General features: G+C 33.2%; 16 protein-coding genes, 1 long non-coding RNA gene and 1 other non-coding gene across 41 annotated transcripts; 10 read left to right on the forward strand and 8 right to left on the reverse strand.

Moving 5' to 3' along the window:
- Positions 1–333: 333 nt before the first annotated feature.
- On the reverse strand, positions 334–23,250 carry LOC145738779 (fibroblast growth factor receptor homolog 1-like). Of its 2 annotated transcripts, none has more exons than XM_081993821.1 (12): positions 22,910–23,250; positions 6,914–7,006; positions 6,396–6,553; positions 5,953–6,337; positions 5,704–5,894; positions 2,699–2,840; positions 2,521–2,638; positions 2,349–2,469; positions 2,063–2,294; positions 1,709–2,013; positions 1,416–1,653; positions 334–1,358 (listed from the first exon to the last, which is right to left on the reverse strand). In XM_081993821.1, the coding sequence occupies exons 1-12, from the start codon at positions 22,911–22,913 to the stop codon at positions 1,045–1,047; spliced, it is 2,301 nt and encodes a 766-aa protein (XP_081849947.1). In that variant the 5' UTR covers positions 22,914–23,250; the 3' UTR covers positions 334–1,044. The 2 variants fall into 2 exon arrangements, with proteins under 2 accessions (XP_081849947.1, XP_081849948.1); XM_081993822.1 differs by lacking the exon at positions 5,704–5,894 and adding an exon at positions 3,126–3,292 and having other exon boundaries at positions 22,910–23,249.
- Positions 23,251–34,124: 10,874 nt separating this feature from the next.
- LOC145738937 (uncharacterized) lies at positions 34,125–35,481 on the forward strand. The gene is made up of 3 exons (XM_081994125.1): positions 34,125–34,245; positions 34,299–34,540; positions 34,791–35,481. Exons 2-3 carry the CDS (start codon positions 34,317–34,319, stop codon positions 35,032–35,034), a joined length of 468 nt encoding a protein of 155 aa, XP_081850251.1. The 5' UTR covers positions 34,125–34,245; positions 34,299–34,316; the 3' UTR covers positions 35,035–35,481.
- Positions 35,482–38,142: 2,661 nt separating this feature from the next.
- Positions 38,143–39,116, forward strand: LOC145739101 (uncharacterized). Of its 2 annotated transcripts, none has more exons than XM_081994444.1 (2): positions 38,143–38,564; positions 38,621–39,116. In XM_081994444.1, exons 1-2 carry the CDS (start codon positions 38,293–38,295, stop codon positions 38,640–38,642), a joined length of 294 nt encoding a protein of 97 aa, XP_081850570.1. In that variant the 5' UTR covers positions 38,143–38,292; the 3' UTR covers positions 38,643–39,116. The 2 variants fall into 2 exon arrangements, with proteins under 2 accessions (XP_081850570.1, XP_081850569.1); XM_081994443.1 differs by having other exon boundaries at positions 38,169–38,564; positions 38,780–39,116.
- Positions 39,117–39,408: 292 nt separating this feature from the next.
- Synj (synaptojanin) lies at positions 39,409–54,539 on the reverse strand. 2 transcript variants are annotated; one of them, XR_014180836.1, is made up of 17 exons: positions 54,240–54,539; positions 53,925–54,151; positions 51,584–51,717; positions 51,365–51,529; positions 51,168–51,312; positions 50,945–51,118; positions 50,646–50,894; positions 50,437–50,589; positions 49,747–50,380; positions 47,486–47,631; positions 47,298–47,435; positions 46,866–47,241; positions 46,633–46,814; positions 44,260–44,389; positions 43,881–44,210; positions 43,484–43,830; positions 39,409–41,052 (listed from the first exon to the last, which is right to left on the reverse strand). XR_014180836.1 is itself a non-coding variant. In XM_081993638.1 (16 exons), exons 1-16 carry the CDS (start codon positions 54,364–54,366, stop codon positions 43,718–43,720), a joined length of 3,423 nt encoding a protein of 1,140 aa, XP_081849764.1. In that variant the 5' UTR covers positions 54,367–54,539; the 3' UTR covers positions 39,409–43,717. The 2 variants fall into 2 exon arrangements, 1 of the variants encoding a protein (XP_081849764.1); XM_081993638.1 differs by having other exon boundaries at positions 39,409–43,830.
- Positions 54,540–56,445: 1,906 nt separating this feature from the next.
- Positions 56,446–58,073, forward strand: LOC145738774 (uncharacterized). 3 transcript variants are annotated; one of them, XM_081993814.1, is made up of 3 exons: positions 56,446–56,703; positions 56,763–56,944; positions 57,203–58,073. In XM_081993814.1, exons 1-3 carry the CDS (start codon positions 56,528–56,530, stop codon positions 58,066–58,068), a joined length of 1,224 nt encoding a protein of 407 aa, XP_081849940.1. In that variant the 5' UTR covers positions 56,446–56,527; the 3' UTR covers positions 58,069–58,073. The 3 variants fall into 3 exon arrangements, with proteins under 3 accessions (XP_081849940.1, XP_081849939.1, XP_081849941.1); XM_081993815.1 differs by having other exon boundaries at positions 56,447–56,703; positions 57,221–58,073; XM_081993813.1 differs by having other exon boundaries at positions 56,763–58,073.
- Positions 58,074–58,661: 588 nt separating this feature from the next.
- LOC145738775 (uncharacterized) lies at positions 58,662–60,498 on the forward strand. Its single transcript, XM_081993816.1, has 3 exons — positions 58,662–58,921; positions 58,984–59,203; positions 60,050–60,498. The coding sequence occupies exons 1-3, from the start codon at positions 58,785–58,787 to the stop codon at positions 60,260–60,262; spliced, it is 570 nt and encodes a 189-aa protein (XP_081849942.1). The 5' UTR covers positions 58,662–58,784; the 3' UTR covers positions 60,263–60,498.
- A 1,503-nt stretch (positions 60,499–62,001) lies between these two features.
- LOC145738773 (uncharacterized) lies at positions 62,002–79,223 on the forward strand. Its single transcript, XM_081993812.1, has 13 exons — positions 62,002–62,275; positions 74,044–74,167; positions 74,306–74,452; positions 74,506–74,722; positions 74,773–75,398; positions 75,447–76,757; positions 76,810–76,977; positions 77,566–77,701; positions 77,758–77,955; positions 78,012–78,146; positions 78,202–78,488; positions 78,540–78,737; positions 78,786–79,223. Exons 1-13 carry the CDS (start codon positions 62,165–62,167, stop codon positions 79,037–79,039), a joined length of 3,912 nt encoding a protein of 1,303 aa, XP_081849938.1. The 5' UTR covers positions 62,002–62,164; the 3' UTR covers positions 79,040–79,223.
- Positions 79,224–80,771: 1,548 nt separating this feature from the next.
- TRNAD-GUC (transfer RNA aspartic acid (anticodon GUC)) lies at positions 80,772–80,843 on the reverse strand. Its single transcript has one exon. It is a non-coding gene; the product is annotated as a tRNA-Asp (tRNA).
- A 1,707-nt stretch (positions 80,844–82,550) lies between these two features.
- On the forward strand, positions 82,551–92,108 carry LOC145738839 (uncharacterized). 3 transcript variants are annotated; one of them, XM_081993929.1, is made up of 7 exons: positions 82,551–82,784; positions 88,551–88,680; positions 88,734–88,888; positions 88,938–90,013; positions 90,063–90,226; positions 91,042–91,413; positions 91,465–92,108. In XM_081993929.1, exons 2-7 carry the CDS (start codon positions 88,581–88,583, stop codon positions 91,827–91,829), a joined length of 2,232 nt encoding a protein of 743 aa, XP_081850055.1. In that variant the 5' UTR covers positions 82,551–82,784; positions 88,551–88,580; the 3' UTR covers positions 91,830–92,108. The 3 variants fall into 3 exon arrangements, with proteins under 3 accessions (XP_081850055.1, XP_081850057.1, XP_081850056.1); XM_081993931.1 differs by lacking the exon at positions 82,551–82,784 and adding an exon at positions 82,905–83,017; XM_081993930.1 differs by lacking the exon at positions 82,551–82,784 and adding an exon at positions 82,982–83,116.
- A 2,286-nt stretch (positions 92,109–94,394) lies between these two features.
- On the reverse strand, positions 94,395–133,501 carry tgo (Aryl hydrocarbon receptor nuclear translocator homolog tgo). Of its 4 annotated transcripts, none has more exons than XM_081994652.1 (10): positions 133,000–133,501; positions 118,288–118,368; positions 108,067–108,227; positions 102,152–102,226; positions 101,097–101,417; positions 100,482–100,676; positions 100,086–100,385; positions 99,229–99,546; positions 97,691–97,816; positions 94,395–95,779 (listed from the first exon to the last, which is right to left on the reverse strand). In XM_081994652.1, the coding sequence occupies exons 1-10, from the start codon at positions 133,179–133,181 to the stop codon at positions 95,463–95,465; spliced, it is 2,076 nt and encodes a 691-aa protein (XP_081850778.1). In that variant the 5' UTR covers positions 133,182–133,501; the 3' UTR covers positions 94,395–95,462. The 4 variants fall into 4 exon arrangements, with proteins under 4 accessions (XP_081850778.1, XP_081850780.1, XP_081850781.1 ...); XM_081994654.1 differs by having other exon boundaries at positions 100,086–100,373; positions 133,000–133,499; XM_081994655.1 differs by lacking the exon at positions 102,152–102,226 and having other exon boundaries at positions 133,000–133,497.
- On the forward strand, positions 122,853–123,141 carry LOC145739142 (uncharacterized). Its single transcript, XR_014180904.1, has 2 exons — positions 122,853–122,964; positions 123,017–123,141. It is a non-coding gene; the product is annotated as an uncharacterized LOC145739142 (long non-coding RNA).
- A 124-nt stretch (positions 133,502–133,625) lies between the features above and the next one.
- On the forward strand, positions 133,626–150,271 carry hrm (solute carrier family 16 member hermes). 3 transcript variants are annotated; one of them, XM_081994659.1, is made up of 5 exons: positions 133,626–133,755; positions 138,643–139,114; positions 146,103–146,342; positions 146,683–147,465; positions 147,633–150,271. In XM_081994659.1, exons 3-5 carry the CDS (start codon positions 146,300–146,302, stop codon positions 148,412–148,414), a joined length of 1,608 nt encoding a protein of 535 aa, XP_081850785.1. In that variant the 5' UTR covers positions 133,626–133,755; positions 138,643–139,114; positions 146,103–146,299; the 3' UTR covers positions 148,415–150,271. The 3 variants fall into 3 exon arrangements, with proteins under 3 accessions (XP_081850785.1, XP_081850783.1, XP_081850784.1); XM_081994657.1 differs by lacking the exons at positions 133,626–133,755; positions 138,643–139,114 and adding an exon at positions 142,281–142,783; XM_081994658.1 differs by lacking the exons at positions 133,626–133,755; positions 138,643–139,114 and adding an exon at positions 145,938–146,043.
- A 532-nt stretch (positions 150,272–150,803) lies between these two features.
- On the reverse strand, positions 150,804–152,384 carry LOC145739220 (uncharacterized). Its single transcript, XM_081994660.1, has 3 exons — positions 152,038–152,384; positions 151,759–151,926; positions 150,804–151,706 (listed from the first exon to the last, which is right to left on the reverse strand). Exons 1-3 carry the CDS (start codon positions 152,086–152,088, stop codon positions 151,467–151,469), a joined length of 459 nt encoding a protein of 152 aa, XP_081850786.1. The 5' UTR covers positions 152,089–152,384; the 3' UTR covers positions 150,804–151,466.
- A 1,277-nt stretch (positions 152,385–153,661) lies between these two features.
- On the forward strand, positions 153,662–155,908 carry eEF1delta (elongation factor 1-delta). Of its 2 annotated transcripts, XM_081993902.1 has the most exons (7): positions 153,662–153,816; positions 153,956–154,052; positions 154,415–154,489; positions 155,069–155,147; positions 155,204–155,461; positions 155,517–155,758; positions 155,816–155,908. In XM_081993902.1, the coding sequence occupies exons 2-7, from the start codon at positions 153,966–153,968 to the stop codon at positions 155,852–155,854; spliced, it is 780 nt and encodes a 259-aa protein (XP_081850028.1). In that variant the 5' UTR covers positions 153,662–153,816; positions 153,956–153,965; the 3' UTR covers positions 155,855–155,908. The 2 variants fall into 2 exon arrangements, with proteins under 2 accessions (XP_081850028.1, XP_081850029.1); XM_081993903.1 differs by lacking the exon at positions 154,415–154,489.
- A 2,120-nt stretch (positions 155,909–158,028) lies between these two features.
- Positions 158,029–190,387, reverse strand: osa (trithorax group protein osa). Of its 10 annotated transcripts, XM_081994459.1 has the most exons (15): positions 189,370–190,387; positions 187,180–187,578; positions 174,127–174,256; positions 173,363–173,655; positions 171,783–171,981; positions 171,483–171,698; positions 171,004–171,161; positions 169,474–169,518; positions 168,251–168,439; positions 167,562–167,925; positions 165,963–166,124; positions 164,815–165,074; positions 163,787–163,922; positions 161,962–163,529; positions 158,029–159,676 (listed from the first exon to the last, which is right to left on the reverse strand). In XM_081994459.1, the coding sequence occupies exons 1-15, from the start codon at positions 189,880–189,882 to the stop codon at positions 158,906–158,908; spliced, it is 5,403 nt and encodes a 1,800-aa protein (XP_081850585.1). In that variant the 5' UTR covers positions 189,883–190,387; the 3' UTR covers positions 158,029–158,905. The 10 variants fall into 10 exon arrangements, with proteins under 10 accessions (XP_081850585.1, XP_081850583.1, XP_081850582.1 ...); XM_081994457.1 differs by having other exon boundaries at positions 164,815–165,035; positions 171,483–171,981; XM_081994456.1 differs by having other exon boundaries at positions 171,483–171,981.
- Positions 190,388–192,457: 2,070 nt separating this feature from the next.
- LOC145739111 (protein MEMO1) lies at positions 192,458–197,971 on the reverse strand. The gene is made up of 6 exons (XM_081994469.1): positions 197,707–197,971; positions 197,524–197,605; positions 196,869–197,050; positions 194,061–194,172; positions 193,788–194,007; positions 192,458–193,736 (listed from the first exon to the last, which is right to left on the reverse strand). The coding sequence occupies exons 1-6, from the start codon at positions 197,753–197,755 to the stop codon at positions 193,494–193,496; spliced, it is 888 nt and encodes a 295-aa protein (XP_081850595.1). The 5' UTR covers positions 197,756–197,971; the 3' UTR covers positions 192,458–193,493.
- An 801-nt stretch (positions 197,972–198,772) lies between these two features.
- On the forward strand, positions 198,773–208,351 carry Strip (striatin interacting protein). Of its 2 annotated transcripts, XM_081994466.1 has the most exons (13): positions 198,773–198,976; positions 201,876–201,995; positions 202,529–202,812; positions 202,868–203,043; positions 203,100–203,254; positions 203,307–203,465; positions 204,834–205,214; positions 205,267–205,511; positions 205,565–205,792; positions 205,847–206,018; positions 207,183–207,387; positions 207,439–207,533; positions 207,588–208,351. In XM_081994466.1, the coding sequence occupies exons 1-13, from the start codon at positions 198,896–198,898 to the stop codon at positions 207,780–207,782; spliced, it is 2,496 nt and encodes an 831-aa protein (XP_081850592.1). In that variant the 5' UTR covers positions 198,773–198,895; the 3' UTR covers positions 207,783–208,351. The 2 variants fall into 2 exon arrangements, with proteins under 2 accessions (XP_081850592.1, XP_081850593.1); XM_081994467.1 differs by lacking the exon at positions 202,529–202,812 and having other exon boundaries at positions 198,815–198,976.
- Positions 208,352–211,668: 3,317 nt separating this feature from the next.
- LOC145738886 (uncharacterized) lies at positions 211,669–217,137 on the reverse strand. Its single transcript, XM_081994005.1, has 2 exons — positions 216,988–217,137; positions 211,669–214,773 (listed from the first exon to the last, which is right to left on the reverse strand). Exons 1-2 carry the CDS (start codon positions 217,000–217,002, stop codon positions 212,107–212,109), a joined length of 2,682 nt encoding a protein of 893 aa, XP_081850131.1. The 5' UTR covers positions 217,003–217,137; the 3' UTR covers positions 211,669–212,106.
- Positions 217,138–237,371: the final 20,234 nt, after the last annotated feature.

Here is a 237,371-nt window from a genome sequence, read left to right on the forward strand (position 1 = left end):
AAAAATGTTATTATATAACCATACATTTTCTGACTAACATTAGTGACAGATATCACGTGGTTTTCAGAGAATATTTTAGTTAGACAGTCACGTGACTATTGTCAAAATAACTGTCATAAATCTCAGAAACACTTTTTATATCGTATACTGCAAGACAACTTTTCTAAACCTTGATTTTTGCTGTTTTGAGCACAGTTTGACAGTTACGTGACCCACTTGGAGTAAGAAAATGACTGTTTTAAGCACATTTTTTAATCCTCATTAAATTTCCTATCCAATAACTGGAAAAACACTACAAAATAAATGAACTGAAAGAAAAAACATTAAACTCTCTCTTTTTGTACATTTATATTACAACATTGTAGTATTCTTAAGGTAATAACTTTTTTTTTATCTTGAACAGTCTTGCCAAATATTTAAGTAGGTATATGAAACTCTTAAATCTCTAGTCACATGATTGGAACATTTAAAGTAATTTACATTCTTTGGTAGATTTATGTTATAACATAACTATTGCCATTCAGTAAATATATTTAAAATTGACCTACAAGACCAAAAAATTAAATAACAATTATATTTTTGTATAAAACGACCTATCGTAATGATTACGTATTTACAACGCTTTATTGTATTTGAAGCATTTTTAGTAGTATGTAATGTAAATTTTATATATACACTGGACAGAGCACTGGCATTAAATTTAAAAAATGCTTGTTACACATGTAAATGATTTATTCTTTGTGCTTCCTAGCCCTTCCTTAATATTATTTATATGTTTACCTGGTCAAAATCTGTTACAATCTAAAGTTGTACATCATCAGTAACTTAAAATAATGATAAATACTGACATTGTATAGTTTTATAATTCATAAGAACAGAAATTGTTTTAGTTACAAAGCCAATTTATAGAATTCTAGTTCTTCAGGCTTGTAATAAAAAGTTGTTCAATCATATTTACAAACCGCTCAACTATCGTGTTCACTGAACATACCTTGAGCAGATCCATCAAAGTTCAACCAACTTTTCTAAATGCCTATACAGGAACTACATTCTATTTATGTAGCTTGATTGGGGGAAAGAGAAGTCTTCCTCACAGCTGGATTCTTGACTGGAAGGAGGCGTGTCCAGCTGAGGGAGACCCAAATCCAGGTATTCCTCGTTAGCTGTTATAGTCAAAATCCGATCCAAATCTTCAACTAACTCAGAAAACACTGGTCGTTCTTTTGGCTGGTAACTCCAGCATTCACGCATAAGCATGTAAATTTCCAATGAACAGCAAGGGGGTTTTTCCATTCGGTGTCCATTTCTTAATAGTTTAAACAATTTCTCGACACTAGGTACTGAGGGGTAAGGAGTACCTGGGGAATTATAAAAAGTGAAGCAAACTGGGGTATTTAATATCAACATTGACAAACCTCCTAAAGTCATGATTTCCCAGAGTAAAATTCCGTAGGACCAAACATCAGATTGAGTGGTGTAAACTCGATGGAATAAAGCTTCTGGAGCCATCCATTTTACTGGTAATCGACCATCGGTTTTTTTGCGGTAATAGTCATTGCAATGTATGTCCCTCGCTAAACCAAAGTCAGCAATTTTCAGTACGTAGTCATCACTTACTAGCACATTCCTGGCTGCTAAATCACGGTGAATGCACTGAAAAAGCATATTTTTAAAACAATGATAATGAAATAAAGGTTTGCGCATTTACTCGTCTAGAAGACAGATAATCCATCCCTCTTGCCACTTGATATGCGAATGATACTAAATCTTTTTGTGTTAGAGTTTTCTTTTCTTTAAGTTCAGTTCCAACAGCAATTTCATAACCTGACGAAGGTCGGTGTTCTCTTAAGAAATCTCTAAGATTACCATAAGGTGCATATTCCACCACAACATACAAAGGACCACCCTGAGTGCAACATCCAATTAAATTGATAATGTTGATATTCTGCCCAATTACTTTCATCATTTCCATTTCTGACACTAAATCCATCATTTCATTGTCATTGTGGTTTCCTATAAAATGCCACTTAGTTGAATACTAATTAATACACGAAAGGCCAACCTTTAAGCATTTTAACTGCCACAGTAACTTTGCTGTCATGTTTCAGAAGATCTATAGCTTCACCTATAACAACCTTTCCAAAGGCACCCTCGCCCAAGGCTTTCCCAAGCACCAGCTTTTCTCTTGGAATTTCCCAGTCTTGATCCATAGGGAGTTCGTATTCGGATAGTAGACCGTCTCCAGCATTGTTAAGTTGAGTTTTTTGTTTTTCAATTTTTACCACTGGCAACAACTAAAAGAAAAAATAGTGGTGTTTTTTGCATCTTTGAGTCCAGAGAAAACCTACCAAAGGTTCAGACACATCTTCCGAAGGATGGGTGACTTTTTCAATGATTACTTTTTTAGTCCACTGGGTTATTATGGCAGCCCTTGCTGTTTCCACTGCTATCAGTTTAGCCCTTTTCTCCCTAAAAACTCCTAGTTAGTTTAAAGTGCTAAATGATGTTCTTGAAATTTACCTTCTAATTTTCTGTCTATAGTAAAGACAGATATAAATTAAGAGAAGGAACACAAATCCCAACACTGATAAAATAATCAGGATTAGCTTCACTGTAATGGGCTTTTGTTCTAGACTTTCTAAAAATAATTTATTAATGGAATTAATGGTCTAATAACTAGAGATTAATAAATCTATACCTGGAAGGGTTTCAACAACAGTAAGATAAGCTTGACCACTGGTTCGTCCAAGACTATTAGCCGCTATACAGACATACCAGCCTTCATCTTGGTATGTTACATTAGTAATCTCCAGAATTTCTGGATTGAAAACGTTAGAATTCTAAAATAGTAAAGTTATGATTATTACAGAAACTAAGCAAAACTTGGTTCCTCACGCCAATTAAGCCTGGTAGAACAAACAACAACAACATGCGTTTCTTGGAACTAAAATTACCAAAACAATTGTGTTCTGCTTCACACTAATTATAATATAATAATTGTAACCTACAGGGATTTACAAAAAGCACTGAAGCGGTTAGCTAAAACCATGCAAATAAATCGAAATATTGTTAGTAAAAACGAATGGGTATAATAAGTTTCTGAAAAATGATACACAAATACTCACTCGCGTGCTATTGTAGTTCAAGGTATTATTAGCTTCAGACATATAAACCCAAGTGACATGAGGGTGTAGATCGCTCATAAATTCGCATTTAAAAGATACGTTACCTCCTACTGCAACAGTAGCATTTTCAGGATCTTTAATTTTAATTGGTGTATGATGATACCGTTCTACAAATAATAGTTCAGTTATCAAAAATCAATAACTAACATTTTATGGCGTAATACATGTATACTAATCAACATTTTTAAATATGAAGAATACTACCGTGTGAGTATTAACTGCAGTGTTTGAGTGTTACTATTTGTCATACGTTTCCGATAGATCACTAGAGAATGGTAAAAAATAAGTGGGCAATGGACTACTTTCAACCATCCAAGTCTGTTCATTATCAAAACAGCCAGATTCAGTTTGACGCTCGGTTACATACAAGAGCATAGGTAACCTTCATCCCCAAAGTGGGGAAGAGAAACCCTATCATCCCAAAGCCATTCAGACCAATCTGTGTCTCATACTTCCTACTGAAGACATTAGATAATTTTATTAGAACCGAGGTACTAGAGGGTGATAGAGGGTGCTCTTTTTGTAATAATCGAAAACATCCAGGAATCACTCGAGCACAAAGAAATGGCAATATGTGCATTCTTAGACATAGATGGAGCATTCGACAACAGACAGAACCACCTCCAAATGGATTTGCCAAATTCTGGCTACAAACTGTTGAAACAAACGTGGGCATGATCAACTTTCAGATCAGCACAAATTGAGGATGCCCACAAGCAGAGGCCCTATCACCCTTAAGTGTCAAGTCTGGTAGTAGACGAACTTCTCGGAATTCTTGCCTTAAATATCCTACGACATAGTCATTATGGCCAAACGCGAATTCGTCACCAGGAGAATAAGACTTTAGCATTTGAGGAATATCCGCCTTAACGACGAAGACTTAATATGGCGGCAAGAGGTTAATTAAGTATCTAAGACTCACCCTAGACTCAAAACTTATCTGAAATCGTCACGTAGAAAAGATCACCAGCAAAGCAAAATCACACTGGTTGTAACCCTTCAATACTGCGATGGATCTACACCATGATAATGAGATCTACGGTGCAGCAGTGTGGCACGGCAGCACGCCACAACAAGAAAAACATTGGAGAAGATGCAGAGACTGGCACGTCTTTGCATAACAGGAGCAAACCTGAACCTCACATCTCTCCACATCATGATGAGGAAAACTGCTTGGGAAGAACATCTCAGGTTGGATAAGACGGATTTAAGGAAAGCACACAGCCTGTTGCTGATTTCCCTGTTGACGAAATCATCAATTTTGAAAAACAATTTTGAACGGAACTGAGTACCAAGCGAGATTGGAGCAGAGAATCCATTCAAGCATTAGGAAAAAATATCAAAAACTCTCGAGGGAACTGGAGCAGGAGTCTTTGGGCCTCGCACCAAATACTCTAGTGGAAAAAGTGTATTTATTTCAACCTCGACAGGAAATATCGGAACAAGGAATTTGCGATCTTTTCCGATAACCAAGCAACCATCAAAGCGTAGAGCTCCTCAACTCGATGATGGTTTTGGAATGCCTAGGAAAACTCAGGTAACCCTCCTCTGGATTCCGGGGCACGTCGGAGTAGAGGAGAATGAACAAGCAGATACTCTGGCACGAAAAGAAGCAACAATGCCACTGATCGGGTCAGAACCATTCTGCGGCCTTAGAAACGGATAGGTTTAGGAATAACTTAATAAAGCTGAAGAAGAAATTAGAGCAACGTACTGGCTAAGACTTCCAGGACTGCGACAGGCTAGACAATTTTAACAGAGCAAGATCGAAGACACTTCATACATCAGCAAAATTAGTCTCAAAGCAATAACGGAATTTCTAACTAAGGTCTAGGTAAAGCTAGGTCTAGAAAAGAACACCACCTGCAGATTCTGCGTCCAGAGACTCCCCCCACCACATCTTGCTGGAGTGTTATGCTGTACACCACAGAAGACTGAACACACTGGGATACCAGCTGACTGTAGAAGTAATAACTCGAATAGACACCCTCAAGATTCTGAAATTCCTAAAGAACTGAATCTTGAGGAACTGCTATGAACAACCTTGAGATAGCAGCATCTGTCACCATTCACACCTACCTATACCCATATCAATACTATTTGTAATTAAATTATTGATTAAGTCAATATACAATTGTCACAAGAATTTGGCAACACCAAAGGGAAACGTCCTTCACCTCATTCTGTTAAATGCAATCAATTTAAATATAGCAATTGCCCTTGAAATCCCTTTTTGTGTTCCGTATTTTGAAAAATTTACATTTGTATAGTTTCCATAAAAGGAAAACGCATTACTAATGACATAGACGCACGTATGATTAGCCACTTATTAATTCTAACCAGCCACCTATACCCGTTTGAGTAACATTAATTTATTACGTCCTGAAAATATTAAAGCTTATTCGATAAAACAGTAAAATTGATTAGTGACAATCCCAGGCCGTATTTATGTAGAGAAAAGTTTAGAAAAAAGGCTTTCCGCCACCAAGCACCAACCCCTCCGTTGTAAGTGTGGTACCTTTTCAATTTTGCGAACGTTCTTGAGATCGGGGTCGTCGTCATCAAGTGATGAATTAGTGAAAAACCAAGTTATAAATGGTTCCAAATCAGCCACCACTTGGGGACATTCAAACCGAATCGTTGAAGATACAACAGCGGTTACATTTTCTGGATATCCGTCTTTTATGTAAGGTTTATGTGGAAAACGTTCTATTCAACCAAAGGTTAATTCAAGATCACCAAAACAACTACAGACAATATAACTTACCTACAACATCAAGTTTATAAGTGTAATTAATACACCCTGCTTCATTACACACTATGCATGTATAATTTCCTTTGTCTTCAGGAACAAGATCTTCTAAGGTCAGAGACCAATGATTTTGTTTGAACTCTCCTAAAAATCTTTTCGGGGACTTGCCATCTTTAAGCCACGTTATATTTGGAGTTGGATTGCCTCCAGCTCTACATTTCAGCTGTGCCATATTTCCAGCGGGTTTCACAATTATTTGTTGCATTGATTTCATAATAAATGAGGGCGGCTCTAGCACGATTAAGTGGTATTCACCCACCAATGTTCCATTGGAATAACATGTGTATATTCCTTCATCAGCTACTGTTAAGTTTCGCACTAATAAAAGTTGAGACGTGGACTGAAATTTGCACAACTCTACAGTTAAAACAACTTAACTATATGAAGAACACACTTACCATAGGCTTTAGTTCTGTAGTGTTACTGTTGCGAAACTTCCATTCAACGTTAATTTCTTCAGGACAGTTAAACTCAACATCATCATCAATTTTAGCTTTGATCTCCTCCCTTTTCGGAAATCCACTAGAAACAGCCGCTAAATCCGAATTCTCTGAAACTAAACCAAAACATATGAGCAATTGACAAACAACTTGCTTACAATTTTTCACTCCGAATGTCTAATTAAGGGGGCGAGCAGGCAATCCCCGTTGATTTGCATGCTTGCGTAGGCTCATTAACCAATTAGAAATAATAAAATAAAAGACAATTCTCTTGTTAAAGGTCTCGCTCCGTCTCTTTAAACGATTTTTCTTGTGGTAGGTAAATCAAGATTGATGTACGGGTCCACATTAAATTATTCTATCACTGGTTAAACGTCTTATTGTTTAATGCAAACACTCCTTTAGTCGGCTTGTACGCCACTATTATTAGATTGATTTACGTTTTACGACAATGTAGTAAAGCTGGGACAAATTACCTGTGGGATCCAATGCAAGTATGTGTATGGCGTAGAAGGAAACTACCAGGACCCTCCAAAGTCGCAAAGTCATGACGATTTGATTCAAATTACCTGAAAACAAATAAAATGACAATTTAATTTGCATTGAAATTCTGTAATAATATTGGCATAACTATAATTTTTTCTCTATGAGTGTTCTTACTAGTTTTGAACAGATAATATTAGTCATTACTACCACTGATATATAGCGAAAATCAAAGCAAATTGCAGTGATTGATTTATGTTTCTATTACATTGTTACGTAAACACTAACCTAACTTAAAAAGAAAAATCAAGATGTATTACAGTACAGCAATATTCTATTTCTAAATTTGGTTGTATTTGTAGATACAAATGTAAAAAAGTACGATTTCAAAAATTTAATGGTCCTAAAGTTTAGGCTTTAAAGGACATAATGCTGTGTTTCATCGATTATGAAAAGGCGTTCGACAGAGTCCAACATCATAAACTGATCCAAATCCTAAATAGATTGGACATAGACCAAAAAAGACATCCGCTGCATTCAAAGACTATACCGGAACCAAATGGCTGAAGTCAGAGTTGGTAACGATCTTACAGAAGGTAGACCAATTTGTAGAGGGGTCAGACAAGGGTGTGTTCTCTCCCCACTTCTCTTCAATTTATATTCTGAAGCCCTAGAAGAACGCAACGTGGGCGTTAAAGTGAATGGTGTATGGGTCAACAATATTCGTTATGCGGACGACACAGCTCTAATTGCAGATAACATGGAGGATTTGCGGGATATGCTTAGGACTGTCGGGGAATGCAGTAAGAACATGGGTCTTAATTTTAACACCAAGAAGACTAAATTCATGATAATTACTAAAGCCACAAGAATTTCAAAAGTCAAGCCTAACATAAGAGAATCAACCAATAGAGCGAGTAAATCAATTTAAACATCTAGGAACGTGGCTGGAAAACTGGGAATCAGACACAGAAATCAGATGCCGGATTGAAAATGCCCGTAGTGCGTTCATGAATTCAAAAAAGTGCTCACCAATACTGATTTCGATCTTGGCTTGAGAATTAGATTTGTCAAATGCTATGTCTGGACAGTGTTGAAAATAATCAATAAAGACCGCGAACTGTTATACACCATTAAACGGCGGAATAGAGCATACCTGGGCCATGCAATACGCAAAGAGAGGTACCAATTCCTGCAATTGATAATTGAGGGGAAGATTGAGGGAAAGAGAGGAATCGGCAGGAAAAAGATCATCATGGTCACGTAACGTTAGGCAGTGGACAGGACTGAGGACAATGCAAGAACTAATGCATACCATACGTAATAAGAAAGAGTAGTAATAGGAAGAGTAGACAAAATTTTTAGGTCTCAATTTACTTTCCCAGATTGAATATCATTATTTCGTATTAAGTTTGCTTCTCATCTACAGCAAATTTTGCAGTTTTACTTCGAAGTATATTTCATGGAAGCCGTTACCATTTCGACAAAATATAAATTGTTTATAGTTTAGCTCATTTAGTTTTGATAGTACATTTCCACAGGTAATAAAAACTAAATTCTACAACACGGTTATAGAGGATATGAATAAAGTGCAAATTGTAGGTGGCAACGGTGATAATTAAAAATTGATATATACCGGATATTATGATAAATAGTCACGGTGACGGTGTGCGAGGAATTCTGAATGACTATTTTTCAAGTGTCCATTGTAGAATTTAATATTTATTGGCAAGGTACACAACAAAATACTTAAAGCATACTAAGTAGAGTTAGTTTAAGCTTTGGAAAACGCTCTTGCATCTTAATAAACGTGGAGATTCGAATGGCTTGTTAAGTGACATCCGGTCTAAGCCTTAAGATTCTCTTGTTACTTGCCGCCTACTGTAGTCATTGGTATTGTTAAAGGTTGCCGATGTTCTTGCCAATAATTGGCGTTAAGGAAATTCAACTATCAATCGCTTTTTCTTAGTATTTAACGACACTTTTCTTCTTCTATACAGTGGCGTTTTGTTCATAACACAACTCCTGGTGAATATCAAGAACACATAAAAAAGTGACAGAACATGGATTTCTAAGCAAATCTTTGCAACCAACAATACTTATGGATCGAGGTGTTAGCAACATGTAAACTTGTAAGTTTATTTTAGCGTACATGACCGAATTTACAAGCGTGTACAAAACATAGCAAACAATTTAGCAAATTCAATAAACCGTGGATGTTTATAAAAATGTAAATACCCGTTTCTGCGAACACCGAACACAGTGTAAATATTGTTCCAATGAAAAATATAACCCACATAACCAAATCGAAGTGATTATTGTGAAAATTAAACAATTATCGGGAACAATTTCCATGCTGTTTGTTCTGATTTTTAGGGGCAAAACCAGTACGAAATGTATTTTTATTAAAGTATTGCGTCTAAAGAGTGCTTACGTCAATCGAGCTTTATTTAAGGGCCTATTAAGAGAAAATTTGTAAAAATAAGTTTAAGCCAAGTATCGGTTATTGATACTTACTACATAGGGGCATACGAGAAGTATAGTCTAAATCCAAATCTATTTTAATGGACTCTTGAAGAGCATTAGCGTTTCATCTGTTCTTTCGAAGTTAGTTCAATAATTTATCAGTTTTGAGTCTATATTTAACCAGTTTATGGTTTATGAATGTATAAAGTTACAACAAATAAATAAATAGCACAAGTCACTGCCACCGTCAGACATTTACCTCGGATATATAAAGTAGCTGGCAATCCCTCTATAAATACAGTGACGTAGGCGTGATTTTTTATTACTTTGAAACTTTCTTCTGAAATTTCGTATTCAACTTACAGGCTATATTAGCAATACAAATTGTGAGTAATGAATGCTTCTTAGTAGGATACAACAGCAATAACAACGTCTGCATTTTGTATGGCTAATTGACGGTAAATTCGATTTATATCGGGACGATGCTGCCAATCTTCATTGTATTGTGTCGGTCAACATATTGAATTTTGTTGGACTTTGTTCATCATCCAAAAAATATTGTGACTTTTATTAGGCTTGCGAAGAAAGACAACGCCACTGTAAAAAGGTTTAAAAACAGATCGAGCACATGTGTCTCACACGTGCGACTTGCCTTAGTCCACAAGTCTCCCGACCCCTGCAGACTTTCTACCTGACAACGTTTCTTTTTCACATTTCCAGACTAATTTGCTAAATATTTTCTTTTCCTAGCTTTGCAGGCACCCATTTATCCGTCACTCTTAAACATCCAACTCCCAACGATCATTTTGCTATATCTAGAACTCTTCTAAGTATATTTAACTCAAGTCCGCTCCTCGGAATTCTGTGGAAGTGTGCAACAAAACAAAAACTTCCGTTCATGCTAATAAAAAGGAATGAAACCTATCCAGTTTATTGTTCTGGACCCATTCCGATAAATTATAAAATACGACTGGACTTGCTATTAGTAACCGTTAATTAAATTTTGAAAATAGGCGTTTCGAAATGGATAATTTTGAAATTGTATTTTAAATTTAGCCGTTGCGATATCGCAGAAAGTGTCAGTCACACTGCACCAAGCTTTTAATAGTTTTAATCCAAATACAATTGAATTCTTTAAATAAAACAAAAACTCTTCCATTTTATTAGTAATTTAAATGATTGTGCGTATGCCAAATATGACTGTAATCTCGTATATGAAAGTAAAGTTACAATATAAAAATATTACAATAACATTTCAAAAATAAAAGTTCTTGCCCTGAAATCATCAAACCGTTATTTAAAATCACATCAACCTACTATTGAACTCATTATGTTTACTCTTTAACCCATAAGATGGAGAAGGAAGAGAGGATTTAGTTTTCAATCTTCACTAAAAGAGAAAACACACAATTTTGCAAACTTGCATTTTATTTGAGACTTGTGCTTTTTTACTTCCTGGGGTAAGCATAGAAACAAAGTTGCAAGTTATCTTGCTTTCCAAAAAACTTCAAGTCAAGATATCAACATAAGAAATAAGCAATTTATAATGTATTTTCCATGGTTCTAAACCAGATTTACCATCTTGCTAAAACCAAGTTTCAGAAGAAAAAAGTAAAAAGACAGAAGATATGGTCCTTCACTTTTAAGTAAACCAGTCCACTAAAATAAATGGTAAAATGAAATTTTATCAGTGCTGGATTTAGGGGAGTAAACTAAAAAGTGATGACATAACCCTATTTTTCAGTCGAAATGAAGTTTATTGCACCCTGTCACTTTTTGCCTTTAATCTCCTTAACAGAAATTTGTACAGGATAACATTTTCTACAACTTTGTCAATAATAGAGCTGTTACATCTTGAGCTTGGTGTACCCTGGCACTTTTTGTTTAGTAACTTTGATACTTTTTAGTTATTTCAACTCTTTTTTAATATAAAAAGAAATCCTGATGGTCACGTGACTGTTTTAAAAGTGAAAATCTTATTTTAATAATCACGTGATTCTTTTAAGATTAAAAAATGGGATTCATAAAGTATTTTAAGTATAAAATTTAGCACCAAATAATACTGGTTTGCCTACAAAATTAACCACACCTGTAGTAACAGGACAAACTTTGTGTACAACAAACTCAAACATCCTGTAAACGAGTTGTGTCATAATGAACGTGATATACCCAATAATTGAGCCTGCATGATCAAAGAGTTGAACTACGAAAGAGGTCAATAGTCCAGAAAAATCTAGATCAAGAATCTTTTTCATAGAATCTGTGTTACCATTACAAACAAATTCCATGCACTCCAAGAAGTGTCCCATTGTTCTCATGATGCTAGTCATAAAGTCAGTAACCAGGCAAAGAATGAATGAGCTGACATCGTATAAAGACCATTCATTAATGTATTCAAATAGCGTAGTTGTAAATTTAGATAAACTATTAATATGCCATTTTGGTGTGGCTTCCGTGACCACACCGTTATATGTACAAACACCACAAGCGAATAAAAATCAGCAAATTTTCATGCAGCGTATAACAAGTATTTAATTATGCAAGGGTCATAGTACTATTGGATAAATATTTGATGCATAAATTGTTAAAAAAAAATATATTTTATTGACTATTAAAATTAATGAGAATCACCCTGGAAATGCTAAATATAAAGGAGGTTTGCATCCGGATTTTAATAGGCGGTTGCCTGGAAAACAATATTTTTATAGGAACCAAATAGGCCTGTATCGTGTGTAGGATGGTTGTCAACTGTCAGTCGTTTCAGCCACTAATTATTGCGTCGCGGGAACAACTTGAAAGAAACCAATTTATCAAATTTCCAAATTAAGTCCGTTAATCCCAGAGATACAGAAAAAATAATTGTATCAAGTTTTATACATAAAATAGAGAATATTTGTTTTGTAATTATACTTGTATTTGTTGACAAAGTAACATTAGACTGAACTACTCATAAAAGAAGATCACAAATTTACGTAAAATGGAATGAAAAAATAGAGAATTTTTTAGAGTTACCAATAGAGCCAAACGGGTTAGAAACACACTGTATGTTCACACACATCAGCGTTACTCAAGTATGAACAAGCAAAAAGGACATTTGTAAATGATTTCTAAATTTCCAGTAAGTACAGTAAGTGATTTACTATTGGTTAAATTATATTCAATTTTCAGGGTGTTAAATCAATCGGTTTCGATTAATTGGAAATCCACTATCAATCTGTTGCACTGTGGAGGAAAATTTACCAACATCTCCCGTACTTTGCGTACAAACCGAGCAATATTGATGGCAGTAATGAGGGTTACTAACTGAATCTTCAGGGTGCCGCATATCTTGAATGAATATTTGAATAAAATAAGGGTTACATAAGTGAACCTGGACTGATTCTGATTGCTGCATAAATAAACAGAATACGGAATTTCTCCCACATTCCCCCATTAACTCACATTAAATTTAATATATCTCACTTAACACCCATAATAACACAGACGTTTAGTTGTTTTAAGGCATTTAGCCTTTTTCGAATTGTTTTTTCTTACTTAAAATATTTTCCAGGCACCTGTATTGCACGACTGCACATAAGGAATGTATTTTCCCAGTCAAAGTTTACTTTTTGCATGATTTGAGAAGCTTAACCAGTTAATGATCCTAAACAGCTTTCCAAATGCAGTTGTTGAAAGCTATTTAAGCATGTCTCAATCGCATGCAAAATCAGCTGTTTCGACTAATTTGGATGTGCAAATGCGTTAAATGCCTCTGTTAATAGTGTATTCATTTTAACAATTACTATTAAACCATATTTGTCCCATCTCGCACATGCTTAAAATTCACTTTTATATTCCAAGCAACAATCTTGAACAACGCGTATTGACTGCGTAATAAATAATAATTGTACTAATAAACTAAGCAAATAAAGTAGGTAATAAAATCTTTAAAATTATAGTGTGGATTGCTACTTTATGTCTCTTTGTATACTGCAATTTATTTTCTTTTATACATAAATCACTTTTGTAGTAAAATTTAACAATAAACTTTTCAATGATGGAAAACTGATATATGTATACAAGGTGACCTATCATTATGTTTATTTAATTATTTTAATTGAATGTAATTTCATTATAATATTTTTTGGTTCAGTTTACATTACAATCATTATGTATAACATCGGAACTAATAATATAACACATAAATTGTTTACTGTAGTTTATGCAAATCGTTTGTGGAAAATAAACTTACGTATTTTCCTAAGAATTGCTATTTTAAAATATATATTTTTAATGGAAAATGTAACTTGTTTCATTACCTCCAACACAGTTTCTAAATCTGTATATTTTATTTGATATGTGTGCAGTCTGTTAATCTAGTATCAACTATCAAAAACTCCACCATAAAGCTGTAAAGCTGTCAAACTTACTTGAAAGCTTAGAATCACTTAAAAAAGTAATTTCACTGTGTTTTATACCTCCATGAGTGTGTTTTCGACTGTTTTTTGAAAAAATATTTAACGTATCAGTAGACAGTACAGTGTCAACTGTCAAAATCTATTCCATAAAGCTGTAAAACTTTAAAAGATTAATGAAAAGCAACCGATTAAGTTAATGGTAATTTAGCTGTGTTTTACACCCCCATGAGTGAGGTTTTGACCACTCACTACATTAGCATTACAGTGTCAACTGTCAAAATCCGCTCCAGGGAGCTGTAAAGCTATAAGAGTTGATTGAAAACATCCAGATTTAGTCAGAAGTAATTTAATTCAATTTTACACGTTCTTGAGAGTTGTTGCGACTAATTTTACAGATGTATTGCTTATTCTGTAATTCTCTGATATCTGTAATTCAAATGCCAACTGTCAAAATCCTGTCCATGGAGCTGTAAACCTATAAACTTGCTTGGAAGAGCAGAATCACTGTAAACAGTAATTTGACTCTGTTTTATACCTTTACGACCGTCTGTATGGATGTACATTTTATTTGACATTAGTCTCTTGTTACTGGAATAACATATAAGTCAAAATGCCACTCCTAAACCTATAAAGTGCAATTCAGTTGATTTTTCCACATTTAGATTCTCAGTTTAGTTATTTTATAGTTTCATGGGACAGTTTTTGCCAATTGTCACGTTCACGACAGTTGAAAATATGAGCTAAATGTCACAACTGTCAAATTAACACTTATGAACCTATAAAATGCTATTCAGTTGATTTTTTTTTATTGTTTTATGCGTTTATAGGAGTAGTTTCAACAGTTGTCACGTTCATGGCTGTTTAGAAGACTTGAAAAGCAAACAGCTAAATGTCACAACTGTCAAAATGTCACTCATAAGTTATAAAATGCAATTAATATGATGCTTTTTTCATTTTATAGGTTCATGGAGAGTAAACAACACTCCCAAGAACTAAACTGTGTTTTAACATTATTTGTAGGTTTGAACGTGACTTTCAGGCAAAAGTCAAAATACAAGAAAAGATCTAATTAAGTACATACATAGATTTAAATCTTAATTATGCTGAATATTTGAAAAATGTTACAGTCACAGGAATAAAGCGTTCATTATCGACATCTCAAAAGCAGAAATCTTTTCAAACTTTTTAAATTGTTTCTATATTGATTGAATTTTTAGCACCCTAAATGTATCCTGAAACGTTAAAAACATTTCATTTAATTCCCCATTCCCAATAACTGACAGCTCAAAGTAAGAAACACCGGAAAAGTATTTAGGGATTCCTAAACAAAAGCCATTAGACTACTGAAAAAATCTGGATCACTTTCCACTTTAAAAATACGATAGCTTTTGATTTATCAGAAGCTTTAAAGCCCTTGAAAGGGTTTTAAAGAGTCGCTAACCACACCAGACCTTACTTTTAAAAACTTAGAAGGCTTTTAGGAAAGTTCAACGATTTTTTCTACTCCTACAGGGATATTGGTTCATTTAGTTTAGAGAGCGGAATTGGCAACGGTTCAACGAATACAGAATCCTAGACTTTCCGCAACTGTGCGATATGAAATAGACTAATCACAGGCAATTTTCAGCGTGCAATATGAAATAGACCAATTATAGCTAATCTTGAACGTAAACAAAATAATTCTTCTGATTGTCATCCTCACTGAGAGTTGGCATCAAAACATTGCATTTTCGCTTATGTTTTGAGGCAATGAGAAAGCCGTTCAAGTTTCAGTTAGTGTTCAATTAAAGAATAAAAACATCTACTTTATTATATGATAAAGCAAATGATACAAACTTACAATTTGTGTCAAAATTGTCCATATTGCCCTCGTCTGATTGAGCAAATTTTCGTTCTCGTGAGATAGGGACATCTTATTCACCCTTGTTGTACAATATACTATTAAGGTCTTTCTGGCTTACGTATAAATCTAGCTTCCTTAATAATTTTAAAAACCAAGAATATTTTTAAATCTTATTGGGCCCGGCTTACGCGTATCTCAAAAAGTGAAACGCAACTGTCTGAATATTAATACAACATATTTATTATTTCTAGATGCCATCTTCCTGGATAATACGTACACTCCTGGGTGTAAAACCAGCTAATCATAATAAAGTCTAGGATATTTTAATAGTTAAAAAATTATTGTGACAGGACGGAAGACTGAGACTATTTTTACACATCAGTCGGTCATGTGTTTAATGTTAATGTTAATAAACATGGCCAGAAATAAGCAGACATGTTAGTTTCGAGTTTTACATAATCCCTATTAGTGGAGCAAATAAGTTTGGTTCCTTACTTGGTTTATGGCTTTATTTGACTCATCTTCCCGACTGTCTCATATTTTTTTCACGTTATACTATATATAGTTCTTAAACATAAAATCCCTAGAATATTCAAACAGTGTAACCGAAGTATTTTGGTCTTATCACTTTACAACCCTCTTATAAACTCTCTTTGCAATTAGATCTTCAAAGGCAGGGTATAAAGATGAGTATCGCGCTTTTATTAGACCCTTTAATATATTATTTACTTCTTCATACATTACTGCCTAAACCTATTTAAAGATCGTTACAGTCCTCGAAATGAAATACGATACTCCTGGACAAAAGTGTATTAAAGTCGTTTGTTTACGGTTGTCTAAGCCAAGAAATTCATAAAATTTGAAATAAACCAACTTCTTTGTTGGTTTGTGAAACCTGATTTATGTCTTTATTTTAGGTTTAGCTCAGTTTTAAAGCGTAAAGTGCTTTAAAGCAGTAGGGTAATTTAAACGTTTCATCATTGAGCTCTGGTTTCTTTTAATTACTTGGATTAATCATAGTTGTCCCAAGGAAGTCTATAAACCTACTTGAAACGTTGTACTTGAATAATGTTTAAACCTATTTAGAAAGCAACAAGTTTTATAGCTTTTACGATATGCCAGTGGTTTTCATTCAACTACTACCTACAATTCTATATTTTTTCAAATTGTCAGTAATTCAGCTTCAGATAGCAAATTTTTCGAGATAGGCAACATCACGGTTTCACACCTACATTCTCTCGACACCAGATGGTATAAACTGTGCAATGTGCCTAGCAGATTTTCAGTCATAAAAACCCTTGTTTACTCTTCTCTCTTGCCTGACGCTCGTATATACCGAGTGTTTAATATTATGAAGAACAAAGAATGGATTCTTGAATCGTCACCTTTATGTTTGAAACACACTGTTCAAGGAACCACAAATTTGATTTTTTCTAGTATTATTGTAAACTCATTAAAGTTGAGCATTCATAACTTTTAGCTGGTACTTAGAATGATTGAAATTAACCAATTTTTTAAACAAACAACATTTTTAAGATTTTATAAGGCTTTTTAGTATTCTAGGTAAATTCAAATGTAGGTATAAAGTGTCACTTAAGTCAAATATGGTAGATTCGAGTGCAATAGGCGGTAAAGTGGGAGTGCGTCTCTTAGCATTAATTAAAACATTTCCTATTTTTACACAATGGTTTCAAATTACCGTAACTTCCCTATGTCTGTTCTCCAGAATAGTGCAAAAACAACTTTCTTACATTTGCAATGTTCATGTATATGTTTCATCAACTTATACAAACGAATACATAAATTTATAATGAACAGGAACAGGCAGTAACTTATGTTAATTGAGTAAAGCTTGGTTTATAAAACAAAATTTAGCATTAAATTTAGTATTAACTTTAAGACTTTAAGAATAAGACTAGTGGTTTTAAATCAAGACGTTCATAAATGAAATTTAACTTTAACCTTAAATTTAGCTGTATCTAGTGACCTTGGATTTACATAAAATTCTAAATTCTCTTAAAGTTAACGCTAAAGTTAAATTATCTTTGTCAGTTAAATCAGCTGATTTGTGGATTGAATTTGAATATTTGGTTATGGTTTTTCCTGGCAGCTAAAGGGTGCGGTTTAAACGGTTAAACTGAAGCCTAGTAATATTTGCTTTTCCCAATTTCAATTTTTGTGTTTGTGTATTACAAAATAACAACACTGGGTATGTGGGAATCCCGAATGTCACTTAATATTTTTGAGAGTTTTTGATGTCAAATGAGCGCAAATGACAACTTTGGCGTTTAGCAGTCATTGATTTAAGACTTGAAATATTTCTTTTATGAACACCATATTTTTTTAGAGTTACAGCTAAATTAAAATGTACTACTAAATTTAAATTTTGTTTTATAAACCAGGCTTAAGAGATTTGCCAACAAATTTAACCTAATACAACACCCATTTCTCTTAACCGCCAATGATGATATTCGTCCATATAGAAATCTCGAATATCACAACTACAAAAAAAGTTAATCACAGTTAAATACCGCAGTAATAAAACCTTATTAAGTAAGAATAGACAGAACATGCGGGTCTGATTTGAAAGACAAATTTTACGTCCCTAAATTGTCAGTGATTGCCTAAAACTAACTTTTAAGCACATTTTTTAATAAGCTGGTTAAATAAACAAAAATCCTGTGTAAACACTAATCGTGTACAAACACATCGTTAATTACACCTAAACATAAACCACGGTAATTACTAAGAATAATATGCATGTGCAATTTTTAGTAACATTCAATCAGGTTTTTTTTTAAATTTAGACCTGGAAAATACGTCAATGTGTCAATATGTTTTAATACCAATAAATGTAAAGGACATTACAAATTGAATATGTATGTAATTATTAGAAACAAATATGAAATTTTGAGTATTAAAAAAATAATGACCAACTCTAAATTATTTGGTGGCTTATAGTGCTTATACATAAAAAATGATTAAAACACATTTTTGCTATGTGCCTAATCCTAAAAATGTTAACTAAGTGATATTTTTTTATCAATTCTGCATGTGGAAATTGGAAAAACAGATGGCCAAAGCTCGTGGGGGAAATCATGTGCCACGTGTCAATTAATGTGTTAATGTCCTCCAAAAGCATATCGTAGTACGTTTTCCAAGGGTTTTTTTAAATTTGTTTCACTGATAAAAAGTGATTTTTTTAATCCAAAAAACGGTTTGAAATCTTATTCAGTCTGATAATGCAAGTTTTCACCCTTTTTTCAGTAGGGAATTTAAGGGGCTTAACCACCTCCTGGTAAGTTTAACCGAAACCCTAAAACCTGGTTTAAAATTGTTTTAAAGCAGTTTTGTGAGCTTATAAGGTTTGGTTTACACCAAGGACGGTAAACAGTAAAGGATTACTCGATCGGCCGATTTTGTTTCCCGGCGGCGAATGAATTCTGACGTCACAGTGGGTCCTCGGGCGGACAATACGCTAAATATTCTCTATCTATATAAGTATACATATATTTTTTATTTCGCTAATACATATTGTATTAGTAAAGTGTGAGTATTTGTAGTAGTCTTAGTGAGTGTATTAGTGAAATAATGTGTTTAATCAGTTTTTGTAAGAAAACAACAATTAATTATACCTAAAAAATTTTATACGAAATAAATCGAACATATCTGTTTGTGTATGTCTAACAGAAAAACAATCTCATTTTTGTTTAAAGACGACTTTAGATAATAATTATGGATTAAAGACTGTTCATTAATATAAATTTGATATATATTAATAACCTTTATTTTTCATAGAAAAAAGGCTGTCTACCATTTGGTCGCAGTATTCACAAAACTTACCAACTCGTAATAAACCTAACTCAATTTATCACTCTCAAATTGTCTTTTTTTGCTCTATTAGTTACAATTTTAAAAACTCACACTCAATATAACCATTGAAATTTAGAATGCACGAATGTGAATGATCGACTGCAATCGCGCAAAACATCTCCGGGCCCCATGGTGACGTAAAAATCGTCACCGGCCCGAGCCGATACCAGCAAGATTGCGCTTATGGGATTAAGCAATCCTTTCACTTTTTATTGGGGGATTTAAGGGGCTTAACCACCTCCAAATAAATTTAACTAAACGAAAAATTAAACACTGAGGACGTTTAAGGTTGAAAATCTGAAAACTGCGTTAAAGGACTAGTTAACTAAGCGTAACTCGGTTATTGGATAAAATATCAAAAAAGTGTAAAAACTTTTACTGCGACTTTTTTCCTAAAGGGTGGCCCTAGGGAGATGATTGTCAAAAACTGCCCCCCAATGCAAAAAAATACGTAGAAATAATTAGCTTTCATAATTTTTCCAAATCACGTGACTTTTCTTGTAATTTTGATAGTCCTGTGAAGGTCACATAACAGTTTTCCACTATTTTAAAGGCCTTTTCACTTTTCCTTTTTAATCACGTGACTTTTGAGAAACTGTCGAGATGACGCAAACTATCTTAATTTGACAAAAGTTCGTAGAGATCACTAGTTTTCAATTCAACCAAACATCTCCGTTATTTGAAAAAAACTCAAAAACACGTAAAAGGAGAAAGTTATAGGGAATTTCATCCTCTACAGTATTGCTAGAGTGGACTTTTCCACTAAAGGGTCGCCCTAGGGAGATGATTGTAAAAAACTACCCCCAATGCAAAAAAATACGTAGAAATAATTAGCTTTCTTAATTTTTCCAAGTCACGTGACTTTCCCGCCATTTTAATACTCCTGTGAGGGTCACAGAACAGTTTTCCAACTATTTTAAAAACCTTTTCACTTTTCCTTTATAATCACGTGACTTTTGAGAAACTGTCGAGATGACGCAAACTATCTAAATTTGACAAAAGCTCTAAGCACAAAAGTTCCTAGAAATCACTAGTTTTCAATTCAACCAAACATATCTCCGTTATTTGAAAAAAACTCAAAAACATGTTAAAGGAGAAAGTTATAGGGAATTTCATCCTCTACAGTATTGCTAGAGTGCACTTTTTCCCTAAAGAGTCGCCCTAGGGAGATGATTGTCAAAAACTGCCCCCAATGCAAAAAAATACGTAGAAATAATTAGCTTTCATAATTTTTCCAAGTCACGTGACTTTTCCCCGCCATTTTAATACTCCTGTGAGGGTCACAGAACAGTTTTCCAATATTTTAAAGGCCTTTTCACTTTTCCTTTATAAACACGTGACTTTTGAGAAACTGTCGAGATGACGCAAACTATCTAAATTTGACAAAAGCTCTAAACACAAAAGTTCCTAGAAATCACTAGTTTTCAATTCAACCAAACATATCTCCGTTATTTGAAAAAAACTCAAAAATACGTAAAAGGAGAAAGTTATAGGGAATTTTATCCTCTACAGCATTGCTAGAGTGCACTTTTTCCCTAAAGGGTCGCCCTAGGGAGATGATTGTCAAAAACTGCCCCCAATGCAAAAAAATACGTAGAAATAATTAGCGTTCATAATTTTTCCAAGTCACGTGACTTTTCTTGTAATTTTGATAGTCCTGTGAAGGTCACATAACAGTTTTCTACTATTTTAAAGACCTTTTCACTTTTCTTTATAATCACATGACTTTTTCCGTCATTTTCGTCAGATCAAGGCTAATCCACCGGAGACCACCGATTGAGCACTCGAATTTGAGTGCTGATGATGGCCTAAAAGGCCGAAACCGATTCACAAAGGATCATTAAACAATTTGGACGTAGCATATACGCTTTTTTCTGAACTACCCTGTATTTTTGCCCTGAAAGTAAGATAAAAATTGTTGTTAAATGTTACACAGAGTGAGAAAGAAAGTGTTTTAAAATGAACTTTCAAATTGATTTAGGTATTCCAATACATGGGTTAGATTTGATACTCAAGTAATTGAAATGATTGATTACAAACAGATTTATGATTACTCAAGCAATTTTGAAATAGGCAAAAAGTTTAATTAAACAGACATGTAGTGGAGTATTTTATACTGAAATATTTAAAGTAGAAAAAACTATGCTTTGTATTAGTTTATTTATGTTGTTAATTATTAGTAATTCATATTTATTGTGTTTCATTCTATTTGCCATTGATTTCTGTGTTTCCTATTGATTCAATTAAAAGGTTTTGAATTTTGATTTATGCTGCATTTTGTGTATTTCTCGTATCTAAAACGCATTATATGATTTTGTAGGCAATTAAAATGTTATACAAACAAAACATACACAATAATGAGCATAAAGCAAAAAATGATGAAAATGTTGAGTCACACAAAAAATCTCACTCAGTTTTCTAAATATCCAAATGGTCTTCTTCAGAAACTTTGACTCTATATTTTATTCAAAAACCACTTTATATAATGTTTCTATCTATTTTCTCCATTCCAAATTATAACTTTTCTCCAATAAAGAATTAGTACGCCTACTTGGATATTAGATAAACAAATTAAGGTATCAAATCACTCTCAAGAATCAAATTTATTAGCATTTATTAGCTCTAACATAACAAATTTTAAGTATGTGCAACCGTAAGCATATAAAGCTCATTTTAATTTATCAAAACCTTCCTAAAGCAGATTTTACCTAAATAAGTCAAATAATCAATTAGAAACCAACCCACCCAATCATTTCAACCTTCTTTTCATTATGCCTCTTAAAGAAATGAAATAGTTTAAACTTGTTACTAAATTTGATACAAAAATTAAGCCATTTCAACGTCACATTCTGATAAAAAGTTTATTTCATCAACTTAAAATATTTTCATTTTCAAAGAAAAGCGTTGAGACTGAATAAAGTTAACGCTCAAAATGTGAGTGGCACTAGGTTTATTTTCAATGCAAAAATCTCATTATATTTATTTTTAATTAAAACTATGCGGACATAGGTATTTTAGAGTTCTGATCTTCGAATTCTGGATTACATTTCTGTTTGATCATTACTTCTACTGTGGTAGAACTGTTTAAATTTTGTGGATGGCGTAAATAAAGTTTTTGTCATATAATAAAATACCGCTTTGATCGTTGGTTTTAAAGAAGTGATTGTTTTGGTTGGAAATGTGTAAAAAGCATCAATCTTGTAACAGTTTAAAACGTCATAAATTAGATGCTAGTGGAAGCCTTGCAGTTTGTGGTGTATAATAAAGTATTAAAGCATGAAACTTATAGATTTTCAGGTCAATTGATTAACAACGAACGGGATACTAAAAATAATCCAAACATTTCGCGATGTAAGAAATGCGCAAAAATAGCTACTAGGTAATCATGCGTGTAGTACTCTAATACTTACCCATTAAATACTATGAGCTCATGTTTGCAAAGTCTCTGGCAAAAACAAAACAAAACAATAACACAAATCGGAACACCGACGAAGCACAAATTGTAGTTGATTTTACTTCTCTCTAATCGAAAAAGTAAATTTGAAATATGCGGGCAATGTGTGAAGGAAACCACAGATGACAACGATTAGGGTACTTTTCACTCCCCTATCCAATGGTTTTTTAAGAGTGCGACTTACGAGTAGTACCGGTCTTCCAAACGCTAGCGACTGTCTTACACGAATAAAGCTCAACGACTTGACTCTGGCTCGAAAAGCTCAAACGCACGGTCTATTTTCGCGTGCGGCTGTCGTACTGCATGTTACCGAGAGTTCCTGCGAATTATTATCTCAAGTATTATCCAGATGTTGGAAATGTTCTGTTTCAGTTTAACTTGTTTTGACTGTTGTGATTTGACCTTACATTTAAAAAAAAAATCAAGAACGTACCGAGCTTTACAACCCTTATTTTTAGCACTTTGTAAGAGTCTTTTTTGATTAAATATTTACTCATAATTACCACCCTGTTGTTTGTTAAATAAGTTATGATGTGGCTGATATCATCCCTCAAACAATTATCCCAAATTATGTACCTGGTTTATTGACTCTGAACTAACAACGGGTTTGAAGTGGGTACGGGGAGAGTTTGACAGTTGACCAATTTGAAACCAGTTTAGTGTAGTCTTTATTAAATTACTATAATAGAGGTTTTAGTAATAAAATACTGTACTTGTAACTTGTAAATTTCTAGTGTAAATTATAAACGAACATGGCAACGCCCCTGATAATAATTTTTTACCATTAGTAGTAAATTCTTCATACCTGAAATTTTTAGTAAGAATAAGACGGAACCGATTAAATTTAGACGGCAGGAAGTACTAATGACTTTTTAAATTATTTTAGAAAAGATTACCCATCGAAGCTGAACAAACACGTAGAATCGCAGGAAAATTGCTTTGCGTTATTTTATGAACAAATTTGAAACTCGTTACTTGTATCAGTGGCGTATAATGTACATTCTTAGTGCTGGGCGATAGAATTTGACTTAAATGTTTGCGATATCTCATTCTCAACTTCGATCCTAATTTGATTCAGAAAGTCACAATTTTGTTTAGTTTTAATTCCCACCCTGGAGTATTTTTTTATTTATGCTACTATCAAATTAAAATCAAGCAGAATTAAATATTTTACTGCCTGGTAATCTTTCCATTTTAATCCAGATTTCTGTTAAGTGGAAAGCTTAATAATATTGATATTATCTCAGAGAAAATTTTAGCTTGAAAAGAAAGAAGGTAGCGTAAAAACTGTAAAAAAAAGAAGGTAGGAAAAGAACTATAAAATCAATGGGATTTTCCATGGAAACCATTTCATTAAAAATATGTTAATAAGTATCTCAAGCATGCGGGACTTCCATTATTTCCATAATCAACATGGAATACCAGTTGGAATTTAGACTTAGAAGCATAAAAGTATTCTGTTCTATTGCCTGTCCAGATTTGTTAATTAATAAAGTAATTTCTGACTTATCTATAGTTTTATAGATCAATGGAATGGATTTGGACAGTGCAGTCACCTTTACATCATTCAGAACTAAGTTTGAAACGTCACAACTGTAAAAATCACTCCCATAAAGCTATAAAATGCAATTCGTCTAATTAGTACTCTTTTCCAGTTCACAAGACGGTTTTCTATAGTTTTATATCTTGAGTGGATTTTGTCAGTATTGCCACACTTCCGACACTAAAAAGTAGATTTGAAACTGTCAAAATCCTCCTATGAAGCTCTAGAATGCAATTCAATTAATTGATATTCTTTCTCAACTTTAAAGAAGATTTTCTATAGCTTTATAGCTCGATGGATTGCATTTTACCATTGTTGCCACATTTATGACAGACAAAAGTAGGTTTGAAACGTCACAACTGTAAAAATCCCTTCCATAAATCTATAAAACGTAATTCGTCTAATTAGTACTCTTTTCCAGTTCGCAAGATAGTTTTCTATAGTTTTTCTCAGTATTGCCACACTTCCGACACTAAGAAGTAGATTTGAAACTGTCCAAATCCTTCTATAAAGCTATAGAATGCAATTTTCAAGAAGATTTTTTATAGCTTAATATCTCGATGGATTGCATTTTACCAGTGTTGCCACATTTATGACACAAAAGTAGATCACAACTCTTAAAATCCCAACCATAAACCTATAAAATGCAATTTAATTTCCAACTTTGATTGAATTGATTTTGACAGTGTTTCGTAATTTTCGACAGATGGTAGTAGATTTAAAATGTCAAAACTGTCGTTCCTAGTACGGTCCCATAATTTTGGTAAAAACAGTCTAAAAGTGTGAAAACGCAGTCACTTTTTGCCTTCACAAACAACATTTTTTATGACATTTAGTAGTATCAGAAATACTTATGCGATGTAAACGTAGACACTGAAACTACAGCGTACTCAACTAGTCAAAATATTAACTAGGTTAACTCAGAAAGCTTTTGCCTACAGCTAGCTAATTGATTATGACAGTTTAATGACAAATTCGATGATCGTGTCAAAAAAAAGCAACTAAAAACTCACTCATGGAGGTATAAAATACAGTTACTTTGAAATGGTTCTACTGTGTTTTAAAGCTGTACAGCTTCATGGTACTCATTTTGACAGTAGACTCTGTACTGACAAATACTAGTCAATTAAACTATACTGCTGTGTAAACAGTCATGAAAGTATAAAACACAGTTAAATTACTTTGTAATATTTTGCTGTGTTTCAAGTTCGATTTATAGCTTCATGGAACTGATTTTGATAGTTAACACTGTACTGACATACTCCAATACTTGGAGTACAGTCATGCAGGTATGAAACATAGTAAATTTAATTTATCACAACTGAAAGTGATTGTTTTTGTGTGTTTTTTAAATTTGTAATGGCAACGTGATTTTTTTCAAAACCTTTCTGTCAATTTCTATTTTGGAACTGGTTCTGGATTTTATATAAGTTCTCAACTAAGAAAGACTTAGTTGAGAAATTTTCAAGAAATTAAATATTTGGCTTCAAAATTTAAGTTTTATACTCACATTGTTTTCAATGATGTAGTTAAAATAATTGCATTCAAATTAACAATAGATCAGTTAAACGTTATTAAGAAAAGAAATTAACCAGATTTTAGTGTAATTTTAGGTTAAATTTGGCAGTTTTTATTAAAAATCACAATTTTGACCTATTAAATAGTGGTAAATTTTAACACTTTTTTATTTTTCTTTCTGAACTTTCCTGATTAAATCAATTAAGTATTTCAAAATACTTAATTGATTTAATCAGGCAAAGATAAGATAGTAGTGTTTTTGAGGAGTGTAAATGTCTTAAATATCTAAGCCCTGAAAAGATGTCAAATAATCCGTTTTTGTACCTGCAAACCTTTAAAATTTTATCGCCCGAAAGATAGCCCTGACGTGTGGATTGAATATTAATTTGTCTATGACGGATATCAACCACCATTTTGAATAATGCTGGATTTATAATTTCCGAACAAAAAATAACGAAAATGGGGGTAACAGAGATTATAAAACCAGCTTTAGTTAGTTAGATAAATCACGAAAAATTTTTTTTATAATTTCTAGTAAAGATTTTTTGACTTTTCAAAACAATACAAAAAATGTATCCGTTGTATTGTGGGATTTATTTTTACACAACTTTATTGTTTTCTAGAAACGACTGGGTTATATTTCTAGTTTGCCACTGATCATTGCCTGGCGTGTACTATTACAGAAAACCGTAACGTTTTGTCATAACGCTAATTAAATTTTACTCTAAGGTTATTTGAAAAGTAATACTTTGAGTAAATAAGTAAGTAATTTATGTAAATTAGACTGAGGGTTAACAGACCTAATTTAATTAACACGCCTCATTAATTAACACCCAAATTCTTGTACATACAATACAGTAAGTTGTTGTAACACGTGCAATAAACTAATGGAGGCATTTATTAAGAAATAAATACAATATTTTAGCTCTTGCAGTACATCTAGATGGTGAAGGCTGCAAGAAACTTGAAAATTCAACTTGAAATATATCCGGTCTACACTCTAGCAGTTCTCATTCTTAGGACGTTTCAAATGTATTGCTTATCTCCAGTTGATTAAGTAGGCGCACTGTAACATCGTTAAAATTAATGTCGTTTCGTATGAGAAATTCAGTCGCAATCCACCTCAAAACGTTATTAATTCCTAACGTATAACAATTAATAGCCAATTAAAATGCTGAAGAAATCAGAAACTTGCCTTAATATGGTACTCCTGTTTGCAAATCGTGTACGTCATGAACGCAATCAAAATAAACTTCACACTTACAAATACGTATATATTTAAAAGTATTACAAAGCTAATTGTGATCACGGAACGGAAGTATAAAAATAATTTCCATGGATTTTATATTTAGAAACTATAACCCATCACTTACATAGAAGCCAATCATGAGCAGTTAAAGAGTTTTCTTAATTCAAAGTAAACTCTAATTTCCTTTAGACTCGGTTATTTTTAAATCATGTCCGAGGAAATTAGGAGTCAGAGAAAAATTAACTGACATATCAATCAATGCTACTCTATTTAAAATACTGCAAGTTTAATTGGGTTGCAAATTGAAACTTACTCAGGTTTGCAATCTAACTTATCCTTTATTTATTGCGTATTCACATTGTGTCCCACTGTAAACAGGACATTTATTTTTATTGACTTGATGTCAGTATAATTTATAAACGATTTTTATTTTCCAGTTCCCGTGAGATTTATATACAGTAGTAGTTTACCATAAGTCAAAATTTGTTGTTAACCTTATTGGACTACATATGTCTTTGATCTAAAATGCACACAACTCTTGTTATGACCTCCAAAAAGTTTTAGGAGGAACAATTTAGTGAACACCTCAATTGCTAAGAAAATACAAGGAAAGTTTATTACTACAGTCCGGATTTCTAGAAATTTTTGCTTTTTGTAAATAACAAGAGCAACCAAATTTTGACATCTAATGTGAACGATTTTCGCTAAAACACGTCATTTGACAGATTTTTTTCATCATTCCATTTTTTGTATGGTCTTATTTTGTATAGGTTAATTCTGAGAGACAAAAATATATCAATTATCTGTTGCAAAATGGGTAAGTATCAATTTACAAATTTAAACTGACCAAATAATTTCCAAATGCTCCGAATAGTCTGAAAATTGTAAAAAAAATAACACTGTAGAAGCTCCAAAACGACTTGCAAAAGCTTACGAAACAGCCTAGAAGCTTCCAAAAGCTTCACACAGCTTCAGACAGTCTAAAAGCTTCCGTATGCTCCTAGAGCAGTTTAACAACGACCAAAAGAGAATCGTCTAGAAGGTTTCAAATGCGTTAAAAGCAGTCTAGCACCTTAAACACTTTCCAAATGCTCCTAAAGTAGGCTAAAAAGATTTTAAAACACTACAGAAACTCCAAAATGCTTCTCAAGCAGTCGAAAGCTTTCCAAAAGCTTTTAAAACAGTCTAAAGGCTTCCAAATCATCTTCAACTAGTCTAGAAGCTCTCAAAAAAATTCAAGGCAGTCTAAGACCTTCCGTATGCTTCTAAAGCAGTTTAAAAGCTTGCACAAGTTTCTAGAACCCTCCATAAGTTTTCAAATGCTTTAAAAGCAGTCAAAGACCTTGACTGCTTTTTAAACTGTCCAAAAACTTTCCAAATGTTCGTAAAGTAGTCAAAAAAGATTTCGAAATACTACAAAAACTCCAAAATGCTTGTAAAGCAATCAAAAGCCTTCCAAAGGCTTTTAAAATAGTCTACAATCTCAAAACCTTTCAAAGACACTCTAAAAGTTTCAGTATGCTTTTAAAACAGTTTAAAAGCTTCCAAAAGTTTTTAGAACCATCTACAAGGTTTAAAATGCCTTAAAAGCAGTCCAGAACCTTTTTGAGGAAAATAGTTTTGCTTTTTAAGCGCTTTTGTTCACGATTTTAGTGTTTTCTTAATCCGGTCTCTACTTATTACTCAATCAAGGAATATTTCAACGATGATACACGACTGTATATTAAGCTGACTGGCGTGCTTCCATCCATCAGTACAGAAATCCAGATGTAACATTTCGATGTCCTTTATACCATGCTTAAATGTGTTTAGGCTCAATTTCATTTTGTTGTATCATATACTGTTTACCTACAATTTTTTGTGTTGATACTACTTAGTAGAGAGGCATAACACACATGTCTTCGTTTCTCAAACGATTAAGTATAAAGCATAACTTTATTTATCTGAAAACTTCTAGTTTAGAGATATCTGGAATGGTTAGAAGACAATGTCCATCAAACTAAAGCAGAGTGTTTTTTTTGGTTTAATTTTTTTTTGGTGTTTTGTCTATCTTATACAAAACCCATGATGACTCCATCCTTAACACCGTATTGTGTCGTTCCGAACACAATACACGGAAAGAATAATGTCCTTTTTATAGCGTTGTGATAGGAATAACTTTCAAGATGCAGTCAGATCCGGTCTAAGAAAAAACCTCAGAGTAGATTAAAAGATAATTACTGCGTTTCAAGTTTCCTACCTGAGATTTATTGCGGGTCTTACGAATGCCGGATGTTCAACAGTTTCTAGTTTATCAAAATATTATATAAGGACCTTTATTTTTTTATTCGTTTGCACCTTTTACTGCAAATTCTACTTTAAGATGTCTATTAACTGTTTAACTACTATAATTGAATTACTGTTCAAAAACAATAATTTTGATTAATTTTTCAATTACTAAACAAAAGTAGTTGCAATTGGTAATAAAGTTGTATTTCATTTTCTACAAGATTGTATTAAAGTGTTTTTGCATTTAAAGGCCTGGTGAGATTAGAATTTGAAGATCTTGAAAAGAAGCTCCAAGGGCCCTAGTTTGCCTATAATTCTTATGGCTTTTTTTGTAAGAGAAAGACCTTTTGCTAGTCTGTCAAATTTCCCCAGAATAATAGGCCTTATGATAGTTTGGACTGGAAAAGGCCCACATATGCTGTGCGGGAATCTTCTATTGGAGTGGTATGTGAGATTCTGCGTAGAAGAAATAGGGTCAAGGAGAGGATTTTTGTCTACTGGGTGATGTGGTGTTTCCAGGTTAACCTGCTGTCAGAGATTACTCCTAAAAATTTGAAAGATTCACCTTCATTTTTTTCTCTCAAGGAGAATATAGCAGTTTCTGTTTTTTTCAAGGTTGAGGCATAGATTGATGTCAGCAAAATAGGTGTTTAGTTTCCTAATAGTGGAGGCAACTACTACGTGGAGCTGAGCAGTTTTGCAATAATGGTCAAGAACGGTTGTGTCATCTGCATATTGAACTGATGTCAGAATTGAGAGGTGGGAAGTTCATTTACATACAAGATTTAGAGAGAGACTGAAAGGTATGACTGAGTAAGTTGTAGGGAGTTTCCCCTGATGCCATAGTACCTATACAAGTTTGCTAAGTAGGACCCGGTGTGACACACTGTCAAACGCCTTCGAGAAGTCGCAGAAGATCAGATGTTTTGTTCGTAAGGGTCGCAGATCAATCCACCGTAACTCGGCCACATGGCAAATTTCAGGGAAATGTGAAGGCACAAAAATTGTAAAGAATTTAATGTGCTGCAAAAACTTAAGTTTAATCCTCTACCAAAAGTTATATGGACTACCTAAGAATAAAGTAAACCTAATTTTCAACAAATGTATTTTTTGAGCATATTTAGTTGTATATATAAAATTTAATACTTTACAGTCACTCTACCACGAGTGTGATAATATACCTATTACAGTACAGCGTTAGTAAATCCATTAATTAATTGAAAACGTGTCCATGAAAGATCATAATCATTTTATTTGATGTTCCCTCATTAAAACATGTGTGAATAGTTTTTTGAATAAAGTTAAAAACACTGCCTTTAGAGTTTATAATTGTAATTTATTAAAATCACATAAACGTGGATGCAGTAACTAAATCAGCTTTTACCGGCAACATAAATAAGTCAAAAAGGTAATAGGAAGGCAGTTTCCAGAAGGCGTAAAAAGATTTAATGACCGTAAATTCGTGTATTTGCTGATAGGGAAAGAGATGTAAAATTTTTAACGAAAGCGGTTAAATAACGTAAAAAGTAAATAGAACTATTTTGCAAATTTTACTTGCAAATTGCATTTGAAAAATCAAGCACAGCTTCAATCGAATTCAATCAACATTTTAGCTAAAATAAACTCGAAAAATCCAAACCGATACCGTAGTTTTGCAAATAGCCACATTAGTTTAGTCTGGCTGACTGGTTGTAGAGATAAATATTTTTTGAGGCAAATAAGTAAAAAGATTGACGTATAAAAGACTCGATAAAATAATGTTGATTAGTTTTTGATTTTTCCAGTGTATAAAATAAATGTGCATCAACTTTGAGTGTCTTAAGAGGGTGCAAATCCTTTGCTTCCTGATCAAGCTCATATCTCCAAATCCTCATTAGAATGGAAGAGGTTACATATATAGCCAGTTGGATACTAAATTAGAATCAAGGATTATGCCGAGAATCTGTGTTTGGCCAGAACCTTTCACTACACACAGTGTACACATCATACAGTGTCGTGTGCAGATTACAAGATTAGATGCTATATAAACTGCTGCAAACAACCACGAGGTAAAGATACAGTCGGGCTTTGAGCCCTAGGCACGGACGTGTCATGTAAATTAAATGGGTGAAAATCAGTGTCGTTTATATCCGACTGCTCACCTGGCTATTCCTCGAAGTTACCCCCCAACTGCATTGTCACAAGTCAGAACCGATGAAGTGCATCCCATGAACCTAAAAGCCAAAAAAACGGTTTCTGACTTCCCAAAGTCATATATCACTCATCAGATTTTTCTAAAAAATGGGAATATACGTTCGGGAAAAAACTCTTTATAGGTAAAATAACAAAAAACGGAGAAACCAAAATAGACGGAGAAATAACGGAAACAGGAAACGAACCTTCACCCAGCACGTCATCAGGGTCGAAGCTTGTCCGCCTTAAATTTGGGTGTTTTCACCGGCATTAATAATTACAATTCCTTCCCCTACGGTTAACCATTATAGAGCCGGCTTAGACGTAAAACCATGACCCACAATATTTCTCAGGCGAATCCTAAATAATTAACTACTCAAACCCATTTAAAACATCTAAGCTCAATACTGCCAACTGACCTCATTTTAGCAATGAATTATGATAAACTTGACCTATTCACAAATGCAATTTTTACTAGTTTTATTTTCCAACTGCGTTCTAATTAAGTTGCTCAATAAACCTACATACACAAAACTATTTTAATACAGCTAAATATAAAAATAATTCATAAAAACATAAAAACTTTGAAGTTCAGAAACGTCCAAACTACAGTCTATTCTATAATAAAACTGAAGTCAGTCAAAATGTACTCCGTAATGGTACAAAAGACATGGATCATGAAGGAATATAATTTATAGTTAAAAAATTCATACTGGGGTATAGTAAATTTTCACCAACATATCCAGATAACTTGATCTTAGAATTTTAAAATATGTTTGTGGTTAACATTCAATCCATCCAATAATAGATTCTGCCAGGATATCAAAACTAATGTAGCAACTAGGATTTCAATTGAAAACTGTTTTTTTTTTCTAGGTCACTTTAATGGATAACATCCCTCTTGGGGCTCAGATCAAAACCAGTATAAATGGGGAAACTCGGTTTGATTTTGTTTATGAACTGGTTTTGTTTTTGCAGATGATGACTTTTATTTCGTGGGGGTCAAATACAACCCTTTAACCATAATTAAATAGGAGATTCCAACTTTATGTTTACTAGCATTAACTATCATTTTTATATACCTGATTTCTATTAGGAATTGTAATTTTTTTATTTTTTTAGTTACTGTTCAATTAATGTTGTCTTAATAAAAAATATTACTGTTACTAATGACTTAATAGTTTAAAAATGTATAAAGCAGAGTGCGGAGCTGTCATTAGTTGGATGACTTTAATTGAAAAATGTAATTCAATTACTTTCAACTATTTGAACCATTAAAATTAAATTACTTTTAAAAAAACAATAATTGTAATTGATTTTTTAATTATTAATCAAAAGAAGTTACAATTGGTGATTGATGTTACAGTTTTTATAGTTACTTTATTTTAAACTGAAAGGAATACGGTTTATTTTTGTTTTGATTTACTTTCTCGTGCCTTAGATTATTAGACAAGACCTCCCTATAAAAAAATTTCAACCATCTGTGTTTTTTTTTCCCTTGACAGAATTGAGAAAAAGTCTACAGGAAAAAATTGTAGCCTGTAATTGTAGTGTGTAATTGTTTAATTCTCTATCAAAACCATAGAGAGACTTTTTGTCCTTAAGGGCCTCAGAAGGGAGATATTTTGCTTAGGAATGTTTAGTGAGTGCAAATAAGTGTCTGAATGTCCACTTACGGAAATTCAATCCCTCATAACTCGACTACATGGTCAAATTCACAAAAATAATAAAGGACAAAAATTGTACAAAATTTAATTTTCTACGAAAACCTAAGAGGAACATTTTGCCCTCAAGGGCGCCAGAAGGGAGTTATTTTCCGAAAACTCTGTGAATCGCTGAAAAACAATTTTAACCTTCTGTATATTTTTCCCTTGGTAGGATTGAGGAAAATTCTAAAAGGAAAAATTGTAGCCAGCTTAATTCTCTATCAAAACCATAGAGAGACTTTTTGTCCTTAAGGGCCTCAGAAGGGAGATATTTGCTTAGGAATGTTTAGTAAACGCAAAGTGTTTACCTCATTTCCAATAACTTCACCCCGCTCGCTCTTCAGGAAACAAAAAATCAAATAATATTTTATTTTTGCATTATTTAAAAATGCGCCGATAAATATAATATGATGAACCACACTCCGACTTCGACCAATAACAACAAACCGAAACGGTGGTCTGAAGCCTGATCGTCATTGTTCTTAAAAAAATGTATATGATAATTAAAAATATATATATAATATAATACTCTACAAATACAATACTCTCAATTTTTGAATCTGCCCCTCAAAATGCCTGAACTGCCCCAATGTATTCAACACATCTATCCCGAAAAAGAAAATACATTTGGCAACACTGTAAAGCGCCTAACTCAATTGTCAAGCGACTGTCGTCTGTGAAACGTCAAAATTTATCACGTGTTGAAATTCATCGTTCTGATTGGCTCAAAACTCGTAACGGCTTTCCCTGTTCAAATTAGTCGACAGCTCAGCCTCCGCGCGTCACTTTTTTTAGCGTAGCGTCGTTTAGTGAAGAAGTGAAGCGTCCATCTTGAGGTTTGCTTACGGTTTCTTTTGTGTTTTATAAGCTAAAAAATTGTTATATTTAGGAAAAAAAAGCTGCAACAATGTCAGATGCGTCCGCTGAAACCGAGGAGGGAACTAAGTCCAACAAGAGCAACAAAAATCCTGCTCCAGCAACAGAAACCACAACTGAAGGTCCCTCGACTTCCCGTGATACAGAACTAACAGAACCTCAACAAGCTGAAAATGGCGGCGGATTGAGACGCTCTACAAGAGCATGCGTGTTAAGTCGGTCGGTACCGTATTTTCCGCCGACGCGTACACCCAAGTAAGTAAATCCAACTACCACAAATTGCAACAAATAATCACCACTTAGGTTTTATGTCGTTTTGGATCTTGAATCCGTGACGGCCATGTTGAACGACACACTCCTGCATGGCGTCTGGTACAACATGGACGCCGACGCAGTAGCTTTAGTTCCAACTGTCGAAATAAAAAATTTCTGGCTCTAATTGCATTCTTGTTTTTGATTGTTATGTTTTGAAAATAAATTTCAATGTTTATTTTTCTGGTTTCAGGAGGCTCAGAATGGACTCGTACCAAAAACGAGTGAGTCAATGGCTGGACAAGAATTTCCATGCAACGGGACAAAATCCGGAGCATTTGACCCCGTTGCAACGTCAAGCATCCTTGGGTGAGAATATTCCGGAAGGAGGACTTTCTGATCCAATGGCCAACACGCCATCAAGGCAAAGCAGGCAAGTGGTTCGTGTCCGAAACCGCGCGGTGAATTCAGACACCGACACTTCTGACAGCGACTAAGTTAAATTATTAACTACCTAGTCAGCTCCTTATTAATTTTTTTTTGTAAAGAATTATCAGCTAGACGAAGTTTGTTCAGGGTGAGTCAACCATTAAGTTCATAAGTTCATTGGTTTCAAAAGTCACAAAAAGTTTTGTTAGTAGATTTTTTTTACTATTAAACTCAAACTTACGTAACATTTTTTCTAATATTGCATTTTAAAACAGAAAATTTAGACAAATGTAGCTTTAAACTCTTAAATGTTTCTTACATAACTTACGAATTTACCCTTTTTTTTTCTCGTTATAAACGAGATATGAACTCTATGGTTGAATCACATCCTTTAGCTATTTTTTTTTTTTAGGATTAGTTGTCCGCTTATCGATAATTATTTCTCAATAACTTGAAAAAGTTAATTTATCAAATGTAATGTGTTATTTCTGAAAATAAATTAAATTATCTTCGAACACACGACTTGCTAATTGGAAAAACCATCCTTTAGTCCTAAACTTGTTCAATGAGCTTCCTTGTTTATCAAAAACCTAAATTCAAGCAAAGAATAAAGGGAAAATTTAATAAACATCCTTTTATACCAGGTGTCCAAGAGCACATTGGACATAGGAGATTAACATGGGAAAACGGTTTTAATTTTTTTGCGCCTGTACGGTTGATTTGATTGAAAAATCGTATTAATGAAAGTTGTAGTACCTATCACGGACTAATTTTCTGTATTTTCGGATCTCTAACTTGAGCCCTTTCGTCGTAAAATACGAACAAAAATGAGAAAATTTAAACTTTTGGCCTGCACTGTATAGGCGGTTGTCGGGCAACGGGTAAACTGATCATTGTTACTGGTACGGTTGCTCGACAACCGCTTATACAGTGCAGGTAAAAAGTTACAATTTTCGCATTTTTGTTCGTGTTTTACGACGAAAGGGTTCAAGTTACAGATATGAAAAAAATACAGAAAACTAGTCCGTGATAGGTACTACAACTTTCATTATTACGATTTTTCAATCAAATCAATCATACAGGCGCAAAAAAATCAAAACCGTTTTCCCATGTTAATCTCCTATGTCCAGGGTGCTCTTGGACACCTGGTATAACAACACTTTTACAGTGTCAGGAATACTTAAGTTTTCAGATTGTTTATTATTTCCTTATTTTTGGAAATTTGTCTACAAACTAAGTTTTGTACAATGTGTGGTGAATGCTTTTTTTTTTCTTATGTCCTATTAGCTTGACTTGCAGCTTTTTACGTCACAATGACCAGAAAAAGGAGACAAGTATATCAGGCAAAATGGTGTTTGAATGCACCATTTTGCCTGATATACAGATAACCAATCAACTGGAATCATATAAATGTCATTAAATATGTGTAAAATTTATTTTTTGCATTCTTTATGAGATATTTACTTTATGTCATTGGGAAAACTCGATCAGTTTGTTCATATTGGTTATTATGTTAATCATGTTTCTACAACTGTCCATATTTACACTTTTATTTAGCTCATCTTTAAATAACGCAACTTGTAACTCCTTAAGAAGGCCCTTAAATGCAAAAGCACCTTAATACAATCTTGTAGAGAATGAAATTTCCTACAACTTTCCTTATTTACACTTTTTTGTTGCTCATCAAATAACGCAGCTTACCTCAGTTGGAAAGAGTTAGTTTAAAAAAGCAGTTTGGTGCACCCAGTCATTTTTTGCCTCGTAACTCCTTACAGGCAAAAACTCCTTGATACAATCTTGTAGATGATGAAATTTCTTACAACTTTCCCTATTTACACTTTTTTGTAGCTACTCAAATATAACGCAGCTTATTCAGTCGAAATGTAGTTTTAAAAAAGCAGATTAGAGCACCCTGTCACTTTTTGCCTTGTAACTCCTTAAGGAGACCCTTAAAGGCAAAAACTTCTTAACACAATCTTGTAGAAGATAAAATTTCCTACAACTTTCCTTATTTACACTTTTTTGTAGCTCCTAAAACAACGCAGCTTACCTCAATCAAAATGGAGTTAAAAAAGCAGTTTGGTGCACCCAATCACTTTTAGCCTTGTAACTCCTTAAGAAGACCTTTAAGAGCAAAAACTTCTTAATACAATCTTGTAGAGGATGAAGTTTCCTACAACTTTCCTTATTTACACTTTTTTTGTAGCTCCTAAAACAACGCAGCTTACCTCAGTCGAAATGGAGTTAGTTTTAAAAAAGCAGTTTGGTGCACCCAATCACTTTTAGCCTTGTAACTCCTTAGGAAGACCTTTAAGAGCAAACATTTCTTAATACAATCTTGTAGAGGATGAAGTTTCCTACAACTTTCCCTATTTACACTTTTTTGTAGCTACTCAAATATAACGCAGCTTATTCAGTCGAAATAGAGTTTTAAAAAAGCAGATTAGAACACCCTGTCACTTTTTGCCTTGTAACTCCTTAAGGAGACCCTTACAGGCAAAAACTTCTTAACACAATCTTGTAGAAGATAAAATTTCCTACAACTTTCCTTATTTACACTTTTTTGTAGCTCCTAAAACAACGCAGCTTACCTCAGTCGAAATGGAGTTAGTTTTAAAAAAGCAGTTTGGTGCACCCAATCACTTTTAGCCTTGTAACTTCTTAGGAAGACCCTTAAAGGCAAAAACTTCTTAACACAATTTTGTAGAAGATAAAATTTCCTACAACTTTCCTTATTTACACTTTTTTGTAGCCATTCAAATAACGCAGTAAATCTTAAAAAGGCCCTTAATACATGCAAAAGCACTTTAATACAATCTTTAATTATGATTTGTTTATCTTTCGTCATTGAGACAATTTTATCAGTTTGTTCATATTACTTATTTCGTTAGTCTTGTTTCTAGTCTACCTTTTTTTAATTCTTTTCAGCTTCATCAACACTGATTTTGAACAATTGAACCAGCTTAAAAGAAAAAAATATTTATTAGTGCAAAATTTCATGCGGTACACACCTGATAACTTGTGTAATAAATAAAAAAAATTCATATTGGTTAAATCCCGAATATTCCAGTTTTCCAGAACTAAAAAACCTAAAAAATATAATTATCTAACCAAAATCAGTAAAGAATATTTGTCCCTTTCTACCACTATTACGTCACAGTTCCCACGTTTTGAAAATAAGCCAAGTAAAATCGTCTAAATGTCAACTCAATTGACAAATAACTGTCGTCTGGCAAATTGAAGTCCGTCGTTCTGATTGGCTCAAGATTTTTAACGGTTTTTCCAGTTCAAATTGTTATGGAAGTATAGCGTAGGCGCATCACTGGATGAACATAGTGCACCACATATTCTGCTTGTTTTGTCTTGAAAATTGGTTAAACCGAACTACCATAATGGCGGAAGTGAGGGAAGACTCAATAAAATTTAGCGAAAGTACAAAATATGAGCTAAAGCAAGTGCCAATGATGAAATCTTCAACCCGTGTTCCAGAGAAAGTTGAAAAGGAAAATGGAGACCTTAGCAATAATCCCAAAGAGCCCAAAAAGACGTCTGCATTAAATCAAGGGACACCCAACGTTGAGACTCATCCACCACCTGTGTAAGCAAATCAAACTTCAACAAGTTTGCACTTATTAATGATCAACGCTTTTATAGTGGTGGTCCAATCTCAAACTAGTTTGAGAGTGGCTTTTGGACTTCTGGATCAGTCCCATCAGTCATTTAGCTTCAGAGTGACTTTGCAGCTAAACTCTATAATATGCTTATTGGCTTGCCTCAAAATCTGCTCAATTTTGATTATTCGGTTTTTGCTAGTTTCAGGATGCCGGAACTTACATCAAACGAGCTGGTTAGGGAATGGCTTAAACGAAATTTTGAAAAGAAAGATGAAAACGCGGTATGCTTAACTCCAATTAAAAGGCAAGTTACCGAGACGTCAAGACGTTAAAAAAAATTTGTTTTGTATCACTGTATTCTAGTATTCATGTAGTTATCAATTCCTGTAAAGAAATAGAGAAGTAACATACTTTAAAATAGTGATAGATTGTATAAAGATTGTCGAAGCGTTTGGTACGGTGAATAGTTTTATTATACTATTAATTATTGCTGTACAGAAATAGATTTCTTGTGAAAAATATAAGGTTGAGATAAATAGACTCCGTGTTTCACTTATGTTGATTTTTATACATCTACTACACTATACAGTGTCCACTATCCCATAAGTTTATTATTGCAATTCCCAATATTTATTTGGCTGCCAGTATTCAAACCTTTACTCAAATTATTAGCACTCGTTAGTTCAACATGTTACAGACAACTCGATACAAATTAGAACTAATTGATTGCAATTTTACCTCAATGCAGTTCAACAAAGTTATATATACTTTGTCAATTGCTAATCAACAGCAAAGTGGTAGGGACCAATAAATAATCAAACAACAGGATTAACTGGGATTAAGTTATATTCTAGAAAAAATAATAGCAACTATAAAATAGATCTATAAATTATAAATAGCTACAATAGGAATTAAATACTTGTTGACTTATTTAAAACTATTTTCTAATTTGCAAACAGACAAAACACATTTTTATAACAATTTTAAAAGCACGTATACTATTAATTTTTCTAACAATGACTTTAGAAATTTTAATACATCAACAATTCTACATTGCCCATATAGTAACAAATATCTGTTAGTGTATTTGAGTGGAGGTTTTATTTACTGGTTTTCAGTTGAGTTTATAGGCAGTAAATAAAACCATCCATCCATCATAGTATATGACAGATACGTTAGAAGTGTGAATAAAACACCTAGAATGAGCTGGATAAACAAAAGTCCCAGACCTAGAAGCATTTTATTTTTCTACATCTTGCAGCATCTGAGTTCAAAAATTTTTTTTAGGTACAAAATACTCAGCATTTTAGGTATCAAATACCACTAGGTGTTGTGTTGACACTTCTAAAATATAATTCTAACATTATGTTACATAGTTACATAATACTTATATAATGAATGCTACAATGACGTTCAGAGATGGGACACTTCTAAAATTTTATGTTACAAATAAATATCAAGTTAGTTAATAAAAGCTACAATCACGGACAAATGTTGCAAATCAAAACTACTCACCTATAAGCGACAGTCAATGCCAATATCACCAAAACAAATCTTGATATACACTCAATTCCTATCACAAGCTAATCAAACGGTGAAAGTCTTAAGCTTGTTTAATTCATTAGACTAACGAAAAGGGTCAAAATCTTTGAAGAAGGAACTATACAATTATCTAATAGCATATGAGAGAAATCTGGGCTACAAATAGTCACAAAACTAAATATCCACAAATCATTAACTAAGCATAATATACAGGGTGTTTATTAAGTGCTTGAACAAACTTTAAGGAGTAAATCTTTGACTAATTGTATGAACACAGGTTCGCAAACCTATTATAGTAGTATTTCGGAGATACAGGGTGTCAAAGCTTTTTACAATCAAGCATAGAGAAAAAAACTTAATATGCTTTAAGGAGTTAGTTGTGTTCCAAATCCCAAAAACAGTACGAGTTATGTAAACGGAAAACTTTGACACCCTGTATCTCCGAAATGATACCATTAAAATTGGTCAAATATTCACCCCTTAAAATATGTACAAGTACTTAATAAACACTCCTGTATATTTGACTACTTACATTTAGTAAACCTATTATAGTGTGATACCGAATATGCCTAATTATCTGATTTAAAGGTAAATTCAACATGTAAAAATGTAAAAACACCAGAGTTAGGAAGGTTTTGTAATCTCTGTAAGATTTGGTAGACGTGGAAATCATGGGAAGAGAATGGTTGGTATTTTTGTATGTGTGAATCTACATTTATTATTATTCTTAATGACGAGCAAGATGTTCTTAAGTTTCAATACTTAATTTAAAAACTACATATCTGTTTATTATCTTATCTGTTTGTTTGAAAGTATTGACGCAAAATTGCACGAAAAACCCACCGATTAAAAATACACATGCACAAAATTACACACTTTTCCAAGAATCCCTCAGAATGAATCTGTTTAGTTTCACACAGTCAAATAGCACTAAAAAAATAAATAAAACTTAATGGTACAATATATAGTACATTTGATTTCTTTGAGAATAATACAAATAGGACAATAGTTCCTAGATCATATTCCAGACAGGAATAATAGTAAAAAGTACTTAGCACAAAAATAAGTCCTGTTAATCATTAAAATGTTTTAACATATGGACTGTGTCATCACAAACATTGTGGAATGGCCAACGATCTTAAAGGCACTAAAAATCAAAATATCAAAGAAAGGCAACCTAGGTTTGAAATGAGTATTATAAAAATACAGGGTGTCCAAATAAGAGTGGCTCTTAATTAAAAAAAGTGGTATACCTACAAAATTGCAAATTTAATGGCACCTGCAAATAGAAACTACGTTTACTAGTAACAAAAAAAAAGGGTTGTACACACCCAACTGTGATAAAATGTAATATTTTATCACCCTTGGGTGGGTGCAAATCTAATTTTAATGTAGTAAGAGTTATTATTAAATATAAAGCAAGATGATTGGTGCAAAAAAACCTGGTATTACACAAAATGGTACAGATGTTCAGGTACATTTTGAAAAAAAAAATCAAGTTTTTAAGTTAAAAACTGAAATTTTAGTGACTTTTAAACTTTCTTTTAAATTTTTCGAAAGTGTTGATTTTTCTCCTATAAACATCCATCTGTTTGGTACGCAGTATTTTCCAAAATTGATGACAGATCATCCTGAAAAAATTACCCAAAATACTACACGTTTCAAAGCTAAACTTTGGCAAAAAAATCAACTGTCTAAATTAAAAACTCGAATTTTGGTGAATTTTCAAACTTTTCCTTGGTTCATCCTGTAGTAGGTACTTTACTGATAGATGTAGTTTGATGAATTTTTTAAGATATAATTTGTTAAAAGCATAAGAAGCTTGTAGTTTGTCGAAGATTTTTTGCGCAAAAACCGCAACTTTCTAGCTTTCTTCTATTTTAAGTTATTCAGAAAAGAAGCTATTTTTAATGATTATCTCGTCTTACGTCTTACTCGTCTCATGTGCCCAGAACAGTTTCTTAAGCTTGTTGTTTGACACATAATGTGAAAACATGTTTATATGACAGCTTTTTTGTGAATAACTTGAAATAGAAGAAATGCTATTTCAATGTTACGACAAAGCGTCATTGTATTTGAAATTTTGGAGATATGTCCGTTTTTTAGTAAAAGTTTTTAGTACGTACTCTTGAGGACATTTACAGAAACTGTAAATATTTTCTAGTAATTCCTTTTTGTAAATTTTTTTTTCAGAAGCTTTACGACTCACAGTATAGTCAAAAAAGCCGAGAGCCACTCTTATTTGGACACCCTGTAGCTTGTTAGGCTGGTTTAAAGGTGAACAAAAGTGTTAAGAGGACAACTTTTATAATATTCTACCCTTCTTTGATGGGTAAAACCTCAACTGTTTTACTACAGTTTTTCTACATAAACATAATTAAAATAAAATTTGTAATCTGCGTCAGCCCAGAATCATTATGAAATTTCACATGTAATGCATGTAGAAAAAATAAATACACAGAATTGACGTTTTAACCTCACAAATATTGTATTTATAGATCGGTGCTATTTTTGTTTTTAAGTTCTGTTTACTTGATTAATTTACACACGCAGAAATTTGGTAGGCAAAAGCTTGTTCCTACAACAGTTACAAATGTCTTTGATTACTATGTCAAAAAGCTATTGAATGTTTTTACGTACTTTTTTTAAAGTCGAAATAATATTGGATCTTTGTGTAACAAAACTTGTCGCTTTCATATTTTCCATGATACGACTTTATTTTAATTTCCTAAAATTATACTCTTTTAGTACTAAACTACAAATTGATATAGAAAGCTATGCTTAACCTGTATAAAAAAATATGTTAAATTAGTGGTATAAAAATTAATAAAGCGCTTCCCATGGATTGGAATAAAAATTTATGCTTCAGCTCCTCATTTTGCTTTTACTAAAAGTACATTTCTTGGCTAAAACTACTTTAACCTCAAAGTAAAGTGGAGTGTTACCTCTGATATATTGCCTTTCAAGCAAGACTTAAATAGCAATGTTCCAGGTAACACTCAGGTAACACAGGAACCCCCGAATTTGCTAGATAAACAAGTGGAGTCATAATTTGGCTACTAAATTGCGAGAACGTTGATGGAATGTAATGGATAGTTAGGTTAAATAATTAAGTAGTTAGTTACTCCTAATACCTAGTCAATTAAATAATATTAAAGCTCGTTATACGTAGTAACAGCAATTTCTGACAAAATCCTGCAAACTTCAGCTAAATTGATATATATACATGGTAAAATTAGTACCTACTTAAAAAAAAATAACAGCCAAATGTATTCACAGATATAAAGGCAAGAAAAATAAGTTAAAACTCATTATTTAAGGACAGTTACTTGCCTAAAATTAATAAATATGTTAGTATTACCTCTAAAAATCCTTCTACTATATACACAGCAAAGATGGAATCTCCAAATCAGTTCTTCCAGTACAATTTTTTCTCGGGACCTTCAAACGTAAGCCGAATAGCCTGTTTCCAAACTTCGTACACCAAAACGCTTATCAGGACGATCAGAAACAGTTTATATAAGATTCTCTTAATGTAAATGTGATAGGGCCAGTTCAAGATCAGATCAAAGTAGTAAAAAACTACGGCAAGCCACTATTGCCTCGGTCTAGCTGGTAGTGGCGGTGGAGGAGCCGATCTGGCCGGTACTGGAGGAGGACGAACTGAAGGTCCTGAAGGTTCCGGCCTCGGAGGTGGGGGTGGTGGACCTAATAAACAAACCATATTGCATGCAATTGAAAATAAAAAAATCACAGACCTTGAGGTTCGGGGATGTCTACGACCACATCGTCGTTAATTTCTTCGTAAATTCTTCCATCCGGATCTATGGACGACATGGAGGGTAGTTTGGGAGGAGGCATATTGGGTGGAGCACAGCTATTACCGTTTGAAGGTAATGATGGTAAAACGGGCATATGAGGAGGAGGACAAGGTTTTAGTGGTATGCTTATAACACCAGCCCTTGGAGGAGGTTTCTTGATTGGTGAAGCTGTGGGTGTGGTTTTGGAAGTCGGTGGAGGAGGGCGGGAAGGGGGCGAAGGTCTAGCTGGAGGAAGCACTTTCTGTTGCACTTCAGGAATTCCTAAACCTGTATAAACACATTGTAAACATAGAAGGCAACCAAAGTGGTTACTTACAGTTATAATCAGACTGACTGGGAATGGAATATAGAGGAATAGTGTTACTAGAACATAGTCCAATTTCATCTTTGGCTTTTTCAACCCAGTCCGGAGTTTTTAGTGACAACGTTAACTGGTAGTCTTGAATCTAAATTAACAAAACCACGCATTTAAAAAAAAATCCACTTACCAGTATCGTACCACCGTTACGTTTGCGTTTAGAACACTTGTAGAGTTATCTGACAATTTTTATGACTTTTTAATAGTCTTTAGAAACTTCTGTCCATTTTAAACAATTTTTCTAAAGGTTAGGACACTTGTAGAGACAATTTTTAGGAGGTTTTCGATAGTATTTATATTTTTCAAGGTTTTAGAACAATTGAAAAGGTCTCGGACAAGTTTTAGGAATCCTTAGGGTACTTAGAGGTCTCTGGCTATTATAAACGATTTTTCTAAAAGTTAGGACACGTAGAAACTTCTGACAACTTTTAGGTGGTTTTCAATAGAATTTAGAGGCTTTTGCCATTTTAAAACTATTTTCGAATGTGGGATTTAGAGGTTTCTGGCCATTATACAGGGTGGTCCAGTTTTAAGTGTCAATCCAGTGTCTGAAACTGGATTTCAAGAACTAAAAACAGTCCGGAAATCAAGACAAAGATTGTATTGTGCATGAAACTCATTTTTTACTTCTAAAGATAATCTAAAAGTTGACTTTTAAAGCTAGAACTGACTTTACTAGGACTAAAGAGAGTCCAAAAGTCTATTTTCAGGACTTCAATTGGTGTACAACTCAATTTTCTGGACTGGAACAAGTCTAGAAGTAAATTAAATTTTCGAACTATTTCATTTCTAAAAATTAGTTCTCAAGACTAATATCGTAGCATTTGGTACCAAAATTTTTTACTTTTATTACTGAAGAAACTTGACTTTTGGAAATAGTCTTAAACTCGATTTTTGTCTGAATTTCTTAGAGATGCTACAATTTATTGCACCTATGATGAGTGTAGAAGTCAATTTAATACTGAAGAAGCTTGAAATAACATTTTCAAGACTATGGACAGTGTACAAACTGGCTTTTAGACCTGATAAGTCAAAAAATGTTTAGCACTGAGGTGTCTAGAAGTCAATTTAATAGTGACAAAGCTTGGAATGCTATTTTAAGAGAATGAAGAATGTGAAAATTGTTTTTAAGTTTGCTGTGTCAATAACTTGGTAAAGATAGTCTTGAAACTCGATTTTCCAAGCTGAAAGCAGTTTTGAAACACTAAAAATAGTCCAGAATTATAAGAAAAGTAAAAGCAAAGTGAAAAGCAAGAAAAGTTAGTTTTCAAGACAATTTTCATGAATCTAATGTCAATGTCCTCTAAGACTATTTTCAAAACTAAAATATTGAAATTTGTCTTAAAAATTAAAACTTACTTCAAATGCAAATTTTAAGCTTCTGATATTACTTTTCATTAGTTTATAGTCACTTTTTGGTGTTCAAGTCAATTTTTAAGGTTGAAATGTAAGAATTTGTAGTAAAAAATTCTAGAAAAAGTAGTTTTTTATGTCTACAAGTACAAATCAATTTTCAATATTAAAGTCTCTCAATTTGCATGAAAACTGGTTACAAACACAATTTTTAAGCTTCTGAAATCAATTTTTATCTTTTCTCCGTCAATTTTCAAAACTAAAGTCTTTCAGTTTGTCTGGAAACTATGAAAATTAGCTACAATTAAATTTTTTGAGCTTCTTAAGTGAATTTTCTGTTTCCAAGACAATTTTTAAGTTGGGTTGGGTTAGTTTTGGGTCTTTGAAAGTAATAATTGACTTATATCGTAAAAGAAGTTTCAAATCAGAATTTTATAAGAGATAATTTCTTTTTCATTGTAAACAATGACATTAAAAAAAACACGTAATTTTTGCAAAATATCTAGAGACGTAGAAGGCAAAAACATTAAAACCATCTTCCTGTATCTAGGCTACTGGAGAATTTTGGCAAACGTCATTCATAATGAGTATTAATTTCATAATGAGTGTTCCAAATTTGATCAAAATTGCTCCAACGGTTTGACAGTTATGACAAAAAAACGATTTTTTAAACAGAAATTTGAAGGACTGTATTTTCCTTAGGAATCATTTTTCAGGAAAATTACATAATGCATGTCAACTTATTTTTTAATTGGCTATGGATTGGTGAATTATTGACATTTAAAACTGGACCACCCTGTATACGATTTTTATAAGGTTTAGGACACTTCTAAATGGTTATTTTTAGATATACAAATCGTGATTAAAAATAAATTTGGTGCAAAACCCCTATTCGTACATATTTTGCTCTGTAATTTGTGGTAAATGTACATTAAATCTCCTTTATTAGCAAATAACTGAACTGATGCTTTAACATACCAGTAAAACACCATTAGTCTTCCTCATTGCTTCCAACACAGACTGTCCATCCCTAAAGGTGATCCACATTTTATCAGCGACAAACCTCACTAATATAGTTTCCCCAAACTGAGCAAACTCTTCCAGAAGAATGGCTACCATATCATCATCAAATATACTACCATCATCTTCATCTGGTGGATCTGTCAAAATAAAGTTGCTGGACTAGCTCAGACATTGACAGTGTGACTTACTTTCACAGTGTACAATAATCGTAGAATCTGGAGGTCCCATGTCTTTGATAACTTCATAAAACACTTCTTCCCGCTTAACATCATTTAATGTCCTACATTCAATATCGACAACAGCTATAACTGGCCTGTGATCGCTTTGTTTCAGTTCGGCTCTACCATAGTGGATTAAATTTCCTGGAGACCAATTATCACTAGTTCCGTTCATTTCAGGGGAATGTTTTCGCCTTTTCCATAGAACTCTATCAGTCCATGCAGGAGCCCTGCATTTGTCACTAGTGTCGTAATCGTCACTAAAGAGATCATACTTGTAGGTGGGAGGAAAGGTTATTTTTCCCTCAATAAAGTTTTTGAATACATTGCCTTCTTCTTGTTGCTTCTAATAAATTTAAAAAATTCAGTTTAAGACCGTACATTTTAACTAGTGGAGACAACCTTAAGCTGATCGTTTTCTAGGATTGCATCAAGGTTTCCTTGCTTAATAAGCTCTTTAAGTTCATCCTTATCCATGTCAACGCGATAGTTAAAGTCACCGCACCAAAATAGATATTCATGGGAATTGAGAGATCGATTCTACAACAAATACTGGAGTATAACCTAAACATAAACTGCAATAACCTTACCATAGGAAACGCAATTTTTCTAGTAATTTCGTTGTAATCAGCGTTACGTTCATTTACTTGAGACTGTCCCGCTGCAAAATGAGCACAGACAAAACACAAAGAAGTGGCATGAAATACCAGTCGAATTGCCGCTGCACCTTTATTTCCTAGAAATAAATTGTATACTCAACCAAGTTAGTTTACTCAAGAATTTAAATAATGATTAATATCCAAAAAAGTGCTTTCCAACGAAAAAAAAGAAAACAAATTAAATTGTAAATCTTATAATGTGAACATTTTTGAAGAAAATATGTTTTTGTTTATAAAATGGAATAAGTTAAAAAGCAACATAGCCTCCAAATTCATTGTAAAATAATGATGGAGAAACTTTCATCTTTCTTTCCTGTAATAATTACAAGTTATATTATGGTTCCATGTCTTTGTTTATAAAGTTTGGAATACTGCATAAAACAACAAATTATTATTTATGTGGTATGATGAAATTATATAGTTGGCTCTCCTGACTACAAAATTTAGACAATAAATCGTCGAATTTAGCAGCTGCATTCTATGCATTCATTCTGGAATAGTATATAACTATTCCTATATACACTGTGTGTAAAAAGTCCGGCAACCCTGAATTATTTCGCAAAAGATACAACTCATTGAAAAATATCCTATATAAATATTGACGCACTTTAAACGTTTTACCGTTAGGTGACATTCAGGAATATACAGGGTGAGCCACAATATGGCAATGAATTGAGGTTATGTTTTTTCTTATGGAATGACCATGTTTCAATGACGTTTTCTGATTCGCTCTCTCGTTCTGATCACATTTCATGTAACATGTTGTATGGTTATCTTGAACAGTTTGGCAGCTATTTAATTATTAAAGACAAATTTGCTTTCATGGTATCCCATGTTTATCGATAGTAATTCTCACCTTTACCTGATTGTTACATTTGATAGTAGATTGCGGGTACCTATTTTTGACATTAGCTGGTAGTGTCAATAATTTTTTGTACACAATGTCCCTTACAGAAAAGGAACGTGTAACTCTGCTTATGATAAGATGTTTTGGCGATAGGCAGAAGTCGTATTTTGAAACCGTGGAACAGTTTAACATTAATTTCCCAAATAGAGCCCCAATAGCAAAATCTACTGTTTTAAGAACCATTCGCAGATTTGAAGAAACGCGAACTTGCACAAATAAAATCCGTTCTGGAAGACCAAAAGAAGCAACAAGTGATGATAAAGCGTTGGAAACCTTGTTGCATTATGAAGAAGATCCCCACTTATCCTTGAGAAAAGCTGCTGCCCGAACAGATATTTCGTTTAAATCTGTCGGAAACATTTTAGGAAAAAATCAATATCATCCATACAAAATAACATTAGTTCAAGAACTCTCAGATGGAGACTTTGATCGCAGATTGGAATTTTGTGAGACGATGATGCGTAAATTCGATGAAAATCAAAATGTGTTTAATCAAATCGTATTCTCTGATGAGGCAACATTTATGTTGAATGGTGTTATAAATCGGCATAACTGCAGATACTAGGCAAATGAAAATCCTCATTGGATGCGAGAGACACGCACACAACATCCTCAAAAACTTAATGTTTGGGCCGGAATATTGGAATATTTATTTTAGTTTCTTTTAGAAATTGCATAAATATTTTGAAGAAACCCCGCCATTTTTGGAGTTTTAGCGACTGTACAAAGCTCAAAATATTCGTCTCAAACTGCTCTTTCACCTAGTGCTAACCTCAAACCGGTTGAATATATACAGGGTATTCAAAAAACAAAAAAAAAAAAAACGAGTTAAGAGTGAGTATATACCGCTCTGCCAGTTGTGATTGCGTTCACCCGGCTCTAAGTGAGTGTAAACTGGGTGCAGAAAGGGATTCTGTACATTTTTGCTCTTTTGCAAAATGTCTGTAACTCTAACAGTGTCCGAGATATTTACTTTTTTGAAAATTGTAATAGCAGTAAAAAAGTAAAGAGAGTAATATTCAGACAGCTTTCCTTTAAGAGTGTCCTTTGTTTTAAGGTCCTTATTGGACTTACTCTGCATTTAATTTAAGTCTTCCACGCAGTAATTTATAATAAAAAACCTTTCAAAACCAATGTAATATCAAAATTGAAAAATTAAGTTAAATTAGTAATGTACTGATACAAGTTAAAAGTTTTATATTATTTTTCTTTTGAATATATGCAAACATTTATATAATTTTTATTTGTCCTGAAAAAAAATTATTCTACCAAAATCAGAACTTACCAGTATGTCCACCCATTCCTGTCTTAACAGAATCCACAGCAACATCTTTAATATAAGGAACATGTTCTGGCCTGACAAACACATACAAACATACACCAACTAATTGCTGATAGGTAATCAAAGCATAAGGACAATCTCTTGACAAAACTTTTTGCAATTCAACAGCCCAAGCTTTGGCATTTTCAGTGCTAGAATTGACAATGTTAGCAGCGTTAAGATCCACAATTTCCTCGAATCCTATAGCGTAAATATCGACCGGTGTCATTCTGTTTACATCTGAACCACCAGTGTCCACTAAACTTTGATTGTTCTTGTGGTTGTCCAACAACCAATCTGAGAGTTTGATATCTTTAAAGACTAAACTTCTGAAGTGCTTGCCTCCGTTTACGTTGTAAGTTCCCACAGCCACACGAACTTGAGTTGCTTCTGTATATTCGGTGTATCGTTTGCACATTTCTCTTAAAACGTGCGGAGGTGCATGTAAAGTATTGTACGGAAGTAGATTTCTAGCTCGGTCTGCTAGTTCAGTAGATAAAGTGGAACCTAACAAGAAAATGTCGATTGCCTCCTGTTTTGAGTTATCCAGAAGGTTGTTTTGGATAGTTCTTGCTGCTGATCTAGCCCCATCCATAAGCTAATCAAGTCAATAGTAAATAAACACTGTCTAACCTTTACTAACACTAAACTTACTTTAGAACCTCCCTGTATAGCTCCAGTCCCAGCATAAATCTTGCTGATTTCATTGCCATTGTTAATCCACATTTGCCTGAAAACTCCCTCAAACCTTGATATGGTGGTTGCTTTATCAATCATTTGTAAAGCTTGTAACTGTTTGCTTAAAATCTAAAAGCCATCCTTGATGTTATCAAACTCAGTGTCCTTTTTATTAGAACACAAACCTCTAAACCAAAAAAAGTTTGTACACAATTTGTCCTATCCAAACAGTCCAAACAATTTGTTCGAATTGTTCCAGTTTGAAAGCTGTATACGCCTTTAGCATCAGCATGAAAATAGCCAAACTCTTTCAGCTGTTGCTCAACTTTTGCTTTTAGTTTAGCTAAATTTGCCTGATTTCCACCCCTCACTTCTTGATGATAATCGAAAACCACATGCGGTATATCATTATGTGCAGAATCTTTGTGGTGTTTCTACAACCACAAATAGTTGTACAAATGAATTTAAAAGTGTAACAACCAACCTGGAATTCTTGGCTAAGTGTGGCCTCACCCTCCTTACTCCCAATTAAACTAGTCCCTAATAAATTAACTATTACTTGTTTGCCATATCGCTCTTTGATCATCGACATATGCCTGTCGAATGCGGCTTTCGATGCTTCATAACCTCTGGATATTCTAACTTTATGTGAACCCACCTAATACAACAAATGCAAAACAAATCCCAACAACTTAAAATCAACTTACCTGAACCCCAGGCTGTTCCCAAAACAAAGGAACTGACCCCCTTGTTTGTATATAGGAGGAAACTTCATTATCTAAATAAATAACTTGTTCAGTTTCTACAAAATTAGCTACATGACCCTCGTCGTTTGTTCCCCTAACATTAAATCTGCAAACCAGCTTAAACAGTTAATTATATAACTTAAAAAGTAGCTAAAAACCTTGTTCCAGCTCTTTCACAACTCAGTCTTGATATAACAGCGGCTAAAGCTTTTTTGGAGCCTACATAAACAGTTCTAGTTTCTACTGAGCCACACATGGCTTTTAAAAGCCAACTGCTGCATTCAACTCCAAACCTGACTAGATGAACATGTAACATGCGATTCCTATAAAACCACCCGATTACAATCACTTAACTCTAACGTATGTGATGAACAAACCAGAAAAATCTATGATCTGTGGCTGTAGTTCTGGTTCGTCTTTGAGCACATAATGTCAGATCTAAAGCAGTGCCTCCTGGGGCACCTGAATACCAGGAGAAATAAAATGTCCCAGAATTTAGAACTTTTCTCACCTAGAACATTAATATAAATAATTTCTTTATAGGACTATTGTTGTGGCAAGTTAAAGAAATGCAATTTGGGACCAGTCTATTGCAATACCTAGAAAGTTTATGGGGAGTATTTAAAGGCGCCCTAGGGCCCACTTAAGCTTAATTATGTTTTGACTGTGACAAGTCATGTGCAAAATGTCACAGTCAATTGAAAGCCTTTAAATATGTTGGTGCAGATGACCCTAGAACACTTGTATAGGCCTCTAGCAAATTTCAACATAGGTCTAGAGGCCTCTGACAGTTTTTAGAAGGTGGTCCCTAGCATTTAGTGGCTACTGGCACTTTCTTAATGGACGTAGAAACTTTTGACAATACAAAAAGATTCTTGTAAGTTGTAGAAGCATCTTTTGGCTTAAACCAACAAACCACCAATCCTATAAAACTTCAGTGAGGCCACAAATCTATCCTTTATATTTCTAGAAAGTTTACAGTATTATTTAGAGAGCTCTGGCACATTCAAAACGGTCCTAGAGGCTTCTGAAAATGTAAAACAACTTCGTGAAGGCTTAAGACACTTATAGAAGCCTCTGGCACTTTCAAAATGGTCCTAGAGGCCTCTGACAATTTAAAACAGTTCTGGGGAAGTTTAAGGTGTAGAGGGCTCTGGAAATTTTCATAAAGTTCTTAGTAGCATTTAGCAGTCTGTGGCACATTCAAAATGGTCTTAAGAGGCCTGTGACAATTTAAAACAAATCTGGGAAGGTTCAAGACACTTGTAGAGGCCTCTGACACTTTTTAGAAGGTTGTCAGTAGCATTTAGAGGTCTCTGGCACTTTCAAAATGCTCCTAGAGGCCTCTGGCAATTTAAAACAGTACTGGGAAAGCTTAAGACAGGTGTAGAAAGCTCTGCAACTTTTCATAAAGTTCTCAGTAGCACTTAGAGGTCTTTGGCACATTCAAAACGGTCTTAGAGGACTGTGACAGTTTAAAACAACTCTGGATAGACAAAAGGGGGGGTGAATATTTGAGAACATGGACTACTACTACAAGTTGAACTCTGGAAAGGTTTAACACACTTGTAGAGGCCCTTGGCATCTTTTAGAAGGTTGTCATTAGAATTTAGAGGTCTCTGGCACTTTCAAAATGGTCCTAGAGGCCTCTGGCAATTTTAAACAGTTCTGGTAAAGTTGAAGACAGGTGTAAAGAGCTTTGGAACTTTTCATAAAGTACTCAGTAGCACTTAGAGGTCTTTGGCACATTCAAAACGGTCCTAGAGACCTGTGATAATTTAAAACAACTCTGAGAAGGTTTAAGACACTTGTAGAGGCCTCTGGCAATTTAAAACAGTTCTGGTAAAGTTTGAGACAGGTGTAAAGAGCTTTGGAACTTTTCATAAAGTAATGTAAATGTCTGGTAATTTAAATCAATTCGAGGAATGTTTAAGTTTAAACTGCAGAAGCCATAGTATAACCAATTAATCAAAGTTTATATACAGTTAGAAAGAAAAATATTAAGCAGTCCTGAAAGTAGAATCATAATTTATTGGAAACATCATCTTGCAAAACTTCCAATAAGAATACATTTTAAAATAAAATAATAAAAAGTAAATCCAGTTCAGTTTTAGAACTGACAATATTATTAAAAATAGAATGGCAAATATTTACACAAAAACAGGAAATCAGTTTCAGGAATAAATGTTACAACCACTGTTCTGTAATGTGGAGCATTTTATATCAATTCAATAAAATGTAAGATAATAAAAATCAATTGGAGGTAAAATAAAGCAATATAACACAGTACAACACACTATTAAAATTCCTAAGGTAATTTCAGAAAAATTAGCTGAAAGGTAATGAAGCAATTTACTTAATCTCAAATTGTGACAATACAAGATAAAATGATGATGTGATAAAGTACACAAAACTGTTTAGTTTTACTTGTAACATAATTTATAAAATTACTGAATGGTAAACAGACATTGACTTAAAAAATAGAGAATCAATTGCTTTTTGGAGTTTAGGAGCTTCCCCTTGTTCAGTCAGCACATTAAGCTGGGTATTATGATACCAAAAATGCAGTTTTTTGCAGTGGTGCTAATTGTAGTAACCTTTTAAATATATCTTTGATAACAATACAAAATTCCATTGAATGTAAATTTTAAAAAAATCTCATTTGTTAATGTCAACAAACTAAAATGCTTAACATTCACACTAGTGTTGTCAACTTACTTCTGCCACTTTGTCTTCATTCTGGGGGTGATGTAAAGGAATGAATTGTGTTTGTGTAATTCGAAAAATTTCAGAATCCCCAATTTTTCCAATAGAGAAACAACCTATTACCATAACAAGATATAGTAAAGTACTTTCTCCAGAATAAACTTGCAAGACTCCTAGACATCCATAAGCGTCAAGTATCTTTGTGTACTGCTTTTTAACAGCTTCAGTTTCTTGTGCAGCTGCAATTAAAAAATTAACTTTGAGAAAGCTCAGGTGCAGAAAGAAATATATTTATTATATGACTAGAGCAAGTAAGGACACACTTACATAGAACTGCCACTGCCTGTGACTCAAATAACAGAGTGTGTTCTTTAGCTTTGTGCTCCAGTAGGACACTGTGGGGACTGGGGGGTACACTTTTTTCAAAAACGCGAAAAGCCTTGTACATAGCCATTTTGATCTTGATTTTGAGCCCCGATTACGGTGGGATGTAGCCTGTAGGGCAGACGACAGGTCGTCCTAAATGCAAATTGATTTGTTTATTTACTTTTTTATCTGCGGCCCCTTTTCTTTAGCAGAAATCAGTGGTTGGCCATTTCCCCATTTCCCACATTGACATTTAAAAGGATGGAGTGAAATAGTGAAAATGACGTGCGGGCAGGCAAAGAGAGAGAGATAGAGCTTGACACGTAAATTGAAGGCACGTGATAGTCGCTGGGATTTGTGTATAATAATCACGTGGTAAACAGTCCACTAAGCCTAATTTATTTGTTTTATTTATACGAAGTAAGGCAACCAACAAAACACTTTGATCCAAAAAGCAGCTTTTCGCATGTAATACAATAATAAAAGCTTGCTTGACACGCTGTAAATTATGTTCACTGTTAAATTTAATAAATTAACATAGGTAATTGATGTTGTTGGACATCAGACTCTTTTGAAGTATTAGGACTACACTTAATAGGCAACCGTAGTTACACAAATCACAAAAAGGTAATAATAATGCAACCATTTCTCTGCTTTTAACTAAAATGTCTTTAGTTGGTCAGTGTCTGTTAGATAAAAATTTTAGGGTAATTAGTGAAATACACAGCACTGTAGAAAAATTTGCTATAAAAATTAATTTAATGAACTCTTAATTCTATGTATGGAAGTAGACAAGCGCATTCACCATGTGTCAAGATTTTTGTTGTTTTAGATGTTGCTTCTGATACTTTTCAAGGAGCATGTAACAAGGTATCTATTACACACGAAGAATTTTGAAAACAAACAAATAACTGTAATTTTGTGAAAAAATAGTATCCATCAGGCCGATCTCTCAAGGTGTCATAAGAACTGTGTGCAGTCTGCAAATATTAATTGATTAGGTTGAGTTGAAAATGTTGATATTGATTTTAGCTAATCGCAGAACTGTATGATTCTCCTGAAATATTTCTTCTTACGAGGAAACACTATCATTGATGATATGATTCATGAAATGCACTCTTGGAAAAAAAAAATGGAGTAAAAGTCTCCTTTGCATGCACGATCAGTGCTAATAATATATTAGCAAAATCCCTTGCTTTTCTGATTTCATTAGCTTTTAAACTGTATACTTAGGGCTGTCTCTTCCAATTTAGTTGACGTTAAGGATATTGATTTTTGAATGCTAGAATTTGGCAAAGGTTTCCTTTTTAAAAACAAAGCAAACCAACTTAGTCCTTTTATTTAATACTGCTTCCACCTTTGTGTCACTTTAGTTTTCTTTAGATATTAACTGGGATACTGACCCGATAAGCATAACCGATCTCTAACTGTTCTTTAGAATACAATCTGTACAGTCAATAAGTTTACTGTCTTTAAAATTTTACGTTGCTTTACTGCACTTTATGGTTAACTTTTTTTAAATTACAGTCTACTTTCTACACCTTATCAGTAGTACAATTATAGTTACAACAAAATTATCAGTAGTGTGGCCTATTTTTGATGAATTATTAGAAAATGACATGTTGTCTACAAAAGCAGTTTATATTATATTAAAAATATTTGATTGTGATTTTTGTTTTTTTTATGGAAAGTTCACAAGTTTTTGATTTCTGAAATTAGTAACTCGTATTTGATTATTTGTATGTGTGTGACATGATAAAAGATTAACGAACCTGTTATATGATCGGAAAGTTATAATGTTTGTAAAAGTGCTAAAACAAAAGCCATTCCTAATATTCTTAATAAACGCTACAAATTCCGTTTAGTGTTAATAAACTGAAGAGGTTTAAAATAATCCATGTCAATTCAAGTTTACATAATCTAATAAACTTTTCCTAAATTGGTCTTTCAAATACGAGATGAATTGCCTTGTACTTACCGTAGTAGACCGGATGGTATATTTGCTTTGTAAATAAAAAAACAACAGTAAGTCAGTTATATGGGTCATGAAGACACATAATCAAATAGACTATACATAACTGTAACATCTATTCTAAACTGATTAGCACTCTCAAGGTGTAATGTTTGTGAAGATGTCCGAAATATAGTCTTCTTTTCTTTATCAATAGCAATTCAGTATACAATCACTCTCCATTGAAACAAGTTTCAACTACTCAAGCTTTGCACTCGCACATGCAAGGTGTAGAAAAATGAACTATGTACTCGTCTTGAGTTTAGTGTGCTGTATTTTAAAGTTTTGCCAGTGCTTTCCTTATGATTCTCCGATTAATTCGAAATATGCGAGAGTTGCGGTGTGGGGTAAAAACCAAACAAACTTAACTTCAGCTGCACGGAGCATCAATAATGGGAATATATGGAATCACAGGTTGGTACACTATTTTAGTCAATTAAGGCAACTTCTAACTAAAAATCTGCTATTTTTAGGTTTGATTCAGGTGGTTCCACAGACAGCAAAAAGCCTTCTGTAGTTTATCAATACCCAGTGTACCAAAGACCTATCTCTAAACCAGATAAGAAAATCGAACATGTTCCCGGCATTGGGGAGGTAATTGTGGCAGAAGCTCAGGACCGGTTTGAAGCCCGTCCACACTTTTCTTCCAAAGGAGGTATTTCTTCAACGTACTTACCTCCAGCTCAATCGAACCCATCGCCTACTTACCTTCCTCCTTCAACAACTTCGGTACCTGTAGCAGCTCGTCCTTCTCAAAGTTTGTACGACTCTCCGTATAATTCCTACAATCCTCCAGTATTCAAACCAGAAGAATCCTACTCACCTAATAACTATCCTCCTCACGACAACAGTGATGATAGCTTCTCTCCTCCAGAAAATTCTAAACAATCTAGTAAAAGTAAACCTTCTGCAGACTCGTATGTTTCCCTAGGACCTCCTGTAGCTCCACACGGTGATTATGATCATCCTGGTCACGATGATAATGACGACCATCAGGATGAGGAGGATCATCCAATGCATGACGACCATGATGATTTTGAACCTCATGATTTCCACAAAGATACTCCACAAGATCCAATGGCAATATATAAAAATCAAGACGGTCCTCCAAAACATCCTCCTAAGAATTTCGAGGATGTTTACTACCCTCCAGATTTCCCAACAGATCAAATACCAAAAGGGCACGCAGGTGATATGCATGGTATGCAAGAAATGCCCCCAGATGACCATGATGCTATGCCACCAGATGACCAAGACCAAGATATGATGCCTCCAGACAACCATGACATGATGCCTCCTGAAGACATGGATGACGAACCAAAATCCATGGGTCCACCAGATCACATGGAACCACCGCCTCATGAGTATGAAGCTGAACATGGGCATGCCTTTCCGCAATATTTATATGACCATCACCATTATAATCAGCATGTCTATGAAGAAATTCCACACACCATGGCGCCGGAGAAGGAAGATAAGCGTGTTAGTAGTACCCACTACAGCTACTACTATTTAGGAAGAAAGCTTTGGTATATTCCACTGTACTTTAGTATATACTTTATATTATATGTTACGGTCCTTATTGTTAAATCTATTGCTAGGCATAAGGTTAAGTTAAAGTATAAGTGGTACGAACACGATCACGATGATGCTAAACACGCCAGGAGTTTGAATTTGGACGACGCTAGAAGGGAACAAGTGGATAACATTCATAGAAACGTTTCTGTAGCTTTAACTAATGCAACTGCAAAGTATGATAGTGTTTTAGCTATGAAATAAAATGGGATAATTTGATGAATTTTTGTTTTTATTTTGAATTACTTTTAAATGAGGTTAATGGATTTAGTACTTTTTGATGGGTTCCCATGCCATATCAAGGAAGTTTCAAGAAAAATTTAATTAGTTCAAAATTGTCTTTTAATATGACTTTTATTGGCCAAAGAATGAGGCACAAGAAATGCCTAAAACTAAGGCTAAAGAGACAAAGATTACGTAATTACTTCCTTTTTGTATTAAGAAACAATATAATAAAAAAAAGTTTAAGTATTTAGGTCATTAAAAAATTTGACAGTATTGGAATAATCAATCTGTATAAGTCTTTGAGGTGAAATTAAGGGAAAAATTCCATTTCGCTTTTAGCTACGGTTCTAAGATTAATTACCTAAATTGCATTAATGAAGAAATTGCAACGTGCACTACGTTAATTAGGTAAAACAGACAGTCCAGTTTCCACTGTACCTATTTGTCTAAGTTCATAATCTAGATGTTCTTGTTTGTTATAAAAATTATGACAATAGGACCCATTTCCGTTAAACTAACATGGACCAGATAATAACAATTATCACTCATTCATCATTGAGTACCAGCGCACTTGGAATAGTGTCATCTTCGATTTTTAACAGTTGACGGGTACGATTGGAAACAATCTAGGATTATCGGACGGTTCTAGATAGGTTCGTGCCTTTTCCATTCAGCTCTACACTAAAATCATTATAATGTGCTGTAAGGTTTTTGTGGTTCTTATGTTGCTAGTTAATTTGGTTTGGAGTGCTACAATGCCTAAGTCTACTACTGATATTTCTATACCTCGGGCTACCACCCAAAAAATGGAACCTGCTTCTGAGAAAACACCGTAAGTCTTTTGTTATATGCATAGAATATTTTTAGTTATCTGATTAATTGCGTAATATACAGGTATGAAAAAGGTCTGGAAGATTACGATGAAGCACAAGAAAAATCACGCCAGGCAAGAGGAATGCCAATGGATGACATGGATGATATAGTATACCATGACGACCATCATGATAAACCAAAAGAGGAAGAAACACCCAAAGCTGCTATTGATGATCCTTGGGAAGGCTATTATGACTTTATTATCAATGAAGGGAGTTTCAAGTTTTGGGCAGCTTTCCAGGTAGGATTTTACGTTTTTCGCAATGTCAAAATGCATTTTAATTAAAGTTTTTAAATTAACTATTATAAGATGGCTGTTATGTGGTTTTTGTATACTAAGATAATTAGCACAAAATCCACTTTATTCAGCAAATATTACACTTGATGTTTGTAAAGCCCAAAATTAATTCGGTCAAATTTTGGTTATTATATACACAAATTTAGTAGAATAAGTATTTCTGTTTGATTCTCAGAGCTTATGACTTCCTAAAAAATGGAATATAGGTAAGAGGTACTTATTTAAGTACGTGATTTTGAAAAACTAATTACAGATATCTAGAAAGACAGAGTTTTGGTTTTGTCACCACTGGGATTTTGTGATATTTAAGTCAAGTTAAGGTTTTAAGTTTGTTCCAAATTATAGCAATTTATTTGATTTACCCAAAGCAATAAATGCTCTTTTTAGACACATAATTCACACACTATATTTAACTTGCCAATCTTACAGTTTTGTAAGATTCCAAAGATATGGTAGATATGTTCTAAAAAATTTGGGGTTTTTAAGGTAACAGTCTCATTTACATTTCAAATTTCATAAAATTTTGATGTTCTGAAACAAATTTATAGAGCTTTTTATGAACATTTTGGTTTTTCAGTTCTTACAGTTGATGTTTGGAAACTTCCCTAAAGCCTTCAAAAGCTTGTATTTTTCAGATTAGCACTGGTTATAGCATTAGATTTTATTTTCAAAATGTTTTATTATTTCTGCTTTTCTTAGTTTTACCATATCTCTTTCCATTAATTTAAAACTTTCTAGTACATTTAATTTAAACAAAATATTGTATTTTATGTAACTTTTTTTCTTCAGCTTGTCACTGCAGCATTGCTAATTTACTCCGCATTCGCTGCTGTGTACTACGCCAAATTTAACGTAATAACTACGGACTACGACTACTACGACGACTTCTACGGTAGAGGTAGAGCAAACACCGAATCCTCGTATTCCAACTTATGGTCTGGACTGTCTTCCCAAACCTTCCAAAGGATAATGGACGCTATCTCCTCGAAAAAGTACACGTAAAATCAACCTAGTGAATGTGATAGAGACACAGAGTTCGGTGATGAAATTGTGAGGTTCCGGGCTTTACGATAATTGGCATTGGAAAGCTAATGCATTGTTGTTTTACATTGACAAAACAAATTTTTTTAAATTCATTTATTAGAACCTTAGCTTTCTGATGCTGTTTTGTTAGCCTCTGTCTGCATTATTTCGAGAATTTCTTCTAGGTGAATTATTAAAATAAATTATTTTGTATAGTGGAGTTTTATTTTCTTGAAAAAAAAAAGAAGGAGCAGTTAACTTCAGTATTTTTTAGTTTTTTCTTTAGTGAACATATTTTTAACTTGTCTTCATGACCATACTGTAAACCGTTTGTAGGAAACCTCCTTTTGCCCTTGTTTTTCGTAAAATAACAATTTTACCAAAAAACCACTATTCATCACTGTATGGTTTTCTGCATTAACCACAGTTAAGGGCATAACATTACATTTGAAATATTTGTCATCATTAAAACCCTTACTTGAATTAATAAACCTACACTTAATAAATATTATCTCATTCTAAATATCTTTTGTTATTCTAATGTTGTTTGGTTACCCTGCATTCACCATTTCAAGATTTCCTTCTTACGTTTCTGCAAGGTTTGACTTTAACCAATGTTAATAAAAGCAGAGAAGAAGCACAAGTCACTATTGGACATGAACCTATCGCATAGTTTAAAAGGGAAGTAAACTTGGAGGTGGGTCATTACCGCAGAAAAAGATAATTGCCTGCTAACATTGTTGTGAAAATTTTGATTCTGTTTGTCTGTTAGTTCAGTAAAAAATTGCAGTTCAATTGTTACGAATTTCAATTTAGATAGGGTCCAACCAGTTGAATTGCTCTGTAAAAGATATTGAAAGTCGAGCGTTACTAGAAGAAGGTACCAAGTTCAATGCCCATCTAGAACAAGTACCCGATGCAGAGTACCAGTACGATATTTCGTAGTTCTTAAGTAAATTAGATCCCAAAGTAAAGTAACCTAATTTGTGATGGGCTATTTCAGCTTTAATTGGTGGTTATTAGTATGGATTTTTTTATGTGTGTTCATTATAATTGCGGTACCGTAAGCTAAATTGGGATAATTTTAATACATTTAAAATAAATTATTGTATTTTTTTTGAAAATGCAGGGTTTTGCCGAGGCTTGTAACAACTTGCGCCATTAAAACAAAACTTTTGGGAATCGTGTTAAGGCCATTTTTTGTCGTGTACGCAAACTGTAACAATGACTTACTTGGAACTATTTTTCATCATTTTATAACGGGCTATACAGTCTTTAAACAGTTACTTACATAATGTTTATGACATTTGCGTGACTCGGTAGAATCCTGCGGTTTGGTACTTTAAACAGTAGCGGTTTCAGGTCCGCCAATTAAAATACTATTAGCAAAAAATTAGGCTCGTGTTAACTGGAACCCATTTGAAACTATAACGTTTTATTAGCAAAAAAGTCGTTTAATTGACTAAGTGAACCATCCAGTTCAGAAAGAACAGAAGAAAGGTTCTAGCTTGGTTCACACTGATTTTGAAAGATTCATTACAGTTATGAAGGGTCATCACCTTTTCCTGCCTATGGTAATTAAGTACTAATAACCATATAAATCTTAATGTTGTCTATGTTGGGTGCACTGATGGTCACTATCAACCCACCTCCAGTTGCTATAGCAAAAGAAGAAGCCGCGAAGACCTTAACAAACATTGACTAACCGTAGATACCGGCATAAAGTAAAACCGCTTTGTAGCGTACGCTTCGCATCAGAAGAGCGCTTGTACTTACGTTATAGTACCTACAGTACCACCAACGAGGAAAATGTAAGACTCGATCGGAATGGTTTTTCGAATTTTTTGTTTTTGCGCGCTTTTGTGATTGTGAGCTTACGAAATGAAGAATATTGCCTACGGATCTCAATTGGAACCTAACAAATACCGGCACCATTCGGCTACACTTAGTTTGTACCAAAATGTACCGAGAGGTTCATTGCGCCCAATTGGAGTAAGTACCATTTGTTTATTTACTTTGCAGATTGAATTTTATTTTATTTTTTTGAAATATTGTACATTGCTGTGATTTCATATTGCATGCAATTAAGTCGAAAATGGTAAAAACGATTTTCTTTAAGACAATTTCTGCATTTCCACATTTTGGGCCTGTTTTAGTTTATATGTCACTAGCATGAAAAAACTAAGTACACCACTGAATGCTACGTCAAAAACTGTACATAAATCCGTTTTTACTTGTTTTGAAATTTGATGTATAACCAAAATACCGGATGTCCCAACTAGCAGTTTTTTATCTAGGAAAAGCGCTGTTTCACAAAAGTTTGGCATTGTTCCTGTACTTCATAAAAACTGGACACACTGTACACTATTTTCTTTTAAATTAAAATTAAAACTGATTATTAAAATTAGTTGAAGAAAAAAACTCAGAACAACTATAGTTCAATTCGTTTCTTTATTTAACCTGATTTATCCTTGGCATGTGATGGTATCAACTTGAGAAAAACAGATTTTCAAACTTTAATCTGAAAATAGTGACTCAAAAGTAACGAATTTTCTTTAAGAATTCTAGTACGTTATTAGCATACTTTACTGTTAATATCCAAGAGACAACAACAGTCAAGTAGACGAGGAAACTCTTAACATTTATACTCAGTGGTCTAGAAAAGTAGTTTTTGGTGATTTCTGGTCATATTTTCTGAAAATTAAGTAAAATTCCTTAGTAAGCATATAATTTAATTCATGAGTTGCTTTTATTTTGCAAGTTTTTAGATAAATGAGCAGAAAAAGTACAATATTAGCTTTAAAGATAACTCAAATTTATATGCATATTTCTATTTAAAGATCTGAACTTTTTCAAGATCTTTCTGTGTCTCAATACGTCTAGACAATCTGAAAAAAGTTTGTTTTTTAACAACAGTGAATAGCATTTGTTGAACTACTGAGACTTAAACGCATTAAGAAGTACTAAAAAGTGATTTTTATACAAACATTCTTCACTTAGTGGATTTTAAGAGCTAACATGAGGCAGGCGTGAATAATTAGTACTTAAGCAGTGCTGACAGCTACACTTGGCCAGCTAGAGAACAAGACTCAATATTAGTATAGGTGGGTACTTGCAATAATTTAAAACCCTTTCAATTGGCTTTATTGCGGGTTGTAATGTATATGGCAAAACCGGAAGTTGAACGTTCTTCACCTGTAAGTACCTTAGGTACTCCAAAACAGCATAAACTTAAAATTTTTTAGTCTGGCGGGCGGAAATAGCACACTCCGAAGGAATATTAACTACAAAGTCAGCGGATTTATAACCTACTTCTAATGCGCCTTTATGCGTTTATTACATTCTAGTTTGATATACAACCAATTTGCTAAAAGTAATCTGATTTACGTTTGAAATGTACCTCCCTTTAAAGATAAAAATAGCAAGATAGATGCTTCAAGTGAGATGAGCAATCAGTTCGACCTTGCAAGGTTCTTACTCCCATCATCTTCTTCTGAGGGAGATTTTTTCTAGCAAACGTCGACCGGTTTATTTCACAGAGATTGTCGGACTTCTACTTATATTTTAATTCAATCTCCAGCAGAATTGATCTGTACAACAATGCACTCAATCAATCCTAGGCGGGTACATCAGTTTTAAGGTGTTCCCATAAAGTTGGCACTTTAGCCCACTAAAAATGGAATAACGGCTTTTATGATTGCGTATAACAATTGCGGTGCAGAAAATTTTATAGCTGTATTTACATCTGTTACACGTAAAAGTGGGTTTTCATGTCATTGATTGTGTTGATCACATTTTCTGCATGTATGCATATCAAGAATTTATTTCACATAAAAGTTGTAAACATTATCTCCGTTATAAGTATGTGAAAATGAAAATTAAATTGACTGTCTTTTAATCAGTTTCAAACAAACTAAGTGCAGTAATTAAAAACATGTGTCTTAAGCATCACTTTTTTTTACTGAAACTGAAGGCATGTCCCTTCTAATGATAATGACCTGCCATTTTACTTTCCCAGGCTTAGAATATAAAAATGTTGAGCTGAAAATTGTCGGCCATTAAACATTATGGCAGTGTTGGTCGTGCCAACAAGATGGATGACCAGAAAACAACCTGTATTATTATCATATGAAAATAGCAATACGATGGGTCGTAACATTAAGTTCTGACCTCTTCGTCACTGAAAACGGCTCAATAGCAAGGCACGCATAAACAAAAGAGCTTAAACCGGTACTGACCTAGATCAACAAAATCTCAATTTCTTCGCCGAGGTACCAACACGTTTCAACAGAGTCATATTTAACTTAGTGCATTACGTTTCCTATAGAATAAATGCACTTTTGACCTTTAGCATCGATGTGACTTATTTGTTAAAGAAACGTTAGAGAACCCACTACACTGCTTAGTAAGGAATGTAAGAAGGTGCTTCACACTGATTATTATTACTTAACAAAATAGAAATACACTAAAATGCAGGTTTTGTAAGGCATTTTTTCTCATTAGAGTATTTATGCCTTTTTACTGAAAACAAAATACATGAAATTGAAAAGTAATAATTTAAGGATTTTTTGAACAGTTCAGGAATACCTGAGACTTGATAACGAACATAGAACTTATATTTTTTGTACCAAAAACCTGGGAAAAGTGAATTTACATTATTTTTCACTAAATTAGAAGTAATATAAGTAATACAAGATTTTTTTATTTAGAGATAATCTAAAAACATAATAAACACTGACTGAACACAACAGCATACAATTTTGGTTTAAATTCTAGCTATACAGAGTGTTTTAGAATTAGTGCCATATGACAACATTACTGTACTTTACTGACCAAAATAAAACAACATTTTTATACAGAGTGAGTTTGTTTGGATGTTTAGTGAGAGCAGATCTTGAAAACTACTAGAGCTACAAAATTGGCAAAATATGTGATAAATGTCTAAGAAACGGTGTTAATTTGAAAAAAATTAAAAATTATATTGGAAACAAAGTGACCTGGCAACACTGCAAAGTCAAAAATATTTTAGAAAGAGAGTTTGGATTTAACCTAAGCTACACACCAAACTTCAACAACAAATAGTCTAGTGCTCTATTTTAATCAGTTTCTATTTATTTGCAATTTTATAAAAAAGAGGACACTTCGAGGTAAATCTAGTCAATTGTAACAAATACCTATATTTCTTTCATTTAAACTATACTGTTGATTCTAAAAATGAACCAAATTCTATAACTTAGACAAATATACAACTCGATTATTATCTGTGGTGTTTTCTATAACATTAAGAAAAAAGAAATAATTATTCTTCTTGTATAAAAAATTATTGATTCAGTTTACATCAATTTGTATTAATTTATTCCTAAAATGGTATATATAAAAAAACTCTTTTTTCACGGTTTAAATCGATACAAAAACATAAAAAACAATTTTTTTAATGGCGGGTTTATACTCTTTTTACTTCTATACGCTCTAGTCCAACCCCATTGCCACATATGTACTACTAATTCAAAAGTTTGGCAACGTTGGTGGATTTCAATAGATCATTTACTGTCAAAATAATAAAATACAATTTTACTAATTAACTAAATTAACATTTATGGAAGAAGTGCATATATGTGTAGAGCTAGCAAAAAGGTTTATAATAAAAAGTTGTAGGAAATTTCATGGTAAAAATATTTTCCTCAGTCAAAATTACAGATAGACGCTTCTTTACTAAAGTAGTGTTTTAAGTTAGTGTTTTAAATACTTTAAAACAAATCAAGAATAAATCAAATAAAAATCACGTTTTTCCTGTTAAAGATTTGTTGTCTATTGACTTATTAGGACATTGTAACACTTTATATAAATGAATTGTCAATGATGCTACGTTTTTTGATAAACTGTTATTTATCGATGAAGCTAGTTTTACGCACGAAGTATTTATAATTGAAAAAACAATCACGATTCTCATCGAACTGGTTGATTATCTGGTGTGGGATCTTATACAAATTCCTGTCAAACTCTAAGAATTGCCATGTTGTCTATGTGTGATTTCTATGTGGCATATGTCGTTCGCAGGCAGTTACAAAATGGTAAATGGTGAGAAAAATAATAAAGAATTGGAATTTTTGAACTGTTCTGATATGCTACTAGTAAATGTGTAGCCAAATGAATAAATTGCCTAAATTAGCTTTTACCAGGCAGATGGCCATTTTACAGCTCTAATCCGAGATCGTTTATAAAGATCAAATATTCATTCTATAAAGATAGAGGTTAAATGGAAATTGCTTTAGAATAGGGTGGTTTAACGTTAAATATGTCAAAAAGATTCTGTTTAAAAATAATTAGTTTAACAACTAAACTAAAAGTATGGGACTTAGGAAGAACTTTCTTCTGTTATACGTAAGGTAAAGTAAAATTGAGTGTGACAGGAAAATTTACCAATTTTACCAGTAAATTCCAATTTGACCAGTAAATTTATGGGTCTAATTGAATTTTGCTTGAAAGACATAATTTTCCTGTCATGCACCCCCTGTACAGTAGCAGTTTTTTACGAACACAACATTTTTGCTCTCTTTCAAATTTTTCGTAACTTTCAACTGCTTTGAAGCAACAAATTTTCAAATCAGTTGAAATTGTGGTTTAAAATTTGAACACTCTGTAACTCAGTTATTTTTGGGAGTTCAAGGTGATTCAACCACTTAAAAGAACCGTATTGAGCTCCTCTTTCTAATGGTGTAAAGTAAAAAACTATATCTTAAAAATTGCGTACAGGGTGACAAAAATACTAAACCACTATAATTTTCTTGCACACCCTGTATACTGGGAGCAAAAAACGGTCCTTCGAACTTACGGTGCTGAGTTAAGGAGTTGATTAGGAACATTTTTGATCTCTTGCATTTTTTTGTTTGAGTTATTTAAGGAAAACTGGTCTGGTGCAATAAATTTACAAATCAGTAAAATTGTGATTTTGATTGTGACAGCCAGGGACAAAATTGCCTGTAAAACCCACTTGGAGAGACCAAATCATATTTTTATGCACATTTTTGAAATCCTCATTAAATTTCCTATGTGGTGACAAAAAAAACACTACAATATCGTGTACAGTTAGGGAAAAAAATGCTGTCAAAGTTTGAATTGCCATAAACACAGTTTGAAAAGACAGTGTAACAACACCCACTTGGAGTAGGAAAATGACAGTTTCAAGTACATTTTTGAAATCCTCATTAAATTTCCTATCCAATAACCTGAAAAAACAGTGCAAAATTTAGTACAGTCAAGGGGAAAAGCGGTGTCAAAATTTGAACTGTCAAAAAAACACGGTATTAGAATTTTTTTTACTCATTGCTAGTTAATTTAATTTACGCAGTTTTTAAAACTTTCTTAATATTAAACGTTAAGAATTCTTTATTATATACCTTCAGCACCTCTTCTTCCTAACATGTTTGGATCGGTATCTAATGAATTAAAAGCCATTAAAGTACCTGCATGAGCTTTTTGTGTTTCTTCTTTCTTCATGTGGTGAATGCTTCCTGTAGTAGGATATCTGTTTATTTTACCATTCAATAAATTAATTAACATACTTATCGAACGTTTTCCGGATAACATGGAACCAAATAAACCTTTCTAATATTAATTTAATAAATTGTTTAAAATACTAACATAGCATTTTAATAATAACAAAAAACTGCCCGTTTTTGGGATAAATATGTGGACATGTCCTTCTGAGAATCGTAAAATTTTGATTTGCAAAAGTTTAATGACCAAAGTACTCCGAAATCAGATTGTTATTTTATTTTATTCTCGAAATTAACGGTACCCGGTCTATACGGCTATATTGTTTCAGTGAAGCGTTTAAAAGGATCGAATTAATGCAATTAAAATATTTTTAAATTGTTTGGCCGTTTGTGCAAATTACTTTAATGGCCCATTTAACTCTCTCTCTCTCTAATTTAAGGAATGTCCGAATAAAAAGACGTTGGAACTTTGATATTCTTACTCCAGCAGAGTTGGTGGGACTCCATGCTGAGTGGCCCTTTGTGTAGAATGATGTTGGGAACTAATGACAATCAAGATTATATGTAAATTATAAACAAATCTTCACATTTCCCGTGCTTATAAATGCAGCAAAAATCCCGCTGCATGAACGCAAATACAATGGAAGTAATACTTCAAGTAGGAACAGGATAAATTAATAATTTGTGTAAATAAATGTTTTTTTCTTACGGTCGAAGTGATGCGCACAAATATGGAACTCAGTTCAGTAACCATATTTTGACTGAATAAAATAAAGTGACTTTTTTATGATGCATCTTTAATTGCACGTGATTTACTGATGAAAAATTTAAACAATGTTTATTTATCAGCAGGAAGTATTTAAGTGCAGGTCCCGTTTTATCTTTCGGACAGGAAACGAAGAATTACATTAATGAGAACCCAAAATGTGTAATTGTTTTCGCGTGAGAAAACCTTGAATACCGTTTTTTCATTACTATTATTGTTAGTGACAATGAAGATTGTGGATGTTCAAAACCAAATCACTTATTAACCCATATTTGTTTTCATCATCTGAGAATTCCTTAGTAGTTATTGCATTCTTCACTTAAATGTAGTTGGACTGCAGAATCAATTAGTAGCTTAGCGGTCACATTGTGACATCATATTTTGAGTAGCCGATGCACATTAAGTGGTTCCCAAAAAGCCAACAATGTTGATGATGTTCTTGTGGGGAATACGGCAAAATGATTAATACGATTGGTATAGTATAACGATCATGACAAATGCGGGGCATTCGGGTTGGCGAATTGTATGAACATGTTTGACAAATCGACCCAGTATTAATGAAAAGCAAATACTTGCAGTCCAGAAGAGTATTTTAAAATTTGTCCAAGCAAAGTATGCCAAGAACGTAGGGTACAATAATTAGTAATTCCCTGTATAATTTAATTGGTGGTGGCCAGATTCGAGTTCAGTGCGAATCAAAACAAGATTAATGACAGCCCAGTAATTAAAAATAACATTGATGGACATTAAATAGACTTCTCTCATTACGATAATAAATACAAAGTCAAAGAATGAATTAGTAACGTAACAGTTCATGAAGCACAAATACAAGAAATGTAACAGTTGTCAGCTTTTAAATGTAGTTAAAACTGTAACACAAATGATCAAATGAAGCTTAACGATATACATTTTCTTGAAAAGGCACACTTTAGTAAACATAAGTCAATTATCAACGATTATTCATTAACGGACAATAATTTCCAGTTATTAAACTAGATATGTATGTTAGTAGAATGCACATCTTTGCGATAGCGTTTAAGTAAGAAGTTTGTGCAGTGTAAATATGTTAAGATGGTGAATCTTTTCAATTAAATCTTCTGTGAGAACTCGTTTTCAAATTTGTGTTTAACAGCGCGTATCTAGCCAATGATTAACAGAAAAAATTCTACTAAAATCAGATAACTACACAGTATCTGACAACTTGGCAACTTGGAATTAGCAATAGTTATCCTATACAGTTTATCAGTTAATATGTAACTTTCTTATTACCTTCTATAACTAAACCATGGTTATCATTTGGTTTGTTTGACAAGTTTCAGACTAGAGTTTTGAACAAATTCAAAAGATGTAGAAATCAACCAAGATTATTGATTAATCAAAATATTAACATAGATTTAGATATATTACTGCACAATCAGTGATATCAGTTATTTTAACGTAACAATTTTTGATTTAAACAACACTTATTCCTACTTACTTATTCCGTGTAATGCCCAGTAATTTCTAATAATTCCACAACTGGAGAGTCTAAAAAACCTTTTCTACTTAAAAAATGTTAAAATATTTCGCGCATTAATGTGATATATTCTGTATCAGTTTCTCAGATATTTACCATTTTTATGTAAAATTTGATGTTTTCAGTAACCAAAACAATTTTAATTTACACTTATCAGGAAATGTTTCTTTCTTAGATTTTGTGTTTTGTCGTGTTAAACAAGATTTCTTTCTTATTTACAAATGTGTGATACAGGGTGGTCAAAAACTGGGCTCAACAAATCAGTTCTAAAAAAAGACAGTTTTTCAAATAGAACACTCATTCTTATAATTTTGCCTGATTCTCTGTTCAAAATAAAGGTAAGTTTGTTTAACATTGAACCACCCTGTATGCCTGACAGAAACACAGTTTGAAAAGACAGTCAGGGACAAAATCGCCTGTAAAACCCTCTTGCAGTGAGAAAATGACTGTTTTAAGCACATTTTTGGAATCCTCATTAAATTTCCTATCCGATAGACTGAATAAACATTAAAAATCAGTTAAAGTCAGCGAAAAAAGTGGTGTTAAAATTTTACCTACCAGAAACACAGTTTTCAAAGACAGTTAGAGACAAAATCGCTTGTAAAATCCACTTGGAGTGAGAAAATGACTGTTTTAAGCACGTTTTTGGAATCCTCATTAAATTTCCTATCCGATAGACTGAAAAAACACTACAAATTCAAGTAAAGTCAGCAAAAAAGTGGTGTTAAAATGTTATCTGCCAGAAACACAATTTGAAAAGACAGTCAGGGACAAAATCGCCTGTAAAATCAAGTTGGAGTGAGAAAATGAATGTTTTAAGCACGTTTTTGGAATCCTCATTAAAGTTCCTATCCAATAAACTGAAAAAAACACTACAAAATCACATAAAATCACCTAGAAAAGTGGTCAAAGTTTAAACTGTCAGAAACACAGTTTGAACCGTCAGGGACAAAATCGCCTCTAAAATCCACTTGAAGTGAGAAAATAACTGTTTTAAGCACGTTTTTGGAATCCTCATTAAAGTTCCTATCCAATAAACTGAAAAAACACTACAAATTCAAGTAAAGTCAGCGAAAAAAGTGGTGTTAAAATTGTATCTGCCAGAAACAGAATTTAAAAAGACAGTCAGTGACAAAATCGCCTGTAAAACGCACTTGGAGTAAGAAAATGACTATTCTAAACACATTTTTGGAATCCTAATTAAATTTCCTATCCAATAAACTAAAAAAACACTACAAAATTTGTTACAGTCAGGGAGAAAAGCGGTGTCTAAGTTTGATCTGCCAGAAACAGTAACTAACGTGACCGTGTTTTTCAGAGTCAAAAAGTGTTTCTGATGCGCCCTGTCACTAAACTTTGTATATACTTTTATATGTCAATGGAAAGCCAATGAAATGAGCTTTCCACTGACGTATAAAATTCGATTGGTTAGTGGTACCGTTTGACCGCTAGAGGACGACTAATTATCTGTGACTTTTTTTAGTGTAATCTTTCTTTCAATCTCCAATAACTCGCTTATTTCAACAATTTTTAGTTTTATACGTTAATGGCTAGCCAATGAAATGAGCTTTCTATTGACGTATAAAAGTTGATTGGTTAGTGATACGGTTTCGCCACTAAAGAGCCTCAAAATTGTTACAAATAAAATTACAAAATTCATAATTTTTCTTGTAATATAATTTATTCGTCCCAATTCTATTAACAGAACTCCAGTAATACAGCCAATTCTCAAGTAATGCCCATTAGTTTCTACAGTTTGTACACCATAATAGCGGTTTACCACTCGAGTTTTTACTGTAAATTTATTAGAAAGCCAAACCTAAGGTACTGAAATATTGCAGAAACCAACGACAAATACCTACTACAACTCTGTTTCATTAAAAAATAAGAACCTTAAAAAATTTTCTATGGTAATTTGATGTGTTCAAGGTTCTACGCACAACCATCTTTATAATGAATATACAGTAGATCTAGATTACAGAGCAAATTTTATAATTACATTTAATTTGTTACATTCCTCCACTATAAATTATAGTAATACACTGAGTGGAGGTATTCAGATAAAACATAATCTTTACTGACGGACTGCTTTTAGTTTAAATGTAGGAGATCACGTAATGGTTTTGTTTATTTTTTTATGATAATTATATAGTGTTTGTACATGAATTTTGTTGCTGTTAATATTCTTTTATCTGAGGCTGTTGAGATGAGCAATTTGAGCTTTTTTCTAGTCTGCTCAATTTAATCAGAATTTTTCTTTTTACTTTATGCCCTAAGGAAAAAGATATTATACAATACTGTAATACAGAAGAAGTATTTTTAAGGTACCTACATGGAAATCGGATAGAATTTAGGTTTTCACAGAGATTTAAAAAGATCTACAGATTTCTACAGCTGGACTGGAGATCTACTAGAATCATATCACCCAGTTGTAGCAAAGATGGATTTGATATTAGTTTGCCAACACCTGACAAATAAGATAATCCTCGACCAAATCAGCAAACTAGCAAATTGCCTACTCTTTGCATGTATTTTGAAGTAATTTTTTTAACCTGTCATATTTACAGAGTGATTTATTATTTCCATGTGTCTTTTAGAGTTAATTGCGTCTCCATGTGTGACAAATTATAGAATCAACAACACCCGCTGGGATACCTTCGTGTTGACAAAGAACACAGGCGACAACTTTGTTCATTCTCTTTAAGTACTGGTTAATTAACTTTTGTTATTTATTACCTTGATGGGAAACCATCTAACTCTTATGTACACTTACGTAAAAGTTTTCTTTAAGTTGTTCTGTGTAGCTTACCTGCTGTGTGTAAAATTAAGCAAACCAAAAGAAAACAGGCAATAAGTGGCATAAAAATTTTCAAAAGATCAACAATTAATTAGTGATGTTTATTACGTTTACTAATTAGCAATTATAATTTTTATATAATCTGGTTGGGTTGATTGAGTATGTCAGATGTGTTTAAGTATATTTAGTGTATGCAAATATAAAAAATTCACGGTTCAATCATTTGAAGTTAATAAAGTCGTTTATAATTGCCAATATAAATACATAAATACAAAAGTAATTGAAAAGCGTGAGAAAACCCGCAATATTTTTAGATTGCAAGGAAAAACGTATAATGATGTGATCCAACGAGAAAACCGTTATGAACAAGACAATATCTTGCAAGTAACAGTAAAGCCTAATATCGATGCAACCTAAACGTAGGAAGTTATCTGATCGTTTGACCATCCAAAGCAATTTTGGACGTAATATCGATTTCACACTCCGATAATTTAATAATTACCTCGTTGTTTCGGAATTATGCAAATATCTGTTTAAATATGGCCAGAAATTGTTGATCGTTATAATCGGATAATCTGGAAGCACAGTAATTTCTGAGAAACATACACTCATTTGTCCGCATTTTTAAGTCTGCATAATTAAACGGTTCATCATTTTATGTTGTATATTAAAGGAATTAAACAGATCAGTGACAGTTGACTTAAAATTATTTCAGATGAAGTTCAAGAAAACGGTAGCTGCATTGCAGATAATCTCCTAATTGAGAGAATATTTTTCATTTTTTCAAGTATTATTTAAATTCATACAGTTATGTTTCCAATTATTCTATTTTTGGTTTTCATTCTCATTAAAAAATATCGCAGAGTAACGATATTCGTGAGTTTACCGTTCTGAACTGGTCTGAATTACATTGCAAACAATAGAGAATTGATCAGCAGAACTTACAACTTGAATAACGGTTCTTAACTCCAGGGTCGTCGGAACGTAATTAAGACCATATTGTTCAGTCGACTTACATCAAATTTTAATCCCATTTACTGTCATATCATGTATCGATTCCATTCATCTTACCTAAAAACCAGCAATTGCTCAAAGTGTCCCATTATTTTACATCGGAAAGTCGATTGCGCGAGTATAAGGCAAGGCGCACCGACATAAATTTAATGCAAATTTACATAATTTCAGATCGACTATACGTTACCAAATTGCACAGGTCGCAGATCGACATCAGCCTCATCCATCACACACACATATAATAGCCTTTGGCAAGAGAGGCATCAGCTCAGAACTCCTATATCTTGTGGAATAGGTATGTAGAAATTTTGATACATTTAAGATGATTAAGTATAATTATTAATTCTTTGAGCTAAGAATTACAATAAAGATAACCACCTTTAAAACCTATACCAGATAAACAAAATGTATATTCGTATATTAAATCTTGCAGGAGTAGACAGAAAACCATCATCTTCCAAAGGCAAAGCATGTTCCATAGCCTTAGCAGTAGCATCTTTCGTAGTTTTAATTATAGTTTTAGGAATAGCGGGCCTAGCCTTATACATGGGGATTTCAAATACTGACTCACCCGCTAGTTGTAAGTTATTTATACTACATCCAAGAAATTTTCTTTTAAAACAAATTTTCCAGCAATTATCTCATTTAGCTGTAGCGCAAAAATACTTAAAGGAGATAGGTTCATAGGAAACCTAGAAGAAAAAGCTCAAAGATATAGGAGACAGATAGAAATGTTATACCAAAGGAGTGCGTTAGGGCCTGCCCTACATTCCACGTCTGTGGATCGATTCGGTAAAGATGGAGTCACCATATATTTTAAACTAACCTTTAACAGGAAAAAACTTGTAGAGTAAGTGACAAGTGAATTTTTGATCCCTAACCAAAGTATAACAATTTCAGAGACCTAACAAACATTGAAAATGCTATTAAAGACATTTTTCTAAGTGACGCATACTCTAAGAAACCTATATTCAAAAATGTAAGGTTTGATCCTAGGAATATTAACGTGAGACAACTACCGCAAAAAAATAACAGTTCATACTTCATGCCAGAAAGTAGTACTAACACAGCCCCAATTAAATCCCCAGTGAAAGCTAATAAAATGGGGGTGGTGGTTAAGTCTCCTAAAAACTCCACTGGCATTAACTTACCAGCAGTTACTACAACGTCACCTAAACCCATCATACATGAACCAGATTTTAATGAAGCAGACTTACCAGTTATACAAGGTTCTTTTACTATAAGCAAAACTGAGGCTGATATTACCGAAAAGAAGCCGGACATAACAGAGACCAAAGCTAAACCTGAGAAATCTACCACTGTATCCCCTCGTAAAACGACTTTTAAGGAAACTTCAGTTACTAGTGCTCCTTACAAAATACCAGGCAATAAAGGTAAAGTTACTAAAGTTGAGTCAACTACCCCAGTTAGCACCACGTTGAAAACTACCGTTTCTACTACCCGTTCAACTAGTGTTACCACTCCAATTACTACTGAAGAAGGAGTCACAGAAAACCAGTTTAAAGGTAAAAGTTGTTTTCATTTAATATAATTAAATAAAAATATTATTACAGGAAGCCCTCAAGTGGTTGACAATGGACCTTGGGTGCCTATACTACCAAATATTCCAGGTTACCCTTCAAACCCTGAAGATAATGTCAACATACCCATATACACCAGTTTTACTAATCCTGGGTTCTCTTTCAACTATCAAGATAGTGAACGTTTGGGTTCCTCTAACCTGAGAGGTCACCCTATACCAGTAAACAAAGTACCATTTACGCAACCTTACCATCCTTCACCAACCACCAGTACTGAGCATACGAAACCTCATTCATCTACCACGACACAACCAACAGTTACTAAAGATGACATAGTGACAGATGACCTTAATAGCTCGATGAAAAATATTTCTTCAATATTCTACGACTTGGCAACTTCTTTAGACACTACCAATATAACACAAGAGCAAGTACTGTATCAGCCAGAAATTTTTACTGAAGACCGTGAACCGTCTGGACAAGGACAAGTAGAAGTAGTTGACGTTGATGTAGAAGAACTTCTATCACACACGACTAAAATCCCTTTGGTGACTTTACTGCCAGTTCGTTCAAATTCTGGAATTGGGCGTCCGTTCCACAGAAATCGTGCAGGAGAAACCAATAACTACTCAGTGGAAAACAGAAGTTTTCCTGGTCATGTAACCAGGCAAAACTTGCAACTCCCGGAAAAACCTAAAAATAAAAGCAAGGTGGTTATGGTACCCAACCCTACCAACGTTAGCACTGCTGATAATTATCGAATAACTAGTATCCTTAACTTTGCTAGAGAAGGTTATAGTCAAGATGAAGCTGCTAGAGATATAATAAGGTTTCCAAAAATGGACGTAGACTTAGACAATCACAATATATTTGCTGGTTACTTTGCTCTTCCTTCTTCAACAAGCAACAACAAATACAAGCAATCCAACGTACTTTCTCCAGAACAAATCAAACAACTGTCAGAGATAAGCAACATACGTAACAATGAAACGTATTTTGGTGAGCAGTCAGTTATATCAACCAAAGCTATCTCATCCAGTTATACAGTTAACCAAAATGGAATCAAACTTTTAACTAAAACTTATAACAAAATGCAAAGTGGTTTGAAAAACACAAGCCAAGGTTTCAATGCGATAGAAAATGAGTGTGATCAGTCAAGTTTTAAATGCGGAGATGACAAGTGCCTACCAGAATCCACAAAGTGCAATCAACTTATAGACTGCGTAGATGGAAGTGATGAAGACAACTGCAATTGCGCAGACTATTTGAAATCGCAGCTTTTGGTTAGCAAAATTTGTGATGGGGTGGTAGACTGCTGGGATTTTTCAGATGAAAACCATTGCAGTAAGTTACACTTATGTCAGGTAGTTATTAAGGTTAATGGTGATTTTTTTAGAGTGGTGCCGACCAGATCAGTACGTTTGCAGTAACTCTAAAGTTTGTATTGATCAAGAGAAAATTTGTGATGGGTTAAAGGATTGTCCTCAAGGGGATGATGAACGTCAGTGTGTTACTATAGCAAGTAACACCAAAACAGCCAGTGAATTTCCTTATTATTCTCAAGGTAAAGCATTAATGATATAAGATCAATTGAAGAAAATGGTTTTATTTGAAAGCAGAGTGTTCTGTTTAGTGCAAAAGACCATGATGATGTGTTTTTGAGTGCAACATCCTCAAAGTGGATTCATGAATTCATGTCTTAATTTAAAAAGATGTCTAAATAAACTTCATGCAAGTAAATGATTTTTCTTTACTGTATTTTTTAATTAAAGTACATAAAATAACTCAGTAAGTAAGAATTAGAGAAAAAATTAAATACTGGGTGGTTTTCAATCTTTATTAGATTTTAAACTAATCCTTTGAGCATGGCAGTCTAAAAAGTATGAAGTGTAATATGGTTCTAAACATAATGATTCCATTTAGGATACTTAAACATCCTAATCAATCACTCGTACCGTTTTGTTAGGTTGTGAAGAAGTGTGGGACCAGATAATTCAGTTTGTCAATTTATGTGAACAAGTGCTAATCTTGGCTGTGATCAACTGATCAAACTTAAATTACTTTATTAAAAATTCGCTTTCAAAATTAAAACTATTAATTGCATTATAATCTAGTAAAAACAGATAAAAATATATTTTTCAAATTTGGGCAGGATACCTTATGGTGCGAAAAAATGGAACCTGGGGCAAACTCTGTGTGGACAATTTTGACAATGTGGTATCAAAGTCGCGTATTTCCTGGGAAATTGACGATTTAGGGAAAGCTCTTTGCAAATCAATGACTTACAAGTATGTAAACATTATTAGAGCTACAATATTTTAATAATAAACTTAAAACAATACAGAAAAATGGAAAGCATTGAAAGTTCAGTGGATAAAAATACAGATCAGCAATACTTTGAAATAGCCTACAATAACGAGAACCAAAGCAAATCGAATCTTTTGTTCAGAAAAAGTGATTGTCCCAGCAAGAAAGCGGTGAAAGTGATTTGCAATACTCTGGAGTGTGGTGCCAGACCCCAGGCCGTAAAACCCATTGCCAGGTACCACAATAAGACGGTATGTCATGAAAAATATATCATTTTAGGAGATTTTATAGGGTGGTTGGTGGAAGTAACGCTGGTCTTGGTTCATGGCCTTGGCAAGTGGCTTTGTATAAGGAAGGAGAGTTTCAATGTGGAGCGACTTTACTTTCTGACAGATGGCTTGTATCTGCTGGTCATTGCTTTTATGGGTAAAAATTACTCAATTCATAAAACTTCAAATACTGGTTAACTGATAATAATTAGATCTCCAAACGAACATTGGGTGGCTCGGTTAGGCGCTTTGAGACGAGGAACTTCGTTACCTTCACCATACGAGCAGCTTAAAACAATTTCTAGAATTATAATCCATCCAGGGTATCTAGATTTTGGTTTTGTAAACGACATTTCCTTGTTGCAAATGGATTCCCCTGTTGTATTCAGTGATTACGTCCGTCCAGTTTGTTTACCCCAGTCCGACCAAGAATTGAAGAATGAGCAGCTTTGCACTGTTATAGGTTGGGGACAGCTGTTTGAAGTTGGAAGAATCTTTCGTAAGGACATTTTTATAATTAAATTGTGTGTGGTTAACAAAGTTGTTACAGCTGACACTCTGCAAGAAGTGCAAATTCCTGTAATTTCAACCGCTGAATGCAGAAAACGTACACTTTTCCTCCCTTTATATAAAATCACAGACGATATGTTTTGTGCAGGATTTGATCGTGGTGGTAGGGATGCTTGTTTAGGGGATAGTGGAGGGCCTTTAATGTGTCCTGAACCTAATGGGAGGTGGACTCTTCAAGGTAACACCTCAAAAATGTAACCTTTCTCTTTTAACCCTCAATACGTAGGAATAACTAGTAATGGTTATGGATGTGCCAGAGCCAATAGACCTGGAGTATACACTAAAGTAGCCAATTACGTTGAGTGGATTAACCATTATCTAAACGGAGATGAAAATATACTGAAAAACATCACTAAAATTATAACAACATGTTCAGGTCATAGATGTCCTTTAGGGGAGTGTTTGCCAGAAAGTAGACTGTGTAATGGATTTATTGAATGCAGTGATGGAAGTGATGAAAAAAATTGCAAGAGGAGTTGAAAGGAATAGCCAAAGCATCCCAAATGTGTGTATATAGTCTAAAAACGCCATCAACCTTAATAAATTAATGGAAATACGGTACAAATCACTGGATGTTTATTGCACAACACTTAAAAGCTGTTAATTTTAAGATTTACCCATAATTTTATAAAGACTTTGCTGACAATAAAGACTTTAGCTTAGATTGTATTGTATATTTGTTGAGACTGTAGCAACTTAACGAATTTTGAATACAATAATTTTCAATTCAAATTGCGTGCCTTGATCATGTGGGATTGTGTGTGTGGAATACCAAATCTTCAAGTTTTATCAACTAGTTGTGTGATACTGGAGAAGGTATGCTTTGTTTTTTTTATATTTGGTAATTAATTTAATCCCAGTTACTATAAAGCTTCATGGTGTTACTAGAAGTTCCAATATAAATTCAAGAAATAGTTCTAGATTTTGCATTGAAGTCGGTTCTCAGTTTGTCAGTTAAACTATTTTAAAAGACCCTCAAACTGTGTAAGTAAATGAGGTATAAACTTTCAAAATTTATGTTTGAAAAATTAATAATCAAAAGGATGTTTTCCAGGAAAGTCACTCAAAGTTGGATGCATTTACTTTTCTCTTTTATAACATTAAATAGAATTACAAAAAGCTGCTAGGGATATTTATAAAATGTTCTCACTCACCAAAAACACCAGAAACATGTACTTTGTAAAAGCAAAAGGAAAAAGCTGATTTTAAGGGCGAATTTATTTTAAACCTTAAGAAGGGTAATTCATTTCGTAATTAATGCTACTACAGTTGGTAAGGAATAAGTTTACAAAAGCATTGTAAAAGTAAAGAAAATGATTAATACGTTGAAGAATACAGAAATCGTTTTTTCCAAGTTACAATGTGTAGCAAACTGAATTAATCTTTGAAATTTATTCAGTCAAGTAGAAATTATTAAATATACATTATTAAATTATACTTTTTACATTAAAGCTTTTTTTGTTTGGTTTGTTTTGCATACATCAAAATCATAAAGATTACTGCTTGTTTATCTTTATTGAAATAGTGTCAATCATCTTCTATTATTATTGCAACGACTTACAGGACATCCTGTATATTAACATTGGTATTTTTTTTAGATATTCAGTTTAGAAGCTCTCAATCACTATTTGCGGGCACAGAATGAAATTTTAGCGAATAAATTGCAGTTATCTTTTCTTATGAAAGACTAATACACAGAAGAAATAAACATTAATGTCTGCATCAATATTTCTTCAATCACTTCTTACGTATTGAATGTTGGTTATATGTAATATATAAAATCAAAATGTCAAGTCCATGGAATAGATTTCTCTTTTAGAAGAATAACACCCTGGTCAAGATTTAATGATCTGTAAACACTTTGAAGGCACAATCTTCTAAGAAATGAAGAATTTTTTTCAACTTTCTAAGCAAATGGCAAATAACTCACAATGTTGTAATCGAAATGTATTTTTTAAATTATTTTGTTTTGAATTTATTGACAATTCTTCAAAAATGGCTACTAAAGTCAAAATTCGTATAATTCGATCAATGCATCGTTTTATATTTTGTTCTCAAAACGATTTGTTATCAAAACAAATGTTTGCCTATTGCCTTTTGGGATAATTGTTTGGAATATTATAAAAAATACTGACTCAGGGTGGTTTTGCTATACATATAATCAAGCGCGGGTGTAAAAAATTATTTTAAGAGTAAAATAAACAAAAAAGTTCTCTCCGGCCGGGAATCGAACCCGGGTCTCCCGCGTGACAGGCGGGGATACTGACCACTATACTACCGAAGACTTGGAAATACTTTTAAAATACCCGCTATGTGCCCGCGCACCAAACAAATATGTACAGTGTGTTTGATGATAATAGACATCGTCTGATATAAAATAAACTAGTTATTTGAAATGGAACGCACTGTATATTACAATACTTTTGAATACTCATATCGATTTCGAATATTCATGTATCAGAACCTATCCCTAACGGTATTCGAGATATTGACATTTGAAAAATGATATTTTTATATTTAGTAGTGACATAGCTCCTAACCAGTATGAGATAGAGCAAAACAGCTTTCATATTCCTATCTTAAATCATTGACATTTATCGATTGGTCATACTTTTAATTGACAGTTGGCAAAAATTTGATGCATCAATTTTGCAACAATTTCTGAATACCAGTAAAGTAAATATTGTTTCTAGCAGTTCAAATTTTGACAACGTTTTTCTCCTTGACTATACAAAATTTTGTAGTGTTTTTCCAGGTTATTGGATAGGGAATTTAATGAGGATTCTAAAAATGTGCTTAAAACAGTAATTTTCTTACTCCAAGTGGGTTTTACAGACGATTTTCTCTCTGACTGTCTTTTCAAAACTGTGTTTCTGTCAGTTCAAACTTTGACACCGCTTTTCTCCTTGACTATATCAAATTTTGTAGGGTTTTTCCAGGTTATTGGATAGGAAATTTAATGAGGATTCTAAAAATGTGCTTAAAACAGTAATTTTCTTACTCCAAGTAGGTTTTACAGACGATTTTCTCTCTGACTGTCTTTTCAAAACTGTGTTTCTGGCAGGTCAAATTTTGACTCCGCTTTTCTCCTTGACTATACCAAATTTTGTAGTGTTTTTTCAGGTTATTGGACAGGAAATTTAATGAAGATTCCAAAAAATGTGTTTAAAAAAGTCATTTCCTCACTCTAAGTGGGTTTGACAAGCAATTTTGTCCCTGACTGTCCTCAAAAGTTGCAAAAATTAGGGTTTAGAAAAGTTTTCTTGCCTGTATTTGATACAAAACGTCTTTCTCAAATTTGTAACGGTTATTTTCTCGATGGTCACGTGACTGGCTAGCTAAATTATCTCCCAAAAACCACATGGTATCTGTCAAAACTTGCCTAGAATTTTCAAGAATTACAGTTTAACACAGTTTTCGAAACAAGACGTGTTTCTGAGATTTTGACACATTATTTTGACAATATTTTCAGAAAATTACTTGACACACAGGACATACAGCCATGACAGGAAAATGATGTTTTTCAAAAAAACTTTCCTGTCACTCATTGAATTTCACTTTACCTTACCAGTATGGCAAAAATCAAAGTAAAACAGTATGACGTAACAGTGAAAAAAGATAGGTTTTGCGTGTAACAAATAATTTATTGTTACAGTTTGTAATATCAACATAGCTAAATTATAATAAAGTTATTCATCTTTGTGATTCATTGACCTAAAAAACACTATAAATATGCAAACATATATCACAAATATTATTATGCATCTTTTTTCTGCTTTTGTCATCAGTTTTAGACTGTGAATGTTCCAAATTGTATCACACTGTAGATATTATCACAATTGATGATCCACCAAATCTCTAGAATTGTAAGGAATGTGCGAAAATTAACATTTGAAATTAGCATAAATTCATCCAACTGAATCTGTTTGCGGATTCAATCTAGCAATGGTCAAACTAAGTAAGCAAATGTAAAATGATGGCCATCGGCAATTATCCGATAAACAAATTGAAAATTGCCTCTGTACAACTGTGCGCTTGTTATTTCGTGTTGTGTAGGTACCTAGTTTGTATGGTACTTTTAGGTACAAATTCAGTCCGCGACAGCTCACTTTCATATAGCAAGCAAATTTCGGCCGCCTCCTGTTTTAGTACCACTGAACTAGAATTTGAATATTTTAGTTTAGTAATTTAGTGAACTTTTGCGTACTTCCATTGGATTTATTAGGTAAGTTAAATTAATTTTGTTGTTCGTCGTTTATAAAGTGACACTAGTTGCAATGAACTTTATTAAATATAAACCACCCCTTATTGTTTTAAGTGATAATTTCAGATATGAAAAAGTAAACATATACATTTTGAATGCCACTCCATTCCACGATAACGTGTTTTAATTGAAAATGCCTTGAAGCGATAGTAATAATTTCTTAAGAGTTAAGTGACTGAAGAAGATATTTCAAGGTTTGTTTAGCATTAGCAAACCAATCTTCATTAAAGATAGTTCTTCTAGCCGGTTTTGTTGTGTTTTCCAGTGACTCAAAAGATTTGTTTGGACTTAAGGTAGAATCATTTTATTTAAGTAGTTATAATTTTTATAAAAAGTTTTGGAAATAGTCAAAGTTGCAGTTTATTAACTAATTCTATAAATGTTCTTCCAAGTTTTCACTTGTTCATTAAAATGAACTGGTTTTCACTACCCATCTCAACAACCGTAAAATTAATTTGAACGTTAATTGGTATGAATACAATTATGAGAATTCTTCATTCACATTGTTGGTAACTGAAATTTTGCTGTTCCTTTCCCTATTGCAATATTTTTCCAAAAAAATTGTTATATACAAAATGATTTAAACATGCATATATGAGCTAATTTGATTGCAAATTAATTACCTATTTTGACCAGAATGCCATTTCAAAGGTACTATTTTCCACTTCCTTTACATTAACAATGGCGGATAGTACTATATATCAAGGCTAACGATTAGGCACAGTACAACAATTAAGGTCCTGTTAATCTGAATATTTTATTCGACCAAATATTATTGGCCGTGTAATGTAATGTCCGGTCCTTTTTTCTATAAATTAATACTAGTTTGAAGCGTTGAATTACTGTTACTCAATACATTGAAACCCAATAAAATCGCATTATAGATTGTTTTGTTTGAAAGTCCTAGCTTAGAAAAGTTCTTGATTAAAGAAATTACAACTTTACTTTTTATTTTATTGTTATATGCGTATTATGGTGATTTTCTGTTTTGACCACAGTTTTAATGGTTGTCTTTTGAACGGTTTTAAGATTAGGTATAAGATTTTAAATAGATTTGTGTTATGGATGTTGAAATGGATGGTATACCACAGGCTATAAGGAACAATACTTGTTATACAATTTTGAGGGTAACCCAAACCTAACCACTATTACAGTTGGTAAGATTTGTGAAAAAGCAGTTGTCTGTATCAAGAAGTTTACACAATTTCAAAAAACTTCGATTTTAGTTTGTACCGGGTGACCCAATAAGACTGTTTCTCGACCATATCTCATAATCTCATTTTCTCAATATTTTAGGTTAGGAAAGAGAATTTGAAAAACGGTTTTCACTGGCCTATTTGGATGTTATTTGGATATTTTTTCATAAAGAAAAAGTGGAATTTGAGTCATGGTGTCAAAAGTAGCCCCCTGGCGCAGAAAGATTCAACTAAATTAACTATATTTTGGTTGATTCTTATTGCCTTAAGAAATGCTCTTTTCAACAATACCGAATTTGTTAAAATTGGTCAAACCGTTAAGAAAGCAGGTTATTGCAAAAACAATTGAACACCTCACGTCATCTTTGTTTTTGAAATAACAGAAATTTGTTTTTTACGAAAATTATAGATAAATTGGTTCGCTTTAAAAATGAGGAAAAAAAAACTCTAGTTTATTGTGCAAAATTTATAGAAAATGCACAAAATTTAAAATGGCAGTTACGTCCTCTGGTGGTCATTTTTAAAACTTTAAAATATTCTCCAGCGATTCTTCATGACCGATTTACCTAAAAAAATGTTTTACCCAAAATCATACGACGAACCATTCCCGAGATATGGTCTTGGGTCACCCGGTACAGGCCATGTTATGATAAAGTTTTTATTAAATTTTTAAACATACAGCAGACTGGTCGTATATACGACTTAAGTTTTGATCACTCTGTATTTATATCAATGATATGATACAAATGGCAAGTGTGATTGTTTTGTTTACAGTCTTTGATGAGTAAAAACAAATTTTATGCAACTAGTGTGATAATAAATCTTAATTTGTGTTGTGTAGGGGATATTTAAGTATGAGGTTTGAATCCAACTTACTTTTTGAGATATTCATAATAGTGGAACATAGGACATTGGAGGCTAACAATTCTACTTAACCGTACATTTTTTGTAAAGCTCAGTAGGCCATTTTGTAGCCCTTGAAGTGTGGAATCAGATGACACTAAAATATACTGGGTGACCCAATTAAAATTTTTGAAATCTGTGCCTTTGAACACATTAACTCCACTTGCATAATTGTATCTCAGATCTATCTGGAGTATAACTATGTATAGAATGATAAACTCATATAACTTTTAGAAACATTACATACTCCAGAGCATGTTTCCATTTTGAATTAAATATCGCAAAAACTGCAAGAGTTGAGAGCATATTTTCCTCAACTTGGTTGTTATTAGTAAGTTGGACTATACGCACTGTCAGTTGTATTATGGATCATCCTGTATATTTGATGGGCTTGCAAACAAGTTTGTAGTCCCAGGTAGTTTGTATTTAATTGATGACAGCTACATCTTGACTTGAGATTCTAAAAATCGACCCGAAAGAGTTGATTGGCCGCCCTAAAAGTTTAATCAACCTTAACATAAGCCTCCAAGAAAAGATTTAGTGTCATCTCTTTGATACAAACTACTGGAAAGTACTAAAAAATTGTCAAAATAATTTATTGTACAAACACATTTTTGTTGTGTTTCAGTATTTGTTTTTTGTACTTTTTTCAGTCAGAGAATTTTTTGAAATTAACAAATACATGTGCATATGGTGAATATTCAGAGTTTTGGAGAATGATGCAGGATTTTTTTCTATCCAAAATATAATATTTTTATATAAGGAGATAGGAGAGGAGATATCGATATCAATCATTGTTTGCAAACGTTTTATTATCAGAAAAACATATTTCATGAATTGATCTTATTTCCTTGTGATACATTACCTAACGTGGATAAATAACCGATGTTCAATTTAGTGAGACTGTTCACATTAGGGAGAGAGGCACAAAGTCATGTTAAAATCAGCACAGAACAGGAAACATATTAAACAGAACATATTAAAATAATGTTTTATCTTATTGGACAACAGACTGACTGAAATGAGTTATTTAAAGATGGAATTAGTTGTTCTTTGTTTTAAGTGATAAAATCTCTTCAATATCCCAACAATTTTGTTGAGTCCACTCTATAGAAACATTCAAAGCTTAAATAGCTCATTTAATGTCTTATCTTCGACGCAGAAATTGGCAGTTACTTTCTTCCTCTGAAGAATGATCGTTAATGTCAAAGTTATCAACATTCTTATTCCATTCTGCTACATTCAGTACAGTTAGTCTGCAAACAAATTAGCAAAAACTTCACTTACTTTGCAAGAGAACAGCATTTGAGGAAGAACTTAAAGCATAGACCAATGACACTTGGTGTGGCTTCTACTGAGGATTCTATTGACAACTGGTGGTAGCTCTATCCAAGAAGATCACTAGAAATCTCCTAAGCATCAAGAAACGAAGAAAAGCATCAGTACTGGCGATAAACAAAACAACTTTAAGCGATAAACAAAACTTAAAACTTTTACCACCAAGATCTTTTAAGCAAAGGTCCGAAAGAGAAAGGAATGTTATACATTCCCTTCAGAAGAGCAGTATCATGCTTGTCTGAGATAAGTTTTTTAAATTACCGGGGTTGATACAGGAATGGGGATTTCTCCCATGATAGAAAATAAAAATTTTAACTTTCATAATTTGTTTCTTATTTAATAGCCTATAGGTACATTTTAAAAAGTTGATTTAAAATTGAAATCTGCGTTCTGGGGTTGGGGTTGCCATATCTCTGCTATTTTAAATATTTTCAGTTTTCCGCCAAAAAAATTAATTACCACTTTTTTGTCCACCAATTTAAATTAAACAAGTGTTTCTAAATCCTGTTTAAAATAAAGTTTCCATAAATTTAGAAAGTAATTAACAAAGGTTTTTCCGATCGTCCAAATTTAAGTCGTCATCTAATTACTTAAATTTTACTATATTATTAACTATTACGTGATGGCTTGATGTTAATGAAGCTATAAACCATTAATTTTAAACTCTTATCGTAATAAATGGAAAATAAAAAAATCTCGTTTGGTAAAACGGTTAGACCAATATAGCAGATGGCTTATTAATTCGGTTATCAAAAATAACTGATAATATTACAAGGTGCAATTGTTATAGTTCAATCACGTTCAATGCAACAATTACTATACTTAACATATTTACACTACTGACTCACAGCAGCTTAAATAATGAGACCAGATAATTTGTTATTAACAAAAACAACTTTAAAGTTTCTTGAGTGTGACAAATTGCATGAGTCAAACTATACTACAACAAATTGTCAGTTGTACAGTAGTCTAGGAGGTAATTAAAGAAATAGTACTTGATTTTCAAGTGAAACTTTTAAACAATAGCTTGACAGTTATTAAACTTGGTTTACATAAATGTTGCAATAACTGAGCTGTTCTATCAAAAAAGACCAAACCTTCAATATAACTGTGTGATTGATGTTTTACTGTAATTTCTACATTTTAAAAACTTTTCTTTTACAAATCTAATTATAATAATAATTTTCAAATTATGTAAACGTGTTTCAAATCAATATTGACTTAAATAGCAACTTGTGGAATTTCGGACAATATAATTATTACTCTTGAAGTTTTCACACCTCATTGGGAGCAGTAATGTGCTTTATATCAATATTGACCTAAATGATACAACAGTATAATACCCTGAATTTTTCTACACCAGGAAATTATGAGTACAAAACCGATAATCAATCTTAAGAATTGCAAATAAAACATACATGGCAACAAAAATCAAAAGTTAATGTGTACAGAATGGAAAGAGAAATCGGGGGTGTCTCGTTTGTCAAAGAGTGTCAAGTATAGTTGTTAGGGTTGTTTTTCCATTTTGTCTGTAGTTGTACCAGTTTTTCGGCGATATTTGACATTTGAGTGCGTTGATAAACCAGTTTGTTAGGTGGGTTATGTAAGGGATTATTAGGATGTCTGTCTGTTGTCTGGATATGTTGTTCAGTTCCGTTTGTCCTCAGTATGTTTCCATAGTCCAAAACAGTGGTTGGCGAATCTGTAAATTGTGGTGGCTGTTTTAGTACTGATTCCTTATTTGTATGTTAAAGATCTGAAGTGTTTCGATCTTCTGACAATTTCTGTCTTGTACATGTTTTGTAAATTTTAGTTTTTTGTCAAAACTAACCAAGTACTTTATGTCGTTTTTTGGTTCAGTTATGCGGCAGTTTGCTGTTAGGAGAGGCTGTGTTAATTTTGTGGTAGCTTTCTGCTGCTTTTGTGGTTGTTTTGTCATGTACAATAAGTAGTATGTAAGAAGTTTTGTCGATGTTATGTATCTTTTGGCAGCATAGGGTTGAATCAAAAAAATCGCTTTATATGTCCGGTAAAATATAGGAAATAAATATCGGATAGAAATAAATGCGTAACTGTTATAAATTTTCGATTTTCTATGCTAGTTTGCAACAATGTCACGTCATTGAGAAAATAATAGTTTTAACACCTACACGTTAGAGCAATTAAATTTGATGTAAAATGTTTAGGTTGATAACCGTTTGGTTAAACTAGTTTTAACCAATGAAAAAAAGAAAGTTTTCTACTGGTTAAGTGTCACTACTAATTACATAGAAATCTCCGTTCATTTCAGGTTTAATGGAAAATTAACACCACAATCAACATGAACAAATACATTAAGCTTTTCTTTCATCGCATTCTTAAGGATTTCCGACAAAGGGAATTGCTTCCACTGAAGTTACTATTTTTCATGCATTCCTCAAGTAAGTTTTGCTGTTACATACCAAGAAAACTCACTAACTTTAGCAATATAAAGCAATACTGGTTCTCTATCCTTACTTGACAATTCACATGAGAGAACTAGGCATAAATGTGGAGGAAACAGCCATTATGTCTGCCGTAACTCCTGCTGTTGCCATTCTCATGCCTCCATTAGCAGGCATGATAGCTGATAAAATTGGAAATTTTAGGGTAAGTGTTATTCACAAAATAAACACAACCACAAATCAAATTGTTACAGATTATGCTCTCATTATTCTCCATAATTGGTGGAGCATCAGCCTTACTTCTGCTCTTGGTACCAGTAGGACGATTAACTTTCACCTTCCCGAACGATGTGATATTTGGAATGTCTTGCACTCCCCATCATCCTTTAATATTAACATTAGACCAAAACTTCCCTTGCAATCCTACAGGATCTGAAATAAACAGTACTGAAGTGGACTTATCCTTGAAATCTTGCGGTTATGCCTGCCAGGCAATTCTGAACGAAAACTATACGTCTGCTGTTTTGAATACAACAAAGTATGAAATCCAAATGTTCGATATTGAAAATAACTCCACTTTTAGTTATACCTACACGCAAGACAAAGATGACACTTACGACCCTCAGCTTATATCCAGAAATAGAAACAATAAACTGTTGAAGAATAATGAAAGATATGAAACTGCAATAAGGAAACTATCAAAAAACGTAATCTACTTCCCTGCACATTCTTTATTTAACTTCTCCTGTGATATCGGGAATGAAGATAACGTTTCTTGTATGATGGGATTTGGTGATCACTTCAAAAATTTCACCAAACTAGGAGTCAATTTCAAGGTTAGTTTGCGTGTAGACAAAATATCTCATGATGACACTGAAGAAAACCGTCGTTCCTATTTGGTGCTTGGAATTGAAGGCAAACAGAAGCCACAATGTTTGGAAAACGAATCTTTAAAAAGAAAGCACATAACGATCACTATCCCAGTGAACAATTCCGACTCTAAAGTACAGCATCTAGACTTAGGCAGTTGTTCTAGAAAGTGTTTACTAACAAGCCCAAGAAAGCAAATATGCACCAACCAAAAAACCATTATAGAAAAAGATATGCAGTTAACCTTCTGGTCTTATCTGTCAATTAGAGTTTTCGTTGGTATTATAAGTGGAACTTCGTTTGCGATGTTTGAAGGAGCAGTTATAGCAATTTTAAGGGAGCACAAAGCTGACTATGGCTTGCAAAGAATTTATGCCACCATAGGTGGAATGATTAGCTCTCCACTATCAGGATGGATGATTGATTTTGCTAGCAGAGGAAAAAGTTACACAGATTTTCGGTTAGTTACTTTATATTCCTCTGAACAATAACTGAGTATTCATTTTCAGACCAATTTTCTTCCTTTATGCCGCTTTGAAGCTTTTCAGTGGAATATTGATGCTGTTTATTAACTTGGAGTTCAAACAAGCATCTTCTAGTGTTGTTAGTGACGTTATTCATGTACTTAAGAAGTTGGAGCTACTCGCTTTATTCATATCTTGTTTGATTTTAGGTAAGTTTTTTTTTATATTATTCTATAAGGGGTTTATAATTTAAAAGTCAAGAACTTTTCTGCTTCTAGATCTCTACTAATTGTTCCGTTAAGGAAATCTATTCTTAAAACTACATTTAAGTTAGGAAATGGATTAATTGCTTATCCATAATGAATGTTAATGAGAGAAATTAGTGAAATGACATTTTTCCTTCTCACTGGAATGGACTAATTGGTCCTTTTATTAATTGACTACTTCAATCGTCAGATATTACGCCAATAAATTTTTTGTTATTCCCCATCAAGAGGGGAAATCTTTTTAAGCGGCTAATGAATAATAAAAAAAAATTCTCTAGGGAGAAAAATTAGTATTTATTAATATCTTATTCAAGAATTTTTTATTAATTCTCGTCTAGGCCAAATAAGTAGATTCCCTAGAATGCGTGCGTCAGAAAAGTATAATAGTGTTCCTTAATGTTAGAACTGTCAAATTTAGACCCATAAAGCTGTAAACACAACTTACATTGCAACTCCTCAAAGAAGCACATCTGTTTGACCTTTTATACTCTCAGGTCACTGGTGAGTGAGTTTGGACAGTTATGACAGCTATCACGTAATATGTAAGAAAGTATAAAAGTGTTCTTTATAGTATTTACAACTCCATGAACCTGTAAATACTACTTACAAACACACATCTACTTGGCATTTTATAATTCCCAAATAATCCATTTGCATCCATTGCAACCTTTTTTTCATCATTCTCTTAAAATTTCTTAAATTCACTTTTTCTGGGTTGAAGAAACAGACACCTAACTGTATGAACTGTAAATTTATAGGTTGCGCATGGGGATTCATAGAAAGTTTCCTATTTTGGCTTCTGGAAGATCTAGGAGCATCCAAATCCTTGATGGGGCTCACCATAACTGTAGGAGGTGTGGTTGGAATACCTCTCTTAGTACTATCTGGTCCTATAGTAAAAAAAATTGGACACGCAAACGTAATATTCATTGGTTTTGTCTTCTACGCCGTAAGGTTACTGGGATATTCCCTAATCTACAACCCTTGGCTTTGCCTTATATTTGAAGCTATGGAAAGTATTACTTTTGGCTTGAGTTTTACTGCGGCTGTTACTTATGCTGCTAAGCTTTCAACAGTAACAACTGACACCAGTATCCAAGGAATGCTTGGTGGTCTCTACTATGGAGTTGGTGAGTGTACTTTTAGTAAACCACATAACAAGTTTAATACGAAAATTATAGGCAAAGGAGTGGGCAGCTTAATAGGAGGCTATCTGATTAAACCCATAGGAATCAGGCATACATTCCAAGCTTTTGCAGTAGCTACACTAATCATAGGATTGATTTACTTTGCGTTTTACCACCTTTACATGAAACAACGTCCCTCTGAAGGAACAGACATTACTAAAAAGGATTCAGTACGACCCAAATCGGGTGAGGCGACCGACATCAATTTGAAAGAAAACGACACAAAAGAAGACAATTTTGAATTACCTGTAGCCGTTTATGAAGATGCAATGTGCAATCCTGCTTATGAAGCTACAGAAGATGATGTTGAAAAAGATGAGTTAGAAAGTAAAACCGCTAATGGAGGGGTTGTAACTTAATGTTGACAGTGTAAAATATTGTTTGTATTATGTTGACTAAAGTAGTTGCAGACAAATATGAAGTTCCTAGAATATACTTTTTACTCTTCTAGAGAGTTTGACAGTTGAATTATTTATTGTTATTATAGAATATTATACTTATTATCAGTAAATTCTATTTCATAAACAATAATATGTTTTTCGAAATTTTTACTATAGCTATTTTATTTCTTGTTGAGCTTTGAACAAAATGTATTGATATTAAATCTGTGATACAAATAGAATAAAACTTGAACCAAGTACGGTGTGTCTTTTTTCCAATGTAGGTAATTCTAATATAAGTGAGTTTTTTTTCATTGAGCTTGTCAAATAAAATTGGATACAAAAATGGATTGGATAAAAACAACTCTTTTCACAGAACTAAAAACATGTTCTTCTGTAAGACTCTGTAACTAACCGTTTCTTCAAAAGAACGACCATTGTTATTTAGACACCCTGTACAATATTATTGGATATACTTGCTTAAAAAAGCAGTGTTACGTTTCTAGCCACCTTAAAACGTAAAGAGTTTCCTATGCTTCGATATCAATTTTTATCAATCTTAGATTGCCTACATGTTTAGACGAATCAATTTTCAACAAGTTTTATAACTTTGGCATATATTAAGTCTATTTCAGACAGTTTTTAACTTGGTTCCTATCACAGTAAAAAGGTTCGCTCAAACGTCAAAATATAGCTCCTAATCTAGTATTCCTTAATAAGTACAATTTTTATAATTTTTTTGGCAAAAATTTTGAACAGATTTGTTTCTGATTCTTCGACAAAGGTGAAATAGGGTTTCGCAGTAGCTAATGTTGTTGTTGTTTTAGTTTGGTTGAATATCCAGAAATAGTTTTATTACCAATATAGAAATCTTGACACATGGTGAATATCCTGTCAATTAAACAGAACAATGTAATTTTGCACGTTGTAGTAACACCAGCCGCCAATAGATGGATGGGTGTATACTATTTACAGGAAACTTTTGTTCTGCCAAAATTACAGTGTTCTGTTTGAACATGAAGTTTTTATTCAGTGCATTCACCATTTGTCAAGATTTCTGTATTGGTGTTCCTTCAAAAGTCAAAATGTAGCCCCTAATTTTGACTTTCTTTTACCTGAAATCCGTTTAAAAAATTACAAATAACTGGGATATATGACGTGAAAGAAACTGTACTAGAAATATTGAATATACCACAACTTGGTTCCTATGACAGTTAGGAAGTTCGTTCAAACGTTAAACTGTAGCCCCTAATATTGGCTTTCTTTTACCTAACTAAAATCCGTTTCCTTTACAAAATTACAAATAACGGAGATATTGACCGGGAAATAGAGCAATGCAAGTTAACAAGTTTTATTGTAGAATTTGACAGCTCATAACTTAACTTGGTCTTATGAGAGCCAGAAGGTTCGTTCAAATGTCAAAATATAGCCAGTAATTTCAACTTTCTTTTATTTCAGCACAATTTTCTTTAAAAAATTACAAATAACTGGGATATTTTACGTGAAAGTAACTGTACTAGAAAAATTTAAAATACCACAATTTGACAGCTTCTAACTTGGTTCCTATGACAGTTAGGAGGTTCGTTCAAAAGTCAAAACGTTGCCCCTAATTTTGACTTTCTTTTACTCGAAATCCGTTTTCTTTACAAAATTACAAATAACCGAGATATTGACGGGGAAATAGAGCAGTGCAAGTAAACAAGATTTATAGAAGATTTCATAATTTGACAGCTCATAACTTGGTGCTTATGAGAGCCAGAAGGTTCGTTCAAATGTCAGCCAGTAATTTCAGCTTTCTTTTCTCTCAGCACATTTTTCTTTAAAAATCACAAATAACTGGGATATTCGACGTGAGAGTAACTGTACTAGAAAAATTTAAATACCAGAATTTGACAGCTCCTAAGACAGTTAGGAGGTTTGTTCAAAAGTCAAAACGTTGCCCCTAATTTTGACTTTCTTTTACCCGAAATCCGTTTTCTTTACAAAAAACCGAGATATTGACCGGGAAATAGAGCAGTGCAAGTACTTAAACAAGTTTTATTGAAGATTTCATAATTTGACAGCTCATAACTTGGTGCTTATGAGAGCCAGGAGGTTCGTTCAAATGTCAAAATATAGCCAGTACTTTCAGCTTTCTTTTATCTCAGCACGATTTTCTTTAAAAAATCACAAATAACTGGGATATTTGACGTGACTGTACTAGAAAAATTGAAAATTACCACAATTTGACAGCTCCTAACTTGGTTCCTACGACAGTTAGGAGGTTCGTTCAAACATTAAACTGTAGCCGCTAATTTTGGCTTTCTTTTACCTGAAATCTGTTTTCTCACAAACAACCGAGATATTGACCGGGAAATGGAGCAGTGCAAGTAAACAAGACTTTTTGAAGATTTCATAATTTGGTGCTTATGAGAGCAAGAAGGTTCGTTCAAATGTCAAAATATAGCCAGTAATTTCAACTTTCTTTTATCTCAGCAGTTTTTAAGGAGTATAAGGACTAGTGTTTTTACTGAAAGAAATGAGGGTAAAAAACACGAAACAAAATATCTTAGCATCGTTTATTGACTTTTTAAAATTTTTCGCCATTAATGTTCAAAACTCGGGTCAGAATTTCATAATACAAGAAATCTTTACAATATACGTGGGTAAACGGAAACTCTACAAAAATATCCACTGTGTAAAATAGATAAAATTCCTTAAGTATAGAAATAAAAAGTTTTGTACTTTACAGAACTCTTTCAAATATTGCAAAGCACATTGGGCATAAGCAGGTGCGTCCACTACACAACAAACATTTTATAAACACGTATTTACACAATATGTAAGCATTTCTTGTTACGTTATTATTTGAGTATCTGGTGATATGTATCATTATTATCAACGAAACAAACATTCCTGGCCAGTGACTCTTTCAGTCTAAGATGTAGTGAACGCACATTTGTGATATAAACCAACATTGTAAACCACTTTCACCAGATAATTCACAATAATTGAAAACTAAATTGAGAGAAACATTTAACTACAAACTATACTGATTAAGACTAAAATAATCTATATAAAATTGTATGTATAAAGTAAAATATTCTTTTTTACAGTTACTTATAAATAAAATGAGTACAGTGATTGAGACTACTTGACAATAAGAGTTAAGCCGTAGACTAAATCGTATTGATATACTTACATTCTGGACGTCACGACAGCTATAGTAACGAAAAAGTCGGCCTTGCAAGATACATAGAGTCGATTTATACAATTTTCCTTGTATTGACTTATTTAGGCGTTTTTTATATTCCAAATATGCACCCTAAATCCCAAAATATATTCACTGGAATGTACTCACTGGACCTCTTAAATAAACTGATGACAAAACTCATATCCGTGGTCAAATTATATGATATTTTGTATATTAGAAACTTCTATTCTGACCATGCTATTTTCTCTTTTCATCGTGGATAACATTGCTTTTATGAAAAAATATTTAAAGCTGCCACATGAAACCTAAAGGCAGATATACGTATATATCCAATATGGCACATTATGTAATCTACTTATGTGTGTATAATCCAAGAAAAATAGCAATCAGTCAGAAAAAAAAGCGTCCAATACCCACGACTACTCAAAAGTGCCGTCAAACATTGTTCCTAAATCTCCAAATGGCGCAGTCCCACTTCCGTCTAACATTTGAAGCATATCGGACAATTCATGGGGTTGTGGTTGCGCTGACGGCGCTTGCGCTGGCACGTGACCAGACTCCGACCCTTGGGGTGTGTTCTGCCAACTAGCCCACTGATAGGTGGCGGGCGCAGGCGCCGGAGCTCCCGTTGTCGTTGCCCTTCCTCCGGTACTCAGCTGTGTATAAGTTGGACCTGGAGATCTGGGACTCGGTTGATTGTGCCCGTACTGGTGTGTGCTTGAATAACCTTCTTCACCTAAGGAAATAAATTAGTTAGTAAGAAAATGCAATGTGGCGCGCAAATAATATGAAAAATATAAAGTAATTACTTTTAGATCCTCCATCTGTTAGTGCTACTTTAGGTTAGGTTAGGTTAGTTTTTATTTCGTTAAATTGATTAATTATATATGAACAGTTCAGCAATTTTTAATTCTGCCTTTGCTTGTTTCTCAATTATTATTAAAGGAAAATGTCCATACCAGGAAACATTAATTAAAGTGTCATTAAACAAAGAAAAGTTTTTCAGCTAGAATATGTAAGTAGCAGCAGCAGTAGGGAGAACCAACCTTTTAGAATCTTCTGCTCATTTTAAACAATTTTTCTAAGGTTTAGGACACTTATAGAGTCCTGTGACAGTTTTTGATAGTATTTAAAGGCATCTGACAATGTTAAAAGATTTTTCGAAAGTTTAGGACAATGGGGCCATCAACCAATTTTTATTTTGTTAATCGACAGCGCTTCAAAAAATATTTAACACGTATTTTTTGTTTTCGGCTTTAGAAGAATTTAAACCTAAGAAAAATGTCAATAAAAATTTTATTTGGTTGTTTCACCCTATATACATTACATCCCGTTTGACGTCATAAGGGGACTAGTTTTTGACGTAAAACGATGTTCGCTGTTTCTTTTCAGCTTAACGATCCTCGAGCGAAATAGAGTATATGAACGTACGTCGGATATTAGCAGTCGTCAGTCGACAGTGAAAGCAGGGAAAACTAACAGTACTGACACTATTGACAGTTCTCTCTCGGATTTCCTTCCTTCAAATGAAATGCAGATGGTAACACCGGCAATACACAATGTGCTTATGAATGTAGAATTCCACCTACGTTAAGCATATTGAATGGGCCTATCCCAGATATCATAAATTTTTGTTTTAATGACTGGAATCGAAAGAATAGGATCAAAAAACTAATTTTTCATATTCTTGAAGAAAAAATTTTGGTCGTAAATGTTCCTACATTAGTTTGAATTTGTCCATTAAATTTAAAAGATCTGTTTTGGCGCGCATGTGACGTACGTAATTCTGGGCGATTTTATTGGCTGTTGCACGCCATCTGTTTCACTTCTTGTCGCTGATTGGTTGATAGTGTAGTACGTCACCGGCGGCGGGCGTTTTAAACATGAGATTAATGTAGTTTTTATCATCATTTTTTTTCTATTTAGACTTAATATTTTTGAAAACAAAAAAATACGGGTATAATATTTTCAATCCGTCTTTGTAGTTATGAAATAAAAAAAAATTGTGGGGCAGACCCATTGTCCCATACATACGTCACGCACAGGGATGTGTCAACCTCAATTTAGTATTTAATCAGGTTTTTATAAAAAAAAACTAGTGGCGTAAAGTAAAAACGTAAAATTATCACTTAATACAATTTTTTAAACAGGAAACATTACAATATTAATGTTTTGAATGGAAAATTGGACTATAGTTGATGACCCCGATGAAGAGGCCTCTGACAATTTTTAGGAGGTTTTTGCTAGTACTTAAAGGCTTTTGGTCATTACAAATAATTTTTCTAAAAGTTACGACAATTTTAGAGTCCTCTGACAATTTTTGGGAGATTTTCAATTTCAATTTTAATTTCAATCTGGTGATTAGTGGTCATAAGGCGTGATCTGACTAAAATTTGCCGTTTCACCAATCTCGTCATAAAAGCTATTTACAAATGACTACAAAAAACGTTTTTTTTTTTGGTAATAAGTTGACCTGTTTTTCTTCATCGTGGCGGTTATTTGATCTTTACTTAAACATTATTTTGTTATTGAATCGGCACGATTCTAAACCATACACTAATGATCAGAAAACTTTCAATCAAAAATAAATTTGGTGCAAAACCCTTATTGTACACTGAAAAAGACATAAAATGAAGTATATACTTACTTAATCTAGCTAACACTGCAGCCTTTCCAGTACTAGACGGAGTTTGAGATGGAGATCCGTAGTGCACAGGGGATTGAGTTGTTGTTTCGTAGTTAGTGTATACGTCATCTCGCCGCTCGTTACAACCTTTCAAAAAAATTATTCAAAATTATTTGCCAACACTGTAAAAGCCATAAAAAAACCAGTGTGAACCAAGCAAATTTACTAAATCAAATCTAGACAGTTGTAAAAGCTAAGGAGACACGTCACGTGATTTGATTATGCAATTTCGAACTAGCAACATTGTAAGGAGCAGTTGACATCTGCCAAAAACAGTCACGTGACCTTCAAAATGTAGTCTATGTCCGTTTCCCCAACATTAACTAAGTTGAGTTTAAGGACTGCTTAGATAAGTTTAGTTTAGACTGTGACAATTTTCACGTTATTTTGCACCCGATCTGTCACATTCAAACCACAACTTAGCTTAAGTTGTACTTAAAATCGACTTGGAAGTGTCAGGGAAACAGGCATGAAAACTTTAAAAAATTGGCAACTTAAAGTTAAGACATTTGTAAAAACTTGTAATTGTAAGAGACACACCAGGGGACTTTGATATTGCAATTTTGAGCTTGCAACACTGTAAAATATAAACAATGTACAGTGTGATTGTAGCAAAATATTTTAGAACAGCAGTCAAAATCAACCTAATTATCATAAAGTTAAAGTATATAAATTTTTGTTCTTCCAAAAATCCTTTAGATATGTTTATTTTGACATTCCTACCACTGCTTTGTGGTCAAAAGAATATTATATTAAGTTGAACTTTGCTTGTTTAGGATATACTTTATATCACACTTGTTTGATAAGATCTGTAAGAACTTGAAATCAATGAATCTTCAGAAGTTCAGTTATATACCAATAATCTAGGAAAATGCTGATCTAACTTTATAGTGAGTATGAGGAAAGATACAAAATTGCCAGAGTACTGCAAAATTAAAATTGTCCAAAATGTAAAACCAACTGTCATAATTTTCAGTTAATCCTAACTCAAAATTTGAGAGGATAGGCGTACCTGAGTTTTAAGTTAAAATGAGATAGACATTGTAAACACTCTAATAAACACTGACGCCAAAATACGTCTTTTGTTTGTCATACGTCTTCTTGTCATGCATAACAATTTTAGTTGTTTAAAATTCATTGATTTATTCAGCAGAAATCTTGCAGTATTCCAAACAACTAAACTAGCATAATCCTCTCCCAATCACAACAGCTATTGTTAATTTTAAAAACTTAATTTCGATCGTTTTCAGGGTGCGTATTCTTGAAACGAGGGAAGGGAGTTATCAAGAGAAAGACCTATAGAATGTGACAGAAGCCCGTTATTGTCAGCTTCTTCTGTCACATTCTATCAACACTTCTCCTGAGATTTCCGTTCCCTGCTTTCAAGAATTAGGCCCCTGAAAGTGTGTCAACTACTGGTACGTTTCAATTCACAGCATTAATATATTTTTTGTTTTATTTAATAGACGAAACTCAACTATATCAATTGCACAACTCACCTGATGTGGAAGTCATCGGCATGTACTCGCTCTGCAAATGAGTAGGAGGCAACATATGAGTGTAAAGTCCAGTTTCCCGCCTTTGCAAACTATAATCTAAGCCTGGCTGTTGATAAGCTACTTGTTCCTGAGTCTCATTGCTGCTGTCGGCAGTGGAATGGAGCGATTTGGCGGTCGTATTTGTGCAAACTATGTACTCCACTTCGTCCGTGTACGGATTCAGAAACGAGAAAGCGCTGGTTCTTAGCCAGACATATTCTCGATTTTTCGCCCTGAATCGGTACATTACTGACAGCACTTGTCCTTTTAGCTTTAGCACTAGAAAGGAAATACAAAATTAAGTTATGTCTAAGTGACAAAAAGAGAAAAAGCTACAATTTTTTCTGAAATGTGATATTTTAAGAATCTCATATAGAAACAACTGAATAGATCTAATTACAGGGGTGTTAATTAACAATTATACAAAGAGATATTGATATACAGAGTAGAATGTTCTTTAAAACATCTCTAACATACTTGAAGAGAAAAACTGGTAAATCATAAATAATCAAGAATTTTAACTATTTGATGAGTAAAACCGTATAAACTTTCATAGATGACGTAAAATCTTGACCCATTGTCTGATACTTCAGAATTTCCCTGTAATACGCAAAACATATTAATTACAGTAATTCTAGTTTTGATTCGGTCACGTACCAGCGTCTACTTACACTAATAATGCTTTTTACGTACGTTGTAAAAATTGTTAGAAAATTAGAATATTACTTTGTTGCAGTAAATCTCAAACCACAAATGGTTGCTTAAGATAACATTCTAGGAAGTGAGTGAGATAACTCGTATATGACCAATTTACTAACCTTGCTCGAAACTGTCTTTCATATGCGTCTGATCCTCCGGATGAAATAAATCGAAACAACTCTTCCCCAGTAATTCGGGTGGAGAGTAGCCCAACAGTCCCATCACCCTCTGGTCAACGAAAGTAAATTTTCCATCTGTCGAATGACGGGATATGAACTCGGAATTGCTGTTTGAACCCGACAAATCGCTAGTATTGGGCGTGGACGTCACTTGTAGCCGCCCAATTGCTACCAAACAGCAATGGGCGGTGTGCATATCGTCTTCTGATTGCCGTTCCATTTGCACACCTGTGAACATATCTGATATTTCCCCATATTTAATGTAAGATCCCACCAGAAAGTTTGATATGAAAAAGAGAAGCGCAATTTTTCATATAAAAATGTCCTGGAACGTACCTGAGGGAGGCCAGTTTTTGATATAGCCGGTACAATGTACTACAGCATAGCTTTGACCATCTCTCGCCGGTCCTAAGCTATTTCGTTGCTTTAGTCTGTTTAGATGTCCCACCCCCATGTTTTCAGGAGACAGACTGCCTATTTTCATTCTGCAGATGAAGCCTCTTCTGGATCCCATACATAGACGCATCGAGGCTAAAAAATATATATCCTAATAAGTTAATTGTAGACACCTGATTGATGAAACGCTTATGATAATATTTTTAGTAGTTTTAGGATCTTGATGAAAGTATAGAACAGGTAAAAGAATACATATACTTGGGACAAATAAGAAAAACCAAACTGAAGGATAATGCTAGCGTGGGCATTATTCGAAACACTCTCTTACATATTAAAAGAGTTTTTAATCAATCTCCCTGCTCTCATATATGGCAAACCTGGACGTTCCCACACGTTTATGTTCGAGTTTATTTCATGTTGGTTCTCATTGTACCCATTTAGTGTTTTTAATTGTAAAAAAAGTCCGTTTAATGCCACTGCACAATCAGGCAGCAGAAAAAATATTTACAAAAAAAAATCATGTGTAGTGTATATTTCAAAATGACATATACTTACACTGATGACCTTCCTTTTTGACAGTGCCAGTCTTGAGATCTAATATTCGTCCAGTGTTCTGTGGTTCCTGGGTAGATAGTTGCTCCCGAACTTTATCGACATCCTCTGGATGAATGTTGTCGTAAATACAAGAGCCATACCAGTCACTCTGAGAGTAATTCAACACAGGAGCCACAGAATCGGAAACGTAGATTACTCTTCCAGTATCACAGCTAACAACGAAAAGGAAACCATCCGCAGCCTCTAAGATCAGGTGCTTCAATTCCTGATCAGTCAAGAATGACGGTTTGTATGTGCCGTCCGTACTTGTGTTTCCAGTACCTAAAAATTATAATATATTTTAGAACGTAAAGTAAAGTTTGGGAAATCATTTTTATTTCTTCAATACAACGTAAAAGTTATTAAAACTATCTAGTAACCATACTGTTCGAAAAGAAACAGTGTGTGTACGAGTGCGATCTCTTTGTCAGTTCATTTTTATGCACAGTGCGTTTTGCATATCCGATATGGACTTCTAAGAACGTCAGTAAAAATTTTTATTCAAAATACGGTACCTGTTTGAAATACCAAAGCCCAAAGTGTTGACTAACAATAATTGTCTTGGCTGGTAATTGTTTCCTGATTTACATCACAACTGAATTTGGGTTGGTGAAAACTTTATTATTTTAGATCCACCTACCGGGTGATTCTCCTAAATCAATCGTAATTGTCAAGCTTACTTAAAAGTCTGCTCAAACTTGATAAGTCAACCTGATTTGCATGGAAGGAAAAAGAACAAGTAACATATACACTTAACATAAGTTCTTTCTCCGATTTTTCATGTAACTTACTTAATTTGCTAGAGTTTCATGTTTATATGATACACACACCTAAAGGCATGCATGCGTATTCAAAGCGCTATACAAGCAGGTTACGATTGATGTATTAAGTTTTGGCTAGCATAACAAAACAGCGGTCTGCTACCTACAGAGATGATTTTCTAGAAATTTAGTTGTTAATATTACTTGGAAAAGAAAGTTATTGAAGCACTAAAAAAGTGAAGGTCTGCACTTTACCGTTTGTGCGCAGGTAAGCTTTTCCACCTATGGCCGTACCATCCATGGTTGCCTTTTCGCGGACTAACTCTTCCTCTGTAAGGTGATTGAATTTCATTAACCAATGAAAACAATTATATCAGAAAATTATGTTCTCTGTTCCAAAAAATGCAACATTAATTTAGTTTATTTTCGGTTTTCTAAATACCAATAATTAAACTATTATAATAATACATTTTGCACTTTTTGGAACTGAGTACGTATTGACAAACGATAAACATGCATGTTTAAGGTTTCTTCAAAATTTAATACATCTATCGCAACACTTCTGATGAATGTACATGGAGATAATTAACAATTATTGTATTCCAATTTAGTGTAAATAAGTCCCTTAATCAAAATAATATTACACTGAACTTACAAGTTGAGATAACTCATTAATTCTGATAGTTTCAGATTTAATTTAACTACTTTTTTGGCCAGGAAACTACCTAGAAACAAAGTAGACTTAATTGTTCACGAAAATCGTATCTTGCAATTTTTTGCTAAAATGAAAAATAAGGGCGTTACAGGGTGGTCAAAATTAAACTAATTAAAGCTACTAGAATCCAATAACAAATAAAATCATATCCTATTTGAAAAATTATAAGTTTGGATTGTTACTCAAATTTGAGACACTGTGTACATTAAGAAACTATCTAGGAAAAAAGTAGAGTTAATAGTTTTTTCTAAAATGAAAAATAAAGGAGTTACAGGGTGGTTCAAATTTGGATTAATAAAGGCTGCCAGGCCAAACGTCCAATAAAAAATTGGTCATCTTGTTTGAAAAATTATAAAATTGATTTGTTAATCAAAGTTGGGATACCCTGTATATTAATAAACTATCCACGAATAAGGTAGAGTTACAAGATTCGCATCTTGCAATTTTTTGCTAAAAACAAAGGAGTTACAGGGTGGTCAAAATTGCATTAATCAAGACTGCTAGAACGGAAATACTTAAATATCCATTAGTTATCCAATCCATTATTAAAAATAGGTAAAAACAATGAGGTCGTCTACCAAAAAAATGATTTGTGGTAATTAGAAGTACTTAAAATATGGGACACAAATTTTGTTTGTTTTTTCTTGCTCTATTCTCCACGCTTATTTGGTATGGACGTATGTCTTGTATGAATTTTTACCAAATGTAAAAATTTCTACTTTCAAAGTGTCAACTGTCTTTCACTGAATCACATTCTAATGTAGTTGCCATATTCACTTTAAAATACAGAATGTTTCTGTTTTAGTTTCAGTGATTCATGAATTTAAATTATACCCAGACTTCTTACTGTTCATTTCTTCTTACTCTTTAGGTCTGCAATTCAACAGAACATCATCATAGTTAATTGATACAAGACCTTATTAGGCCAGTGTTACTTAACTTTGGCAACAATGCACTGGTTACAAAGAATGAATAATCCGCCTTTAAACTACATTACAGAATTGAAGAGTCTCTAATTACGTCACGGGGGATCGTGCCAGGCTCATTAGAACATTTCATAAAAACTCTTTATATAACGTTTGCACATTGTTAGGAATAAACTGTATTATATATTTTCAATCTTAAATTCCACTATGGTAGACGACCCCATTGAGATATATTGATTAAAGCTATTAAACCAAATTGCATTCGAAGTTCAAAACTTAAAGAAACTGAGTGGGAAAGCAATTAACATAATGATAACCAAAGCTGTTAAAACAGCGAAAATTCGGAAATCCAGGAATTGCCTTAAAAATGCAAAGTTTCTCTAAAGTAACTTTGTGCTTCAGCATTAAAAGAATTAGTTTGGCTGAAGTTTGGTTTACGCTCTTAAGTTATAGAAGTAATGAACTTCTCTAAAAAAATTTAATTTTGAAGCAGCACAGATCAGAGAACATAAATTATTTGATAATTATTATTAATTGTATGTTCCTATTTGCAACCTAAAACACATGAAAAACGAGGTAATTTGCTAAATAGAACCAAACTTGCATATCCTTTGGTTGAATGTTACGGTAAAATTATTGAAGGTAAAACATTCTGAAACTGGAACTCAAGTGACATTGAGAAATTACGCTTCTTACTGGTTTTCAATGGACAAAGAAATTGCAGGTAAAAAAAGATTGAATACTTTTCAAAGGGCCAATCAAATTTATGACTTTAGTTTATCATACGCAAAAATCAAAGAGGTATCGAATTTCTAAGCGTGACTTAAAACCGTTCGTACTAAATGAAGTTTAAATGGAACAAAAAATTGGTAGCGACTCTAATTTGGTAGGATGGATTAAAAGTTAAAAGCACAGCCTATTGATATCAACGCTAATAAATTGGCTTGGCAGATCGTGTCGCCTATGTCCCATTAAATAAAAAAGGCCGCAATCCATTTCAAGTAGCCACCATAAACTATCCTGGTGCGTGGGTGAACATTATACAGGCTTAGGAAGGAAATTGTACCTCCATCTGATATTTAAATTGTGCATTTCTTAGGCAGCGAAGATATAAATAGCATCTGAGAAATATGCGAATTTCCATACAGCGCATAGCTACTGAGGTTTCAACGCTTGGTAGGTACCGAAGTGGTACTATTTTTTTAACAGATAATTCTAGGTCAGTGCTACAAATGTAAAGATCAGTGCAATCAATGGAGTGAAAAATCGAATTAAACTTAATTGCGGGTAAACTATTTTAATTAATGTTTGATCAAAATTGGTGTGCTCTTGCAAGTTGCGAGCGAAACAACGTTATTAAGACGCGGTCGCCTATTTTTATTTTTACAGGCACGGTAAGGTCGTACTTTGTGGTAACACAGAAAAAAAAAGACGAAATCTCAGAATGGGATTAAATAATAAGGACATTAATCCTGGTTAGCGAAGAGTAGGCAGTCTGTGGCCCATAACTAACGGCCGATAGCATCACTGTGCACAAGTAAGTACGACCACAGCCACGGTACGAGCAGTACAGACCTCCGTTACAAAGCACCATCGTCGTCGGAGGTATCAGAGGTGCTTTCTGTCTTTTTTTCCGCCGAAGAACTTTACCGGTTACCAGTATGTACAAGGGTCGGAGTCGCAGGAATACCAATATATTATCTACACGCCATTGTCGTTTTATAAAACAGTGGTCCACTGCTTAAAAGGTTGTAATACTGCTGGGATGGCATTCATCATTTTTGCCGTCTTTCGTTTTCTCTCCTGCTAGCGCTTCGAATGTATACGATGACAACATAAATAAAACTTTTAAATTCAAATATATTTGTTTCACCAACCAACTCTCAATAATATTCTAGCCAGAAAGGTTTCACCTGGCAAAGTTGGAATAACTACTTTAAGTAATAAGTAGTAAATATCCATAATTTCAAATCTACTGGAAGTATCCATCCAATGAATTTTTGTACGAACGAACAAAAATGACAAGGATTACCGAATGGTTAACACAACTACAGACAAAATGGAAAAACAACCCCCACAACTGGACTATAATACACCCTATTTCCCTTCCAAGACCAACAGACAATCCCGCTTTACCCACTCCACTCTGTTGGAGCATTTCAGTCAAATGTAAATAACACCCCTATGTAAATATTAGGGTATATAGACGTTATTGTAAATATTAATTGTATTAACTAGAATTACGACATATCTCGTATAAAACATTTTTTCTTTTCAAATGTATCATGGGCAGAAAGGTCACGCGGCCGATAGCCCTTTTTACTGTACTCTTTATACCTTAAAATAAATATTATATACAGGGTGATGTCAAAGTTTGTTGATTGACGCTTTTTCAAAATATGAACAATAACAGATAAGCCAATACAAATTATAAGTAATAAGTATTACTTATTTTAATAGACATTTTTGAACTTTTGAACAAGTATTCTATTGTTATTCAAATTTTTTTATTTTTTAGATTCTCTGAAGACGGTGGTAGTCTTTCCACTGAAACGTTAGGTTAGGGATAACCTAGTTGAAAATAGTGCAAAATTCTATTTTCCCAACAAACTTTTTTTGTGTGGTGAGACAGAAGACCCAACTAAAAACGAAGAAATAAGTATTTCAGTCAAGTAACAAAACTACTTATTACTTTACTTCAAGTAGATTTTGGTACTAGGTAATCCAGCTCTCTCTCATTAATTCCTAAGTGATGAATAGAAAAAGAGACACCCTGTACATCCATGTAAATTATGAATGGTTGTCAACTAAACCATCGGGTACCACGAAATATTTACAATCATTTCACGTCTTGCTATTTGGAATTTTTTGACCGAGTCGTGTTTAAGTCAATCAGTTACGTGGTACCTAAAAAAATAGGTTATTTGATACGACTTGTTCGATTATTGTTCTTAACTGTAACTTTCACGCATTTGATGCCACTAAAATGCAAGACCCTGCCTTTAAGCAATTTTTACAATATAACGGAAAATTTCGTGCAGACATGCTCAAAAAGTAATTAGATGGAAAGTTTTGTTCATATTTTGGAAACAAAATTAGACTCGACACCACCGTATAGTGTTCTTAAATTTTTCCTCAATTTAATAAAACACTTGGCAATTTTCTGGTAAAACAATATCTGTTTTAATAGCAAACAACCCCACAGTGGAGTTGTTAGTGTAAGTGTAAGCAAAAAACACACAGTCGATCTGTACTTAAGACAATGGAAGCTTATCTTAAAATAAGCCACAGTTAGCTGGCTGTCATTTTACAGTCATAGTGAAATTCATATGTTTAAAAATAGCTGTTTTTATTATATTCTAAAAAGGGAAAAACCTTGCTCAAATAACCCAGTGCTGGCGTGAATAAAGATGGCAAAATGCCAAAATAATATAAAGAATTTTAGGAGAAATCAAGAGAATGATTAAAAAAACGCTAATAAATGCACATCAAAAGCCCCAATTTAGGGAATGGGATTTGGACTATTTAGAAATTATAAAATGCCAAGTAGATGTGTTTCTTGGAGGAACCGTACTGTAAGTAGTATTTACAGCTCCATGGACCCAAATTTGACAGTTATTATACTATAGTGGAAAAGGTGTCTTAGAAATTTTGTCGAGATCGACTATGTGTTTTTTGCATCAAAAATACGACTTGTAACTAAACCATTCAGAATATAGCCAGGAAAGAGCTTAAAACCGTCATAGTTAAATCCTGCATATATTGGTAATAAATTCGAATTTAGTTGCACTTTTATAGGAAAACTGTCCATAAACTAACATCATTAAAACGCGGAAAATTTGACGGCATCGTATTACAAATGTAATTGGTGTCAACTTTGTATTTTATAGGGGGCATATCGTGTTATCACCCGTGGTACAAGGTGGACGCATATCATCGTAAATTACGCTTTAATGGCTACCGCCTCGTAAATTCTGAAATTACTTCAATTCTATCAAATTGCTTCTGGGATACTGACCAGTACATTCGTAATTTAGCAAGTAAGGTTACATTGAATTTTTGCCCTCTGAACATGTAACCAACTAACCAAGCTATAAAATAGAACTTATCATCAATAAAAACAAATTCAAAAATTAGGAAATTAATGCATATGCAATATTGAAGCAGAATATAAACCAATTTGGAAAAAAAAAGAACGCTTGTCCTGCTGTGAAACCAGACTTAAGGCGTCCGAGAAAATTTAATCAGACGTCTCAGAATCTCAATATTTACGGCGCATAAATGAATGAAAAATAAAAAAATGCCTACAAAACATTTGTAGTCAGGGACCCAAAGAACTTTGTATAACAAACTGATTGCATTGCACACAAATAGATGTTAGCATAAATATTCAATGCAAGTCAGATGCTTGTGATACCGTTTAATTCGGATTGGGTTTCAGACCAAAAAACTTAATTTGTGTCATTAAAATCAACGTCAAAAATTAGGATAAGACCGAAGACTAAAAACAGTACTTAAATGGGTGTTACCTCTAAGAGCCTTCATGTGTGCTACGGCCATCCGCAGAATGGTAAGCTTGTCAGGTTTCCTGGCCAGAGCACTGCAGGTGGGCACCATGTCTGACAGCTCCGTAATGTAAGCTGTCATCTTGTTCCGTCTCCTCCTCTCGATTTCGCAATGATTCTCCCTACAGTAAGTCGCAAGAAAAAGCCATCGGTCATTACAACTTTAGTCTAAGCTGGCACTGGCATTCCTATATTATTAATCCCACAACAAAAACCTCACACTTACATCAAAGAAACTTCCAAAAACATTTAGACAATGCAACGTTAGAACATATAATTAATCTGACACGAGTAATTTAGAAGTTACAGTATTTTTATGGTCGTTCTTGAAATAAGTACTCCAAAGACTGTTCACCATTAAATTGCTTTAGAATACTGTTACGGCCTTGACCCCCCAAGATGCGTGTAATGTCTTAAAAATCTGATCCATATCATCATCATTATCGTCATCATATCTCCGCTTGGTGCAACACAGTCGATATCTTATGGAAAGATTGATAGGCGTTTATTACTGTTGAAAGTCATGTAAAACAGACTTTACACCGTTTGATTATCGTTAAGGGTACTTTGGTTTTTAATAATTAATGGGATTTTAATAGACTTATACTTGCCTAACAACATGAACTTAAGTCTACTAGAAAACCTAAACCCCAGTATTAGTTTCAAATATTAAATATCAACATTAAAATGTCAGTTGGTACTGAATAAATGAAATATACAGTGTCTGTTTGGTAACGTTTTTATTTATTTAGAAGGTTTTGTCAGAGTTTTCTGTGACTTCGATGATTTAAGTGCCTCAAATTACCAAAATCTGTCAAATTTCAGGAAAACCATCCATCCATACATAAATTCTAATAATAAAATAAGTTTTGACAATAAACCTGAAATGTCTTCATTTTGGTTATATGTACCAAAGTCGTTTGGTTCATCTATTCTTCTTTTGACAAGCTTTCATTATATTTTTCGTCAATTGGATTGATTCCCAGGGAAGATCTGATATGTAAATACTTTCTTTGATTTTAGACTTATTAGCTTAGAAGAAACAATACAAACCATTAATAAACCATACACATTTTATAATTGTTACCAGTTGGATAAAGAAATACAAAAAGAAGTTGCCAATGTCAATCAAATAAAATTTTGATATTCTGCTTTTATTTATCTTTTCTTGCTACTTTACCTTTGTCCCAAAAATTCTTTTAGGGCTTTCCTTTTTGTAATTTATTGTTTTTCTTTTCTGTCTCGTATCATTCATTTGTTTTATTTGAGAATTCAACCGGAGACCATCAGGAATTGGGTGCTGATGATGGCCTGGTAGACCGAAATCCTTTTCACAAGATGGTAATATACTTATGGCATTTTTCTCCTAAATCAGCATTACCAACCAAAAAATTTACTTTTTTCTCTGCCAGTTTGATAAAAAGGTGCAACACCTATGAATTGTCACTTGTCAAATATAGTCTGAATATGTCAAAATTGTATGTTTTGTTTTTATTAATTTTTTCTTATTACTTCACCTTTGTCCCGACTTTTCTTCGACCAGGACGACCAGAATTTGACGATTTTGGGTGCTGATGATGGTAGGGTATAATCCGAATCACCAAAAGCAGAATTTTTCCGCTAAATCAGCATTACCAACCCAAAAATGTATTTTTTTACATTTTTTGAGCATCCTATTAGTAAAGATGCTTCTTTTGATTTTTAGAGGATTTCTTGCTCTAATTTACTGTTTTGTTATTTTTCTACTTCGGTCATTTTAAGTGTATTACGGTTTATTATAGATTTTTTCTGAAAATGTTGCTGTAAATAATCTGCATATACAGGGTATCCCTAAAATGTACGAAAAAATGCTACTACAGTGTTCTTGAGGCTTAAATGTGAATAAGATTTAGAAGGCGTCGCCTGTGGTACTTGAGACACTCTGTATTTTACTCTAAATTTAAAATTTTTATTCTCTAACGTATTTTACCCCAAAAAAGGTATAACTGTAACTGGTAAGAGTTGGTTTGAACCACGCTTTTTGAGATACATATTTGGATTTAAAAAACTAGTAGTAAATTCGGTAAAAGCGTTTAATTAAAATAATTGCCACTAAAAACTAAATTAGTTACTTATTTCTCTAATACAAATAATAACTAATAAGAAATTTTAGCAACAAAAAATTAATTGGATTTAAAAAGATTACTCACGAAAAACGAAAACTATATTGTACTTTTGACACTCTGTATCTCCGACCTTACTCACATTTAAGCCTTAAGAACATTGTGGTAGCATTTCTTTAGCACATTTTAAGGACATCCTGTATTGTGCATATTTTTTTAACCTTCTCCTGCATTTTGTGTGCTATCCATTTTACATTAACGTCTTATTTCTTTAATTATCCGCCAACTCATATTTTCCTTCCTCCTTTCTAATTTTTAACATTTCTCTGAAATTCTTCACTATTTTTAGCCAAATACCCTTTTTTCTGTCATTCTTCTTCATCTGTGCTGTAACTCATAATTTGAAAACACCAGAATAAAACCAATATGCATTTAAAAATTGAAACAAAATTTCTTTTTGATTACTTTGTATTAACAAAACTGCAGTGAATATTAAAATTTAACAAGAAAACAAAGCAAATACCTTTCTGTGTATTATGCGAAGGAAGCTTGAATTAATAATACCTAAGTAATTAAAGTCGTATGTGAATGATTCGGTTGTTGAATATGGATATTCTTGGACTGCAAACAGGTATAAATAGAGAAAATTTATGAAATGAGATATTTAGCTTAATAATTGTTAATTATATGTTTCTCTACTTGGCCAGGAATAATTGACATCAACATAATTAACATGAGTGATATTTTCCCAGTCGAAACAGTCGAAATAAAATGAGGAATTTAGTAGAGGTTCAAAGAAAATCATTTTGGCGTGCAAAACCGCGTGAGAAGAAAGACAATAGAGTTTCAACCTTTTTAATGGCCATATTTGCAACACATATCTTTGACTTAGGGCAACAACCACAGTTTTTGTCTTAAATAGTTCTTGAAAGTTTTATTTCTAGAGCTTTAATTAATTATTGTTAAAATAAACCATTCTGGTCAAGCAAACAACTCTTTAATCCTAGCAATTAAATGATAAGCTGACGTATTTTTCACAGAAATTACATTCAGTTTAGAATAAAATTAGCTTAATTATTTTAAAATGCTGGGTTTTTTTAACAACAATATAGTACATCCTCCTTGAATGATGTTTTGTCTATTTTTAAACTTAAAACAATAAGAGCCTACTTAATCATAAGTAGTTTTATTGTTCCTATAGTGAATTTCACTTTAATGTCCCTGCGAGTGATTAAATCCATAACTAAGCCAAATGACATGCTTGCAGTTGATTCCGCATGTTCTTATGAAGCTTCGACGGTGTTCCAGGATCATTCAATCCGATCTACTGGTAAAATGGTATTTACAAGAAAATAATAGCCTGAAGGTACCGATATGAAGTCTCAATCACAGGTACAATTACATTTAATATGTAGGTGTATGTCATGTAACAATAATAATATCTTCACTTTCGTCTGTAGTATTGCCGCTCGTGCATTACCGTTGAAGGCTATGCCATTTTTTGATTAGTATGGCTGAGAATTTTGTAATTTACTCTCGAAAAATGCCACTTTCAATTAAACACCTGCAATTCCTCACCGCAACTTTTTCAATAACCACAATTATTATGAATTCGAGGGTTTTCTAGCTACCATTCGGCCAGCCGGAGACAAAAAATTTTACTAGTAATTTGAAAAAAAAAGTTGACAAAACGTGAAATAAATTACCCCTACATTTTATCTTTATTGTATAACTCTAATTTTTGATACTATGATTTGTTACGCTTGAATGGCAGCTGCTTTAAAATTTAATTACGCTTTTAAAACCTGAACTAACCTCAGCTTGACCTCTTTTCGTCATACACAATACATTTGAAAATATGTTTCATTATTTCAAAACCGCATGTCTGCCTGCAAAGACCAAACATTTCATTAGACATTTACGTTTTTTCTTGATTGATTTTTTTCTTAAATTCAGCATCAATCTAAAAGATTAAACCTCCATTTGCCCGTTAACTGAAAAGTTGACTGTTAGAAAGTGCTACCGAGCTATGTAAAACCATGTAAAATATTGTGTAACATTTCGATAAAAGCTCATCATTTATACGATAAAATCGCTCCGCTACCCACTCGTTTCGAGAGAACGGAGAGTTTGAAACAACGGAATTTGGTTACATTAACTAAATCTATTACTTCTTCGATTTCGTGCTTTTGCTGAATTTCGCCTATGAGATTTTTATTCCAATAACAATGCATAATACAGAAAGGTAAGTTACAAAACAAATTGTCTTGACCTATTGTAAACCAACGACTATTAAATGAACGTTGATTGTGTTGACTATAATAAAACTAGAGAGGATTGTTAAAATATGGTAAGATGAAGAAATGCAGTTGAATTCAATTTAACAAGAACACAAAAATATCAATTCTGCAGATGACGTTACCTATGATGTTCTTGTAAATAATGGACAAAAATTCCTTCATTATATTGTGTGTGTGCATGATTGAAGGAATAGGTTGTTTTATTGGTAAACGATCAAAAAAGGATTGATAGCTTTAACTTCAACGTTATTGCAGCGTCTTTACCCTAGATGAGACAAAGATAAATCAACAGGTTTGTCGATTATTATTGCCGCAACACAACGTCAATTACAGGGATACAATCAGCCATAAATGATCATGTTTTCGTTAAAAACTTGTTTGGATATTACCAGACAAAATTATGCATAGAGATGGAAAATTCTGGGAAATTTATTTTTGGAGAAAATGCCAAGAGAATGATGAATGAAACAAAAGCAACAATTCAGGCAATGGAATTGGAAGAACCACACTGCGAGTAGCCTTTAAAGGTCCATGTAGCCAAATTTGATAGTTCTAACGTTAAGAAACACTTTAATACTTTTCATACGTCACGTGACCGCTGTCATAACTGTCAAAATTAACTCTCCAGTAACCTGAAAGTAGAAAATGCCAAATAGATGTGTTTCTTTGAAGAATTGCACTGTACGTTGTGTTTACAGCTCCATGGAACCAAATTTTTGACAGTTACGACGTTAAGGTTCACGTGAGAACTGTTTAATTTTTATTACTATTTTTATACGTCACGTGACAGCTGTCATAACTGTCGATACCCGTGACCTGAAACTATGAAATTAGAAAAGCTAATTTGACAACTTACAACGTAAGTTGTGTTTAGAGCTCCATGGAGCCAAATTTGACAGTTAGGACGTGAAGGAACACATTACTAATTTGTTTACGTCACGTGACACCTGTCAGACCGGAAAGTATAAAATGTCAAATAGATATGTTTTGAGAAATTGCACTGTCAGTTGTGTTTACAGCTTCATAGAGCCACATTTGACAGTTCTGACCTTAAAAAACACTTTAATACTTTGCTTGCGTTATGTGACGGAAAGTATAAAATGTGTGAATGTTCTGAACTCATCTGAATTCTCAAAGCAGCTAGAGAACGCATCTTTAACAACAAAACTAAGAACTACATGAAGAAAAGGGTAATAATGGAGAGTTGTAGGGAATTATATTCTCTACAAGACTGCATCAGTGCACTTTTGCCCTAAAACGTCATTTAAGGGAGAAATTCCCCCAAAACTGTTTTAAAAACTGAAACGAGTCCATAACTCGGTTATTTGAAAAATTATCAAAAAAGTGTAACAAGGGAGAGTTGTAGGGAATTATATTCTCTATAATGCTGCATTAAGGCACTTTTGCCGTAAAAGGTCATTTAAGGGAGAAATTTCCCCAAAACTGTTTTAAAAAATAAAACAAGCCCATAACTCGGTTATTTGAAAAATTATCAAAAAAGTGTAATAAAGAGAAGTTGTAGGGAATTATATTCTCTATAATGCTGCATTAAGGAACTTTTGCCCTAAAAGGTCATTTAAGGGAGAAATTTCCCTAAAACTGTTTTAAAAATTTATCGAGTCCATAACTCGGTTATTTGAAAGAAGATGACAGAAACACTTTTAAAACAAGGCTCATGGTTTAGAAGAAACTCGACAACGTTGTAAAACTAAAAAATGTGAGCAATGTAAAAAAAAACAAAACCAGAAGAGGGGTCTTTTCCATTATAATATTATGCGTCATTATATACCCTTCTGGTATTCGTACATTTCCACTGAAAGATAATGGACTTCTATTCACATTAAAACTAAAAATCCTTTGGGAAAAGAATAAGTAACTACAAAGTTTCAATTTTTTCACTTTCTAGAATTACATTTAGAAAAAAGAGTTATTAATTTATTAACATTTGACAAATAAAGAAGGAATATTAAAAAATCTGAAGAGAAAATTACCTTGGGTCATCTCTAATTATGCACAAACTAGTATTAATAATGAAAATAATAATATACTCAAAAATTATTAATAAAACTTTGAGGTTCTCAGTTCTCACAATTTACAGCTTAAATCCAAATAAAAGTAACAAAATCATAGCACGTTAAACAACTGACCCGTTTTCCCCACAAGAGCAATTGGTCCATTCTAAAGTCTGTTGTCCTTAACAATCGTTGTTTAACTCCACCCCAAGTCCCATTACTGATTGTTTATTGCAATTATTTTGCCTTTCTTCTCTCCTAGGAGTACCGCAAAACAGGGCCGACCGCCAGACAAATAATAGTCCCCTGGTCCTTAGAGTCGGTTTCAAAGTGTTTCGTGTACGAAATTGCTTAAAAAGTTCAACCGATACCCAATTTTCGTAATTATTGCCACCGAAGACCAGTTCTGTCTTATTAGTCGTATAATCGAAAAAGGTTTTTTTGGTTAGAATTGAAAATTTAATGTGAGTTGTTTGACGAGGATACCAAACTGTTAAACCTAAAAATATACGATACATATTTGTTAAAGGGAAATAATTCTCCTCTAAATCGATATAGCAAATAATAATGTTTAGCAAACTCAATACATAACATTTTCACGCTATTCTCCATTAATTGGTAGTAAACCGTTTTATATCAATATTTACACTGTAATTGTATAGTTAGCGAGCGGTACGATAATAAATTGCAGAATGGAGGGAAAAAATGCATTTGTGTTTTAGGTTCGTTTGCAAATCCCACTGCACATTTTAATTATTTATTAAAAGATACCCCAAAGTTCACGCTTGCTGATTTCCAAATCAGATCTATCTGAAAGGAATCTTTCACTTTTACGCCGGCGAGGTGCAATTACTTCAAATTAATTGCTAATTGTTAAACAACTCTTTCTTTAACTCTCAGCTATCACAATTAAGTGGTGTATCATTTGGATCAGATGTACGCCTGCTCCTGATTACCGTATATGTGTATAATTAAGTTAAAAATTACAGTTTGCTAATTAAACAAAAAAAAACGAGTGAAAAAAGTTTCTGACAGAAATCCTCGACGAATTCTGGCGTGGCCGTTCTAATTTTTTCTCAGAAAGAATTTCGAGTTCCTAATTTACCATTTGTCTTTACATTACAAATTATTGAATTAAACCGACACCGAACAGTTATTCGAAGCTTAACAAAAACTTCAACCCATGAACACAGTACGGCACAGCGTAACTCGTGTAAAATCTCCGCAGGATTATATGGAAAATTTCTTCGGAACCATACACAGCTTCGGGTTATTACTGTGAAATCGTTTTATAAAAGGAGCTCCAACATCCCGTCATATCTAATTCATTAAAACCTGTCTATTCTCGATTAGCTGGGGTTAATGAAGCGGTCTCCTTTGCTTTTTTCACTCTACAATACACTGTACAGAAAAAAGATGGATTATACTGTTGGTTAACACATAATTGAATTAAAAGATTAATGTATGTACATTTTAATTATAGAAAAAACTGAGTTTGGCAAAGTAGTTCACACAGTCGTAAATACCGTTCAAAATATACTCAATATGGCAGCAAAATCGAGTTCAAATTACGGGCGTTGTTAAAAGTAGGCATTTCAAAAATAATATATCATTATGCATCGAGAATATACTTCGTACAAATTATCTGACAGATCTTTAACTGTGGGAACGGCCCCAAATCTGGCCATTATTTAAATTTCCAAATAAGCTGTGCTGGTAACAGTTCAAATTTGCCATGAGAAATGGAGAAATTGTAGTAACTTTTTTAGCTAGAACAACATTCATTTTTATGAGCATGTAATTACTGCGATTACCGTTTTATACTCGTTTTACTTTCTTCGTATGTAGTTTACCCACTAAAAAATTATTAGAAGCATCTTTCATAAACCACTCATACAATTTAACCAAATAACATCTTGTGCTTGGATAACAATTAAAAACCGATCAGGTTAAAAGATAATTACATGGTTAAAGAGATAATTGAAGTAGAACATCATGTATACAGTAAATTAAACCAATTTCTTCATAAACTGACGCGTGTAATAGTTGATACAATGTATCAGTTAGTAATAGTTGATACAAGTTTTTGTTTATCATGTTGTAATGCTTTAATTTTTCAGAAAAATACAGGAATGATAATATTCTTTACTGTGATGGCATTTTCAGATTTTTGCCACTTCACTTTATTATCTAAATTATGACAAATAATATGTTTTTGTGATGAGAAAAATTTCACACTATAAAAATGTTTCCAGGAGATTTGAGGGAAAACTTCTTTATGGTCAACTCAGAGGAAACAAGGTCCAAAATACCAAGGAAAATGTCATTGTGCCAAAGGGCATTAACATTGCTAAAATTCATTAATACTTTATAGAGTAGATGAATAAGTAATGAAGATCTTTGATAATACAGCAAACTGGCATTGTTATTAGTTGTAGACTGAAAAAGACTGTTTACTCAATTATGAATTATTCTGTATACAATGAATACAGTTTTAAAGATGTATTAATTTTCAAATATTGTTTGGTTCTGTATTCTTAAATAATATTACTGCTCTCTGAAGCAATAAAAATAGAGAGAACCAAATCAATGCAAATTTTGTGATTTCTTGCCTCTTGTCTCAACAAGTTCTTCAAATGATCACATCTTATAAAGTTTCTTAAGAGGGAGCTACTTGTTCTGTCTTCTTGATGAAGCACCACTTCAAACCAGATAACCTAAATAGTACATGCGTGATGGCATTTCAGCCCATTTTGGTATACACCTTCACTTAAATGCAACATAACCGGATCATTAGATAAGCTAAGAAAGCACTTGACATTGGTCTGCTGGACCTTCAGATTTGAACATCTTTGACTTTAGTATCCGGGATCAGAGATCTTCATTTGATTTCATTCCTCTTTATATTACACACAAGTAAGAAACAACAAGTAATGTAATATCTGTCTCTAATTAGAGTTTTGGCCATAAGATTGGATAGAGTAAGTTATTGTCTTTGGTTTATGCTCTAAAATTTATACATGCAATAACCAGTAGTTTCAATAAGATGTCTAGGAATAATACTTTAGCGGACATTAGTTGGGATAATCCTATCAAAATAACCTTCTAATAACTAAAAAAAAATGATCTGTGGCTTCATTCTTAATACTGAACTTTCAAGATGGAAGACCTCAAACATAACCTTTAGCCTCTTGCAAAACTATAACATCCAGAGTCATCGAATGCCCTCAGGCTCTATTTGGCCCGTGGCTCTAACATCAAAAAGAAGTGCTGCGCTGATCAATGATGATCTAGACTGAGACTTTCGGACGGAAGAAGAAATAAAGCAAAATAGTGTGATAATAGTATTAACCCTGATGGGGTAGAACTTCTTGAGGTAATTATATTGAGGTTGGAAAATACTTGATCCTTTTTTTAAAGTATAAAATTAGAATGGGTTATCTCTTGAAATTCGAATTCATCTATCGTTTGGACCGGCGGATCAGTGGATCGTGTTCCCGAGCAAATCGTGACCTGCCCCGAGCTGCGCGGAGGGAGGGACGCTAGGTTCCCACGCTGCTGCGCCGATGCGCCCCTCTCTCCGCGCACAAGGACGCCTTTCGCCTCTTCTTCTTTCCTCATTCCTATTCAACCCAGAATTGATGCAACCAGGAAGAAAGCAAAACATTCCTAGTCAATAGTCGTTGATCTAACTTTTACTTGAATTTTTAGTAAGTGTAAGGTTTTTTAATTCAAACTGCGATTCAAACCTAATCCGGAGTTGATAGTTACCTGGCAAAACGTTCTTTGTCTTGAATACTGTCGTCCTCCATCCTTGCGTATTTGCTACCACTTGGGTCGTCTTCATCTGACCTAAAAGCAAAAAACTTATTTAGAACTTTTGCACACTTTACACGTATTGGGTGTTTTAAGTGTTTAAAGCACGCTCACCTACGTCAGTAATTTGTATACCAGGTACTTTTAAAAACCGGACTAATACAAATACAACACAACCAACTCTCAAATTGATTTGTATTAACGAAATTTTCACAACATTCAACAAAAAATTTGCTGCAATTTTCTGATTGATAATCTAAAAAAATTGAAGGAGGAATCAGTACTTTTAGCTTGTCTCTCGTATCCTCCACAGGGCTCATTAAATGTCCGGTAAATAACTTAATTCCACTAAGCACATAAATGTCATGATTGAAAGTTCTGTTTCAAAAATATGGATATCGTAAAAATGAATTACTTCCATTTGTACAGGCGCTCACGTCATGACTTGGTTCAGGTAGAAAATTTTATGTATTTTCAAGCGTCGTATTTAACATTTTTAGACAATCAATTTTCGAGTTATGTGACGTGAATTAAATGTTTTAAATAAACAATTTGTACACGAAATGTATTTTTTTTTTGTGAGCCACATACAGTAAGATGCGTGTACTAGCGTACTAAAAACCTTCACAAAGAACAAGTATATAAAAACGCTTTTTTTCAAACCAACGGAATACTTTAGAACAAATTATAATTGTTGATAATTAGCACCGGAAACAAATATTGTTTTATGAATTATTAAAAACTCAATCAGAACATGAAGCTCCATTAGTAATCCATACATTATGTATTTACACAATTAAATCTAAATTACTAAAAGCGCGGAAAATTTCATTGAAAATTGTGTCACTAACAATAATCGCAAATTTATTAGAAACTATCAATATTTGCAATGTCATTAAGAAACAAAAGTTTTGAAGCATACAGTTAATCCTCAATTTTGACTTGTAAATACAATCAGTTTGTCTGACATTACAGAGTGCAGCATCATTTACTACGCATGACAAACTACATCCACCAACAAAACGAACAGTCGAAACAGTGAAAAATTAAGTAAATAAATTACCAGTTAAAACAAAATTACCTACAGATAGAGGCTAACATGACTATTGTTCTTCGGTAACATAAAAATACATCAACAGCGAGTTGTTGTTCAGCTTTACACGGTGCGTCTATTGAAAAACGGGGTGTTCTTATTCTTAATAAACTGTCCTTGAAAGTACCAATATCAAGCATCGATTCTTTACAGAACATTGTTAAAGATCGCTTCTACTATTTGCATATTAGAACTGCTACTTTAGGAGAAGAGTTACTTAAAGGTTGTTGAGTCATTCGCTATGCAATACTTCGTTAATCTAATAATTAGAGATTTCATCTAAATAGTTTGATGATATATTTTTTAGTTATAATTCAATTCAACAAAGAAGAATAGCCTGAAGGTGATGACGCAATTGACATTTTGCCTATATTTTCCGATAGTTATAAAACCTTCAGATATCGATCCGTGTTGCAAAATCCTACAGGACAAGCCTCAATCAATGCCAATTAAAATTTAGTCTATAAATTAACGTAAGCTTTGTTTTACTCAGCCATTTCTAAATTCCTCATTTTCTTGGGTACAGCCTCTTGACTTGGCTTTTAACTTTATCAGACTATAGGATTTACGTCCATTAAAAATCCTATTGTTGGCACATAAGGTATTAGATCACTTAGAACGGTGTAAAAACATTAGAACAGAATCTAGTTTTGATCATCATATTTGGCACATTTTGTATTAAATGTCTTATTTTGGGAAAAGTTTAGTGTATCTCAAACTCATTACATTTCTAAAACAATTTAAAGTTTTAGCATTAGAATAATATGTTTCTTAATCTTAGGTTTATACAGAGCGTTCTAAAATTGTTGCTCTAAAAAGAATATATATACTCATAATCCTAACTTTGACAGATAAATCTCAGATTCTGGTTATTATCATGCAATTTCATTACCAGAATATAATTTTTCTACTATTAGTAATAAGTCACAAGTTTTTACCAAAAACCTTTTGTAAAGAAGATAATAATAACGTTATTTTTGAACTTCTTGCACGACTGAGTAAACTTTATAAACAATGACCTACAAATTTATTTTATGCAAGATGTGCTGCATGGCTGCTCATGGGGTTAGTTAATTACACTAAATGTACAAAATTGACGAGATCAAATTTTTAAAGTTCTGCTGCATTTGTTCGTAAATAATACCTTGTAACTTAATACAGTTTTAACACACAGAAATTTAGATAAAAAACTTATTAGTTAGTTTAATTTTTTTTGAATTAGTTATTTTTGTGCGATACAATGAGCGTTTACCACAAATTAGCAATGGAGATAGAGAAGCATACACAGACACAGTGTTGCCAACCCTTAAAAAATATATTTCCCTCAAAAACGTTTTAAAAAAATTGCCAGATTTCACTAAAATTTCCCTGAAGTCTAGTCTTTTTTTGAACATTTTTAGGATAAGTCACAACCAGCCACCTATACAATTTACTTTTATAGCTTCACAGAGTGGTATTTGACAGTTTAGAGCGTTTTGACATATGGACTAGCTCCAAAAAACGATCGCTTCACGTCACATCTGTCAAAAATCCTGCTCTAAAAAACATTTAATGTGAATTTTAACAGATTGTACTAGTTTGGTCATTTTGTAGCTCCATGGAAAAGATATTGATAGTTCCCAAGTTTGACAGATTGAAATATGCTCAAAATAAACAGATACACTGTCCACTTCTACTCATGGACCTATAATTAAGTATTAAATATGATTGTACTGTCTTTAAGCAATGTTTTATAGTTTGATAGCTTCCTGGAGTTGTATTTGACAGATTGAATTCATTGTAACAGATCGAAGAACTTTCAAGTGCATAATAATATGATTTACACTGACTGTTTAGCTTTTAAATTAGTTTTGTAGTTTGATAGCTTCATGGAGTGGTGTTTAACAGTTTCCAAGTTTATGACAGATTGAAATATGAATAAAATAAACAAATACACGTCACGACTGTCCAATTTATTTTTCTAACCCTGTATACAGACAAATATTTTTGTTGCTTCAATTAAAATTAGCTTTTGAAATTATTCTATAGTTTAAATGCAAATATTCTCTTACTGACGGTTATTTCACTGAAACTAACTGTACAAGCTTATTTTATTTTGGTTCAGATCTTTATGATATTATTATCTTTTATATTATGATATTTTTTTTTAATTTTTTTCGGACTTAAAGAGAGTATTTTCAAAAATAAAAAAATCATGGGAGACCCCCATTGGTTTTTTTTTCTCCCCATTGGTTTTTTACACTCAAATCTGTGAGTAATGACTGCAAAATGTAGAACACATTAAACCATGAGTAATGTTCTTAAATATTATTCTACATGTCTTTAAAAGGCTTTATTCCCTAGTAAAGAATGTGTATTCTACTTAAATTGGGGGTGGATCAGTGACTGCATTTACAAAACTGCATAACATCAATTTGCATTCGAAATTACGGACTCGAAGCAAATCGGTGGAACGATTTATTTTTGTCTAGTAAATCAAAGAATTATGCTCATTACTAACAAATTAAATTTTCCAAAGGCTTCAGCAGTGCCTATTATGGTAATATAAGGAATGATCGATGATTACAGGCCTTAACACTGAGCATGTTACTTCATATTTTGAATAAGTAATGCGTATGAAATTATGGCAATTATAAGCGGTTTCGTTTCTAGCCTTTCACACTTTTCAATTACCTATGTTAGTCAGAATTGATTTGAACGAGTTTGAAAGATAGGTCCAGCGTATGGATGTTTCAATGTCAGTGATCACGCAAATGCCAAGAAATTGTATTTTTCAGGCCTTGGAGCTAAGTATGTGAACATGAAATTTTCAGCTTTCATAATATTCTCACTAGTAAGAAGAAGCGTTGGGTTTGGTTTGGTAACAATCAGATTAAAGGTGTTGATAAACTTTTCGATAATATTGTGAAAGATTACGAACAAGTAGTGGTGCAATATGGATTTTCTAACCTACATAGTTGAATAGAAAGTAACGGTGCGCCAACGAATTATCTCCATCGGATAGCCATAAGTTTCGAATCTAGACCCATTTTAAATACATCTTGATCCAGTTTGCCGCGTTCCCACGCCCTCGCTGCATAATTCACCATAACTTATACTTTTATTTATACCGAGAGAGAGCATTATCTCTATCTGTGTCTTTATAATAGTTTTAACCATAGGCGCACACAGCAGGGTGTTGAGTATTAGCTAATTTAGTAGAGAAACACAATTAATCTAATTCTTTGATGTTATTACAAAAATAAAATGTCCGTAAAACGGTTCAAGTTCTGATTAAATCATGTTGCCTTTGTACTTTCTCGTTTCTTGTATTTACTAGAGTTACGAAATTGAACAAGATCCGTCCAATGGGTTTCGTTCAGATCCCCCGTAAAGAAACAGCAACCAATCAAGCGATTTCAATTAGTTGTTACTTATCATTCCCTCCGGACAACCATCTTATTTAAATTTTATATGTGATGACTTATTCATAAGAGAAGAACAGATCAACACTGAACGATTTGCTGCATTTGCAAAAACCACTAGTGTGTAATTAAGAGGTATAACCCATATATACTGTTTTTGACAACCATATCATTTTGCTTTTTTTAGTTGTAGTATAATGGATTTTTTCCTGCTGCGTAGCACTAGACAGTCAGTATCTATTGCAAAACTTTATATTTATTAGTTATGGCAAAGAATTGTATGTATCATTCAATAAATTGTTTTGAAGCGTATTTTCCTTGCCTATAATTAATCGCCTGAAAATAAAAGTATTATTTATTGCCATGATTCAGCTGCGCTAGCTAATATTTTACATTGATTTCCTGAGCAAATCCTCACTCAGTTGATAAACTATTTCCTTGAAAAGTCCAACATAAATCACAGGTCCGGGACAATTATTATCCAATCAATTTTTAAGATACGTTAGCAAGTTAACTTGACCCGTTGTTAAAGTGAACGTGTAAATTTCAGTCAGTATCGAGTTCTGTCGTTTTCAAGCTGTAACAATATTTTGTTACAGGTAGTTGTAATTTACGTTGCTCCGATACTTTGTTTCTTTAGCTCACGGAAGTCGGTTCTGCAACAAGGTAACAGCAGGAAAAAACCGCTTCGAAAATTCAACCGCCACTCAAAAAGGTCAGGTACAACTCAAATTGTAGTTTGACTGCTTCAAGCTTATTATTATTCACGGTTTTAATTCGAATTTTCCAAATTCCAATTTTTAGATGCAATATATCATCACAACCATTTTGCCACATAGTAATTTATGTACTTTAATTACATCCGCGAACCATACTCGTTCAACCGGCAAATTACTTGTGAACTTTGCTGTTTTCCCTACGTAATAATTGTCATCACATTTTCTAGCCAATTATTTAAACATGTTTGCCGACAATTGTTAACCTTATCAGCTTAACGCCATCTGTTGGTACATGGTGATGGAGCTTTCTATAATGATTTTTTTGCTAAAATACCAATTGTTTTTGTTTTAATAATTATCTTACTATGTATTAACGATCATTGCTTATATTATGCAGTAATCTGGAAGCTATTTTCAATATACAACCTAACTCTGATATAGATCAGTGGCTGTTGAGTACCAAATGCAAAGATCGAGTAACTTATATGTAAATTCACAAAACTTATTATACAATACAAATATTAATTTCAAAATTTCAAAATTGCCTATTATTATTGTTTTCAGTGTTGTCAACACTTAAATGATATAATTTCCCCCAAAACTTGCTAAAATTTCAAAGGTTTTTTGTTCTTATACTTTGCAAATCCTTTAAGTGTCCACTTAAAATGCTATTATTACTTCTACTCAACATAGATTTGTTAATCTAAAAACAAACAGAATTTAGTCCTTGGATTTTTAAGTCACAACAGCAAAATTTAACTCATAAACCTATAAAATTCACTAGAAATAATTTAGAACTGTTTGAACAAGTTTGTTTTTTGCTTTTATAGCTTCATAGAGTAATATTTGACAGTTTGCAGTATTTTGACATATGGACTCCAAAGAAAACAGCTTAAGTCACATCTGTCAAAAATACTGCTCATGGAGCTCTGAAAAACACTTCGGTTTTGTAGTTTTATAGCTTTATAGAGTGGTATTTCACAATTGTGACAGATATAAATATGTCCAAAGTAGACATGTTATTTATCAAAATTTAACTTATGAAGCTATAAAGTACATTTAACGTAGTTTAACACTATAACAATTTAAACGCTTTTCAAGTAATGTTTTAGTAGTCTTATAGCTTTATGGAGTGGCATATGACAGTTTCCAAGCCCTGAGATATTTTAGTGTACAAACTCGAAGTATGTGAGGCATTTTGAATGACGTAGAAATAAAATATCAGGAAAATTAAAATTTATAGTTCTGGAAAAGTATTACACACTTTTTTATAATGAGACTACTTTATATACAGAGTAATATAATGTTTAGGTAATAACAAGTTTTTTTGATGAAATTAAAAAAATCCTTGAAAATCATTATATTCATATTCCTAGAAGAAATTAGATGATATTACCAAAGTCCACAAAATGTATTTTTTTATGAACAGCTTAAATTAGCAAAACAGCTTAATTTATCCTAAACTTCCAGAATATTAACTTCCTGTGCTGATTTCCAATATAGTTTTGGTAGGTTTGATTTTCAAACATTCAATAACAGCATTGGTTTTTGTTGCTTTTTAATTTTAAATAACAACATGTGTGCAAAACACAAAAGAAGAATGGAGAAAAGTCTAGTAATTTATATTGAAATACCCTGTACATTTTGATTAATTTTTGGTAAATTGGAGGGTGTAATTCATCTCAAAGTTATCATAATCTCAATAACAGAAGCCTTACATTCTATACCTTATGATTCTTAAAAATGCCACAAATGGAAAAATTTGAAGGCATTGTGAGACAGTTTAAAGAACTTCAAGCATTTCAAGGTATTTCAAGGCAATTTGAACCATTTTAGCATATTTTAAAGCATTAAATGGGATCTTAAGCAAGGATAGAGGCAGTGTAAGGTATTTTTCTACCTGTGATTTAAAAAATTTGTAATTCATTATTTTACTAATGTTAAAAAATATATTTTTAGACTACAAATTGTCATTCATACTAATTTAGAGTCAGAAAGAAAACAAATATTTCTGGCTGGGGCCAAACATAGACTATTGACCTAAATATTCAGTTTTAGCCAAAGCTAAAGGTGACAAAATTAATTTTAATTTGCTTGATATTTGTATCCAAAGAATAATCATTTATCAAAACAAAACCTAAATTTTGATAATACTTTTTGGAAAATACCAAAGTGATTTCAACAACATTTAAAAAGTTTGATATCGTAGGAAAATTAATTATCAATTCAATTATTGTTCCTAGCTCAACATGTAATTCTATTATTTAACACCAAAATTCGTGATAACATAAATTCCAGTATTTTAGTTTTTAGGTGGTAATTCAGTTGGGCAATAATTTTTCTAAAATTACCTAAATTTAGCAGATTCTGAAAATAACTGCATCTTGTATGCTGCGGCTTCCAAAAAGTAAAAACACAAATTTTATTAAATTAGTTTTGCCAACTTTCCATAACAGTGCTAAAACTCATAATCTAGTAGATAATTTTCAATATTAGGAATAGAAAAATGGTTTACATTTAACTAATTGTAATATGTAATATCTACGGATTTTTCTTAAGAAATTGCTCTAAAACTTTTTAATATTATTTGATCCACGAGTCTTTGACCCATACCAAAAGGTCATTGTTTCATTGTCTTAGAAACTAAACTGGTTCGACTAATAAATCAAAGGAATAATGGGCTTTCCAAACATACTTATGTTTATCGTTTTTAATATTAGAAGTCATCAAGGGGACCTACTAACTAGATCTTTGAACTAATCGATATTGTCATTAGTTTTGTTCTTGAGTATTGATTAGTATACCTTTATCTGCGATCTGGTCTACCGATGACGAATTTGTACAACTAAAATTCAATTGTCATTTAGTCTTCAAGCAAATTTTCACTTTTTTACTACCCACTTTCAAAATGTGTTTACTATTTCAAATTACAATCTCTTGTGTTGTAGTTATTAGATACGCTCACTACATACACAAATCGAGAGAAACCACACAAATGGATTTGTTTACGCAGTCTGCAACTCTCATCAAATAACAGCAACAGGTAAAAATCATAATTGTAATGAAACGCTATACAGATTTTCAAGATGTGCACAACAATAAGCTTTTTACAGTCTCTCGTGTAAATGGAACCATTATGTCAATCTCACTGAATGATTTACGGCCAGTCTTAACACACGTATGTTACAGTCATAACAAAAGTTATATACCAATATAAATTTTCAAGAAGCAGTAGCGAGAGTTGTTCAATTAATATTAATTATTTTTATGCTTAATGGGTTCTGTTTTCAAATGAATAAGAGATGCTCAATATGTATGTAAGTTGATATATCGACAATTATTCAAAGTGTTTATGGTTTAATAATTACCACAACCACTCAATCAGAATGTGTTTTATATGTTGGTTGGTCATTAATTATTAAATGTTCTATTGTATTGGTTTTACTTCTTGAGTTTTACCTTTTGGGAATGAAAATTGTATATAAAATTTAAAATAGTTAAAACCACTGCACCAACAATAGAATTACTAATTTGTATTTAAAGAAGAATTTATTAAAGCTTAATAAAACTAACTAACTAACAAAGCTTCAATAAATACACCTTTAAAGCTTACTATCTGACTTACTGCTAATTGCTTATGTTTCAAACATCTTTATTTAAACTCTGTTTCGTAATTATCAGTGATTTATGAAAATGACTGTAAAACCAATGGATTGTTTATGACATTGAAATTAGCTGTGTGCTGGTTTATTCAGTCGATTAAATTCGTTGATGCCTGTATATATTTCTTTCTTATATGTATCGTAAAGTGGTATAAAGTATCATAATTTTTCAAACCGCCAGATTAGTTTCACAATGCGTTGTTTAATTAACCTAGAAAAATTGTTATGTTTTTCATAACATGACCAACTTAAACGCTGTATCAGCGTTTTAGTCATATTTGTAACAAAATCTGTGTTTTACAACTTTTCTCATAGTACCACCGTTCCCCTTTATGCTTTAAGTCGATATAAAGTTTCAAATTAAGTAACTGTAGGTATACAAGAGCTGTTTAGTTAACCAGACATGTTCAGATTTTAAAATTTTCAGGAAATGATACTAACGCTTATAGAGACAAAATAATAAAAGCTGAAACGCATCACGCATAATTATTTGATATCAGTTAAAGAACATCTTTAAAATGAATGCCCACGGACCTTCTTGACCTTTTGATTCACAGATGCATCTACGTCACTGTGGGATATACCTTCAAAGTTGTATGTTAGATTTTTCCTAAGATTATTAAAAGTAATTAGGTAAAAAATTAAAGATATTACTCATTTTAGAGAGAAAGTAAAAGGACCAAAAAGACGGAAATTTCGACCCGTATCACTGGTATTTGCTGTTATTTGCCCTGGTCGGGCGATTACTCTCTGTTGCAGTTCTAAATCTGCGTTACGTGCCGTGATCGGCCGATAAAGGTCTCATTAGTAAACCGTAAATCGGATGATAGTGTCCCCTTTCTCCCTCGTCTCTAAATTACCCACCCCCAGGCCAGCGTTATTTTGATATCTCCCTCTCGAACGGTAAATCTCCTATTAAAACTTCTTTCAATTTAGCTCGGAGCTTCTAATTTTAACCCTCAGACTATTTTTGTGTAGTACATAATGAAAAAGGTGCGTCATTTCAATTCGTAACAGTAACCTTCGGTCAAAAAGAAAAAAACTGAATAATAACCTTTCATGAAATTTGTTTATACAAAAACGACGCCGTCTAAAATGTTGATAAATCAGATACGATCACTGAAGAAATCTTTTGTGTGTCTAAAACCAAATCTTTGATGTAACCATTGAAAACGCTGCGAATCTAACCATATACATGCAAGCTCATTGACCATAATCCGAATAATCATTAAGTACATCTTGTGGTTATTCCATGACTAATAAAGCTTTGATGTATGAGACTGTTCGATAATATGCTCAAATAGTTTATCTTAATTAACTAACAGGAATGTCCCCGTACAACATAAGAGACACAACCCTCCTAGAATAAAAACGTTTCCGGTGTGAAGTATTTGTTTCCGCGTTATCCCGGCTCAGGATCAAAATGTTCCTGTCTATCCCCTTTCTACCCGCAGCTCTTGTTTAGACAGACAGCAGGGATTACATTAAGAGGGTTTTACAATAATATGCTCTGATGTACGTTTCGTCCATTTCTATATCCTTACAGTTCATATGTGTTCAATGGACTAAACCAGTACACCCATTAAAATTTCATGAGATACTATGCTGGCATTATCTTAGATTTATCTACTTTACTCAAGATTAAGGTATTATTCTGACAACAAAGTTTTTAACTTGGCATTTATACTGGTATTATGGTGTATTACAGTGGAATGATGATTTTGTTGGCCATTCTGTTGTCTTTATACAGGGTGTTCAGTAAAGAATGAGCCAAAAAGCAAGGTTAGATTCTACACGTCAAAATAATTAGGATTCCACCAAACATGCTTTAATAAAATGTTGCTTCTCTTCGATATACAGGGTGTCAAAGTTAGTAGTACTAATTAGTACTAAGCTAACGCAATTCTTATAGTTGATAGATTTTTCGTGATGTACTCCTATTTAATCAGCATCTCATCTATTAGGTTTACAAATTGTTAAATGATGAATATCACCGAATTGGCTCATTCTATCGATTTCAAATAAGGATACCTTTCCTTCGTAAAAATAATCGATCTATCGAATGCGTTACTCTAAATTCTGCTAGGACGTCCCATAAAAAGAGTTTTAGCTGAAAATAAGATCAGCTGACGCAAAAACGACATCAAATTCGAATTTCCCGCCACCCAAAATTTCATCTACGATGATATTTATAATAATTATTAACTACATTTTAAAAATAAAGAAAAACTTTGACACCCTGTGTATCAAAGAGGAGCAACATTTTATTAAAGCATGTTTGGTGGAATCCTAATATTTTGAAGTCTAGAATTTCACCTTGCTTTTTAGCGCATTCTTTACGGAACACCCTGTATATAATTGCTGAAATAAACTATTTTGTGGTTGTAACTGGACAATTATATAGTTGTACTAAATTGTGGTAATTATGGAAGACTATTATACAGGGTGTCCCTGAAATGACTGTACAACGCTTAATCACAAATTTCTTGGTCAAAAACAAGGCGATCTAAGCAAACTTACCTATATCCAAAGTTGCTTAATTTTCTCGCTACATGGCGCCAAAGTTCTCAAATTAATATTGTTTTTTCGAAATAATTCCTATAAGAGCTTATCGATTTTTATGAGATTGACATGTTTTGACCTAAACGAAATATTTATCGAAAAATCGATATTAATTTGAGAACTTTGTCACCCTGTAGCGGCAAAATTAAGCAACTTTGGAAATAGATCGCCTTATTTTTGGCCAACAAATTTGTGGTTAAACGTTGTCATTTCAGGGACACCCTATATATTAGTACACTGTACAGAATCCACTTCTTTGGCTAAGCATGTCCATTATCAGGCAGTGGCAATATTATGAGTATTAATTCTGTTAATCACAAATAAAACGAAAAATCGCAGTAAAACAATAACAATTTTATCCAATCAAACCACTATAAAATTTGATCTTTTTGTCAAGATTAAAATCAGCCATTTGGCTTTTGATCTTGATGCAGTAAAACTGTTTTTATGACTTTCAGAAGTTTCAGATTACGTTATAACATTTTATTCTAGAACTAAAAAGGCCTTGACATTGTTAAAATAACAAAATCGAAAAAATCAAACAAAATTTTGCCAGGCTGAATACGTCGACGAATTTCTCTACAAAACAGTAATATTATCTTATTCTAACAATAACAAATTCGAATATAAATAAACAAAACCTCAACCTTGAAGTTTAACATTGAAATAGTACATATCAATCTAATTTAGTTCCTAAAAATTCTTTTACCGGTTGGATATGCTGAAAAGATCCTAAGCTGACATCCCAATGAATGAACTGACAACTAACATAACACGTGCTAACGGAGGGAGAGGGTCTTAAATTATCTTTCGTTTATAAATATTCCCTTGAAGAATTTTGTATTTTGATTATGGGTGTACAAATGAGGAATTTTTGTTACAGGTAAACATAGCTGAAAGCTTCTATATTGAGACAAATAAAACAATCCCACGAATATTTAACAGTTTCTAATAAAGAAATTTCCAATAATTTTAAGAGCCCTAAAAACGTCTCTGAGAATTACAGGCAATAAAAAACCATTCTTTGGTATTTGTAAAAGATTATTACGTCGGAAGTGCAAACCCTGTAGGGTTCTGTAATTCCCACACAATTTACCTTTACTTACGGACAAGGACAGGACAAATTGTGTAAACAATTTTTTAATGACGCTTGTGTTTACTAGTAATTGAAAGGCAGTAGTGTAAGCAAGTAATAGGCAAATTCCACTTCCTTATCTTTTCAACCAATATTGCTGTTACTCAAAACAATGTATGATAGCTGGACACTTGCCTGAAAGTTTCTTGAAGTCATAAACACTCATTTAGATTTTACTTCGAGATTAATGCAAAACAAAACGGTACTGTGTCAATGTAACTACACCCATTTAAGCCTTATAATAGCGGCAATGAGTAATAAACCCTAAATTGTTGTGTTCAAAAATTAATGACAAAACTTATCAAGGGGGATATCTAACAGAACTTTATTGTCAGAAACAAAAGCGTAAGCTTGAGATACAACAAAATAGGTTCTTTGTTTTACTGTTGTCAAAGTGTAGAATTCTTAACTTAGTTTTTAAAATATAAGTATATTTTCGGAGTAATGCAAAACAACACTAAGAGCCTTTAGCAGGTGTGTTAAATCCTAAAAACCACCTGAAGGCCATAAAGTTTCTAGTAAATTTGAGAAGACTGAAAGTTAACACAAAAGTTCTTTCAAGAGGAGTTAACAATAATGACAAGTTAACATTTCGAGATACTGTTGTCAAACTTACTTTGGTTTCAATAATATTGAGAAAATATCAGAAAACAACGGGTCGTAACAGGTATTATTTGTGTAACTGGAAGGAATGAGAAAACGAAAAAGACACTTTTATAGTAGAAATTAACCTAGTAAAACCAGTCTTAGTGAAAGAATAATTATATTAATTGACAATGACTGTCAATTCTTTCTAGACTTATGTTATATCAACATATAGTTAAGGGCTAGAGAGTATAATTGAATATTTTACGATTTTTCCACGGAAAAGTGTACTTTACGTTGTCAAAATTACAAATCAGACTACTGGTTATATCAAACAAAGAAACATGTTTAGTTTTGCTTCACTTTTCCCTACAAGAAGCAAAAGCTGGTCTCCAGACCGCATCTTAGGTGTATTAGGAAAATGAATATTCAGAAGGACGTTTTGCTGTGTTTGAATGAAATTGAAAAACTAAGCAATAGGTAGTTTTTAGTCCTAGTTTTCCTTGGAAACTTGTTTGATGGCGAAAAATATCTTGGTGACACAAATAAGTTGTATTCAGACAAAATTTGCTTACTTTCTAATTATCTCTAGTTTGCCTAAATTGTCTTCAACACATTGAAAAGCGTTTTAAGTTAGCAATAATAATAAAGGTAGTTTTTAGTTCTAGTTAGTATTAGTCAGTATAAAATACTCAATACTTTACTAGTGTCTGAGATAAAATTCACACTTAAAATTTAGGGCAGTTTAAGGTTGATGGCAAAAATATTTTGGTGTCAAAAATAAACAGTATTCACACAAAAATTGCTTACTTTCTAGTTTGCCAAGTAGTTAGTTATCTCTAGTTTGCCAAAATATTCCTTTGTCACAATTCCCAAAACATGTAGACAAGCGTTTATAAAGAATGCGGACACTGATGGTGGGGCAATATTTTAAAGAGTACAAATACTAAATTAGAATGAAATTAAATCCACATTTTGTGGGCCATAACAAACCACATGTTTCTTTTGTCTACTAAATTGCTCATAAACTAGTTTCCATTGTTTAATTAAGAGAAACCAAACGTATTCTATTAGTCCAATTACAACAGTAATTGAACTAGTAAACAGCGATATAAAAAAAAGATCAAAAGATTGGCTGCCAAAAACAATTAATGGCTGAACAATATAACCGCTTTATTGATCAGTTAGGGCGAAATTTACTGAATCAAAACAATGGTTTAAATGAAAGCTAAACTTTTGAAACCTAGTTTTATAACTTGGAAATAAGCCTAAAAAATTGTTGTTTATAATGAAATAAGCACGTATCATCCAAACATAAAGTATATCATTCTGGTGCCTGTTACAATAATAATTACCAATGGGTTTTGATTATACAAATTATTTAACTACAATTGTGGTAAATGATTTAACCCTATTTTATTGTGCCAATGTGGATTTTACGAATTAAATAGGGTATTTGTCACTACGTTGGCATTTTGTAATTGTTTCTCCGAGTGTAAAGACATACCTTCGTTTTTTAGAATAGTGAGCAACATGACTATGAGCAACAGGGTTGATTTCCTGATGATGACCCATAGCAACAGGTGGAACTTGCAAATTATGGGTAGACGGACCAGGGGGAGGATGGGGCTGTAAATAAGTCGGTGGAGAGGCATAGTGGGGTGGCCCCCCTCCGGCATAAGCGTACATATCCACTTTGAAGTTTTCTTTTTAACTTTTCCTAACGAAAACAAATCGCGCACCGATATCAGTTTTTACATTGCACTCTAGTAAAGTTCAATCTATTTCAAACGGACCATTTTCAAAAAAAAATTAAATAAAATTACACTGTCACAATAAACATATCCCTAAGGCGGGAGTCAATTCCACGTCACGGCAACAAAAACACAGATGGCGGCAACTTTTCCCGGCGGAAAAGTTTGTTTTTGAAAGCGAAGTGTGGCGAAAGCACATGGGATGAAAACACGATGTAATCGAGAGAATTGAGAGGGCAGACCTAGTGCTAACACGCGAGAGGCAAAGAATACAGTGCCCGGTGACAGCAATCGGATGGATGACTCCGCCGACATGGTGGAGCGTTTGTGGTGGGGTGGAACTACCACGAAGTGGTTGGTGACTGATAACGGATAGTACGGTAAAGCACTCTCCACCAATACCTGGGGGAATGCTAAATGGGGGGCTCCTATATCTCTCAGTATCTCGAGAACCGCGTTTGCATGCGCGCTCTGATTTCATCTCGTTTTTCCATCACACTTTACCATCGGTAAGTCTACTCTAATTTTATCATATCTCTTTGATTTAAAAATTGTATTGATTCTGTACTTGTACCGTTAAACATTACATTACTAGAGAAATCTCGATTCGAAAATTTCACTGCAAAAATAGTTAAATTTGAATTAGTCACACACACATAAAAAAAGATCTTCAAAAATACATACAGTACATTTTTTGGTCTTAAATTTCAGTTGAGATCTTAGGCAAACTGAATAAATATCAATAAATTTATTATTTATTTTTTTAACTCAATACAGAAGAAAATAATCTGAACATTACAATTTGTAGTGGCAGAGGCAAACAATCTTTTGCATTCACACAAATTTTGTTTGAAATAATACAGAAAAAACAAAATGTCATATCAACCAAAAATACAGATGACAGACCAACCTGCAAATTATGAAAAATTTTAATTAAATTTTTTTTTTCATACTAAATTATATACTATTGTGGTATGACACTAAATTTATCATGTCAGACGTTATAGTGTGGTAAATTGTCAACTATAAATAAATTAAACAAACACTGTACACTCTCTAATATACATTGTAAGTAATTTCTTCTGGTTTTCCTGATTTGTTTCGGTTTTTTTACTTGTTTTAGGCAGTTTTAAGACGTAAAATAAAAAGAAAAATAATCAACCACACACATCCACCAACCCCAAAATTGCTATATATCACAGAGAATTTATTAATCTTGTCTCTGGTCTTGTTTTATCCTCAAAACTAATGAAAAAGTGAAACAAACTTTAGACGTTAAACTTCAGTGCAAGTATATTACTTGTTGTTTACATTATTTGTAGATTAGAAGGGAATCTGGATTTTTCCGGGGTCTTCAAGAGATGAAAATCAGTGAAAACCTCTAAAAAATACAAAGAAACCAATAATGCTAACACACAACAAAAACAATAACCAAACAGTGATGAAAAAGATTTTAAGAGAATAACTCGACATTTTTTGTACTTAGGACATTTGAAAACTCAATTTTCTAATTAATAATCTAAATTAAAACTACTCCCTAAAAAAATAAAATCTTAATGTTTAAAAATTATAATAATAATAATAATCAAATACCACTAACTATAACACTCTTTTACATAATTGTTATTTTTCTGTTAAGAGGAATTTTACTTGATAGGATGGTTAGATGTTAATTTTGCACCATTTGGTAATCCATCAATCATTTAATGGTTTGATTTTTTACATCTACTTTGAGAAGACATTATCTTAGTTTTTTCGGTTTTATGGAGATGTTTACAAAATTCAAAAATATGTGACAGTTATATCGTAGAATAGATACTTACATAATTACAAAATCAATATAACATCTTCAAAATGCAATATTAACTGTGTGGTGTATTCTGTAAAATTTTAAGGTAAATATACTAGAAGATTTATGTGTTTGTTGGTGATTGTCTGTATACCAATTATTACTCACTTTTTTGTAAATCCAAATCATTTTTTACCTCGAAAGATATAATACAATCAAAAATAATATCAAAATGATGAGAACTTAGTGCATTATGTGATGATATAACAGTGACATTAATTGAGCAATAAATAAATCCAAAACAAAAAATGATACATTTGCCAAAAAGACTCGCAAAAAGAAGTGATAATCAAGGTATTCATTACAAATACACAAAAAATTAAATACATTAGGAACATTATTTAAAACTTCAGCAGAAGAATCAATTTGTTTATTTGCAATAACTTTTATATCTAAATAATTAATATAAACAATATATATAGTGGAAGATGACACAATTGTCTTCAACAACTCATTTGTGTGTTGTATAAGAAAAACTATGCATTGGTGTAGTAGCTTAAAATGGCCTCAAATGGATTTATCCACTTTTGTCTGATTGCTCTTTAATTGTCAAATAAGTTTCTTGATTAATGACACTCATGAGTTAATCAAGACAACAGATGATACGTGACTATAAACATATTCACAAAAAGTGGAAAAAACAATGGATCCTGAATTTAGATAACTACACTGTAAATATGTAGGATTTTTGAAAACTGTGGTTGCCCAATTGTGATTAATCAAGACTTTACTAGCTAAAAGTTATTAGTGTTTTGAACTGGTCTGCTTTATATAGGAAAAATATTAATATTACATTAAGTCTTGAGAAGTGGCTCGTTATTGCTGATATCCTCATTTGTTCAGCTTCTTGGCTGACTTTTTAGGTTAATTAGAAGGATTTCTACTGTTCATACGTCTGAGTATGTTTTTAAAAAAGTAGTAGTTTAAAAATTGTAGCTTAAACCAGTCACAAATATTAAGTTGTTAATGTTCTTCTTTACATATTACATATAAAATAAGCTTGCATTTTGCAATAAACAGCACTTCAAATTACCGGAATAAAAACAAACATAAATATTAAACTCCACCAACTATAAATTGATCAACCACATAACTGGTTTACAAATTTGTCAAGAAACACCATACCTGAAGTAATTAATAATCGTTTTTGGGTGGCTTCATCATTCATTATGTTGACATGCCTTCATTTGCACTGGAATGCGGAGCAATTTGGAAATAGTAACCGGTAATTTGATTAATTTTTAAAGCCATTCAGTCATTGTTTGTGAATTTATTGCCCACTTAAACAAGCGTATTGTATAGGTTTATGCATTTTGATTATTTATTTTTAAAACTTCTTCAATATACAGTATAGTTTTAGAAACAAACATTTGTGAAACCATTGTGCTTTTAGTCTTCTTGGTTGTAATGTTGAAATGGTAAATAAGCAGGAATTCTATGAAGTTATGCGGCATCGCAAGACCTTTAAACATATGCAGGGAATCTGAATAAGAAACGCCGCTTATAGTAGATGAACTATCGCTGTCTGGGCATAAAAAGCTTAAGTATTCTTCTCAACAATGGAAACTAGACCATTTAAATATTTGTTGCGATTCCGCCACCCAAACCATTGAATTATGGAAAAAGGTAAAGCACGAAGCAGACTGCGGCAGCCTCGTGCCGCAGCCCAAACTCGAGTGTAAAAAAAACCCAAAGTTTATGGTCTTCGATATAAAATATAAGGAGCGCCTTTAAATTGTTACTTCTCTTCTTTAAGCATTATGTTTTATTTATGAGAACGGTCCTTTTCGTTTCTCTTAAGTGATTATTCGACAAGAGTTTCCATACAGTAGCCGACCACTCTAAACTTAAAACTTTATTCGTTTTTCCCTTTAAAACTCAAACTAATTTTTAGGGTAATTAAATCAACAAAAGTCGTCACGCACGTGTATGCTTATCCGAATTTTTTTAAACTTTTTACAGCTTAGAGTAATAAAATTTCATTTCATTTTTGTACTTACACAATCTGAACAAACATTAGAATGCTTTATCAAGTGTCACCTTAATCACTCACGTTCACAGATAGGAAAAGTTTTTTTTTTTAATGTTTTACTTTAAGTATCAATGATATATTAAAAACACAAAAATAGTGGAGATAATGTTATCTAAATGACTGCAGAAAAGTGGAACCACCCTTTCTGTTAATATTCTACTATAACTTACTTTTTATTGCAATATCTCAGAATAAACCTAATAAAAATATAGACAGAAGCCTGTTCTGAGAAATGAAGTGTGGCTCTGATTGATTGACGGTAATTCCTAAAAGCAGTTTAGTGCCATTTTTAATAACCAATCCTGATTAAGAGAATTGCCCATAAATATAGTAAAAATATTTTTATAGGCTTTGCAGCACTTGCAGGTTCTTCAGACAGAGATTTATTTGCTCCATTTAAGGAAACGATGGGCCAATGAATATTTGTAAAAAATATCGAGTAACAAGAATTGAAAGTAACAAAGAAAAATACCCAGGCCTCTATTAAGTCTTGGCTTTGGCCTACTTTGTAAGGACTTGGAGAAACTCGCTTTATGAGTCACCTCCCTGACACATTAGATTCCTCTGACGTGTATGAAGATTGACGATGCAGTTACGGGATTTTAAAATATCGGGGATAAAATAAAGCCTTATAAATGACAACAAATTTAAACAGACGCATTTTAATGGCCTGGATTTTGCCGGCAATTCTTTTTACATCCCCGGATAATAATGTTAAATGTTGTCGTGTTGCACAGCTTCCATTTTGGTACACTTCATTTATAATGTTACTGGTAAAATCAGGACAAAATGTCACTTTTAAAACCTCCACTATTCACAATCCAGTTAGATACAGTTGACATATAATGAATTTATTCACCCTCAGTTTGATGTTTATACCTGGCAAAGTTGTGGGGTTTTCAACAGGTAGAAAAACTTATGAATGCTACCAAACTTCCTGGTATATTCATACAGGGTGATGAAACGAATTTAGGTTAGTTCTGCTAACTTTAAACCGTCAGGCCTAAACTGCTGTATGTTGTGTAGCAAAGTAATAAAATTTGAACTTTATTTGTACACAAAAATACTCAGTGAAATGTTTGATTGCCAAAGTACTCATAAACTCAATTGAAATATATTCCTCTTCTCAAGATGTAACAGATGATATTCTAAAAATGCCTAAAAATTTCAAATCCTGTAAACTTGCCTAGGTGAATAAAATTCTTATTAAAATTCCCTTAAAAGAAAAGCTGCCTACCCTCCAAAAACATACAAAATGTACATCAATTTACTTCTAAACTAGACTAATAGGCATTTTAAATAATGAGGTGAGAATGGCAACCCTAGATAAAGGAAAAATTGTTTTAAAAGTAATATAAGAACAACATTAAGTGCAATCCATTAAATGATAACAAGAAATATTTTCCTTATCATAATTGAATCTAGAAAATGGCATCAAGAGTTTTCAATTTACATAAATACCAACATCCAACTGCTTTATATTTGCTTGAGGATTTTTATGTTTTTTTTTTTCAGGTAATGAAGATAAAAATCAGAAAAGGAAGGAGAGTGCACTTACGGATTCAGGGTAGTTTCCTGGAAGTATTAACTTGATATTTTATTATTTAGCTAGAAAGTGTCACAAAGGAGGGAGGAGGAATGTATTATTGTAACAAAATTATTAATTACTAGACAAGATATTTCAGACTGTTAAATGGTTACCCAAGTACAGGGTGATATAGATTATGTATTTACATGTGGATATTCAGTATTGAAGAATACAAAGTGATTGCAATTTCTGCTTCTTAGATTTCTTGACATATTGGCAATGTGGTTTATGCACAAAGGCTTTTTCCTGAAGCCAGTGGTAAATTTTTCATATGGAAATTACTGAATTGGTCAGAGTGGATCATACTTAAGGCAACCAAATTTTAACTCTTTGGATTTCCTTCTTGTGGGTCATTTGGAAGTCTTTAGTGTATCTAATCTAATGACTCTTCAATTTGAGGTTAGTTCGTATTGTAAATCTAGACTTAAATAATAAAACAAACTGTGATAACCTTTAACAGAACCATTGTTCCATTTTGGCAAATCAGTGACATTTTATATTTAAAGGGTTATTTGTTAATAACTTTTCAAAATGACTAGTAGTAACAACTATTTACTATTCTACTGTTGATCTTTTGGTACTCACCCTATACTGACTGCTCTTCTTTTTGGGATACCCTTTGTGGGATCAGCACCTTTGAATTAAAATTACTTATTAAACTTCACATTTTGATGGATATTTTGGTTCAAGTATTTTTTACCAACTCTGGTGACAAACACTTCTGTACCCTAACCAATATACCAAAATATAATTGAATAATTATAAACAAGGAAAAAGAAAAAGGGCTTGTGTGACTCAACTGAAACCCACTTGTACTGTGTAAAATTATACCCCCAATAGAGTCAAAATCACATTAAAACCACCAAACCCCCTAGAAAACTAGCAGTTTTATTGAATCTGGACTAAAATAAGCTAAAAGTCCATTCGTCCCCATTGTAAAAAACTACCCTTATTTAGTACTAACCTGACACGGGATGTGTAACAGCTGACATCTGAATTAAAAAACATGCGGCTGGCCTACATAGGCATCCCTAATAAAATATAAATAACGTGTGTTACTTAATAAACACCGAATAAAAATTGTATTATCACATTTAAATAAACATTTATCTAAAAGCAAATTTGTGTTTACAACAAAACGTCGGCCATGTTCTAATCTTTTGACAAGGCGAGAGGGAGGGGATGTTTTCATTTGACGTTTGATTGTCATTTAATGGGGGTGTGTTCGGAATTTCTACTTGTTTTTACCTATTTTTATTTTGATAATTTTAGAGATAAGCCAGAATTTATTCGATTGCAATTGCCGCAAATGACTAATTAAAGGATTGAGTTGAAAATTGAGGCTGAAGGTTTTCATGACACCAAACTCTGACAAAACTCCAAAAATAAGTTCAGGCTAACCTGAATAAGTTTTGTGTCGCCATCTATGCGCCGTAGTCCGTAACAGTAATTTGCATGAATTGCCGAACTGCAGATTTCTTTTTATTTCTGAACTCCCTTAATTTGTAAAAATTGTTTTTTTTTAACTTTTGTTATTAATTGCTTTTTCGTTATTTTTATTTCCTTTGTTATTGTTATTAGAACTCGCAACTTTTGAATAAATTGACGGAAATATCTTGGAATACAATATGTATTGGTATTCTAATTATTCCAAGTTAATTAAATCTATTTAATTTTTTGATTAAACAAAAAATTAAATTCTGTTAACTAAAACCTAAATCGCCTCAGCTAAGCGAGTTAAGCAAAAATATATGGAAATAATTGTTCATAACAACAAATAATAAGTTACTTATCCCTTTCCCAGTTTTTAACTTAATTTGATTCTGGGTAATGATGTTTATTCTAGCTAGAGCACTCTCTAATTTATTGAGCCAGCAACTGATACAGTTGGCTTAATATAAGTGCAAATCCCTGAAGAGTGCAAATTAACGTCTTAAATATTTGTATTTTCTCTCGTTTGTGTGTTATCAGTTTTGCTGCAGAAAAGGAAAACTGTTTATGATAATAAAATTACATCAGCAAATAAATTAGATTTAAATAAACATTTTCAAAATTTTAAGTTTGTTTTTAAGGAAATGCATCACTATTTTCAAGTAGTAACTAGCATTCACCTAGTTAATCAGATGCAAACCTTTTGACTTGTACCAGACTTTATAATTATATAATTTAATACATCTTACATATTTCGCCTACCCACTGAGGGAACATATCTTGTTCTATTGAAATCCTCAATGAGTTGCTTTACCTTAGTTCTGAAATAACAAAGACCAAATTATTCAAAACTTTCAACAAAAGTGAATGAAGTTGCCAAGTCCATAAATTCTCAATACTTAGATATTTTTGGTGTTTTGGAAATAACCCAGCTTTTTAAATACACTCATGGCCTTTATAAGTATATGTTTTAAGAATCCCAGCCACTGAGAAATTATACTCATCAGTTTACAACAAAGACAACAAAATATTGACGTTGTATGCAATTTTAGCATAATAAATCAATGTCAGAAAGCTCAAAAACCTTTAAAATGCTGCCTAAATCAACACTGTAAAGCATTCAAGTTCAAATATTTTTTCAAATGCTATGTTGAGGTAAAGAGCACACGACGATATGTAAATATGTGCAGAAACTTGAAATTTGCTCCCAAATATATAGTAACAGCCCCTTGCAAGCAATAGTGCATGTCATTTAATTGTGGAAACTTGCTGAAGATGTTTTGAAATATCTTTGTATACTAAAGCTTGCAACCCAGCAGATTAACTAGGTACTCGAAAAAATTTGCTATTATTGTATGACAAAAGTCAGAAAGCTTCTAGATGTCTAGGGATTGTCCAATAAAAGACAGAAAAGGCTTCTAGATCTCCAGGAATTCAAAATAATAAGCCTTGTCATGCTTTTAGAGAATTATTGTATGAGGCTCTGCTTCAGATTCAAAATATGTATGATAATCACCACTAGCTTCATTATATTAACGGTAAAACGTTTGATTTCAAGTTATTTACTCTAGTTGAACTTTTTGTTGCTCATTCATTCATTTGTTACATTTTACTAGAACACTTTAAGTAAGGTTGATCACTAACATTGCATTAGTTTAAGAAAGATTTCGGTCACTTTCTATTCGCTCATGCAAAAAAAAACATAAAAGATTAAGCATTTTACCAAAAACTTGTTAAGGAATCAATTTATATACTAAATAGGACAAATATATAGTGCAAATAACTTTAACAAAAACAAGTTAATTTTATCTTTCTCATGGTCAAAAGTCTCTAATTAAACATGATTAATTACATATGAGTTGGTGCGTAAAGCGATGACATCGCACTGGTTTTTTTATAATATTAGAAGTAATTTGTTACATGAAAAATGTGATTGCTTTTGTAAATAAAATAATCATTTTTATTATCACGTGATAATTTTTCTTTTAAGTTAACTTTCTGCTACTTTGTTTGAATAGTAAGTAATAAAAGATTCTGGGATTACGGTTAATTGAAGAAGATAAGATAGAGCTGCGGTAATAATTTATTAATTACAATTATTTGTACGTTTTGCTGGCAGTTCAACATTGAATTTAGTACGTGCCATTTACCTTAAAAATATTTTTTGTCAATTTGTTGTGCCGTTTACACCAAATAAAAAATAATAAAATGACGACGTTTTGGTGTATAAACCAAACAAGAATTCTCGTGCAAACGTTCTACAATGCGCTGTAGATATAAAACAAACAAAAACTGTCAAGCCTGCCGTACTGCATGGTACCATACAATAGAATTACTGGAATCAGCTGTTCTTTTCTGTTTCGACTTGGTACGGCGCGGTCGTACTGGTCACTCGTGTGATGTGGTTCAGTGGTGTGATATTTTTAAGTTAGAGTTAGTGATGAGACTTTATTTGTAACTTTAACAAAAATTCAACAAATATGAGTGATAACAAAAGTGAAGAAAAAGAAGCGGAAGAACCCTTCTTGGCGAAACCACCGAAAAACATTAATTTGCAGAAGGGTGAAGATGGGAATGGTATCAATGCTAATCAACCTTTTAGGGATCTCAAGCCTTCCGAAATTATTAGAAACAAAAGTAAGTTTTTATGTGTTATACTCAATTATTTTTCAACATTGGAACAAAGAGGTAATATTTTTTAATCTTTGTTATTTAATACTATTCTAAAGTTATTAAATTCTTTTGCAGTTGACTAGTTGATATGATTAGTTTAATACCCATAAACCATGTCTTTCTGATTTGTTCTGCTCAGTTCTGCTATACTTTGTTGTTGAGTGCTTAAACCACACACCGCACCTGGTTGTTTACCTGATACGGTCATTAAATAATACTTTTTTTTAATACAAAAGGCACTTCAACGGATTTCTTTGTTTATGCAATAAGTGCATACATGACACATATAAATAAAATTAACAATAGTGTTGAAGACCTTGAGGTTCTATAGAAGGAACAATTAAACAACCTCATCTACTTAATTGATTTGTGAGAATTATCTTGAATTGCGCAAAAGTTAATTTGCGAAATGTTTGATATATTAAGTGAAATATAACATATTGTTGTAAAGTAGGTAATATTAATTTAATTACCATGTAAATTACATATTTGTTGGTTTTATATTTGTTCTCTCTCCTGCAAAATCCTATTTTATTATCTTACAATTATATATAAACTAAATTTTGGACAAACTTTAATTTGAAATAACAATCCCCCAAATTTTTTCTTCTTTCTGAGTTTTACTTCACAGTGTGAAAGATATTCTAATTTGTGTTCCTCAAAGTCGTTTTTATTCTCTGGAATATATGGAAAAATATAAAATAAAGCAAAACAACTTTTTTTTTTTGTAGGTATCTGTTTTCTTTACTAGCTATTATTACAATTTCTGATTTAAATTAGTTTGAGTTACAGTTTTTTAATCAGATTGTTTATTGTTCAGTTATCAACTTTAAGAGACTATAATTTCACTTAAAAAAGTAATTTTTTTAATAGAGACTATACTGATGAATAAACAATCTTGAATATAATTGTATTTGGCATGTGCCCGCCAACTTCACACCTGTGTATTCTTAAGAACTTAAGCTAATATTTGTGATTAATTGAAACTCGTACTATTTTGTGGGTATTACAAATGTTTGGCTTATCTCAGATACGAAGGTCGGTAAGAGGTTTTGCGGTCAATCAATATTTTTCTATTATATATCTGACATGTTCTGTGATTTACACTTTAAATATGCTTTTATTATCAAATATTGTTTCTTTTGTTTATTGTAGCATAGGGGCTAATTTTCTTCAATATAGATTATTAAAGTTTCCATTACCCACATGGTGGTAAACTATTATAGGTCTGAGAATTTAGTAATAAAATCATGATACCATAATGATAACTAAACAACAGACACATTATTCATGCATTTGTTTTGTCCACTGATAAAAAGCTCCAATAACTCTAATCTTTATTACTACGATAATGTTACTATTACTAGGATACTGTTATTGCCTGGTGAATGTGGTGCATATTTTTATGTGTTTGAAAACTGAACAAGCAGATTTCTTATCAACAGTAATGATCTAGGTAAATAAAAAAATTAAAATCTGTTATTTGGCTTTACAACTCTAGAAGGTTGGTTGTATCAAAATTGGTTTCTGGTAAAACCTAAAAAACCAGAATATAGAAGCCTAATTGGTACTTCAGCATTTATATGTAAATATGTAATGTAAACATTCAAACCAGTTTTGTTACATTTTATTTTTCGTGTGTTTAATCTGTTTAGCATCTTTTTGTTCTATTTTATTAGTGTCATAAATTAGTTTAAAAAAACTAGTTTATTTTTATGTTACTATAAGCCACCAGTTTTTCTTGTCTTTAGCAATACTATAAGAACCGGTTTACCTACTGTAAACTTCACATGAAACTGTCCTCATCTATGCACTAAAAAATACCAAATTAACATGCATAGTAGATATAAATTCAGGTACTGTTAGTATATTTCAAACGTGCTACAACTTAGTTCACCTTGGTGAATCAAAGTAAGTAGTAACCTACTGATGGTTTCTTGATGTTAACAGTGTAATTAAGATAATAAAATTACTACCAAATCGGTTATGTAGACAAAACGATTTTATTTTTCCTCCAAACATTGGATATCTATAAGAACACCATAAACAAGAATTATTAATAAGCTGATCTGTCTATAAACTTTCCAGTTCAGAAAACTTAAATTTTGTGGCTTTAAACAGATATTTCTGACTCTGAAAAAAAACTGTAGGTAATGTGACTAAATTATGTAACAAATTAGTTGTTCTAATTGAAAGTAAAATCAAATCTCGTAAACAAGCTAATAAACTAAAAATCAACAAGTGTCAGTAACAAAATTAAATCTTTTTATTGCTTTACAAGGGGGTTTATAATTGAAAACCCAGTTTTAATATATTTATGGTGGTTTTTGTGACATAAGGATTTATGCTTATTTATCATATTATTGTTGAATTTACCACAAAGTATTATACAGGATGACTGTTTTTTAATTAATATTAAAAGTATTGTTCCTGCTTAAATAACAATTTTTTTGCTAGTGCTGTCAAGAATAAACACTTCCTGTAAATCTTGATTTAAAAAAGAAGTGTCAACTAAAGATCATCTTATAACAAAGTTGTTTATTCTGTTCCCTTGTGTATCTGTGAGCACAACACAAACACGATTCTTGGTAAAGATATATCAATTTGTTTTCATATACAGTCACTGACGTTAAACATTTACATCATTAATTAGATACTACTTGCAAACAATTTGAAGCATTATATACTTCCACATATTATTTTGATGTGTAAATCATAATATTTACTTAGACATATACTGACTCTTGTTAACTCTTCAGAAAGCTGGAAAAAACGCTCTGATGCCTTTTTAGTAGTGATATTATGTGTTAAAGTGTTGAATGCATATTAGGTGCAAAATACAACATGTAATTAAACAGTTAATTATGAATTGCCAGACTAAATTTCTTGTTTGTTATTTACTTATAGAAATTTTAACCTTGTTGTGTAATAACATTTTTATATGTGGTTACATTTTAAATTGTATTTGAAAATAATACATTTTAATTAGCTTGGATGGTATAAGAAACTATTTGAATTTTGGCGCATGACAATGTAGATCGATCGGTCGTTGACATGCCAACAAATCCTGCAGCTCTATAGAAACTGCACTCAGAATGGTTTTAATCTTAATTACTCATCCCAGAACTAAAAAAATGCGTTTATTATCCAGTAAATCCACTGTGAAACCCTGTATAAAATGCCTAAAAAAAATCCACAAATTCATATTGATGAGCTCCTAGAGTGTATGTAGATTTTATTGTGTTCTAACCACTTGTTTTAAGGTAACTATTTGAATTTTCAGGTGTTGTGCTTCTAGATAGGAGAAGAAATGAAAAAACAGAAGAAAAATGGAAACTGGTACCTCCAGACGGTGGATGGGGGTGGCTGGTACTGTTCGGGGCAACTTTGGTCAACATTCTGGTCCCCGGTACCATCAAGTCATTTGGAGTGTTGCTAGTGGCGTTCAAAGAAGGATTTGACGCTTCGGAGTCTGAAACGATGTGGATACCTGCGCTCTGTTACTTTCTGTACAGTTCTTTAGGTAAAATGTTTTAGGATTCAAAAAAATATTGAGCTGTAACTGTCAAAATAAGCCAGTTACAGAGAGTTAAAAGTGACAATTAACAAATTCAGAGTAAACTGTCTTTAACTGTCAATAGTTTTCCAAAAACAATACAGGATGGTCAAAAAAATTATTCCAAGTTAGTGGCAATTGTCAAATTCAAACTAAGCCGCTTTTAACTGTCCATAACTTCAGAATTTGACAGGTATGGCAACTCAGAAATTCAGAGTAAAAACTGTCAATAACTCATCTATTTGACATGTTTATTGCACACACTACATATAGGGTGGACATTTATTTAGTCTTTTCTCTATTCCAGGTCCCATATCCAGTATCCTATCAGTGAAATACTCATACAGGACAGTCACATTTCTAGGAGGAGCCTGCGCAGCAGGTGGCATGATACTAAGTTTCTGGACACAGTCAATACATTTCCTTTACTTTACTTACGGAATTCTGGTAGGATGCGGAGCTGGACTCTCATTCCCTCCTACCGTATACATAGTTACCAATTATTTTGTGAAACTTCGAGGAATTGCTAATGGAATCTGCATATCTGGATCAGCATTCGGATCAATTTTGTTACCCCCACTACTGCGATTTTTACTAGTTACCTTTGGCTACAGGGGAGCTTGTTTGATTATGGGTGGTATAACTCTCAACGTTTTTGTTGCTGCATTGTTCTATGACCCTGTAGAAAAACATATGAAAAAAGTTGACAAAGAAGAGCGTGCTTTAGTGGAACCGGAAGGTGAACAAACCAAATTTGTGATTAGCGAAGACAGTATGGCTTCCCTACCTCAAATACCGCATAACGACTCATTTTTGGAGCAAAGTGATGTCTCAGAGTTAGGATTCAATAGAAGCGCTTCCAGTGCTGCCGTTCCGGCGTTAAGAAGTCCGCAAAGAGAAAGAAAAATCAGTGTTCCAACAGGAAAATATGAAGTTATGAAGTACAAGCAGGGACATACAGGATCCAAATATAATATGAACAGCAATTCTGCTTTGCATGCAGTGCCCGAAGGATCTGATCGAAATGATGCTGATGTTCTTTCCTCCCAAGGACATGTTGCAACTACCAGAAGATATGCAGCTAGAACAGGCAAGTATTTTTGTAAATTCAAATCCTCATTACTTTTCACATTGTCTTGCACTGATCATAAAGTTCAAGAGCTTTGACTGAAGACCGAATTTTCCTACAATTTGCATTTCTAAACCAATTTTGTAATAATAGAAAAAACTTTTACTTATATTGTTTTTTCTTTACAGGTCCAAAAAGAAGTGCAAGTACCAGTTCATTCCAGTACGTAAGCACAGCGTACCACGGTAGTACTTTAACTTTACAACCCGAAATATTTGCGAGTTCCTTCAGTTTGGCCGGAACGAAACGTCCAATGACTCCAGAAGGCCAAGCAGCCAAAAAAGTAAAGTTGTTTGATATATCATTACTTAAAGATCCAATTTACTTGATCATCCTTATCTCAAATTGTACTAACGCTATCAGCTACACCAACTTTGTTATACTCTTGCCTCTTTATGCTAAGCACATTCATTTTGATGATGATCATGGAGCCATGCTCTTATCCATTGTTGGAGCTTTAGATTTGGTTGGTCGTATGGGAGGTTCAGCCCTTTCTGATATAACCACCTTTCCCAAGTCTTGGTATTTTGTTAGTGGTCTTTTTATATCCGGCATTACTCTGGGTCTGTTGCCTTTCTTCGGGAATTACTGGGTTATCGCTGCATTTTGTGCAGTTTTCGGTTTAGCCTCAGGAACCTACGTGGGTATAACAGCAATAGTAATGGCAGATTTACTAGGAGATGAACGCCTTCAATCGACTTATGGCATATCACTATTCCTTAATGGTGTTTTACAGCTTGTAGGGCCTCCACTTTGCGGATTATGGATTAAAGAATCACAATCTTACGTTTCTTTGTTTTGCACTTTAGGTGTAATTCTTACAGCGGGTGCTTCTTTATGGAGCTTAGTTCCTTGCTTTAAACAAAAAGACTTAGAGGAAGAATCAGATGTGGAAGATAACAAAAAATAATCACCAGTTCCTGTTTTATCATTTTAAGCACAAATTTTATATGTCTATCATATATGGTCATTTCAGTTAAGTTCTCCATATTTATTATAAACTTTGAGTTGAGAGGTCTTATTGAAAGCTGAAACACTTAAAAATCTGTGATGTGCATTTTGTATTTAAAGTTAAATAGATATTTAAATAAAAATATTGGTATTTTAAGTATTTTTCTATGTAATCGCTATTTTTATATAAACTATAGTAATAGTCTTCACCAATTTCACTATCAACATACAATGTTTTAGTTTAAGAGAACCTGATTGATGCAGACACAGGTATATGCATGAAAACAAAATTTAAATCAAACGTGAACTTTACTGATTAACTTGTTTAAGGCCATAATATATATTTTTATTATTATATAGGTACAAACAATGTTTTACAACAAATATCATTATAATCGATAATTTGTATTAGAGGAATCTTATATTTATATTCTTACTTAAGTTTGTGATGTTACTTTAAGTCAGTATGCATTAACGTCTTCCTTAAAAAAATCACACCAATAACGGTAAACCAAAACTTCTCTCACAAATGATTGCACTACTAACAAAGAAAGAGGATAATAAAAATAAGCAAAAGAGCTCAAAATGTTCATATATTCTTAATTTGATCCTGGAGCAACTCTCTGATGCTCTATATAATAAAAACATAGTAAAAAAGTTGGAAAATCAGGATTTTTTAAAAATTTTGTGTTTCTTGGTTCAATTCTTTAAATAATAAAGCCTTATAGCAGAACTCTATTATACTAGTAATTTTGAAATAAATACACTTGAGTTTAAGATCAGTGGTGCTAAGTCTAAAGTACAGTCTTTTTACCTCCTCTTTAATCCAAATCCAACTACAATCCATTGTAGGCCTTTACGCAGGCAGTTGAACCATATGTCTAGACACGTAAACTTCCTCCTTGGTAGGTTCTTCTTGAGTTCACGGACCAGAAAAGCTTGACCAGCTGATTGTATCGAAAAGTAGTAGTCCATATACCCACAGTGGAGTAGTGAGTGTAAGTGAAAACAAAACTCAGAGTCGATCTCCACAAATTTTTTTTTGCAATAAACTAGTAATTTTGAAATAAAAGTCCATTAAAGTACAGTCTTTTTACCTCCTCTTTAATCCAAATCCTCGAGGCATGGTGGAGTGCCTTCTTAGAAGCTGTGGAGTTGGAGTTAAATCGCAGAGAGACATACTTGGATTGTAAGCCTATTTTGTGGAGATCGACTCTGAGTTTTGTTTTCACTTACACTCACTACTCCATTGTGGGCATATGGACTACTGCTTTTGAATTATGTCAATTTTACCGGTCAGTTTAAGTATTTCAAGCAAATAGTTCAATGTCCGAGAAACTCCCGTTTTGAAATATGGCGGAAGCTTTTTATTTGCTCAAAATGCTTGTTTGAACCCTCTAGTTAGGCCTTCCTCACCCTCTGTCTAATAAATCCGTCAAGGTGCAGACTTTCAAACATTGTTTGTACGTGAAATTTACTCCTCCAGGTCTCTTATTCATTATATTCTTTCCCTGTAGTAGTGCTTTAACTCAAAAACTTACATTATTCTTCCTTAGCTGTAGGTTTCCTACCTGCACCAACATCTCTATTTACTACTAATAATGTAATTATTATTAGTCTTTTACTTGCCACTTTGTGAAATACTTCTGCAAATGTAGTCGATAGTTTTGGTCCCAAATTAAAAAAACGGTATGGAGATGTTTGATGCTGATGATGAGCAATTAAAATTAAGAACCATGAACTGCGGAAACATTTATTTATTTGGTTTTGTATTACATGTGCTTTGTGTTATTAAATATATGATATTTTTAATTAATATGTGTTTTTAGTTTTATTAAAGTTCCATAATTTTTTATAAAGCAATCAAACTGAGAAATTAAAGTTACATTGGAGTTTGTTTATGTCTCCCTTATAAAAACAGCAGTAGAGATAGGAAAATTAATTTCGTTTTTTATATCAGTTTTGTTTGTCTTCTTTAAATATATTTCTAACTCTACCAAGTTATAAACTTATTCTTCCTCTTTTTTTAAATAAACAATTTTCTGTCCTGTATTCCACTGTTCATTTTGTGAAATTAAATTAATTAATTATAATTCCAGTTTTATGACATTTCAAGCACTTAAACCATTGATTTGTTTTTCTTTAATTAGATTTTTTAATAAAACAGGCAGCTCCGCTTTCCATGAACCGCTCATAACAAATGTTTAGGACACTTTTCTGCATAAATCCAGAAAATTTCAAGTTTTTAACTCACTTTTGCTAGGACAGAGTACCTAATTTGTAATAACATTATTTAAAGGTCTTATAAGGCAAAACTAAACTCATAACTGCATAAAATACACTGATAATCTCATTGATAATTTATTGTTTATTATATACAATACAAATAGTCACAGAATATGTACAGTTGTCCCTTTATGCTATTTATTTATATTTATAAAGTACTGGGAACATCATTAGTTTTAAATATTAACACAATTAACAACATTTAGGCATATTTAATTTAGCCTTTCTTAATGCCAGCTACTCTGCAAATTAACTAAGCATATTGAAGTATTAACAATATTGAACCTTGCAACCAACTATTTGATTTAAAAAATATAATACAAATAGTTGGGCATAGAGTTCAAATTATAAATTCCACTCTCTGGATAACCCTAATAGTATTAATCACATCAAAGACAATTGCTTAAACACAATTATATACAAATTAGGAACCAAAATAAATTGTAGTCTTGGAAGTATGCAATTTGTCAATTTTTTCAATGCTTTATGGTACTTCCTCTAAAAGCTTTATTGGATTTTACTTAACAGAATGTCCGAAAATATAAACTATTATTTTTGCAATAATGATAACATTTAGTTTATGCTTCTGAGACACCCTATAAGAAAATGAAAGACAAAAACACTTAAAAAGGAATTAAAACTAAACTATCAGAAGTATACTGTCAAACATGCAACATTGTTTATGCCCCTTTACATTTCTCACAGAGAAAATCTCAAATGCCCATTTATGACTTACTTTCCTCCTTTGGCTTCCAGGTAACAACTTTCAGTTTGCTATTCAGACTATCCAAGATCATACTGCAATGACTCATCATTTCGGGTGTTAACTTTGTCATAGGATCATCCTCATCTTCCTCTTCAACTTTCTTCTGCCTCCGCCTCTTTAATTTGGGTTCCTTTTTGTCCAGTGACTCATCCTCCTCTTCTTCTTCATCATTTTTTGATTCACTCAGTCTCTTCTTGAGCTGAAATTTACCACCAAATGCCACTGCTAATTATAATTTATTAAATAGCTACCTTTTTAATGTGCTTATCATATTCTAAAGCATCATAGTAATTTGGTTTTTCTCGTCGAACTCTAGCAGTTCTCCTTAAGTAATCAGCTTCTATTGCAAATTCCCTTGCTATCCTTCGAGCATTGTAAAAAAAGTGTCCACAAGGACAAGATTTACATGCAACAGGAACCTATAATAAGTCACTTTTGTACAAGTTATACAGACATTTAAATATAGGTCACTCTGATCTCTCAGAGTCAAGATCTTATTTTATAATAATAAAAAAACAAATACAACCTACCTGACCTTTGCAAGCAGGGCATATTTTGGCTATCATTTTCGCTCTGGGCATCGTAAATTTTAATTTTGATCCCCCTGAGCTTTCAGTGCTTTAATAAGGCCTCCCCTAGATCCATTAGGACTCCTTTGAAACACTAATCTACCCTTTACTACATTTGCACCACAATGTTTTTTCCCTTTCATACAACACCATGATACACGTTTAATGTAAATTTTAGTATCGAATGTTAATTAACAATTTGTAAGGAAATTAAAAAAAACAAATTCTTCAATAACAATTGTGAATTCATGAGCAATAAACAAATAAACAAATAATGCTGCAAGCCTTCAATGCACCTAAGTTATGACGTCAGTGACGTCACACGTCACCCACGACGAAGTAAGTCACAAATCTGAAGTCTGTCAAGTTTGGTTTTTTGTTTGTTTATCTTGTCGACTGTCAAAACTAATTTATTGTGAATTGGTGTTTAATAAATACTAAGGGGCAGCATAATTCATTAAAATGAGATACATACTCGAGGTTGACCAATTCATTGTTGGGTTCGTAAATACCACTGTCATTTGGCACGTGATATTGTCTAAAAATCCATGCGTCATATCACATGACGGATGTCTATAGTCTCATCCGGAGGTAGCAACTACCCCGTTTGTGCATTAAGCGACCGAGACGGATGTCGTCATCTTTGTCCCCCACATCCGCCTACTGCGCAATTGAATGAAACTTCCGAAGTTAGTCGTAAAACGGTTTGGTTAATATTTGGTGGTATTTGAAGTTAGCTACAAACCGCACGATTTGTTATTTTTATTTGTTTTGCTTTTCGGTCCGTTAAAGGTTAATTTCTACAAACAAATTAGTTGAATTATTATTGACGAGTGGATTTATGAATAGTGGGCAACAGAAGATTGATTATCGTCACTGATTTTCTGACAGTTTACAGCCGCCATACTGCACGATTTTTGTCCCCCTCTTTGATTGCTATTGCTCCTTCCTGCTATATTTCATTTCATTTCATTCGTTATTTATTCATTGACTATAGTAAGTACCAAAGGCACATTGGTAAACCGCGAGAATGCTTTTTTTGTAACATCTTTGTAACCACTATCGACTAGTAAACATTCAAATCCGAATTCTTTTTTTAAGAAACAGTAAAATTTTTTAAAAGAAAAAAGTTTGTGCAATGAATAAAAAAATATAGCAGGAAGGAGCTAATAGCAATCAAAGAGGGGGACAAAAATCGTTCAGTATGGCGGCCGTTAACTGTCAGAAAATCAGTGACAATAATCAATCTGCTGTTGCCCACTATTTACAAATCCATTCGTCAATAATAATTCGACTAATTTAATCAAAAATTATCCTTTAACGAACCGAAAAGCAAAACAAACAAAAACAACAAATCTTTGCGGTTTTTAGCTTACACAAACAGGGTATTTGCTACCTCCTGATACTTGTTCTTTTTGCTCGAAGAGTTTGTGTTTCTGTCAAAATCTACGGATGTTACATAAACAATTTAGCGAAAGTATTAACCTAAGTTGCTAGTAACATAGGCCATTTTGCTTTATCAGAATGAGTTAAAATGAGACAGACAGTGTAAACACTCTAGTAACGTCTCTTATTCACTTATTCTATCAGTTTTAAAATGATTGGGTTGGCAACACTGTCTACCAGCATCATCAATCATCTGTCAAATTCTTTTTTATTTCTTTTCCGTCTGTCGACAACGCGACAACCGTCAACAGTTGCTATTTAAACGATATTCGTACAAATTCCTGACAAAAACTCGTAAGTATTACTTAATTTTATTAACAATTAATCCCGAATTCCCCCTGCCCTCCTCCTACATTCATAATTATATGATTAGCAATTTGTCGGGGTTATTTTTGATTTGCAATACCACATAACCTCACTTTGTGTCTTTTAGCCCCAGAAACATGAAAACTGTTGAAGCAGGAGACGTATGGATTACCAAAAAAATCTACGATGATGCAGAAACAACCTACTACGAAGGCCTGTCCAAGGTAAATCTAATTTTAATTATGCTTAATAATTTTCATTAAAGGGGGGGATGATCTATTTGTGACTTTGTGAGGGTTATGTGTAGTGTTGTCTACTTTTTAAGGACAAATGAAGAGTAGTGTTGAATAAGGGGCTAAGTGCCAAAAAAAAATACCAATGATTTAACTGTGTTGTAATTATAAATAGAACCACCAACCAAAAGATTAGTTTGCAGGATTACCCTAATAAGTCTACTCTTCAAATGTTTTTCTTCTGTCAATGGGATAATTTAATCATCTTATGTAAAATCATAATCATCTTAAAAATAGGCAAAATGTAATATAATGTGTTCAACAGTCATACTCATAATTGTGTTTTGGTGTAGGCCTCCTTAACACCCTTGGCAGGAGAAGTGGCAAAGGCAAGGCAGAAGTTAATTGAAAGTAGGGACACATTCTCTGTGAGTAATGAAGACCTGGTTGTAAGACACAAAGTATTTGCACTGGTAGATTGTTTTATACTGCTTGCTTTTTTGGTTTCCACTTTTGTCATATCAGTTTACATTGCCATTTTTATGGTAATTTTTGACTGGGTCAAAGAACGCTTTCAGCAGATGTATGCCTAATCAGTGTTATTAATATTGTTTGCAGTTAATAAGTTGTCATTTTGTACCTACTAATATGTAATAAACTAATAGTCATTTGCTAACCATTATTTGTGTCAAAATTAGGTTTGTTTTGGTATGTATTGTTAGTGGTGTGGTGCATTAACAGGTGTGTTGTGTTGGAGCATGTTTTTTGTTGTTCATGTTCAGCTATTTAGGTGGTATTACTAACTACATCCTGCATTATCCATAATAATGGCACAGCAAGTTGTAAGGTAAACACTTTTTTTGTTACTTAATAAGGGATTTTTGGAGGGATTATAAAGTCAGGTAATAATACTGAAGACATTTTGACCTAAGAAACTAACAAACTCTTCTTACTGACTTTGTAATTCCAGATTTTTTAGAAGAAACATTATCATAATTATTTTGCAGAGTGACTTAGCTAGTGCATCAACCTTTGATGCTGGTGCATTCAAGTTTATTGAAAAAAAAGTGGTACAATTTGAAAAATGTAAGTTAAGTACTTTTCTGCACTTGCTTTGTTTAATGTTTTAAATTTTTTTGCAGCCATAGACCAGGTTTTGCAACAACTGAAGTCACTTGACCTTAGATTAACAGCTATAGAAAAAATTGCAAGCTCAACCTCCAAGCCTGTGCATGAAATAGATTTAAAGAAACAACCTGCAATTGAAGAAAAGAAGAAGCCTGTTGATGATGATGATGAGGATGTTGATTTGTTTGGTTCAGATTCTGAGGAGGAATCTGCAGAAGCAGCCAAAATTAGAGAAGATAGACTTAAAGCCTATGCTGCCAAAAAATCTAAAAGTAATTAATTATTTCATTATTAAATCAAACTCATCATTCTTGAATATATCTGCAGAACCTGTTTTGATTGCCAAATCCAACGTCATCTTGGACGTCAAACCTTGGGATGATGAGACTGACATGAAGAAAATGGAAGAAGAAGTCAGGAAAATTAAGCAGGATGGTTTACTTTGGGGAGCAGCCAAACTGGTGCCTTTAGCTTATGGAATTAAGAAATTGCAAATTTCTAGTGTTGTTGAAGATGACAAAGTGTCTATAGATTGGTTGACAGAACAAATTGAAGCATTGGAGGACTATGTAAGTTTTAAAATTAACAGATGGGATGATAAAGTAAAGTACATATTTTTGTTTCAGGTTCAAAGTGTAGATATTGCAGCCTTCAATAAAATTTAGATACCTGATGAGTTTCTTTTTGTTTATTAAGCCAATAAATAATTTTCTATTCTAGTTTTGTTGTTTGTTTTTAAGAGTAAAGGTTAATTTATTACTGAATAGTTTTTTGAAACAGTTTATTTCAAAATTTTCCATCAAAAGGTATTTGGGGAAATTATTGTGACACCCATAAACAAAATTGATTCAGACAAAAACTGCTTTTCCTTTAACTATTAATATCTGAAGATACACCCCATAAACAATAATTTTAAATGCGAAAAGGTATTAAGTAATGCATTATTTTAAGGGTTGTTTTACCTCTCTAAGGTGTTGTTAAGTTCATTGATCGCTTGTCTAGATATTTAGAAAAAAAACTCGTTTTACTACGTTTTGATTATAAAAAAAAAACATACAAACAGAGCTTAAGGAACTTAAGTTACAAAGGATGATTTTTTGGGTGCGCAGAGTCAACTTTGGAGCGTCATAGCTCCGGTTCTGTACATCTTAGGTAAAAATTGAGCTTGGTAGTAGAAAGGGCATATCTTGACTACATTTTGGCCGATTTAAAGTTTTCGTTATCTCCTTGTCTACAGGGTAGGAAAGAGGTTTGAATTTTTGTTTTAAAAAATGGCAATTTTACATTGTTATTCGCTTTTTACACCTTTCAAAGTCGTTTTTGCACAGGTAGCCCTTAATGAGGAACCAAAAAATCTTGTATAGAGTGAGATATTTAAAATTAGAAGAAATTTTTTTTATTGTTTAGGGACATTTTTGGAAAAATATCCAACATTTGACTAGATACAAGTCTTAAAATTTTGGGAGCAAATAGTGAACCTATATGTAGCTCCAACTTAGCCAAAAATCAACTCATTCGAATAAAAGAGTGAAGTTTTTAACTCATTTTAAATTTTGGCTGCGCCGCTTTGCTCTGTTCCTATACAATTTAAGAATTTCCACCTTGCGCCAGGTCAAAGTAGACTTAAGGGGGTTTGCATTTTATTTAGGGCATTTTTTTGCTAGGACTTGAGTGTGCTCATATAAAAATTAATATCGTTTTTCTAAATATATTAAACTGAATTTGATGTTTCTGGACTAAGGTCCGTACCGTCCAGACATTCTGAATTTTGAACTTTGTCTTGGCTTACCGCTTGCATAGAAGTTTCCAGAGCTGTGGTGTCCGTCCTGCTTAACGTTCAGAGAAGATTTAGCTCTAAACTCGTAGATGTTCCTAAAATCACCAATACTGGAGGTTGTAGTTTATGAGTAGAGAGCTTCTCCGACAGGTTGATTTTACTCCGCATTCGTTCCTACTTTTGGCGTACCTCATCAGTCTCTCTCGCTTCAACCCATGCATTAACGACCTGATTTTAAACTTTAACTTAATTTAAATTTTAACTGATTTTTAATTTAACTAACCTGATTTAACAATACACTATAGCCTATGTTGATGACATAAAAATATTTATATCACACACAGTAGGTATGAGTATTCACAAACAAAAACTCTTTATGAAGTTCCAGTGAAAGGACCCGAGGAATTTTTAATGATAAATCCTTCATCATTTAGATAGTTGTGAGCGCCTCTGAAACCTCAAAACTTGTTCTGAGAATGTGCAACCATTTTGCTGATCTATCCTGCACTTGTGAAATGAAAGTTGTTGAACGGTTCTATAATATATCTCTAAAGCCTACCATACTCAAACTCTTGTGTTTATGCAAAGATGATTTCTAAAGTACTTCTTGTTTTGGAAGAAGTGCCCGTGTGGCAGTTAAACATCAACCAAAGTTTTCACTTTCGTCCATTGTCCTGCTTCAAAACCTTATTACAATCATATAATCAGCTCATTCGGATAGTCTTTTTATGGACTTTCCACTTGTATTTAAAGAATAAGGTCTGAATTTTCTGTCTATTATCCGTAAAATCCTGTTATCATCTTACATATTGCCTTTTGTACCAATCTTCTGATTCTTCAAAAGTCTCCGTCTGGTTTACGCCTACAGAGTTTTGACCTGATTGACAGAAATTTATTTGAATTTTTGGTGGTAGTCAGGCAACTTAACATAATCAAAATAAATATATCTTGCACCAGAGATTGCAACTATTACCTGTGTTTACACTGGGATAAACAAGCCTAAAAATGGGTGAAGTACTTTCTGGAACTTGCAGTGTGGTTTAAAAAAGTGAAAAACAACGATTTTCCAAATCTGTACGTATATTCCAATGTTGCTCAACGGTGAGTTAGTTTGAATAGAATACAACTATTATACCGATTAAAAAGTAGTTGAAATGGGGGAATTACAATAAAGTAAAAAAGAAAATAGTGTATTCAGCATTTACTTAATTTACAATATGCAATCATACATAAGATGAATATACCTACAGCCAGAAAAATATCACCACATATTTTAAACTACATTTTGAAATCTAGTTCAAGACTGCCATTTCTAAATCTTACAGCCGATCCTCGTTCGATAACAGATTTAAATATAACAGCTAAAATGGGATGTATAAAACATTTCTAAATATACACAGAAAATTAAAACTCGTATAAAAACACCATTTTCGGTACTTCCTTTGTACATTTATTTAATTAAATTCATTATCAGACATGTATAAAGCATTCGCACATGAATACCTAACAAAAATAGGAAAAGAAGTGAAGGCGCTCTGCGCAGGAAATAAAGGTTTTCAATCAATCGCTCAAATCGTCTGAGCTTAACAGCTGCGTTACTAACATACCATAATTTTATATCAAATAATAAATAATGCAAAATAAGTAACACGGATGTATGCTTAACACTTTCCAAAAAGACAAATGTCGCTTAATTTACAAAATGGTACAATTGAAATGGATTACACTAAGTGAATCGATTTAGCTATTTCCGAGATCTGGAGGGAATCTCGATCTAGTCTTGGTCTCGAAGTAGTTCTTTACATTCGCGTCACACACCACACTACATACACTCTGTCATCTCGCGATAAAAAAAAACAAATCGTCACGTGGGTCGCGCTATACACTCGTATTATTATTTATTCTGTACACAAACCGGACTTGGAATTATTATCATGGCTTAGCTGCGAGATATTTGGAACAACACTTTGGAAATGAGTAAAGCCACTTGTTGGTCTAATATTTGACTCATTACTAAAGCCAACAATCTGGATTCTTGCTGAACCAATAAAGCTTTGTTGTCCGGATGTCTAGAAAGAAACACTAAAGTGGCCGCTGCTCTTCTAAGCATATCCAAGCTGGTGCCCATCGAGTCGGGATTGTCTCTCAGAGCGCTAATTCCTCTCTGATTGGCTACTTCCAAGGCGCTTTGTTCCGCTTGTTCAATAAATGCTACTAGAAGAGACACGCACGGTGTTTGTGAAGCTACTACTCTAGCCATACTACTGTCAGCCGCAGCTAAATAATGCAGCAGATTGATGGAAAACTCTCTTAGCACCTGATCTTCGGACCGACAAAGATGTTTGGTAAGTACTGAGCATAACTTTTCTAACCTCGAGAAAGGCGGAGTCGCGATTACTAAGTCCACGTTACTGTTTGTAACGCACAATTTACACAATGCTTCCAGCGCTAATCTTTGAGGAGACAGTAATGACGTCGGCCCCACTGAAGCAAAAGGATCTTGAGCCGTCGCTGAAGGACAAATTGCCCAGTGCAGTAATCCGTCTAGTACAGGCCGTGCCACTTCCTCTTCGTACTGAGAAATGTCAATTTGTCCCGCAATGTTCGATATACAAACTAAAACGTTTTCTCTGATTTGAACGAGGAAATCCCACCACCATTCGCTTTCGCCCTGTAAACTACTACACGAGTCTGCAAAATCGGCGTCCTCCTGCAACAAAAAAACAAAAAATATACAAAATTGTTTTTAATAACATTCAAACAGTAACAGTGACCAGCACGTAATAACAACATTTTAGGATATGCATTGTTTTAAAAATTAATTACTCCTCATTTGTAGACATGCTATTTGATATCATCATCAAGTAACACATCAAAAAAGACTTTATTATTGACAGTTACAGTGTAGTTCCATTATAAAACCATCAGGTTATATGAGAGAGCACTATAAAGCCCAAAATTATATTATAAATCTTTGAAAACACTCTAAAAATATAGCTTATGAAAGTATTAATTACAACCTTTAGCTTATATAAAGAGTTGACAAGATGTAACAGACTGAAAATTACAGGCAAAAAGCTTTATGACATTAGTTGTAAAAATACTATAAAGCACTCAAACTAGATATAATAGAACCTGGTAATATGTTCCAACAGTTTCTTTCAGCTGTCATAAAGCCATAAGATGGATGGATGCATTTTGTAGCATATTACCTTTTTCTTTTTGCCATATTATCCTCAAAAATTGAAATACATCTTAAAAAATTATAAAAAAAGCTTTAAAACCAAAACAAGACAGTGATGTACTAAGAAGACGCTTTAAATCCAACTGGAAGAAGAAGTGTTCTTCTATTCATAAAACTCTAAAAATACTGTATTGAAAGTAAAATAGTTTTATGAGAAGGTTTTGGAGTTATGAAACGCCCGTGAAACTACAATTGGTTTTAAGTAATTTTAATGGCCAACTATTTAACAATGATCTGTCCTTTATTGTGGAATTTTCAAAGCATTTTAATTTAATTACTTTTTTTATTCACAAATTTTTGAATAAGTTACCAAACCCTTTTTTATTTCCAAATAGTAAAGTTTATAACAAAATTGGATCTGTCAAAAAGTATATATTGGCTGTAACAAATAAATGTCAGATGCTTTTTTGCGACTTCAGTATTTTCTAAAGAACCTTTATTTAAGGTAACCAACATTGAAAGAAGCTAAATTGTTCTAAAAAGGGTTAGAACCCTTTTCGGTTAAAGCTTTGTAATTATCTTAATAAACGGCTATAAAAGCTGTAATCTTTAAAATAGGCTTTCATAAAAAGCTGTAATAGCCATATTAATGTACTGTTAGTCTAACAACTGCAACACTTAATATAAGTAGCTATTAACTTGATAAGTCAAAGTCGTCAATTTTCAAGCTCAATCTGTGTTAGGCAATAAATTTTTAAATATTCAAAACAAATTTCAAGCCGGAAGTGCAGGAATCAAGTCTTTTAAGTAAACGATTACGTTTTTCAGTTAAATTTGAAGCTTCCAGACATTTTTAAAGTGTAAAAACCAATTGCAGAATTTTGAACATTTATTTGCTGAAACTGAAGAAATCGAATTCGAAAAGTTAATTTAAGTTTCTAAGTGAGTGACCCTCTTTGCTTGAATATTGCTTTATAGAGTTTTTCAAAACTTATAACCAAACTTTAATTAATATTTTGATTCCTAGTTTTGTACCTTTTCCTACTATATTCTATTTAATCAGAACCAAAACCAGTTAATGTATGAATATTCTTTGAGTTATAACGTATATTTTTAAAACCCTGAAACACAAAATCCAATAAATTAATAACACAGCTAACCACTAAAAGTGATAAATTGCCTCTTAAATGGTGCTTAACAAACCACTTCGCACTATGCATCAATGTAGAACCAAATATTTCCATGACTAGGTGAGAAAGCAACATAGGAAATTAATGAGCCATTCATTTGAATGGATTGCACTGTAATCAGTGGAAAGTGTCGAGCGTATTTCACATGTAATGAATGTTGTTGTTGAAAACCAAAATAGATGATTTATTTAAAAACAGCTGCACAACACTTACAAATCCTGTAATATTTTTTAATGTGTCATTTAAAAAGATTTATAATTAATAAACCAGAACAGGCAAAAAAGCAGATTGTATAGGTTAATTCCCTGGGGTACTAGGCCAATGAATTATTTATGTAGTCATAACGTTTTGTTTGGTGTAGTTTATATTGAAAAACACTCTTATGGGTCTAATTTTGAATGTAAATATGTTACTGCTTGAAAGTTAATTTTATTGGTAGTTAGGAGAGACACGTCACCACTATTCAATTTCTACTCAAAGACCTATAAACAACTGTATTCACTATAAGAGTGCTTTTAGGCAGGTTTTGTAGTTTTATAACTTTATGGAGTCATGTTTGACAGTTACCACAAAAAACTCTCCCTATTGAATATACAAATTGGCATTTAATTTTATACTTACTTCACGATCATAGTTCCTGGTCTTCTGCGTCCGGGGAGGATGTTCATGGTGAAGCAGTAATAATTTTCCTACAAGCGCTAAGAAGCTAATACTTTTGGCAAATTCAGACTCATTGCCAGGAATGAATGTAAGACTCCTAAGAATATTGGATATACAGACACATCTCTTGCCTAAGTTGTCTTGGCTTTCGGTTAGAAGAACCAAACTAGCATCGTCTCTGGAATATGATTCGTCCTCGTAATCGGAGAGACGCCTACGTTTGAGAGAACCGGTCGGATCGTGAACGGGCTCACCCTTTATCCTTTTGGGCTCGCTACTGTTTTCGGTACTACTGCACTCGCCATTTACACTAATATTCAGATCTACGCTCGAGGATCCAGATTCCTCGCAGTTCAAACTATTCTCACTCACTACTTCAGTCTTTACCGTCGCCCGTTTCGCATCTAACATGAGCACTTTGTCATTCTCGTCGGACGACTCTTTCTTAATTCGAGATATCACATCACTTAATGTTTTCGTCCTAGTGCGTTTTTTGTCACTACGCTTAGGAGGTGTAACATCCTCAAGCGGAGGAGTGGTTGGTTTTCTATCGCTCTCTTCTTTACAATAGATTGTAGGTTTGACTTCGTGCTTGTTGTCCTCTAATCTCGTGTGAAATGGTATCCGTCCGAATTCCGCCTGGAAGTTCGGAAGAATATGTTCGGCATTGGTATACCAAGGATCCGTAGGGATTTCAGCCATCGTCGTAGCGATATTCACTTCCCCACGAATATCCCACTCTTTAAGATTATCTTGCACGAAAATATCGTCCGGTCGATCTACAAATTTTACTGGATCACCCCGTCGAGACATAAATGTGTAATTAGTTGTCTTATTGAAAACTACATTTTTCAGATTTGGATCGACGGGCTTCACTACGCTCCCAAGATCCACGTCACGGTTATCAGGCTTTTCTTCAGGGGGATATGGTCCGTCAAACATATCAGATAGATTCCTCTTGAAATGCTCAAGCAAAAGATCAAGAAGACCTGGCCATTGGCTAAGTCCAAAATAACCAACTGACGTATCATCAAACAGGAGTATGTTCAACATATCCAATGCGAAACTGCTCTCAGTCAAAATGCCTGATCGCAAACACATAATCACCCTCCAAGCGTCCACAGGTCCAATATCCGCCCGACACATCCGTTTCCTTCTGTACAAAACCGGCGTAACGTTTTCCACGCTATCAGGTGGAAACGTTATTTCCCGTTTCGGCATTTGCCCATGACCGTAAGAGTTGCTCATAGGTTGTGGGGTTGACCCTTTTACGGCACCTCCGGGTGGCATTATAGGAGGAAATTGCTTTCCTGGTCGGTGGACAGGTGGTCTTATTGGACTCGCTTGTCCACTCTGATTAGGCATTGGTTGCCATTGATTCTGTCCTGGCTGATTCGGTTGGTAACCTTGACTGTTCGGCCATGGACTCGTCGGTCTTGCACCTTGATTCCATTGCTGTGGTGGCACTTGGTTATTTCCTGGCGTACCGTATTGAGGTGGTCGGTATTGAGTGTTGTTTGGCCAACCTCCTGAAAATAATAAATCCTTCAGTCAACTTTTCCCTATAATTCTACAGTAAACAGTTAAAAAAACCTTATCTACTAATAGTTGTAAAATTGATTAGAAAATAATTGTTGCATGACTAAAAACAAAATTAAGAAAATTAAGATAACAATATCAATAAACATCACTATGTATGTGAATCCCAGGAAAAACTCCTTAGAAGATAATACAATTCCAGTAACACTTAAACTACAATGCACATAGATCAATTTTTAACACTTACCATACATTGGTTGCCGAGGCTGCGAATAAGGAGGGTATGGCTGATCTTTGGCAAAATCTGGATGCCTCCTAGGTGGTTGCTGTCCTGGTGGAGGCATATTCTTGTTTGTTGAAGAATAACCACCAGCAGCAGGATTCTAAAAAATGTTGATTGAAATCATCATCATCATAAGCATAATTAAATAATTATTTGTTTCATTGAGAATTAAAAAAAATAGGTAAAATAATTCTATTACTTTGAAGAATATTTGGTTTGTTAACCAAAATAAGTGTTCTATGACAGGTAATCTAAATTTGGGTTACTCTCTTTAACAGTAAATTGGTGGCCAGAATACAGTTTTGAGTAGAAAAATGGCGAATTTCATAATAAACCATGAACTTTGGCATTATTTTTAAATTTAATGTTGTTACATCAATACTGAACACAGTACAAATTGTTACAATTTGAAAACTAACCATTTTATAGTCATTAAATTTAGAATTACAGTTATTACGTTTCAACGTTGCACAGTTCTAAAAATGGACTACAACAATTTTAAAGTCAGTTTAAACTTTAAAATGTTATTTTCAGTGGGTCCAAATTTGTTAAAAAAAAAAACAAGTGAAACTATTCTATGAACTGGTTATCACTGAATTCATAAGTCTGTAAATTATAAATATTTCATATATCACTTTTGTTACAGGGTAAAAGAAAATAAAATATGATTAGCAGTAATTAATTGTAATTTAATCCTTTAAATAATGTTTTAAACATTTTTAGGTTAAGAAAGACCAAGACAAAGTCGTTAATTTAGTGTACAATGTACAGCAGGATTAAGTTGATAAAAAGAAAAACCTTTTTATTTTTCTGACTCATTTTAAAAGATATACAACTTTACGAGGTTGAGGCTGTAAAAAGTTTACAGCCCTATGTATTTAGCTTAATAGGTATATTACAATTTTTGCAACTGTTTTACATTTAGAGAGAGTTTTTAACATCTGTTGCTTTGTTGATATATATAGTTTTCTAATGAAGACAACAATAATTACCTGGTCTGGCCTGTTGTAATAATCTGGATGGCCAGGATAAGGGCCGGGACCACTTGCTTGAGAAGCGGGTGGAACAACGGCGCCTTGCGGTGTCCCGTAGGGTGGCCTAGGGCTGTACCCTGCGGCAGGGTTCGTATTGTAGCGATTATAAGGATCCTGTGCAGCCGATGAGGGAGGTTGGGCACTGTTTGGTTGACCGGAACCAGGCCCAGTAGAATCACCTGAATATGGATAGACTGGTCTTACGGCTGGCGGATAACCTGTTCATACATTTGGCGTTCTTAATACATGCAGAAAATAAACAAATCAGTAAAAAAATAAAAGGTCAGGAAGAGAGTTTTTCTGGTATAGAAAACACATTAGTAAAGCAAGATTAATATTGGAACTAAACCGTCAAAGTAGTAAAAAAAAAACTCATAATCGGACAGTGTAATTAACTTGTACTGGTCTGAAAGGCAGTAGTATTTTATGTAAACTTTAATATATTGCTCACAGAGACGTCAAATAGTTCAAGCCTGCACTAATTTTATTTTAGTAGTTTAAAGAAGATTGAGGTTAGGAGTACATGTAATGCAAACTTAGGAGAATAAATATAAGTAGATTAAGAATCATATATTGACAACTTTGTCAATAAAAGACATGAATGTTTTACGTAATAGACTTCTTGAATCTCATTGAGTAAGTTGCTGGTGTTTCCTAGTATGTATGTTGAGTTTCCAATTGCGACAGGTTTTTTACCATATTTTTAGGACCTCTAAAACTCTCTTAAAAACAGAAAATTACCTACCAATTCAATACACTACGAGAGAAATAAGCGAAGCGCTTTCTACATATCAATTATCAGTAATTAGTTTATTTTAATAAGAAGCTATGAAACAGTAAAAACAAAGCATAGTCTACAAAAGCAGGAACAAAAACCATGAAAGGAACAATAAACAAACTACAACACAAGACAGTTAACCCATAACAAATACGACAATAAAAAAAGCACACAATTTTCTAAAGGAGATCTACTGGCGCCAAGAAAACGTTTTGTACCGAAATCTCAAACAATGAACGACAAGATGAATAAAGCGTGGGATAAACAATGATGCGTGCGCATTAGAACTCATTGTTCATCCGGCGTATAAGTGAAATGTCTCCATTACCTGTCGGATAGGATGGATGGGGCCCGCCCGGAAAGGGGCCCCCTCGTGGTGGAGGGCTCGGGGACACGTCATCGAAAGGGTTAGACACGCTTACATTGTCCCCAGCCCCGCCCGCAGGGCTAGGGCCACCAGAGCTATTCAGGTGGTTGGCACCTCCTGAACCTACAATGAAGATCTTTCGGTCATACTCCATTTTCACCTTGATAAGGTGTATAAACATTTCAACGAATCGTCATTGAATTTGATACATTAAGTTATTGAAATTTTATTTGTTCCAATTATGGCTACTAAAACCAAAATATTCTCAACTTATATGACATCAAGTTTTAAATCTGTTAAGGTAAATTTCCTTAGTATTTGGAGTTGGAAAATTTTAGTATGATTTGCACCTTCACAAGTAACAAAACTAGAAAAAATCGGCTGAGAAAAACAATATATTAAAGTTGCAAATGTTGTTTCAAAACTAATCATTTAATAGACCAAACCAAAAATATATGTATTTAATAAAATTGAATAGTTTCAAATATTTAACACACATTTTTAATATTCCTATAGCCAAGCTACAGGGAATTGTTCTAGTTATATTTTCCCCTTTTCTAGAAAAGTTATGTTACAGACCCAAATATTTAATATATTACTTCATTTCCTTTCATAAAGTGAGAAAAAAAATATTTTTGAGTCATTCTCACTGTTATTATAATGCACACAATTTATCTGAAATTACAACATAATCTGAACAAATACTGGCAATTCTCGAGTTTGAAAAACTGATAGCTTATCAATATATACATTTCCAATGCAATCAGCTTAAACGCCCGCTAAAAACTCAACCAAAAACCGAGAGTATATTTGAAATTATGTTGTAGTATGAGTTTACTAAAAATAATTGGAATTAGTTAAAACGACTGATACCTCTGGACCAACGATAACGTTTTTCTTGTGAGTGTGGCAAATCGCTGCATATTCCGTGCATATCAACAAACAGTGGAAATGTTTAAAATTAAAGGAGTAAATCGTCGAAAATTGCACCACATACTGAAGTAAAAAAATAGTTATTTACCGTGAAAAAACGTCGTAAAATCGCGTTGAGATGTAGTGGACTAAAAACTATACAAACGTAGAACGCCTGTAATCGAGGAACAAAATCCACGTTTTGGCTCCTAAACGCAACATTCTATTTGCTAAGTGATAAAACTTATTAACGATGAAAGATTGTGATAAGGAATTTCTACTGCCTACTTGTCACCAGTAGAATATCGCGTTGATTATATTGTTATCATCCTGCTTAGAAGTGCGCTTTCCTAATAATTTTAAATAAATGTTTTTGTATCATGATTCCAACAACAATCAACAGCAAAAGTTCAACCAGCAAGACAAGAAACCTTCTACCAGTGACGGAGTTAATGTAATATTAATACTTAATTCACGCCGTTAGTAACACATTTTCGCATTATACGTGTTTCTTATTTAGGTAATTCATTTTTAAATGAGGGATAAGTGTATATACAATTGAACCACACGTTCAAGTTTAGTAGCAGAAACTTAAACCTATATTAAAACATTTTTCCCACTAATATCCCTAAATAAACATTTCCTTACCCCCATGAGGAGATGGTGCTGATTGCGAAGAAGGCCTCTGCGGATATTCAGGGTTCCCAGATGGTGGATAACCATTATAACCACCATACCCATCCATACTCCCACCACTTCCACCGGGCAGAAATGAGTCTTGAGAATTTGAAGAGCCAGGAGATGGCACTGAAGTGGCTTTGGCTCCCTTTTTCTTGCTACTCGCCTCTACCTGGTTGATAATTGGTTGGGGATCGATTCCTCCTCTGTCAAACTGGCATTCGTAGGCCAAAAGATTTTTTGTATAATGCTTGCGCAAGGTGTAAGCAGCGCTAGAAGAAGCTCCAATGCCCAGTAACCCAGCAATATCTTTCCAAGTTTTGTTCTTCGTCACCTGAAATTTAACTTATATTGCTAAGATATTCACAATCATTCAGTGACAAAAACTGATTGACAAAGTTTAACCCCACTACTTAAGTTTACTTAGAATTAAATGTACTACCGTTATGACCGGATGTATTAACAACGCTTCTGCTAGTGTAATTGCGGTCTGTAATAAAAAGAAAAACAAACAGGTGTTTTTTATTACCAAAAAGCTTTCACATAGGTTGAATAACTAGATGGGGTCTAAAAGACACATCTGACTCCATAACACACTTATCTCATGCAAGTCATAACGGTGGTAACAAAAAGTAGCTATCCAGCAAACATATACAAACCTCCATGAAGCCACCCCGCTCCTTAACATACATATACAAGCGAAATAAATCAAGAGGATTCTTGGATATCGTCGGACATGTAGTTATAGGTGATCTCCGATCGTCCATAAAAGACAACAGCTTATCTAACCACGCCCTTCTATCTGGGTTCTCGTCCATTTCGTACAGTTTGCTGAGACTGTCTGTTTTCTGAAATTACATCACACCCAACGGTCACATTTAACAGAACACATCAAGAGGATGCTAACTACTCTAAGTGTGTTAAACTTCCTATTTTCCGTCCATTTCCCTCTTTTTCTTTAAATACAAATATTTACATATATTCTAGACCACAACCAATTTTAGCAATCTTTTGTTTTCTTTGTTCTTAGAAACGAGTTTTACAAAGAGAACAACCAGCAATAAAATCAATTTAACTTAAACAAACCAAACGCAATTAGTTTGGCAAACTACTATTTTGTATAACTAGAAATCACATCCCAACATAACTTTTTCTACTTTGGTAGGCAACAAAAACAAAATTTCTTGTTCTTTTTCTGCTTAATTTTTCTTGTAATGAGATTAATAAAAATATCGCTTTGATCTTCTTTTAACTTCATACTTTACATATTTCACTTTTTTAACTGTTGTGAATTTAGAAGAAAATAGATTTAAGCTCCCTGACGGAGATAATTAAGTTACTTTTTGCTAAAAGTTTTGTAAGTCATTTAAAGTTTAATTTTACTTGCAGAAATTGTTTATTTTTTAAGTAGCAAATACAGTATAAAAATCTTGCTCATATTTGGGGTGGAAAAGGTTTTTTTTCAGTCATCATCAGTTAGTTAAGATAACAAAAAAGCATTCCAACTGAATTCTGGTAAATAAACTGGCGAATATTAGAATAAAAACTATGTTAATTGGCAATTAAACATCCCACATTGGAAAATGAACGAACATAATTACTTAACTGACCAATATTAATTAATAATGCTTTCAAATTATTAATTAAGCCAATCAACCTGAAAAAGCCCTTTAATCCCTCTATTTAGATTAACATAAACATACAAATTCAGTTAATATTAAATGGGTTAGTAATGCCAAAACTGCCGTTAATAATACACATTGGTCAGTTAATTAAAGTAGATTTAGTTTGGATAAGCACTACCTGTTTAAAGACATGCAAGAGACATGCAGCGGCAAGCTAATTAGCAAAAACTAAAATAATAAAATACGTTTATATAAACCTTTGAGCGATATGTATCCTGTGGAGGCACATGACTGTTAAATACCTGGAAACACCCGTTATTTAACTTAAATTGTTCATAGTAAAATGATATTATATATTCAACAAAGCACATTTTTTAAGTGACAGCAAAAGAATTAAAATACTCTTCTTAGTTAAGAAAAAAAAGTATTTTGGTATTTCTTCTACTACCCCTTAAAGTAGTTGTGCCGCCTAGTGTTTCACTAACTCCCTGGAATAAAATGGAAAATCCATTTACCTAAAATATAATTTAAGACTGTGCGAATTAATTAAGACTTTTACGCAAAAAGTTATAAAAAGTCTCAATTGTAGTCAAATTACGCTAAATAAGAAACCGAACACCATTTTTGTCAGGTCATAATATGGTCACGGCGGATTAATTTACATGCTCAATTATTTTTAGGAATGAGAACTAAAGTCGTAAAATTATAAAAACGAAAACTGCACAAGTTAATGAAGTTTCAATTTTCAATTACTGCAAACAGCACATTTTGCTTTGTGCACTGCACTTAACGTTGACATTTTTCATCTTGCGAACGACCTAAACGTGACAAAATTCGACCTTTCCAATTGACAAGTCAGTATAAATAGGCAATAAATTTTTTACGAGTAAAAATTTAGATTGTTATTAATAAAACTTTTCTTAAAATTTTAAAGGTTTTAGTAAAGAAATTTTCCAGGTAAAGTGACCAACTAATTCGCTCTGTCAATGAAGGCTCAATCAAAAAAATTGTGTCCAATGAATCACAACTAATCATGCAGAACTGGTTTGGAGTTTAAACAAAAATATCGATACGCGAGCGAGTGTAAGAAAACAACAGCACACTCATAAGTAACACAATGCTCACTCAAAAGCCACTAAACCATACCGAACACTTGAAAAAAACTGTCGAGTGTAAAATAATAAATCGCGGAGGATGCACGAAATATGGAACCACAAATATGAAACTGCTACACAATAAAGCTACCTGTGGTGAACTAAATAACAGACATAACATTTATTCTGCAAAAGTTTTTTTTAGGTAAATGCGTAATTGAAACTGTCCAATATAAAATGAAATGGGACAGAGGGTTTTCGACTATCTGACACGTGACATTAACAGATATTTTGTATATGCTTTGAGGGAGTAAATCAAAACAAAAAGCCTTTGATACCGGCCCATCTTTGTTGTAGATTTTTTGCTTTTCTAAATTAAACGTAAATGTCACATTAAAAATGTTTGATAAATTGAAGTTTGGGGATTTGAAAATACAACAAGGGCGTGTAATTGTAATATAACCAAGGAGACTGGAGTTTTAAACACCAAACAACGGCGACACAACTACAACTTGCACTCTGCTACTTAAACTGTAAGTTTATAATTACAATTTAGGTTAAAAGCCATTCTTTAGTGAAACTGTTGAAGTAACAGAGTTTAATACATAAATAAATTGACTGTTCAAACAGCAACACAATTCATATTAATTCAAGTTCAAAAAGAAGGTGTATGACAAAAAGGAATATACTTACAGGACTAGCAGGTGTACGTGGCCAACCCGGACTACTAATTTCCCCATAATCTTCATGAGGCACTGAACCTTGAGGCGTGGAAGGGTGGCTATAATGACCCATGTCATTTTTCCTGTTCGATTTAGGTGTTTGAGGACATCCGGGATCATCACCCGACGCTGAAATATTATTATTACAATCTACACCAGGTAGTTAAATGCTGTGAATAAATAACTGTCATTAACATACAGCCGATGACACAAAAGGCTTTAAAATTACCAGCCAATCCTGAAAGAAATGAATCTGTTTTTAAATACGTGGAATTATAAAATCCAACAATTTTGATATAAATCGAAATATGGATTTTAATTGCTTGAATATTAATTGAACTCAAACATTTGTTTGATTTATTATTTTCGGAACGTAAACAGAACTAACAAATAATGGATTGTTCGATTTTGCCTCATTTAACTGTGAATTAATGTGGGAAAAACACTCACCAGCTGAAGCGTTCGATAACGTCGATTGCTGCGAACCTTCGTCGATAGGAGCTCCATCCGGACCAGTAGTAACCACGGAGGTAACTGAACCACTAGAAGTAGCAGTTACATGAGTATTCATGGAACCTTGAGGCGTGGTTGTAATCCCATTATCCAGAATCTCATTGACCATCTGGGAATGTGAATTCGGTGTCGAACTCGGCGGCGGCATGGGGCCTTCGTGAGGATGGTTATTCGTTAGCATCGGACTACTTGAGGGTGGCATATTGGGCGGCCCCATCGATGGTGGAGGGCCCATACCTGCATGGTGATGTCCAGAAGGTGGCCCCATGTGAAAATTTTGCGGCGGACCCGGACTAGGAGGTGCAGAACCAGACGCTACACCCGCAAAACCCATTTTGTGTTGAAGGTGATGTTTGAGGTAGTGAGGTGGTCGCAGGTTTGGACCTGGTGAAGGACATCCCGACGTTGGACCGTACCCTTGCGATGAAGGACCAAACTGCAATAAGATCTTTAATTCATGTCCAATAACCAATATAAAGTGTTCATGAGCAAGAACTGAAAAATGAAAGTATAAACTTTTAATTCCTATAACTGAATATATTCAGGGCTAGATCAGGATTATGGAAATTAACTTCAAGATGAAGACTACTTTAATAAAGCGAAACGCGTTGAAATAAAACTGTAAGTATTAATTGATTGGACACTTACTTCATTTGCAACCGTCACGACTTTTTCATGGTAAAAACAATGCAGTTACCTACATTTTGCCGTCACTATGGAATTTTCAATTTCAATAGAGGCAAATTTACACGTGGCAGTAAATTTTTAACTCCACTAATAGAAAAAAAAAAAATAGCAATAAAAATGCTATTGACTCTGGCGTTGACAAAGTTCAAATATTTGAGATTAATTTCCATGTCAAAAAAACCACGATTTTTGCATATAACAGTTCTAAAGGGACATTATTCAGTCACAACCTTGTGGTAAAGTTTCATATCACCTTGCACGCAACTATACATTGTAAGCATAATAATTAAGTCCTCTACAAAAAGATGACTAGGTTGGTTTTGAAACTCATAATTTGATCTTAAATACTATTCAGGCTAAAATAAATATATAATCTTCCAGCCTTAATAAAATAACAAAAAATCGATAAAGGTTTACAAATCTTCGGGAACGAACACCGGTAGGCTTTTATCGATCCCATAGTGTTTACACTGTCCCAATTTGTATGTGTAATTATTTTTGAGACCGTTCGTAACGACCTCTAGAACAATAAACCTCCCCCAAACAAAAACAGCGCCAGTTAATTTTCACTTACGGGGTTTATTGTTAAAAACACACTGACTGAAAATTCTGCATTATTTTTAGGAAATAGGGGCAACATTCCATTTGACTTAACGACTTTCATGCGATGCAAATTTATTTTCATAATTAACTTGGATTTCTTTATAGCAGTGAATATTATCATTTAATATTCAAGTCAATGATGTATCACCACTACAAAAATAACTAAGGTCAAATCTGCAATATAATCTAGCTTTAAATAATCCATATATGGAACAAAATATAGTTTGGCCTGTAAAAGACTGGGTTGTTGTTTCCGGAGCTTTGACAACTTTCAATTTCATTAAACGGAAAAGTTTCTATCTTACACACGCAAACTTTCACCACGCGTAAACACAAACTTTAGTGCTGTTTCCGGTATTATCCGAGACACCTTCAAACATTTGTGCTAACGGCATAACAATTAACTACTATGAAGTATAAGAATGTGGAATAAGTACCGAATAGGTATTTGTGCGAAGCCTAACGGAAATTGGCTTTGTTAATGAGATGATATTGAATTAAAACATTATATAATAAAAGGATCTTACATTTCCAGGCGGTCGAGGAGGATATCCTCCAGCTTGACCAGGATACTGTACAGGTTGGTGTTGGTAAAGTGGCATCTGCGGTGAATTTGGTGGTGCACCACCCGGACCTGACACCATTCCTTTGTAAGGGCCAGGATGAGGTGGTTGTTGACCAGGAGGACCATAGGTACCTGGTCCCGGGGGCATCGGCGAGTGGCTCATCCTCGCTGGTACCCCACCCCCACTGCTACCACCACCACTACCACCATCAGATTGACTGCTTGATGGCCGTGGAGGCATAGGAATGTTTTGTCCTAAAAATGCAAATTAGTATTAAATATGCTGGTCATAACAAATCCGTATTGTGAAGCAACATTCAGTTTACAAATTGTCGGAAGTTGCTATTGTAAATGGCATAACATCATTAATCAAGTTTATCTGGTAGGATAACTGTAAACAACAACACAGAGCTTCTATCAAAAATAGAAACTGAGTTAAAACAAAACATAACTACTGAATAATACATTGATTAGATCACTGCCAATGATTAGTGAACTCGGCCTTAAAAAACTGCAGGTTGTTTATTTTTGGATTACGGAAGGCGTTACGTAAATATAAGAGGTTTTATTGACTAACGTTTCCATAAATACGGTAATGCAGGCTTAATTCGGGTCGTGACTTATTCAAGGCCGAGTCAATACACTTAATTATAACTTGGAATCAGATTGTACTTTGATTTGCACTCAAGGGATGTAATTACCAATAATTATTGTTGATCAACTTACCGACAGCAGGAGACATCGACCTAGACCCTGTTGATCCTGTCGGTGATGGAGTTGGTCGCATACCCTGAGAATTCGGGGTTCCAGGCGCTGGCCCTCCGGAACTATCGTTGCTATTTCCTCCACTAAGATCCTGCAATAAAAATTATGAATCAAAAAAAGTTTCAAATAATTGTATGCTAAAATTATTGCTTCAACCTCAAAAGTACGCAAAACACCGGCCACACGCTGGGGTTCATTAACATAATCGAAAATGTGTCCCCTAAGAGTTGAAAAGGGGCTATTACAATGAATCAGGTGAATTTCATTTCAGTTTTATGGGTCTGTCTGATAATACTGAATGAACTGTTGCCGCCACACTTGTACCTGTAACCTGTTAAAAGGATAATTGGTGACATTGAACCCCTTTTAAAATCGTGTCACGATTTATGTGTCTTTAGTGGGCATAAAACAGACCAGCAATTTGTATACCTTAACGTCCAAACAATAAATTTCAAATAAAAACTTTCTGGTTTAAACAAGTAGATTGCAACAGTCAGTCTTTTCCGTGAAGTTGTGTGCAGTAAACTACAAAGTTTCAAGAATTTAAAGTTGGATTTTATTTGCCAACTTTATGTGTTAATAAAATGTAATGGAACAGTCATACTAACCCGGAAATATTTATGAGCTATCCCTTAGCGCTTTATTTTGAATTAAGAGCGTTTCTTTTAAATGATCGTACAAATATCTGATACAGCTCTATACAAAAAGTAAATGTTGTGTTATTTACCAGCGTAATTATTATAATTATTTATCAGTGAATGTGCAAATTTGGAAGCATGTCGTTGCTTCAGCACTATTTTCTGTTTATACATTCATTACTGTAGAACCTAAGTGCAAATTATTAACTTGCTAATTATAGCGCAACCAAAAGTTGGTGTGAGCAAAACGAGACATTGACCCCTTAATTAATAATTGTTTTTGTACATTTTTCTAAGTTGTTCATTTTAAGTATATGAAGTAATTCACCACTCAAGGTTTGTCACATGCTTTGCAATTAAAAATCATATTGCTTAAATATCAACATTTTACTCTTCTTCTCCATGTGATAGTGAATCCACTTAGTACTATTACATATGTAAGCAGCCATAAAATTGACGTATAGTCACTTAGTGTGATAAAAACCCATATTCAATCTTTTAAAGAGAATGATCTTTACAATGCTATTTATTTTACTGCCAACTTGAAGATTCTGTCTGAGATACAAATGGAGTCTGCGAGCAAACAAAGTATTGAAACCGCAATATAGGCAGGCAGTTACGATTTATCTTTTATAGTTTATCATTACTTATTATTGAATGGAATGTATTGAATAAACGGCATTTTTACGTTTCTATGATAATGATTACACAACAATGAGGATGTTAAATCATTGGCTTATCAAAGCACTGACCTGTCCGAAAATTGCCTCAAATGTAACAATACACACAATGGGAGATAATAATTACTACGTTATTTGAAGGTAAATTAGTAAACAATGCATGCCTGTACTTTCAACAAGCCAATCAATACGCAATAGTAATTAAAATCATTCTGGATTTTCCGAAATGTCTCTCACTCTTCGTATTACATGTACAAATTGAACGAAGTCAATTTGCAGTCGTTTGATTTTTGTATTGCAATCAACAACATTGTAAATTCAGTCATTAAAACACTCTAGTGTTACCAACTAGACATATTCTACATTATTACTATCAAGTAATATATTTTCCTCAAAGCTGCTTGGCAATTTTATTTCAAATTAAGTTGTGTAGAACTGATTAAAGCTTGTAATGAATGACAAGGCAGTAATACTACCTAAACTACTAATACAAGATAATTCTAGATTATATCGATAGATTTGATATTTTAGGAAATTACAAGTATGTAAACATAAACCAACAAAAAGGACATTGAATACTAAATGTAATGTGTTTCTCCTGCATCTATACCCCTTTGTAACTGCCATAATTTAACAAGGATAACGTAAATTTCAACTCTGTGTAACAAACCTGTATGATAGCACTTACACTGTCCTAAATCATTTATCGATTTTCACCCGCAACTGCGCATAGGGCTTGGAAGTGTTAGTTACCTCGTCGCCTAAATAGCAGTTGATTTTTCAGGGCTGTCCTAACCACTAATAGCTTGTCTCAAGACTCTCAGGAAATACCATCGAAATGCGAATTTTCCGATATGAATAAATTATTTTTAAATATCATTCAAATTGAGCCTCAGCTTAAATTTAAAAAATATAGGATATTTCTGACATATTTAGTAATGTATTGTGCAGCGTTTAATCAAAAGTTCACCAAGTTAGCAGAAACTGTAAAATAATGCTGTAATGACAAAGTTACAGAAAACATAATTGAAATAGCTTCTTCATTTTCTTTTGGAAACTGTTAAGCTTGAATAAAAATCTTTTCCATTGCCTCTCACTCTTATTAACTAGAACTTTGCTATTAGGGAAGAATTATTCCCTTTAAAATACCCTTTTCTGGCCTCCAATGGCCTTGGCACATATTTAGGTCATTTTTTCGTTGGCTACCGAAATTAAAGGTTAAATAAAACCGGTTTTCGAATTAATTATAGGTTGGTAGTTCAGGGCGCCAATATTTTCAGGTCCCATTATAACATTCCATTGATGTTGTAATGGGTAAAGGCATAAATAAATGCATCTGTTAGAAGTCGACTTCCTATTAAATTCTTTTAGGGAACGGAATTTTTATATATAATATGTGAAGTAATTTTCCGGGTTTTCAGTTTTGTTTCATCTGTTAAATGCTTTTAAAATTATTATCTCTTTTAGATGTCTGTGTAAAACATATGACTGTTTTTAGATATTTGTGTATCTTTTGTTAAACCTGTTTGGATTAAATCAGTTTTTCCTGGATAAGATCCCGACTTAAAAAACACATGAAAAAGCCATTACAGTCTCAATATTAATTAAACTTAATTGAAGGTGTATCAACTTTAAAGAAAATCCCTTTATCTTATCCCGTTCACTACATAATGAACTGAAAGGCTGTCGACCTCAAAGGAAAACAGTTTCAAAGTAAACACACTTCACTATTATCTAAATAAATACAAGAAAGTTTCATGCATAGTAAAATAGTCGGGAGGTGTCCGTTGTGCATACATAAAGACTATCCAAAGTATCGATTTTGAAAATGGAATATATTCTTCGTCTCAGGTGAGGTATCAGTCTACACTTTTGCTTTCTTCCATTTCCAACACAAATAACTTTCAGATGTGAAATTTATATTACAACTGGAGCAATAAGAAGGGCAAATGTCACCAATACGATTTCTTCCGTCTCCCCTTCTGAAAGTCTTGCTTGATCATAAACCTTGTTATTCACAAATGACTTGGGGACCTGTTGCCCGACCTACCCGAATCTCATTCAATTTATATAGGTCAGACAATAATATATAAGACAAGGGTCAAAATTTTATACAAACTATATATAAAAGCCCGACACGCTTTACATATTACAGCATGTTACCACATAATGTGCCACCTGCCGCCATTTATTTATGATTATGTAATCCGGTTTTTATTTATTATTTCTCTTTATTCAGTAGGAATGCGGGGTATATTTCTGTTTTGTTTGTTTCCGTTTTGCCTCTAATTTGGATGCCATTTGTCTCACCAAATGTTTGACATACATAAATAGTTTTGACCTAGTAGCTACCCACATAGAACAATATAACTTATACTCTATTTGGAAAGAAAAGGATTATACTAACTAGGGCAAACATCAAACTTATGAAATCTGTCTGTTATACAAAAGCAATAAGTTAAATAGAGTTAGGTTAGGTTAGTTAAGACACGCAGCCAGGCGAATCGGAAAATTTTAATCCTTTAGGCAAAATCTCAGGCTGTTTTATTTGATCAAGAATCACAGGTGTGTATACAGAATATTGACACACTTCTTAACACGAAATCTCCGGTCAATGTACGTGAAGCAATCAGAATATCGACCACAGTATTTGCAATGATAATAATGTACCAGCCCTTTACTGGTTATATGATACTTGGAATATTAAAAAAAGTTGTGTCAATATTCCTTACATCTATTACAGCATAGAAAGTGAACGTGCATGTAAATCCCAAAGGTGAACATTTGGCCTTGGCATATCTAAATATTATATCGCTAGGCAGTGATTCCTCCTGCATGTTTTTATTCGGGACTCTATTATTCTCCAATATCAGATTGCTTGGCATCTCCCCCAAGCACTTTCAGACTGATAAATTTGTTTTGAAATCTTAGCTCGTTTATGCTTTGTTTTGAATCTGTGCCAACAATTTCTATGCTTTAGTTTCCGATGCTAACATTTTTACTACTTTAGCATGGCAACTCAAATCTTATTACCGACTAGAATCCTCTAAAGCAAACAACAAATTAAAAAACTTGAACTAGGTCAAATACTCCTCCAATAATAAAACACCACATCAGAAGGATCAAGAACACAAATTTAGTTTCACCGTCAACGTTATCCAACTCCAGGATAAAGTTTACGACAAATCGATTTGTAGTTTAGTAAACTTTCTATATTTACTCTCTGGCATACCTGTTGATTTACAATATGCACAACATAAAATAAATGTAGTAAAAGTCCAAAGTTACCATATCATGTTAATATTATTGCCCATTGCAGTAAAATTTTGTAGTCAATAAATAATCGGTATGTCGTCACACAACTGTCACATGCAACCAATAACACTGTAATGGAGTTTTATAGCTTTAAAGTAGCATCAGCCAGAATCTTAAACCACAAAGGTGGCAAGCTGTAAAATAACTAAACTGTCACATAAAATAAATGAAATACATAAAAAAATGATAGTAAAACCAAAATTATCCAATAAGCATATTATTAATGGATCATAAGTCACAAGCCAATCCTTCCTAATAGACATACATTAAATCTACTAAAGCATAAAGAAATTTGATTACTATTTTTAGGCAAATGGATCGTTCCATATCATACAGGGATTTGCCTTTGAATAAGACTATTTAGTCTTTAAGAAACCCTCATTATTGCAAATAATGGGGGACTCATTTTACTCTTGAATGCTTTACACCAATCTTTCACCAACACGTATAGAAAATAATACTTTGACAATTGAAATGTTCTTCTACATTTTAACAAAATTCGATGCAAACTGTGCTGAAAGATTTCTTCTGAAAACTGATGCAGCGCCTACATTGCAGCAATTTGCTAGTACAAAGCAAACCATATAAACGAAATTAGAGCCAGTCGTGTCCATTACAAATGAGTTGCTTGACCTATCAGTCCTATGCTATTGTAGAAAATCATGAATTTAGCCGACTGTTTAAATCATCTCTGCTAATCTTGGGTCAATGCAATATATCAAAGGATTATCACATCTAGAAAAGGAACAATGTTATATTAAATTGCACATTGCATACAGTACTTGGAAAGACTGTAACAAGATTAAAATTAATAGGGAAAGATACTTCAATCATACCCCTACAACTGATTATTATGGTTTAAGAATTGAAAAAAAACATTGATTTACAGGGAAATAAATACGAGTAATATTGCAGATTCCTTGTAAACTTTGTTTAAAACTGCAAAAACTCATTTATACTTGAAAACAGGTTTAGCCTAGAGGGAGCAGAACTACAACGGAAATAATAAACTTTTCCTTCAAATTGTAAATCAGTTTTTATCACAGTGTAACTAGATTATCTTGATGCAATTATGATTTTGCATTTTCTTCTACTGATGATGCTTCTCTTAGGTAGTTAACATTATATGAGTATCAGCAAATTATACAAGTCCTCTGAAAGCTAGTAGAATTCCTGTTGATGTACATTCTGATTAAGTGTGAGGCTAAGTGCAGCTATTTTTCAATATTATTAAGTACAGACTCGTTATTCATACAAAACATTTAAATTTTCCTTAATCATGACGTAAAACATTACACATTCCGACTACTGCTGCATGACCAATATTAATGGCAGCCCTGATCGAGATCTAAACACCTTAAATTGTTCAGTCTAGATAATGTTAAATACCGTAATTCAACATTTTGAGGGCATAGCTTCCAATGATTTAATGTGTTTGCGGTTTTCTAATATTTATGCGGTATTGCTATAAATCGAGAATAGAATCTATTTTTGTTTTTGTGTACTTATAAATTTGTTAAGGTTAATGAACGTCCGCCAAAATAAATGCTAAAAAATACAACCTTTGATTTATTTTTAGAGTGGTGTTGTTATCATACTGTAATCAAGAATCTTTATTTAAAGCATGTACGTAATCTAAATATGTATGCGGTGTTTGTTTTGATAATTGTTACGTAAGATAATGTGCGTACTCTTGCCCATTGACTGTCTTTGTCGATTACTCAATTACGGAGAGAGAGAAACCACACAAAGCAATTATATCTGACTTCGACAATTATTTCCAATAATCTCTTGGATGTTTAGACAAGAATTCAATTATCATTGAAGACGAATGATAGGAAACATACAAAACTATTCCAAATGTCAATTCTGGTTTAACGAAGTGTGAAAAGTGGATCAGCTGTGAGATCTCGATTAAGAGGCAATAACCTAGAAACCATCAGATGCTGATAAGATTAAAAGCCAGCAAAAGTAATTTCTCTTCACTAACACTTAACATGTTAATAAGCACTAAATCGTATCACTATATTGGGCTCACACATGTCACAAGCAAATTGAATTAAGTAATTTAACGGGATCTGAATACTCATACAGGTGCAAGACATTTGCATGGATTCAATAAAGTGCATGCATTGTTTTGCAAAGTAAATTAAGTTCTCAGGAACAACAATAACCAAAGAATATTTATAACTTTGTGGCAAATACTATTCATTTGTCAAGTTCAGGCGAGACGTAGTTAAAGCATTGTCTACTAATGTTCCTCCACATAGATCAACTTTAGAAATACTGCAGAGTAAAATGACAATTGGATCCAAAGTGAAAAGTTCTCAACTGAATAAGCGAAACATTAATAATTCTGAAAATCAAAGAGCATGTGAATAGAATACGAAATGCAAGATCGCCGGAGCATACAATGTGCCAAAACCGGACATTATAATTGAGTAAGTATGCAGATAATGCAAAGTGTGGCAAGGTCAGGGAACTGATTATGTAACAATTTAACCGTACATTTTTAACGCTAGCATTTTTACATAAAAAATAAAGTCTTGCATTTTTTATTAGCTCGTCCATATATTTCTGTTATGCGTTTATCAAGGTTAAAACGCTAGAACATCCCACACATTGGCACATTGCACTCAAACACCTGACATTTAGATATAGAATGTAATCCTGTAAAGTAGTTAATACATCAAAGAGGAAATTCTAAAGTGAGCTTTTAAAAGTATTAACCTGAAAGGGAAACGTATCAAAAGCAAAAACACCAGCCACCCTTTTCAAATCTGAATAAAGCTTTAAATTAAAATGCAGTTATTTAATGAATGGATGGTTAAATTTAATATCAGAGAGAAACTAGTTCAGCAACAAAATACAGGGCTTTATAGAAGAAGCTTAAACCAGAGTACTTAATTGAATTAAAAAATTAATCCTTGAACTCAAAATTATTCTGAAACAACCGGAAGTCTAAAAGCAGCATTATATTTTGAAATCCACATTTTCAAGTTCAGTGTTAATTATAGTGGTGTTTATGTATATAAGTCAAATACTCAACGTATCTTTAATTACGAGGAAGTTTTGAAAGTGAACATAATGCTTTTAAAGCCTTGAATAACTTTTCAGCAGCTGACTGTAAAAACTCGCTATTGGCTAATTTTGTGAAAGTATTTTATATAGCTTGTATATGCGTTCACTGTGTAAGTACGTTGATTGATGATCGTTTTATACACACGCCAAGCATTTTCTAGGTGGTCGCTAAACAACTCGCTCTATCAAGCGGCAAGCATAATGCATTGGGGCTTTTCTCTTTATTAATTACACAAAAATGCTTTTTAAAGGGCCGCGACGATCGGCTGTTTGACGTATCACGAAATATGCCCATCAGTGACTAGCATTAACCGTCGGGTTTCTTTGTGCAGAGTAATTGATCAAATGTGCAGTACAATTTTCATGGTAAATTGTAGGACATATAGATTATCATCAAAAACTCTACTAAAGAAAACTTAATTATAAATACTTGACTTTGCAGAAAGAGAATCAAAGGAGAAGATTTTGGCATAGTAAGAGCATTACAATGAATGAGATCATTTGTGTACTGCCATCCAATACTTTGTGCGAACCAGATAATTCGAGTGTAGCGAGATCATTAGCATATCACAAGCACGATGTTGTCATGTTTTATAACAAGAATGGAGATATACAGACCAAATTATTACTTTAAAACTGACCGCAGTAGTATTTGGAAAAACAAAAGTATTCACTGTAACTGGAGATATCTATAGGATTTTTTCTGTGGTCTAGTTCTTGGAGTAATAGATCATATACAAGACTCTTGTTACTTTTTGAGAACCGAGAAACACATGTTGCCAACAAAGCCATTAATTAAGGAAGAGAAAATGGAATTGTATTATTTCCGTTCCTGCCACTTGCATGCAACCTCTCAACCAGGCAATCTATGGGCCTTTTAAGGCAAACATGCAAGGTGTCATTCAATGACTATATCTTTAACAATCCTGAAAGGCAATTACAACATATGAAGTTGCCAGACTGACAAAAGAGCCTTTCTTATGGTGTAAAGGAAAGTAGTATTGTTAGTCTATTCACTTTAACAAGAAATCTCTAAGTAGACTCATTCTGGCCGCAGATGACTCCTTTCATACCTATTTAACATTACAGGGTGTCCTTTAATACATATTTTTTAGGTAAAAAGTACCTTAAGAAATGACACAAAAGAAACAGGTAAACAACTATTAATAACCTGTACAGTATGACGACAGTTATAAAGCCATAAATGCTTAGAGGTCTTCATCAAAACAAAAGAAGACAACATCAGTTGATGATTAAGATATTAACAATCTATCTTAATTTTTCTTGAATGTATCCCATACTTTCTGAAATTTGATATCATCTACTTTAGGGTGGTATAATTTTGGTTCAGGCCGTTGGAAGGACACACAGGAGAACTCGAACTAAGGTAAACAAGCTTATGCCTTATCCTATAGGCATTAGAAAACCAGGAAATCTAAAAATCATTGTCAATTATACTTGTGTGATGTAATATTCAACATAAACCACCAATCGTTGAAAGACTATATTGAAAAAAAAACAAGTATCATTGAAATTCATAAACAGGCTTGAAGTCATGCCTCTGAAAGCTGAAAGAATAAAAATGGTTTCGACGAAGCGATATTATTCATTTTGAATCTAAAATACCTACCGCAAGCCACATATTGAACAGAAGTGTAAACAATAATTATTTAGCCAGTTAACTTCCAAAACGCTGCTGAATCCATAAATTTTAAATGAAGGGAACGTCATATATTTATTCACAATGCGGGACCACACAACAGTCCCGAGCTTTTGAGGCATTCAGTAAGTAAAATTCTCCAGAAACTTTCCGCATAAAATACCTGGTTCAATTTACCATGTGTCACAAACGAATTACACGTTAATGCAATTTCGATTTGCTACTTTGATACAATTTTTCATGGATTTGAATGGTTGCGGAGGTCTGTACGTTCCATGTGATGCACTTGTATATTTAGTGACTAAACACTTTAAGCATATACGTTTTATAAGTTGATTAGTTACCCATAAATAACTGTGGCCTTGACAGTTTAAAAAGCTGAAACATGCTTACAACCGCCAGAAAAATGCCTGATTTCATCTCGGAACAGAAACACAATTTACCTACATATCAAACACACATCACCGGTCCTCCCATGTAAAGTTTCGTGCCAGAACCAGAAAAATTCGTTTACAAAACGCGAAAACACACTTAACCATTCTATGCCGGCCCGCGTAACCTCAGCAGGATTTCCAATCACCACTACGATGACTACGGCAACATAGCAAAACTACGTCAAAGCTTGGCAACGGCGCAATGAAAACAACGTTACTGCCAAGCCTCGCTTGAAAGGAGCAGACAGCAAAACGATTCGAAATATAAGGAAGCTCAACTATCCTGGCTTTATACAGCATTATCAGTGAAATATTGCTTTTATTCAAGATATTTTGGATTGGATGTCACAGTTCTGCAAAAACCTAAATACGCAAAAATAAGTTGTTAAAACAATCAAGCAATAACAGTATGAGAGTGTAATAATTGTAGCATGGTTTATAAACAATTTTCTGAATGGGCCTCGTATTTCCTTCTGGCTGTCTGAGCATTTCAGTAAAATAAAGAATGGGAGACAAACTTTCAGAATATACAAACACATTGCGGCGGTTTTTGATGTGCTCTGCGTTATTCTGACTTTTTTTTATTAAACTCCTAGGAATCAGTCAATATTTTATTAAATAAATCAGGCGGAGTAAGACAAGTTAAATTTCATTACTGCAGTATATGAAGCCTAAAGTATTACAATTAATTTAAAAAGCACCTATGCATATTACATTTGAATGCCTGGTGTAGGACGATATAAAAGTATTTAAAATGATAAGTCATGACAAGGAAGTAGTTACTAAGAGAAATGAAAACATCCTTTTTATGTCCTGGAAAATGGGACAGGATGGTAATTGTATTTATGAAGTGCCACAGCCATATAAACAACTAACTTCACTATTAAAGGATATGAACTAGAACTTAATTTATGTTTCCACAAAAGCTGAAAACGCGTGCAAATTTCCATTATCACCTAAACATTGAAAGGAAAAAGTAATAATCTATTGATGAGCACTGCTAAAATGCTTCTCATATTTGGAGGGACCTTTGATGCCTTTCAGTTACCTATTCTAAATTAGACAAAAGCCCATTCAACTGTTTAGTGGATAAACCCAGAGAAAGGGAAGAAGCAAAACAATAAAACGCGTTGGGATCTGAAATAATAGGAGCAAATTAAATTTTAATCGGTAAAAAGTGGTGACATTATGGTGAATATTAAATACATGGGGTGCACTAGATTTCTATGAAAGCTGTTATACTAATACTAAAACAGGACAAATAGTTCCTCGCCTCAAAACTTGTTGTTGAAAATGAGATAGAAAATAACGGCAAATCTTAGGATTAGCCTGAAAAAATTTAGTTATAAAAATTCTTGTAGAGCTGGGCGAACATGAGACAATTTCGTAGATAGTATTACAAAACCCCACGTGTTTTTACAGTACGTAAGCGATAGCAAAACACGGTGCAGCGTACTGTGTAGCCAGCAATGTTGCCATATACGAAATTTCTAATCAATAACGCGTTTATGCCAGCACGTTGTAGAGAACAGATGGCAGCGTTGCTCACTGTTCTTGCTATCACTCGGCCACAAGGGAACTTCGAAACCAAGCCATGGAATATTACAGCGGTGTTGTCGATATTACAAACTGTATTAGAACAACTCTTATTATTTTACACTATTTTACAAGCTGTATCTAATAATGTCATCTCTTGAATCAGTTGAAGTTAATTACAGATTAAATATAAATTTTATGCAACAGAAAACGTTAACCAAACTATATTCTGTTAGCTAAGCATACCTAAAAGCAAACCGTATTTCCTTCTTCTAAAAACTCTGAGAACCATCTGGCAATGCTGGTTATATGAGCCAACAAAGTGATGTGTACGAGGGCTGTGAATATAACGACTATGTTGTTGCCGGGCGCATTTTTAGAACAGTTTTGCATTGAATTTTAGAGTTGATAACTCGCTGCGGATTATGATTGGTTGGGTTTTTAACCCCGAACACCGGCAATGGCACTGTGGACGTTAGAATTGAAAACCGAAACCCTGTACAGTCGAGTAAATAACGTGACGAAAACTCTCCTCAAAAGCAGTTTGCTTGGAAGAGCAAATACGAAACGTTCTTTGGACTTTCGAGTTAAATAAACGACTTAAAATCCTTCAGTCCCTGCCTTGTTGGCGTAGGGAACATGAATGAATGATGCTTAATATCTCTCTCTGAAAACGGGTAGAGTGTTTAAATTATAATGCTTGGAAATGACGTAAAAATATCCGCAAAAAATGTATGGCATAATAGTAGTACATTTAGCAGAATAGTAGGTTTATGACAAAGACTTTTTACAGGAAGACACCAAAGCACCATCCACCTAAAGCAGAATGCAAATATTGGCACATACTTCTACAATACAATGGACCGTTTTGATTTACTACCGGGTCCCCGTTTACTCCCACACAATGAATTCATAATAAAGCACGTGCTACCAACCAAATCAGTTTAGATATGTTGACAAAGGTCAAGTCTATTTAATTACACTTAAAAGCCAATATAAACAATATTGAGTAAATTAAGGTATACACACTCTGAAATAACCAGCTATAAAAAGCCAGGCTATTACCTAATTACTGTTACAAGAACTTTAGATGATTTTTGAAACCGCCTTCTAGAAAGTGGATAATGATGTTGGCAAGTGAAACTCTTAAAAATCAATTCCCAATTACTCAAATTGAAAACATTCTACCAAGGGTGATTCCGCTGATGAATGGAATTATGCCGACAATGTGAGAGGGAGAAAGAGGAAAAACAAACCACCTGTTAACATTTTTATGTACCAAGAAGTTTACAATAACATAGTAGGGTAATCACCTGTTTCAACATATACTCCCTCAACAGAGCATTTTTATTCTAAAGCAATGCAACAGTACATAACAAGAGACTTTAAGTTGTCACAAGATGAAATGATGAATAGATTGGTGGTTTTTTTATGTGTATTCCCTGGTATCATTTACCTGGGGGTATCCAGATGGTTTACCCATTTTATATAGTTTTTCAATTTATTTTATAGGTTATGTAGGGTGTACCAAATCCCATTATTTCTCTATTGATATAGTAACTCTGTAATCCTCCTGATGACATAGGTATCAAAATATTGAACAAATGTATCTTAGACCCAAAACCACACATTTTTTTAAAGTTAGAAACAAAGAGGTTGAAAAAACTTACCGCTGCATCAGGCCCATGTGCGTTAGGTGTTGTAGGAGGAGGCGGCCGACTAGGAAATCCCTGTTGGTGTCCAGGAGGAGGTTGATGTTGGTGGTTGTGCTGCTGAGGACTAGGAGGCATTTGTCCTCCAGGACCAGGCCCAGGTGAGTGACTTATGGGCGGCTGCGTGGGCTGAGGCGAAGGTTGACTTACAGGCACAGAACTAGAGGAATTTTGCTGAGGTTGCGACGTGGGCGGCTGATTTTGCGGTTGTTGCGATGGTTGTGGCTGGCCGGGACTACCTGGACCGTGTTGGGAGTGTGGAGACGCTCCCGAAGGCGGCGGACCGCCCGGCCAGCTTGACCGCGAATCGTACCCGCTTGGTGCTGAAGTAGGTGCTCCACCATAAGTCGGACAAAACTGCAAAAATGTTCAGACATTAGAGAACCAAGAACATCAATTTTTTATCTATATATTACAAAGAAAAGAACCAGAAAAACCCTACATATATTGGTGCACCAAATAACAGTTATAAAATGTAATATCATCCTTACTAAAATCTGTAAAACCTAACCCAAAAGTAATACTTTAACATATCATATATGTATTACAAAATAGTGGTTTTTAAATGCTGAAAAATTATGCAGTTACGCCAATTGCACAATAAATAAGAAGATAAGTCTGGAATTTACTTTTATATCATAAGGATTATACACTCTTTAAAGGTCAAAGAACTACAATAAAAACAAATTTTGTCTAAATAATTTGTTCCTTAACAAACCTGACCTTTACATTCCACTAAAACAGCCTAGGTAATTCCTAACAAACAACAAGCAAAAAATATATATTCAAAATGTAACTATCTAGTAAGTTTTGATTATTGATTCAACTCCCTGTATTATTGTAGCTACTAAAAATTTGGGTCAATATAAATATTATCCCATAATTAAAAGTAGGTATATAGAACAGTGAAATGAATCATACAGTGAAGATTGAAATGTAATGGTGTCCCTTGCAAAACTGATAATCACATTTATTATTTACTAACTTTCCAAGTTGTTTGAAAATGTTTGATTACAGACTTTGTTACAAAACTCTATAGGGATTGACATACATATTATGAAAACTACTTAGTATCAGCTGTAAAACTAAAACGACATCATACATAAACCACTTTTAATAACAAAGCTATTGACAATCTTTCTGCCATGTTACAATATAATAAAGCATCCTCGAAAGCATCTAACATGTATTAGTCAATAAGCTATGAATCTAATAAGCATAGTAACAACTAAAATAATGTAAACAAATAAGAGATGTGCTGTAAAATGGGTTTAAAAAAGTCACAAACAGGCAAAATCCTCAACACAACCATTCCACTTAATGATGCAATTAAAGATTTATAGGTATTGTTAATGGTTATTAACCTTCTGTATAGTTTAAGTTTAGATATAAACAGTCAAGGATATTTCCAATAATGAAAATTCACCATAAAAGTACCTAATGATTGCTGTTAATGACCTCTTATTTATATATTACAATTTGTAGGTTGTTTATCTAAACCAAACCTCTAATAATAGACAAGTAGGGTATGGCAAGGTGTAGGGCAAAGCAAAAATATCGAACACCTTATTTTCAAATTTCTGTTAGTTTCCATGTTAGTTTGTTAAAGGATATTTAAGTACATACTCTTTTCAGTAAACTACTCGAAATTCCTCACAAACAACACAATTTCCTTTCCTGAAATTCTCTATTTCCCAAAAATATGTTTTTAAAAGGGGTTTGGTTTAAGAAACAGTTTAATAAATTTTTACAATAATGAAATGCTTGGCAAACAAATCAGTAAAGTGAATATTAATAAGTAGGCCTTAGATATGAAATGTTGTATATGGAATCAAGTTCAAGGTCATTACTTTTAACACCAGGTTGCTTGAACTTTCCAAAACTAACAATTACATATAATGTATGTTATTTACAGGTTCAATAAACTAAAAGAGTTGCTCTTATAGGACCTTACTACAACTTGAAGAAGGTACCTTAACTGCACTACTAAAGTAGTCTCCTTCTATGAGCAGCAATGTAGGAGGCAACATTGAGTGCAAGCTTTATTTAAAGAGACATTACAGAGTTTAACCAGCAAGTACTATTGTAGCAGTCTAAAATTACTAACTAAAGGAAGGCAAGCATCAACAAATATAAAAATGAACTTACTCCTTGTTGTTGTCGGTAAGGGCCTGGAGGAGGTGGCCCAGGAGCGTAATTTTGTGGATGTTTTTGTGGCCACTGATTGTAGTGCTGCTCTGAGTGAGAATAATTATTTTGGTAGCGATGAGGCACAGGATTTGGGTTTTGCAGCAGCTGATTAAGAGTTGGAGTTGGGCCTGAAGGTTGAGTGAGTGGAGGACCCGGAACAAAACGGTGCTGAGTTGGCGGTGGAGGCAACTGTTTGGGGCCCCCTAAAGAAGGCTGGCGCGGTCCAAACGCGTGATCGGATCCGTAGGGAAACGGCGCGTAACCGTGGCCGGCTTCCGGCGGTGGAGCACCTTCTGTAGTATAAGCGTTTGAATCTGTTGGGACCCCCGAATTTCCCGAGCCCGAGGATGTCTCCGTTTCACCTTCTATTGCCCCGTTATTTGGACCCGCGCCGGCGGTCGTAGGGCCCTGACCGGCGGCGCTGGGCACTGCGGTCGATCCACCGCCTCCGTCCTGCCTATATTGACTCATTTTTATGGCAAAGTTTTGCTGCCGGTCTTTTTAGCCTTTGTATAGTCGTTGCCAACACCCCGCCGTTATAGACAACAACGAATATTTTTCTTCATTTTGGAAGCTCGTATCGCGTCCTAATCCTGGTAAATACATACTAAAATTATCCTTAATGTCACTTGATCACTACATATGTTCCTAAAAAATATCACACAACGTCACTTTTCGTATTTTCTAAAACGATAGCCACATCTGACACAAGTTTAATTTCGTCGCTACTTCAATAACACGAATGGAGGTTATAGCGTTTATGGGTAAAAGTCCGCTTCCTACGCCATCGCTTTGTCACCAAATCACCAAAACCGAATTACCTCCTAAGAACAATATAGAAACCAACGTTCTCTGCAGTACAGTTACACTTCACGTTTATGTACATCCAAACAATTTTTTGATCAGTAAAACCGAGAAATTACATCGGAAAACTCAGGACTACTTTTCATTAGGCAAGCACTTTTCGCAAAGAGACAGCTTAAACCTGGCGGACAAACCTAGAACTTTTGACAACTTTGACAGCTTCACTGTTTACGCGCCAACCTCGTTAGTTTTAAATTACTAAAAACACGTGTAATAATATACTGATAATTCAGGCAGATCACTTAAGGAACAAAACACTAATTAAGCAATACAAACCACCAATAATATCTTGATAACCAAGTGTTAGCATGTGTAAAGTATGTGAAATTAAAATCATAAAAACGTTTTAAAGTTTTATTACCCAAACATGTCACATATCTACAATTGAGTGTTTTCAATTTTTGGAAACACCATACAAAAATATAATAACAGAAAAAAAGTACCCCATTTATATTGTTTTTAATTCAAAGTCTTTTTGCCCTACTTTCCGCAGATACTTAAGTAGTGTTGCGACATCTTACGGGAAAACAATAAACTAAGTCTGTCCATAGGGACAGTACGTTTTTTCAAATATTTGCAGCAATTCTAGAAAAACATGAAAACCCTTTTAAATGCCGTTAATAATGTTGCAGACTTAAGATTGAATAAAAATAAGCGTTTAAATAGTTGCCCAACGATCACAATGTTTTTACTAAAAATGATTTAATTAAGCTAAATAAAGGTATAAGAAGAGTAACAAAGTATTTATGATTACATTAAAATATGAATAATCCTCCAGTTGAATCTAGTAATTGTAAAGCATGCTGCTAATTAAAGAAATATTAGTCACATGTTATGGATTGTTCTATAGTTATTAATAAATGAATCACAAAAACACAAAAGGGGGTTTCCCAAATAAACTAGAATAGACAGAATAAATTAAGTAATTGTATGTGGGTGGTTACTAAAAGTGAGTTGATCTAGAGGACAATGGACAGATAAAGTAAAATAAGAAATAGTTAAGTTAAAAAAAGGTTGTTAGATTGATATATCTAGATAAGTAACTAACTAACGCTAAAACCCCATAAGAAATGAGGAAAGCATTCAATTAGGTCACACTAATGTCAGTATTCAGTAGTCAGTACAGTGACTTACTACTTCACTTGTCAGCCATCTATCTATCTGTCTAGTTCTCCACATGTCTAATAAACCGTCACTTTTCAGTTTGGACATGCGTATATTTGTTTGTGATTTTTAAATCAAATTAAAGAAGTTGATATAAGCAGTTGGTTAACTGCTAACTTTACGTAGATATAAGTAAAAATACTTTCTTAAATATAATGTACCATTTTGAATCATATAAGATTTTTGCATTGATTTGACATTTCTTTGAACTCACTTAATGCGTGTTGCGCCATCTTCAAAGAAAAAAGCAAAGCGAGTAATCGATTTTAATGTTTTCTGGATAATCAAGTAAATATAACGTTAAAAGGTAATCGAAAACCTAACAGCAAAATATTCTTATATAGGGAACTAATTTTTCTTGAAATCAATACTGTTTTTACATGGTTTCAATATCATTTAACAGGTTTTTTAAATTGTTAAAGTGGTCTCCTTGGCCATTTGGAAGCGCCTAAGACCATCATTTGTCCTTGTAGAGCAGGCTGGTATCGTTTAAAAACTATGTATGATATTGGTGGAAAATTAACCTTTTCTTGACATTTGGCAAAGGATGATTGTACAAGGGTTTACTGTACCGGACCTCCACGGCGTTTGCAGACATTAACCCTCTATACATCGTAGGCTTGAAAAACTGCGATACTATACTCTACAAGCTGCTATCTCAAGCGGCTTATTCAAGTCAAGTCAAGTCTCTTTTTTAACAGGCTTGAACTTACCAAGTCTATTTGAATCGGCTTAGAACAAGAAGACAATGCGTTGTATACGGATTGTGAAGTTTTTAAATGATATTTGGCTTCTTTCTCTGTCGATTTGTATTATGAATAAGGCTTAAATCTTTAACCTTATTTGATTCCATCTTTTTCTAGTAAAGGCTTAAAATAGGATTGCCTTTATATTTTTCCAATCTTCAAAAAAGCTGCGATAACTAGGAGGCTTAAATGAGCCGACTTGATTAAGTCTACGATGTATAGGGGGTAATTCTTATGTTTTGCTATTTTAGATATAAATATAACGAATAAAGTGTAAATTACAAACGAGTTTATTATCAAAAAGTCTTCATAAGGTATTTAGCCTAACTAGAAAATTACTCTTATACAATGTCTGTTTCAATAAAGTTGACCAAAATGATATAGCGACTTATAAAATCTGGTATGCAATGATGGTAATAATGAATTACAATAATTAACGAGATCCTACACAAGAACTTAAGCTTATCAGCTATATAGGTATATGTAAAAAATTATTCTTAAGGTAAAGTGTATAACAAATACTTTGATATTTTTGACGGAAACTTATGGCATAAAATATCGTAGCATACCCGTTTGAGTTAATAAAAAGAGTTTTTAGCTCTGGGTTTCTTTGGGAGTATTTAACCTGGACGGTGGAACTACATAGTAAAATATTTGATATACACCTCCTTAATAATTAACTTAAATAACTATATATCGTTGAAAAGTATTTTGAGTCACAGATAAGCTTGTTATTTGCAGAATATACAGAGCAAAAACCGTTTCATATTTACATATAAATTGCTAATTAACAACACTTATTTTGGATCTTCTCTTTGCGTCAAGAAAGTAACAAACTCAGACTTTACTTGATATTGCCTACCAAAAAACTGCCAACATTCAATATGATGTAAAAATCAATTGTATAAAGTTAAGTGTAAAAAAACAATTATAATATTAATGGTCATTTGGCCACTATAAAATATAAAGAAATATTACACTATATATAATTTGATTACAAAGATAATTGCACTTACATCCTATAGTACAAGTTCCACCACATTATTTACTTCAAAAATGGACTGACCACAAGACAAAGCAGAAAGGAGCTTTTTACTCTAATATGAGTTTTTCAATGTTCTTGAAATAAATAATAATATACACTGAATGCAACAGTAAAACACAGAATCGGTCAGTGTAAAATTATGTTCAGTGTGTTACTGTACATAGTGTAAGAGTGGAAAAAGTACTAGTTTGCTATCATAATACAATTAATTTACGGTAGTAAGAAAATCTATGAAAATAATTTGATGTAAGGCCCCTCTGATACTAATCAATTACCAAGGCTGCCGAGGCATAGCTTACAGACGAATCATTCATATTACGACACTGACTGGACTGAGCATATTTTAAAAATTTCATGCTAGCAGTTTGGGTATTATCATTACGAAGTAGTTCCTGGACAGCCTGAAGCAAGATTCCAATGGGATGTCTGCCACATATGGTGTTACCATATTTTTTTAGGTAATTAGTGAATTCTGTCGGATTAAGGTTCTCAATAATATGCATACCCTAAAAATCATAAAATTACATGTAATCCGGGAAGATATAAAAAAATACTACCAAACGATCTAGGCCCTCAATGGACTGATAAATATTCTCATAAGATCTGTCGTAATAAGTGTATCTAAAGCGATGACCCCAATGACAAAAATCAGAGGATATCACAAATAAATTCTTAGGATCGGCTAGGTACGGCGCTAAAATTCTGCCGTAATAAGCTTCTTTTTCGGGACTAAGAGATCCAACTAAGATAGGGACTATAGTAAAGTCATTTTTGTAGCTAAAACTCAATGTATGCGAAATTTCTGTTGTTCTATTCAGTTACTAACTTACTTTTCCATCACTTTTGCAATGTAAGGTAAATGCATTTCTATGCTATGCTCATTTTCATCAGTGTCTAACTCCATCCACTCAAATTGACCAGTCTTGTCTAGTTCATTATTCACTGAAATAAAAGATAAACATAGGTATCTATAGAGAATTTCTCTAATAACTCAACTTATATTTGTAGTATAAAATAGTAAGTAAGGTAATTGTTTACTGGAAACAATAATAATAACAAAAGAGGTATTTTGACATCAGTATTTACTATGTCTGTCTCATTTTAACTCATTGATATAAAGCAAGATGGCCTATGTTACTCCAGTTTACAATTCAGGTTAATTAATACTTCCATCAAAATATGCCTAAAATATTTCAAAAACGCCATCTTTCTTTTACATTTTTGGCGTCCCTGTGGTGCAATGGTGCATACAAGAACAATTTGCAATAATTATTTGGTGAGTTTCAATAGTTTAAGTTAGTCTTAACAAGGTTCATAACAGAATACTGAGTTCAAGCATTATAAATTATAACCAAATACTTAAAAAAAAAAATCAACAATTTAGTAATTAGCCCCTTCCTGCTTAACCTACAAAATTCTGATTTCATTCTAAATTCATTTTTTACAAATTATTCCAGTTACCTGCAGCATACAATTTACTTGTGAAGTATTAAGACCAACTGGTGGACCTCTCATAGGTTCTACAACAGGTTTATACCTATTATACCTATGAAAGGGTTTTACATTATTTTATATTGATACATTCTATATTATGTTTGTTGAGCTGAGTTACTTATCTCTTTGTTGCTAGTTGGGTCTCCTGTCTTACCACAAAAAAACAGTTTGTTGGGTTTCCCAACAATTTTTTTTTGTGTGGTGAGACAGAGAAGACCCAACTAGCAACAAAGAAATTAATATTCATTCATCACATACTTTTCTTCTTTTCAATTTCCATCATGTGTGTGTGTGTGTATTAATAAATACATGGAACTATTAAAATAGAAAAAAAAAAATGTTAAGAAACCTACCTACCTATTTGCTTTTTATCTCAAATTGTATAGGTACACACTTTTAGCAGTAATGCATTATATTATCAGAAGAAGATAATTGTTTATAATATAGAATTACTTGATTGAGCTTTAACTTAGGTATTTTTTTAGTGGAAATAATAATAACAAAAGAGGTATTTTCACATCAGTATTTCCTATGTCTGTCTCATTTTAACTCATTGTGATAAAGCAAGATGGCGATGGCCTATGTTACTACAGCTTAATTAATACTTCCACCAAAATATGCCTAAAATATGTCAAAAACCCCACCTTTCTTTTATATTTTTGGCGACCTGCTGTGGTGCAATGGTGCATACAAGAACAATTTGCAATAATTATTTGGTGAGTTTCAATAGTTTAAGTTAGTTTTAACAAGGTTCATAACAGAATACTGAGTTCAAGCACTATAAATTATAACCAAATACTTAAAAAACATTTTAATTCAACTATTTAGTAATTAGCACCCTTCCTGCTTAACCTACAAAACTCTGATTTCATTCTAAATTCATTTTTTACAAATTATTCCAGTTACCTGCAGCATAAAATTTACTTGTGAAGTATTAAGACCAACTGGTGAACCTTTCATAGGTCCTACAACAGGTTTACATCTATGAAAGGGTTTTACATTATTTTATATTGATACATTCTATATTATGTTTGTTGAGATGAATTACTTATCTCTTTGTTGCTAGTTGGGTCTCCTGTCTTACCACACAAAAATGGTTTGTTGGAAAAATAGAATTTTACACTATTTTCAACTCAGTTGAAAATAACATTAACCTAATCGTCCCAACACAAGACCACTGACTTACAGGCTCAGTCTTGATACCTAAAAAACCTGATAATGTGGATTTGAAACTGTAAATCAGTAATGTTGGGATGACTAGGTTAATGTTATTTTCAACTCAGTTGAAAATTGTGTGAAATTCTATTTTCCCAACAAAATTTCTTTCTGTGGTGAGACAGAAGACCCAACTAGCAACAAAGAAATGAATACAACATACTTTTCTTCTTTACAAATTTCATCATGTGTGTGTGTGTGTATCAATAAATATATGGAACTATTAAAATAGAAAAAAAAATGTCAAGAAACCTGTTTGCTTTTTATCTCAAATTGTATACACACTTTTATCAGTAATGTATTATATTATCAGAAGAAGATAATTGTTTATAATATAGAATTACTTTATTGAGCTTTAACTTATATGGAGTGTTCTGTAATTCAATTCTCCAGGGGCCAGACATCTTATAAATGTTTTTATCAACATGTTACTGAATAAACCATATTCAATAAAGAGCTCATATTGAATTACATGCTTCAATACAAAATTAAGTTTATTTGCCAGTTAGAGACTCTTCAGAGTGTGATAAAATAATTAATGATTTTCACTTATTTTTTTTGCTTTCACAGTTATTATTTACTGTGAAAAATAGTTATAGGTTATAGGTAAAAAATAGTAATATAAAAAAATTATTCTTTGTTTGACCTGGGTCACCTCTGACATCTTTTTTTACCAATGTGACCCTAGCAGTTGATGTCATCTGACAATAACCCTAATATCATTTGTCAAAAAAGAAAAACATATTTTGTTTTGTGGTATTAGAGTAAAGATATCAAAAATATATCACAAACAATAGCATCATTTCATATTAGAATAGTTAAATATTGATTTTAAATCAATTCAAATTGATAAGTTCATTACATTCATCTTGTATTAACAATACTTTCAGAGTAAGTACTTAATAAAACTTATTAGAAAACATACTGACCTGTCATGTCTATGTGTAGGTCATACAGTGGAGTCTTATATTTCTGTGCACTGGACAAGGCACAACCTGACAAACGCACATGGTGAGAAGGGCCTAACACAAAGATTCTTCGCACAACAACAGGGCTGATTTGTCTATAGGCATGACCTCCACATGCTCCACAATATTGATATCCCGCATGACTAAAAGTTGATAACTGTACTCATATTAGTAATTTCCTTAAGCTTGATTAAAAAAAGGCCAAAAAGGGTCATGTATTCCAATGGTAATCCTGGTAGTTCTGTACAAGGTCATATTTGAGAAGTATAATTTCTATAAGAACATTTTTTAATACTAAAACTTTTTGCTAAATAATGTACCACAAATATAAATTTGGCTTGAAACTATAGACATTTTTACCATTGGAGAATTAATTTAAATTAAACAATTTACTGATAGTATGATAGAAGGATTAGCAGCTCTGCATCACAGGTTTAAATAGATTAACTGGCATTAATTTACTGATATGACTTTAGAGGTACTAATTATTGATTCAAATAAATACATACAGTTTTGCTAAATAAGAAAAAAGATACCTAATTGCAGATTGGGGGTAGTTTTAAATTAACAACAAAATTTTGTAGTATAATAATATTAATGTAGAAAATGCACTTACGGGGCTATGATTGCTCGAGCAGGTCCATGAGATAAATCAGCTTGGTGCAACCAAGATTCCAGTTGCCTAGATAGTTCAGCACCTAAAAGAAAGTTGGTTAGAGCTATAATACAGGTATTCCAAACCTCCACAAAAAGAAAGAAAATAAAATCAGCTGATAAATGCATTAATTAATCACTTCACCTGAATCACTGTACCAGCTTCCTGCATGTAGGGCTCTTCTTACAGGCATTGTCAGTCTTGAAAAGTACAAATTCTACTTAAAAATAATAAAATGTTCTTTTGCTATTCAGTAATTTATTAAATAAAGTATGACAACCTTCTAAATTTCTAAAAAATAATTCAATACAATAAAAATGAGCTGTAGGGCGCACGCGCCCAGTGCTATTATCTAGATATGGGCTGTAATTAGATAAAGAAAGCATCATCATTTGTATGAGACCAATTGTTTTTACTCCGAAAAAACCTACAACATTTTAACAATTGTAATACAAAGAACCCCATCGTTGATCATTATATTTTATTAAAATGATATCAAATCCTTTCTCAGCATTTTGTTGTTTAAATGTTTAATACGTGTGCCGCCATCTATTATTTCACAAGCACAAAATATGCTGACGTTTGACTAAATCATGTCCACCTACAAATAGGAAGATGTTGTTCTCTTTCTAGTTCATTTCATGGTACTTCGAAAAAGAGAGAGGGCGCAAAACAACAAAATTAAACTGGTATCGTGTAGTGAATGTGGGTCAAACTGCCAGGTGCCAGGTGTGCATTGTGCCATTGATATTAAATTATACTCACTACTCAGTACTATAGTAGTAATGTTTACCCATTAAACGAAACTAATGTGCAATTAAATCGATAAGTTTCTAATTCATAGTAGCCGCTGGTATCCGGTTTCTAATAACATTATATTGAAGTTTATAAACTGTAAATTAATACGATAATCGATAAAGCCAAGCAGATTTAACCATTTTTGCTTCTGAATAAAAGGCCGAAATGAAAACCAGTCAGCGAAAAAATTTTTGAAACGAACATAGTAAAAAAGTGTGGTGGGAGGGTAGTTTTCTTTGGTTCTATCTATACACATCCTGTTTTCGAATCCAATGTTTAAACTGAACAACATTTTAGTTTTTAATATTATTTCATTTTTTCTTAAATCGGGATTTGAAACTCCTTGGATTAGCTGATTGTCGTCTGTGTCTGAGCTGTCAGTATCAGTTATCAATTATTTGATTTCTGACATTTGACAGTAAAATGTAATGGAGTCGTTGGCGTCGGTAAGTAAAAAGTGAAGGGTGAACTATTTTTCAATTTATAGTGTAATTAGTGTGAGAAAAATCAGTGAAATAATGCTTAAGTTATTGAAATGGATCCAAATGGCAATGGCAAAAAGGAATTCAAAATTGCTTTAAGAGAGATAATCCGACGTCATCGCCAGGACTCCGATGTAAGGGCCTGAACAGTGCTATAGCACCAAGAAGTAGAATTTAGCTGGTGAAATTGTTTTGCTTCTAATTTACAGCATTTAAAAGTTACTAACTGGTTTGTGTGTTAAATTTCTCAAAGGATATTGATACATTATCATTTGGTAAAAGATTTGTGTTATGTATTTGATTTTAGTACTTCATGGTGTATCTACGGTGTACATACAGCTTTGAGCCTTTTACATATTGCATGTTCCCTGTTGGAACTGTTAATATTTTCTGTTTATTTGTTGTGAAGTAAGCTTTTTTACATATTTATTTGGGCATGTCTTTTTAACATATCTAACAATGAGTCTATCTAAAACTGATTTATCCAAACCTCCAACAAATTCCCTTTTGTTTGAAAAGATTGTACCTATTCTTGTGTCTGCCAACTTCGTTGTCAAGATTCTATTAATTTTATATCTTCTCAAACACTGTTCAATCACATTAAGTTGCATACAGGCTCATTATTAAGTTCCCCCACCCAGAAGTAAGGTTTCTGAGTTGAAGAAAGGATTTGAACATACCTCTGCCCCGACTAGCCCACTGAACCTTTTTTCAGAGCCTAACAGATCTAAAATAACTAGAGTTATGAAAGAACTTTTTAAAGTGACAGATCGACCTAAAGCATCTCTAGAAGGGTCTGATTTATTATCAAAAACAAAACAGCCTGCCTCACCTGGCTTTTTGGATGAACTTCTTTGAAATGATTGAAACCTCAGTATCTGTTGAAACTTCTAAAAGCCTTTGGCTAAATTCAGGGTGTCTAAAAAGTCTGGAATAATGCAAATATGTCGAAAACTACTAATTTTATTTTTCATAGTTGCATATTGTTATAGTACCCATTGGTTAACCATTACAGGGTCATTCACAAAGAATATTAACTATTTTAATTCACGCCTAACATCCTGTGTAATACTTCAGATTTTAAGAGTACTCATAAAGACCAATTCAATGATTTACATGATTCCTACTTTTTTTGCAAAAACTCCATTTTATGTAGTATGGAAATTTGATTAACTTTAGGACACAGGAAAAATGGATAACAATTCAACTTCATATTGAAGTTATAGCTTTTATTGTTACTCCTACCATTGTTATAGGTGGGTACACCTCTCAAAAAACAAGAGTTTTAAATAATTAAGTAGATAATTAGGTACATAGGAACTTACTTATTGGAATTTTTTCATATCATTCCCTCAAATAAAGTTATAAAATTGTGTAGGTATTGTAGAATTGGTCTTTATGAGTACTCTTAAAATATGGAGTAATATGCATTAGATTTCAATTAATAAAGTTGGTATACTTTGTGACTGACCTGTATACTTGCAAACCTCATTTCTCCCTCACATTATGTGCTCATATTTACTATAACAAAATGCAAACTTTGAGACAAATAAAATCAGTAGTTTTTGAGATATTTGTAATATTCCAGACTTTTTGGATACCTTGTATAAGTGATACTTATATTAACACTCTGACTAAAGCCTCAGTTAAAGTTGTTAATTATTGTTGCAAACTTTTTTCTAAATTTACATTTACATCTTAGTAGATACACCTGAGGAGGAACCAGTATTGATATGGAGCCACCAAGAATCAAAGAACTTTTAGAAGATCTGAAATTATTGAAAATAGGTGACTATGATAACACTAATAACAGACAGTACAGAGTGTAACTCCAGAGAAGCAGAAAAAATTAAAGAAGAAGGAGGAAAACTCTAAATTAGTTGGCTTAAAAAATACCAGGTGTCCCAAAAGCACCCTGGACATAGGAGATAACATGGGAAAACGGTTTTGATTTTTTTTGCGCCTGTAGGGTTTATTTAATTGTAAAATGTCCTTAATATAAGTTCTAGAGTGCATCTTCAGCTATCAACCTGTAATTTTTTAGAAGAATCATAACAAAGAATTTTCATTTCACCTCTTTGCCAATACTTGTTTATTTAGTAATGACTATTAGGCACATAAAGCAAAAAAAAATGGAGTGCACTAAAAGATACTATATTACAAGCTAGTGGGAATAAATCTGCAAAATTGTCCCACCACAACTGCAAATTAGTATCCCTTATTTATACAAATTTGCTTTCCAAGTTTTTCTAGGAAATGTGGTTTCTAACATGAATGTTGTTCATAAAAACTATCAAAGAATTATCTTCACCTTCATCATTTTGTTTAATTTTCTTTGCTTTATGTTATGCCTATGTGCATAATAGTTACCAGGAGGTTCAAATTTTCGGAATTTTGGTTAGAGGCGTTTTGCGTCTAAACGGCTAAACCCACAGTATTGAAAAAATTACAGGTTGATAGCCAAAGATGCACTCTTCAACTTTTATTAAGGAAGTTTTACAATTTAATAAACCCTACAGGCGCAAAAAAATCGAAACCGTTTTTTTATGTTAATCTCCTATGTCCTGGGTGATCTTGAACATCTGGTATTTCAGAAGTGCCTGAAATATTAAATTACACAAAAATATCTCTAGATTATAGAAGAATCCCTTCCAAAATACCTGTATATTCCGCTCTAAGAAGGACCAGAAGAGAACCACGACAATCACGACAGGCAGAGTCTGCCCTAGAGTCTGCCACACCTACTGCCACCCCGGATGATATTTGGCGTACACCTTTTAAGGGGTGCTACTGCCATGGCATCAAAAAGTTCCTTTTGCCTGTAGGATATTTGTTCAAAAAGCATACTTCATCCAAACATCCCAAATCAAAACACCCTCCTGAGAAAAGACCTATTTATAAATCTAATGTGGGTACTAATTCTGGTTTTGTTTGCTTAGTTGGCTTTTTTGTTTTTTATTTTGCTTGCACTGTGGAAGGTTGATTGAAGGTATTTTTAACTAAATAATGTATATCATTGATTTTAATGTCTAGGGAGGGGGAACTGAGTCCCAAGAACTGGACTTCGTTTACGATGACACGGATACTTTTCCAAATGAAATCGCTGAACTCTACAGTTATACTGAACAGCCGGAGTTTCAACTCAATGTCAAGGTAAGTTTACTATTTCCAGAGGGTTTCAAGTAGTTAAATGCAGAAAATTAAATTGTAATGTTAAAAAATTGTTAATCTAATTTTGTATTATCATATTCTATGACCTTAGACTAGGTGTCTATTTTATCTTTATTGGGATGATCTGGTTTTTTGTTGAATGTCTGCTATTATTTTTTTATGTCTAGACTACGTTTAACCCGGATTATGTTTCATCCTATCCAGTAAGCAAATCAGAAAGTCAATAATTTTTATTTTTTAAGGATAAGTTTTTCTGTTTTTTTGTGAGTCTTATTACTTCTTGCTTTAACTTCAAATTCTAGTTTTTTTGTCCATTTTAAAGTTAAATGCAGTTGTTTAGTTAAATTACTTCAACTTTGTTTTATCACTGTTGTGTGTCAAATCTGAATCCAAACCTCTTATATGGTCCAAATTATGCAACCTTCAGTCGGATTCATTGTTTCAGTCCTGTTATCTATTCTTTTAAATCAAGCGAAATTTTAATTGTTGAAGTCACAACAACAAAAATTGTTTAGGCATTCGAGGACCAAATGGAATCGTTTAAACTACCACCCAGCTGGCAACATTTATCGATAGAGAAGCGTAAGTCGGTAGTAATGAAGCTCTTAGACCAACTAGAGTCTACGCAGAAGCCTCTGCGGATGAGGACCGCGCGGTGTATACTTTACATCGCGCAAGGCTGTTGGGCCGAGGTCCAGTCTGATGCAGAACAAATGCACTGGAGCAGAATCAATACTCTTCTGCTGTTTCGTTTAGGAACGTTCCATGCGTTTACAGACTTACTTAGTCTCGAAATAGAGTAATTCCTTATATTTTGTTTATTTAACGTAATATTTATTACTTATGTTTTGCAGCAATAGCACAGCTGCACACGTGGCAATGCGTAAGGTTGCCGTTTCGTTAGCGGATTCTATAGATTTAAGGGTCATTCTCTCAGTTATGTATACTATTGTAGAAGTAATACGAACTGAAATGGCAAACAATGAAAGCGATTATTCCCTTGAAATTTTTGCGTTCACTTGTGAAATTGGTGAGGTTCCGTATTGGGCCCTAAAGTGTCCATTGTTACAGAAATAATTGTTTTAGGGTACGGTCTTGAAGAGGATCACTTGGTTATCAAATTACTATCCATGGTGACAAAGTTTTGTAGTGGAGCCGCCCCCCACTTTCCCATGAAAAAAGTCCTTCTACTTTTGTGGAAACTTATTCTTATGACTTTAGGCGGAATGACAAAACTCAAGGTAGATTTTCACTGATTTATTTCTGTTTAAACAATGTATTTTGTGGTGTTAGGAAATGAAAGCGGAAAAACGGCAGAGTGCAAATTTACCGCCCCAAGATGAAGACACAATGGAAATTGCAAGAACAATGAGATCTTCTTCACCTCCTGCTAGTGCATCAGATTTGCTGGAGGCCCAAAACCAAAAAAGAAACACTAGACCAATTAGACGGGTATGTAAAACTTTGTTTTTCTGATAATATGGGATTTTTTGTGACTTAATAACCCATAATTTCTGAATTTAAGAACAATTTGGATGGTTAGAATATCTAATATTAAAATCATTTTTCCCATTCTCATTTTTTGATAAATACATAATCATTTCTTGATATTTCTTTCCTATTCTTCAATTTTTAGGAAATACTGAACTTTGAAGTAATAATTCAACAATCAAACGACCCATTTTTTATTTGTGCCAGGTGTGAGTTAATAAGTCCTCATTACAGCAGTATTGTTGTTTATGTTTGCGTTTGCGATAAGTAAACGCTTTCGTCTAGGATATGCATCTGCAAAGGCTTTGTGTTTCATTGAGCACATTTACATCGTCTATTTAATCGAATCGTTTGTTGCCGGGAATCCGAGGTTATATACAAAGCTCCAAGGCGAGTTTAAGGTTTAGTAGCTTTATTGGTTATGTTTTAAATCGGTAAATTGTACAATATGTATTATGGACAAGAAATGAAATTTTGTCTTCTTTTTTTGTATCAAAGTCAATTCACATTCCATATATCTTTATTCAAACGGCTTGAGATATTCAAGTTTAAACCTTAAATTAGCAATACGATAAAAACCCGATGAGTTAAACGAACTTACTCAATTGCTTTAATCAAGTTAAACATTTTGAAAATTTACAGTACAGCGACTGTAAAAAGCTCAAAATGTTTGTCTTGAACTGCTCCTTCATTTCCTGCTAACCGTAAGACGATTGAACATATACAGAGTGACTAAAAAACAGTCAAACTTGAAAGTAACGCTTTGCGCCGGTTGTTACCGCGTTTATATCCTGTTCTAAGTAGATGCAAACCTAGTCCACTGGGTACAGAAAGTCATTCTGAACATTTTTGCCCTCTTGAAAAATTTCCGTATCAAATCACTAATTACAGGCTTTAATTTTATGATATTGCAGGAGTAAATGATTAATCATTTTTAATTGGCCCTTAACTAGCGAATTTCTATTATTGCAGCTAAGAAATTGAAAGAAAAATTGTCATATAATCTTAAAGAAAAATTATTGTCAAAAATCGTGAACAGACTATAGTTAAAATTCATTAAGAAACATAAATGTGCAGTGTTTTTTGTTTTTTTTTTTTTTAAGAAAACTTGTAGTACTTTGCAATAAATCAATTAAACAGAAACAGTAATTTTAAACTAATACAAATCTTTTGTTAATTTTGTATCTATTGAATACAGATGGTTGCGTGTTGATTAGGTGCGTATTTAAAATTAAAAGCAAACTCATATACTTTTCAAACAAAATGAAGGTGATAAAAGAATAAACTGTACAATCGCAAAAAAAAATTCTTTGAAACGTTTTATTTCAGAGCTTAATGAAACAAAGCAGTCTTGATGACCAAGAGGCTTTAGGCATGGAGATGGAAACGCCTATGGCTAGCGAAAATGGGGACGAAATAACCGATATGACTGAATATGATGAAAGAAGACCAACAGATAATAATGAGGCAAGCCAAATGTTCAATAGCCATATTTTAAACATGTATAATATGCAAGTATCGCCGCCTCCCCAACATGACCCACCCATTGCAAGAGGATTACCGTGGAAACCAAAAGTTCGTCAAAAGGACATCGACGCATTTTTGGATGCGTCGAGAATGAAGTTTCTAGGTTACACCTTACCGGGTGATTCAGAAACTTTGTTCGGCTTACCCCAACCTATTCATGAAGGAGTACGAATTTTGAAAGAGGTGTGCAAACTTTCTAAAAATCATATGCTAAACTTAACAAGGAAAATTTTAGCACGTATACACATCGCTAGCTGAACTTCAAATCAAGAAAGAAGAAGAAATCGCCAGAAACCCGATATCGACTGAAGAGCCCGAAGTGGAAGATAACCCAACCGAGAGTTTATACCAGGCTATGTTGCCAAATTTACCCCAGTATATGATTGCCTTACTGAAAATCTTGCTGGCTGCTGCCCCAACATCCAAAGCTAAGACTGACTCTATTAATATTATGGCTGACGTTCTGCCAGAAGAAATGCCGTAAGTTTTGCAATTATGTTGAAATATCACGCTAATTTTTATTTTTTTTTTAGAATGACCGTGCTGCAATCAATGAAATTAGGCATTGATGTAAACAGACATAAAGAAATTATAGTAAAGGCAGTATCTGCCATTTTATTACTATTACTAAAGCACTTTAAATTAAATCACATATATCAATTCGAATTTATGTCTCAACATTTAGTTTTTGCGAATTGTATTCCTCTAGTGTTAAAATTTTTTAACCAGAATATCATGGCGTATATCGGCGCAAAAAATGCGTAAGCTTTGTCATATTAATGGAAAATAACTTTGTTGATATTATGTTTGTTAAGGATTCCCATTTTGGATTTCCCGGCATGCATCATTGGAGACCAACCCGAGTTAACGGCGGAAAGCTTAGAAATTGGTGATGCAGCTCAATGTTCTTGGAGGAACATCTTTGCATGCATCAATTTATTGAGAATTTTAAATAAATTGACCAAGTGGAAGCATTCAAGAATAATGGTAAGTTTTTAATTTTGAGACTTGTAATTTGTCTTTTTTTAATATGTTATGTTCTGGGCACATTTATTGACTTACTTTTTTGCTATAATTATTTAGCTATACAGGTTGGACCAAGTTGATTTTTTTTAGATTCAATTATGTTCTGGAGAAAGCATGATAATCAAGATTGCTCTTGAAAATATCTATTTTAAGTGGAGACACATTCATTATCTATTTTTAAAATATTGAGTTTTACAGGGTGGCAAAAGCGTACTGTAAATCCACTTATTTTTCTATTAAAATTGCAGAACTAAGTGATGTAATATAATTTTACTTAATATGTTTTTTGAATCACTCTGTAGGTTGGTCACCACACTACTACAGTTAAAATAAAGTAATTTTACTGTTGTTACTTGTATTCAATACCGTACGATCATATCGACGGACCATCAGTTTTCATAAATAAAAAATTAAATTTTAAATAGAAACAGTCATATGGCCTTTGTAACTTATTGGAATATTTCCCTTATGTGTTAAATGTCCCATAGGAGTGCATTTTCACCAGAATGACAGCGATAATAGCACTGCACATATCTATAACGACTGCATTGTTGTAGAGCCTATTGCTAGTACACTAATTGTTGTCGTTGTGCAGTTTTTTTACTTTTTATAACCAAACAATGTCATACGCGATTTCAACGAAAATTAATGAACGGTTTGGAACTTGCTCATTGAGCTCCATTGAGCAATCTATAGTTGCAACAAAACCAAAACATTTTCTTTATTCGGAAAATATTCCCCAAATATAGTATATATTTGATAGTTCTGTGTTCAAACTTGTTATCTTTGCAGACTGCATTCGGTCATTTTCATATTTTTTTCTAAAAAAGCCCTCCATCTTCGGTGTCGGGCTCTTTCGCCAAAAAAATATGAAAATAAACTCATGCAGTTAAGAGATAACAAGTTTTTATGCAAAATTATCTTTTCATGCAAAGGTAATTATATAAAATATAATTACCTTTTTTAGGCCATGTGATTGCAAGATAGCTATTTAAAGCATTTGTAACTGAATTTAAAAATTAAAAACAATCATGTGACCCTTTTAGACCTTCTTTTAATCGTAAAAATGACATTGAAAGCTCATTTTTTTAATTAAATTTGACTTACTGTTTTCTTTCCATTTAGATGCTTGTGGTGTTTAAATCAGCACCTATCCTGAAGCGAACATTAAAAATTAGACACGCTATGACCCAACTTTACGTCCTGAAATTGTTAAAAATGCAAACAAAATATTTGGGGAGGCAATGGCGTAAATCAAATATGAAAACCATTAGTGCCATATACCAAAAAGTTCGACATCGCCTTAATGATGACTGGGCTTACGGAAACGGTATGGGAAATCAGGTTTAGAGATTGTTGTGTAACTAAGACATTTTTGCAGATATTGACGCAAGACCGTGGGACTTTCAGGCTGAGGAGTGCTCTCTGAGAGCCTCTGTAGACCGATTCAACAACCGCCGTTATGGACAAGTGCACGTGAGTTTTATTACTGCAGTCTTATTAAAAAGACTATAAATTTTTTTGTTACAGGATAGTGAATTTGAACCTGTTGACAACAGTGTTAACAGCGTGTTAGGCAACGCCCCTGAGCTGTCAGAGAGCTTCAGAGGCCACTATGGATTGTGGCTTGAACAGGAAGTGTTTGGACCACCGATTGACTGGGACAAGTTGCTCTTAACACCCCAAAAAGAGGAAACTACTAAGCCTGAAAATGACGACAATTAAAACCTTATTAGTTTTTTTTTAGCTTTTAGTCAAACAATAAGTTAGCTTTAAATTATAAGTAGTTCGGCTGTTGGAACAACTATCAAAGGTCAATTTCTGGAAATTTAATAGTTGTTCCTATTTTTCTTATACAGTGTACAAATGCATGTGCTTGTATATTTTTCCTTATTAATATAGTCACTGTTAAATATTTATTACTGTAAAGGTGGTGCATTTATAGATTGACTTTACAACACGAACTTTGTTCAAATACCAAATATTTTGTTGTTCATTCTTAGTATATTAATGAATCCAGCCTTCAACAGGTCAATCTATAAATTTCGTTTAATAATCCGTAGTTTAAGAAGTGATTTGTTACAGAATCGCAGTTATGAGCAGGCTCGTGTATTAAAAAATATTAATTTGTAGTTCTATTATCTGATCTTCTTTTTCAAGAAATTTGTAATGTTTTTAGTCATTGATAATCATTACGTTTCTAGTTTGAAGTATAATAATGTTTATTTATACGTTCTGTGTATATTTGAGATTATAATTTGATATTTAAAGTTCATTAGATTCAGTTCAATTGACTAGTTGTATTATTTTGAAAATCACAAAAGAACTGTTTCAGTAAGCCCTACTTTCATAGAAAAATGTAATTCAATTACTTTCAAGTAATTGAACTACTAAAATTCAATTACTTTTAAACAACAATAATAATTATAATTTGTTACTTACTAAACAAAAGCAGTTGTTGATTTTACTGTTTTTTCAGTAGTTGAATTACTTTAAAGTACAATGGTCCTCGGATAAGTAGCAATGAACGATGTTGTCAAATTTATACAGTGCAATCGTTGTTTTCTCGGCAGGGTTGCCTGATCAGATTTCCCCAAACAAAATAAAAAAATCCCCAACAAATATTGTAATTTGATACTCCTGAATTTTAATCATTATCCCTCTCCGTTTCCATCATACTGTCATCTTTCTCCTGTTTCTTTAAAGATGTCCTTATTTGACACGTGCTAATTTCGAATTTTCGCGTTATGCGTGCCAAACTTAAATACAAAACTTTAGTTTTTTTTAGCAAACTGTTCCAAAAAGGGTGGATTTGAGTAGTATAAGTGTCAGACCAAAAATCCCCAGTTGTTATCCTGTCTTCTGGTAAATATTTTTCCCTTAGGAAATAAATACCCCAAAGATAAAAAAGTCTCAATTTTTACGGGAATATCCCCTAATTTGAAAATCCTGTTTCTTGGTGTCGCCAGATGTCATTGCTGTGTTTCTATCAAACTTAGTTTTTACCAAATTAATTATAGAAACGTCTGGAAGTAAAAAAAAAAATTTGAAGATTTTTAGTAGTATTTAAAGATTTCCGACAATTTCAAAACGATTTTAAAGAACTTCCGCAATCTGCATTTAAAAAAAAATGTTACAACATTTAGAACCCTTGTAGAGGGCTCTGCCAGTTTGTAGGAGGTTTTTAGTAGTATTTATAAATTTTTTATTATTTCTGGCAATTACAATTTAATTTTTAAGCCTTTAGACAATTTTTCGGACATTGAAGAGGCTTCTGGCAATTTTTGGGTATTTGAAAGATTTTTAGTAGTATTAAAAGAATTCTGGTAATTCTAAAATGATTTAAAAGAAATCCTAGACGCTTTAGGACATTTGTAGAATCCTCTGGCAATTTTTGAGTATTTGGGAAGTTTTCAATAGTGTTTAGAAGCCACTGGCAAATTAAAAATAATTGTACAAGTCTTTGATCTTAAAAAAGTCTTGAATCGTTATGATACTTGTAGAAGGCCTCTGGCTGTATTTGGAAGATTCTCAGGCAGATCCAAAATGATTCATTTCAGAAGCATTTAAGAGTATTTAGAGATATTTGACAATTCCAAAATGATTTTAACTCTCTTTCAAATTTCTTGGAACATTTAGGACTTCTTTCTGTCCTTCGATGCCAAAAGAATGGTTTTTTATTTTTTACTGCTTATGTATTTGTATTTGGCAATGCACATACGCTTTTCTGCGCAAACTAAATAACTCATTTATTATTGTCATTTGCCAATAATTAATTATGTAAACTATTTAGCTTATTTTCAAGTAGTTCAACGATTCGTCAGTAGTTCAGCTACTAAGCAGAGTGAGTCAGTCACTAACCAGTTACAGTTACAGACTTAAAACATTCTTGTGTACAATGAATTATGTGTAAAACAAATGTATTTTTTTCTGTATCTCGAATATTTGACTATGCATAGAATAAACTCTCATTTAACATAAATGAGAATCAATATTCTTTTAAGACGGATTATCCAATATCCGGTTCAGCAGTAAAATCTGTCGCCGAATCCTTTGCCCTTTGTCTAGGCAAATACCGGCAAATCACGCTTTTAAAATTCATAACCTCTCGGCCTGACGGAGCCAAATTAACGAAAAATCCAATCTAATTTAAATTTAATTACATATTCATTTTCAGGATGGGAAAAATGTCAACAGCTGCTGTGTAGAGAAATTTTCAATTTAACCAGTGGATATTTCGCCTCAGTTCGTTTTGATAGGGAGAAAGAAGAGTTGTAGATCAAACGGTAGTCGGGGCGCTTATAGGATACTATGGCTCCTTTTTCCAGGCTTGGAAGAATTAATTTTCTTTGGCTGGCAATTTATAGCCCAGTGTGCGGACTTTTCAGGAATCGTTCTGTATTTAATTAGCTCTAGCCGACTGGAAAATCCTCCATCTAACATTTAAATTTAACAAGAAGTAAGTATGTATTTTTTAGAAAATCGCTTCTTGGGTTTTTGTTTTAACTTCTCCAACGTCTATAATAGCTTTCCTCGCAAATAGAAAATCCGCCCTTGGCCAAAGAAAATGTGTAGGAAGTCGAAATTAATTAAAATTCGGAATTGGATTGGATCTGAAGAATCTCGTGCAACAGCGGTGAGCTATCATTAAACTTATTTGCATAAGCACAAGAAAATTAACTTTCTCACGATTTTATCCTGAAAATAAATTGGCACGTGTATTTATTCCCGAAAAGATAAATCTTATTTTGAAAACTGTTGTTCTAGAAATCCATTAATTTAAATAGGAACATGAAATTGCATCGCTTTATCGTAAAATTCCTATGTTTTCGATTGTAATGTCGACATTTCTTTAAGTCTGTGTAAAGTCTAAGAGGGCTTTACCTTCTAGGCTGTATAGACTGTTATTTTTCTGGAACTTTGCAGCAAATTAATATTTGATACTCTTTTATTGCCAGCCTCCGCATTCGGGAAATGACTTGCTCAATTTTTCATCCTCACAATATTGACATTTCTTGCTAAATGAAAATTTATACTTAAGCCCACCATTCAGAAACGTTTGTCTATACATTTTTAGTGTCATAAAATTCAATTCAATACTTGGGGGAAAATCAATGGAGTATGGCTTTCCGCTAACCTTGCACTTAAGCTCTCAGTGGACATCGTATGTTATGGCTTTGTTTTAATCCCCCCATACATCATACCGATAGACTTAGGGAAACGACCGAGTTACACAAAAGACCATTTGTAAAGACATCAACTCCAAAACGTTACAAAGGATGTTTTAACTGAAACAAAAAATCTCACAAGGGAATTTTTGTAGAATTTTTCTGCCTTGATGTTAGTCTTCTTTTGATCTTTTTTCCCTTGTTTAATATCAAATGTATAAATTGTGTTAAAATTAAAGTTTTTTGACTCGAATACAGGTATAAAATGAGATTCTTATAGTTTGATATTCAAATAATTTTCCCAGCTAGACCATCAAAATTAACTGTTTAATTTTATTGACAATATCAATACACCAATACAACTTTTGCTTTGAGAAGATTCTGACTGGTGTATTGGATATAACAACTCTGTTATACTTATTATACAAGAAAAAACAAAAATATTTAACACAAATTGATATTTTTATTGTTTTATTTCAACACAGAGAGCTACAGGTTAATAACAGTATTTAACACTATAAAACGGTTTACTACATTTATTTGACATTGTTACAAAAACTTTCAACAGAACAAAAATTAATCAAAGTACAACCTTAGTTATTTCGTCATTTCAATCATCAACCTGACATAGTTTATAAATAATTCTCCAATCATAAAATATTATATATATAAAAGCACAATAAATTAAGTACTACTACTCTTACTTCTAAAACTTACATACAACGCCATAAATTATTACTTAAACTAATATTTACAAAATACAACTCTCATTTGTGTAATTTTTGAAATTGACACAGTATTGAGCAAATAAATTTTTTATTATCAAACTTTTAGCGAACTTAACAAATATGGCCATCTGTCTGAATTTAAGATATAGCAGACTAATTTCTTCCATCATCGACACTGTTCTCTTCCGCTTTCTCTTCATTATCTTCTTTGCCAGTGTCATCGTTTTTCTTGTAGTATAATGCGATATTGCTGGTATCGAGAAGCTGCAGGGTTTCTTCACTTTCTCCGTTTTTGTCTTCAGCGTCGTTGTTATTGTTCGAAGGAGCTTCCACAATTACTTCTCTAATTTCTGAAGCTTCCTGTTTAGATTCATCTGAGTTACTCACAGTGTCATTAAGTTCTACACTCGGTTGTAAAATAATTGGGTATTTGGAATCTTGGCCTTGACTGCCTGGTTGTTCTATAGCCTGCAGAATAGACTGCAACAAGCCCTCATTTAGTAATTGATTGTGAGGTACTTGACCTGAACCTCCATCAGCGGACTGAATTTGTAGGGTGTAGCTTCCTAAACTTCCCTGCAAGGGAATGTTGTTCAAATCAATTGACTGAGATTCTACTAATTCACTGTTGGGTCCAAAACTTGCAGCTACTGATTTGCCATAACTTTTTCCGTGCTGCTCTTCATCAGACTCTTCCAAAGAATTCACTTTCGCTTCATTTTTAATTGATGAACTGTGTACTAAGTCTGGTACTCCATATTGAGGTGATGGTAGTGATATTTGAGCAGCAGGGGCTCCATAAGTGCCTTGATTTATTGTTTGAACGTGTGAGTTAGCTATATTAGTCGTTAAACTTGATAAGGATGACGTGTAGCTGTCAATTGAAGGTACTCCGTAGGCTAGGGATGGTACTTGAAGCTGCTGCTTGTAGCAATCATGGGGTTGAGAAGAATGTTGTTTGGGTTCTCCCCCAGTTAGATCAATTGAAACTGGAGGGTGAGAGAAGTCTAAAGATACAGTGAGGTCCCCGTTTGAAGAAGTTGAAGCTGGAATGGAGTAGCTTCCATCAATGCTACCTAAAGGCACGTTATAGCTGGTTAAAGGTAAAGCATTAGCTCCTTCAATATTTAAGGAACTGTGCTGAAGATCAATTCCTGCTGTTGAAGATCCATGAGCGAAGTTTTGGAAGGATATAGCTCCTGAAGGTGGGCCATAGCCAGCACTAGGAGCTACAGGAGGAGCTGGTGGTAAATAGGTGTTGGTTTTGAAAGAACCACTGTAAAGACCCGAATTTTTGTTTACATTTTTATAACTGGAAGCTGTGTTTGTAAAAAGTGGAGTTCCATACTTGCTGCTTGGTGGTGCTCCATATAACCCACTTGGTGGTACTAAACCAATGGTAGACCCGGAAATTCCTTTCTGTTCGTTGTGACTAATGGATACTTGAGGTGCTGCATATGAGTCAGTAAGTGAGTTAGAACCTTGATGAGGAGTGAGATCATACTCAATGCTTTTGACTGCTTGAATATCAGAACCATAACCAATTCCTACACTTGACAAGTCAAGATTGATCGAATGGGTACTTCCACCACCATGTGCCTCACTTCCTGAAGAGGTTACTACTCCTCCAGAACCTGTGATGGTACCTAAAGGTGCGCTATACGAGTCACTCACACCTTTCTGATGAGAAGCCGAATCCAATACGCTGGTTCCATGACTGATATCCAAAGTTATAGAAGGAGCCCCGTAACTTTCGCTTATGTGATTATGCCCAATATTGATTGGTGGAGGTGCTAAATCATGGTATCCTGACCCTTCCCCAGATACTTGATGAATTTCTGCTATAGGTTTTTTGGACACCAGCCCAGGGATAGGTTGCCAACCATCGTATTTTATGTCTGGAGGGGTTGGAGGAGCTGGAGCACCTGGATGAGGTGGTTTAGGGTTTGGAGAAGGTTGTGGAGGACCGTAGCTTATTACTGGAGCACTGATTGGCTTCTCTGGTACACCATATTGATTTGAAACTCCTCCTAAATTAATTGTTTGGACTGGAGCTCCGTATTGGATTTTAGGTGGTGGTAGTACTGGAGCTCCATACTGATGATTCAAGGTTGAAACTCCGGAATACAAATTTGAGAGAGAGTTTGTGGAGGTGTAGAAGTTACTGTTTAAATGATTATTCAGTTTGTTGAATCTGAAGTTGTCTTTGAATGTTATTGGAGCACCGTAAACAGGCTTGGGTGCTCTGAAGCCGAAGTTCTTTGGAGGAAATTTGTGATATTTGTAGGGTTTACCAGGAATTCCGTATGTAGTTTTTGGTGGTCCGTATATTGGTTTTGGAGGGCTTAAATTAATGGGGTATTGACCGAAATTCAATGTTGGTGCTCCATATTTCACCGGTAGAGGTGGAGGGCCATAACCTTTTGATACTAGTGGTACTTGGGGTACTCCGTAAATTTTTCCAAAACTTGGAGTTCCATAAAGGGGTGCTGGTGGTGGGATGTCAGGTGGTGGCGCGGGATAAATCACATTATTTGAAGGCGAGTTTGGTACTCCATATACAGGAACAGGCAAACTGACATGGCTCAGTGATGATGTTAATCCCGGGGCACTGTATGAATCCAAAATAGCTGCTTCTCTTCTGTTGGCTTTTTCTGAACTTTCCGCTACCAAATCACCACCTTCAGTATTAGATTTGTCACCTTCTTTAGTTTCATTTACAGTTTTAATGGTTTCTTCATTTTTCTTATTTTGCCCAGTATTCACTACCCCAGCAGCATGTTGCAGAGTCAGGCAGAGTGACAAAAATCCAACAAGTGCCTGAAAAAAAAAATTATATTAAAATTTAGTAGTTCACGACATTGAAACCGAAATGAAAGTTGACCCTGACTGTGAAAGTAAATTTATTCGGCCTGTACATATTTGCATTACACATTCTTTTCGAATTTCGAAGATGAGACCGACATCATCATGTTGATTATTAGCAATTTGGAACTTAATTTAGAAAAGAAAGCAATGTGGTTTTACAACTTATAAAGGCTAATATTTTTTTTGATTCAAATACTTAAAGCTTTGGTAGTAATGAGACTAAAAAAACGATTAAAACCCAAGCAAGGTTAATTAACCCTCCTGTCATAATATACTGTATCTGATAAACTACCCATCTAATGATTGCTTTTAGGTGAAGCTGTCTGGCAAAGTTTTAAAACTGATCACGAGCAATCTATTTAAAAGTTATGGAAAGAACCTTGCTGATGTTTACTTATTGGAAAACTTGATCGGAAAGTTGTATGCCTATATACCCAGTAAAGGTGCTGTAATTATTTATTTAAAAATAAGTGTGTCAAATATACTGTAATCTGTTTTTGGAGTTTTTTACTGACTAAAAACTTAAATTAACGACTCGTTTCTTTATAATTTCGTGGAATCTGAATTGAGAGTGAAACTTTATTAAAAGCTCAATAATAACCATCAAGAGTATCAACGCTGGAAAAAATAATATAACTGTGAAAAGAACATTTACTTTATATCTATCTATTGGTTGATTAGAATAATGGTCTTAAGATGATTATTTTATGCCTTTTTCAGGTTGAATTGAAAATATTAGATAAATTCTAGAATTTACAAGAAAGAAAGTTGCATTAAAAAAGCTAATGTTCTAAAAAAAAAAGGAGATTTGGATGAGGTGAAAATGATACTACAGAGTAATAGAAGCTGCAAGGTTAGAAACTGGATGATTAGGAACAGCATAGAAGTTGTTTAATGTAGAAAACATTCAAATGATTACAGATAATATTAATATTTGTAGGTAATAAAAGTAAGGAGGATCAGTAAAGACATACAGCAAAAAAAAAGTTTTACATCAAAAGTTCTAAATTTGGGCCAATATTTCTAAATCTGTATGTACTCATACAAGGTGGTCTTATTTGAAATTAGTTTGTATAATAATATGTTCAAAATAAAAATTATTAAAACAAGTTGCAATTTAATTGAATACATTAAGCCAGTTACTACATTAAGTGAATTAATTATGGAAATTAGTTATTTACCTTAACCGGCAACAGCTGAGAAACACATTAAATTTTGAAAAGCACTTCGTCTATAGTAAAAATAAATGCTTAAACAACAACAGTGGACTTTCTATGGTCATATAGTTTCTACGTTTGTTTTGTAGGTCAGTACATAAACGCTAAACTACTTTTGCAGAGTTTCACTAAATAAACATGGCGTCATTGCGAAAAGAAAACCATTTTTTTACATAATTACCTTTGCGGAAATAGTATACTAACATAAGGGCTACTATCGACACATTTCCTGATGCTAGTACACACAAGAATCTGCATATTTTTTGCATTTCATGGAACAGATTAGGCCTGTTATTACAATGAATATAACTTCCTTAACATGCCCATATATTTTTCGAGATAAAGGGGAAAAATTCAGTTCAAACTGTTGCCGGACATGCAAGGCTACACTTTCCTTGATTGGACACTTGTTTAAAGCAGGCAAAAGTCAGAAGAATTGATTACAATAACTCAAGTTCCAGCTTTTCAGATCAGATTAAACGGGATAATACTCAAGTGCAACACTTTGGACAAGAGCGATTTTTTAATTAAACTGTGAATTAAAATAGGATAAAAGCAACGAGTTATATCGGGATTTATTTTTGGCCCTTTTCATACTGGTTTGTAATTTGTTTAAATATTGCGGATTTGCGAGTTTATTTTTATAGAGTTTTAACGGTTTAATAAATCACAGAAAGAGTGTGTTGGCAATGTGTTTTGCACTTTGTTGTATCCCATGGAAAATTTTGATATATATTTTATGAATACAATTAAACTTTCCAATAAAAATTTGGCTCTTTTTGTTTGATAGCGTAAGTTGTTATTTCTGTTATAAGTTAATTTAATAAAGCTGAAAAAAATTTTTGGTAATTGGACAGATTTGAATTTATTTTTTAAGAGGCCGAAGAAATAACTAAACTGCGAAATTACGTTACACACAAATTTAACACTAAACACTATAAACACCAACCTGACGTGACCACATGGCAAAGTAGGTAATCCAAAAAAATTTAGTAAGTCACCAACACTAAACTACATATAACATGTGAGTGGCTGAGATGTTTTTTCAAAAATACCCCGCACCTGTCCAACTGGGGGAATATATAGATGCACTTTACAATATCGGCTTCGAGATGAGTACCCCTTCCGCTTAACATGGCTTTAGTCATCACAAACACAAGGTTGAAGTATTTCCTCAGATCATTTTAAGCGGACATAAGAGAGAAAGTAGGATAATGAAAGTAGTCGCGCCTTGCCCATTCGGTCTACCCAGTTTGTATAAAGTAACACAAGAGACGTTCATAAATTAAATCCCATAACGAAATTTAACAAATGTTACTTAGAATCACTAAGAATTTGATGTAATTTAGTCAACAAGTTATCTATATTGGACATCAAATTATAGGAAGTAAGCTGTTAAGTTTTGGACACTCTGTATGTTGTTGAGAGAGTTGTATTGGTTATTCCGCAGATGTTGTCTGAGATGCAATGAGTCTAAAAATTGTTTTCTTGCACTTTGTATGGTGAATCAAGAAACAATTTTCCTCTGACTTCAAATTATTCCTTTTTTAACTTCTTCATATTCTGATCACTACAACCAGGAAATTCTGCACAGTCTTCATTATAAATGACTAATTTGAGTGCCTGAACCCATAGTGATTTGCTGGAACGATGCTGAAATCGACAGTGAAATGTAGTACACACTTAAATCCGTTGGCGTGTCTAAGTATTATGGTGTTCAATGGTGGAACTTCATTATCACTAATGCATAAAACAAATTTACAAATAAAACATCAAAATACAGCTAGTAGAAGAAAGCTACGATCCTTCCGGCCTGGTGAAGACGAATGTCCAAATGTCACGGTACAGCACTAACATAATTTAGATAATTACATTTATTAGTGTGTAATTGCGTAGATATTTAGAAGTGTTTCAGTTTGGTTATATATTGTTTACATTTTAAATAACAAAGTCAGCTGCTCCGGAATAGAACAATATTTGAACCAGATTTCTGGTGACGAGAGTGAGATGGACACTGCACCAAGATGAAGGTATTCCAAATGGTGATTATTGATATTGAGAATAGTTGTGTTACTTGCTGGAAGTTGCTATTGATGTTGGATGAACATACAACAGAACCATCCATCAAATGATGATGACATAATAATCGTTGGGAGCTTTATTGTATAACAGTTCCAACTTGATTGTTGCCTCCAACACGTCCAACATCCATTTTCTCAAACTCTTTCTTAATGGCTTATGACATATATGTTTCCTTGATGTAATATTTTTAATTGTCCAAAACACCCTTTCGAATCGTTTGCTAGTATTACAATTAACAACTTTTACAATGTGTTGCCAAAAAAATTAAAAAACACACAAAAACAGCCATTTCCCCAAAAGTAATTAAAAATTAGTACTTCCTATATCCAGATGTGACGATCGAAATTTACGTCTGTCAGAAATCTTTTATACCTCCATGACGAGTATTATTGGAGTATGTCAGTACAGTGTTATCTGTCAAAATAGCTATAAATTTGTCTTGAAACACAGCAGAAATATTGCAAGTACCACAACTGTGTTTTATACCTTCATTTTTGTTTACACAATAGTATGGTTTAGTTGACAAGTTTTCAAGTCTGTTCGTACAGATTCAACTGTTAAAATCAGTTCCATGAAGCTGTAAAGAAATAAAACACAGCAAAATCATTTCACAGTAGTTTAACCGTATTTTATACCTCCATGAGTGAGTTTTTAGCTGCTTTTTTGAGACAACCATCTAATTTGTCATTAAACTGTCATAATCAATTAGTCAGCTGTAGGCAAAAGCTTCCTGAGTAAACCTAGTTAATATTTTGACTAGGTGAGTATGCTGCAGTATTGTTTAAGTTTCAGTGACCACGTTTACATCGCAGAAGTACTTTCTGATTGTTTTGTGTTTTATAGAAATTGTCTAGGTACTTAAAATACGTTAGCCATACATGACACTCTGGGTGAAAAGCTTCCTGAATAAACCTAGTCAAGAAATGTCATAAAAAAATTTGTTTGTGAAGACACCAAGATGACTGCGTTTACACACTCACACAAGAACACAAGAACACACAAGAAAAAAATAAATATGGTTGGGATTTTTTGAGGGTTGTGACTTTTCAAACTTAGTTCTGAATTTTGTAAAGTTGGCAACACTGTCAAAATCCAAACCATCGAGATATAAAACTATAGAAAACCATCTTGAAAATTGGAAAAGAGTATTAATTAAATGAATTGCATATTAATTATAGTTTTATGGGAGTTATTTTCACAGTTGTGATGTTTTAAACTTAGTTCTGACTGTTGTAAAGGTGGCAACACTGTTCAAATTATTAATTAACAAATCTGTACAGACACTGTGAGGAAATAATTTTATACTTTCTTAGTAAGTGTAAATTCGAACTGATATTCCATGTTGACTATGGATTTATTGGAAGTCCTGCGTGATGAAGATATTTATTAACAAATCTTCTAATGGAATGGTTTCCATGAAAAATCCCAATAATTCTGTTGATCTTCTCTTCTTCACCTTACCATGAGCCTTTACTGTTGTTTCCTCTGAGATAACATCAATGTTTTAAACATTTTTCATTCCACTAAACAAAACTCGAAACGCATGTAATATACACATCAGGACTAAATTGGAAGGGGTACCATGTAGTAAAATTTTCAATTCTGCTTGATTTTAATTTGATAGTCGCATCAATAAAAAAACTCCAGGGTAGAAATTAAAACTAAACAAAATTGTGGTCCTGCATGATTAAAATGCAAATGATATAATTTGTATTACTGGCAAATTACTCTGTGGCTAATGACGGTTAAAATGATTATTAATTCCACACACGCATGTTTTCTTGTTACATTACGTTTATTTGGCAATGTTTACATGTAAAATTCCTAGTTTTGGTTTTCCTTCTAAAGAAAGTGTATTGATGGGCAGCTCACGCAATTGTAATTGTAATGTAATAACACGGAAGAGTATACTTAATTAAATTGTATAAATGTTAATCAAACAACACGTATTGTACATCAATCGAATTTTTATACTGGGCATTTCCTGATTTCTTCCAAGTTCCCATATAACAATTTTACAAAAGAAGTAGATTTTTTTTAATTAGAAAAATTCGTGCAACGCTATTTGCTTTCGCTATTCCAACAGGCGCTTTGCCTTTTGTTTCCTAGATCATTAATTGAAGAACAAAGGTGAAAAACGGAATTGTTCAAATTATGAATGTAAGACAAATCAGATTATTTTTTGATGTCATTGTTTGTTAGAACTCGACGGGAAATTTAAATTGCAGTAAAGCAGAGGAATAAGTCTTTTGATTTTTGCAAAAGGTTTATTAATTGAAAACACTTTTAAGAAGAATTTCTTCCAAGAATTTAATAACATCAAGAAAGTTAAGAAGCGAATTATTTCTTATAACACATCAGAGTCTTGTTGTAATTATATTTCCTTCCATCATCAGCTTTGATTTCTCGTACAGCAATATTGTAGAAAGTTGTCGTTTTGTCTCTTAACCACTTAATTCCAGCATATGTGTATCGGTTGTCTGAGTAGTAAGAAGCGTATTACCCAATAAATCAATTTCACTTTCGTACTGTAATGTATGCTTAACTCTCTCGTTGAATTCACTTATTTGGCTATATTTATGTGATATGAATGAGAGATGCATAACATACCCACAATATCGCCATCAATCCATAAACCAATGAACCGATGTAAAATTGCATCGGTTCATCTACTTCAAACCTGTGTAAACGGCAATGACATCGATCTTTCAATGGACCGTGACAAACCGCAGCATTGCTACAATTAACTAGAGAAAAGGAAAAAGAAGAAAAGGCCAATTTTATATTGTTGTGTAAAACGCATTGATTCGGTCTGCTGATTGTTATAATAGCTCGTCGAAGATTATGTTGGTGATGTGTTAATCATTATATAGCTATTGTTTTAACGAGAACTGGGAAAAATTGATCTTGAAAAGAAATGTCTCAAGGTTATTGTTATTAAAAAAAATAAGATTATTTCAGAATACTGTGGGCTTCTTGGTCAGACCTTATGAAGATTTTAAGTTCAAAAATTTTGTCTAGCAGATCTGGTCAATCTGGACTGAAGCATGAAATCCAACATGAAGTCCACATTTCAGCAAATGTCTTGTCATGTCTTCAATCTACTTCACAAAACCTTGCTTTGTTTCTTGAAGTTTTTTTGTTCTGTCAATTTCTAACCAATCACTTTTCTGTCTGCACCACAGTCAACCGTAAATCTCAATCAATCAATATCCTGAGTAATCCTGATGAATTGCAATTGTTTCCAGAAGAATAAGAAGAGTGCTGATGTGAGAATCTTTGTTCTCAGCAGAATTTCGAGAAAACACAGCAACACTGGACATTTTCTGCTATTTATTGCTATTTAATTAACCAGTAAACTAATCTCAATCTAAAGGCAAAGATCGACGCTGAGTGTATCTCCTTTGTGGTCAATTTGTGCAAAATTGTATTCATACGTCTCAGAACCAGCAAAGATTGACTCCGGTGTTGTCTTACTGAAATTGTTTTTTCAGACCAGGCAAAAACATAATAATCTCTTCATTTTTTTGTAAGTTTTATTTACATTATTAATTTTCTTTACGCTAAAATTTTCCAACAAAAGCAGTTTCACTCTGAGAACTAAAGCAGTGACTTTGTTGTTAAAAAATGTAAAGCAAAATTGCTACTGTCATGTAAAATAGACATTAAAATTGTTTTGCTGTAGTTCAGGTACTGTGCCATTTCCATTCGTCGCCTAAAGCCATTTCCAAACCGCATCTGAATAGCTTAGTTTATTCAGTTTAGACTAAAAATGAAACGATCTCCAGAAAAGTCGATGTCAAGAAATCTTGTAAACATTTTCCTACGTATTCCATTCAAGTGAATAAAGAAAATCTGGGTAAAAGGGACTTGGCAAATGACAACTTTATGCATGCTTAATGCAGAACTATTTTGTTGGTGTTTTTTTTTGGTTTTTTTAAATCCTTAAAAATTGCGAAATTTTTGATGAAGTCAAGAGTTAAGAATGCGGCAAACTACCAAGAATACGTGTCGTATATTATTTCTTATTCTATCGCTTTCAAGGTCTCGCTTTCTCCTTGCTGGCTTGTCTGCAAGTTGCTCTCGGTCAATATAGAATCTTCGTCTTCCTATTTACAGTCTCATTGGCGTTCCATTTACTGTTAAATCTTTAAATAAATCTTTAGAGATAACTGAATTAATTAAGCATAACCCCCAGAACCACTAATTTAACCAAGGGTCCAGAAAGGTAGACAGTAGATGTGCTATTAATATTAACCCAGAAGAAAAATAGACCATACGAAACAACTGGTTAATAATTAACAATTGGCAGGACCTTCGGGTAATTTGTTTTTAATGAAATCTATTTATTACAAATTTACCAGAGCTTAAATTTACTAGCCCTTTGAGTTGATCTTAATTTGTCCATTGTTTCGTTACTCGAAACTCGACTTAGCCCCTAAAACAATTTTATGCGAAATTACACACTATTAATGAAGAGTACATCTAATTTCCCTGAAGTTTCTCGGGAACAATACAAAGGATATATTATGTAGAATGCTCGACCACGTTGGAGAGCTCCTGTTGCGGGAATATAACCGTTGTTAGTTATGCTTCGCTAATAAATAAGTAAGTAATTGCCCTGGGGTTGATTAGATTTGCATTTAATCAATGCCAGCACGCCACTGTTTTCAGATCGAGCCTCAGGTATTAATGAAGATGAATTTAAGAGAGATTACCAGTGGAAGATGTGTGATAGTATAACAAGTTGAAGGCTGGAAGGTCGCCTTTCATTTTAACCTTAAGCGAGTTTAATTGCTCTTGAAAGGTTAAGGTTTCTAGGGCATTCACCTACTAGTTCAAATATGTGAAAACATGTAAAAATTGATTGAATAATGTAGTTTCAATTATTACTTTATAATTATATGAAAACTTTTCTAAATGAGATTTTTTTTGATGTTTTCTAAAAACCTTTCTAAATTGGTTTTTTAGTTAGAGTTTCATAATATAATTGACTCTGTTACCATTCATCTTAGCTTCTACTATTATGCCAAAAGGTTACGTGACCGTGATAATTCAATATCCAGAAAAACGTAACAAGAAGTTGAGTTTAGGAAATATTTTAGAAGTTTTGACTACTTGTTAAAGTACGTATTATGGACGGTTTACATCGCAGTTTGAAGTCAAAGAAATTGATGAATTTATTCATAATGCAGCTGCAAAAACGAATTTTACCAATGTAAATAAAATCTTATGTCAAATTTGTCAAAAACTTGCTGTTTTGTCTGTTGCCAACACTTAAAAACTAAAAAACTGAGCTCATTTTCAATGTTTTTTACACATCTACAAGAGGTTTAAATATTTTATTTCCTCCAGGTTCTAAAAAACTTAATTACACCAAAAACAACAAATATCATTATAAAATATCAGTTAATTTCACTACATACTATATAGGGTGGTTAAAAGTGGATTTCAAGATCTTTAAATTGGCATACTCAACCACCCTGAAGCTGTCAAAATTGAATTGTTAAATTCTGTCTGAACTGTTTTTATTGTCAAATATCTCAGTTAGTCGACATTTTCACTACAATTACTCTATAGGATGATCCAGAGTAGATTTCAAAGGCTTTAAATTGATATATTATATCGCCCTGTAACTGTCAAAATTTTCAACAGAATCACTCTCTAGGGTGATCAAGAGTAGATTTCAAGGACTTTTTAAATTGATATATTATATCGCCCTGTAACTGTCAAAACAACCGAGTTAAGGTGCAAACTGCCAAAGTCTGTCTAAACTGTTTCAATCAAAAATCAAAAATCGATTTAAAACGACATACGCAGTCACCCTGTAACTGTCAAACTAACCGAGTTATTGGATGCTATACAGGGTGGTCCACCAGGAACCCCCGCGATTCATTACGGGAAAACCGTAAAGAATTATGAAAATATGGTGGTATACCAAAGTCAACGGGGGTAGATCATCTAAAATATTTTCAAAATGGTGGCGCTTCCGGTTATACCGGAAGTAGGTACCAACTTGCTTATTTTAAATTGAACACCCTGTAAATAATTATATTTTTAAATGCTGCTAACGGTTTCAAGTACGTTCTATGTATGATAACTTATATATAATAATATAATTATCTGCAACGGTTTTCGAGATATTGACGTTTGAAAAATAACGTTTTCACACTTTGAACCGTCATAGCTCTTACTCAGATAAAGATAGAGCCAAACGGTTTGCATGTTCCTGCATTTTTGAGATCTATCACCTAATAACATTTTTAAATTTTGACAGGTGTCAAAAATTTATAAGAGTAAAAAAATTGACACCTGTCAAACTTTGCAGTATGATCTTGGCATACACCAGAAAAAGTTACGATAGGAACATGCAAGCCATTTTGCTCTAACTCCTTCTGTTTAGGAGCTCTGACACTCCAAAATGTCAAAATTTCATTTTTTATACGTCAATATCTCGAAATATCATCTAATCTAAAAATCTAAAAATAATAATAAATTTGTTTATTTAGCTAATAGCTATATACAAAAAACACAGAACAGTAAGTATAGGTATACAATTCTAAATATTTTCAAAATGCGGACATATTTACAATGTGTTCGCGTAGATGGACTTTAAACATTCTCACAGTATTACATTGTTTTATACATTTTGGTAGCTGATTATAATTAAGAAGTCCTCTATATAAAGGCGAATTTAGGGCTTGATCTGTATTACAATGTCTCAAAATAATAAAATCATCACAATTTCTTGTACTGTAACTATGGACCTCAGAAAAGGTTGTTATTTTTCTACACAGGTATTCCGGCAGTAACCCCCGCTTCATTTTAAAAATAAACAAATACACATCAAACATTATCATCTGACGTACGGACAACATATTCAAAGTTTTCTGCATGGTACTTATTGAGACATATCTATTACACTTAAGGATGGTTCTCATCGCTCTGTTCTGTACGATCTCGAACTCCCGCACCTTAAAACTGGGTAGACCATAAAGAAGAGTGGAACAGAACTGCAAATGCGGCGAAGCGATACTATTATATAGCAATAGTTTGGTGTACAATGACAAATTTTTTCCGACTCTAGAAATAAAATTAACTTTCTTTGCATATTTCCTTAACGTATAGTCAGCATGAGCATGGAATGTTAGACATGGATCAAAAATTACTCCCAAATACTTGATGTTTTGCTCATAAGATATGCTATGACCATCCATTTTCAGATCTATATCGTCAATATTAAAGCTATTCAATTTACATTTTCTTCCAAATATACAAAATTTAGTTTTTGCTGTATTTATGCTCAGGTTATTCTTGCACAACCAATGAAACAAATGTTCCAAATCTTGATTTACTTTCTGCTGCATCTGCATTAAGTTAGTTCCAGATATATAAATCATAGTATCATCCGCGAACAGTTCGACTCCACAATTCTCAACCACGCCCACAATATCATTTATATACAATAAAAACAACAACGGTCCTAAAACCGTCCCCTGTGGCACCCCATACTCAACCGGTAAAGAATCAGACATACTATTATTCAACTTAACTTTTTGTCGCCTATCATTCAAGTACGACTCAAACCACCGCAACACAACATGTTTGAGGCCCACATTACTAAGTTTCTGCAATAAAATACTTCTTGAGACAGTTTCAAATGCCCTCTTTAGGTCTAAAAATACAGCAAGTACAAAATTACCACTATCTATACTATTAATAAAACTATCACAAACGCTGACCAGCACAGATTCACAAGAATGTTTTTCTCTAAAACCAGACTGATTTGGTATCAAAATATTATTCTTATCACAGTGAAGCTGTAGTTGCGCTTTTACTACCAATTCTAATACTTTTTCGTACAACTCGACTGTATTTATGGGTCGAAACTCAGTGTGTACCCTAGTGTTCTGCACTTTCGGGACAGGTATAATAATCGATTCCTTCCATGCATGTGGAAAAACTCCAGCTGTCAGTGAAGAATTTATAATATCTAGTAGGCGGTTTCCCGCCACATCACACACATCACACAGCACCTTTTTAGAAATGTTACTTTCACCGCCCCCTACATTTTTTAGGTTTTTTAAAGTTATTTTCAATTCACTCATAGTAACTGGGTTGAAACGTGAAAAAACACCATCAGGATTTAATGAAGAAGAAAAGATATTTCCATGAATATTTTGGAAAGGACAAGCAGGCATGCCAGCAATAATATCCGCTATACTACTTATGAAATACTCATTAAATTTGTTTGCAATTATTAAGTTGTTCGTAACTGCGACATCACCGAATTTGACCTCTATCTCTCCTCTTGAATATACAAGGTGTTCCTGAAATTTTCAAAAACTTATTTATTACAGTTTTCGAAATATCGACCGCGGTAGTTCCTGGTGGGACACCCTGTATTGGAAACTATCAAATTTTGTCTAAACTGTCATTATAGTCAAACAACTCCGTTAGTCGACATACTCAACCACCCTGTCACAACAACTGTCAAAATAATCGAGTTAGTGGATGCTAAATTAGAAACTGTCAAATTCTGTATAAACTGTCTTTATTATCAAATAACTCAGAGTATATTTTTACTACAGACACTATGTAGGGTGATTGATTAAAAGTGGCTTTCAAGAGCTATAAATTGATATACGGTTCAAATTTGGTAGAGCTATCTTAATGGGTTTTGCTATAAGAACTCAGAATAGTTTGACGCCAAAATGGACCAAAATAACATCTTGCTTGTTACTAAACAAATTCAAACAAAGACATTTTTTTTAAGAGAATTTTCAAATTTTTGTCACATTTTCTTGATCTTGAGAAGGTTTAAATATTTAATTTCCTTAAGTTAAAAATAACTGACTTAGTGAGTTTTATTCTCTATTTAAGAATAACCTCTATTTTAGAAACAGCACATTTTCCTAACCTAAAACCTACTCGAAATAACAACTAATTTAGTAGAAGAATGTTAAAAGCTGTAGAAATCATTATATCGGTACAGTATTCAGAATGATTTTAAATTTTAAAATTAAAATATCAAAAATCCAGCAAAAACAAGGTTTTTAGGACCTAAACACTAAATTCTCTTGGTTGGTGAAGCAGTTTCCATTGACTTAAAATTGTGATATGTGTAAAATGAAATCACATTGTGTTCTAAGAAGTTAATGAAGTTATTTGAGACCTAAACTGTCATAAAACAAATGTGTCCAATTAGTTTGATTTAAAACTTTTTCCCTTACACCAAGCGACACTTTAAATGGTTTTTTGTACAAATTGGAAAGTGCAAAAACGTGCATTTGTAACTTTGCCCAGGAGCTTTTTATGAACAATGTCAAAACTAGTAGAAAACAATGCTTCAAAGGTAAAATAAAAAATGCAGTGTTTTACATTTTTCCAACCTCTATGAAATTACATCTTTAATAAGCATTTGAAAAAAGTCCTTTAAATATGGCAATTGAGAAATGTTCTCTCTAAATTGGACAGATTTTGCATCAATAAGTTTAAGCAACAAAAATACTATTATATTATAGTAATAACCTATTACTAGGCTTTACAATTATTATTTTTAATTTTACAATTACAATTTATAAGGCACATTAAAAAGTTTTGCCGGATATTATTACATTATACTATGACGATGAAATGAAATTACATATTGAATTCAATAATCGTCTTTAGTAAATAAACAGGATTTCAAGAGAAAGACATTTTCCTACTACTTCTGTAACAACTTCAACAGCATTGAGTTTTGAGTTATTTGTTGTTTTCTGCTCATCAGATTTGGGTGCTGATGATAGCCTTACAGGCCGAAACCAGTTCGATTTCGCCGAAAAAATTCGATTTCTCTAAGCTTTAGTAAATATTGTCACGAACAGAAATTAGTAAAATTTAAAAGTCTGATAAACTTCTTTACTATCCAAAAGTGTGACAAGTTTCGTTTGACCATTTTAAAAATGTAATACAATTAAAAAATTCAAGCAGCTCAAATAGCCGGTTTTATATCCCCAACGAGTGGTGGTGAGAATAAAACGATTTATTTATTGCCTTACGAACTTCTCTCCATCTCCAACTATTTTAAAAGTTTACTTTCATGTTATTTTTAAAGAGTTTCTAGATCGTTTGCTCGAAAACTGTTGATTTAAATTAAGTGAATTTTTTTAACAATGTCATTGTTTAATCTTTAATTGTGCCGCTGTTGTAGTATCCGGTTGCTAAAGAAAATCTTTCAATACAATGCTTATACGTTTTGGTGATTATCGCTTGCAAAACAGGGTTTGTCTCGCTAAATTGATATGTAAATATTCAGTTGAAATCGAAATAAAATAACTTCATTGTTTGTCAGCACATGTATTTAAGTTTATTGCCCGAGTCTAACGTGATTCATAGCACTTTCCTTTTTGCAATTTCGCCTAATGATAATTTACATTACCGTCTTATGTGTAAAATTCCTGTTTTGTCATGCAAAACTAAGGATATTTGAGCTGGAACTAATAACAGGTGTAGTTAAGTTGTTGTTATTGGGTTTTTAGGACATAAATTCCTCATTGAATGACCAAGAATTTGCAATTTATTGAGCAAAAAATTAATTACCCTCTAAACTATTTAGAGCCACTTTATCTCCTTTTCGGTTGTTGAATAATCAATTATCTTCTGTTTTGTAGCCTCGCTCCAATCTGTTTCACCTTGCTTCTGTGATTCTCCACTTTACCCCATTATTTCATGTCACAATAAAATGATCTCGATTGAGAAGTTTATACGCAGAGACCGGAGCAATTTATCTTCAGAAACTTCCAAATTGGACCTATTTTGTCTCAATTTCTGTTGTTTTTGAGGCGAATCTGGTCTAACGATTCTGTTGATAATTGCTTGACATTAGGATTAAACCATTGTTTTGTATTTAATGCATTGGATGACAAATGGTGCAAATTTCCCCACTAAAACATCTTTATGTTGCAAAGCCATTAGTCAAAAATAATATTGACAAGCCACATTTGTCGACCAGAAAAAAAAAGCAATTTACGTGCTGCTGTACCAAAAAGGAAATGTCCTCGACAGACCCCGGATACTGACCGCAAAGTGGACCCCAGAGTTTTGATATAAAGAACACGTTTGGGGAAAAAATATTAAAACCCCGAAAGTTTTGGTTAACTTACCTGCTAGGTTAAGTTACACATTTAAAAGGCAAACAATCTAGAACGTTTGGTAATTTGTCGGTGGAAAATACAAATCTAGAAATTCAGTTTTTTATCGATTGAAGAAAAACTCCAAATGTCGCACAGATGGACCACTTACGGGGTGTGAAACGGATTGGCAAAATGATCTGAATCTCTCCGTTTTTGTAACGGATGCCGAATATTGTTACTGAGGGGTCCTGTATGAATATATCATTTATACACCATGTAGTCAGAACCGTCACCCCTTGTTTTTCATAATTAATACAAAGCCGTTATTGGAAAAGTCAGGGGAGAGAGGATTAGTTCTATAAATTGTTAGCCCAGGTTAAAAATATGCTCAATTTGATTAATTTAAAAAAAAAATACTTCTGGCTTTCCTTTGTGGCAAAACCCCAACAAACTCAAAGTCAACTTGTATGGAAAAGTGTTATTTAAGTGAAAAAGAGCAAAAGAAAACAGCAAATAAATTTGGATCTCCTGCCACCGATATTCTCGGTGCTTCGATCGGCTCTCTCACTCGAGCCCTGTTGGCGGGGCCCTTGATTTCCCTAAGGTTTTCTCGCGATTATGTTAAGAGGATATGAAATTCATTGGTTCAAGTTACTGTTTTATGTTCCTTCTGCTGCAAACAATCCGTCAAAACCTGTTGTCGTTTTAATATACATTGTTTCCGAAATTTTCTTCATATTCTTATACACGATTTTGTAGGATATGTTTACTTATACCTGAACAAATAGAATTGTAAGAATATAATATGAGGTTTTTCTGGAGAATCTCTATTCTACTCAGTTAGTCTAAGTGGGAATAACCTAACCTAACTCATTTAACTCTCCAATGTACTGTCCATATCCAAAGTTATATTGTTGCATGCACCAACTATACCGTTACAACAGATTATCAATTGTGACTGTTATCAAAAACCGTGTTCAAATTTCAGACATATCTGTAGACAACGAAATGGGGTTTAGGGTTTAGAAGAAAATTTTTGTTCGTGTAAAGTATCAAATCAGGATTTTAGCTTAAAGAATGTACACCAACGTATGGTACAAAAGAAGAAATTCTGGGGATATTGAAAAATACCTACTTATGACACTTTACACCTAGTTTACCTTAAATTGGTCAAACTTTATCTACAATGAGAGCTTCTTAAACTAGATACAATGTGGCAATAAGTATTCTTCACATTAGTGGCATAATATAAATTTCAAATATGCAATTATTACCAAAAAACGACTATGTTTTAATATTCACGAGACAAGAGATCCTATTAAATAAATGTATATCAAATTATAAATAATAATTTGTATCACCAGCATCAATATCAACACTGGCACAACTTGTCATATATTCAAATTCCAGGCTAATAAATCGGCATTTAAACCAGCACCACGTTGACGTTAAATCACGGTCAATGTTTATTAACAATCCTATTCATTTGGCTTATACTCTAAACAATGTGTTCTGGCATAGGAATTCTTAACAAAACACTAATTTATATTTCACATCCTGGTTTGCCAAGAACAATTACAGCGAACAATGGTCATGCATTTAAAAATAGCTTGGTGCAGGACTTTTGAAAAACTCCATTCCATCGAGTGACATTACACTAGTTTATACGTTCCCTGTAGTAATAATTCTGTAGCGAAATTTGATTTAATTCTCGTGGAACTAATATTTAGTTCAAATGGAAAAAATCACGAAACCATATTTCTTTTAGAAGTTTTTGCCATATTAATTAAAGCACAAGTTACTCTGCATTACGAGACAGACATACCGTTTTTCCTGTAATCAACAATAAGTTGACAATTTTTGTAATTAATTTCCAAATTTCTGTAAATGTGTGTTTGTAACGATTTACTTGTGTCAATTAGAGCACAACTTAGTCTGCTTTTCATGGACAGCTTGTAAACGCCCACTAAATATTTTGTATTTACATCTTTTGGGATATATGACAGAAAGGTCTGTCATTTCAGTGAGGTTGTCAGGAAGATTATAATATTTCTGATTTTTGTAAGTAGTCCCCATCAGAGAAGAGACTTTCAAACATCCTCAAACAAAATTTTCATTAAAGAATGTGTTCTTAGAAAGCTAATCTCTTTTGCAAGGCAGAGAATACGTGGTAATTCGTGTACAGAGTGCATTGTATTTAATTAATACAAGAAAATAGTCAAATAAAGGGTGATGATCAGACTAAGGGAAAGGCTTAAAAGACAATTCTGTTCTATTTTCGTCTCGAATCTCTCTAAACTAAGTGGTTGTGGCTAGGTGACTAGAATACGTACTTCAATCTAGTTTGCAGAGTTAAGGTTGTAAACATTTTAGGAAAAAATATCTGGGAGAAAACCTACGCATGAAATCAATTTTTATCCAAACACCTTTAAATATTTAGAATGAAGGAGAGCAAAGGCCTTTAGCTTGACTCGATTAGACTGTGAAGTCTGAAACGGCAAAATTAACAGTCAGAAAGGCTTCGCAGAAGGCTGGAGACGTAATGTCGCTAATTAATAGTAACTGCTTGCGGCACCAGGCTTTTGGCTCCATAACGTTTCCTCGAGAGAGTAATATTCCACCCGTCTTTCCACCAGCCAGCCTAAATCAACTATGTAAGTGAATTAAAATATTTATTAAGGAATTCACATGTACTCTTCTCTAGGGATCGACTTGCGATTTCAAGGGAACCTGCTTATCTCAGATATTCAATTACCCTTACTTTAACAAGTTTTTGCTAATGATCCTTTGATAAGTAGTAAGTTTGTAATGGTTTAAGTTCAGGAACTAAGAATGGAGTGGTAACTTATATTTCAGTCCTTTATGTTTCGTAGAGTCGAAGTTTTGATGGAAGGCTGACAATGAAGCTGGAGTAGTATAGAACTTCATTGCCAACTTCATATAAAAGTGTTTTATATGTCAATTCAATAATACAGGGTTTTTTCTCAACCGAGACCAGATGTTTGTTAATGCTAATTACGCTAAGAAATGGTTACTGTCAGAAGTAAATATCAAGTTAAGGCAAGTATTCAACAAAGAAAAGGAAGAAGGAAGAGAGAGCACCACTAGTGGTCACTTGGAGCAAAATGGATAAGAAGAAGAGGTTTTATAGAAAGCACAAATTACCTTCCTGAGTTGACAGTTCCTGCGATTTTCTTACAAGTGAAATAGCAACTATCCTTTTAGCCACATATGTAAATGATGCTAGGAAGAATAGCAGAAAATAACAGAGTTGTTAATAGTACAATAGATATATTTATAGCTTTTGAATAAAAGTTAATTACCAATCTGTGTCTTTCCTAATTAAGATCGTCAATTACAAAAATTGATAAAAGTGAAGCAGGCTGATCAACAGTTTTAATCAGGAAAACCTGTTGAAAGTCGTTCAATTTAAAAACGAAATGAGGTCTCAAATTTTTAATTCATTAGTGGAAACAGTAAAAAGAAACTGTCGAGGCCCGTTTCCGCTCATTTTCGATTGATGAATAATCAATTACAGTCTGTTTTACAGCCAAATACATGGCACCTGGCTTCTTTTGTTGGCCGAGTTTATCTCATTCTTTCCTGCCTCAAACGGTCTAAATTGAAAAGTTTATAGACGGGGACTGCGATGCAATTTATTTGCCAAACGCCTTGAATAGGACCTATTTTGTAAAAGCTTATTGAATTTGCCTCACCGTTTAAAATTTGTTGGAAATGGAAAGGTTTTGTAGGCTGTAAGGTCTAAGCGTTTTTTTAACGTAAGGGAAACGTGCCCTACCTGCATGTTTATGTACAAAACTTGTTTGTACGGATGTTGTTTGCGAAAACGTTTATGCTAGTTTAGCGCTGACCTGGGTACATTTGAATATGCATGTATGTACATATGTATACGCGTTGGTCGAAACAAAGTTCGACGAACGTCATTACGAGGAAAGCCTGGCAAATTTAGAGACAGAATTTGAAATTTTAGTTTAAAACCATTAATTCGTAACCCACGTAGCAACCGTATTAATCCGGAACTTTGAAGACTTTTACTTGACTTGATCCGTAACTGCAAAACATTTATGAAAGATATTTCTAGTCCTTTTATAAAACCCTCAAACATTCATTTAAATTGGTGATATTTTTCTAGCAAATTACGCTGTGGGATTTACTCAAATTGCCTGCATAATTAGTAAATCTAGTAAGACCAGGGGCGCATATACTTTTCTAAGTATAAACATGTTGAGTTAAATTACATACAATCAGCCACTAGGCAGTTATGCTTCCGTATTTCCTCCAGTATTAGTTGAGAAGGAAGGATATCCGCAGGGTTTCAATTTAACTTGTAAGGTCAAATTGGTTTCACAACTTTGTGCTAAATAATTAACAATAATCTAATATTGAATTGCAACTGCAACAATTTTGCTTTAGAGTTTGACTGAATTCTTACAAGAAAATCAAGGAATGGACTCTTATGCTTATTAATTGTTCTAAATACCAGGCAGCTAATTTTTCACATTAAAGCTGTTTCATATCTAAATTCTTCATTTGTTATTTACAAAGTCTATTAAAATTTTTAAATTTAAATAGTATACTTTACAAGGAAAATTTTACCGGTAAATTACCAGTAAATTACAAATATTGTGTTTCTGGCAGTTCAAATTTTTGACACCGTTTTTCTCCCTGACTGTACCAAATTTTGTAGTGTTTTTTCAGGTTATTAAATAGGAATTTTAATGAAGATTCCAAAAATGTGCTTAAAGTAGTCAGTTTGTAACTCCAAGTGGGTTTTACAGGCGATTTTGTCCCTGACTGTCCTTTAAAACGTGCTCAAATTTCAACTGACTTAAACACCAAACCAGTTTTCCCTAAATAACTTAAAAACGGTGAAGGTTACAAACAAATTGCAAGAGACCAAAAATGTTCCTAATTAACTCCTTAACCCAACACCGTAAGTTTGCAGGACCGTTTTTGCTTCCAATATACAGGGTGTGCAACAAAATTATTGTGGCTCACTATTTTTGTCACTCTGTACGCAATTTTTACTGGAAAGAGGAGCTCAAACCGTTTTTTTTAAGTGGTTGAACCACTCTGAACTCTCAAAAATAACCGAGTTACAAGGTGGTCAAATTTCAAACCACAATTTCAACTGATTTGAAAATTTGTTGCATCAAACCAGTTTTTGCTAAATAACTCAGAAACGGTGAAAGTTACAAAAGACTTCCAAAAGATTAGATATGTTCCTAATCATCTCCTTAACTCAGCACCGTAAGTTTGCAGGACCGTTTTTGCTTTCAGTATACAAGGTGTGCATGAAATTTATGTTGATTGACTGTTTTTGGTCACCCTGTTCGCAATTTTTTATATAGAATTTTTGCTTTACACCACTGGAAAGTAAAACTCAAGACGGTTAATTTGAGTGGTTCAACTTCCCTGAAATCCCAGAAATAACCGAGTTACAGGGTGCTCAAATTTTAAACCACAATTCGATTTAAAAAATTGTTGCATCAAATTTTAAGAGTTTTATTATTAGTAAATTTATTTATTTTCGGAACATGCCAGTTTAAAACTAAAGTTTTATGTGAGACTTTTTGAACTCATTTTTAAGAACTAACCAGTTATTTTAAACTTACAAAGACCTGTTTGACAACCAGTCATAAAGGCTAAACTCCCAACTCTATTAATTATTATGTAATTTAGTTGCCTTGAAGTTGTATTCAATAAGAAAATCATATTCACAGAATCCTTAATAATCCTTTTATCAAATATAAACTTGCTTCCGGACGGATATATGATCGATACTTTAAGCATTTAGGTTTAACGGCAAGTCACCCTATTTTGATTGAAAATATCAAAGCGCAATTTATTCATGAAGGTCCCTTTTAAATAAACTTGAGCCATACTTTAGTAAGCCAAAATAACAAGAGAAGAGTAGTAACATTTCTTTGAAATACTGATCATTGAACAAGTTTGGTTTTTTAACATTTATTGGCAGGTAATGTAGAGTGTTACTGGATTGACCTAAAGGTTTTGCGATTCAAAGGATTAAGCTCCCCTTTATTTGGTCTACGTCACTGTTATTTCAAAAAGCCCTTTTCTTTGGTAGTGTTTGTTTTACTCGATGGCCGGGGGTATTATTCTTCTAGCAGATCGGTTGTCCGCTGCAGGAGCTAATTTTATTATTCTCAACTTAAGGCTTCTGAAGGATATGTTAAAGTCAATATAACATCTCCAACTAAAAAAACTATGATTCAGACTGTAAAATCAGGTTGAATGCTCGCAGACTAGTCGAATAGGTATTTCAAACATATAAAATGTAATATAAGAGCGGTAAAGTAAGCCAATGAATTTCATATCCACTTAACATAATCGCGAAAAGTCCTTAGGGAAATCAGGAACTGAGCAACGAGGCTAGTAAGAGAAGACCAGCCATATCTGCGGCAAAAGGGTCGAAGTGTGTTTGGAAGATCGCATTATCTTTTAATAAGTGTTTTTAATGGCAATATTACCAAGGAACACTTAATTATTCTCCTACATTATTCATGAATATTTAAATGAACTTATTTAGGAAAGCCACTTAACCTCACTAAATTTTTACCGGGGAATAAACCATTATAAACTCGGATCAGCAAAACATATTCCAGACTTAAGTACAAAGGTAAGGATTCCTTCTCCATATATTATGTAAAACTACCGTGTTGTATGTTTATGTCAAGTTCTTTAATTTCTAGAAGATTTAGAAATTATTAAAGAAAATGCATATTATTAATATAAAACTACTTTTGACAGTTACATGTTACATTCAATTTTGACCACCCTGGGCTTACATCCAAGCTTCCCAAAAGTTGAATCTTAAATTTAGAATCATTTATATGACTTTAAAACATAAAGTAGATAATTTGTCGTCTACTAAACCGCACACTTGTATCCAGAAAAAACTTTATTAACTGACTTCGTATTTATTTACATTTTTCGAACTGATACCTTTTAAAAAGTTGCAGCTGCTCACAAAGCTGTTACAGCGTCGTCTAGTATAATGTAAAGGATTTAGTTGAAGATAAGTTGCAAGAACTTTTGTTATTTGATTAGGAAAGTTTCCAGTTCGGGAGACATAAATTTAAATCCAGTGTTTCAGTGCTTTCGGCAGTACTAGGAAATATTTTAAATTTGTTGACAGTCGTCGAACCGCCTCGTTCATTAAGCAACACCAAACTAATTAAAGGGGAATCGGGAGAACTCCCCAACGCATAAAACATTAAAATTCAAATCCTAAATGTTCATTTCAACCCATAGCGAAAAGGGGCCAAAGTGAGGTGTCGAAAGTGAAGTAGCCCGCAAAAGGGGTTTTGTAACTTGGGGGTAAATTTCGACGATGTCTTGATATAACAAAGTTGCTCATTAAGACCTAAAGTAAGTTTCCAGTAGTTGAAACTAGAAAAATAATATTTAAATTTGTAAGAAAACACAGGCATATTCATTAATCATCGTTAGAATCTAAGTCAAAATGTCAGGGAACTATAGTCCTTCCCAGTTCTATGGCAAACAAAAAATCATTGTAGAGATTCTTGATCCCCAGAGTCCTAATGGGTTTCTTTCCTACTAATTAATTAAATCCTCGCAGCTTTAAAAACGCCGAAATATTTTTATTACGGTGCAAAAACGATGCTTTGTCATCTTCAATTTCTTTTGAGCCGCTTTTATCTTTTGCGCAAGTTTGCGCCAAAGCAATAAGCAGGTGTTTTAATTTTTAATAATTTTCATCGTTACCTTCTTTGCCAGTTCACCTATAAAAGAAAAGCAGAGTTTGTATTGCGGAAAATTAACTCGATTTATTTTTAAACATTTATACCCCGCTTGGCTGAACCAGTTCGTTAAAATTGAATTTAATAAAGCTTCTGAGACGAGATCTGATAAATTTCGTATTTTTTCAGATTGCTCTTTTGAAAACCGGGAAGTGTTTTTTAACAACTTAATTAAGTTTAAGGGTTATCCTTTAGTACAACTTCAAAGTTACTAACTAAAAACTACGTTGCTTTGGCATCAAAGTGTTCCACCCATATGGCATGCTAATTATGCGCATTCTCTGTTCCTTAACTCTATAATTAATTATTTAACCCCCAAACCCTGAGTA

This window comes from Ips typographus, linkage group LG16 (assembly GCF_016097725.1).
Source record: "Ips typographus isolate SLU linkage group LG16, UJ_Ityp_2.0, whole genome shotgun sequence".
Classification (NCBI taxonomy): domain Eukaryota; kingdom Metazoa; phylum Arthropoda; class Insecta; order Coleoptera; family Curculionidae; genus Ips; species Ips typographus.

What these genes read in the sequence shown, in the direction of transcription:
- LOC145738779 (XM_081993821.1), bottom strand. An exon ending in ACGTTCGCAAAATTGAAAAG is followed by an intron (nt 2,841 to 5,703) that starts GTACCACACTTA and finishes TTACTATTTTAG; the next exon opens with AATTCTAACGTTTTCAATCC. An exon ending in TGTTGTTGAAACCCTTCCAG is followed by an intron (nt 2,639 to 2,698) that starts GTATAGATTTAT and finishes AATTATTTTTAG; the next exon opens with AAAGTCTAGAACAAAAGCCC.
- LOC145738937 (XM_081994125.1), top strand. Translation starts at nt 34,317, where the DNA reads ATGTCAGATGCGTCCGCTGAAACCGAGGAGGGAACTAAGTCCAACAAG. An exon ending in CCGCCGACGCGTACACCCAA is followed by an intron (nt 34,541 to 34,790) that starts GTAAGTAAATCC and finishes TTCTGGTTTCAG; the next exon opens with GAGGCTCAGAATGGACTCGT.
- LOC145739101 (XM_081994443.1), top strand. Translation starts at nt 38,293, where the DNA reads ATGAACATAGTGCACCACATATTCTGCTTGTTTTGTCTTGAAAATTGG. An exon ending in GAGACTCATCCACCACCTGT is followed by an intron (nt 38,565 to 38,779) that starts GTAAGCAAATCA and finishes GGTTTTTGCTAG; the next exon opens with TTTCAGGATGCCGGAACTTA.
- Synj (XM_081993638.1), bottom strand. Translation starts at nt 54,366, where the DNA reads ATGGCTATGTACAAGGCTTTTCGCGTTTTTGAAAAAAGTGTACCCCCC. An exon ending in ACAGGCAGTGGCAGTTCTAT is followed by an intron (nt 54,152 to 54,239) that starts GTAAGTGTGTCC and finishes TTTTAATTGCAG; the next exon opens with CTGCACAAGAAACTGAAGCT. An exon ending in GAAAAATTGCGTTTCCTATG is followed by an intron (nt 47,436 to 47,485) that starts GTAAGGTTATTG and finishes TATTTGTTGTAG; the next exon opens with AATCGATCTCTCAATTCCCA.
- LOC145738774 (XM_081993813.1), top strand. Translation starts at nt 56,528, where the DNA reads ATGAACTATGTACTCGTCTTGAGTTTAGTGTGCTGTATTTTAAAGTTT. An exon ending in GGGAATATATGGAATCACAG is followed by an intron (nt 56,704 to 56,762) that starts GTTGGTACACTA and finishes TGCTATTTTTAG; the next exon opens with GTTTGATTCAGGTGGTTCCA.
- LOC145738775 (XM_081993816.1), top strand. Translation starts at nt 58,785, where the DNA reads ATGTGCTGTAAGGTTTTTGTGGTTCTTATGTTGCTAGTTAATTTGGTT. An exon ending in CCTGCTTCTGAGAAAACACC is followed by an intron (nt 58,922 to 58,983) that starts GTAAGTCTTTTG and finishes CGTAATATACAG; the next exon opens with GTATGAAAAAGGTCTGGAAG. An exon ending in AGTTTTGGGCAGCTTTCCAG is followed by an intron (nt 59,204 to 60,049) that starts GTAGGATTTTAC and finishes TTTTTTCTTCAG; the next exon opens with CTTGTCACTGCAGCATTGCT.
- LOC145738773 (XM_081993812.1), top strand. Translation starts at nt 62,165, where the DNA reads ATGAAGAATATTGCCTACGGATCTCAATTGGAACCTAACAAATACCGG. An exon ending in CACAGAAAACCAGTTTAAAG is followed by an intron (nt 75,399 to 75,446) that starts GTAAAAGTTGTT and finishes ATATTATTACAG; the next exon opens with GAAGCCCTCAAGTGGTTGAC. An exon ending in TGGGAGGTGGACTCTTCAAG is followed by an intron (nt 78,738 to 78,785) that starts GTAACACCTCAA and finishes CTCAATACGTAG; the next exon opens with GAATAACTAGTAATGGTTAT.
- LOC145738839 (XM_081993929.1), top strand. Translation starts at nt 88,581, where the DNA reads ATGAACAAATACATTAAGCTTTTCTTTCATCGCATTCTTAAGGATTTC. An exon ending in ATTTTTCATGCATTCCTCAA is followed by an intron (nt 88,681 to 88,733) that starts GTAAGTTTTGCT and finishes AGCAATATAAAG; the next exon opens with CAATACTGGTTCTCTATCCT. An exon ending in TGGTCTCTACTATGGAGTTG is followed by an intron (nt 91,414 to 91,464) that starts GTGAGTGTACTT and finishes CGAAAATTATAG; the next exon opens with GCAAAGGAGTGGGCAGCTTA.
- tgo (XM_081994652.1), bottom strand. Translation starts at nt 133,181, where the DNA reads ATGTACGCTTATGCCGGAGGGGGGCCACCCCACTATGCCTCTCCACCG. An exon ending in GAAAGACAGTTTCGAGCAAG is followed by an intron (nt 99,547 to 100,085) that starts GTTAGTAAATTG and finishes TTTCCTTTCTAG; the next exon opens with TGCTAAAGCTAAAAGGACAA. An exon ending in GCCGATGACTTCCACATCAG is followed by an intron (nt 97,817 to 99,228) that starts GTGAGTTGTGCA and finishes TTTTTTTGAAAG; the next exon opens with GTTGTAACGAGCGGCGAGAT.
- hrm (XM_081994657.1), top strand. Translation starts at nt 142,627, where the DNA reads ATGAGTGATAACAAAAGTGAAGAAAAAGAAGCGGAAGAACCCTTCTTG. An exon ending in CTTTCTGTACAGTTCTTTAG is followed by an intron (nt 146,343 to 146,682) that starts GTAAAATGTTTT and finishes TCTCTATTCCAG; the next exon opens with GTCCCATATCCAGTATCCTA. An exon ending in AAGATATGCAGCTAGAACAG is followed by an intron (nt 147,466 to 147,632) that starts GCAAGTATTTTT and finishes TTTTCTTTACAG; the next exon opens with GTCCAAAAAGAAGTGCAAGT.
- LOC145739220 (XM_081994660.1), bottom strand. Translation starts at nt 152,088, where the DNA reads ATGCCCAGAGCGAAAATGATAGCCAAAATATGCCCTGCTTGCAAAGGT. An exon ending in GCCCTGCTTGCAAAGGTCAG is followed by an intron (nt 151,927 to 152,037) that starts GTAGGTTGTATT and finishes GACTTATTATAG; the next exon opens with GTTCCTGTTGCATGTAAATC. An exon ending in ATGATAAGCACATTAAAAAG is followed by an intron (nt 151,707 to 151,758) that starts GTAGCTATTTAA and finishes GGTAAATTTCAG; the next exon opens with CTCAAGAAGAGACTGAGTGA.
- eEF1delta (XM_081993902.1), top strand. Translation starts at nt 153,966, where the DNA reads ATGAAAACTGTTGAAGCAGGAGACGTATGGATTACCAAAAAAATCTAC. An exon ending in AAAGTAGGGACACATTCTCT is followed by an intron (nt 154,490 to 155,068) that starts GTGAGTAATGAA and finishes ATTATTTTGCAG; the next exon opens with AGTGACTTAGCTAGTGCATC. An exon ending in TGCTGCCAAAAAATCTAAAA is followed by an intron (nt 155,462 to 155,516) that starts GTAATTAATTAT and finishes ATATATCTGCAG; the next exon opens with AACCTGTTTTGATTGCCAAA.
- osa (XM_081994456.1), bottom strand. Translation starts at nt 189,882, where the DNA reads ATGAGTCAATATAGGCAGGACGGAGGCGGTGGATCGACCGCAGTGCCC. An exon ending in GTTATCGAACGCTTCAGCTG is followed by an intron (nt 171,162 to 171,482) that starts GTGAGTGTTTTT and finishes ATAATATTTCAG; the next exon opens with CGTCGGGTGATGATCCCGGA. An exon ending in AGGATACATATCGCTCAAAG is followed by an intron (nt 168,440 to 169,473) that starts GTTTATATAAAC and finishes ATGTAATTTCAG; the next exon opens with AAAACAGACAGTCTCAGCAA.
- LOC145739111 (XM_081994469.1), bottom strand. Translation starts at nt 197,755, where the DNA reads ATGCCTGTAAGAAGAGCCCTACATGCAGGAAGCTGGTACAGTGATTCA. An exon ending in AAGCTGGTACAGTGATTCAG is followed by an intron (nt 197,606 to 197,706) that starts GTGAAGTGATTA and finishes ACTTTCTTTTAG; the next exon opens with GTGCTGAACTATCTAGGCAA. An exon ending in ATTGCAAAAGTGATGGAAAA is followed by an intron (nt 194,008 to 194,060) that starts GTAAGTTAGTAA and finishes ATTGAGTTTTAG; the next exon opens with CTACAAAAATGACTTTACTA.
- Strip (XM_081994466.1), top strand. Translation starts at nt 198,896, where the DNA reads ATGGATCCAAATGGCAATGGCAAAAAGGAATTCAAAATTGCTTTAAGA. An exon ending in GCGGAATGACAAAACTCAAG is followed by an intron (nt 203,255 to 203,306) that starts GTAGATTTTCAC and finishes TTGTGGTGTTAG; the next exon opens with GAAATGAAAGCGGAAAAACG. An exon ending in GTTCTGCCAGAAGAAATGCC is followed by an intron (nt 205,512 to 205,564) that starts GTAAGTTTTGCA and finishes TTTTTTTTTTAG; the next exon opens with AATGACCGTGCTGCAATCAA.